Source organism: Prionailurus viverrinus, chromosome A2 (assembly GCF_022837055.1).
Source record: "Prionailurus viverrinus isolate Anna chromosome A2, UM_Priviv_1.0, whole genome shotgun sequence".
In the NCBI taxonomy this organism is placed as follows: Eukaryota; Metazoa; Chordata; class Mammalia; order Carnivora; family Felidae; genus Prionailurus; species Prionailurus viverrinus.
This window is the reverse complement of record NC_062562.1, coordinates 8,889,756-9,164,725: the sequence shown is the minus strand read 5'-3', so window position 1 is coordinate 9,164,725 and position 274,970 is coordinate 8,889,756. Positions and strand designations below refer to the sequence as shown.

General features: G+C 55.6%; 11 protein-coding genes across 22 annotated transcripts in view; 7 read left to right on the top strand and 4 right to left on the bottom strand.

The window, feature by feature from the left end:
* The window catches only part of DDX39A (DExD-box helicase 39A), an 8,903-nt gene extending 233 nt beyond the window's left edge, over positions 1 to 8,670 (top strand). The window contains exons 1-11 of one of the 2 annotated variants that reach the window (XM_047842323.1): positions 131 to 211; positions 4,216 to 4,427; positions 4,560 to 4,687; positions 5,748 to 5,840; positions 6,208 to 6,391; positions 7,077 to 7,195; positions 7,543 to 7,674; positions 7,773 to 7,882; positions 7,992 to 8,136; positions 8,284 to 8,431; positions 8,520 to 8,670. In XM_047842323.1, the coding sequence (XP_047698279.1) occupies positions 4,220 to 4,427; positions 4,560 to 4,687; positions 5,748 to 5,840; positions 6,208 to 6,391; positions 7,077 to 7,195; positions 7,543 to 7,674; positions 7,773 to 7,882; positions 7,992 to 8,136; positions 8,284 to 8,431; positions 8,520 to 8,536 (1,284 nt within the window). In that variant the 5' untranslated portion in view covers positions 131 to 211; positions 4,216 to 4,219 and the 3' untranslated portion in view covers positions 8,537 to 8,670. Of the gene's footprint in view, positions 1 to 130; positions 212 to 4,215; positions 4,428 to 4,559; positions 4,688 to 5,747; positions 5,841 to 6,207; positions 6,392 to 7,076; positions 7,196 to 7,542; positions 7,675 to 7,772; positions 7,883 to 7,991; positions 8,137 to 8,283; positions 8,432 to 8,519 lie in introns of those variants that run through there. The other variant, XM_047842322.1, reaches the window with a different exon arrangement.
* Positions 8,671 to 8,750: 80 nt separating this feature from the next.
* On the bottom strand, positions 8,751 to 23,817 carry ADGRE5 (adhesion G protein-coupled receptor E5). 4 transcript variants are annotated; one of them, XM_047842228.1, is made up of 20 exons: positions 23,631 to 23,810; positions 20,422 to 20,472; positions 20,100 to 20,219; positions 19,168 to 19,323; positions 15,932 to 16,063; positions 15,208 to 15,354; positions 14,602 to 14,748; positions 14,467 to 14,513; positions 14,245 to 14,322; positions 13,049 to 13,226; positions 12,871 to 12,978; positions 12,424 to 12,647; positions 11,682 to 11,861; positions 10,781 to 10,972; positions 10,313 to 10,539; positions 10,145 to 10,211; positions 9,940 to 10,031; positions 9,683 to 9,851; positions 9,485 to 9,571; positions 8,751 to 9,402 (listed from the first exon to the last, which is right to left on the bottom strand). In XM_047842228.1, the coding sequence occupies exons 1-20, from the start codon at positions 23,668 to 23,670 to the stop codon at positions 9,373 to 9,375; spliced, it is 2,472 nt and encodes an 823-aa protein (XP_047698184.1). In that variant the 5' UTR covers positions 23,671 to 23,810; the 3' UTR covers positions 8,751 to 9,372. The 4 variants fall into 4 exon arrangements, 3 of the variants coding, with proteins under 3 accessions (XP_047698184.1, XP_047698193.1, XP_047698202.1); XR_007148542.1 differs by lacking the exon at positions 9,683 to 9,851 and having other exon boundaries at positions 23,631 to 23,817; XM_047842237.1 differs by lacking the exon at positions 15,932 to 16,063 and having other exon boundaries at positions 23,631 to 23,811.
* Positions 23,818 to 137,411: 113,594 nt separating this feature from the next.
* On the top strand, positions 137,412 to 181,691 carry ADGRL1 (adhesion G protein-coupled receptor L1). Of its 4 annotated transcripts, none has more exons than XM_047842117.1 (23): positions 137,412 to 137,595; positions 153,452 to 153,616; positions 156,554 to 156,767; positions 159,881 to 159,990; positions 167,300 to 168,100; positions 168,909 to 169,223; positions 169,908 to 170,011; positions 170,326 to 170,511; positions 170,836 to 170,874; positions 171,067 to 171,250; positions 171,423 to 171,545; positions 172,073 to 172,287; positions 172,583 to 172,753; positions 173,202 to 173,411; positions 173,507 to 173,727; positions 173,936 to 174,002; positions 174,439 to 174,530; positions 175,081 to 175,249; positions 176,559 to 176,687; positions 176,873 to 176,969; positions 177,062 to 177,190; positions 177,364 to 177,381; positions 177,810 to 181,691. In XM_047842117.1, the coding sequence occupies exons 2-23, from the start codon at positions 153,547 to 153,549 to the stop codon at positions 178,550 to 178,552; spliced, it is 4,407 nt and encodes a 1,468-aa protein (XP_047698073.1). In that variant the 5' UTR covers positions 137,412 to 137,595; positions 153,452 to 153,546; the 3' UTR covers positions 178,553 to 181,691. The 4 variants fall into 4 exon arrangements, with proteins under 4 accessions (XP_047698073.1, XP_047698081.1, XP_047698091.1 ...); XM_047842125.1 differs by lacking the exon at positions 137,412 to 137,595 and adding an exon at positions 166,049 to 166,133 and having other exon boundaries at positions 153,478 to 153,616; XM_047842135.1 differs by lacking the exons at positions 137,412 to 137,595; positions 153,452 to 153,616; positions 156,554 to 156,767; positions 159,881 to 159,990 and adding exons at positions 164,561 to 165,866; positions 166,049 to 166,133.
* Positions 181,692 to 194,840: 13,149 nt separating this feature from the next.
* ASF1B (anti-silencing function 1B histone chaperone) lies at positions 194,841 to 204,187 on the top strand. The gene is made up of 4 exons (XM_047842420.1): positions 194,841 to 195,324; positions 199,764 to 199,879; positions 202,434 to 202,610; positions 202,995 to 204,187. The coding sequence occupies exons 1-4, from the start codon at positions 195,216 to 195,218 to the stop codon at positions 203,199 to 203,201; spliced, it is 609 nt and encodes a 202-aa protein (XP_047698376.1). The 5' UTR covers positions 194,841 to 195,215; the 3' UTR covers positions 203,202 to 204,187.
* Positions 204,188 to 205,921: 1,734 nt separating this feature from the next.
* PRKACA (protein kinase cAMP-activated catalytic subunit alpha) lies at positions 205,922 to 222,911 on the top strand. 3 transcript variants are annotated; one of them, XM_047849137.1, is made up of 10 exons: positions 205,922 to 206,169; positions 214,141 to 214,202; positions 214,682 to 214,810; positions 216,761 to 216,859; positions 217,806 to 217,888; positions 218,691 to 218,817; positions 218,918 to 219,013; positions 219,101 to 219,223; positions 220,910 to 221,074; positions 221,498 to 222,911. In XM_047849137.1, exons 1-10 carry the CDS (start codon positions 206,124 to 206,126, stop codon positions 221,621 to 221,623), a joined length of 1,056 nt encoding a protein of 351 aa, XP_047705093.1. In that variant the 5' UTR covers positions 205,922 to 206,123; the 3' UTR covers positions 221,624 to 222,911. The 3 variants fall into 3 exon arrangements, with proteins under 3 accessions (XP_047705093.1, XP_047705094.1, XP_047705092.1); XM_047849138.1 differs by lacking the exon at positions 205,922 to 206,169 and adding an exon at positions 209,562 to 209,599; XM_047849136.1 differs by lacking the exon at positions 205,922 to 206,169 and adding an exon at positions 210,804 to 211,491.
* Positions 222,912 to 224,040: 1,129 nt separating this feature from the next.
* On the top strand, positions 224,041 to 227,306 carry SAMD1 (sterile alpha motif domain containing 1). Its single transcript, XM_047849135.1, has 5 exons — positions 224,041 to 225,342; positions 225,780 to 226,074; positions 226,166 to 226,262; positions 226,361 to 226,472; positions 226,572 to 227,306. The coding sequence occupies exons 1-5, from the start codon at positions 224,383 to 224,385 to the stop codon at positions 226,728 to 226,730; spliced, it is 1,623 nt and encodes a 540-aa protein (XP_047705091.1). The 5' UTR covers positions 224,041 to 224,382; the 3' UTR covers positions 226,731 to 227,306.
* A 1,091-nt stretch (positions 227,307 to 228,397) lies between these two features.
* Positions 228,398 to 231,525, top strand: CA2H19orf67 (chromosome A2 C19orf67 homolog). Of its 2 annotated transcripts, none has more exons than XM_047849140.1 (6): positions 228,398 to 228,879; positions 229,543 to 229,684; positions 229,807 to 229,907; positions 229,994 to 230,179; positions 230,537 to 230,671; positions 231,149 to 231,525. In XM_047849140.1, the coding sequence occupies exons 1-6, from the start codon at positions 228,545 to 228,547 to the stop codon at positions 231,321 to 231,323; spliced, it is 1,074 nt and encodes a 357-aa protein (XP_047705096.1). In that variant the 5' UTR covers positions 228,398 to 228,544; the 3' UTR covers positions 231,324 to 231,525. The 2 variants fall into 2 exon arrangements, with proteins under 2 accessions (XP_047705096.1, XP_047705095.1); XM_047849139.1 differs by having other exon boundaries at positions 229,540 to 229,684.
* A 4,530-nt stretch (positions 231,526 to 236,055) lies between these two features.
* Positions 236,056 to 240,145, bottom strand: MISP3 (MISP family member 3). 2 transcript variants are annotated; one of them, XR_007145676.1, is made up of 3 exons: positions 237,271 to 240,145; positions 236,677 to 236,897; positions 236,056 to 236,400 (listed from the first exon to the last, which is right to left on the bottom strand). XR_007145676.1 is itself a non-coding variant. In XM_047826754.1 (3 exons), exons 1-3 carry the CDS (start codon positions 237,836 to 237,838, stop codon positions 236,383 to 236,385), a joined length of 660 nt encoding a protein of 219 aa, XP_047682710.1. In that variant the 5' UTR covers positions 237,839 to 240,137; the 3' UTR covers positions 236,056 to 236,382. The 2 variants fall into 2 exon arrangements, 1 of the variants encoding a protein (XP_047682710.1); XM_047826754.1 differs by having other exon boundaries at positions 236,677 to 236,750; positions 237,271 to 240,137.
* Positions 240,146 to 244,014: 3,869 nt separating this feature from the next.
* On the top strand, positions 244,015 to 252,281 carry PALM3 (paralemmin 3). Its single transcript, XM_047851042.1, has 7 exons — positions 244,015 to 244,113; positions 246,594 to 246,642; positions 247,680 to 247,760; positions 248,319 to 248,461; positions 248,602 to 248,686; positions 250,158 to 250,203; positions 250,320 to 252,281. The coding sequence occupies exons 1-7, from the start codon at positions 244,073 to 244,075 to the stop codon at positions 252,053 to 252,055; spliced, it is 2,181 nt and encodes a 726-aa protein (XP_047706998.1). The 5' UTR covers positions 244,015 to 244,072; the 3' UTR covers positions 252,056 to 252,281.
* A 193-nt stretch (positions 252,282 to 252,474) lies between these two features.
* Positions 252,475 to 269,223, bottom strand: IL27RA (interleukin 27 receptor subunit alpha). Its single transcript, XM_047851043.1, is given in 15 exon segments — positions 252,475 to 252,993; positions 252,996 to 253,157; positions 253,286 to 253,379; positions 253,569 to 253,662; positions 254,031 to 254,156; positions 256,393 to 256,551; positions 256,627 to 256,728; positions 258,590 to 258,778; positions 258,900 to 259,083; positions 262,475 to 262,539; positions 262,650 to 262,809; positions 264,614 to 264,771; positions 264,864 to 265,021; positions 268,431 to 268,548; positions 268,975 to 269,223. Coding segments are annotated over 15 exon segments (1,887 nt in total). The 5' UTR covers positions 269,069 to 269,223; the 3' UTR covers positions 252,475 to 252,969.
* A 670-nt stretch (positions 269,224 to 269,893) lies between these two features.
* Positions 269,894 to 271,913, bottom strand: RLN3 (relaxin 3). Its single transcript, XM_047851045.1, has 2 exons — positions 271,720 to 271,913; positions 269,894 to 270,225 (listed from the first exon to the last, which is right to left on the bottom strand). The coding sequence occupies exons 1-2, from the start codon at positions 271,911 to 271,913 to the stop codon at positions 270,000 to 270,002; spliced, it is 420 nt and encodes a 139-aa protein (XP_047707001.1). The 3' UTR covers positions 269,894 to 269,999.
* Positions 271,914 to 274,970: the final 3,057 nt, after the last annotated feature.

Below are 274,970 nucleotides of genomic sequence, written 5' to 3'. Positions count from 1 at the left end.
GGGAGTTGAAGGGAGGATGAGGAGGAGGGGGCGCGAGACAAGGGGGGGGGCGGTTGGGGCGTCCGCCGCGCGCGGCAGCGGCCGTTGAACGCCATAGCGCATGCGCAAGGCGTGGGGGGGGGGCGGTAGCTGTTGGCGCGCTGGGCTCGTTCCCGCTTCCGGGAGTGGGCTGTCATGGCGGCTCGCGGGTCGAGCCTGACTTGGGGAGAAGGTCTGTCTGTCAGAGGAGACCCCCTAGTCGTTTGGGGAGGGACTCTGGGGGCCGGGCGCCAGGGTCTGGAGTTGCGGTGGGAGAATCCCGACCTTGTAGACGCGTTAGGCTTCTCCGAGTCGAGGGACTTGCCCTCCCCCACCCTGCTGTGCTGTTGCTATGTGGTTAAGGGATTCGGACTTCCAGAGATTTAGAATAAAACAGATGTCACCGAGGCAAACCCTGAAGTGGAAGTCTTCCCTGGGGCACTTGAGAATGAATGGGTACCGTGAGCTAGTCTGAATTGTCACTTTCCGGGTGTCCGCTTTCGAGTTGATCTGTTCCGGGGGCCGCAGCCGTCGCAGCCCCCCCGGGTGGGACAAACGCCCCTCCCCCAGTTCCCTCCCCGTCTCATTTGTTTTCAGTTTTAGAGCCCATGTAGCCACTTCCTAGAGAATTTTGTGCCTCCAACTCAGGCTGTCCCTGAATCTGTCCCCTGTAAGAACAAAAAGACTTCACTTGACGTTTGTGCTTGTTTTGACTGCACCGTCCGCTCTTGGCCACCCAGGTTTGGAGCTCAGGGTAGGCGGCTCCGAGCGGTTATCTGCCCAGGGATTGCCCAGGAGATGGTCCTGCCCTGTTGAGTGTGCCATTTTGTTGTTCCCTCATACCACCCCCACCCTGCTTAATCCTCTCTCCTGGTGACTGGTTTTCCCCGTGGCTGGTCTCATTCCCCGCTCGTCTTCTCCTCTAGAGCAAGTTGCTCTTGGGCCATTACTCCCCTCAGAAACCTCCTTGGTGATTCCCTGTTGCTTCGCAGATAAAGTGTGAGTGCCCTCGATCAGACCGGCTTTCCACGCTTCCTCCTCTGCCTCTGCTTCAGCCAGTCTTGCTCTCCATTCCCCAAAAGGGCGTGGTGCTTTGGAACCGACCTTTCCTGGCTCCTCCCCTTTTCTCGGCTGCCTGGGAAATAGCCCCTTCCTGTTCAGGTTGCCCTTTTCAGCAATCAGATGAGGGCGTACGCTGGCTTTAGCCCCCAAGTTCTGCCTGAAGGCCTCGATTTTAATTTTATTCATTGGGCCTTTGCGTGTGAGTGCTTATCTGTTTTAGGCTCTGGGCTGGGCCAAAGGGCTGGCAGGCATGACCTGAACAAGGGTGCTTTTTTAGCTGGGGCCTGCCAGAAATGTCCTTCTGGAGCAAGAGTCCTGAAGGAAGCGGGGGGACTCACGGCCACTGCCGGCAGTGGGCATGGCAGGTGCAAAGGGGCTGAGGCATGCGTGAGGGGCACAGCAGCAAGGCCGGTGAGTGGGGGTGACGGAGGAGATGAGGTTCGAACGTGGTGTGTGTGTGGGGGGGTCAGTTTGTGTAGGGTCCGGTAGGTCAGGCTGAGGACCCCTGAGTTTTATTCTGAGCCCAGTAGGAGCCTGTGGGGGATTTTGAGCATTTTCCGACTTCGCTTTTAGTGGGCTCCCACTGGCTTTTGTGGGGAGAGACGGTGGAGGGGGGTGGAAAACAGGGAGACTGTGGGCCTCATCCAGGCAAGAGATGATGGCGCCCCAGAGCCACCAACTGACAACGGACAGAGTGGCGGCCCGCACAGGGGAGTGTTCTGCCACGAGCAGGAGTGAGGTGTTGATGCCTCTCGCAAAGTGGATGAACGTCGAAACGTGCTGAGTGAGCGAAGCTGGACAGGACAGATGGTTGCATATTGTATGTTGATTCCAGGGAGAAACGGCAGAAACAAGCAAACGGAAAGAAAGCAGGTTAACAGTTGCCCAGAGGACTGAGGGGGGAAGGATGAGAGGTAAAGGGTCTGGTCTTTTTCAAGACTGACTGAAATGGGTAACGAATCCAACTGTGGTGGTCGTTGAACTTATCCCTGACTACATTAAAAATACTAAAAACTGGCTGTCTGACTCTGGATTTCAGCTCAGGTCATGATCTTGCAGTTCGTGAGATGGGGCCCCGAATGGGGCTCTGCTCTGGCAGCGTGGAGCCTGCTTGGGATTCTCTCTCTCTCTCTCTCTCTCTCTCTCTCTCTCTGCCCCTCCCCTGCTTGTGCACATGTGCTTTCTTGGTCTCAAAACTAAGAAGTTAAAAAAAGTACCAAAAACCAATATGTGGGACATTGAAAGTGGTGAACAATATACCATATGAGTATCTCAATAAAGCTGTTCTATTTTATTAAAAAAATTTTTGGGGCGCCTGGGTGGCGCAGTCGGTTAAGCGTCCGACTTCAGCCAGGTCACGAACTCGCGGTCCGTGAGTTCGAGCCCCGCGTCGGGCTCTGGGCTGATGGCTCAGAGCCTGGAGCCTGTTTCCGATTCTGTGTCCCCCTCTCTCTCTGCCCCTCCCCCATTCATGCTCTGTCTCTCTCTGTCCCAAAAATAAATAAACGTTGAAAAAAAAAAATTTAAAAAAAAAAATTTTTTTTTAATGTTTTTATTTTATTTATTTTTGAGACAGAGAGACAAGAGCACGAGCAGGGGAGGGGCAGAGAGAGGAGGAGACACAGAATCCGAAACAGGCTCCAGGCTCCGAGCCGTCAGCCCAGAGCCCGACGCGGGGCTCAAACTCACAAACCGCGAGATCCTGACCCGAGCCGAAGTCGGACGCTCAACCGACTGAGCCACCCAGGCGCCCCTAGCTGTTCTAATTCTAAAAAAGAAAGGTGGAGGTAGCTTGGGACGAGTGAGGTAGCAGGGGCAAGCAGTGGCCTAATTGTCCTGTTGGGATTTGTTGGCTGATTGGACAGGGGAGAGAGAGAAAGCCAGTGAGAGAATGAAATTGCCTCTTTTGAGAAGCAGGCCTGCAGGAAGGAATGGAGGGTTTTACTCTTGGGATTTTGAGTTCAGCTTCGAAGGGTTGATGTGGCAGAGGCAGTTGGGTAACGGAGTCTGTTGTTGAGGGAAGCTGTCACCCGATGGAGACACACGTTTGGGAGGCCTCTGCACAGAGGTGGTCAAAGCCCTGGGGCTGGATGAAGTCACAGAGAGAATGAGTGACAGGAGGGCCAGAAAGTGGGCCCAGGACCCTCCACATCCGGCTCAGGGAGAAGAGGGACTACTTCAGCATCCTCGCCGTCTAGACTGGAGGCTGGATGGAGTTGGGAGGGCAGAAGACCATATTCTCACATTTGGGACCCTTGTAGCTTGTGCCCCGTAGGTCCTGTGCCCATACTGGATGAGGCAGGAAGGGAGCAAACTGTATTAATTCTCTTTACCATCTCCGCTTCGTTCTTAGCGGCCTGGGCGTGGTGGGAAGGCTGCTGATGACAGTACTTATTCCCCTGTGCAGACCACAAGTAGCGGGAGGAGATGGGGCAGGGCGCGACTCTGCTCCTACAGACTCAGGTCTCTCCAGCGTTCTGGCAGCCACATCTCCTGGTCCCAGGGGTCCTATCCTGTGCAGGCCCGGTAGACTCTTTGCGGAGTGGTGGGGAGGGGGCCTCCTTTGGCTTAGGTGGCCTGAGGTTTATTAGAGTTTTCCTGGTGGCGGCCGCGTGCGGCAAACGCTTGGGGTAGGGGCTTGATGAGCGAGCAGGCAGACAAGGCCGCGGGTGGTTTGAGAGGGGTCTTGTGGAACGAGGTGTGCCGGGGACAATGCACAGGGATGCGAGAGCCATGGGGAAGTATGGGGATCTCACTGTGAGAGCAGAGGGAGGCCCTGGAGCCGGGGGTGTGTGTGCATGTGTGAGTGTGGCGGAGAGGGGCACGGGGAAAGCTGAGGGGGTGCAGGAGTGAAGGTGTGACCGGGACAAGCTGAGGCTGGGAGGTGCTGCCCGGGGGGAGCGGGTGGGACTTTGTGCAGGAGTCTGTGGGGAGTGTGAGGGAGAGGGGTCAGAGCGCTGGCCCCGTCTTGGCTTCATCAGCTGTACCAGCTCGGAAGATGGCTCCGGTGCTTTGTCCCTCCTCGACCTGTGTCCGTAGACTGCAGCTGCTGGGCGGTCTTCTCCCTGGACGGGGGAGTTTTCTTTCTCAAACTCACTCGCTTCCCTCGACCCTTCCTCCCTCCTCTGTTGTCAGCGCCATGGCGGAACAGGATGTGGAAAATGAGCTTCTGGATTACGAGGAAGATGAAGAGCCCCAGGCTCCTCCAGAGAGCACTCCTGCTCCCCCAAAGAAAGACGTCAAGGGTTCCTACGTTTCCATCCACAGCTCTGGCTTCCGGGACTTTTTGCTGAAGCCGGAGCTTCTTAGGGCCATCGTGGACTGTGGCTTTGAGCATCCATCTGAGGGTATGCCTCCTGGGTTCTCCCTGCCAGGAACCTCCTCACCGCCCTCTCTGTGGCCTCCTCAGCCGCCTGGCCAGGAGCCTGCACAGAGGGAGCATCTGGTTTCTGGCCGCTCACACGTGCTCTCTCCCTCAGTCCAGCACGAGTGTATTCCCCAAGCCATCCTGGGCATGGACGTCCTGTGCCAGGCCAAGTCTGGGATGGGCAAGACAGCCGTCTTCGTGCTGGCCACCCTGCAGCAGATTGAGCCTGTCAACGGACAGGTAGGTGGTTGCCCTCCCTGCTGGGCCCGAGCTACATGAGGATCGCTAGCCACAGGTTCCCTTGTTGAAACTTCCTGGTGCTGCGTTCTCTTTGTGGGCTTTTATTTTATTTTTTTTAATTTTCAAAAAAATTTTTTAATGTTTATTTTTGAGAGAGGGAGAGAGACAGGCAGGGCGCAAGCAGGGGAGGGGCAGAGAGGTAGGGAGACGCAGAATCCAAAGCAGGCTCCAGGCTCCAAGCTGTCAGCACAGAGCCCGACGCAGGGCTCGAACCCACAAACAGATCATGGCCTGAGCCGAAGTCGGATACTTAACTGACTGAGCCATCCAGGTGCCCCTCTTTGTGGGCTTTTAAAATTAAGTACGGTACTTAGTTGTGACAAAATACTGCCCCAAAATGATAAGCCAAGAGGAGAAACTGAGAAGTGCCCACGATTTTATTCTCCAGATTTTCACAGCTGTTATTTGGTCATGTGCTTTTCTAGAGTGTGTGCGTATTTACCCAGGTGAGATTGTACCTAACGTTTCCTCTTAAGTGAATTTTGTTGGAGGAGAATCAAGGTGCATTCTGGTATTTTGTCACACAGGGACACACGCCCTCGGGCTGCATATGGGTGCACAAGCCCTTGTCTCCTTAGGGTCGATGGAGAGGGAGAGGGAGATTCAGTGGGAGGCTGTGGTGGTTGCAGCCCTTGGCGTCATGGGCCTGAAGGCAGGAGCCGCCTTCGGGTGGTCATGAGCTGACCAGAGAGCAGACTCAGGAAGCTGTTGGTAGGGGCTGCCTCACCAGCTAGGTCTCACTGTGGATCCTGGCAGCAGGAGACAAGTCTCACTCACTAGCTGGGGGGACATAGGGAGTGAATGACAGGCGAAGGGTGGGGAGAAGCTAGAGCATCTGGACCGGACCTTCCAGCAGCAGGAGGTTTGGGGAGCAGCGTGGCAGGCACCCTCAAGGGGCCAGAGCCCGGTGGGCATGGGGCCCCCAGGGAGGGCACTAGAGTGGGCTCTGACTGGGGTAGGACTTGGGACACTGCCTAAAGTGTCTGTCTTCTGCCTCCAGGTGACAGTGCTGGTCATGTGTCATACTCGGGAGCTGGCATTCCAGATTAGCAAGGAATATGAACGCTTCTCCAAGTACATGCCCAGTGTCAAGGTAAGTCCCTCAGGCTGGACGTACTGCGTGGTCTTCTGCAGCGTTGCTGCCCCGGCTGTAGCCCGGCCAGTGTTTACTAAGCTTGGCCGCAGTGACTGCCTTTGAGGTTTGTGGTGGTTTACATTCCTTAAAAGCCGGATGAATTATGCATGGCCTCCGGAGGCCTGTGCCGGTCCCAGCTGTGGGGCTGCTTTCCACCGGAGTCCTGGCCAGAGTCTCAGGCCACTCTGGTCCCCAGGCACTAGGCCCGGGGGTGCTGCTGGAGCCTGAGCTGGCGGGGCCATGGGCTGGGTGGCCGTCAGTTTGGAGCGAGTGTGAGCCTTCAGCCCTCAGACAGGTGAAAGGAACTTTCTCTCCTCCCACATAGGTGTCTGTGTTCTTTGGGGGCCTTTCCATCAAGAAGGATGAAGAGGTATTGAAGAAGAACTGTCCGCACGTCGTGGTGGGGACACCAGGCCGGATCCTGGCACTCGTACGGAACAGGAGCCTCAACCTGAAGAACGTGAAGCACTTCGTGCTGGACGAGTGCGACAAGATGCTGGAGCAGCTGGGTGAGTGGCCTGCTTGGGTCCAGGAGCTGCTGGAGGCCCACCCCGCCACGCCCCCCACCCCGCCACCCTTACAGCTCCCCTCCCCCCACCCAGACCTCAGAGCCAGGTGGGCCCTGTCAGGGCAGGCCGAAGGTTGCCCCAGGGCAGGGTCACGTGGGTGGCTGGCACACAGGCCTCTGTAGATGACTCCAGGGAGAGTTGTAGCCTCGGCACAGTGACCTGCCTCCGAGCCCGAGCTGAGTGAGTCCGGGCGTGTGTCCGTGCCAGCCCTCGGCATGCTGTGGCCTCGCCGCCCGTTGGGTTAGTTCCGGGCCCCTGCCTGCCCTCCGTGAGCCCCGCAGGGCCAGTGGGAGATGGGGCTTGTGTCCCGGGAGGCAGCTGCAGCTCTCACCCCAGCGGCTGTCTCTGCCTCAGGCTCCCCTCCCTGAAGCGTGGCTCGAGGCGCGCTGGCACGGCTGCTCCGCTCTGGCGGCGTGTAAGTGGATGGCAGCTCCTCCCGCGCCCGCCCCGAGTCCAGCCCCTCAGGCACCTGGGACTCGCCCCTCCCTCCACTCGGCTCACGCCGCCCTCGTCGTGGCGCTAACGACTCCCTGGCACAGGTTGGGAGGAGCTGGGGCTGGTCTCGGGTGGGGGTCGCCGCGCGGCAGGCGCTCATGCCCACCCGTTTCTTGCCCTCCCCACCCAGACATGCGGCGGGACGTGCAGGAGATCTTCCGCCTGACGCCCCACGAGAAGCAGTGCATGATGTTCAGCGCCACCCTGAGCAAGGAGATCAGGCCCGTGTGCAGGAAGTTCATGCAAGACGTGAGTAGGGTGGGACGGCAGCCAGCCACGGCCTCGGCGCGGCACCTCTGGCCCTCCTCGGTTCCGTGTCCTGAGCCGCTGCTGCTCCGGGACGCCCACACTTGCCTCACCGCACAAGAATGCCGGGAGGCCCCGGAGCCTTCCTTCCCTCCTGTGTCTTGTCAGACTAGGAGCTGAGCTTGGTCTATACCTGAGTCAGAGCCGAGCTTAGATCAACGATTGGGAGAGAGGCATTTATCCGGGTACGCAGGCCCCCTGGGAAGCATCGCAACGTGGAGTCCTTCGCCGGAAGGTTCTGGGCAGGCAAGATGCCCAGAAGTAAGCCCCGCCTGCCCCTTCCTGCACAGCCCATGGAGGTGTTTGTAGACGATGAGACCAAGCTCACGCTACACGGACTCCAGCAGTACTACGTCAAGCTCAAGGACAGCGAGAAGAACCGCAAGCTGTTTGATCTCTTGGACGTGCTGGAGTTTAACCAGGTGACACCGCGTGGCTGTCCTGGGGTTCTGGGCCTTGGCGAGGCTGGCGCACGGGGGCTCTGGCCCTGACCGCCGCTTTTTGCCTCCCTGCCTCGCAGGTGGTGATCTTCGTGAAGTCGGTGCAGCGCTGCATGGCCCTGGCCCAGCTCCTTGTGGAGCAGAACTTCCCGGCCATCGCTATCCACAGGGGCATGGCGCAGGAGGAGCGGTGAGTGGGTGCCGCCCTCGGGCCCGCAGCAGGCCCCTCAGCCCCTCACGGGGAGTGCCACTCGGGAACCCCATGTCTAATGGCCGCCTCTTGTTCTTCCTGTGCCCAGCCTGTCACGCTATCAGCAGTTCAAAGACTTCCAGCGGCGGATCCTGGTGGCCACCAATCTGTTTGGTCGAGGGATGGACATTGAGCGAGTCAACATCGTCTTCAACTATGACATGCCCGAGGACTCGGACACCTACCTCCACCGAGTGAGTGCCTCTGCGGAGCTGTTACCTCCCTCACGGCCCTCTCCCAGGGTGGGGGTGAGTGGGGATGTGGCCCTGCTTGTCCTCAGATCCCCATGTTGTGTCCCTGTGACCTGATCCCCCTGACCCCCTGCTCCTGTCACCCTGCAGGTGGCCCGTGCGGGACGTTTTGGGACCAAAGGTCTGGCCATCACTTTTGTGTCCGATGAGAATGATGCCAAAATCCTCAATGACGTTCAGGACAGGTTTGAAGTGAACGTGGCAGAACTTCCTGAAGAAATTGACATCTCTACATACAGTAAGTGTTGGGGGTGGGGCTGGGGGGCTGGGCCCGGACAGGGGCCCTCTTCCCCGTCTCACTGGCCTCCCCTCTGTGTGTCTTACAGTTGAGCAGAGCCGGTAACCACACGCCTGGTGGTCAGAGTCGCCCTGTTTCCTGAGTGCTGCTTCAAGTCCTCTTTCTAGGCACCAGTGGGGCTTCCCTTTTTACTGTTTAAAAGCTGTAGATTTGTGTAAGAGTAAAGTTTTATTACGGAAGTCTGTCTTCCACCCTGTGTGTTGCTCGGCTCTCAGCTTTTCGTGGGTGTAGCAGGCCTGGCCAGGGAGCTCCAGAGCAATTTTCTGTATCAGTAGGACGTTTAATTTTATGTGTCGATGTTGAAAAGTTTATACAGATTAAAAACAACAACATACAACATTCACAACTTTCCAAACAAGTGAGAGCCTTCTGCCTCCAGGAGCAGATGGGCTGCTGTACCGTGAGCCTCAGGCAGTGGGGCTGGGAGGGGCCCTGCTTTTCCCCCACCCTTGGCCTCAGTCTTAGCTTAATGGGGAGCTAGAGCCCCAGCACCCTGGCCTCTTGTTCTGTAGCAAAAACAGACGAGGGGAAAGGGCCTGGCTGGGCACAGCGTCCTCAGTCTGACAGGCCTGGGGTAGCCGGGAAAGGCACTGCGGCCCTGGGCCGGACTCCTGCCCTCACCCTGGGTCCTGGCTGGGGTGGGGCAGGGAGGCAGCAGAAGCAGGCCCGGTGGGTCCAACTCTCCACCAGGCTGGGTGTTCTGGGCTTCCTGGGCTTTGGTGCCAGACCACAGCTGCTGCCCCCTGCTTTCTGTGGTGCACATGGGGGCCGAGGCAGGCTGGCGGAGGGAGCAGAGGGGCGAGAGAGGAGGGGACCATCTTTCAACACGTGCAAAAGCTGCTGAGGCCACAGGACCTCCTGGTCTGGCGGGAGCCATGCTGTCACATGCCGGACTCCGAAGGCCTGTGGGCCTGGTAAGAAAGGTACACTGAGCACAGAGCCCGGGCTGGGTGTCCTCTGGCCCAGCACCCCTACCCCAGGCTCAGCCCTTACCTGAGTCTGGTTGGATGAGGAGGTGGTGAACTCCGAGTACCTGTTCCCGGTGACCCAGCCGGCCCACTTCCGGTACTCCTCCCTCACCTGTGGGGCCCGGGGAGCCAGGTTAGGGAAGGGGCAGGCCCCAGGCGGGGGGGGGGGGGGGGGCCTGGTGCACCGCCCCCCACCCCCCCCAACAGCCCAGCCACAGCCCACCTTCTTGTTGAGCAGGCAGTGGAAGATGAAGAGGAAGAAGCCTTGCAGGCAGTTGAGGACGGTGAAGGTGTAGGACAGCACCCAGCTGTGTGGGTTAAAGAGGAACAGGCCGAAGACCCAGGTGCTGCCCAGCAGAAAGAGCTGAGCAACAGCCGTGATGGTCAGCACCCTGCGGAGAGGACAGCGTTGCAGTGGGGGAGGCCCCCCTCGTGCACCCTCTGCTCCCTGCCAGCCCCTTCCCTGCCCTCCACTCTCACCTGGCCTTCTTAAGTTTCTTCATGTCTGGGTTGATCTCAGAAAACTTCTGCGTGAGTTTCCAGACAGTAGTCACGAAGCTGACAGCACTGAACTGGGTTGGGGGGAAGGTAGAACTGGCATTAGGGAGAATCCCTGGGACTGTGGGGGCGGGGAGAGCTGGCCCAGTGTGGCTGCGCTCCTCAGGTGTGGGGTGGGGGCGGCTACCAGAACGATGAAGATCACAGGTCCCAGGAAGCTCCAGAGGAAGCCATCTTCTGGGTCCAACCAGCAACTGGGTGGAAAGGGAGGGTCATGTCAGCTCCCCAGAGGGGAAGGACACTGGCCAGGACCGTGGTCCCCTGCCCTGCCATCGGACCGCTCCGCTGCACTCACTAGAGGGAGCGGCCGTAGTGCTTGTGTCTGACGGCCGCCGAGATGGCCACGATGACCAGGGGCACCCCATAGCCGATCAGGTAGAGCCAGTACTTGCTCAGGCCCTGGCCGTGGAACACGCGCACCACCAGGAAGTAGAGCTCCAGTCCCTCGAGGCTCATCCAGCAGAAAGCGGCCAGGAAGCAGTAGTGCAACAGTCCGGCCACCAGGCGGCAGCGCAGCCCCACCTGCGGGGCGGGGGCGGGGCGGGGGCGGGGCGACGTCAGTGCGGGGCGGAGCCGCGCCCCGCCAGGGCCCTCGGGGCGGGCGGGGACGAGCGGCCACAGCTCTGTTGTGCCGAGGACCTCGCGCGGGCGGAGCGGGCGGTGGCCACCCAGCCCCGGGACTGGACGGGGCACTCCCCCTCCCGGGCCCCGCCGGCCTGGGGTTCTGGTGGAGGTGAGACGTTCCCACCGCCCCGGACCTCACCTGGCCGCCTTCGTTCTCGATGCCCGCCAGGAAGATGGCGGAGCCCACGAAGAGGCAGATGCAGAGATGCAGGTGCACGGTGGTGCGCGAGCCCTGGATGGGCCGCACCAGCAGGAAGGTGAGAATGCATAGCAGCAGGCAGACTAGCGACAGCGCTAGCCCCACCTTGGTGATCAGGGCCAGCTTCGGGTCCTAGATGCAGGATGGGGTGCGTGGGGCTCGGTCAGCGCCCTGAGCCCTTCCTGCCCTCCTTGCGGGCCCCACCACCCGGACCCATCAGGGGCCTGCCCTTCAAGTCTCTGGAGATCATGCACTCGCCTCCCCCCACATACCCTGCCTTCAACGCTTGAACAGGCTTGCTTTGTGTCTCTTCCTAAACACCCACCACCCCACGCAATGCACACACACAACCACGGATGCACCAGGGATCCCAGTTCCTCCTGATGGTCCTCCCCGCGCTAAGCCTCAAGGCCACATTCTTCTTTCTAACACTAATGGTCCCACCTCTCTGACCCTCCTCGCTCATCTCAAGTTCTACCCCTCCTACACCTGGCCACCTCTATCAACTCGTTGAAACCCGCCTTTTTGTCCTTCCTGAGCTTTTGGCTTGGACCAGAGCCTTCCATACTCTGCCTGGCCCATTTCAATTAAACGCGTGGCCCAGCTTCTCTGTGTATCTCTGAAGCCCATACAGAGCGTCGTACTCCCTTTGGAGCTTTTAGCGATTATTTAACCACCGGTTCCAGATGGACAGTCAGAGGGGCGCTAGCCAGAGCAGTTGCTGGGTCCCAGGGAAGGGGCTGGGGGGCATGGGGTGGGACCACTGGGGCTGTGTGACCATACAGCTGTCTGTCTCACCTAAGCCAGGCTTGCCACCTGTGGGCTTTTGAGGGCTGCTCACCTCTATGTCATAGTGGGCCATGAGGACGGCAAAGCTGCTCAGGTGGCTGCACTGGCACGTGGTGCTGTCATTACTGGTGCCCCGGGTCCAGCAGCCCGTGGTGTTCCAGTGCCCTCCGCCCCTGTCGTCACTCTTCCAGAATGCACACACCAGCCCCTGCCGCAGTCCGGGCGTCTTCATCTGCAGGCAGGCGGGAATGGTTGGAGAGGTTAGCCTGGAGCCGACTCTTGGGTCCTGGGCTTGGTTGAGCCCGAAGAGGGCTGTTTTTCGTTTGACAGGTATTTACTGAGCGCCTCCTTTGCTGTGTCCCCTGGTCTGGCACACAATGAACAGGGCTGACACAAGTCCCTGCCCTTCTGGGCTCGGCATGCCAGTGAGGGAGACCGATGTAAATAATGAACCTGATAAGGAAACTAGATGGCGTGTTAGAAGGTAGTAAGAGCTTTTGAAAAGAGAAACAGCATAGGGGGAGGTGGGGCATGATTACAGACTGTAATTTTAAATGAGGAGGTCAAGGAAGACCTAAAAGAAGAGGTGACATTTGAACAAAGACTGGAACCAGGTAAAGGACTGAGTCACGTGGGAGACGGTGTGTCTCACACAGAGGGCACAGCAAATGCAAAGGCCCTGAGGTCCGTTTGAGGAAGAAGCAGAGTAGGGAAATGAAGGCTGCAGAGGAACCCCTGTGACCCTGGCTAAGGAGTGAGCAGTAGGACTGATTCCTCCCCACCAGAGGACTCACACGGTGGGAGAAGGCAAAGGTGACCGGGGAGTCAAGGTGCTCGGTGTTTGTGTTGCTTAGAAAGACCAAGTTGACAGCTGAGAGGAGCTCGTACTGGGCACCACGGACAGGACTTTGGTGGAGATCTTTTAGCTTAGCTTTTGTCTCGGGGTCCAACTCCAAGGAGGCGTTGGCCAGCAATTTCTGCATTTTCCAGCTGGAGAGGATGCCCATCACGGTGGGGTCTGGGGGGTAGACAGGCCGGCTACTACCTTCTGCCCTTCCTCCTCCCACGCCTCATCCTCCCTCCCAGGATGTCTATTCAGGCCCTCCAGGATGCCATGATGCCTGGGATCCCTGGCAATAGGCCAGTTTCCAGTTGTTGCATATTTAGAACCTCAACCCTTGCCACATCCCAGCTCCTCCTCCCCTTTCCCACGAGAGTCCCCTCCGGATCCCCGCCGTTACCTGAGTCACTGGCTGCGGTTGCCACAGCCCAGTCCAGCAGCATCCGTGCATGGCTCTGGCCTATGGTGGCGTATCCGTCCCCTTGCTCCTGGATCATCAGGGACAGCTCTGAGAAGAGAGGGGCAGTGATCGGGGGCTCTGGGTGCCGGATGAGGCCCCGGGCAGGGCGAGGTCTCACCTGTGTTCAAACGGGAACTGTAGGTGAAGGAGGCTCCAGGCATAGCCTTGGCCAAGGTCCTCAGGACTCTTTCAAGCTCAGAGAGGAGGTGGGTGGCCATCTTGTGCCTTTCAGGCAGGGCCAAGGCGTCCAGGTCACTGGGGACTTCCAGCAGCTCATCCACTGACGTGATGAGGCTCTGGGGGGGATGGGTGACAGCTGGTGAGTCACTGCCCCGCAAGGGCTGCCTGACTTCAACCCCCCTCTACCTAGGGGCACACTGCAGAACCACCTGGGGTTGCCTGGGGGACAGGCACGGGCTTCCTCCCAGGCTCTACACCTGCACTGACCAGCAGAATCGCCACAAGCCACACATGGCTATCCAGCACTCGAAATCTGGGTCCACGTTGAAATGGGAATAATTTTGAATCTGCTGGGTTAAATGCGATCTCCACATCAATTTCACTTGTTTACTTTTGTTTATTTTAATGTAGCTACTGGAAATTTTTATTTTTGTTTGCTTTTTTAATTAAAAATTTTTTTTGACATATATATTTAATTTTATTTTTTAAATTTACATCCAATTTAGTTAGCATATATAATTTAAAAAAACTTTATAGCCATCTCTACACCCAGCGTGGGGCTTGAACTCACAACCCCGAGACCAAGAGTGGCACGCCCTTCCGACTGAGCCAGTCAGGCGCCCCACTACTGGAAAATTTAAAATGACATGGGCTCACATATTTCTCCCCAGCTTAGCACATAGGCTAAACCTTAACACATCATGCTCACTGTGTGCCAGGCACCGTTCTTTCTTTGAGCTTTACTTCTTTTGGTTCACAGAAAACTTCCAACCCAACTGTGTAAAGCAGGCACTATTTTCAGACGAGGAGAATGAGGCCCAGAGAGGGGGACTCACTCGCCTGACGTCACACAGCAGAAAGTGGCAATCGGTGGGGCAGGGTGGGTGGGATGGGGGGGGATTTGAGCCCTTGTGGCCTAACTAGGGAGGCGAAATTCTTGACTGCTGTATTCTGTTGGCATTCTGTGCATCTCCAGTGTGCGTGTGTGCGTTTTAAGGGGTGTATGTATGTTTGTGTTTGTGCTCGTGTAACCCCTGCTTGGGCTGTCTCCACTCACACGGAAGCATCCCTCTGCCACCCCATGCTGTCCACGGGTTCACCCCCCCCCCCCCCGCCCCCAGCGCTTGCTCTTACCTGGATGGTGTCCTGAGCCAAGGCCGGCTTGAAGTCTCTGCGCAGAACTTGGACTTTTTTAAAGAAGTTGGAGAGTCTCTGGGAAGAGAGGAGAAGGGGCGGGTCAGAGAGCCTCGCGTATGTGTGTTGGGGTGGGGGTGGGGGGAGCTTGGGGAAATTGGGGGAATTAGGCGGGCGGCACAGAGGGATTCCTGCCTCCTGGTCCCTGCTGGGGCCACTCACCTGGCTCTTGATTCCAGGGGGTTCGGTCCAGGCAGGGAAGGACATCTCTGCAGGCGATAAAACAGCCATTTATTAGGTGTGAGAGTGTCTGTGAGTGTATTGGGATGGCGGCTGGGGTCAGGTCAGACCAGCTACCTTGACAGGTGGTGTTCATTTGCTTATTCTGGAATCCGGGTTTGAGCTCCCAGCCACGGCGGCAGCGGCACCTGTATGAGCCCACGGTGTTGACGCAGACGGTGGAGTTGTGGCACACAGGCGGCCGGAAGCTGCACTCGTCCACATCTGGGGACACAAAGATGGCACTCGGGCCCTTCTCCTTCTGTGTCCTGCCCCCTTTCCCCATATTAGTACCTCCCACATTGGCTGGAGGTGACGTCCCCTGCCAACCCCACATCCTGGTGATGCAGGAGTTATGGGAAGTGTGGGGAGGCCTGACACATAGCACGTGAGCCCTGTACAGATGTTCAGGTTGTGAACTATTGAAACACCTTTGTCCCAGTTGGTAATTAGCTGCCGCCTGGTGTCTCCAAGGAGCCTGCTCCTCAGTACCCTGGCTCCTTCCCCAGGATCCCCGCCCCCCCCCCCAGATCTTTTCCCATCAAGCCTCAAGAGAATTAACGCTTGGCACTGCAGGGCACCGCCAGCATTCATTCTGCTTGGGTGGTGTGGGTGCCACTGAATACGCATGCAATCAGCTGTTCTGAGTGTGGGTCTCCAGGACGTGGCATCTGAGCTCTGGACCTTCACAGACGGTGTTGTTTGGGCCATTGGGGGACCCAGGAATGGGCTTCCAGCCAGGGCGGCAGCGGCACTCATAGCTCCCAATGTTGTTGAGGCAGTGGGTGGTGTTGTGGCACGGGTTTTGCCCCGAGGTACATTCATTCACATCTGAGGACAAAGCCAGAGGGTCAGGGTCCCCTCCACTGGCTGCACCCACCTCTCACTGCCCAGCATCAGGGACCCTGCTGTTATTGCACGTGCTGCCCCCTGGTGACCTTCAACCTCAATCTCAGTGCACCTTATGATGGCCTCCCTGCAAGATGGGCGTGGCAGGGACCATGGTCCCCGGTTTACAGGCTGTGAAACCAGGGGGGAAACTGAGTCATGGGGACTGGACTTTCTTTCCAAGGACTCTCAGCTACTCCCTCCCCAGCTCTGGCCCAGGCTCCCTTTCCAGGAACTGGAAGCGACACCCTCCCCCTGCTCCCAAGAGGCAGGTGAGGAAGGGGCGAGACCAGGGGATGCTCACAGAGGCGGGGGGCTCCACAAGGGAACCCCAGGCCCGGAAGGCCCTGCTACCTCCCTGCTCTGTGGTGGGCCTTCTGGGGAGGCAGATCCTTGGGCAGAGCAAAGCCCTAGTGTTTCAGGAACCCAAGGCTCTTCTCCCTGCTCTGTGGGCTGCGGGGTCCACCTTGGCCCCGCCCCAGCTCCGGCGCAGCCTCACAGCGTCTTCCGGGGCCTCTACCTGAGCACACGTTTGGGTCGCTCAGGTTGAGCTCCAAGCCGGGTGGGCACCTGCAGGTGTAGTTGCCCTGGGTGTTGATGCAGATGCTGCGGCCTTTACAGAGTCTGGGTTTCCGCTGACATTTGTCCACGTCTGCAGGGGGAAGGAGAGGGTGTTGGAGGGCTGCCTGCAGCTGTTTCCTGGGATAGAAGCATCTGGAAGGCCCCGCCGTCTCTTCCTCAGCGAGTGGGGGTGCCTTTTCTAATTCACATGGAGGCGTCCTAGGGGCGAAGCATGGTGGCCCAGATGTTCGGTTGTCCAGATGTGGCAGGAAGCAGCCTGAGTCCTCCCGTCTGCCTCTCTGGGTGGTTCCCAGCTGGGGCAGGGACGCATGATCACCTGTGTCCCAGCCTGAGGACTTGGACAAGTCCAGGGTGGGCCTTCCTGGGAGCCGAGTGCCAGGGAAATGCTGCACACCAGACCAGGACCTGTCAGGGCTCCCAGCCATGGCCTTTACCCTGACTCCGCCAGGGTGGCCGCTTGCTGGCTGAATTCCCCTTGGAATCCCGGTCACCCTCAGGAGACAGACGGCACGCTCCCATCCACGCTAACTCTGAGACTCCAGCTCCACGGAGATGGACAGGTCCCACACCCAAGCCAGACCTTTAAAAGACGAGGCTTTGGGGCAGGGGCAGGGAGAGTAAGGATGGACGGTGGGCGCCAGGCTGTGGTGGACGGTGTTGCTGATATCCAGTCGGGCGGCCTTGGGGCAGTGAAGATGACTTTTTCCCATGAGGGCATTCCCTAGACTGGCAGGAAGCGGTGAGGATCCACGTCCGAGGGAGGCCAGCAGCGGGTGAGGACTGGAGAAGGGAGCAGGTGCTGATGGGCGAGGCATGGCAGATGATTGTGTCTTCTCGGCCCTTGGGCTCCCCCCAGGGGGGCAGACACTGGGCCCAGCCGAATGGGGCTCAGCCTCTATCTTCTGTCCCTCAGGAGAGGGCTGGACCTGGGGCAATGGTCCTGGATGACAGTCTCCCTTGTCATCTGGTCCAGAGGGGGAGCCTCTTGGTTCACCTGACTCTCCAAGTGTGCAAATGGTGGGGGGTGGGGGAGGGTTGCTGTCACCTGGCCCACCCCAGACACAACATCCTCCGGGTCCTGGTCAGCCGGGCTGCCCTCAGGCCCCTGAACCAAAGTTACTGGGGAGGGTGGGGACGGAGCCTTATGCGGGGAAATAGAGGAAGGCCCAGTGGTTGAGAAGGGGGGGGGGGTGGTCAGGGCATCAGGAGGGGCCTTCTCCAGGCAGGATGCTGGCTAGGGCAGGGCTGGCCAGGGGCTGTGGGCCTGCCCTCAAATCTCCATCCTCCCGCCTTTTCGGATGGGGTCCCTGGGTCCATCATGGCCAAGGGTCTGAGAGGGTTGCTGATATGGCCAAGCCTGTGAGGGTTCTGGTGGGGGCAGGTCTTGGCCGGGCAGTTCCTGATGGTGGCAAAGAGGACGGATCTTGCCCTGGGACGCACCTCCTGTGAAGTATCTCGAATGCCTCCTGCCTCTTGTTTTATGCAAATAAGGTGCCAGGGAGGCAGGGGGTACGTTCCAAACATCCAGAGGTGACCCTCTGTGGAGGGGCCTGAGCCGGGGGTTTCAGAGAGGTGCGGGTCGCCAGGTAGGTGACAAGGACATCCTTTGATGCCTGGGGAGGGCGGGGCAAGGGGCCCGCAGAGCAGCCTGGGTCTCCCCTGCCTGTGGCCAGACGCACGGCCACGACATGGGTGATGTGTCCTCGGCTGCGACAGAGGCTGAGCCCTTCACAGAGCTGGGTCTTCAGGTGGCAGGTCCTGGGCCAAACCAGCAGAGACTATCCCTTCCCTGTCACCCAGCTTGAGGTCTGTGGCGGTCCCTCTCCCGTCTCTTGTTATGTGTCTACCCAGCCGCCTGACAGTCCCCGTCTCTCAGCCCTGGCCTGTTGTAACACAGCAATGCAGCCCCTCGATAACCACAAGCACCACAACAGTGGGTGGGTGGCATTGCCTGTCCAGGCACACTGGGTGGGACCCATGATCACCATGTGCAGTTGTGCAGGTTGCTCGGTGCACACGGGCATCTGGCCCAGGAGGCAAGTGGGAGTTGAGACCCGGCCCACTCTCCATTCCCCAAACGTGCTATATTCACCTGGAAATGAGGGACCTTTTTCCATTTCCATTTCCATTTCACGCTCTGTCCTCTGGCGAGGCCACATGTCTGGGCCACAACATTGACCCACAGGGGCCCCTCGGGACCAGCATTGCTGGGCTCCACGGAAGTGCAGGTGCCCCCTTCCCTCCCACCAGGGAGGGTCTGCAGCCCTCTGTCTGCATGCAGGGCAGGAAGGGGCTGGGACCAAGGCTGTGGGCTCTTCTCTCCACAGTGGCTGGCGGGGGGTGGGGGGGTGCCTTGGACCCTCCTTAGAGTCCTCTGGACCCTCAGCTCTGCCCCGTCCTCACCTCACTTCTGCTCTCCTCTCCTCTCTCTGTATTCTACACTAACCCCCTGTGGCCACTGCTGCCCGCCCCCCAGCCCCCTGAGGATGCCCGAGGCCCCTTCCGCTGCCTGCTGTTCTCCCTGGAAGGGGGGCAAAGCCTGGTGATGCGCGGAGGCTGGCTTCTGGGCCTGAATGGTGTCCTCACTGTGCAAGACCACGGCAAGAGATGGGATTACAGTGGGGTCTCAGTGCCCACCCTGGGCACAGGCCCTGGGGAGCCCATCCCGGAGAGGGTGCATCAGATCATAAAACCCAGCAGCCACCACTGTTCTGTGCTTTGCTGCCTCCCTTCCTGGCAATTCCATGAGGCAAGCGCCATTGTCACCCCCCCCTTTTTTTTTTTTTACAGATGGGTAAACTGAGGCACAGAGAGGCGGGATCACTTGTCCAAGGTCCCCCAGTTAACAAAAGGCAAAGCTGCTTTTGTTTTTATGTGTAAAAACTAGAGATTCTTTTTTTTTTTTTCTTAACACAAAATCACGATAATATCACATCTTGCACATTAACGGTGATTTCTGAGTAAGTATCCTGGCCAGGGTCACACACACAGCTATCAAGTGGCAAAGCCAGGATTCAGGCCCTTGTCCCTCCCGCTACCCCGCCTCTCTGTGCTGGTGGCCCAGGAACAGACATACCTGTCCTGACTCATCCCGCCCCCGGGATGCTTTAGCAATGGCTCTGGTCACCCCAAACCTCGTAGACGGGGAGATGGAAGGTGTGAGGTGGTTCTTACCTTGACACGTGTTCTCACTCTCATTCTTGAACATTTTTGCCCCAGAAGCAAGCTGGTATCCGGGGCTGCATTCGCAGTGGTAGCTCCCTTCTGTGTTCTGGCAGTCTGCAAATTTTCCACAGGACACTGCCAAGGGTGGCCCACACTCATTGATGTCTGGAACACAACAGGACAAAGGGTCACCTCCCAAACGCATGAGTTCCTGTGGGGAAGAGATCCCTACCCCCGGCCTGACTCCCCAGCATGGGGCCCCACGCTTCATCAGTGTTTTTTTTTGTTTTTTTTTTTTTTTAACATTTATTTATTTTTGGGACAGAGAGAGACAGAGCATGAACAGGGGAGGGTCAGAGAGAGAGGGAGACACAGAATCGGAAACAGGCTCCAGGCTCTGAGCCATCAGCCCAGAGCCTGACGCGGGGCTCGAACTCACGGGCCGCGAGATCGTGACCTGGCTGAAGTCGGACGCTTAACCGACTGCGCCACCCAGGCGCCCCTCATCAGTGTTTTTTAAGAAATGATTAGACTCTTGAGCTCTACGCAGAGGCTGGGCTGCAGCTGGAGCAAGCCGTTCCTGAAGCCTACTCATTCAGCTCTGCTCTTCTCTGCCCTCTGGCTGGCAGCCCAGATTTGAGCACAGCAGGGAGTGCTGAGATGCGGGGTGGGCGGCATCTCAGCATCTTCCTCCTAGTCCTGGAAGGGCAAACTGGAGCATAGATTCCAGGGGTCCTGGAGACCCAGCTCCTCTCTCTCCAGTTTGTTCACTTCTTATTTCCCACCTTTATATCTTTTCCCTTCTCTTTTCTGTGCCCTTGATGAGAGTCCTAAGGCCAAAGGCAGAGACCCCAACCGCCACTCACATCTCCCATGGGCACTGGGCTATGCCTCACCATCTCCATGCCCCACCCCCCACCCCCCACCCCAGGCCCCTGTACCATCACAATTCTCCAAGCGGTTGGTGAAGATGTCCCCAGATAAAGAAGTGAACCCCGGAGAGCAGCGACAGGCCGTGGCGTTGACACATCTGGAGTTCAGGGGGCACCAGCGAGCACAGTCTGTGGGATGGTGACCACAGTTGGAAGGTGAGGTGTGAGCCAGGTGCTGGGGGGGGGGGGGGCAGGATCATCTCCAAAGTTGGGGTTGCTGGGAGGGGCAGCCCTGGCCTTCCCCCTGCGTCAGACCTCTCCTGCCTGGGCTGTGGGGGTCCAGGGCCCCCTCCCCAGGCTGTGGCTGTGGCTGACTTTGCCGCAGACTCACCACTGGTTTTCTGGGATTCAGCTTCGAACAGGGTCCACAAGACACACAGCACTGGAACAGAGACAGAGGGTGTGTGTTGTTGGGGGGGTTGGGGAGGGGACCCCAGAGCAAGGAAGGAATGATGGGGGCCTGAGGGTGACACATCTGAGGGCAGGGGGCTGCTGAGCGCTCCCAGGCTTGGGCTCTGTCCATCGCCTAATGAGAGAGCGGGCAGCCCTCCCTGGACTCCAGCAACCACGGCCAGAGTGTCTGCGACCTGTCATCTGGGGATGGGTTTCGGACAGGGTGGGGAAGGGACCCAGCTGCGGCAACAGTTCAGTTGGCGACAGGTGGCCTTGGTTCGAATCCCAGACTTTGTTCCGGTTGCCTCACTTTTCGATGCCTCAGTTTCCCCATCTGCAGAATGGGGATGTTAATTGGCAGCATTTCTTGGAGGCGTGTGAGAATCAGGCTCGTGGATACTGCCTGGTGTGTCCAAGTTTTACCATCGTTATTCCTTCCTATACCAGTGAAGGGGTTGGACCAGGTGTTCGAATCTCTGATGCTCCAGCCCCCACACCCTGGCTCAGGGACACAGGTGCACGCACACCACACCCACATCTATCAGCCCAACGACCGGCTTGGGACCCAGTGGTGACATTTCACCCCAGGCTCCCTGCACACAGGAAGACGCTGTGGGCTCAGTGTGGGGGGTGGTGCTCGTCTAATGCCGTTCCTGCTGTTCAGGGGGACCCTATTCCCACGGCATGTGTTTGGGGGTCCTCCTCAAGTCAACAGGGGCTCTAGAGACAGGGAGCTCCTTGTTCACCAGTGAGAGAGACAAGGAGATCGTGATGGAAGAGAAGGAGAGGGGGCAGGGGGAGAGACAGGGAGAAAGGGAACAGGACAGGTGGAGGGAGAGAATCAGGCAGAAGTTAAGGCTGTGCTAGAAAGAGATGGACAGAAATCAGGAACTTACGGAAAGAGAGAGACTGAGATGGCAGAGATTGGACAGAGAGACAGAAATGGAGAGATTGAGAGCAAGATAGGGAGACGGATACAACTAGAAAGGGGGGTGAATGGAAACGGGAAGGGAGGGAGGGCGGAGGGTGCTTCAGCAGCAGGTGGGGGCCTGGGAAGGGCTGGGGGAGACCTCCACTCCCTGCCAGGCTAGGAATGCTGGCGAAGCTGGGGAGACCCCGATTATCCAGGGAGACCCAAAGTGGGGTGGTGGGTGAGGGGATGGAGACGGGGAGGGAGGGAGGAAGGGAGGGCATGAGTCACTTCCTGGGCCGAGGGGAAGGGATGAGTCACATTGTGTTGCCCCTGGATGGGGCTCCTAGGGGAATTCTGGGGTCCGTCGTTGTGAGCACAGTTGGAAGGGCTGCAGCGGGTGCAGACGGGAAGATGCCCTGACCCCTCAGTTCCTGTGTCCAGACTTGATACCCCTTAGGCCAAGTGGAGCCAGAGGAGCCCCCCCCCCACCCCCACCTCAGGGCCCTCGAGTCAGAGTAAACTGAGGCTAGAATGCCCTTCCCCTCCCTCTAACGAGGATTCCTTCCTCCCTTCCTCCTCTCTGGCCACAGGGCTTGGCTAATTCCCCCCTCGGCCAGGACCCAGTTCCTCTTTGCAAGACAGACCACAAAATGACCCTCCCTGGCAGTATGGGCCGTGGCTGATCTGTTCCCAGCTCCCAAAGCCCCAAGTAGCCACTGTCATGCTCAGAAATGCCCTGGCAGGTTCTGGTTCTGTCCATTCTATAGATGGACAAACAAGGCTTGGAGCCCAGAAAAAGCTCAGGAAGAATCTGGTGGAAAAAGAGGGGCCAAGGAAGGTGGGATTGAGCTCAAGTTCCCAGACCCTGGCGTGGAGGGGTCCTCTGCACCCCAAAACCTCCACTGGGGCCTGGGCGGGGCTCCTCCCCAACCACCAAGGCTGCTGGGCCAGGCCGGCTCCATCTGGGGCCTTGGAAGTCACCCAAACAGGAGCTGGGAGAGGAGCTGCTGGTCATCCCCTCTCTGTCCCATCTGGTTTGTATTGCAGGCAATGCAATTCGATTCTTGCTTCGGGACCCTGGGGTGGGGCCGGGGCAGTCACTCTCTTGCTCCTCCCGCTAAGGAAACCCCCCCCCCCCCCAGCCCGTACGTCTGACCCGCCAGTGTCCAACCCAGAAGAAAATAATAACAAATTAAAATAAAAAACTAAAGTACTGTTTGCTTAATTCTTAACTGTCAACTCGACTCCCTGCCAGGAATACTTTGGGCACAAACTCACTCAGTCCTTAACTCTGTAAAGTGAAGACCAGACTCACCCCATTTTCCTGATGTGGAAAATGAGGCTCAGGGGCTCTGTGCGTGGCCCCAGTGACCCCCCCCCCCCATCAGTTGTGTCCCACTTAGACTCCTGTCCCTTGCTCCGGAGGAGAGCAGGGGTAGGGGTGTTGGGGAGGACCTGAGCTCACGCCTGGCACCCTGGGCCAGCACAGGGAAACCCCCTGTCCCTGTGGCCTAGGGAAGCTCTGGTCTGGGCACCCCCAGTGTCATTTCTTCACTCTCTTTGTTGCCTGGTTGCTCAGGCAACGAGCTGCTGATAACCGTTAAAGCCACCCTGGGTGGGGCGGGAAGGGAGGCAGGGTGGGGGTGGGAGGACGCTACAGTAAAATCAAGTTCAAACCCCTAGCGGGCAAAATTCCTTCAACTCACAGGGGAGTCCTGGCTGGGACTGGGGGAGCAAGAATGGGGTCTCTGGGGCTCCCCCTGTCACTGAGATAGTGGGGGACATGTTGGGAGTGCCCCCCCCCGCATTAGAGGGGTCCTGGCTCCCAGGTCCCCAGCACTGCCCATGCCCTATATTAAAAGCAGTTGCCTACAGGGCCCCAGCACTTACTTTTTGCCCCCTTCCTTTCCCCATGCCTCAGTTTTCCCTCTTAAGGAGCAGCCTCCAAAGTGTCTCTGGGACAGAGCTTAGAGATCCCTCTGAGTGGGAGTGGGGGGTCCCAGAGCACCTTGGGAGTCTCTGCCAGGGCAGGGGGGTGCCTGGGCACTGCCAGCCCCTCTCTCCATGTGCCCGCCTGGCCATGTGGCTTCTTTCTGTGCCGCGGGCCCCCCCGCCCCCCCCCCCCAAGCTGCCAGCCACACCTTCCCTTTCTCCACGGTGAAGGGAGTGTCAAGGCTCCAAGGGGTGCTTTCCGCAGTCCCCTCGTCCCTCCCGGGGGGTCCCCAAATTCTCACCGTAAAGGAGGAAAAAGACGCTGTGGCCGGTGCCTCCCATGGTCTGAACCCGGGGCCGGGGGAAGCAGAGGATGGGCAGGGCAGGCTGGTGTCCCCAGGCTGGGCAGCTGCGTGGTGTCCCGGGGCTGGCCCAGCCTTTATTAAGGGGGGGGAGGACAGCCGCTGGCCCAGGGCCCTCCCCGGAACTGGCGGGGCAGCTGGAAGCCAACAGGAAAATGCAGTAAAAACACAGATCCAGGGGCGTAGCACGGGCTCTCTCTCTCTCTCTCTCTCTCTCTCTCTCTCACACACACACACACACACACACACACACACACACACAACCTGCCCGCAAATCCTCTGTCTGCTTTTCCACCATTTGAGCGGCTGACAAACTCTGGCCCCGTGTGTGTGCGCTGAGCGTATCCAAGGGGAAAGTGGGGACGTGTGGGCAGGAGTGGGGAGGGAGTCTTTCCCAGGGCCCCCTGGCTTTTTGAAATAGCTTGGGGCTCCCGAGTTGGGCATGGCCCTGTGCTCACTGCCTTGCCATGCCCGGGTCCCCAGTGTCGCATCGAAGCCAACCGTAACCCCCATCCCTGTTTTCCAGGTGAGGAAACAGGTCCAGAGAGCCCAGAGTCCCACGGGAGCTGGAGAGGCCCGAAGGGGCCCTTCATGGGTGCTAGGCCGGCACCAAGAAGAGAAACGGCAGAGCCTCGGGGCCTCCATGCTTCCAGAGCTGGCCTTTCTGGGCCAGCGCTTACCTTGGTGGGAAACTTGTATTTCAGGGCCTTCTGGGCAGCAACAGGGAATCACAAGATAGAAGAGTTGTTTTCTTTCCTAATAAGTCACATGACTGGCTTGTCTCTTGAGGCGTCTAATAATTTTTTAAAAACGCTATTATTTATAAAGTCCTTCTTCATCTCAGCCAGGCCTGATTCTCCTAGAATTATCTATGCATCTATTTGAGTTCATTCACTTTGCAAAGCACCTGCAAGGCAGGCGGGACTATGATTCCTAGTTTACGGAGGGGGAGACTGAGGCACGGGTAGAAAGGGGCTGAGCAGAGACGCATATGCGGGCAGCCCAGTCCCTCCAGTCCCTGCCAGAGCTCCAGAGGTCCAGAAGAAAGTCTCTACTGGGTGCTAATTTGTCTTTAATACCTTGGCGCCCCTGGGGCCCTGGGGTTTGGGGGGGCGGGGGGGGGGAGGGGGCAGTATCCACCTGGAGGCCAACCAAAGGGTTTTGCAACTAGGATGTCAATCTAAAGTTTCCTTTTTAATGTTTCTTTTTTCTTTCCTTTTTTTTTTTTTTTTTAAATGTTTCGTTTTGAGAGAGAGTGAGAGCAGGGGAGGGGCAGCAGAAGGGCAGGTTCGGGGGACAGAGGATCCGAAGCAGACTCTTTGCTGACAGCAGCTAGCCTGATGTGGGGTTCTAACTCACGAACCTGAGCTAAAGTCAGACGCTCAACGGACCCAACCACCCAGGCGCCCCTCAAGTTACCTTTTTAAATGAATGGTTTCAGGGCTGCAAAAGTGTCGAAGATTAAAGAACATAGGAAGTGCAGGATAGGTCGAAAGGGAAGGATAGTTGGTCATGGAAAAAAAAAAAAAGGTCACCAATGGCTGAAAGCAGAGAAGCATTATCCCAGAGATGCTGGAGCACCTCTGCCCCGGGAGTTAACCCCTTCCCCTTCCGGCGCTCTCCCTCCCCTCCCCCACCGTCCCTGTGTCTTGGGTCGGGCCTGGGAAGGCTTCTGCCGCAGGCACCCAAGGGGCTTGGAGGCAGAAGAGGACCTGGCTGGAGGCTGGGAGGGGAGGGGGCCAGACCAGGTCTGGAGTGGATTTGGGGCTTTTTCCCAGAATCTGGAAACCAACCTCAGGGCGGGACATCACCTCCCCACAGGCCTGCAGGCCAGACAGCTGGGTATCTGGAGAAGCTGGGGTTTGGGGGTTCCTGCCTGGGGGAGGCGGCAGGTATTGTTCCCACACCCATCCTCGTCCTCGGGGACCATCTATTCTTTGGGCTTTTCCTCCCTGGTACGTGTCTTGGGACCTTGGAGCAGGTCTGACCTCTCTGGGACTCAGTTTTTTTTGTCTGGTGAATGGGATTAAAATGCCTGCCAACTGGCCTCACAGAACAGGGTAACAGGAGAAAAGGCTTCAAGATATTGGCTGCAAGCTTGGGGAAGTCATGAAGGAGGACATCCTTACCACCACCGCCACCACAATCTGGCCCGTCAGCAAATCCTGTGGCCCTGCCTTCAGATAGACCCAGAATCTTCCTACCTCTCCTTCTCATTGGCCCCCACCCTCGTCTAGGCCCATCATCTCTGGCCTTGGTGTTCTGGCTCCTGCCTACACTCACTTCCCCCTCACAGTGGCCCGAAGCTACCTGGGAATGCCCGAGTCAGGTCACATCCCTCCTCTGCTCAAGAACCCTCCGTAGCTCCCATGTCACTGGTGAAACCCCAAGTCCTCCTGCCCGATCTGCCCTGTCACCTCTCTACCCTCACCTCCTCCTGCTCTAACCTTGCTCACTTGCTGCAGCCTTCCTTATGGAAAACACCGGGCACAGTCTGACCTCAGGACCTCAGGGCCTTTGCGCGGACTGTTGCTGCAGCCTGGAGCATTCTTACCCTAGATGACCTCAAGGCTCCCTCCCTCCTCCCCTCCATGTTTTTGCTCAATTTCCTGACCCAGCCCTCAAGTCCAAATGTAACCCCTACCGTCCTCAGCACCCCACCTCCTCCCTGTTTTCTCGATTCTCACCAACTCCCATCATGGAATATACCTACTTACCTTATTTACTGTCTGGGCCCCACTAGACTCTCCGCTCAGGGGTCAGGACTTTGGTCTGTTTGTGTCTCTGCAGTGCTGGCACAGAGCCTGCACCCCATAGACTTAGTAACACCCCACATAGGCCGCTGTCGCTGCCCCCCCACTGACGGAGAACCCCTTCGGGCTTCCTGATCTGGCCCCTGCTGGGGCCTCAAGTTGTTTCTCCCCCTTCCCTCTGCCCTGAGGCTCCAGCCCCGCTGACCTATTTGGCAGACCCCCGGACAATCTTGTGACCTCTGTTCCACAACAGGGAGGCAGGGACGTGGGTCCCTATTTGTTAGATGGGGAACTGGCCCCTGGACAGTTGGGCCACCGGCACAAGATTCCTCAGCTAGGAGGTGGCCGAGCCAGGATTATTCAGCCAATAATAATAATAATGATACTCTTTATATTGTCTTGTACCGTTTTGTGGTCTATATATATTTCTTATTATTATAGCTACAACAGTAACAAATCATGGTGGTGGAAGATGGCACTCATCCAGCGCCTACTGTATACCTGGCCCACTCCTAAGCATGCTACAGGGATTGAACTCACTTTTCTTCCCAATAGCCCTAGAAGGCAGGCGCTGTGATTTCCATTTGACAGATAGGGTAACTGAGGCACGGAGCGGTGAACTGACTTGCACAGTCCACAGGGCACCCCCATCTCATATCAGAGGTCCTGGACAAACCCGATCTCTTCCTCTTTTGGATCGTGTGGTCTCGGGGAGGTGATGTCCCTGGGCCTCAGTTTCCTCGTCTGTGAAACGGTCGGAAGCTGGCCCAAGCGCAGGTGAGGGTCATAAATGAGAGGGTCATAATCGCAGGGGCATAGCTGGGAGTGGACGCTCCGTGAACAGCGGCTGTGGCTGTTAGGATGCTCCCCCTTCTCTTCGCTGCGGTGGGGAGGGAGACCAGCGTCCCCAGTGTCCTGCCTCCTGGTTTCTTGTGCTACCTGCCTGTGCCCAGCACCCACGCAAGCTCAAGCTCATGCTGAGGTAGGGGGTCAGATGGGGTCTCTGGGTGGAGGGGGGCTAACAGGAAGCCCCCTGCCTGGGAGACAATGGCAGAGGAAGGGGCCGGGCCAGCCCCCACGCGGATGAGCCCAGCTGCTGGCTCCGGGAGGGCGGCACAGCTATTGTGAGGCCAGACAGCTGTCCCGGAGCCAGGAAGCCAGGGAAGAAAGTGGGAGGCCACTGGCCGACCCTGACCCCCCAAACCAGGGCAGGCCCGACAATGGGCCCTTTGTCTCCTCCTGCAGGCTGGACACCTGGATTCGCCAGGGCCGGGACCCCCAGCATCCACCTGCCTAGGGGCTCCCGGTGCAGAGCCCGGCCCAGCCCAGCCTGGGGAGTTAGGAGGCAGCGCTAAGTTGGGCCATATTTATAGTTCCCTGGCACCGCTGAGCAAACTTCTAAATATAGACACCAAGCTATTTGGGGCCTCAGCCCCGGGGCGGAGTGGGAGTGAAGGCCACCACTGCACGTGTGCCTCCCTGGCCTGGGCCCCCGAGACTCCCTGGGCCTCTGTCTCCTGGGGCTGAGGCTGTGGGCGGTCTTGGGGGGGCAGTTTGTCCGCTTGGATGGGGGTACACAGAGAGAGACGCGGTGGAGTTGCCCACGGCCACAGCCCAGGCTGACAAGAGGCTGGGACGCCTGCAAGGGGCGGGCACGCATGCGTTCCAGGCCCAGGAAGAGGGCACGCGTTTGTGCCCGCTGTCCCCAGCGCCCCGTTCTCCCACCTCTTCCACCCCAAGACCCACTGGGGTAAGGCAAGTGGGTGTAGCTGTCACTTCGGTGTTCTTGGCTCTTCTAGGAAACAAAGGCCCCCAGGAAATGGCACGGGCACCCATAAGCCGCAAACAGACTCCAGCTCGTAACCTATTTCCCCTTCCCCATCGGTCTGACTTCACTGGTGGCCTGGGTGGGGGGCCGTGACGTGGCTGGGGGGGGGGGTGGAGCTATAAATAGCCGGTTTATAAGCAGCTGCCGAGCTAGCCAGGCAGGAGGTGGCCCTGGAACCTAGGGAGCTTCTCAGGGGCACAGCTGAACCCCAAAGCGTCCCCAGCTTCACGCCTTCCCAGCAGTCGCCAAGGTTTAGGGAAGTGAGGGGGACGTGAGAGACAAGCTGCTTAAAGCCCGAGACGTCAATGATTCTTTAAAGCAGCACCTTCACACCCCGGCCATTAAGACTTTGATGGAAGCTTAGTGGGTTCAGCAACCGTCTAAAGGGATTGGAGTTTCATACAGCCAGTGAGAGAAGCAAGGGCGGGCCACGAGAGGGGCTGGCTCTTAGCAACACGCCCCTTTCCTTCTTTCTTTTTAAAGCTTGCTTATTTATTTATTATTAAAATTTTTTTAATGTTTATTTATTTTTGAGAAAGAGTCAGAGCGTGAGGGCGGGAGGGGCAGAGAGAGAGGGAGACACAGAATCCGAAGCAGGCTCCAGGCTCAGAGCTGTCAGCACAGAGCCCGAGGCGGGGCTCGAACCCACTGACTGAGATCATGACCTGAGCCGAAGTCGGACACCCAACCGACTGAGCCACCCAGGCGCCCCTATTTATTTTGAGAGAGAGAGAGAGAGAGAGAGAGAGAGCGCACATACATGCGAGCAGGGGAAGGGCAGAGAGAAAGGGAGAGACAGAGAATCCCAAGCGGTCTCCTCACTCTCCCTCTCAGTGCGGAGCCTGATGCTGGGCTCAAACTCCCAAACCGTGAGATCATAACCCGAGCTGAAATCAAGAGTTGGTCGTTTAACGGACTCAGCCACCCAGGCGCCCCAACATGCTCCTTTCTTAATTAAAAAAAAAGAAATTGAGGGGCACCTGGCTGGCTCAGTCGATGGAGAGTATGACTCTCATAGCAGGATTTTTTTCCAGCTCTCCTGCGGTATAACTGACAAATCAAATCGGGATATACTGAAAAGTGCACGATGTGATTGTGGTAGGAGCCTGAGGAAAAAAGCAGTGCCCAAAGCCCCCCGTGAAAGCCACCTTTGTCATAAAGCTCACACACAGGAAATGAAACAAGGTAAGGGCTCGGCATGTAAACATACATAAGAACACTTTAACCGACTGAGCCACCCAGGTGCCCCATCATAAGAACACTTTAAAAGAAAACAAACGGACTCCACACTAAGTGCAGAGCCTGCTTGGGATTCTCTCTCTCTGCCCTTCCCTGCTCACTCTCTCGCTCTCAAAATAAATAAAACATTTAAAATAAATAAAAATAAAAATCAAATGGGGAGAGAATAAGAAACAGAACTCAGGGTGGTGGAGGGAGGGAGCAGGGTCACGTCGCAGCTCACGGCGGGGGGGCCCCTAGGTGTGCCTTATGGAATTAAAAAAATTAATGCATAAAGTAAATTAAAGTGGGTCATGAGTAGACTGATGGCCACGACAATGATCTGTCATCGATTCTGGGAACCTGAGGCCTTGTAAATGTTTTTTCTTTGGAAATTTAAAAATCTTTAAAGGCTTTGGGGCGCCTGGCTGGCTCCATCGGTTGAGCGTTGACTTCGGCTCAGGTCATGATCTCGCGGTTTGTAAGTTCGAGACCCGCGTCGGGCTCTGTGCTGACGGCTGGCTCGGAGCCTGGAGCCTGCGTCCCCCTCTCTCTCTCTCTCTCTCTGCCCCTCCCCTGCTTGTGCTCTGTCTCTGTCTCTCAAAACTAAATAAACGTTAACATTTTTTTAAATGTTTAAAGGCTTTCATGAGAAGCAGTTAGAGACGGTGCAGGGGGCTGGAAAGCAGTGCTGAGAAGCAGTGGGGCTGGCAGTGGGTGGTGTGGGTAGAAGCTGGAAGCCACCAACAGGAAGCCCTGCAGCGAGAGCTGGGAGCGCTGGGCGACAGTCAGGGGCTTGCCCACCTCTTCCTCCCGGCTCTCAGCTTCTTCCCCATTCCGCAAGGGCTTCGGGGGGTGGGGGGCCGCGGGCTGACCATGCCCAGGGAGGGTGGGTTCTGTCTCCAGGGTGCCAGCAACGGGGGCCCCCCAAGGTGGGGCAGGGCGGGAGAGGAAGAGGGTTCAGGCTGACCGCCCACATCAACGTCTCCCCATGCCTCAGTTTCCCCTGTCAGATTGGGGTCTCCCTTCACCACACTGGAGAACTATTTGGCCCCTCCTGACGTTAGGCAGAGTTGCCCTGACACCCAGCAATTCTGCTCTTAGGTACGTGCCCGAGAGAACCGAAGCCAGGGTCTCCAACAAATTGAGGGGGAAACAACCCAAGGGCCCATCGACGGGGGAAGGAATCACCAAAGCGTGGCGCAGCCACATGATGGAATGTTACTCAGTCACAGAAAAGGAAGTTCCGATCGTTGTTACGACGTGGACCCAGGTGGTGGTTGCCCAACATCGTGAATGTGCTCAGCACCATTGGATTCACTCTTCAGTGGTTAATTTTATGTCGTGGCAGCCTTACCTGAACGTAAAAAAAATCCTGAGTGGTCTGGGGCAGTGTCCCCCACCCTCCCACCCCGGGTATCTTTCCTGTCGCAGCCTCTCCTTCGTGACTCCCAGCACCCCCCTCCCCCACCGCCTCGGTTCACCTTTCCACTGCCTTGAGAGGAAGCAGTCACGACCCTCCTCCTCTAACAGACCTGACAGTCATACATTCACTCGGGAAACAATGCTTGACAGGCACCAGAGGTGCGGGTGTGAAGAAGTCAGTCCACACCTCTGCCCTGTGGGGCTGACATCCTGTCCCAGAGAAGACTGTCCCAGAGAAGGCTGTGGAGGTCGTTAAGGACGAGAAAATCAAGCAGGCTGACAACGGAGGGTCGTGCTGGGGGTTGCCCAAACTAAATAGGGCAGTTGGGGAAGGCCTCACCAAGAAGGTGACATTTGGGGAAGGACCTGAAGGAAGTGAGGAAGGAGGGGCGGTGAAGCTATCTGAGGAAAAGGGTTCCAGGCAGAGGGGACAGACTGTGCAAAGACCCTGAGGCAGGAGCAGGCCTGGGGTGGAACGGCAAGGAGGCCGGTGTGGCTGAAGCTAAATGAGTGAGAGGGGAGGGGAGGGGGGGGGCGATAAGGCTGGAGAGGTAATGGGGTGAGATTGTGCACAGCGAGCAATGAAGTCAGAGGTGATATTCAACACACTTAATACCCAGCAAGGCATAGCAGCTGATCAGTTAGAAGAGCACCGTCAACCCCACATGGCTTCTCTCCTGTCCCCTCGTTTCCAGTGGACTCTGCTGAGCCCTTGGGGGACCCGGACCCTCCGCTTGTTTCCACTGTTCACTGTCCCGCCTCCTTCCTGTGCACCTGCTACAGCCGGGGCTGTGTCCCCCGCCCCTTCAACAGCACCTGTTCAGCAACGGTTTCATGGATGAATGTCAAAGTCGTGTTTATTGCGGCTGTATCTTTCACAACTTTAAACATCCCGGTAATCTCTTTTGTTTTCATTTATACGTTTTCCTTTTTGCTATTTTCTCCCTTCTTCCTTTCTCGCTCTCTCTCTCTCTTTCCTCTCCCTCCTTCTTTCTCTCTTTCAACAGAAAGAGCGGTCCCTTTGCTCCACCGCTGAACTAGAGGGCGAGGCCATGGCTCTCAGGTTCCTAGGAGTGCAGGCCTAACCCTGAGAGCGAGCGACCCCCTAACTTTTGCCCCTGGGTGCCTCCCTGTCCCCATCCTAGTCTTAGCCCTGAACCTTCCACAGGCAGCAGCCTTAACCGGATTGACTATCACCCGCCTCCACCCCTACCGATGTAGCTCTTTCTTTCTGTCGCTTTCTACTTCTGGATGTGGCTCGGCTTTCCTTTCGTGGCTAGGGCAGAAAGGTTACTTTCAAAAGAAATTCATTTAAGAATTAAAAGGAAAGGAGAAGCAAGTTGATCGCAGGAACAATCTGCGGCCCACGGAGAGAGGAATGGACGATGTTTCTGAGCTGCCAGGCAGCTCCCTGGTGTAGGAGGTTAGGAAAGGGTGGCTCGCCTGGGTTCTGTGTGCAGGTGGGAAGCCCCCTGGGCCAAAAGTGTCCTCTGTGCTGCTACTGAGAGCCAGGAAGAGAGGGCCCCTCTGGACAGACAGCATCATTTTCTTCTGAGTGGCCCGAGGAGGGACTTGTCTGAGAACATTTCAGGTTGGCCCCCCGTGTCTGGGGGCAAGGGTGTCACAGGGGATCTCCCTGGCCCCCGGTCTTGTGCCCAGTGACCAAGTTCAGTGGCGCAGTTCAGCGGCACCTGCTTCTCTCCCCCAGCTTCTGCCCAGCCCAAGGATTCAGTCCTGGGGACGCCGCAGGCTGCTCAGTTGCCCACGGGGCCAGGCAGCCGTGGCATTGGCAAGGAGACTGGCCCCCACGTCGTGAGGTTTCTTTGAAACAGAGTCGCTAAAAATCCCCCAATGACCAACAAGCACACCAAAAGATGCTCGACATCCCTACTCACCAGGGAAATGTACATCAAAACCACAGCAACGTACCTCCTGCAGTATTTCAAATGGCTACTATTTTTTTTTTTTTAATTTTTAATGGTTTGGGGGTTTTTTGAGAGAGAGAGAGACAGAGTGTGAATGGGGGAGGGGCAAAGAGAGGGAGACACAGAATCCAAAGCAGGCTCCGGGCTCTGAGCTGTCAGCCCAGATCCCGATGTGGGGCTCGAACTCAAGAACTGCGAGATCATGACCTGAGCCGAAGTCAGATCCTCAACTGACTGAGCCACCCAGGCGCCCTCCCCCTTTTTTTTTTTTTTTTTTTTTTTAATTTTAGAGAGAGGGGAGAGGCAGAGGGAGAGGGAGAAAGAATCGTAAGCAGGCTCTGTGCTGAGTGCGGGGGCTCGATCTCAGAACTGTGAGATCGTGACCTGAACTGAAATCAAGAGGTGGACGCTTTGCGCCCCTCAAATGGCTACTATTAAAAAAAATAATAATAAGTCTTGGCCAAGATGTGGAGACGTTGGAACCCTTGTGGACTGTTATTGGGAGTGTGAACTGGTGCAGCTGCTGTGGACAAGAGTCTGGCTAAAGGGTCACACGTGGAATTAGCACATGATCCAGCAATCCCTCTTCTGGGTATGTCTACCCAAAAGACTCGAAAGGAAGAGCAAGTTGCACACCCGTGTTCCCAGCAGCGTTATTCACGATAGCCGAAAAGGAGAAGCAACCGAAGTTTCTATCAACGGACAAATGGATAAATAACACGTAGAGTCATACAACGGAATAGTATTCAGTCTTAAAAAGGAAGGAAATTCTGACACATGCTGTGACATATACGAGCCTTGACGACATCATGCCGAAGGCAAAAAGCCAGTCACTGAAAGACAAATACTGTCTGATTCCACTTATATGAGGTCACGGAAGTATATTCACATTCATAGAAACAGAAAGTAGAATGGTGGCTGCTGGGAGTGGGAGGATGGTGGGGAGAGAGGCGCACGGGGACCTGTTGTTCCGTGGGTAGTGAATTTCAGTTTTGCAAGATGAGAAGGATGAAAACCTTTTTCAAGATGAAGAGGTCGGTTTCACAACAGTGCAGATATGCTTAACCCGACTGAGCGGTACATGTGAAAAGGGTTAAGCTGATGTTTTATGGTCTATGTTTTTTAGCACTTGAAAATTTTTGGGGGGCGCCTGGGTGGCTCAGTGGGTTAAGCGTCCGACTTTGGCTCGGGTCATGATCTCACAGTCCATGAGTTCGAGCCCCGCGTCGGGCTCTGTGCTGACAGCTCAGAGCCTGGAGCCTGCTTCGGATTCTGGGTCTCCCACTCTCTCTGTTCCTCCCCTGCTCATGCTCTGTCTCTGTCTCAAAAATAAATAAAAACATTAAAAAAAGTAATTTTTTTTTTTTTGGAAGAAAGAAGAACATTCTGACCCAGGCTACAGCTTAGACGAACGTTGAGGACAATATGCTGAGTGAAATGAGCTAGTCACAAAAAACAGATACTATATGATTCTATTTGTATGAGGTCCCTAGAGTGGTCACCTCCACAGAGACAGAAGGAGGACCGGTTGGGGAGTCAGTGTGTAATGGGGACAGAGTTTCAGTTTGGGAAGATGAACAAGTTCTGTGGATGGACGGTGGGTTGCACGACAGTGTGAATGTTCTTAATGCCACGGAGATGGACACTTAAAGATAGTTGGGGTGGTACCAAAAAAAAAAAAAAAGGGTTGGGGTGGTAAATCTTAGACTATGGGTATTTCACCGCATTTAACAAATAAAATCTAGGGGGCGCCTGGTGGCTCAGTCGGTTAAGCGTCCAACTCGTGATACTGGCTCAGGTCATGATCTTATGGGTTCATGGGTTCAAGCCCCGTGTCAGGCTCTGCACTGGCCGGCGCGGTGCCACCAACTCGAGTTTGCCCCTCCCCAAGTCGCGCATGCGCGCGCTCTCGCTCGAAATAAAGAAATCAGCTGAAAAATAAATCAAGTCCAGGAAGAGAAGGTAAGACAGGGCTGCCGCTGGACCCACCAACCCAATGGGCCTGCCAGGGGTCAGGAATCTGGGACAGGCCCCCCAGTGAGTCAATACCAATTATACTTGGAAGCCTTTTACGTTTCAGTCCCTCCCTGGACCTTCCCGCCTAGCCCTGGACACCCAGCTGCCCCCTAGGCCTCACTCGGGGGTGCTACAACGGTCACTGGGGCCAGTCACCACCATTCTCGCTTTCCCGCCCCGCACAAGGAAAGAAACCACTGCCCCACCCACTTGTGTGGCCATGTGACTTGCTTTGGCCAATGAAATGTGAGCAGCTGGCTATGACACGTGTCACTTCCGGGCGGAAGCTTTACAAGCCGGTTCGCCGCGCTGATTTCTTTTCCTTCTGCTACAGCAACCTGCAGGGTGCCGTGCGGTGGCCGAGTGGGAAGTAAGATCTGTGATTTGTTTTTTAAAGTGTATTTTTTTTGTGGGAGAGAGAGGTTACGCATGCGCGGCGGGGGGAAGAACAGAGAGAGCGGGAGAGAGAATCCCAGGCAGGCTCCGTGCCGTCAGCACAGAGCAGGACGTGGGGCTGGATCTCACAACCGTGGGATCATGACTTGAGCCGAAATCAAGAGTCCCACGCTTAACCGACTGAGCCACCCAGGCACCCCCAGATCTCTGATGTTTTAAGCCCCTAGGATCTGGGGCTCACTTGTTACCGCAATGGAACCGAGCCTGCCCTGATTCTGAGGCGGCAGCCGACATCTGAGTCCCTTCCTGGGTATGCTGATGGGGTTCTTCTGTGAACCCCAGGGCTGGACCTCCGGTAAGAAGTGAAGCACTCACCTCAGAAAGCAAAACTTAAGGGGGTGCCAAAGAACTCAAACAGTCAACATGAAGACTGTTCTGGGGCACCTGGGTGGCTCAGTCCGTTAAGTGTCTGACTTTGGTTCAGGCCATGTTCTCATGGTTAATGGGTCAGGGCCCCGCGTCAGGCTCCGAGCTGACAGCTCAGAGCCTGGAGCCTGCTGCAGATTCTGTGTTTCCCTCTCTCTTTGCCCTTCCCCTGCTCTCTCTCTCTCTCTCAAAAATAAAACATTAAAAAAATTTTAAAAGATGAATACTGTTCTAATGCACTGTTTTAAATAATCAAAATTAATGCAAAGTATCCATGATAAAATAGGAAAATTTCAAGTGAAGATAGGATCAGTCACAGTGATGTGCTGAGACCTACGGGAGCCTGAGGCAAAGGGAAAAATCAATGTATGCCTCACTCACCTTACTCTAGTCCCCCGCTCCCCCCCCTCCCCCCTGTAAACACCCGTGATGTTTTGCTCGAGGGCTTTCTATGGCCCCTGTGGATGCAGGTCGGAACTGGGAGGGAACTGACATCCTGGGACCAAACCTCCACCAGTTTCGGCGGGTCAGTACCCCAGCTCCCTCACCTCTCTTGTGGGATAATGGAGGTGCATGTCCTACACAGTCTCTCAGAGGTCCCTGGAGGGTGGGGTGGGGTGGGGCTGAGTCCCGGTGTCTGCAGAAGTAATGTACACATTCAAGGTCTCTGTATTTGCTGGCTGCCCCTCCCCACCTCACTTCCCAGCTTCTCCACTCATGCTTTCTAGGATCCGCTTCTCATAAAGTACCTGCACTCAGATCCTTGTCTCAGGCTCTGCAATTGAGGGAGGCCCACCCAAGGCAAATGTCTGTTACAATTTTTTTCAACACCGCCAACACTGTAGCTCCTGATTCACCTCCCGACCTCTGGCCAAACCTGCTAGGCTAGTGATTTACTGCTGTGTAACAAATTTTACTCCAAATGTGGGGGCTTAAAATAACAGCAAACCATAGATGTGCGTCAGGAATGGGGTCTGGATTCTCTGGGTTCTTTGCTTCAGGGTCCCTCACAAGCTGCCATCCAAGACTTCCCAAGGGGGAAGTCTCAGTCTTGTGTGACCTAATCTTGAAAGTGACATCCCATCACCTTTGTCTTACTCTGTTGTTACAAATGAGTCACAAGGTCCTGCCCACAGTCAAGGGGAGGGGATTACATGGGGTGCAGACACCAGGAGACAGGGATCATGGGGTCATCTTGGAGGCTGTCCCTTCTTAGCGTATGGCTCTACCACCAGCTCAGCTGTTCAGGCTGCAACTGGGGGTACCCTCACAAGCACTTCTCTTTCTGCAATCCTGTCCACAAGGCCCTCTACCCTGGCTCCAGATGGTCAACTCTGATCTCACCTCCTTCCCTCCCCCTGGGCTGGCCATGTTGGCTTTCTTCCTATTCTTGGAAGCCCAGTCCTACCACAGGCCCTTTGCACTTCTTGTTCCCTCTGCCTGGAATTCTCTGCCCTCAGACATCGGCATGGCTTCTCTTCCAGGGTCTCTCACCAGACTGCCATCCAGGTGGCAGCTAGGGCTGTGGTCTCATCTGAAGGCTCCATCAGGTAAGGATGCCCTTCCTTCTGGCCTTAGTTTCAACATGAAATCCTTAAAGATGCATTCCTGGCCTACCGTAACATTTAGCCCTGCTCACTAGAGTTAACTCTGCGGGTTTGGGGTGCTTGAATCCTGTACGTTCTGTGTGCAGGACTGGCCCTTGCTCTGCTCCTGGACGGGCATCTTTCAGCCCCCGGAGTGTCCTGCCTGATAGGAGTGTCTGTATACCTAGGACCTTAGCCATACCAGATGGTCCATGGTCACAATATGATTTATGGTGACGGCCTTGGGCCACCATGCGGCATCAGCTTGACCTCCAGAGTGACTGGAGTCTGAGGTCAGCCATATGAGTGGTCAGCCTGCCTATGTGACCGACTCCCAGAAAAACCCCAGACACCAAGGCGAGCTTCCCCGGTTGTCGGTACTCTGCGTGTGCCGCAGAGAATCAAAGGCTGTCTGCGTGACTCCACGGGGAGGGGACACCTGGGAGCTCGTGCCTGGTCTCTCCTGGATCCTGCCCTGTGCACCTTGATCCCTTGATTTTAAGTGCATCCTTTCCCTGTAATAAACTGTGACTGTATCTGCTTTGCTGAGTTCCGGGAATCCTAGGGAATCGTTCGCCCTGAGGGTGGTCCTGGGGACCCCTGGCCCAAGCCCTCAGGATCTTTATCGCCCTTGTCACTACTAAATGGTATGTTCTTGCTTGTTTGGTATTTCCTGTCTGTCTCCTCTGAGATCGAGGGCTCCAGAAGGCCAGGACCTTGTCGGTCATTCTCATGAGAGGCTAAAGAGCAGGGCGGTCAGGGGTCTGGTCCTGGCTACTTTCTGGCAGTGTGGCCCTGGGTAACCAGTTAACCCTCTCCATGCTCCAGTCTTCTTGTCTGTAAAGAGAGAACAGAAGCACTTATTCCTCCTTGGGAGGTGGGCGGACAGGATTTATTAATGCCTACAAAGTTCTTGATAAGTAGTAGCTTCTAAGCACTGGTCACTGTGTCTCCCAGTAGCCTGACCAAGGTCGGGCAGGTCAGCGCTCATAAAGGGCAAATGAATTCGGGAGGCCCTTCCGAGGCCTCTGACATAGGGAGGCATGCGGGGACCAGAGACGGCCCAGATGGTGGGGAGGAGGAGGGGCTCAGAGGCCAGAGGATGGGAGAGGTGCCAGGGAGGGTCAGATGCCCACCCTCTAGCTCCGGCCACACGCAGGCCCTGCCTGCCTGGGGGGGGCTGCCTGGGGAGCCGGACCCACTGTGGCAACCAGGGAGGGGGCCCGTGGGAGTGGCAGGCTGGGTAGGGAGGGAGAGGGTGGGAAAAACCGAATCCCCTGGTCAGGGCTCCTAGGAGGAAGTGTGTGGGAGGTCTGGGGGGGTCAGGGCAGCTGGAACCGGGGCCGTGGGCGGGCGCCGGCTGGGCCCCAAGGGAAGTCTGTGCTGGGCGGCCGCCGGTCTGGCCTGGCTCGGGAGGAGGCCTCCCTGCTGCTGGACACCCTGGAGACGCTGCCAGATGCGGCCCTGGCCCCCCAGGAGGAATGTGCCCCCCTCGCCACCCCCTGCCTCTCAACTCTTCCACATAAGGCTTTCGGGGGGTGCTCATGCCATATGAGTTCAGGACAAAGGAATCAGAAGCACATGGGCTGGATTCCCCAGGGAGGACAAGTTCTGGAAACGAAGACTGAAAGGAAGAGCCAGAGGGGTACTGGGATCGGACTCGGGACGCAGGGGGCGGGGGTGCCTGGCTCGGAGCAGCCTCCGCCCCACGTGGTGCCCCCCTCGCTGGGCGTTCAAGTCACAGCCAAGCCTTCGCCACCACGGGGGCCGGGCATGCGGCCTGGGTGCCTTCCTCTCTCTGTCTCAGCCTCCCTTTCTTTCCCTGGTGGCCCAGATGCTCAGCTCAAGTTACTGGGAGTTATCCACGTCTCTGTCTCTGTCCCCCTCCCTCTGTCCCTCTCTCCTGCACCAGCAAACCCTGAGGGCTCTACTTTTTATTTTGAGAGAGAGAGAGAGCAAGCTGGGGAGGGGCAGAGAGAGGGAGACAGAATCCCAAAGTGGGGCTCGAACTCACAAACCGTGGGACTGTGAGATCATGACCTGAGCTGAAGTCAAGAGTCCAGATGCTCAAAAGACTGAGCCACCCAGGCGCCCCCTGAGGGCTCTGCTTTCAAAATCTAGCTAGAATCCACCTGCCTTCCACTGCCTCCAGGGCTGGGCCTGGATCGCTCCATCATCTCCCACTGGGATCAGTGCAGTCACCTCTGCCCTGGTCCTCCCACTCCCACGCTCGGCCCCACAGCTGTTCCCCCAGCAGTGGCCAGAAGGCGCCCTGGAACACCTGAGTCGGGTCCCATCCCTTCCCTGGTCAGGAAGCCTCTGTGGCTCCCATCTCACTGAGAGCCAAAGTCAGAGTCCTCCCCATGACCCGAAAGGCTCTGCCCGTTCCCCTCCCTGCCCTCCCCTCCTCCTCTCCTCCTCCCTATTCCCTCCAGCCCAGTGGCTTCCTCGCTGTTCCCACTGTTCCCGGCATGCTCCCACCCCAGGGCCTTTGCACTTGCAGTTTCCCCTGCTTGCTGCCCTCCTTCCCTAGATCTCCACATGGCTCTCTCCTCACTTCCTTCAGGTATTGGCTCAGACATCACCTCCGCAGAGAGCCTCCCCTGACCCCCAACTGAAAACTGCACTCGCCCAGTACCTGAGCCCCCCAGGCACCCTCCTTAGCATAGAATTTGCCCATCGTATGCATACAGTTCAATGATTTCTAGTACATTTTGCTGAGTTGTGCAACCATCACCACAAACCAGTGTCTGAGAACACTTCTGTCACCCCAGAGTCCCCTCGTCCCCCTTGCAATCTCCCTCCACTCTCCTCCCCGGCCTCTCGTCTGCTTTCTCTCCCTATGGCTTTGTCTTTTCTAGAAATGCCACACAAACGGAATCATACACTCTGTAGTATTTTGTGCCTGGCTTTTTGTATGCGGTCTGTTTCTGAGGCTCATCCACATTGCCGCAATTATCAAAAGGCTGTTCTTTCTCGTTGATGAGTAATACTCCATGAGACGGATGGACCATACTTTGTTTCTCCATCCCTCTGGTGACGGACATTCAGGTCGTTCCCACCTCTTAGTTGTCGTGAATAATGCTGCTGTGAACACTCACGTCCACGTATGCTTTCATTTCTGGATCCTGTGGTCAATGTGTGTTTAACTTTTTAAGAAACTGTCAGATTGACCCGTATTTGCCATCCAGATGTGCTGTTTGCCAAAGTCTCTGCTCAAATCCTTTGCTCATTTTCAAACTGGGACTCGGGCTTCTTTTTCTTTAGCGCAGGCAGGGGAGGGACAGAGAGAGAGAGGGAGAGAGGATCGCAAGCAGGCTCCGAGCTGCCCGCGCCGACCCCGAGGCAGGCCTTGAACCCGGGAACTGTGAGATCATGACCTGAGCCGAAGCCAACAGTCAGACACGTAGAGCCACCCAGGTGCCCCGGGGACTCTGGTTCTCTTACTGAGTTTTAAAACAATTCTTTTTCAACTGCTTGTTGCTGGTGTAGAGAAATAGAATTTATTTTTGCATACAGACCTTGTGTCCAGGAGCCTTGCTAAATTCACTTAACCCCATTAGTTCATCAGTAGATTTCGTTATATCCGCCAGTTACTAACTGCGTCACTCAGAAATGGTGAAGATTTTATTTATTACGTTTCGATCTGTACCTGTTCTCTGGTCTTTTCTTTCTTTGTTGCCCCGCCTGGGAAGCTCTAGTGTGATGTTGAAAGAAGCGGTGACAACAGCGATTCTTTTCTTGTCCTGATCTCCAGGGGAAATCTTTCACTATTTCACAACCAAGTTTTACATGTGCTGTGGTCTTCCCCCTTTTTCTCTTTTCTTTTCTCTTCTCTTCTTTTCTTTTCTTTTCTTTTCTTTTTTTTCTTTTTCTCTTTTTTCTTTGATTCTTTTCTTTTCTCTTTTTCTTTTTTCTTTTATTCTCTTCTTTCTCTTTTCTTTCCTTTTTCTTTCTCTTTCTTTCTTTTCCTTCCTTTTGTTTCTTTCTTTTTCTCACTTCTTTCTTTCTTTCTTTCTTTCTTTCTTTCTTTCTTTCTTTCTTTCTTTCTTTCTTTTTCTTTCTTTCATTCTTCTCTCCTTCCTTCTTTCCTCTCCCTCTCTTTCTTTTCCTTCTCTCTTTCCTTTTTGTAGGTGCCACATCAAAGTTTAGAAGTTTCTTTCTATTTCTACCTTGGTTAGAGTCTTAAACACGAATGAACACTAAATCTTAGTGTTGGGTTTGAGAACTCTTTATATACTCTGGATACAAGCCCCTCACCAGAGGTACGATCTGCACATATTTCCCCCAAGGCTGCGGGTTTTCTTTTCATTTTCCTTAAGTCTTCTGAAGTGCACAAATCTTCATTTTGACGAAGTCCAATTTACGAACGTTTTGTTTCACGGAGCGTGCTTTTGGTGATAGAGCAAAGGGATCTTTGTCTAAGCCAAGGTCGCAAAGATTTCTTTGTATGTTTCTCTCCCAGAGGTTTTATCGCCTCGGGTTTTACATTTAGGTCTACAGCCTATTTAGAGTTACTTTTTGTGTAGGACGCGAAGCAGGACCCAGGTCGCTGTTCTGGTTCTCTTCTTGCAAGTGTCTGTCCTATTCTTGATGGGGGTGGGGGGCTATTCCTGTTTTAACATTGGCTCCCAGCTCCCCTGCCTGTACTTCTCCCACCAGGGCCAGGCCAGGCCGCTGGAGAGAGAGCCACAGCAGTATGCCCAAACAGGATGTTGCCCAACTCTCTCAGGGCTGAAATCCAACCTCTAGGGCCCTTATCAGTACGTCCATCACCAGCTCTGAACCCAGCCCGACCACGGGGCCTGCCACCCCACCCTTGCCCCTTCCAGTAACTTGGGGCTTGTGCAGGAGCCTTGATATCCAAACAGAGCAAGGTGTCAGCGGGGCCAACAGACCCCTGTGCCTTCCTGGAGGGGGCAGCTCCTGTCTCCTCGGCCTTCCCCTCCCAGGTTGGCCTCTGGGTGACCCAGCTTCCTTCCTTTCCCAAACCTCAGGCTGGGTCGTGCCTCCGGTGCCCCCAGCTACACCTGTTGTCCCCAGCATGAAGAGGGCAGAAAGCAAACATGTCTAGCAGCCATGCCGAAGCATGTCCTGGATCGGGGTGTTGTGGGGGGTTCCCTGCCTCATGGGGAGGGGAACTCCCAGGGACCTGTCCTCCTGGGCAGACCTGTGGAGGCCATGCGGGATAGAGACCCAGCCTTTGGTGAAAGACTAGCTCACAATGAGGACAAGGCCAGTCGTTTACACATAAAATCTGTGTGTGTGTGTGGGGGGGGGGGGGGGCCACCTTGTTGGGCTGACCATCATTCTTCCTGTGGGCACCTGAGTCAGGTCAGGTCCTGTCCCTCCTCTGCTCAGAATCCTCTGCGACTCCCACCTTCCTCAGGATAAAACCCCAAATCCTCTCGAGGCCCACAAGGCCCTGCATGCTTGGTCCTGTTGCCTCCCACCCTCCCTCCAGCTGCACAGGCCTCCTTGCTGTTCCCCAAACACATGGGGCATGCTCCTGCCTCAGGATCTCCTCCTGGGCTGTTCCCTCTGTCTGGAACACCCTTTCCCAGATATTTTCACTCCTTCTGCCTCTTGTCTTTGCTAAGATACCACCTCCTATTAAAGTCTCAGGTCCTTTCCCCGCAGCCCCTGTCCTTTTTTTCTGCTTTAATTTTCCCCGCAGCACACATCCCCTTGGGATGGCGCTGTAATTCACGTATTTACCTGGAGTGTCAGCCTCACAAGGGCAGGGGCTTTTCTGCCTTGTTCACTGCTGTATCCCCAGCACCCAGACCAGGGCCAGGAACACAGCAGGTGATCAGTAAACGTTTGCGGAATCAATGCTTTCCTTCCCCTCTGCCAGTCTGGTGGGGCTGGACCCACCCCCAGCACCAGGAGTGATCACCTGTCTGGGGCCTGGCCAGTGAGCACATTCCATCCTTTCTGGCCACAGTGATTGGTTTCTGAATGACATGTGACCCAGAGTCTGTCCAATGAGAGGTAGCCACCAGAGTTTTGCTAGCACTCTTGGCCAAGGGGCTTCTCTTTTTTCCCTGGAGTTTTGTGGCTGATCAAATAGAAGCCAGGGATTGCTAGGGCCATTTTATCCCCGTGGGAAATCGTTGCCTGAGAGTAAAGCTCCCCAGAGGAAAGCTTAGTCGACAGGGGGACCTTACTTTGCTTGAGAGCCTGGATCCAGCTATTCCTGAAGCCAACATTCCTTAGACTTTTCAGTTACATGAAGAAATAAATTCTTTTTGTCTTAAGCCAGTTTGGGTTTGGATTTTTCCTGGCAACTGAAATACTCCTGTTCAATTCTTTCCTTCCTTCCTAATTTCCTTCTCTCCTTCCATCCTTCTCTCCCTCTTCTCCCTCTTTCTCTTCCCCTCCCTCCCTGTCTTCCTCTCTCATGCACCCCCCCTTCCTACACGTCCTCCTTCCCTCCCTTTTGCCACCCTTCTGTCTCTAATTTAATTCTTATTCCGTCCTGGCCTCAACCCCACCCTGACAACACAGCCGAGTCAAAACTCTTCAACTTTCCTCCAAACAGCCCTCCTGCATGGCTCCTTCTCCTTACCTCCCCAGGCTACTCCTCCCCCATCCCATGCGGGGACTCTGCCAAATGGGGCTGTGAGTCCTGGCTCCCCCACCGGAAGGCTATGTGCCCTTGGTAAGTGCCTTCACCTTTTCCGTGAAACAGTGGCCTAACCGCCTGACCACCGGTCCCAGGTGGGCCTTCTCTCTAGCCTGTTCTGACCGACTGGGCCTCGGAGCCTCCCTTGCCTGCTCTGGTCCAGCTCACCAGTCCTCGAGCTTTTCTCAGAATCCCCTGGGTCTATCCTGTGACCTGCAGAAAGTCCTAGTGCATCTGGGGCCACCACAGTCAGCGGCCAGGACTCTGAGGGGACCACAGATATCAGGCCCATTTTACAGATGAGGAAACTGAGACTCCAAACAGGCCCCCTAGGCCTGGAGCCGTCAGCTCTAGCTTCTCCAGGAACAGCAGAGTTCTGGGTAGGACAGAATCTTAGGAGCCCTGGACCCACGGGGGATCACTTAGGGCCCTTAAGACCAGCCCTCAGCCTCCTCCTCTAGGAAGTCCTCCCGGCTTTTTCTGGTCAGGGCCTTCCCTTCTCTGAATTCAGCTCTTGCCTGTGTCGGGCTCGGCAAGTGGGCTCTTTGAGGGCAGACTGGTGGTTTCTGGTTTTCCCAACTCTGCCCAGCTCACCACACACTTCCATACAGACAAACTGAGAAGATCCAAAGTGGGGGCTGGAGGGACGAGAGTGGTGGAGGGACTGGGGGGCTGGCAGCTTCTGGGAGGGGAAATATTTTGGTTCTCAGAAGGCTCGAGAATTGCCTGATTCCCAACAGATTAGGGGTAATTAACCCTTCGAAAGGCAGTAATTAAGTCTGTGCCTCTGAAACCATAATTAGAGGCTCCAGGAGGCTCCGCCCCCTCCCCAAGAGACAGGCAGTCCCAAAGCGGAAACCAGCCAGGACTGGGGGACGGGGGATGGAATCTGTTCCCCTCATGGTGCTGAGTGTGCCCCACAGCTTCCGTCATGGCACCCAAGGCAGGGATCCGGGGAATGGCATTCGCGGAACCCCAGCTTTTCCATGCACAGTCATTTTGGGGGTTGTCAGGCAACACGGGGGGGGGCACTTTGCTCTTGGAGGGCACGAAGGCAGGGGAACTGGGCTCAGCTGGGATCTGGGGCGTGGGACTGGTGACAACCCTTGAGAACTTTGGTCCTGGTTGAGGGGAGCTGAAACAGAGACCCCAGCCTCAAAAGGGGTTGAGGATGCCAGGGACACAGGGATGGGACAGTCTGGGGGCTCCGAGAGGACAGAGGATGCCCTCTAGTGGGGGTGCTCACCTCATCCAAGGGGGCACTGGCACCAGGAGGCAGCCTGGCTCTGTGGTTCCTGGGTCTCCCGTTCAAGCGGCCGGGGGGCGAGGTGGGGGCTTTGCCAGAAGCGCCGACCCCCTACCCCTGTGCCCATGAATGCCTGGCATGGGGCAGCTGGCATAAAAAAAATCCTGAAACATACTGGGCCACGTTTTGCCCTTATCCCAACAATCTAGCCCCTGGCATCCCCCAAGGAGACGTTTGAAGGCAACTTTGGGTTCCCCCCCCCGCCCCGCCAAGGCCTAGGCCACTCACCGAGCCCCATTTCTGTCCTCTGCACATGCCCCTTGGTGGTGTGACTGGAATGACTGTCATCAGAGGCAAAAGCCCAGGGGAGTGAGATGTGGTGTGGGGATGGGGCTTTTCTCTGCGGGGGCCACCTGGTTCTGGGCTGGCATTGTGGGTGGGGAGGGGGGTGGCTGGAGGGGATCCGCGTGGAGATGCTTGGTGAAGGATGGCTTTCGGCTCAGAGTGAGATTTATTCTTCTCCACTCAGTAGAGTGGGGGCAGATTTGCTTCCAAAAGGGGCCCTGCCCTCCTTCCCCACCTGTCCCTCTCTGCTCTGGCCACCCTGACATCCTTTCTTGTCCAATACCCGGAACTCCTTGCTGCCCCAGGGTCTTTGCACTTACTGTGCCCTCCACTGGACGGCCTTGCCCCCCTGACTCGGCATGGCAGGGGCCATATCCCTCTCAGGCCTGCGTGCAAACATTGTGGCCTCAGAGAATCTCCTTGCTCACCTTATGCAGAGCGGACTCCCCTTCCTCAACCCCTAGTTCCATCCCTCTGTTTACGTCCTCCTTTAAAACACTTAACCAGCCGTGATCTTGTAAGTTGCTGTCCCCTTCCTCTTCTGTCTTTGCCGCTGACGGTTAAGCTCCAGAAGCGCAGGGAGGTTTCAAGTTCCGTCTCTTCTGTGTCCCTGAATGCCCGGACACAGTAGTAGGTGCTCAATAAATGTTTATTGGTGGTGGTGGGGTTGAAGCGTGGGAACAGCGCCTGGATAAACGGTACGTAGAGGAGAATTCCATGGGCGGGGGCTGTTTCCAATGTTGCTCCGGGAGGGGCGGGGGCCGGGTTCCCTGGGTGGGGAGAAACCGAGAGGCGACCCACTTTCCCGGAGTCGCGCGCACCTCTCCTTGGTGACCCACAGGTGGCGCTCGCTCCCCGCGCTGCAGCGGCGGGAAGCAGAGGTGGGAAAATCCAAGCGGGGGGGGGGGGGGGGGGAGGGGGAGGCACCTCCGGATTTAGCCCGCTCCCCTGTCCGCCTCCTGGTGCCAGGCCCTGACCCCGAATTTGGACGCCAAGCCGTGGGACGCAGCACGGGTCCCAGCTCCTGGGGCCTGAGACGCACAGGGATGGTGTGCTGGGGGCGGGGGGGGGGGGGGGGGGGAGGAGTGAGGGCTCCCCCCTCCCCGCATTCTCCCGCTCCCCACAAAACTAGTTAAGCAGCCCCACGCTTGGCAGAAGGTGGAGGGCAGAGGGCGCTTACGATGTGTCCCTCCCGCCTTAATCCTGTATAGGCCGGAGCTGGGCAGGGGGCTGGGTCCTCAGCGGGGGCCCATGAAGCACCCTCGTGCGGAATAGTGAGTGGGCGGACCCCTGCTTTACAGACGGGGGAAACTGAGGCTCAGGGAGGCTACATGGCTGGCCCAGGATCACAGAGCCAGAACCCGGTGAGGCAGGGGGTGGAGTCCCAAGGTTTGTCCGACTCGCGGGTCCGCTGGTGTAAAAAAAACGTTTAAACGTTTAAACGTGGATGTTTTAGTTAACCAAGGGCTGCAGGAATCCCTTGGGAAAGCTAAAGCCTTCCCTGAGCCTCCTCACCTCAGCCCCCAGGCGGCAGGCAGGGTCCCCTTGCAGCTTGCTTTTCCTGCCTTCACACACATGTGACATATCCTGCCGCCCGTGTCTGGATTTCTAGCTGGGTCACTGGGCATGCGCTTCCCCCCTCTGGGCCTCGGTTTCCTCATCTGTAAAATGTGCCTAATTGTCATTGAACCATCTCGGGGCCGGGGGGGGGGGGGGGGGGGGCGGTGGCTGGGCAGACTGCATGAGTTATTCTCACAAGAAGCCGTTGGAGCAGAACCTGGCGTGGGGCAGCGCCCCCCTGGCGGTCTACACATCCTTGTGGGGAACGTCCCAGGCTCGCACGTTCCCGCTGGTTCCCTGGTACGAGGGCCTGGCGCCCAGTGCGTCGGTGTGGTCTGAGGCCGCCTGCGCATCCCTGTGCGTGTCTGCATTGGGCGGCCGTGCGAGCCCTCAGCTCCTTCCGCGTGGGGCTCGGCGAGGCGGGCGGCCCACGGGGTTCCTGCGGGCCAGGGTTTCTCAGCCGCAGCCCTTGACGTTGCAGGCTGGATCGGTCTCCACGGGGTGGGGGGGTGGGGGCGGGGGGCTGTTCTGGGCCCTGTAGGGTTTTTAGCGGCCTCCCTGGCCTTGACTCCCGAGGTGCCAGCGGCCTCCCCCGACCTCAACTGCGACGACTACACATGTCTGCACAACTCGTCAAACATCTAGCGCTGGGAACCTTCTGGCCAGCGTGCACGTGCATGCCGTGAGGCGGCCACAGTGTCGGTCTTGAGCTTCCCAGCCTCCAGAACTGGGAGAGGTCCGTGTTTGTCGTCCCCAGGCCCACCCAGTCTGTGGCTGCGGCGGCCCGAGCGGACTAGAGCGGGAGGCCCTGGCAGGGAACTTGGGGAGGGGGAGAAGGAAGGAGACTGAGGGCCTCCGGGAGACCATGTGGACCACGTGGGCCGTGCACCTGCCGGAAGAAGGAGTAGGGATATTTTTCCACCAGGTTCCTTCTGTCGTGGGCCGAGGGCTGCTCGGACGGGGGTGGGGGGCACCCACGCCCGCGCTTGTGGCTTCTGGCCGTGTGCACTGCGGGGGTGGGGGTGGGGCAGGGCCCAGATGTGGCTGGGGCTGAGCCCCATCCGGACGGGAGGTGGGGGGGGGGGGTGTCGCCGTCTTTCGTGTGGCTGTTGCCGGGGGGGTCCTCCGGGCTGCCTGAGCTGGGCTGTGCCGGCCCACCCCGATCTCCGCAGCCGGCTGTGTGTGGATCTGGTGTGCCAGTGTGTGTTTATCTGCCGTGCGTGTGTTTGAGTCTGTATTTATCTGGCGCTAGTGTGCGCGTCTTTGTTTTCCCTTCTGCTCCGTCTCCGCAAACGTGGGGGAAACTTCTGTTTTTAATCAGGGGCCAGGGAACTGTCTCGTCGCCATGCTAGCAATGGTGTGATTAATTAGGCTGTTTGGAAGTGATCTTCATGACTGTTCCCTGAGATTGGGCCTGAGGTGCCCCGCCCCCTCCTCGTGTGCCTGAAAAGGGAAACTGAGGCACGCGGGGGGGGGGGGGTGCTGCGCGAGGCCTCCCTGTGGGCAGCCAGGGAAAGGAAGTTTTACATGCAAAGCATTTTACACGCATGAAAGCTTGATGGGTCCCCCCACACATTGAAGAAAACGAATTCCCATCCCGTGCACAGAGGAGGAAACTGAGGCACGGAGGCGGGACCCGGAGCTCGTGGGTCTCCAAGGCTGGTCTCCTTGTCCTTTCAAGTGGCAAGCAGTTTTTTGAAGCTGTCCAGGGCTGCTTGGACCTCACCCGTGTCTCAGTTTCCCCTTCCAGTCACTTCCCCTGCCCCACTAGCCAGCTTGTGCCAGTCTGAATAATCCATGTTTCTTGGCCGGGTGCCAGCGTTCTCATATTTTCCGTTCTCGGATGCTCCAGGCCCAGGGGCCTGGCTGGCTCTGTGAACACAGATATTAATTAGCATTAATTAATAACCCCTGAGGGGTGAGGGAGCTGCCTGTAAATCCCCAAGCTCCGAAGGGCCTAGAGGCTGACTTGGGTCCTTGGTGTGTGTGGCTGTTGGAGCCTGAGGTGGGCCCCGAGGTGGGCAAGGTCGGCTGTGCCCCGGCTGCGGGATCCTGGCATGCTCTGAGAGCGGGACCCATGGATCGTACCGCTTGTGCCCCCTTAACGGGTCAGGGCTGCTGCTCCCAGGCCCAACCCCCAGAGGCAGGAGGCCCTGTGTGGCCCCATGGAGGCAGAGCAGCGCCTGGGCCGGAGGGGACCCTCACCCCGTCTGCCAGGGGCTGGAGTCCACGGTTCCCCGAAAGGCCGCATGTTCAGCTCACATCTGCACACCTACCGTGTGCCCTTGGCCAAGTTACTTACCCTTGGTCTCCTCGTTCATGACATGAGTGTGATTTCCAACGGCTGATGGAAAAAATAAATGGCCGTGTGTGCATTTCATGGCAGGTGCACACTGTCACCATGGTTACGGAAGTCGTAACCAGGAGCCACAGTTGTGACAAAAGGCCCCGGGGGCCAGCTCCGCCGCTTACCAGCCGAGTGACCTGGAATTGGGATTCGGCGTACCTGGGTATCAGTCTCCACATCTGTCAAACGGGACCGACACGGTATGGACTTCACAGAATTGTTGCGAAAGCTGAATAGGATAATGCCCCTAAAATGCTCAGGACAGGGCTGAACACGCTATAAGGTCGTGATGAGTGGTGGCTGAAACGCGGAGAGAGGATGCCTCTGTGGCTGCGTTAGAGCGTGAGGGTGTGGGGTTGAGGGCGGGAGGCCAAGTCTGGTCACCTTAAGGGAATGATTAGTGCCGGGGCACTGGGGCGGGCTGACTTACGTCTCCACGAAAAATATGCTCAGGTCCTCACCTCCGGTACCTGGGAAGGTGACCTTATCTGGAAATAGGGTCTCTGTAGGTATAGTTAGTTAAGTTAGAGGTAGGTCATCCTGGATTAGGGTGGGCCCTGAATCCAATACAACTGGTGTCCTGGTTGGAAGAAGACGGGAGGGCACTTGGGTGGCTCAGTGGGTTAAGTGTCTGGTTTCAGCTCAGGACATGATCTCGCGGTGCGTGGGTTCGAGCCCCTCCTCGGGCTCTGCGCTGACGGCTCAGAGCCTGGAGCCTGCTTTGGATTCTGTGTCTCCCTCTCTCTCTCTCTGCCCCTCCCCCGCCTACACTCTGTCTCTCTCTGTCTCTCAAAATTGAATAAACGTCAAAAAAAATGTATTAAAAAGGAAAAAAAAAAAAAAGAGGAGACAGGAACGCAGAGAAGGCCACGCGAAGACAGAGGCTGAGAGAGGAGAGATGTGGCCAGAGGCCAAGGAACACCCGGCCTGCAGCCCCTGGCCGGGAGGGAGGGAGGCCTGGGACCGATTCTCCCTCTGAGCCAGCCCGGCCCACGTCCGATTCCAGACTTCTGGCCTCCAGAACTGTGGGAGAATCGATTTCTCTTGTTTGCAGCCACCCGGTTTTATGGCGCTTTGCTTGGTCAGCCCTAAAATCCTACAGCAGGCATCTGTCCCGTTTTCCAAAGCTGCGTGGTGCCCCCGGCACCGTGGCTAAGATTTCCTCATCCTTTGTCCGTGGACCATGGGTCCTTTCCCGCCCGCACGGTGGCCAACAAGCCTGCCAGAAACATCCCGGCTCCCACCTTCATGCTCGAGAGCAGCCTCTGCCGGAAAGGGAGCAGATGGTAGAGGCCCGGTGCACTAAATGGGGCCAAGCGGCCCCCCAGAAGTGCCAGGAAGTTTACCACCCCCTCCGAAAGGGACCACCCCAAGAGCCTGTTTCAAACGTGGGTCCAGCTGCCCAGGGAGGCTGTGGCCTGGTTAAAACGACCCTCCCGTCCTAGGGAAAGCTGCAGGAGTTTCGTAGCCCGTCCTTCGGGCGCTGAGCAGGGAAGAAACTCTCTTGGACTTCCTGAACCTCCAGAGGGGCCAGAGATCCGGGCATGGTGGATTCTGGTGGGAGGTGACCCCAGGAAGCACGGGAAGGGGAGAGAGGGGGAGGGAAGGGAGGGCTGTCGGGGAAGTTGTGCTCACAAGCGAGTCTCCACTGCTGACAGGTGGGGCTCAGTCCCCCCGCCGGGGACTGGGGACACTGAGACACCAGAGTGAGCACACCCTCAGAGCTTTCCCACCAGGGGGCGAGGGAGCTGGGGTATTTATCCCGCACTCCCGTCAGTCTCACCGGGCAAAGGCCGCTCCGACACTGCGTTTGCTCTCCAGAACTTTCCACTGGCCCTGGGAACAGTCCGGCTGTGGGGGTTGGTGGGGGGCTGGCTGTTGGAGGAAGGGGGTCCGCTCCCAGGAGTGCTGTGGGGATATGGGCAGATGCTGACATTCTGGGAGAGTGAAGGTAGGTGATAAACAGACCAAATAAATCACAGGGTGTACTCGGAGGGGTGTGTGTGGAAGGAAAAAGATGAGTTAGAGCGGCCAGGGGTAAGGTGACAGTGCAGTAGGTCAAGGTCCCTGACACCGAGCTCAGCACCCAGTAGGAGACTCATGAATAAACCATGCTAGTCTCTAGTGAAGAGAGGGAGGGAGGGTGGGAGGAGAGAGAGAGGAGAGAGAGTGAGGGAAAGGGGAGAGAGAGAGAGAGCGAGAGAAGACAGAGAAAGAGGGAGGAAGGAGAGAGAGAGGGAAAGGGGGAGAGAGAGGGGGAGAAGACAAAGAGGGAGGGAGGGAGGAGAGAGAGGGAGGAGAGAGAGAAGGAGGGGGGGAGGAATGAGGAGGAGAGGGGGGGAGGGATGAGAGAGGAGGAGAGAGAGAGGAGGAGAGAGAGAGGGGGAGAGAGAGAGGGAGATATCGAGGCTGGCCGGTGTGGAAGGAACAGGCACCTGGGCAGGGTGGGGAGGGAGGGAGAGGCTGGTAATGATGCTGAAAAGTAATCGGCCCTTCTCTCTGGGAGGCAGTGAAACTCTAATTAGAATGAAAATGTGGTTTAATGAGGATGAAAACGGTAATTGTGCTGGGCAGCAGTCCCCACGGTGCCACTTTCCCAGGGGGCCCCTCTGGGCCTTGGAGGGGCTGGGGTACGGATTTGGGTGAGGACAAGGAGGGTCGTTGGTGGGGCCTCAGTTCCCCCGCTCCCAGGGTCCACCCAGATGGTGCCAGGTAAAGACGGGTTCCAGGTACCCCAGGGCCCTGTGTTTCCATCCCACACGTAATCCTCAATAATTATAAAATAAACAGGGGCACCAGTGGTTTGAGGGTCCGACTCTTGACTTCAGCTCAGGTCATGATCTCAGGGTCGTGAGTTCAAGCCCCACATCGGGCTACATGCTGAGTGTGGAGCCTGCTTAAGATTCTCTCTCTCCCTCGGCCCCCCTCCCCTGCTTGCACTCTCTCTCTAAAATAAAAAGAAATAATAGTACAGCAAACAGTGACACTAAAACAGTGATATTGTTTACTGAGCACCTACTATGTGCCAGGCACCATTCCAACCCCTTTACAGAGGCTGACTCTTGTGATCATTCACATTATCCCCACTTTGCCGATAATAAAACTGGGCACAGAGAAGCCAGATATAAGAGTATATGAAGAAGTGGGTGAGGGGCGCCTGGGTGGCTCGGTCAGTTGGGCATCCGACTCTTAATCTGGCTCAGGTCACGGTCTCATGGGTTTGTGGGTTGAAGCCCCTCATCAGGCTCCGCACTGAGGGTGCGGAGTCTGCTTGGGATTCTGTCTCTCTCCCTCTCTTTTTCTGCCCCTCCCCTGCTTGCACTCTGTCTCTCTCACTCTCTCTCCCAAAAATAAGTAAACATTAAAAATAAAATAAAATAAAATACACCGACACCTTTGTCCCACTCCCACCCAAATTGTCACACACACACACACACACACACAAAAAGTAGGTGAGAAAAGTAGACAGGCCCAAGGAGGCGGGGCCTTCTTTCCTTTATGTGGAGGGTGCTGGGGGCACCAAGGGGTTGCCAGCCATGGAGGCCGGGGACCCCTCCTGCCTGCCTGCCCCTGGTACAGTCTCCCAGACCATGCTTGAGATGCCGCTCATACCTCTTCTGCCTGCCACTTCCGCTCTACTCTAGGGGGTGGGCGTGGCTTGGAGGAGGTGGGCGTGGCTGGACCGCCCTGGGTGGGACAGAATTCGCAACACCTCTGACTGAACCTGGAGGAAGAAGCCCAGTCAGTCATTGCAGTTGGGGCAGAAAGTTGGGGCTCCTGACTCCTAGGCTTGAACTTTCTTGCCATGGAAAGCTGAGGTGTTGTTCAAATGTCAGTTTGGATGAGACTGAGGTTTATAAGACTTCAGGGTCTCCCCTTTCGCTTCTGGAGGCACCAATAAAACACAGCCTGCAGCAAAGACACGTCAGAACAGAAACATTCATTGAGGCCAGATGGGTAATCGAAGCAGACCTGTCTGGCCTTCAAAGTGGTTCCAGGTCAAGTGGTCCTAGAGTAGATTCTTGGCCACGTATATGGCAGACAAAGCGCTAAGAACCTTAATATACAAAGAGCACTTATGAATCAATAGGAAAAAGACAAATATCCCACGGGTGAAATGGGCACAGGTCATAAATAAAAGGCTCACAGAAGAATAATACAAAGTCAACAAACCCCTTGCAAGGATGCACAATTTGACAATTTATCCGCTAAAGACTCATTTTTATTTGTCAAGCTTATCAGCATGTGTGAAGTTTGGGGGATGCACACCTGCGCACCCTTATGGGAGTGCAGAATGATACAACCCTCATGGAGGGCGGTCCAGATGTTTGTGTTAAACATTTAATTGTGTGAACTCTCCGACCCAGCAGGAGGTCCATTTCTGGGAACATGCGAAGATCTAAGTGTCATGCAGGCTGGTTAAGAGCCCCATAATCAGACGGCTGGGGTTCCAATCCTGGTGCTGCCATCTGTGAGCTGTGTGCTCTCGGGCACATAAATTAATGCCACAGAGCCCCCATGTTCTCACCTGTACATTGGGCACGTCGTGAGGACTCCATGAAATGCTCAGTGCCTCACTGTTATTACACCACGATGAAAACCCTTAAGGAAAGCTGGAAGACAAGGAAAGTGTCCGTCTCTACGAGGTTGATTAAATAAATAGCAGAAAATGAAAATGAGCAAACGTACATTCGTCGATATCGTGTGACCTCACACCTCACGCCTCAAATGAAATAACGGCCGTATATTTGAAATAACGGCCGTATATTTTTTAAAATTATTTGTTAGTGTTTATTGTTGAGAGAGAGAGACACGCACAGAGTGTGAGCAGGGGAGGGGCAGAGAGATAGGGAGACACAGAATAGGAAGCAGGCTCCAGGCTCCGAGCTGTCAGCATAGAGCCTGACGCGGGGCTGGAACCCACGAACTGCGAGATCCTGACCTGAGCCGAAGTCGGCGCCTAACCGACTGAGCCACCCAGGAGCCCCTATAATGGCTATCTATTTAACACTATTGAATACAGATAAATGTGATATATGATATTCAAGGTTTACATAAGACATCTTTAAATTGAATGTAGGTGCTATAACAGATATGTGTGAAAATATCAATTGTTTGAACATTGTACAAATTTAGATTTACTTCATATAAAACCTAAACACAGGCTTCTCAAATACCAAGTGACTGCTGAATTTCTTCCAAACAGATATTCAGGGACCCAGCTGGGTTCAGTTTTGGGGTATGCCGTAATAAACATGGGACTTCAAAAAAAGAAGAGAGAGGAACAAAAAGAACAAAGGTTTCAAACGTCATATGTAGCCACGTATTTCAAGCATTTTGACCATGCATCAGAGCATTAATTTTTCACAACGCAAGGCAGTCTTACCCCGGTTCAGAACTGAAGAAAAGTTTCCCGAAGTATATTTATCCTATTTCTGTGCACTGAGTTCTGATATTTTCTATTCTCTTCTGTTCCATTTTGAGAGGCAGGTCGTTCTCACAAATACAGTATTTTTCTCTTCAAGGCTCTGGTTGATGTCACTGGACTCCTATGTAGCGACTGGGAGAAAGGACTGTGGGGGGGGGGGCAGGGTGACTGATGGTTCTGACCAACTGGTTCGACTTCACACCCGTTAGTGGGTTGTGGTGTGTGTGTGAGAACTCGTGCGCATGTGTGCATGCATGTGCATAAGCGTGTGCATACAGGCGTGTGCACGCAGGTATGTGAGCGTGTACACATGTGTGTGCACACCAGGGTTGAGATGAAGGAGTGGCAAGTGAGGAGCAAAGTCTAAGGGGGTGTCAGAAAACTCCACCATCAAGATAAATTTTAAAAAAATTAAAAAAAAAATTTTTTAACGGTTATTTATTTCTGAGACAGAGAGAGACAGAGCATGAATGGGGGAAGGGCAGAGAGAGAGAGAGACACAGAATCTGAAACAGGATCCAGGCTCTGAGCTGTCAGCACAGAGCCCGACGTGGGGCTCGAACTCATGGACGGTGAGATCGTGACCTGAGCCGAAGTCGGACGCTTAACCGACTGAGGCACCCAGCTGCCCCTAGAAAAATTTTTTTAATGTTTGTTTTTGAGAGAGACAGAGACAGAGAGAGACAGAACATGAGCAAGGGAGGGGCAGAGAGAGAGGGAGACACAGAATCTGAAACAAGCTCCAGACTCTGAGCCGTCAGCACAGAGCCCGACGCGGGGCTCGAACCCAGAAGCCATGAGATCATGACCTGAGCCCAAGTCGGACGCTTAACCGACTGAGCCCCCCAGGCGCCCCAAAGCACCACATTTTCAAATACAGCCAGGACTGGCCATGGTTTCAAAGATCGGCCTCACTTCACCCTAACCCTGGTCCCGTGTACATGCACGTGTTTGCACGTGTGTTTGCATGCACGAGTGCACGGGTCCACAAGCATCTGTGGGTGTGAATGCACTCGTGTTTGCATGCTTGTGTGTGTGCATTGTGTATGCATGACTGCCAGCATGTGCACATATGTAGGCGTTCGTAGGCCTGTGTGCACATGTGTGTGCATACCTGTGTGTGTCTGCACACGCACGCCTGCACACCCAGAGAAACATCCAGAAAGATGCCTTTTGAGCTAACCATACTTTTCTTCGACGAGGTGAGAACCCAGGTATTTCTCTCTCTTTGTCCCTGGTACGCGTCCTCTTACAACCAGAATAAAAACAGGGAAGCCATTTTTACTCCGGAGGGAAGGTCTTGGGCAGAGGTGTTTCCCTCAGGGAAGCGCACTGAGAAGGAGGGATTCCGAGAGATCCCCAAATATACTGACCATCAGTAGTTGCTGACATTTACTGAGTATTTCACCGTGGGCCAGGAACTCTTTGTTCCTCGCTCACGGCTCTGTCTGCGGACGGTGAGCGGTGCTGAACACGCATTTGTTGGACGGATAAGTGGATGAAAAAATGACCGAGTCCATCATCCCAGCCTTGGAACCAGGACTGCCATCGTTGGCCTTTGCCTTTCCTTCTGCCTGGAACGCCCTTCCCGATGGTTCTCACATAGCCAGCTCCTTCTTGTCATTTAGACTCCAGTTAATATCACCTCCTCTGGGAAGCCCTCTCTACTGACCTGTTTACAGCAACCCATCAGCTCATTTAAATTCTCTAAATAGCACATTTCTTGTTTTTATCACTCAGCTCCCCGCTGAGGACAGACCTCGTCCCTCTTGTTCGACGCTATCCCCACCCTTCACGCTCAGCTCCTGGCATATAGTAGATACTCAGTAAATATTTGCTAAGTAAATGAACGGCATCCCTCTCCCATTACAAATGAGGAAATTGAAGCTCAGAGGTTCAAAGCCACCTGCCCAAGGTCACCGTGTTTTTCGGGTGGTGAGACCGGGATTTAAACCCTTGTCCTTCCGATGCCAGAGCCTGGGCCATCCACTAGGACATGGCCCTCTCCTCCAGATGGCACTAGACCCTGTTCCTGATGCTCTGGCAACATGAAGTCTGGCTCCCAGAGGCTGCTTACAAGTGGACCACCTGCCAGGAGAGGCCCTGGGGATGATGGAAACAATAGCTTCTGTTTATTGAGCACCTACTGTGTGCCGCTGACATGGGCTCAGAGAGGCTGTACCACGTGCTGGGGTCCCACGGCTGATTCGTGAGACGTGGCCTCATGGGTTGTGGGTTGAATTGTGCCTCCAAAAAGATATGTCCAAATCCTAACCCTTGGATCATGTGAATGTGGTCTTTTTTTTTTTTTTTAAGTTTATTTATTTACGTTTGAGAGAGAGAGAGAGAGAGAGAGAGAGAAGGCACGGGGCAGAGAGAGAAGGAGAGACAATCCCAAGCGGGCTCCATGCTGTCAGTACAGAGCCCGATGGGGGGCTCGAATTCATGAACTGTGACATCATGACCTGAGCTAAAGTCAGTATTCTGACGCTTAACTGCTTAACCGACTGAGCCACCCAGGCGCCCGGTGAATGTGGTCTTATTTGAAAATAGGGTCTTTGCAGAATTAAGATAGGAACAATATAAGAGCATCCTGGATTATACAGGTGAGCCTAAATCACTGGCAAGTGTTCTTATAAGAGACAGAAGAAGAAAAGGCCAGGGCACCTGGATGGCTCAGTCGGTTGAGCCTCGGATGCCAGTTCACATCATGATCTTGTGGTTCGTGAGTTCGAGCCCTGCATCAGGCTCTGTGCTGACAGCTCGGATCCTGGAGCCTGTTTCAGTTTCTGTGTCTCCCTCTCTCTCTGCCCCTCCCCTGCTCACGCTCTGTCTCTCTGTCAAAAATAAATAAACGTTAAAAAAAAATTTAAAAAACAAGAGGGGAAAGGCCGTGTGAAGAGAGAGGCAGAGATCGGGATGATGGGGCCACAAGTCAGGGCACACGGGACCCCGAGGAGCCAGAAGAGGCCTGGAAGGATCCTCCCCTATGGCCTTCGATGGACGTGGCCCCGAAGACACCTTGATTTCAGACTTCTGGCCTCCAGAACTTTGAGAGAATAAGAATCCTGTTGTGGTGAGCCCCCTAGTCTGTGGCCGTTTGTGACAGCAGCCACAGGAAATGAATACACTCTATTCTCCCACGATTTAGCGTAAATGTCAAATGTACAGACAAATGGAAAGAATTGTCTGCTGAACACCCATCACTTGGCGTCTACAGTTGACATCTGGCTTGATTTGTCATCATCTGTCCTTCTCTCCATCTATCCACCCACCTCATTAACATTTTTGTGAATTAAGAATTTAATTGCCTTTAGAGCGGTTTTAGGTTCACAGCGAACTTGCGGCAAAGGCACAGATATTTCCCATGTGCCCTCTGTCCCTGCCGATGCACAGCCTCCCCCGTCATCACCGTCCCCACCTGAGGGTACATTTGTTGCAATTGATGAACCCACACTGACCCTTCCTAACCACTCAAGTCCATAACTTACAGTTCACTCTGGGTGCTGTGCGTTTTGTGGCTTTGGACAAATGGAGAATGACCTCTGTCCACCATTATCATCACACACACAGGGTATTTTCACTGCCCTAAAAATCCTCTGTGCCCCACCTGTTCATCCCTCCCAGCCCCCCCCCCCCCCGCCCCCGCCGAGCACTGGTGTTTTTACGTCTCCAGAGTTTTGCCTTTTCCAGAATGTCACAGAGTGGGAATCACATGGTACCTAGGCTTTTCAGATTGGCTTCTTTCACTTAGCAATATACATTTAAGGTTCTGCCCTGTCTTTTCACCTGATAGCTTGTTTCTTTTTGGCGCTAATGAATAGCTTGTTTTATCCGGGCGCCTCATTTCTTAGCGCATTTCAAGGTAAGTCACGGCCTCTTCCCCATTTATTTTAACACAGCAGCCAAAGGGATCTTTCTTAACAGTCAGATCATGCTCCTGCCCCCTGCCATCCTCCTGGCCTGTGCCAGCCCACGTGGTCACCACCGGCTACATGTACCTACTGAGTGCTTCAAAACGACCAGCCCGAATTGAGGGCTGCTCCAAGGGAAAACGTACCGGATTTCTAAGACTTAGTACGGACAAAAGGATGTAAAATAGCTCATTAATCATTTTTTTTCTATTGATTTGCATGTTGGATGGGTGATAGTTTGCCTAGATGGGGTTAAATAAAATACAGGATTACAATTAATTGCATCTATTTATTTTCCACTTTTGAAAACGTGGATGCTGGGGAATTTTAAGTTACCCATGTGCCCTTATCTGTGGCTTCGTCGTATCCGTTGTCCCGCGCCGGTCTAGGATGTCCACTCCACTAGGGCAGGGGGGATTAGACGCGCAATAAATATTTGGTGAATGAAGGAATGAATGAACCCAAGCCTGAATGGCCCCGAAGATGTGGCTCTAAGTCAAAGATTTATTCGGCCCGGGGCGAGGGAAGACAGCTCCTACCTTTCACGGAGCCATCTGGGCTCCCGGGGCCTCTTCAATGGGAGGAAAAGTGGGCACAGGCAGGGGCGTCCCCCGGCATCTCCCTGCGGGGATGGCTGGTGCCCCCCACCCCCACCCCCGCCTCCAGCCTCCGGGACAAGGGCAAGTGTCAGGGGGTGGAGAAGAAGGGGCGTGCGGGAGGGGGACCAGCGCCAGGCGCGGGGCTCCGCCCGGCCGCCCCCCACCCCCCTCACCCCCCCCCCCCCCCCGGGGGCTGGGCTGGCGGGAAGGGGCCGGGCTGCCCGGCAGGCGGGACGGAGGGAGCCGGGGTGTCTGCTATCGACCGCCTGGGCCGCTGCAGGGAAGCTTTTAGACCCGCCAGCGCGTCCCGGCGGGGACAGAGGTCTGGGCTTCCCCCGCCCCGCCCCGCCCCGCCCCTACCTGGGGGCGACCAGGGGCTTGCAAGGGGCCCCTGCACGGCCTGTGGACTCTGCCTCAGAGCTGAAATCGGAATCCCACTGCTCACACCGCCGCCTTCACACCGGGGTTGGCATCACCTTCCCTGGCGAGAGACCGTTTACAGCCGCTAGGTTCCCACACCTGCGCGCCTCGACAGGTGCGTGGGCCCGGCGGCCGCAGGCCACGGAGTCTGCGCCCTTTGCATCCAGAAGGTCCCAGAAGTGTCCCAGCCCTCTCTCTGCGCCGCCCCAATCACTGCGGCTTAGTCTAGCCTTTTGGAGAACTTCGTGCCCCTGGGACCGCGCAGGGTGGCCTCTTTCGCCGGGCCCGCCGCTTCTCAGCCACAAACATTGTCAGGTTTGCCTCCTTCACTGCTGCCCGGCAGGCCGCGGGGTGAACGGACCTCGGCTTGTTCATCTGTGCCCCCCTGCTGGTGGACGTTTGGGGTGTTTCCAGCGGTTTGGAGATCACAGCGAAGTCGCCGCGAACGTTTGCCAACAGATCTGTCTTTGCGCAGACGTTATGTGTTCGTTCCTCTTGGGGAAACGTCCAGGAGTGGGGTCGCTGGGCTGTGTGTGAAGCGCACGACTTCATGCGACCCAAGGCCTGTGGCAAACTGTTTTACACCCAGCAGCGGCGGATGAGAGAGTTCTAGTCCCTCCACTGTCCTGTCAACACTTGGTGTTGTCAGCATCCAGTTTTGGCCATGTTGACGGCTTTTAGCCTGGGCTCTGGCAGTCACGTCTGGCCCGCCTCCGCCCAGGACCCCCCACTGTTGCCCCCCCCCCCCCGCCCCCGAAACCAGATACATGATGTGTTATTACTTCCCTTTTTATTATAGAAAAACTTCACACACATGCAAAAATAGAAGCGTGTGAAAACCTCCTATGATTTGAGTGATAATCTGTGTCTTGCCCATCTTGTTTCACCTTTCACCTCCCAACTTTTTTTTCTCGTTATGGACTATTTTATTTATGGACTATTTAAAAAAATTTTTTTAACATTTATTTATTTTTGAGGGACAGAGAGAGGCAGAGCATGAGCAGGGGAGGGGGAGAGGGAGAGAGATACAGAATCCGAAGCAGGCTCCAGGCTCTGAGCTGTGGGCACAGAGCCCGACGCGGGGCTCGAACTCACGAACGTGAGAGTAGGACCTGAGCCGAAGTCAGACACTCAACCGACTGAGCCACTCAGGTGCCCCATTTATGGACTATTTTAAAGCAAATCCCAGGCACCTATTACTTCTGTAAGTATCATATGAAACTTCTCAAAATGAAATCGCATGACATTGTGACCTGCCTTGCAATAGTCCAGTGGCTTATTGTTCTCAGAGAAAATGTCAGCCTTCCTGTTCTACTCCTCCCTTTCCACAGTCCATGCTCCACCCGCACTGTCCCTCTTGTCCTGACCACACTCCAAGCTTGTTCTTGCCTCAGGACCTTTGCACGCACAGGCTATTCCCTCTGCCCTTCCCCCAGATATCTGCCTAGTTCCTGTGGTAGGCAGCATCAAAGATGGTCTCCCATGGTTCCTGCCTCTTGGTCTTCATGCCCTTGTGTACTTTCCTCCTCTTGAGGGAGGGCTGGACCACTCACTTCTAACCTATAGGATGTGGCCAAAGTGGGTGGTATGTCATTTTCAAGATCAGGTTATAAGACTGTGACTTCTGTCCTGCTGGGCTGTCCCCGTTACTAGTATTCTCTCTTTTCTTCTCACTTGCCTGCCCTGATGAAGCCAGTGACCAAGATGTGAGCCATCCTGTGGAGGGGTCTAGGTGGCAAAGAACAGAGAGTAGCCTTCAGCTAATAGCCAGGGAGGAACGGAATTTTGCCAACAGCCCCCTGTGTATGCTTGCAAGCTGACCACACCCCAGGGGGAGCCTTGAGATGACCTCCCCCCCCCCCCCGGGGAGCCTTGAGATGGCCACACCCCCAGGGGAGCCTTGACTGCACCCTCTGGAGAGACCCTGGGCTAGACGACCAGCTGAGCAGCACCCAGATTCTTGACCCACAGACCCGTAAGATCATCCATGTTGTTTCAAGCCTCTAGATTTTGGGGTAATTGCTTACGCAGCAGTAGATAACTAATCCAACTCTCTTACTTCCTTCAGGTCTTTGCTCAAAAGTCACTTTCTTCCTGCGTGAGGCCTTCCCTGGCCACCCCATTGAATCTGCACCCCCATTCCAGCGCTGCCCATTCACCTCCCCTGCTTTATTTTCCTTGTGGAACTTATCACCTTGGATTTTATTTAACTGATTCATTGCCTGCCTTTCCCCGCAGGGCCACTGGCTCTTGGAGGACAGGGGCCTCTGTCTGTTTTGTTCATTGCTCTGCCCTCAGTCTTTTTTTTTTTTTTAATTTTTTTTAACGTTTATTTATTTTCGAGACAGAGAGAGAGAGAGAGAGAGAGAGAGAGCGAGCATGAACAGGGGAGGGTCAGAGAAAGAGGGAGACACAGAATCTGAAATAGGCTCCAGGCTCTGAGCTGTCAGCACAGAACCTGACGCAGGGCTCGAACCCACGAACCGTGAGATCATGACCTGAGCCGAAGTCGGATGCTTAACCGACTGAGCCACCCAGGTGTCCTATGCCCTCAGTCTTGAACTAAGGCACTCTGGGCACACAGTAGGCCACACTAGATTTTTTTTTTTTTTTTTTTTTTTTTTTTGTGCAAGTGGGGAGAGGGGCAGAGGGAGAGGGAGACACAGAATCCGAAGCAGGTTCCAGGCTCTGAGCTGTCAGCACAGGGCCCCATGCAGGGCTTGAACTCACGAACTGTGAGATCATGCGATCATGAGATCATGACCTGAGCCAAAGTCGGACGCTTAACTGACTGAGCCACCCAGGCACCCCAGGCCTCACTGGATTTAAAGGCATACCTACAACTGATTTAGCGATCACACTTCTCGGTATGCACCCCTCAACAAATGAGAGCCGGGTGTTGAAGAGATATTTGCACACCCATGTTCACGGCAGCATTACTTTAAAAAAAAAAAAAAAAAAAGTTTATTTATTTATTTTTAGAGATCTCGACACCCAGCATGGGGCTTGAACTCAGGACCCTGAGATCAAGAGGCACACGCTGGTCTGACTGAGCCAGCCGGGCGCCCTCCTTACAAGCTGCGTCATTCACAATAACCGAAGTGTGGAAGCGACCCAAGTGCCTTCAACAGATGAATGGGTAAACAGAATGTGGGGTATTCATACAAGGGAATGCTATTCAGCCTTAAAAAGGAAGGGAATTCTGACGTGTGCTATAACACGGATGAGCCCCGAGGACGTTGTGCTCAGTGAAATAAGCCAGACGCCAAAGGACAAATACTTGCGATTCCAGTTATATGAGGACTTAGTGTTTAAAAATGATGGAGACGGAAAAGTAGGATGTTGGGGGTCCGCGGCTGGCGGGAGGCGGAATGGAGGGCTAGTGTTTAAGGGGGACAGAGTTTCAGATTTACAAGTTGGATAGGGTTCTGGAGACGGACGGCCCTGATGACCGCACAGCAGTGTGAATGTGCCTTAAGGCCACCACTTAAGAATGGTGATGATGGTAGGGGCGCCTGGGTGGCGCAGTCGGTTGAGCGTCCGACTTCAGCCAGGTCACGATCTCGCGGTCCGTGAGTTCGAGCCCCGCGTCGGGCTCTGGGCTGATGGCCCGGAGCCTGGAGCCTGTTTCCGATTCTGTGTCTCCCTCTCTCTCTGCCCCTCCCCCGTTCATGCTCTGTCTCTCTCTGTCCCAAAAATAAATAAAATAAACGTAAAAAAAATAAAAAATGGTGATGATGGTAGGGGCGCCTGGGTGGCTCAGTCGGTTGAGCGTCTGACTTTGGCTCAGGTCATGATCTCACAGTTCGTGAGTTCGAGCCCTGCATTGGGCTGCAGAGCCCCCTTTGGATCCTCCATCTTCCATTCTCTCTGCCCCTTGCTCCCCTGCTTTGCATTCTCTCTCTCTCTCTCTCTCTCTCAAAGATGAATGAATATTAAAACAAAAATGGGGAGGATGCCAGATGCTATGATGTTGTATGCCCCAGGGGGTGGGGCGGGGCTACAGCTTCAGGTTTCTTACGGGGTGGGGGTCTGGGCGTCCCCCTCCTTCAACCGAGCTGTGTGGGACCCTTCCTGCCCTGAACCCGTCACATCTGCGTGCCTTTTACATCTTCCCAGCTTCGGGGGAGTTTTTCAGGGATGGGAAAGCCCCTTCCTGCCCAAGTGGGGAACCAGAAAGTATTCCTCTTTTGTGCACCGAGTGTGGACTTAGAGAGCCGGAGAGCCTGGCATGGGCCCCGTCCACTGGGGCTCCCTTGTCCCTTCGGCAGCTGCTGGAAACCTGTGTCAGGAGGGGTCTTTGGCTCTGGGGACAGTGGCCTGCATGAGTCACACTTTGGGTGGCTCTCTGACAGCCGTCCTCTCTTTATCTCTCATTCCTCATGAGCCACTACAGCCCCCACAGGCCCCATTCAGCCCTCCTGCCCTTTGTCTGCAGGTGAATGGAGAGCCCACGTTCACAAAAGGTCTGTGTGCCCATATGACACTGAGAAGCTCACAGCCTGGCTGTGTCCTGAATATTCTTCCATTCGCCTCGGTGCGGAGTGAACCGTGTCCCTGCAAAATTCCTGTGTCGAAGCCCTAATCCCCCAACGTGACTGTATGTGGAGAGGGAGCCTTTAAGGAGATAATTAAAGTTACATTAAGGGTGGAGCCCTGATAGAACTGGTGAACTGGTGTCCTTTTTTTTTTTTTCTTTTGAAAGACGCAAGCTGGGGAGGCAGAGAGCTGACGGACAGAGGATCCGAAGGAGACCCCGCACTGCCAGCAGCGAGCCCGGTGTGGGGCTTGAACTCACGAACCTCGAGATCGTGACCTGAGCAGAAGTCTGACGCTCGACCACCGAAACCACCCAGAACTGGTGTCCTTATAAGAACAGGAAGAGAGACCAGAGATCTCTTGCTCACTCTTCACACACACAGAGGCATGGCCAGGTGAGGAGGCGGCGAGAAGGCAGCCGTCTGCCAGCCGGGAAGAAAGCCCTCAGCGGGAAGGGAATCTGCCAGCGCCTTGACCTTGGACTTCCAGCCTCCAGAACTGTGAGTTGCGAATCTGTTATTTGTTTACATATCTGTTGTTTATAAGGCACACAGTCTATGATACTCTGTTGTGACAGCCTGAGCCGAAAGGGGAGAGTAACAGTTCCTGTGGCCGGGCCTTCCTCCATTGTCCCCTTTGGCTGTGCCACCTGTCACCCGTCACTGGTCTCAGCCTTGGCTGGACACGTGGACCACCTGGGGAGCCTTGACAGTGGTGACCCTTGACCCCAGCCCTAGAGAGTCTGAAGTCATTGGGTGAGGCTGGCTTTAGGGAGTTTTCCAACTTCCCTGGGTGATTCGAACGCGTAGACAGGGCGGAAAACCGCAAATCTACAGCGGTGTTTCCCAATAGGGGGCAGTTATGTCCCCCGCCCAGCGGGTAGTAGGCAATGTCTGGAGACATTTTTGGTTGTCGCAATTTGGGGCATGGGTTATATGAACATCTAGCGGGCGGAGGCCAGGGATACTGCAAAGCGGCCTGCAAGGACCAGGGGCAGGGCCTGCAACGAACGCTGACCCAGCCCCGAACGTCAGTCCCGCCAAGGCCAAGAAACCCTGCCCTAGAGCTCCGCGAACCAAGTGTTCTCCACTCGAAGGCGCACAACACCGCATAAGGGGGTGGTGCTGGTGCCAGTGGGCTCCCGTTTTGCAGATGGGAAAACTGAGGCCCAGAGACAGCAAGTGACCTGGCCGCGCTCAGACAGCGGAGCTGGGTGCTCACGCTGGTCTTTAGCACAAACGGCGGCAGAGAGAATCACAGAATCGGGGCGGGCGCTGCTGAACCCAGTGGTTACGCATGCAGATTCAGCGGCCCGTCACCCTGTGGCTCTGTCCCTTCATCCCTGCTTCACCCACCCCTCCAGCCCACCGTGCCTCAGCGTCTCTACTCATAAAGTGGGGGTATGGCCATCATGAAACCTGCACGGGTGGGCTTGGAGGGTGCTGGGAGCGTAGGGGGCAGGGCCAGGGTGGGATGGGGGCCACCCGGATCGGGAGGGGAAGGCCCAGGTATTATCTGGGGGAAGAACATGCCAGGCTGAGGGAACAGCGAGTGTGACCCTGGACTAGAAGGAGGGAGGGAAGGCCTGCTCTTTCGCTTTCTCCTCCTCTCTCCTTCCTGAGCCAAATTTGGAAAAGGGCCACCGCCAGGCCAGGCAATGGCACGCACTGGTGTCTTTGGGCTGGGTCAAACGGGCTCGCAGAGGCCCATTCTATACATCTCTTCCTAGCCTAGGACTCGGTGACGTCACCATTCACGGCTTGAAATCCACCAAGCTGGGAAACTTACACCATGGAAACTGGCATACACTACAGATCAGGTCCCCTCGCCCGGGGCCACTTTCCCTTGCGCCCCACAGCTCACACCCCTGTGCACACCCCCTCACGCTCCCGTCTCTGTGTGTTCAGGCTGCTGTGACAAAGCGTCGTGGGCTGGGTGGCTTATTAACAGTAAGCATTTAGGGGCGTCTGGGTGGCTCAGTCAGTTGAGCGTCCGACTTCGGCTCAGGTCTTAGTCTCATGGTTCGTGGGTTCGAGCCCCACGTCAGGCTCTGTGCTGACAGCTCGGAGCCTGGAGCCTGCTTTGGATTCTGTGTCTCCCTCTCTCTTCGCCCCTCCCCGCACTCATGCTCTGTCTCTCTCTCTGTCTCAAAAATAAATATTAAAAAAATATAAAACAGGGGCGCCTGGGTGGCTCAGTCGGTTAAGCGTCTGACTTTGGCTCAGGTCATGATCTCGCGATTCATGAGTTCGAGCCCCGCATCAGGCTCTGTGCTGACAGCTCAGAGCCTGGAGCCCGTTTCAGATTCTGTGTCTCCCTCTCTCTCTGACCCTCCCCTGTTCATGCTCTGTCTCTCACTGTCTCAAAAATAAATAAAACGTTAAAAAAAAATTTTTTTTTAAATATATAAAACAAAGCAAAAAAGCCAATAAGCATTTATTTCCCAAAGTTCTGGGAGCTGGAAATGCAAGATCAAGGTGCCTGGTAAGAGCTCTCTCCCTGGTTCCTAAATGGCCATCCTCTCGCCGTGTCCTCATGGGGCGGAAGGGGCACAGGAGCTCTCAGGCGTCCCTTTTATGAGAACGCCGATCTCATTCATGAGGTTCTACCCTCATGACCTAATCACCCCAAAGGCCCCACCTCTTAATACCCTCCCTTTGGGGGGTAGGAGTTCAACATCTGAATTCTGAGGGGACACAAACATTCAGCCTATAGCACTGGCCTTACCCCTTCGCTGATTATCACCTTTGCAACTTGAAATTGACCAAGGTGGGGAAATTTATGTCTCGGAAATTGGCAAACACAGCAAATCCCAACTGGGTTTACCAGCCCAGGGATGCTTACGCCCTGAGGGTGGCCCCATCCTTGGCTGACATCTTCCTGCCTACATTTCAAGATAAACAAAGCCCCTTGCCCTCAGGTGAGGCAGGAGGCCAGTCTGGTGGAGGAGGCAGAAGACCAACACATATCAGGTGTCATGAAGAAAACAGCAGTGGGGGGGGGGGGGGGGGGGTAGGGAGAAAGTGAGGGACAGGGGAAAGCCCCCTCTCTGCCCTCCCGTCTCTCCCCCATCAGTCCCCTGGGTGCCTTGAATCTTTTTTCTTACAGCTCCCCCTCCCCTCCCAGACCCCTGAGTCCTTCCTAAGGCCCTTGCCCGCTGCCCTGGGTCTACCCTGCTCCCAGAATTTTCGTCATGCAGAAATTTCTCAGCTCCAAGCTCATTTCTGCTCATTGAACTCATCTTTCACCTAAAATTGGCTTTGCTGCCTGCTCTGGGCAGCTTCCCTGCTCCTGTTAGAGAGGCGACATGGGCAGTGACTCGGAGGTCACCCTGCCCTTCAGGGAGCTCTGTGGTCACCACCTCACTCTGTCCACACCCATCCCAATGTCAGAGCCATTGAGGGTGGCAAGCCCCGCCCCCCCCCCCCCCCCCCCCCCCCCCCGACTCCCCACAGCCTGGGACCCAGGGCTTGTCTGCCCCAGCGTGAAAGTAGTTTAGGGAGGGTGCTGAATACGCATCCAGTGGTCCAGCCTTCCTTTGCTCTGCCTGGACTTAGTTTCCCCATCTCCTCACCCCAGCCCCTCCTGGCGGAAGCTCTTTTAGAAAGAATTGCAGACACACAAGGATGAAGCAAGGTAGCCCCCCTCCCCAAAATCTTAAGACACCCAGCTGAGTCCCCAGCCTGCTGTGCCCACCCTGCCCTCCCCCCAAATCCGGGGCTGAAGCCAGAAGCCATGTCTTCTGTTTATAGATTGAGGAGGGGGGAGAGGGGTTGGCAAGTTTTAAAAGCTCATTAAGGCCTGAATTCTTTTTATAGATGAGGTTTCCTGCGACTTTTCTTTCCTCCACCCCCTCCGCCCCTCCCTGCTTTCTGAATGCCGTATTTATTTGAGTTAGAAAAATAATGAGGTCCCTGAGGTCGTACACAACACCTCGGCTCTCTAATCAAAGTATTGCTGTGGAATTAGAAATATATAGAAATTTCTGTGCGCTGGCCCGCGGGCCACCAGCTGTGGACGCAGGGCGTGCTCACCCAACGCCACCCAAGCCCCACCAGACTGTCTTTGGGGGAGGGATATAATTAGCTGTTTCCCAGCAAAGTCTCTGCGGTGGAGAATGGGATTAAAATGCCCACGGTACTCCCTAGCGGGGGCTGGGGGATGGGGTAAAGCCCACTCAGAAGACATTCCTGGCTGAAAGGAAGAAAAATGGAGGGCTGGGTCCCCCCAGCGAGGGGGTTAGACACACCGGAGGCACTCAATCAAGTATGCAAAATGAAGTATGCAAAATGAATCCACGAACTAACAGTGACAAAGGACCCCTCCAGGCCTGAGGCTGCTGGGCCTGCCTCCCAGGCCCCTGTGGTGCTGGGGATGGGGGAGGGGGGGTCCTGGTTTCAGGAGGGCGGCTCTCGCTTTAAATCTGCCCAGCCCTAAAGCAGAGAGATTTGGGGTGCCTGTGGGGAGCAGAGGGCCAGCGCCCGGCCCACTGCCCCCTCCCGCCCTGGCCTGCCTGGACCAGAGCAGACAGCAGGTGACATTTACAGAGTCTTAGGGTGGCTTTGGCAGAGGGGTGGCGGGGGGAGGGCGCCTGCGTGTGTCTGTGCGAGTGTGGGGGACCCTTGTGACTGTGTGTGACCATGTGGGAGTGAGGACGTGTGTGACTGAGCACCTCCCGCGTGTCCACTCTGTGCTGGGCACCAGGTGAGCAAGATAAACATCCCTGTCTGCGCTGCGCTCCGTCCCGGAGGGACAGACACTAACCTCACACGTGTGTGTGTGTGTGTGTGTGTGTGTGTGTGTGTGTGTGAAGCTGCCATGGGATAGGAGGCCATGTAAGCGTGTGGAGTTTGAGGGCACGTGAGGGCGTGAGTGTGCGTGCGGCTGTGTGGGAATTTAAGCGCATGGGAAGGGGTGTCACCGGGCGAGGGTGTGTTTGGGGCACAGGTGACCTGTTTGCCCCACATGCACCCGGGCTTTGGCCACCCTCCGTCGGGGCCCATCCACTGCCCCAGCCCCTTCTCTACATTCACCCCCTTCTCCTGAGGGTTAGCCCTTCCCTCCGTCCAGCCTCCAGCCTCATACTCCCTTCTTCTGTGTGTTTGGACTTCACACGTCAGGGTCTGGGGACAGCCCACCTTGTCCGCCATCTCCCCTGCCCGGCAGGAGGGTCAGAGGGCTGGGCCACCTCGGAGTCCTCTGCTCCCTGGAGACCCTTCCCGTGCCCTTCTGGTGGGGGGTGGGAGTGGGGGGTTTCCACTGCTCTTTGGGTTGGGGGTGTGGGGGTGGCCCGGAGAGCCCACAGGGGGGTGGGAAGGGGGATGGGAGCCTGGGGCTGTGGAGGGGTTTCCAGAACATTCTTCCGCCCCCCAGTTGACAAACTCAGGTGCCCAGAGAGGAAGAGGGAGGGGACTGAGAGCAGACCCTCTGCTGGGGGGTGGTTCTCGGTCCTGGCTGCCCAACAGGGTCGCCCAGGGAAGCTACAAAATGTCTCTGATGTCCTGGCATCTCCCCCACCGAGGCTGCACCCCCAGCAGGAAGGAGCTGGAAGTACAGGGTCCCAGGCAAAGCCCAGGGCAGTTCTCAGCAGGGATACGGGTGACAGTGGGCCTGGATCCTTCTCTGTGGCAGGGCCGTCCTACGCTCTGAAGGATGTTGAGTGGCCTTTCTGGCCTCCACTCACTCACCGGACACCCATAGCACCCTCCCCCTCCCCCCTGCCCTGAGTCATGACAACTAAATATGTCCACACATAGCCAAATTGCCCCTGGAGGGGGGGGGGGGGGGGGGCAGAACCGCCCCTGTGAGAACCTCTGGGCTCAGGGCACACGTGGGCCTCGAATGGGCATCATGATGCCAACCCTTCACCGTCTCCCAGTGCCCCCAGAAGGCTCTGGTCTTTGGCAGGGGAGGGGGGCTTTCCTTTTGCCACATTCTCCCCCCTAAATCCTTGGGAAAGGAGAGCAAGCGGGCGAAGCAGAGGGCAAGTGGGATGAGGGCCAGTGGGGACTGCGGGCCCAGGTCTGCGAGCAACGGGGGGGTGGGGTGGGGGGCTCCCCTCAGATGCCCGGAGCTCCGGCTGGCGCTGAAGGAAATGATTTCCACCTGCCTTCTCAGCAGCGCTGCCCCAAGGCTGCAGATTAAGAATCAATTAAGAGCGGGAAGAAGGATTTGCCAAGCGGAGGCGGTGAGAGCTGGGGGCTCGGGGCCGCAAGATGGATGGATGGGGGCGACTGGCAGGGGCGAGGGTCTCCGTGGGCCCCGGGCAGGGGTGGGGGTGGGGCTCAGGGGGAGGCTCCCTGAGACCGCGGCCCAGGATAGCGGTAAAACCAGCGCTCGCTTCGGAGGTCGTTGTGAAGATTGAAACGTGTGCGGCTCTAAGAATAGTGCCTGGCATGCTACAGAGGACAGACAGATCGGCGTTTGCTAAATAAAAATAAGACGAAGGATGGGGCCGGGCCTCCCCTGGCCGTACATGGCCGGTGGCCGCCGCGGGAGACCCTGCGGGTGCCCCCACCCGGACCACATCCCCTTTCCGGGGCCAGTGCACCTGCCTTCCACCCGCTTCGGGTTCGGCCATTAGCTGCCAAGGACTGACACCTGCCCCTTCTCTGGAGCACGTCTTGTGCTGGGAGCCCCCTCCTCTGGAGATGCCAGGGGGCTACTCCCTCCCCCCAGGTACAGCCCGCAGCCAATCGCGGTCGGATCTGGGGGTGCTAGAGGCCAGCCCCCCCATTGCCTCAACTTGTGACAACAATATGATGCAGTTCACACTCCAGAGCTCCCGGTGGGATCAGGCTGGGGTTAGATCCAGCTGAACCCACGTCCTGGCTGAGCCCATCCATCTGTCCGTCCTGCTTCCCTCGCTCTCTTCTCTCCTGAGAGTCCTGCCCCCCACATCACGGGCATCTGAGTCCCTGCCTCAGGTTCTGCTTCCAGGTAGGTGCTATGGACCCAATGTTTGCGGTCTCCCCACATTCACATGTTGAAGCCCTAACCCGGGATTGGGTTTAGAGGGGATCGTGAGGGTGGGGCCCTCATGATGGGATTAATGTTCTTAGGAAAGGTGGGGGGACGCCTGGGGGGCCCAGTCGGGTTAAGTGGCTAAGCACTCAGCTCTTGGTTCCGGCTCAGGTCATGATCTTATGCTTCGTGAGTTCGAGCCCCACATCAGGCTCTGTGCTGACAGCTTGGAGCCTGCTTGGGATTCTCTCTCTCTCGGTCTCTCTCTCTGCCCCTTCCCTGCTCGTGCTCTCTCTCTTGCTCTCTCTCACAAATAAATAAATAAACAAACATAAAAAAAGAGGGGCGCCTGGGTGGCTCAGTCAGTTAAGCATCTGACTTCGGCTCAGGTCATGATCTCACAGTTCGTGAGTTCGAGCCCCACTCCAGGATCTACACTCTCTCTCCCTCTCTCTCTGCACCTCGTTCACTCGAGCTCTCTCTCAAAAATTAATTAATTTTTAAAAATTAAAAAAAAAATTTTTTAAGAAAGAAAGACAAGAAAGAGACCAGAACTCCTCTGTGCCTGCCCTCCCTCCCTCCTCTCTCTTCCTCTGCCACGTGAGAACACGTGAGAACACAGAAGGTGTAAGCTGTCAGCCAGGAAGAGAGCTGCCATGAGGGACTGAATCTGCCCAGACCTTGATCTGGGACTTCCCAGCCTCCAGGACCGTGAGAAAGGAGTGTCTGCTGCTTAAGCCACCCCCCTCCCGGCCCCTCCCACATCTATGGTATTTCGTTACAGCAGCCCAAGCTGTCAGGGTCGCCTTCCTAGGAGGCCGACCCAGCTACTCACACACCAGCTCGAATGCAGTCTTAGAACTGAACCCCACTCCCTGTGAGCTCCAAGTCAACCTTCCCCTGCCCCCATGATTCCAACTCCTGTTTCAAGTCAGATGACACTCCTGTCACCCCAGCCTTGCCTCTCCAAATGCCCCCCCTCAGTGGCCAAGGTGATCCTTTTCGATTTCTAATTATTTGTCTGATCAGTAGTACATTCACACGTTCCAAAAAAAAATGTAAATACACAAAGAGGTATTGTTTGACAGGTCCCCTTTTTACTTTTTTTTTTTTTAAGTTTATTTATTTTGAGAGAGAGAGAGAGAGAGCACAAGCAGGGGAAGGGCAGAGAGAGGGAGAGACAGAATCCCAGGCAGGCTCTGTGCTGTCAGCATAGAGCCTGATGTGGGGCTCGATCTCACAAACCACGAGATCATGAGCTGAGCCAAAGTCAGGAGTCGGACGCTTAACTGACTTAGCCACCCAGGTGCCCCAAAAGGCCCCCCTTCTTACTCCAGGCCTCACTGGCCCAGTTTGCAAGCTGCCAACAGATATACATTATTACCAGAATCAGATATATCTTTCCATAGTGTCTTTATGCAAGTCTGGACAAATATGAATATATTTTTCTGCCCCCATCTACAAAAAAAGGTAGCTGACTCTGCATTCTACTCTATGCAGAGAAATTTTTTTTTTTTCATAGAGAATTTTTAAAATGTTTATTTACTTATTTTGAGAGAGAGAGAGAAAGGAATGAGCAGGGGAGGAGCAGAAAGAGAGGGAGAGAGAGAATCCTAAGCAGGTTCTTCATTGTCAGCACAGAGCCTGACATGGGGCTTGATCTCATGACCCTGAGATCATGACCTGAACCAAAATCAACAGTCGACGCTTAGCTGACTGAGCCACCCAGGTGTCCCTAGGCAGAGAAATCTTTTAAAAGATTTTCATAATTCTCTGATGTCTCGATCCAGGCATCTTGGGCAGGGTAGTTCTTCGTGACATGTGACTGGTTGTCACAGTGCAGGCTGTTGTGTGTCCCCGCTGCCATATCCAGATGTCACAAGCAATCCTAGGCATTGTGACCGCACCAAACTCTTGCACATTTCTACCGTCAACCTGAGGGGTGATAGTGTCCCTCACTGACAACTGCTGCACCACATCTGACCTCTCTGGCCCCCATGTCTCCTCTGCCCCCACCACTCTGGCCATGTTAGCCTCATCACTGTTCTTTGAATACCAAGGCATGCTTCTGCCTCAGGGCCTTTGCACAGGTCATTCCTTCTCCTTGGAACCTTCTTCCTCAGTTACCCCCAGGGTTAATTTTTATTAGCCTCACAACATGAAGGCTGGCTTTCCCTACAGCAAGGGATCTGAGGGAGCTGAGGCTCTGCCTCGTTCTGTCGCCTGTGTCACACTCTATCCATCAGACGATGGTTCCTCAAGCCACACTCCAGATAGAGGTAGACGGGGCTCCGTTTCTTGCAAGAAATAATATCAAAGAATTTGTGGACGTGTTTATTTCATAAACATTTTTTTTAAGTTTATGTATTTATTTTGAGAGAGAGAGAAAAAGCAAGCGCGAGAGGGACAGAGAGAGAATCCCAAGCAGGCTCTGCACTGTCAGTGTGGAGCCTTACGGGCAGCTCGAACTCACGAACCATGGGATTACGACCTGAGCCAAAATCAAGAGTCAGGCGTTTAACCGACTGAGCCACCCAGGCACCTCATATTTTAAAATTCTTTTTATGGTGATCTAATTGACGTAGAGCATTGTATTCTAAGTGTGCAACATAACGATCATATATATATTATATATGTTATTACATTACATACATATAATGATCACCACAATAAATCTAGTTAAGACCCATCACCACACGTGGCACCAGTTTTTTTCCGTGTGATGAGAACTTTTAAGATCTACTCTCTTAGCAATTTTCAAATATACAGCGCAGTATTGCTACCTAGAGTCACAGTGCTGGACATTCCATACCCAGGGCTTATATGCTATCTGGAAGTTTGTACCTTCTGGCCACCTTCACACATGGGCAAAATGGGGGTAGGTGGACATATTTTATTTTATTTTATTTTTTAGTTTATTTATTAGAGAAAGAGAGAGGGAGGGAGAGAGGGAATCCCAAGCAGGCTCCACATTGATAGCGCGGAGCCCGATGCGGGGCTCGAGCTCACGAACCACGAGATCGTGACCCGAGCCGAAATCAGGAGTCTGACGCTCAACCAACGGAGCCACCCAGGCGCTCCTGGGTGGACATGTTTTAAAACCACCACGTTCTACCGTATTTTTTTTCCTTCTCTTCCCGTCTTTAAATCATATATATCGCTCACTTCCTTATTTGTGGGCTCTCTCCTCTACAGCTACCCTGTAGAGGTCCCCAAGAGTAGAAACCACCCTCTTTGTTCCCCAGCACAGAGTAGCTGCTTGACAACTAGGGTTTGGGTTGGGCTTCTGGGAAGCAGAGCCTGAGATAAGGATTCAAAGGCAAGTCGTTTATTTAGGTGGTGACCCGGGGAAACACCAGCAGGGGGGCAGGGAAGGGAGACAGATGGAACACAGCTGGTGACTGACGGGCGTGTTATGGAGCCCGTTACCACTGTGGGTGACTGAAGCTCATTCGCGCTGGGGACCTCCGGGGGGCGGTGCAGGACGGCGCGGGGAGGTGAAAGAGACAGACGGCTCGTTTGCTCACCAACTGCCCGTCAGGTCGAGAGGCGATCCCGGGGAGGGGGGCCGTTCCCTGGCACTTGCAACCTGCCAGGCTCGGGGCAGAGGAGGCTTCGGAAGCTTTGGAGAAAGCCCCAAGGCCGAGAGCCGCGCGCGTAGCGGCAGCTGGACCGCAGCCGGGAGCCTGCTGAGCCGGTGAGGCTGGAGGGGTCTGGATGGGGCATCGACAGCTTCCGCTGCAACCATCAGTTGAATAATTGAATACACATTTTTCAAGAGTTCCCCATAGCCTAAAGGACACTTCTGAGCTGGCACATAAAACCACCGTGACCCAGCTTTAGGTCCTGATGCTACATCAGCGATGGCAAACTTGAACATCTACAGGGTCCGCCGGGCAGGAAAGACAGAGGGCAAAGCCAGCTGGGGGTTAGGAACAGGGAGTCCTCCTGGATTTCATTTTCCTTTTTTATACAGACATGTGAGTATGGCTGGACCTTGCTCTATTACGGGGAAAGCAGTAAAACGCGGGCCAAATGTTAAGATGCTAAGGGACCCACAGGCACTGTGTTGGGAGGCAATAGGGAGTGGTGGGGACCGTGGAGGATGTGAGAGCCCGTTCCCCTTATGCTCTGGTCTCTTACAGCCTTGTGGGGATGCAGGTCCTGGCTGGGTTACCCGATTTTCTGGGTTTTCTTGGAAGGGCAGAAATCTGGATTTTTATACAAAATCGTTAATTAGTTAGGGACGCCTGGGTGGCTCAGTCGGTTAAGCATCTGAGTCTTGGTTTCGGCTCAGGTCACGGTGCCCAGGGTTGTGGGATTGAGCCCCGCATTGGGCTCCGTGCTGGGTGTGGAGGTTCCTTGGGATTCTCTCCCTCTGCCCCTCTCCCCTGCTCACTTGCGCGCGCACTCTCTCTCTCTCTCAAAATAAAAATATACAATATAAAAAACGTTAATCATTAATTTTTAAGCCTTAGGAGTTCGATCCAGATATTTCTGAAAATATTTGTGGGCTCGTTTTGACTAGTTATCACCCTCTGCGCTACCCTTTTGGAGCAACTTACAGCTCCAAGAACCTGGCATATCCTTTAAAAACCCTAAGCCTTTGCACACGTTTTTCCCTCTGCCTGGTCTGCCATTCCAGTCTTTATGGAAAACTCCTATTCATCCCACAAAACCCTACTCAGAAGTTACTCAAAGCAGAACTCCCCTGGAATGCCTCCTGAGCATTTTCTTATTTTGTTGAGTAGATTTATTTGTTTCTTCCTCCGCACCCCACACCCCAATCCCCACATACAATCTATGTGCCCTCTGGGGGGTAGCTCTGTGAGTCCCGGTCAGCACTGTGTCCTCAAATTCAGGGTCCAGCACCACAGGGCACAAACAGAACTGGTTGAAGGCATGGCCTTGTCATGTTTCACCCTGTTATCTATGCTGGCTCTTTATTATTATTATTATTTATATTTTCAAGGTTTTACTATTTATTTTGAGTGAGAGAGAGAGAGAGAGAGAGAGAGAGAGAGAGAGAATCCCAAGCAGGCTCCGCACAATCAGGGCAGAGGCCAATGCGGGGCTCAAACTTGTGAATGGTGAGATCACAACCTGAGCTGAAACCAAGAGTCGGACACTTAACTGAGCCTCCCAGACACCCCTGCCAGTTGGCTCTTAATTAAATATTTTTGAAGTTATGGTGCCTGGGTGACTCAGTCAGATGAGGGTCCGACTTTGGCTCAGGTCATGATCTCGTGGTTCATGAATTTGAGCCCCGCATTGGGCTCTGTGCTGATAGCTCGGAGCCTGGAACCTGCTTCCAGTTCTGTGTCTCCCTGTTCTACCCCTCCCCTGCTCGTGCTCTGTCTCTTAAAAATAAACATTTAATTTTTTTAATGTTTATTTATTTTTGAGAGAGAGAGAGAGAGAGAACAAGTGGGGGAGGGACACAGAGAGAGAGAGAGAGAGAGGGAGACACAGAATCCAAAGCAGGCTCCAGGCTCTGAGCCGTCAGCCCAGAGCCCGACGCGGGGCTCGAACCCGCGAACCGCGAGATCGTGACCTGAGCCGAAGCCGGACGCTCAACCGACTGAGCCACCCAGGCGCCCCAGTTCTAAAAATCTTTTACTGGAGCGCGACAAACATACCGCCTAGCGGGCATGTCAGAAGCAGACCACGCGATGAATTCTCATGAAATGAGTATAACGTTTTACCAGCACCAGATCAAGGATGGAACACTCCCAGCCCCCAGCGACTCCCCCCACCCCCAGCCCCTTCCAGCGGCCACCCCCCCCCCCAAGGATAACCGTTGTCCCAGTTTCCATCATCACAGAATACTTTTGCCCGTTCTAGAACTTCGTAGAAATGGAACCAGACAGTATTTCTTCTTCTGTATTTGCTTCTTTTTGCCAATATTGTCTGCGAGATGCGTCTGTGTTGCAGTATCCCAGTGTTGGACTCCCACAGTTAGCCCCTCCAGTCTACTCTTATGGACATTTGGGTGGTTTCCAGTTTGGGACTTCTTACCCGGGAGCGGAACTGCTCCGTCATGGGGGCGTGAAGAATCAGCTTTCGTGGGTGTAATGAAACAGTTTTCTACAATATTACCATGTGCCCTCCCACCGCCAGGGTGTGGGATGCCGCACAGAATCTTCTTCTTAGATGGCAAGGCCATCTTCTTAAAATGTACATCAGGGGGCGCGCCGGAGTGGCTGAGTCAGTTAAGCCACCAACTCTTTCTTGACTTCAGCTCAGGTCATGATCGAAAGGTTCATGAGTTCAAGCCCTGCGTCAGGCTCTGTGCTGACTGCACAGAACCTGCTTGGGATTCTCTCTCTCTCCCTCTGCCCCTCCCCTGCTCTCTCTCTCTCTCTCTCAAAATAAAATAAACTTAAAAAAAAAAAATCAACCACCACTGCACAATAAACATAAAACACATGATTAAACCAATTAATTTTTTAAATTTTTTTTCTTTTTTAATATTTATTTATTTTTGAGAGAGAGACAGAGAGAGACAGAGAGAGAGAGAGAGAGAGAGAGAGAGAGCACAAGCAGGGGAGGGGCAGAGAGAGAGGGAGGCACAGCGTCTGAGGCAGGCTCCAGGCTCTGAGCTGTCAGCCCAGAGCCCCACGCAGGGCTCAAAATGTCCCCATTTCAAATGAAATATCTCGAAGACATCATTCCCTGTTTCCCTCCTAATCTAAATTAGCTCCCTGGTTATTCTCCTAGCTTCCTGTTCTTTTCCTTCAAGGCAATGATTACAGTTTAATAACGACAAATGTGTGTGATTTGGGTGTTTATTTCATCTGTGCCCAGGTATCAGTCATGTTCTATTTCCTGACTGGGCTTGTAGGTATACGGGTGCTCGTTGATGAAATTATACATTAAAAAATATATTGAACACACATACAGCCCTTAGGCCCCTGTTAGGCACTGTTCTATGCATTTCTCAAATATTAATTTATTTCATTGACATGCATTCATTTCACTTTTCAAACACTCGTGAAATGAATTAATTTCAACGTTCAAATGTTAATCTATTTCATTTGATCCGCAAAACAGCCTTATGAAGTGAGGCGGTTATTATCCTATTTAGAGATAAGAATATAGAGGGACATGGGGCGCCTGGGTGGCTCGGTCGGTCGAGTGACCCACTCCTGATTTGGGCTCACGTCACGATCCCAAGATGGTGGGATCGAGCCCCACGTCGGACCCCATGCTGGGATTCTCTCTCCCTCTGCCCCTCTCTCTTTCTCTGAAACAAAAAATAAGTAAGTAAGTAAATAAATAAAAGAATATAGAGGTACAGAGACCCCATTCCCCTCACCTCTTCAAAGGCTCGGAATCTTCCCCTGCACCCTCCACCTCTGACTGCCGGATGCAGGAGGAGCCGGGGTAGTGTAGGATTTGGCGGGGTTAATTTCGAGTCTTGCGCTGGAAGGGGAATGATCACTTCCTCTGCGTCCCATTGGCCAGAACTCGGGCCCCTGAGCCTGCCCAGCCATACGGGAAGCTGGGAAAGGCAGTCTTCCTGTGTGTACGGGGAGAGGAAACGGGTTTGGTGAGACGGTGGCTTCGGGGGTCACCCTTTTTCCTGAGCGCCTACTAAGTGCCAGGTATTTATCCATGTTCTGCTGTTCAGTGCTGGAAATACATACATACATACATACTTGATTTAAAATACAATTTTAAATTAGCAAAACTTTACAAAGTTTTTGAATAAATACATTTTGAAATAAATTACGGTGAAGTGATCACACAGCGTGTGTGCATGGAGAGCGGGTGTGGAGTGGGGATGGCCCTGTCCATCTGTATGGGGCCAGCAGTCCTGGACGGCAGAGCCCCTTCCCAGATGAAGCAGGTCCTGCCAACCCGCTCCCCGGCAGCCATTCTCCTCTTTCTTTTGAGTATCGGTCTTTTCAGTTTTAGCTGGGTACATGGCTTCCCTGTTAGAGACTACAACTCCCAGTCTCCCTTGCAGCTAAGTGTGGCCATATGACTAAGTTCTGGCCAATGGGATGTGAGCATTCGTGCCGGGTGCCGCTTCCGGTGTGTCCTTCAAGGAAAGCTTTTGCCCTCTACTTCCTTTTCCCTGATTCTCCTCGAAACTCCAGGAGGAATCCACCAGTGATGTGCATGGCAACACTGTCCCCCTAGCCCTGGACCTAGGCCAACCTCTGGACACTCACATGAGCAAAAAATAGACCCTCATCTTAGAGCCACTGAAATTTTGGGCCTCTTTGTCATAGCATCGTGGCTTGTGCAGGACTAATGCAGCATCAGCCCTCTCCTGCAGGCTAACCCCTTGGGTGCTGACCTAGCTCCTCCATTCCTGTCACCACACTCCCTCCCTCCCTCTTGTGACTCTGACGTCCCACACAAGAATGCACAAACCTTCCTAGATTGTGTCCCGAGTAAACACCAGCATGTGAGAGACGGGAGTCAGATAGACAGGTTATGTCGAGACTTCATTTGTTCAAGATCTTAATGCTCTGGGCTTACCGCACTATTTCAATCACCAGCCTACAGAGTCTAGACTCATAGAAGTCTGATATTTTTGTTTTCCTGGCATCCCTTTCCTTTTCTACAGTTTCGCTTGGAGGAACCATGTCTTAACCCCCTTTTGGTCAACATGGAACAGCATGGCAGGATTGAAGCCCTCTTCCCCCCCTTACCTCCAGGGATGAGCATGTGGCCCAAGATAGGCCTATCAGAACATTTCCCCCTTCCTGGTTGGTCCAGGGATGGACCTGTGACCCAAGATGAGTGGATGAGAGACAGTCCTCAGACTTTTGCAGCAATTGTTGGGAAAGAGGTATTTTCTGTCTGCCAAGGTTGCTAAGTTGTGGGGATATAAGTCAGGAATGCATGGAACCGTCTCACCACTATTTATTGAGAGCTGGCCTGAGAGAGAGGCTAACACAAAAGAAATCTGAATTAGGAGATGGACAGACCCAGACTCCTGGTGATATCATCGAGTGCCTGGATCCAGCCATGGCTGAAGTTATACTGCTGTTGTACTTTTCCCTTGTATGAGCCAATGCCTTCTCTTTTTGAATAAGTGATGGCAATTAAGGGTTTCCTTATGTGCAAACAAAAAATGTTCTGGCTGTTGCAAAGATTTCACCTCTGACCTCACCCAAGGGTGATAGCCCAGTGTTTACTCCATTAGGCTGATCATCTCCCTCCACTCTAGGTCTTTCCATCTATCAGAAAGGAAGAAGAAAAGCCCCACTCAAGCCAACTTAAGTAATAATAATAATAATAATAATAGTCACCATCTTGTAGAACAGTAAGTTCAGAGTCAGGGCAGCTCCTGGGTTAATTAATTCAGTGGCCCGATGATGTCATCCACTCAGGGCCTTTGCTGCCCTCCCTGCATCTTAGCTTTGTCCTAAGACTGGCTCTCTTCATGGTCTGAAGTCAGCTTCCAGAACTCCAGGTGTCATGTGCAGAAATGACAGGTTCCAGCGGCAGAAGAGCCCATCTCTTAATCGCATCTCTTTTCAAGAGGAAGGAACCCTTCTCCTGGTTCGCCCTAACCCGAAATTTGTCATGTGGTGTCTTGGTTTGGGGTCCTCCAGAGGTGCACTCAGAGGCCCAGTTTGAGTGCAAGCAGTTTATCTGGGAAGTAAATCCAGGAAACACTGGCGGGGAGATCAGAAATGACATAGGAAAAGGAGGGCAGCCAAAGCAAGGGGTAAATAAGCAGTCACTGCCAAAGGCATCCGGGGTTCAATTCCGCTGGGCTACGTTGTGCGGACGCGTATTTCTGAGACGTCTCACCCAAGTGGAGAGGGCCCTGCGAATGCATGCTCCGGATCCCATCCATCCTAGATTGAGGGCTGCTCCCAGGGTCACTTCCGACCTGTCCCACGTGTGGATCAGGAGAAAACCCCCAGGTAGAGAGCCGCACACACGTGCCCAGGGGTCGGCAAACTCTGTAAAGGTCCAGATAGAAGTATTTTTAGCTTTTCAGATTGCATAGTCTCTTTCGCAGTTAGTCTACTCTGCCCTTTGAGCGCAAAAGAGCAGCCCGAGAAGATACAGAAACAAACGAACGTGGTTGTGGGCCAATAAACTTTATTTGCAAAGACCGGCCTCAAGCCCTAACTTCGTCCACCCATGGGCTGGAACACCCATGGGCTGAGCGGAGCTGGCAGGATGCCCACAGCTTCAGAGGCCATGCCCCAGCCAATCGTCAGTGAAGGGAAGGGAACGCCCGGTGGATTTGGACCAATCAGAGCCCACCTTCTGAAGCACCCGCCCACTCAGCCTGGAAATGGATTGGTCGCTGCCTCTTCCTAGATCGTTGAGGGTCAGGCGCGTTCAAGTCCACGAGAAGACGTCAAGGGTCCACGGTGTGGAGGCCCACAGAGCAGGCACTTGGCTCTGGGGTTCGTTTGGCTTTTTTATTTTCCCTGTCTGGATGGTTGATGGCTGGAGCAGGAATCTCAAACTCTCACCCTGAACCAGGCACAGGCTCAGGTGTGGCCGAGTCCCGCTCAGGGGTGGCTGGCCAGACACTGTGTCCAGGTGGATCCCCAGGGCACAGAGGAGCTGGAAAAGATGGGAGACGAATTGGAGTGTGGTCCTCCATCGCATTAGCTCAGGTCTGGGACTCCCAGGCGGAGCCTTCCAGATAAATCCTTTCTTTCTCTGAAAGCACATCTTCCAATACTCCGCAGTCATTAAGCAGAATGAGGCGGGCCTAGATGCGCCCATTTGGGGCGGGTGTCCAAGCTATATAATTAACTGGAGAAAAAGCAAGGGTGGAACAGTGCGTCTGCAACGATCTCCCATTTGTGAAAGGCAAAGAGGATATTCGTGCAGATGCTGGAGTGTGAATGCAAAACACCAGAGCGGATGCACAGGGCAGGTCTTAGCCGGGCTATATTGAGGCCAAGGGAGGATCAGCACGGAGAGAGACTCAACTCAGCACACTCTCCCTTTGACAGGCCCTGCATTCTTTTCATTTAATCAGGAGTGTGTATTGCCTTTATGAGAAAAGAAATTTCACTCATTCCCCCACCCACTCATATTTTGTTGCTGCAGGGATGGGAAAGAAGGTAAAGAGGACTGGGTTTCCCCCAAAGCCGTCCCTGGACTGGGGGATTTAGGTGCAGGAAGTTTAATCTCCAAAGTGATTCCAAGAGACACAGGTTGAGGGGGGACGGGGAGTGAGGCAGGACAATGAAGGCAGCCAGTATAGGGGGTGTCATTGAGCAGGTTCCCAATGTGATAAGTGGGGTGCAGTTCTGCTGGGGACCTCCAGGGGCAGCAGAGAGCACACACTTCAGAGTCCTATCTGCAGAGGAGGAGGGAGCTGGGGTATTTATCCTCCAAAATTCTGTCTCTGGTTGATGACAGTCACTTCTGGGAGTGTCCCCTCCCAGCACTTCAGGCCTGCAGCCTCCCCCCCGGCCCCCTGCTTACTTGTATAAAAGCCTCAGGCAGAGAGACGCAGGGATGTCTGGGCCAAGGGGATGTAAAAATAGCACCAGCCACACTTGCTTTACTGTAATAGAAAGCAAGAGTTTGGAGTGGATGGTTGGATTTTATGTCAACTTGGCTGGGCCACGGTGCCCAGATATTTGGTCAAATATTATTTGGGAAGTTTCTGAGAAAGTCCTCTCTTTGGGTGAGATTAACATTTAAATCAACGGGCTTTGAGGAAAGCAGATTACCCTCCATTTTGTGGGTGGGCCTTATCCAATCAGCGGAAGGCCTTAAGAGAACAAAGACTGATGTTCCCTGAGCAAGGAGTTCTGCCAGCAGACCGCCTTTGGACTCAAACTGCAGCACTTCCCTGGGTCTCCTGCCTTCTGGCCTATTCTGCAGATTTCGGGCGTGCCAGCCTCCACAACTGCAAAAGCCAATTTCCTAAAATAAGTCTCTCTCGATCCGTAGACATATGAGAAGTTTCCTTCGTGAGCGACTTGGTTTAAGTTTGAAACAAAGTAAAGTCGGTTTTGTAAATAAAGTAAAAAAGCGTGAAGGGGAGCACCTCTGCCATGGTGCCTGGCAACCCTGTGTGTATCCCCACGGCCACACTGGCAAAGGCTTGAACCGCAGAGAATCACATCTCTTCCGTTTTGCGGTTGTCTTTTTTTTTTTTTTTTTTTTTTTTTTTTTTTTTTTGGAGTGTGGGATACAGGCCTCAGGGGGCTTCTTCTTTTATTCACGTAAGTAGCTGTCAGAATTTAAAAGTGGTTTGTTGTGTTTTTACTGGGTCAGACTGTCAGGCTGCGTGCTTGGCAAGGTGGTTTGCAAAAGGCAGAGGCGAGTGACTGAGCTTCAAGGGACACTGGGGTGACAACCTGGGCTGCTTTGCCCTCACACCCTCTCCTCATCATCCTGACTTGCTTCTGTTGGGTGTGGGTCTAAATATTCTAGATCTAAGGGCACCTGGGTGTGGCTCAGTGCACGAAGCATCTGATTTTGGCTCCGGTGATGATCTCATGGCTCGTGAGTTTGAACCCCACATCCGGCTCTGTGCTGACAAAGAGGAACCTGCTTGGGGTTCTCTAGCTCCCGCTCTCTCTGCCCCTCCCCCCTCTCAAAAATAAATAAACATTCAAAAAAGAACAGTAAACAAATATTCGAGGCTCAGTCGTTTGAGCGTCGGACTTCGACTCTGGTCATGATCTCGTGGTTCGCGAGTTTGAGCCCCGCATCGGGCTCTGTGCTGACAGCTCGGAGCCTGGAACCTGCTTCAGATTCTGTGTCTCCCTTTCTCTCTCTGCCCCTCCCCCACTCGTGCCCTGTCTCTCCCAAAAATAAACATTAAAAAAATTAAAAAAAAAATAGATATAAGATGTTTCAACAGCACCTGCCACCCATGTTAGGTTTTACTACTGTGCTAACACTTTCTCCTATTGGAGCTCGTCTCCTGGGGCCCCGGGCCAGGCGACAGCTGGTTCCCTGATCGGGGCCTCCCCAGGCTGCCCACAAGCTGCGGGACGCTCCCACCTCTCCCCTTCCCTGGCTCCCGGCTGCTCCTGTCCCAGCCTGGGTCCCAGCGTCATCTCCTCCCCTCTCCTTTGCCCCTCAGCCCCAGGGTGACCAGAACCCCTGCCTCGTGGGACAGCTTTCTAGCACTTTCCCCTTTTTAAGAGATTGACTGCAATTTCTCTAATAACATCACATTAGCTAGAAATTAATGTCCTCATTAAGACAGCAATTAGGCACATTAGCGCGGCAATAAAAGAGAAGCTTATGAAATAATTGCTGGTTCCAAAATGCCTTTAATTTAGTGTTTTATATTGCGCCGTGTTATTAATTTTTTCCCTCGGCAGAAGATAATAAGAGAAACATTTGAATTGTGGGAAGGTTTAAAATAAAAAAAATTTTTTTTAAAGGAAAGCGATGTTGATGCCTATAGACAGATGATCTTTCTTTTCCACGAAGCCCCCAGTGATTCTCGAACCCCTCGGATGATGGCGGGGATGGGGGGGGGCAGAGGGTCGGGCCGTGCCTGGGGACTCTTTTCGTGGATCTGGGACGCGCTCATCCATGGATGGGAAGATCACGAGGGAAAAGGCAGATGAGGAGTAAATTTGTGGAAGGTTCTTTTGCCCCCATCTGAAGCCCTGAGTCGACCTTAGCATCCCTAAGTGTGGCGCAGCTGGACAGGAGGCGGCTCCCGCGGGGAGCAGCAGAATTAGCTGGCACCGCTGAGTGTCCTTGCCCCAAATGCGGAATCTTCTTTGGCTGTCTTAGGTTGGACTGGCTCCAGAGGCAGCCCCTGAGAGCAAGTGGCCCCAGGAAGCACCAGGAGGGACAAGGGGAAGTGAGAGAAGGAAGGGAAGAAGGCAATTTCGGGTAGTGGTAAGTGCCGTGAGTAACAACCATAAAAATTAGAGGAAGCAGCTGATGAGGGGCCGGAGGGTGGCACGCCTGTCTGAGATAGGGACGGCCTCTCAAAGGAGGGGACGCGTGAGCAGGGACATCATGAGGCGAGGGAGGGACCCACCCTGGGGAAAGAGGGTTCCAGGCAGGGAAGCAGCAGGTGCAAAGGCCCGGAGGTGGGTGCAGGCTTGGAGAGTGGGAGAATCTGATGTAGCTGAATGGAAGTGGGGGGGGGGGAGTGAGGGGGATGTGGCTAGAGATCAAGAACGGAAGGAACAGGGAAGAGTTTGTAAGAAAGGGAAGGAGATGGTAACCGAATCCGGGCCCAATTCTTCCGTGAGGAAGGGCAAGGTGTGCCTGATGCACCCGCGCTAGTCAGGCCTTGTGTCAGTTACCTGTAGCCCACCTGTAGCCCAGTTACCTGTACCTGTGTGACAGACAACCCCCCAGTCCAGTGGCTTAGACAATCGGCCTTAATTATGGCTCACAGTCTACGCATCAACCGGACATTTCTTCTGGCTGGGCGCATTCAGGAGTCTTTGGTCAGCTGGGGGTCTGGAGGACACTCTTTATTCACCCAGGTTGGGCCCTGTCACATGTTTGGGGTTCGGCTGGCCGTAGGTTGTCTAGGATGGCCTCGGCTGGGACGACAGGGCTCGCCTCGATATGCCTCGGCCGGCTGGCCCGGGCTTCAGTCAGGTGACAGAGGCAGGGTAGGTGGTGAGGGCATCGACCTGGGTCCATCTGGCGGTCAATCTACACCAGCTGCATTACGTCTTTGGGACTTTTGATTATCACCCCCGTCCCTCTCTGGCTCTCCCAAGATCCTACAGTCTTTGACTCCAGCTCCAGCCCCTCTAGAATTCTTCCCGCCCAAGTTTGTCCTCTTAAGGTCCCAAAGGAGCTGTAGGCTGTGTTGTTCACAACCTCAAATTTCTGGCGAGGCTCGCTTTCCTCCTCTGCTTTGGGGCATGACTGGAGCTGAAATTCATTATTGAAATAACTGACTCTCTTAATAGTGAACTGTGAGTTGGTGTTAGCCACAGCAGGGCAGAGGTTGGTCCATAGGGTGCCCCTGAGCAAAGGAGAAAGGGGCACTCACAGCATGGCTTGAGCACACGCTGTGCCCCCTTGTGCAGTGTCCAGCCTGCCCAACCATACCAGCCTGCCCTGATTATGGGAGTGGAGAGGAAGAGGGAAGAGAGAAAGAAGGGGAAAGGGATTCCACTGGGATCCAGGGCACCATTTAGCCTGAGCACTCTGGCCAAAGGAAGAACCTTCCTCAAATGGATGAGGGACCCAGTGGGGAGCCAGCCCAGCAAGCCAGGATGGGCACCCAGACAGGCAGACTACTCTTCTAGTGGACCAAGGCTGGATCAGGCCCTGTGGGGGAGGAGGATCAGAAGAAGGGAAAGGAAGAGGGTAGAAAGGTCCCAGTTGAACATACTCCCCACCCCCTTCCTGTATCCCCAGGAAATAAAGTGCAGCTGGGTTCTTGGTTGCCATAGTGACTGCCACACAAAGAATTTGGGGGGAAAAACACCCCGGGGGCATGAAGAAGCAATTTGCTCTCAGCTCTGGGAGGCAGGGGGTGGAGGGAGGACACGGGGATGGGGATCGGAATCTCCTGGGGAGAAAAAGTTAAGAGAGGCCTGCCAGGGTAGGTGGTGTCGGGGAGCCTGGAACCTTCCATGCCCCCCCCCTTCTGCCAGTGATCCAAAAGAAGAATGGGTGGAGGGCCCCCCCAGCTCTGGTGTGGGTGCTTCCAAATCCCAGGCCCCCCTTCCGGGAACCAACTGGGCAGCTGTGAGCTCCCCAGTGTCCACAGGGGCAGGACCTCCATGTGGATTTTTTTTTTTTTTTTTGAATTTCCAATTCCACCTCAGGACAAGGCACTATCTGGGGCAGTGCACAGGCCTGACACCCCTCAAATCCTTCCTCAAACTCAGGAAAGGGCCCGGCCTCACTCCCCAGCCCCTCCCCCCTCCTCCTTGGCTACACACGGAGAGGTCTACATATCCCGGGCTGTGGGGAGGAGGGTGGATTGGATTTAACCCCCCCCCCCCCCCGAGGGAAACTGCAGCCTGGTTTTCCTCCCTCCAGCTTCTCTAAACCTCCAAGAAAGCAGAGAAGGCACGGTGTGGTGGCAGCTGCATTTTTTTTTAATCTGTTAATAAAACCGCAAGTGAATCAAATCCGCTCGAAGGGGAAGGGTGGGGGGGGGGGTGCGGTGCAGCGAGGCAGGGGCCATGGTGTTTGCAGAAGTTGGAAATTTAATAAGAAGGGAAAATAAAAATAGCCACTGTGCCGGAGACACAGAGAGAGGGTTGGGAGACGTAGGTGGGTGTGGGACTCCAGGCTGGGTGGAAAGCATGAAGAAGAGACAGCCAGAGGGTCCCAGAGTCTGGAGAGGCAAGGGGGGTGGGCACAGCTAGGGGCAACAGGAAGGAGGGACTTGGAGTACCCGCCAAAACGGCCCGATTCCCTGGCAGGTTTTCCGCAGGGGTGAGCGGGCCAGAGAGGTTAGGGATTGGCAGTCTGAAAGCCTAGGCGAGGAGGGGCAGCTCCTGGTTCCTTGGTCTTTGAGCTGGTCAGGATACGCATCACACTGTTAGGGCTGCCATGAACAGCTGTGCAGGTGGCTCACTGCACAAGAATGCTAGAAAGAAGCCAGAGCAAGGGCTGATATCTCTTCCCCTCACCGTGCTCTTCCTCTGCCCCGAAGAAAGGGTGCCTTTTAAGGATCCACAATAAAGGTGCCAACACCCTAAATGTCCATCACCAGAGGAGTGGATGAACAAATGTGGTCCATCCATACACTGGGATATGATTCAGCCGTAAAAAGGAGGACCGATCTTGACACACGCTACAATGTGGAGGAAACCTGAAAACGTTATACCCAGTGAAAGAGGCCAGACACGACAGAGCACACGTGACCCGATTCCATTTACGTGAAATGTCCAGAATAAGTAAATCCACAGAGACAGAAAGCAGACGGGTGGTGGCCAGGGGCTGGGAGGAAAGGGGAAGCTGGGGAGCGACTTAATGGGTGCCGGTTTCCTTTTGGGGTGACGGGGATGTTCTGGAACCAGGTAGAAGTGGTGGCCGCACAACGTGGTGAAGGTGCTAAATGTCCCTGAAGTGTATTCTTCAAAATGGTTGATTTTGTGTTAGGTGAATTTCACCTCAGGAAAGAAAGAAAGAATGAAGGGACAGGAAGGGCAGGGAGGGGGAAGGAAGGAAGGAAGGAAGGAAGGAAGGAAGGAAGGAAGGGGAAGATCCACATAAAGATGATGGCAAGGGGGCGCCTGTGTGGCGCAGTAGGTTAAGCGTCCGACTTCAGCCAGGTCACGATCTCGCGGTCCGTGAGTTCGAGCCCCGCGTCGGGCTCTGGGCTGATGGTTCAGAGCCTGGAGCCTGTTTCCGATTCTGTGTCTCCCTCTCTCTCTGCCCCTCCCCCGTTCATGCTCTGTCTCTCTCTGTCCCAAAAATAATAAATAAAACGTTGAAGAAAAAAAAAAGACGATAGCAGGGTCCCTGCACAAGACTTACCACACCCCGTCTACCCCCAGAAAGCCCGGGAGTGCCCACAGCAGTCCAATTCCAGAGCAGCCTTGGAATGCATTCATTCGTTCGTTCAACAAGAATTCACCGAGTGTTTATTTCATGCCAGGTGCTGTGCTGGGCGTTGAAGGGGGTACACCCCTGCCCCAGGGCTGACACTCCAGTGAGGTGGTCAGACCGACCCAGCAAACACAGCCTCCGGTACTTTAGGTGGGGGTGCGTGCCTGCTCTAGAAACAACAAAACCGCGTGGGTGGGGCAGGCGGGGGCACTGTGTGCGCTTTTAACTGGGTGCCCTCACTGAGGAGGTGACATCTGAACAAAGCTCCGAAGCAGGCAAAGAGGAGTCACGTGGTATGTGGAGGAAGAGCCTTCCAGGCCGAGGGAACAGCCAGTGCAAAGCAGGGAGGCTTGTTATCTGCAACAAGTGACGCTAAATGTGGGTTGTTGCGCAGGAGTTGAGGTTCTGCTAGAGCCTTCCCCCCCTCCCCCCAGTTCTGACTTGGATGAGGCACCAGCTGGACGAAGGCATAGGCATGATCCCCATCACCAACCCCCCAAGTCAGAAGTCTTGGATTTCTATCAAGAGTTGATGATCTCCGATGTTTACCAGAGGCAAGGCAAGGGTCACAGTAGTACGTCCTAGAAAGTACTTATTACGTGCTCCACGCTATCACATTCACTGATGTAATCCCCAGCGGCATCGAAAATGGTATGATCTCTACTTTCCGGGTGGGGAAACTGAGGCACGGACCGATGAAGTGGCCCGGCCAAGAGAGCAAGAGGCAGCTGTGAGTTTGAACCCAGGACGGCTTTCTGCGGATCCAGACGAACAAGGATCTGGGAGTTTCTCTCGAGGCCGCACCTTGAAGGGTTCGGAGGCCTCCAGGCCTGTTTTTGAGTTGCCGCTGGCCCCGGGGCTCGCAGACGGCAGAGGGTCCCAGGTGAGGGGTGGCTGTCAGCATTGGCGGGTGATTGATGGTTTAATCGCTCGCCCCGTGACCCTGGCCCTTCTAGCCCACGCTGCGCTGAGGCAGGCGGTCCCTGGCGAGAAGCGGAGATGGGGTAATTTGGTTACCGTAAAGAGAATGAAAATTCCAGAGGGAGACAGAGAGAGCGATGCGCCGACCGGGGGCAAAATGGGAGCCGGTTAGTCTGGGCTTGGATGGGAGGGAGGAGGCAGATCCCCAGTCCTTTTGGGGGTCGGGGCCCTGACAGCTCTCCGCCCCTCTCCAGCCTCATCTGACTTCCTGTCTTGAGAATTGAGAAGGCAAATGCCATGCGTGAGAGGCCACAGGGCACAGCCAAGGCCTAAGAGGCGAGGGCAGCATGTGGCCTCTACCTGAACCATCTGAGGGGAACACAGGAGCGAGGCGGGGGCTGGTGGAGCAGGGGGCTGGAGAGGGCTGGGGGCTCCAGGTACCGCGGTCAGAAGCCTCGTGCCATCCTTGACTTGACTCCTTCCTCGCTCTCTCTCCACTCACATCCAAACCTTGGACTTCTGCCCACCTCCGCGGCCCCGCCGGGTCCAGCCCAGCGTCGCCCTCCTTCACCTGCTGTCGCGTCCGGCCTGGTCCCAGGCTCCTGGTCTCGCCTTGCGGTCTCTTCCCCCCCCCGGGCCCCAGGGGGCGCAGGTGAGCACCCGAGCCCGCTTGGGCTCCTCTTCCGCTCAGAACTAACGGCCACCTTGGCTTGCTTTGCTGTTGCTGCCATCGCGAGTTCCCACAGACTTAGCTGCTTCAACAACACGTATGTATCGTCGCGGGCCCTGGGGTAAGACATCAGCTGACTGCGAGGCTCGGGGGAAGGAGCCCTTACCGCCTTCAGGTGCGGGCAGAATTCAGTTCCTTGCGGTTGCAGGGGGGAGGTCCCCCTTTCCCCAGTGGCTGCCACCTGAAGCGGTGGCCTGCAGTCCCTGGCTTGTGGCCTCTCCCACCACCTTCAAAACCAGCCAGGAGAGACCTTCTGACATGGCCGTTCTCTGGCCCCCTTTCTGCCTCACCCGTCTGCGTTTAAGGATTTGTGTTACAAGATTGGGCCCACCCCATAGTCAGGGTGATCTCCCTGCCCAAAGAGCCTTAATGTAATCACATCTGCAAAGTCCCTTTTGCAATGTGAGGTAATACGTGCACAAATTCCAGGGATTCGGACGTGGACATCTTTGGGGGGCCATTGTGTCTGCCAGCTTCCTCACTCAGAGCAAAACCCAAGTCCTCCCTGAGGCCACAAGGCCCTGCACACCCCCATCACCTCCCTGCCCTTGTCTCTGACTTTCTTCCCCTCCCCGCTACCTGGGACTTCTCACTATTCTCCAGACTCCCTGGGCACATTCCTGCCTCAGGGCCTTTGCATAGGCTGTTTCCTCTGCCTGGATTGTCTCCTCCCTGATATCTGCAAGCCTCCTCCCTCACCTCCTCCAGGTCTCCCCTCACAGGTCCTTTCCCCAGGAAGCCCTTCTCTGATACCCTTCCCACCCCCATCCCCTTACAGCCACCACAAATCCGCATTACTGCCTTAGTTACTTGCACTCACTGGGATGTACCAAGGATATTTACTCGTTCGGCTGTCTCTTAGCTGGCTCTCTACTAGGGAGGTTCCTTGTTTCTGCGGTTCCCTGCTGACTCAATAAGTTTGTTAAATGGATGGAGGGCAGGCAGACGGGGCCCCAGGGCGAAGGAGGACCTGGGGGCCCAGTGGAAGGCAGAATGGGCAGGTAGAGAGAGGTCAGTGCGGGGGGGGGGGGGGGGGGGGGGGGGGGGGGACAAAACGACTTCTAGAGGAACCTTGGAATCAAGACACTGTAACGTAAATGAACCAGCACGGAGCCACCCTTAACTCCCGGGGTGGTTCCTCCTGCTCCTATAACGTGCTTTTACGGCGGGGTGGTGGCAGGGGTGTTAACTGGATAAACTCTTAGCTTCCTGACTTTTCTGCGCATCTCAGATCACAGATGCTCTAATGGTCACCTGAGGTCACAAGGCAGGCTGGGCACGATTCAGAACGAGAATGTCCAGATCCCAGCTCGGATGGTGCTTTAGACTTAAATATTCTCCTCCTTGTTCTGGGGGCCCGGAGTGGTGTGGGGGCCCGCCCCCCCCCTTCCTCCCTAGCCCTTCCTGTCACACTTAAGGATAAACCAGAGCTGGACAACTGTTAAAGGGATAAAGATAAATTTTGTGTGTGTGTTTTTTTAAACTGTTGCAATAGGGAAAATGGTATCTCAGGGTAGAACCAGGCTCGGTTCTGATTTACAGCCAAGGAGCAGGGTGGGGGGCAGTGGATGGAAAATTACTAGGAGGAAACATCAGGAGTAAAGGGAGGTTCCAGCTCCACTGACTTAACTGGATTCTTGCTAAAACCGGATTCTATACGGAGGGACACAGAGAAGCCCAAGGTTGACGACCGGTCAATGCTCAGGATCTGAGCTCAGGGAGGGAAGGGGCGTATGGGGGGGGGGGGGTCATGTGGCGGTCCCCCAAGGGACATGTGCCACGTTCTCACCCCTGGAACCTCTGACTGTGACCTTATTTGGTAAAAAGTGTCTTTGCAGATAGGATTAAGTGATGAATCCTGGGGGGCCGAAGGAGCATGCGACTCTTGATCTCGGGGTTGTGAGTTCGAGCCCCACTTTGGGTGCAGAGATTACTTCAATAAACTTTTTTTTTTTTTTTTCAACGTTTATTTATTTTTGGGACAGAGAGAGACAGAGCATGAACGGGGGAGGGGCAGAGAGAGAGGGAGACACAGAATCGGAAACAGGCTCCAGGCTCTGAGCCATCAGCCCAGAGCCCGACGCGGGGCTCAAACTCACGGACCGCGAGATTGTGACCTGGCTGAAGTCGGACGCTTAACCGACTGCGCCACCCAGGCGCCCCAATAAACTTTTTTTTTTTTTTAAAGTTAAGAATCCAGGGATGAGATTCTCATCTGGGTGAGCCTAAATCCAGGGACAGGTATCCCTGTGAGGGACAGACATGAAAACAGAGACACCCCGGGAGAAGACTTTGCAAACAGGCAGAGATTAGAGCAAAGCAACCACAAGCCCAGGCGTGGGGGGCAGTGCCTGGGGTCACTGGAGCTGGAAGAAGCCAGGGAAGATTCTGCCCTGGACCTCCCAGAGGCGGCTGGCCTGGCCCACACCTGGATTTCCCATTCTGGCCTCCAGAACTGGCAGAGAAGAAATTCCTATTGTTGTAGCTGAAGTCTGTGGTCCTTTGTTATGACAGTCCCAGGACACCAGGAGCCAGAGGGTCCTGGTGGAGCTGTTTCTGCTGTGGAAGGAGCCCTCTCACCCAGCCCCTGCTTCTCCCTTAGGACCTGCTCTCTGCTCAGCCTTTCTCCCCGCTGAAACCAGTCATGTGCTTGCGGCCGGAGTCCCAGCACCTCCTCCAGGCAGCCCTCCTGGAAACACCCTGTATCTTGATCTACCAGAGCAGTCACCAGCCCCTTTCTTCTGCCTTCCACGGGTCACAAAAGTCCAGGAGACCCACAACAGATTCTCCAGAACATCCTGCCAATGTTCTTCCTTCCCTGGCTTGAAGTGAGGGGGGGCACCCGGTTCTGACCCTTTTCTCCTGATGGGGAGAGCATGAAGCTCACAGCACAACCTCCTCCGGAGAAATCCTCATAAAACCCTCTCCAAACCTGCCTTCTTCCCCAAGCCTTTCAGACCCCGCTCACGCTGAGTCATGAAACCCATCGGGAGCCTTCGACTTTGGAAATGTTCACTGTGGTCTGGTACCTCTCACTGGACACTATATTTATTTATTTGGGGCCTGAATGAAAAAGTCCATTGTAGCATCCTGTTACTCTAGTAATATCCAGTTCCGGGTGGTGGGGGGGCGCGGGGGTTACTGATGTTTCCCTGCTCTCCACCTTCTGGGCACCTGATGGGAGGCAACTTCCGGGCTCCCCTGGGGTTGGCTGGAGCCATGCGATGAGTGCTGGCCAATCAGCTGCAAGCAGACGTGATGACGTCATTGCCAGGTTGGCGTATTTAATGGCTGAGGCAGGACCCTCTGCTCTCTTTCCTCTGCTGCAGTGACTAAGAACGTTCTAGATAGCTGCTGCCTCAACAGCCTGGATCCTGCTATGAGGATGACCCAAACAGAGGCCCCAGGTGGTTCCCAACAGTCATGTAACACGAGCAAGAAATAAACTTTGAAGTCACTGAGATGTTGGGGTTCCCACAGCATGACCTCCCATCTCAGCTGGTGTATCAATAGTCTATGGCCGCTGTGACAAATTACCACAAACTCGGTGGCTTAACACAACAAACATTTCTTCCCTTACCGTTCTGGAGGTCCGAAGCCTGAAGTCAGTTTCAGTGGGTTGAAACAGGTGTCAGCAGGACCCTGCTCCTTTGGGAGCCCTTTGGGAAGAGTCTGTTTTCTCGACTTTTCCAGCTGCCAGCGCTGCAGTGCTGTGTCCCTCGGCTCAGGGCCCCTTCCTCCATCTTCAAAGCCAGCAGTGTAACATCTGACCTCCTCCCTCTCCTTCCCTCTTATAAGGACACTTATGATTGCATTTAGGGCCCTCCCAGATAATCCAGGATAATCTCCTATTTCAAGAGCCTTAACTTAATCCCATCTGTAAAATCTCTTTTGCCACAGAAGGTCGCATTCACAGGTTCCAGAGCCCGGGAACTAATATCTCTGGCGGGGGGGGGGGGAGGGGGGGGGCGTTATTCAGCCTGCAACAGTGGGTTCACCTAGAAGCCAGGTTGCAAGGGCAAATCATTTATTTGGGAAGTGACCCTAGGAAGGAGAGTGAGGGAAATGACGGAGCCAAGAACGAGCACACTGTTGCGGTTACTACTGTGGGCAAGTGAGGCTCAATCCCACAGGGGAATTCTGGGAGACACTGTAGAAAGGTGCCGTAAAGGATTAACCTCACCCAAAGAGAGGTCTAGTCTTTGTCCTTTGCTCCTGAGAGGTGGCCTGGAAGCCCTAGAATGTCTTGCTTGGTTAGAGTATCTTTGTTTACCTGGGACCTTGGGCCACACAGTCTACTCGATCAATATGATGTATATGGGGGAGCTTTGGTCACACTAGGTAGTAACAATGTGATTTATGGTGGTTGGGGCGGGGTGGGGGGGGGTGGGCGTGGGTCACCCAGTGTCAGCCCGACCTCTCAGGGGCTGGAGACTGAAGTCAGCCACACGGAGGGTCAACCATGTCTATGTGACACGGACTCAACAAAGACTCTGGACACGAAGGCTGGGTGAGCATCCTGGGTTGGCAGTACACCATGAGTGTCGTCACGCACGGTCACTGGGAGAAGTTAGCACTGCTCGCACAACTCCACTGGGAGGGGCCGACTACTGGATGTTCACACCTGGCGTCTCCTGGGTCCTGCCCCACGCGCGCCCCTTCCCTTGGTTGATGTTAATCTGTACCCTTTCCCTGTAACAAACCATAACGTGTCGCGTATGAGAGCTATCAGTGAGTCCTCGGGGATTATCGAAACTGGGGTAGTCTTAGGGACTGCAGACTTGCTGTTGGTGTAGATGTGAGGGTGGCCTTGGGGACTTTTACACTTTGCAAGAACACGCCTCAGCGTTGTTCCACCAGAGGCGCGAGGGATCTGGGGTGTTTATCCTCCAGCCCTATCTCTCCTTTGCCAAGGCTGCTCCTGAGTGCCACAGGTGCCAGCAGTAATGGACGGCCAGGGTCATGGGGAGGTGTGCAGGGAACCCACCGTGTTGCCTTCATCAAGCCTGTGCTGACTGATACTCTGACATTTGCTGAGAGCTTTGGAGGCGCTACGCACTGTTCAAATGCATTCTTTGCTTACAGAGCCTCAAGGTATTCTATGGTGTATTTATACGCCCATCTTTGTGATGAAGAAACTGAGGCATGGAGAGGTTAAGTCACCCAAACAAGGCATATCGGTCTGCTGGGGCTGCCATAACAAAACACTAGAGACTGGGTGGGAGCTGGGCGGTTGTTAAACAACAGAAATTTGTTTCTCACGGTTTCTGGAGACTGGAAGTCCAAGATCAAGTTGTCAGCTGGTCTGGGTTCTGGTGACAATGAGCTTCCTGGTTTGAAGATGGCTACCTTCTCACTGAACCTCATGTGGCAGGAACAGAGAGAGAGAAAGAGAGAGAGAGACAGAGACAGAGACAGAGACAGAGAGAGACAGAGAGACAGAGAGACAGAGACAGAGAGAGAGAATGCATACCCTCTCCAGTCTCTTCTTTAAAGGACACTAACCCAGGGCGCCTGGGTGGCTCAGTCGGTTGAGCGTCCAACTTTGGCTCAGGTCATGATCTCGTGGTTTGTGAGTTCAAGCCCCATGTCGGGCTCTGTGCTGACAGCTGAGTCTGGAGCCTGCTTCAGATTCTGTGTCTCCCTCTCTGTCTCTGCCCCTCCCCAGCTTGTGCTCTCTCTCCGTCTCTCAAAAATGAATAAATGTAAAAAAAAATTTTTTTTAAGGACACTAATCCTACTGGATCATGGTCCGCCCCCCCCCCCCCCCATGACCTCATGTAAAGGCCCAATCTCCAAATACAGTCCCGCTGAGGATTGTGGCTTCAACATATGAACCTGGGGAGGACACATTCGGTCCACAGCACAGGCTCACAGCTATTCAGTGCTGGAGCTGAGATTTCAACACTGACCCCACAACCCGAGCTTTTGCCCACTGCTCCTTGCAGCCAGGCAGGAAGGGGACAGCCTGTGGAGGGGAAGGGAGAATGGATGAGGGAGGGCAGGTGGGAGCCATGGGAGGCCTGGGTTATCCCCAGGAAGCCTGGGCTTGGGGAGACCTGAATTTCAGCCTTCTTAGGGTGCTGAGAACACCTGAAGGTATAGTGGCTTGAGTGATTGCTTTAAAACCTAAGTTGGACCTGGTCACTTTCATGGTCAGAACTCTCCATCAGCTTCTCATCACTCGGAAAAAAATCTGGGCTCCTCCCCACAGTTTATAGCCCCTGTCACCTCCCTGCCCTCATCTCTTACCACTGTCACCCTCTTTCACTTCAGCCTCCTCAATGTTTCTCAAACACATCAAGCAAGTCCCAGCCGCAGGGCCTTTGCATATGCCTTTCCTCCCTCCAGGAAAAATCCCAGGAAAAATCTGTGCCCTTGGCAGATGCATGGCTTGCTCTCTCTCTTCCTTCGGATTCCTGCTTCTGTCTCCCAATATCCCTTTTCTTGTCTTTTTTGGTAAGTAAATTATTTTTTATTGTGATAAAACACAACACCACGTAAAGTTTACTATTGTAATCATTTTATTTATTAGATTTTTAAAATGTTTTTTTTTTTTTGAGAGAGAGACAGAGTGCGAGTCAGGGAGGGGCAGAGAGAGAGAGGGAGACACAGCATCCGAAGCAGGCTCCAGGCTCCGAGCTGTCAGCATACAGCCCATTGCAGGGCTCGAACCCACAAACTGCGAGATCATGACCTGAGCTGAGGTCAGACGCTTAACCGACAGAGCAACCCAGGTGCCCCTATTATAACCGTTTTAAAGTATACAACTCAGTGGCATTAAATATATTCACCATGTTGTGTATGTTAGAAATAAACCCATCAACCCAATCAAAGGAAGGATGTGAAGACTCAAATCACAGTGAAATGAGGCTTTAATCAATGTTCTTGCAAGCGCAGATGTCTGGTGGACAGGCTCACTCGGGGGAATCACAGCAGACAATTTATCCCCTGGCGTGTGGGTCCCTCCCTGGTTCCTCACTGGCTGAGGACTAGAGAGGTTCCAGCCTTCCCCAGGCGTCGCCTATGCCCATGTCAGGCAAAAAGTAGTCTGATTGGAACAAATGTCCATCCCCTGAGGTGACACGGAGACTTTCGGTCCCTTCTCCCTTTGCTCTTTGGTGCATGCTCCTTGCAAAGCCCACGAAAATAAGCCCCCAACAATAAGCCCACGAAACAGAGCGGGGGTGGGGCGGGGGGTGGGGGGGTTGGGGGGGGGGGTGGGGAGAAGAACCAGGAAGTGAAGCGTCTAAGTATTTGAGACTCTATGGGTTGGGGTGGAGTGGGGGGTTCGTACATATTTGCAGTAGGTTGTAAACCTGTTGTTAATGAGACAGCGCAGCTTTTATTTGGCATTTCTGAAAATGAATCATCTCTCTTACTTTTCAAAGTGTAACCTTCACTCCCCATTCTCCCCTCCATTCTCCTTGTCTTTTGTATTAATAAAGAACCTCCTATTTAAAAAAAAAAATTTTAAGTTTGTTTATTTAGAGAGAGAGGGTGCAAGCGGGGGAGGGGCGGAGAGAGAGAATCCCAAGCAGGCTCTGCACTGTCAGCACAGAGCCCGATGTGGGGCTTGAACTCATGAACCGCAAGATTATGACCTGAGCCAAAATCGAGAGTCAGATGTTTAGCTGACTGAGCCCCCCAGGCACCCCAAAGCACCTCCATTTTTAACCTGGGCACATGGCCACCCAAGAAAACGACTTCATTTGCCAGCCTTCCTTGAAGCTATACCATGTGACTTTGGCCAACAGCAGCCACCTGTGCACCTTCTGGGCTCTGCCCTTGAAGGGAAGGAGTGGAGTCCCTCCCACTGGCTGGAAAGAGGACATGTTGGGGAGTCATCCTGGCCCCCCCTAGAGGTGGCAGATCAGAAGCCAGAAAGAGCCCACGTCCTCACTACAATATAGCCAATCACCCCAGCCCCGGACCATTGACAGCCAGACTATCAAGTAAGTCGTAAATGAAGTTATCTCTGGGGACGCCTGGCTCACTCAGTTGGAAGAGCACGCAACTCTTGATCTCGTGGCCGTGAGTTCAAGCCCCACGGTGGGTGTGGAGATGACTTAAATAAAGAAAGGCACTTTTAAAAAGTTACCTCTTGTTTGAGCCGCTGTAATCTTGGATTTCTGTTCCAGCAGCCCAAATGCTATTGTAACTAACAAGTCGGTCATAGAATCTAAAATACCTGACATTATCTTAGCAGGTGGGCAGCTGGTAAGGACTCCCATCTGACAGGCTGGGAAGCCGGTGGCCCTTGTCACGCAGGGACAAAACATCTAGGTGGCCAGCTGCTATAAACCGAATGTGTGTCTTCCTCCAAATTCAGATGTTGGAACTGAATCCCCAGGATGGGGGCAACTGGAGGCGGGGCCTTTGGGGTGATTAAGTTATGAGGATGGGGTCCTCATGAATGGGAGCACTGGCCTTCTAAAAGAGACTCCAGAGAGCTCCCTTGCCCCACCCACCAGATGAGGACGCACTGAGGAGACAACCATCCGTGAGCCAGGAAGCAGGTCCCCACCAAATACCAAATCTGCCAGCACCTTGACCTTGGACTTCTGGATTCCAGAACCTAGATATACATGTCTTTTGTTTATAAGCCACCCAGTCTATTGTAATCTAACAGCCCCAATGGACGGAGACGCCTGGCCTCTGTGAGATCCTTGAAGACAGCCTGTGACTCTAGGGAGAGTGGTTGGCTTTGCAGAGCACAGGGCATGCGGCTATGGCTGGCACGTGAGTCAGAAGTGACCTGTGTTCCAGGGGCGCCTGGGGGGCTCAGTCAGTTAAGCGTCCGACTCTCGGTTTCAGCTCAGGTCATGATCTCGTGGCTTTGTGGCTTCCAGCCCCACATTGGGCCCTGAGTGTGGGGCCTGCTTGGGATTCTCTCTCTCTCTCTCTCTCTCTCTCTCTGCCCCTCCCCACTTGCACCATCTCTGTCTCTCTCAAAACAAATAAACTTAAAAAAATAACTTCTAAAAATAAAAACTAAAAAAAAAAAAAAAAGACCCGTATTCTTTAAGCCGTGGTATTTCCCTTGCTATCTGCACCCTTTCAGTTCCTGGCTTCGATGGCAAGGGTCTGATGTCAAACTCGGGTAGTGGTGGAGACGGCATGTTCCAAATAGCAACCACTGGGACAGAGACAGGGGCGGGGAACCTGCATTTGGGGGCCTTGTGGTGACACAGCCTCGCATTTGCCTTAACTGATACCCACAGAAGAAGAAGGCTTCCTTCAGCAACCGCGACGGGGATTCAACGCACATAAAAAGCAAGCAGCCTGTGCCCAGCATGCCAAGGTGCTCAATAAACGTTCACTGTGTCCCCGACCACCGCCGCCTCTGGTTTGGGGAAGGAGACGCCCCTTCCCAAAGTGCCGGGGAAGCTCCCTTGGTATCTCTTTGTTGCCGGACAAGAAGCCTGGGTCCCAGACTGGTTTCCTCCAGCAACCACAGCTCCCGTCTGGCAGACCCTCTCCCACACGTTGTTCCCCCTCTGGTCCCGGTCACTCCGTTCCCCCCCCAAGCCCCTTCCTGCCTACTCAGTTCCCTTCGGCCTGCCCACCTGGCGTCCTTAAATGCTTGTCCGCTAACCCCCAAAGCACACAGCCAGCAGCTGGCTGCACGGGGCCTGGTTTCCTGCAAAACTTTATACGATCCTCCTCTGACTACTAAGTGGTTAAAAATATCCACTCCGCCCAGGCAATTTTGCTAAGCTGGTGTCAGGGGGAGAAAGGGAGACGAGGGAGAGCTCACAAATGAAGCAAATTGCTGAAAATCGGATTTTTACTGTCTTATCTAGGAGCCACATGAGAGGAGAGGAGATTGCAATTTCTGCCGGAACTTTCTCACATCCCCGCGTCTGGGGCAAGAAAGTGGCGGTGAGCTGGGGAGGAGCAGGATGGAGGAGCCTGGAAGAGAGAACACAGGAGGAAAGACAGAGGCTGAAGAGGGAAGGAGCAGGTGGGGGAGTGAGCAGGAGGCAAGGACAAGAGTCACATGAAAAACGAGGGGTGGCAGCCGACAAAGGCTGGAGGGGCCCCAGGGGGTCTGGATGCCAGACCTCAGCCAGGGGCTCCTGCAGGGGCTGTACCTCTTCCGGAGCCCCTTCACCCACCCACAGAGTCCGATTGTAATTGTCCAGCAAGGGCGGCTGGGTGGATCGGTCAGTTAAGCATCTGACTCTCGGTTTCTGCTCAGGTCACGATCTCACGGCTCATGGGATCAAGCCCCGCGTTGGGCTCTGTGCTGACAGTACGGAGCTGCTTGGGATCCTCTCTCTCCACCGCCCCCCCACCTTGTTCCTCCCCTGCTCACTCTCTCTCTCTCTCTCTCTCAAGAATAAATAAATAAATTTTTTAAAATAATAAAAAGAAAAAAGAAATAAAATCTATTGATTAAAAAAACAAAACAGTTGCTTTTGGGGGCTGGGTCATGCTCCAGTCTACAGGTTTTCTCTGACGAACAGACCATTGATTGCTTGAGGTGCCCCGGGTGTGCCAGGCATTGAGCTTCCAGCCCCTATGGCTGGCGGCCGTGAACCTCACCCTTCCGGCAGACGAGGGAACCAGCCGGCCTGCTCCCCCTGTCAACCTTGAGAGCCTATCCCTAGGATCTGGGGCTCCCTTTGCCAAGAACCATCTTGGTCTCCCCTGGGTTCGGAAGCAAACCGGGCTGCCTCGGGTTCACCTTCTGTAAGTGGGGATATAATATGTAATCGTTACCACAGCCTCGGTTATGCTGCACGACAAGCGAGCCCAGATTGCTGAGCTGGAAGAGGCCATGTCTCCGGGTTCCAGACAAGCTGCTTGTCAGCAGTCTGGGAGGTGGAACTCTCAAAAGACACTCAGTGATGATTCCAGGGCTGCAGAAGGTCAGCACGGCAGGGATGGGTCTCTCTGGGTCCCCTTCACAGAGGCCGGCCACACACGAATGCCGACGCTTCTGCAAACGCGGCTGCCGGCCGCCTGCCCCCTGCCCCCTGCCCGGAGCCAAACACTTTTCCGTCCTTCTCCCTGCCCCACATTCCTTCAGAGCTGGAGGTTAATAAACTCATCAGTGATGAGCAGGGAACGCGTCTGCAGAGGTTTTAATTACAGCAGAAAATTGGCCCAATTGGTATTTAATGTAGAGTAAGTGTCGAGTTAACCGGTCAGGGCAGGACGAGCTGAGGTTTGCGTGAAGGTGTCCTGAGCCCCGCCTGGCCACGTTTTCCCGGGGAGCCTCCGAGGGCGGGGGACGCTGTAGTGCTGGCTCTCTGGGGGCTGCAGCCGGACCTCAGGGACCCCGGGAGAGCAAAGGAAGCCGCGCGGGGTGAAGAGGTGAGAAGACATTTCTGAAAGCTCAGCCCGGGGCTCGGCCGTCTGGTCTCAGGGCTTTTCTCCTTCGCAATGTTTGACCCCCATCTATTCCAGGCGGCCTCGCAGGGCGCCCTGGGGCTCCCGTGGACAGGGTGTAGGAGGAGCTGGGGAATGGGGTGCAGATCCGCTAGGACTCGGGGAATTTGTCCCCGGAGGGGGGCAAGGAGGAGCTGCAGAAGATAGACTTTCTAAGTGAGGAGGGGGAGAGGAGAAAGCCCCCTCTCTGCCCCCCCCCCCCGCCTCCCCCAGCTTCCCGGGTATGGCGCAGGGGAGCTGAGGAGGGAACCTTCTAGGAGAGTCCGTGTTCAAGGGAGAGGAAAAACAAAAAGCCCCAAACAATCAGAGGCCACAGAAGCCAACCCCACCCAGAATCCACTACAGTTTATGAATTTTCCATACTTTCCAGGCCCCCCAGGGTGACTGTGTCCCATCCAGAAAGACCGTTTAGAAATAAAACGCACAGATTCTGGGGACGCCTGGGCGGCTCAGTCGGTTAAACCTCTGGCTCTTGATTTCAGCTCAGGTCGTGATCTCATGGTTCATGGGATCAAGCCCTTGTCCGGCTCTGTGCTGGCAGCATGGAGCCTGTTTGGGATTCTCTCTCTCCGTCTCTCTCTCTCTGCCCCTCCCCAAATCATTCTCTCTCAAAATGAATAAATAAACATTTTTTTATTTTAAGAAAAAAAAATTTTAATGTTTATTTATTTCTGAGACAGAGAGAGACAGAGCATGAGTGGGGAGGGGCAGAGAGAGAGGGAGACACAGAATCGGAAGCAGGCTCCAGGCTCTGAGCCATCAGCCCAGAGCCCGACGTGGGGGCTCGAAACTCACGGACCACGAGATCATGACCTGAGCCGAAGTTGATCACTCAACTGACTGAGCCACCCAGACACCCCTGGACTCCCCAGCTTCTAACTCTGACTGTCACTTACTAGCTAGGTGACTTAAGGCAAGTGACTTAACCTTGTCTGTGTCTCAATTTCCTCAACTATAAAAGGTGGGGGGGGGGATGTAATTTCTGATGGTTAGGCTAGGCTGCAGAAAAAGAGAAATGCAGCATCTCAGTGACTGAAAATCACAGGCTTATTTTTCACTCATGCTTCATGTCCACTTGGGGCCATTGCGGGGAGGGTCTGCTTATCAGAGTCACTGGCGGAGCAGTCACACTCTGGAACATTCTGGAATGTTCTGGAACATTGCTTGCCATCATGTCAGAAGGAACTAAGGGCCTTGGAAAGTCGTGCACAGGCAATGAAAAGCTCTAGTTGGGAATGCCAGGTGTCAGCTCCACTCACAACTCATTGGTTAGAAGTAGTCACATGACACCCCCCCCCCCAGGTGGGCAGGAAGCACAATTCTTGGCCAGCACCACTGATGGCCTCCAGCTCGCAGGTTGTCGTAAAGTTAAGTGCCGTCATGAATGTGAGGTGCTCAGGACAGTGCCTGGCATTCGCTGAGCGCCCTTTACGTGTTCCGGTTTTTGTGTTTTCTCAGGAAAGGAGACCTCACCCAGGGACTTAGTGCCTCTCTGATGCTGGTTGAGCCGGGCCAAGATGGACCAGTCGCTGGAAGCCTGGAAGACGTGCTCCAGGTACGGTCCAGATGTGTCCCAGGTGGGTCACCCGGATGGGCACGGGTAAACCTCCACGGGTAGGAGCCTGCTGCCACCCCCTCGTCGATCTTCACGTATCTGATGGTCGATAGCCTTTTCTCTTGGCCGGGAGGGGCCCTCGCTCCGAGCCGTTTCATTGATTCGGTTCTTGACCCAAAACAGAGGAGGTGACAAGGAATGTGAGGAAACAAGGCCCCGAGAGGCAAAGTCACTTGCTCAGGGTCTCCCAGCCAAACGTGGATTCAAACCCAGACTGCTCCGTCTTCAGAGTTTTAGCAAGCGCCACCGAGCTGCGTGTCTGAGGCCACCTCTGCACCCTGCCTGCTCCACTAGTCCCCCCACATGCCCACAGCCTCCGTTGACCTTCCCTTCGGACCAGGCAGCTCCACAGAACCGCTGGGCTCCCCAGCCCCCACCAGAGCCCACTTCAAGGGTGGGAACTGAGGCCTCCCAGGCTCCCAGGGAGCCCCCTGAACGACTGGCAGCGGCCGGAAAAGCACCAGTGACCCCAGGTAAGGCCAGGAGCCCCCGCAGACGCTAATCACCCCAGCAGAGCCCAGGCAGGCGGCCTCCCCCTGCAGCTTTGGCTTCTGCAAGAAGACAGAGCAGCAAAGCAGTGCCCTTCACCAGCTTCCAAATCCTCCTCCAGCCCCCTCCCTCCCCCGCCATGGGGACAGTGGGGTGCCACGGCTGGCTGTCTGGGAGAGGCCACTGACCCGGGTTCCACAGCCCCAACGGTGGATTCCCAGACCTGGGGTGGGGGTGGGGCAGTGGGTGTCCTGGTCCCCTGGCTGGCAGAGGGACGAAGTGCCAGCCTGCCCTCCCCCCATCTGCGGGACGTCCCCTATGTACACACCGCGCTGTCCATCTTCTGTTATGAGGGGCAGAGATGTCCCCCCAAGCGCTCTGGCTTCCCAGGCCTCATTCGCTTCGAGCTAAGCCCTGCCTGGGGCCTCTAGGCCCAGCGGGGGCAGGAAAGGAGTAAAGAAGGATTTAGAGCCCCGCCCGCCTGCTGAGAGATTAGATGAGATCAATATACAAAGGGCCGGGTGAGATCCCGCAGAGGGGCTCCTTAAGACCCGTGACCCTGAGAGGTAATTAACGTGCTTGCTGGGGGAGGCCAGACCTCGCCGCACCTCGACCGGATTTGGCAGCCCCCATGAAGCGGAGGCTGGGGTCCTGGCTCCCTCCTACTCCTCCACACCAGCCCTGCAGGTTCAGAGAATCTGGGTCCTCCCTCCGGCTACTTTCTGGGGGCCGGGGGCGGGGGGGCGCTGGCTGGATCATCATCATAATCTCTATCACTTACTGAGTGCTTGCTTTGTGCCCCGAGCTGCCTACAGCTTTATAGAGCTCCCTGATTTCACCACGATTCTAGAAGACAGGCTGCTCTCATGAGGTCTATTCTGCAGATGGACGCACTGAGGCATAGGGAGACGAGGGGGTTGTCCAAGGTCACACCACAAGGAATCATGAATCTGGGATTCAAATCCAGGCATTCAGGAGCCAGAGCTTGGGCCTCTAAACTTTTGGACTACAGTTTCCTCCCCTCCGCCACCCCAAATTGGCTTTAACTGTTGATAAAGCAACACTAATAACACCAACGCATTGTCCCCCAGTCCTTGTTCCAACACCTTTAACCACCCGGAGCCTCCAAATGCAAGGGGAGACTCTGTGACCCGAAGCACATAGCACAAAGTCCGGGCATCAGTGAAAGCATGTGAACCCAGAAGGTCCATATGCTCCGGAAAGAAGGGCATCCCATTAATCTTGTCTTGAGAAGCATAACGCCTGGCATGTAGTGGGTGGTCAATGTATTTTGTGGAATTGAATCGAACTGACGGTTATGGCTCTTTTTTTTTTTTTTCAACGTTTTTATTTATTTTTGGGACAGAGAGAGACAGAGCATGAACGGGCGAGGGGCAGAGAGAGGGAGACACAGAATCTGAAACAGGCTCCAGGCTCTGAACCATCAGCCCAGAGCCCGACGCGGGGCTCGAACTCACGGACCGCGAGATCGTGACCTGGCTGAAGTCGGACGCTTAACCGACTGCGCCACCCAGGCACCCCATATGGCTCTTTTTTAAAAATTAGTTATCTATTTATTTATTTCGAGAGAGAAATAAAGAGAGCATGCAGGGGAGGGGCAGACAGAGAATCCCAAGCAGGCTCCGAGCATGGAGCCTGACTGGGGGCTCGATCTCACCGTGCGTGAGATCACGACCTGAGCCAAAATCAAGGGTCAGACGCTTAACCGACTGAGCCGCCCAGGTGCCCCATGGTTATGGCCTTGGCTTATCGTGTCTTCGTTGACACAATGACAAGATTGATTATGTTAAATGGGTCCAGGGAGTGACTCAAGGCGGCCACAGCAACTAGTCCTGAAGGCAGGGACTAGCTGTGCCTCCATTCCTGCTTCTGTGAAATGGGTTATTGTGAGAGTTACAGAAAATTATGTCTATCAAGTGTCTAACATGGTGCTTTGCACCTAGTACTAGACAAACGTGAACTTCAATTTTTTAGGGCGCTGGCCGAAAAACTATATATATTAAAAAAAAAAAAAAAACAAACCTAAGACCTCAAAAAAAAAAAAAAATCCTGGCAGCCTAGCAGCAACGTTGTGAGGTTCTAGGACTGTTGAAACAAGAGCAGAACTTGTTTGACCACAAAAGGCAGGGCTGGGATCCTGTTATATCTAGAACGCCTGAATGGGGATTTGGAGAACTACCTGTGACACTGATATATGTAGAAAGTGCTGGTATGTGTCAGTCCTGGGCATTTGCACCTCCCAGCAAGCCCACGAAATGGGTGCGACGATTACTCCATTTACAGATGAGGAAACGGAAGCTCAGCGAGGTTAAGAAACTTGACCAAGATCACACAGCATGTTGTGGCCAGGCTGGGACTCAGGCCCGGCTCTGTCTGACCCCAAAGCCCTGCCCCAAGAAAGCCTGGTAGACTAAACACCTAGAGATCAACAGTGATTTCCTCAACACTGTTGTCTTTCCGTGTGCTCTGACTGCATTTCCTGCCTGTGATAGTTACCACAATAATAAAGCTAAATCTTTTTATTCTTTAAATTTTTTTATGTTTATTTATTTTTGAGAAAGAGAGAGAGAGAGAGAGAGAGAGAGAGAGAGAGAGACAGCACGAGCAGGAGAGGGGCAGAGAGAGAGGGAGACACAGAGTCTGAAACAGGCCTCAGGCTCTGAGCTGTCAGCATGGAGCCTGATGCGGGGCCTGAACTCATGAACCGTGAGATCATGACCCGAGCTGAAATCGGATGCTTAACCAACTGAGTTACCCAGGTGCCCCAAAGCTAAATATTTTTAAATTCTTTCTAAATATAACCCTTTGAAGGGGAAAAAATAGCTACAGACAGAGAAGGAGGGAGGCAAACCACAAGAGACAAACACAGAGAAAAAGCTGAGGGGGGATGGGGGGTGGGGGAGAGGGGAAAACAGGTGATGGGCATTGACGAGGGCACTTGTTGGGATGAGCACTGGGTGTTGTATGGAAGCCAATTTGACAATAAATTACATTGGAAAAGAGAGAGAGAGAGAGAGCACAATGCGTGAGCCCGGGAGGGGCAGAGAGAGAGGGAGATAGATAAATCAATCAATCAATCAATCAAACCCTTTAGGTAAGAGGAAAAACTCAAAAGCAAAAGCCCTTTGCGGTTAGGGTCCCCCTGAGAAACAGACTCTGTTATGTGGGTGACTCGAGGTCCGTTATAGAAATGGGTTTCAGGGGCTGGGTCACAGAAGAGCGGACCGCTGTTGCACGTGACCCTAGGGTCCTGGGAGGTTGGGGAGCTGTTACCACCCCCAGGAGCTGTGGTCCTGGTCAGGTGAGTAACCAGCTCACAGCTGACCCCTCTGCCCTCCCTCCTTCCATCTCCTACCAGCGCCCCCTGTTGGCGAGATCCGGGGAAGCCGGAGGACCAGGGAGCCCCATCGGGCTCCCAGCACCCTGAGCCGGGTGGAGGAGGGTGAAGGGTCAATCTTGAAGGCCACAGGGGACTAGATTATCCTGCCGTCTTTAACTTAGAATTCAGAACCAGCCCTTGTACCGGTGGGAACACCTTTTGGAGAAATATTTGTTCTCCAAAAGATGGTACAGACAAGGACTTTGGCGAGAACAAAAAGTCAGTAACAACCTCAGATAAAGCCAGGGGGAATGATGAATTATTAAGCGAATTATGGTCCCGACTATGGAGAACGAGACCCAAAAAACGTGGTGCAAACAGCACCAAATCTTCTGTGACCGTAGTGCGTTGAGTCGTGTCCCCCCGCACCCCTCCCAAAAAGGATGCCCAAGTCCTAAGCCCCCAGTACCTGTGAACAGGACCTTCTTTGGAAACAGAGTCTTTGCAGGAGTGATAAGGATCTCAAGGTGAGATCGTCCTGGATTTTAGAGTGGGTCCTAAATCCACTGTCTGGTGTCCTTGCACGAGAAAGGAAAGGGAGCTTGGGGAAACACGGGGAAGAAGGTCAAAGAATGCCAGGAGCCCCCAGAGGCTGGAAGAGGCAAGGAAGGATCCTCCCCGAGAGCCTAGAGCCTTCCAAGGGAGTGTGGCCCTGCTGTGTCACTTTGATTGCAGACTTCTGGCCTCCAGAACTGCGAGAGAACACATTTCTATTGCTTTAAGCCCCCAGCTTGTGCAGCCACAAGAAACTAACACAGTGATAAAAGCAAGTTTCAGAGCGATGTGTGCCCTATGATATAGCTGCTGTTTAAAATGTTTTTTAAAAGCACGTGTAGTGTTGTGGTCGATGCCCTGGGTCCATCTGGGGTCACCTGAAGCTTTCGTGGACAGTGCCCTTAGAGCCTTGCAGCATCCCACCCCAAACAGCTGCATCCCCACCTGGGGGAATTTTCTTAGGGGTCGGCAAGGCAGGGATCGCACTCAGGAGTAAGCCTCTGTCAGGGACGGATGGGAGCTGGCGGCTATGCCCAACTCCCTCACCTGGGTGGCGGGGGGGGGGGGACAACGCTGAGATGTTCAATCTACTCCCAGCGCCCTCCAGAGGTCCCCAGGAGGACTGAGCCCCAAGTGCCCACAGGGGTCCCCTGCTCGTTAATGCCCCACCCTGCTGGCTTCCTACCTTCCCTGTTGTATTAACTGTCTAATCCCACTTCACAAATTACCCAAGTTCAGTGCCTTAAGATGATGATCGTTTCTTATCTCTCATGTTTCTATGAATCGGGAATTCTGACCAGGGCACAAGGGGAACAGCGTGTCTCTGCTCCTCAGTGTCTGAGACCTCAGCTGGGAGCCTCAAAGGCGGGGGCTGGAGTCATCCGGAGGGCGACACTAGCAGGACTGCTGGCTGACCCTGGCTGTTGCCCGAGGACCCAACTGGAGCTATTGTCTGTAACACCCGCATGTGTGACCTGGGCTTCCTTACAACATGGCTGGGTTCCAAGGGTAAAGATTGAAAGACAGAGGAGAAGAGGAGGAGGGGGAGGAGGAGGAGGGAGAGGAGAAGGAGCAGGGGAAAAAAGCCAAGAGGGGAGCCCCAGGTGGAAGCGGTCCTCTCTTCTGTGACCCAGCCCCTGAAGCCTGTCAGAATCACCTCCTTTATACTCCATTGGTCAGAGCAGTCGCAAGCCCCACCCAGGTTCAAGGAGAGGCGCACAGACCCCGTCTCTTGTGGGAGGAGCCTCAGCCTGTTGTAAAAAGAACCTGTACAGTGGTATAAATACCAAGGGTGGACATCTTTGAAAAATCACAATCTGCCCCTCCTTTTTCACTTCCCCAACCCCCTACGGCTGTTTCCTGGGGTCGCCTCCCAGACCGACAACTTGCCCCCAAACCCTTGCTTGTCTCAGGGTTTTTCTTTTGAGGGAACCCAGACTAAGCCATCACACAAATCAGGGGCGCCCGGGGGGCTCCGTGGGTTAAGCGTCTGACTCTTGGTTTGGGTTCAGGTCGTGATGTCACAGTTCAGGGGTTCGAGCCAGGCATAGGGCTCTGCGCTGAGTGTATCCCCTGCTTGGGATTCTCTGTCTCCCTGTCTGTGCCCTTCCCCTGTTCGCATTCTCTCTCTCTCTCTCTCTCTCTCTCTCTCTCTCTCTAAGTAAATAAATAAGCATAACAAAAAGACATCACACAAATCAATACTACATTTATATAGGTGGGTATAGGTGTATGTCAATGTTCAAAAAAAAAAAAAAAAAAGATTTGTAAGGATATACACCAAACAGACAACAGTGGGTCCTCTAATGAGGGAACTGGAATGGGGGACAGGAAGGTTCATCTGTAATATCTGATTTATTTGTTTGTTTGTTTGTTTATTTATTTATCTTGCCCCAAGGAAGGATTTCCTGCATCCCCTGTGGAACATAATAGACAAAGGGACAAGGTCAGGAAGCACTCACCCTTACTACTTACGGTAACACTAGCCCTGAAGCAGCTATGACTCTCTGGACACACACACACACACACACACACACACACACAGGAAGCAGGATGAAAGGGGCTAGAGGCAGCCCCTCTCTGTACCCTAGTGGCAGGGTACCACCAACCCGTTTTGCCGCTGAGCTGAGGGCTTGGGGTGGTTCCAGGGTCCAGGATTTCTGGGAGACTGGAGAATGGCCTCCCTCCAAGAGCATTCGAGCCTCAGTTACCCAATCTTTGAAAGGGGTATGATCACGGCTAGCCCACAAAGCTGCTGGTGAGGGTGACATACCTCATCCCACATGAAAGTGACTGACACGACACAATAACAGATGTATTGAGTAGCAGCTATGTGCCAGGAGTTGTCTTAAGCGTTTTGCATGTGTGAATCCGTGCAGGTCCTCACAGTAAGCTCTGAAGTAGGAACTGAAGTCTCAGTTTTTGTAAAAGAGGAACCAGAAAGGTTGAGGAATGGGTCAAGGTCACAGAGGAAGGCTGCCAGACCCTCAGCCTTCCTTTCCTTCTGACTCCAAAAGCAGTGTTCCTTCTACCCGTCATTTCTACCCATTTTTCCCACGGCGGGGCGGCGGGGGGGGGGGGGGGGGGGAGGAATGAACACACAGGAAAAGTCAGAGCCACAGAAAGACTCTTTTCTTGGGCTTTGAAAGGACTTGGAGCCGGGTGGCTCAGTCGGTTAAGTGTCCAACTCTGGATCTCAGCTCAGGTCATGGTCTCACAGTTTGTGAGATCGAGCCCCATGTTGGGCTCTGTGCTGACAGTGCATAGGCTGCTTGGGATTCTCTGTCTCTCTCTCTTCCTCTCCCTCCCTCTCTCTCTCTCTCTCTCTCTCTCTCAAAATAAATAAACAAACTTAAAGAAAATAAATAAACCAAATTAGGGAGGAGGAGGGCTGGTATAACCCAAAGAGCAGATTCCGTCCTTAACCACTGTCTGGGTTCCACCCAGACCCTCCTCTCTAAACCAGTGGTTTTGGGCCAAAGCTGGTGGGGGACGTGTCTCCTTCAAGATCAGAGGAAGGGGTTTCCCCCTCCCCTGACTCCCATTTCCCTTTAAAGGGGGGAAAAGCTCCCTGTGCAATGAGGCAAAGCAGCGGGTTCCTGGGGGCCTCGCAGCCCTGTTGCCATAGCAACCAGACTCACTAGCAGTTTCTGGTACAGGAGTTGGCCGGGTCCACAGCTTGGGCTGGAGGGGATGAAGGGGTAGGAAGGAGACCTCAAGGGCATCCTCTTGCCCTCAGACTGGACCGCCCACACCCCACTGCCAGAGGAGGCGAGGAGCCCTCATCGCCCCAGAGACACAGGAGGGGCCACTCCCACCCTTGAACTTCCCTCCTGAATCTGGGGCAGCTGTTTAAATTTTCCAACTTTTGTCCACCCTGGAAGACTACGGTGAAACCTCCCAGGACTCACACAGCATATGGACCATACCCAGCCCTAGGGGACATTTTCTTTTCTGTTTCCATCTTCCCCTTCCTCCCCTGCCCTGGACTGAGGTATTACTTGGATAAGGTAAAGTGCACAGATCTTAAGTTTTCGCTCAATGAATTTTTATGCAAGTATATACCTGTGTATCCACCACCCAAACCAAGAGAGAATATGTCCATCCCTCCAGAAAATTCCTTCATGCCCATTCCTGGAAGTCCAAATCCCCTAATCTGACTCTGTCACCATAGATTCATTTTGCCTGTCCTTGAATTTCACATAAATGGAACCCTACTGCGTGCCCTCTTCTGTCTTGTGTCATTCACATAACATCGAACCTGTGGCAATCATCCTTGCCATCACAAGTATTACTAGTCTGTCCTTTTTCTTTGTCGTGTAATATTCCATCATAAGACCATGCCACAATTTGCTCGTGTATTCTGCTGTCGATGGATATTTGAGTTGTTCTCAGCGGTTGCTTCTTGTGACAAAGCCGCCATGAACCTTCTTGTATATGAACACAGTTTATGTTTCTGCTGGGTAAATACCCAGGAGTGCAAGGGCTGGGTCATTGGGCAGGTGCGTGTGCAATTTTAGGAGACACTGCCAGTTTTCCAAAGTGGCTGTATCATTTTACATTCCCACCAGCGGTGTATGAAAGTTCCAGGGCTGGCTGGCTCACTTGGAAGAGCATGTGATTCTTGATCTCAGGGTCATGAGTTCAAACCCCACGTTGGGTGTAGAGATTACTTAAAAAAAAAAAGTTCCAGTTGTCCACATCCTTGTCAACACTTGGTACCATCAGTCTTTGTCATTTTAGGCATTCCAATTGGTTATGTTGTGAGATTTCACTGTGGTTGTATGTGCATTTCTCCGATGACTTAGGACATTGAGCATCCTTTTGTGTGCTTATTGACTATTTTGATACTTCTACTTGGCAAATTGTTCAAGTCTTCTATCATTTTATAAATTTGGTTGTCTTTTCCTTATTGGTTTGTAGGAGCTCTTTGTATGTTATGGATATGCATCCTTTGTCAGATATACCTGTTGCAAATATCTTCCTTTTGGGAGAATATTTCCTACTCCAAATTACCTCCCCAAGTTCTGGACTGAGAGAGGGCACAAAAGCAAAGAGTCACAGGGTCTCCTGGGTGGCTCAGTCGGTTAAGCATCTGACTCTTGATTCCTGCTCAGGTTGCAATCTCCTGGTTCATGATATCGAGCCCTGAGCAGGGCTCTGTGCTGACAGTGAGGGGTCTGCTTGAGATTCTGTCTCTCCTTCTCTCTCTGCCTCTCCTCTGCTCATGCTCTCTCTCTCTCTCAATAAATAATTTTAAAAAGCAAAAAAAAAAAAAAAAAAAGAGCAAATAGCCACAGATTATTTTCATGTTCTATCTTCATGAAGAAGGCAGTTCCCCAGTTTATTGAATGCCTGTGACATGCCAAGGACTTTCCATCACTTATGTCCTTAAGTAGTTACAACCTTCTTATTTAATTCATTTAGTCAACTTATCGGACATCTAATAGATGCCAGATATTGTGGGACACGATGAGAGTAAGAGTCAAGGGCCAAAAAGAGACTGTGCTCCAGTGGAGAGTGGCAAGGCACTGCACACATGAAGACAGAGAAACAAGGCAATATTGGAGGGTGGGAAGTGTCAAAGAGGTAGTGGGCGGGGGTTGGGAAGGTCCTCCGGAGGAGGAGACATGGAGCTGGGACTTGAAGAAGGCAGTAGAGTTAGCCAACAGTGAGATCTAGGAGGAAGGGTGTTCTAGGAAGGGGAACAGCCAGTGCCAAGTGTCTGTGAAGCTGGAGTGCGGTAAGCAACGGGGAGAAGGGTCCCGAAGAGGCTCAGTGAGGGATTTGAATTGAATCTAGGAGCCACCGGGATGGAATGCAGGGTTTTGAACAGAATAACAACTTTCTGGTCTTTTCAAAGACCCCTCTGGGCCCCTGCAAAGACGGATAGGAGTAAAGGCAGAAGCAAGACTCCAGGGCAGAAGTAACAACAATAATCTAGGTGAGCCGTGAGGGGGACTGGGCTGGGGTGGGGGCCACAGAAGTGGGAAGAAGTGGGTGATGTCTAGGGGACATTTTCTTTTCTCTGTTTCCTTCTCTCTTTTTTTAAATGGAGTGTTAGGGGGCACCTGGGTGGCTCAGTCGGTTAAGCATCTGACTTCGCTCGGGTCACGATCTTGCGGTTCGTGGGTTCGAGCCCCGCGTTGGGCTCTGTGCTGAGAGCTCGGAGCCCGGAGCCTGCTTTGGATTCTGCGTCTCCCTCTCTCTCTGCCCCTCCCCTGCTCACGCTCTGTCTCTCTCTCAAAAAATAAACATTAAAAAAAATAAAAAATAAATAAAATGGAGTGTTAACTTGGATAAGGTAAAGTGCACAGATCTTCAGCTTCAGCTCAGTGAATTTTTATGCACGTACATACCTGCGTATCCACCACCCAAACCAAGAAGGAATATGTCCATCCCTCCAGAAAATTCCTTCATGCCCATTCCTGGAAGTCCAAAGCCCCCAGTCTGACTCTGTCATCATAGATTCGTTTTGCCTGTCCTTGAATTTCGTGTAAATGGAACCTTACTGTGTGCCCTCTTCTGTCTGGTCTCTTTCACATAACATTGAACTTGTCAGGATCATGCTTCGTGTTCTAGTTGAAGATGGTTGTTATCCTCGACTTAGAGGGAACTGAATCTCAGCGAGGTTAAGTGACTTGCCCAAGGTCACACATCTAGGAAATGGGGAAAGGGCAGAAAATCCAGGTCTGACTGTTCAATTATATGTAAGATGCCATCTTGTGGGTGGCGTGACCTCGGGAAACCTAGAGACACGGGGATTCCAGATGGTGGGGGCTACAGGGTCAGGACCTGCAGGCCCAGAAAATCCACCTGTCTTTATTGTTGTGCCTAGTTGCCCTGGGCTGCAGGGCAGGCAAACGGGCAAGCTGCAAATGGAAAGGAGACCCAGTGCGGCATGAGATGTCCCACACTAGCCTGGGCCCTGTCTACCCAGCAGGACCCATTCAGAGAGATGACAAGGATCCATGGGCCCTCCAGAGAGCCAGGAAGTCCTGGTTGGTTGTCGAGTGTTGGCGGCTGGGGGGGCGGGGGGTGGTGCTTGGGAGCTGCGGCTGCCAGCCCCATCAGCACCACCGTCATTATCCCAGATTTATGTGTGTATAATTCTTCTCCCCCCACCCCAGTCTCTCCAGCATCTCCCCTGGCTGCAAACCCGACTCCCCCGGAAACAGGCGAGGAGCCGCCTGCCTGCCACCGGGCCATTAGCAAGCAGGGAAGGGGGTGTGGGGGGAGGGAGCAGTCAAGCAGTCGGCAGCAGGGAAGGGATGGGGAGGGGGGGAACCGGGAGAGGACGAGGGAGGAGGAGGGAGGCGGGAACTGGGAGTTAGGTGGCAAGATGGGAGAGGAGAGGAAGGAAACCGGGTGGGGAGGGGAGAGAGAGCCCAAGCTGGGGTGGGGGGGTGGGGTTGGGGGGGGAACACGTGTCCCGTTTGGCCGCACATCGTGGGCCCAGGCGCAGCCGAGGCTCTCCTGCGCCTTTTCTGGCCAATGCCAAGGCCGAGGAGGGACTCTCGGGGCGCCCCAGGTCCAGGAATTGTTCCAAAGCCACGCTCCCGGACCCCCGTCTGGGAACCGGCCCACTGCGTCCCTCTGCCGAGGAGCCCACTTTCGGGGGCTGCCTCTGCGCGGGGCCCGGACCTGGGGGGGCGGGGGGGGGGGGGTACCGGCTGCTGGCCTCGAGGCAGAGCCGGGAGCAGACGATCCCCCCCCCCCCAACACACAGCACGGCCCCCTCCTCCCCAAGTCCCACCCCGCCTTCCAGCCCCTCTGGGGGCGCACGAGAGGCCCTTCCATTCCGAGGGAAATCAATGCCACGTTAATGTAAGATTTCCAGGCGGGCGGGGGGGGGGGGGGGTGCTTCATAAAAGATGTATTGTTTCCATTGCCTGCTCGCGGCTCCCTCCCCAGCATCCCGCAAGATGGCGGCGGCCCCAGCGGAGGGCGCGGAGCCGAGCCCGCCGGCCCGGGGAGGGGGCTGGAGGGGGGAGAGTGCGGCCCCTGTCTCCTGCTGGGGAAGGTGGGAAGAGAGGCCGGGATGAAGGAAAGAAGGGGGAGAGAGAGAGAGTGAGACTGAGAGAGAGAGGGAAGAGGGGGCTGGGAGAATGATGGGGAGGCGGGAGCCAGTCAGAGGGAGGAGGGCGGGCTGGCGGGGGGTGGGGGCGGGGTGGAGGGGATGGCTGGGAGCCGGGAGGAGGGAAGAGAAAGGCGGCCCAAGGAGGTGGCACCGCGGGAGGCTGGAGAGCTGGCCAGGGAGCTGGGAGGGGGACGGAGGTAGAGGGGAGGGCGGCGAGAGGTGAGGTGGGGGAGGGCGGGGGGCCAGGAAGGATGATGGCAGGCTGGGGTGGGATGAGCGAGAGAGGGAGGGAGGAGGGGAAGGAAACGTTGGGGGGAGAAAAAGGCAGTGAGGGGAGCCTGGTCTGAAGGGCATAGACCTCTCCCCCCCCACCCAGCCCAAGCTGGCCCTAGGCTACACCCTCCCGTCTAGCCAGGGTCCCGGGCCCGCTCTCTTCTGGTTCCTGTGCACCCTCCCCGTGGAGATGAGCCAAGGAGCCCCTTCCCCCCACTTGGAGGTGGCTGCACCCCTTTGGCCGGGCTCCCCACTCTCTTTCCTGCCCTGGTACCAGAAGTGCCACACTGACAGGGAACACACCTCCCCCATCCGACTCCTTCTGCGCATATGGGCAGCCTCCTCCCTCTGCTTTGCTTCTTAGGCTCTTGACAACCTCCCCTGTGGCCCGGCTGCCCTGCCCAGGGGTTGGCATGGGGAAGCCCCCCACCGTGTCCCAACTCAAGGCCTCCAAAGTGGACACGGAAGAGCCTCCCCCCCCTTTCCTTAGCAGGGACCAATGTTTGTACATTGCATCCGTACTATTTTCTGGAGAGGCATCTCACGGGTCCCAGAGAGGGAAACTGAGGCAGAAGAGAGCCCGGAACACAGTGACCTCCTTATTCCTTTAAGGGTCCCACCCTTGGCCCCAAACCACCTCGAGTCCCTCCTCTTCCTTGCCTGCTCCCCCATCCTCCATTGACAACCAGGATGAGAGTTTCAAGGCCCCCCCCCCCATTCCAACCTTCCTGCTTCACCATAGGGGAGCTCCCAAAAGCCTGAAAATATCTTTAAATTAGGAAAAAGAGCTAAGCCGCCAGGGTCCTTTGGTCTATTAAAGGAGGAGCAGAGGCCACCGGCGCCCCCACCCCCTTTACTCTGGTTTTGCATTTGATGCTCTGACAGCGGGTCCAGCTGGAACAATGACGGGGCCTGCCCAGCCGGCCCCAGCTGCTTCCTTTTCAGTGGCCCTGCGCCCCCTGCCAGGTGTGCCAAAATTAGGATGGCTCCCTTCTCGGGCCCTTTTCATCCCCCCAGGGCTGCTGGGGCCTCCGAGAGGCTAATGAAGTCCCTGTGGCTGCCTTCCCTTTAAGCAGAGCTGGCCTGGGGGAAGCCGAGGCAGGGCTGTGCCTGGAAATCTGTCCTCGAAGAACTGCCCCCAGGAACGTATTCAGGTGCCAGCTCCGTCAGGTTCTTCACACTGTACCCTCCCTTCCCCCCTCCCTGCTCCTCCAATCGCTTCAAGGCCTGGTGACCTCCACCTCCTCCAGGCAGCCCTCAAGCCTCCTGGCATTTGCTCGGGCACTGTTTCTCTTGTGGATGGGCAATGGAGTCCGGGCTACCTGGGGTCCGATCCTGGCCCCACCTCTTTCTGGCCGTGTGTCCCCCAGGGCAGCTCAGTTGACCGTTCAGAGCCTCAATTTCCCCATCCGTCAAACGAGGATAATAATCACATGTCTACTCCTCAGAAGGAACTTCCTTGGCCGCTTAGCCCTCCTCACCTGCATCATCACCTCCTGACATTATATTACTTACCCGAGCGCAGGCTCTAGAACCTCGGTTCAAATCCCGGCTCTACAGTTAACTGGCTGGGTGACATTGGGCATGTTACTTAACGTCTCTGAATCTCAGTAACCTCATTGGAATGAATAAGTGACTTAGTGAACAGAAAGCCCGCGCAACAGCACCTGGCCTACACTAGGTGTTATTCCAGAACTAATATTATTTGTATTATTTCTGGCCACCCCTCTCCCTCCTCCCCTCCCCGAGGGCTAAGTCTTCAAGGGACCGTGTTCAGTTCCTTCACTGTTGTATCCTCAGTGCCCAAATGGCCTGGCACACAGAGATGTTCAATAAATATTTGATGCGTGAGTAAATAAATGAGGTTCTCCTGGGCCTGTCTGAGCCTCCATTTTCTCAGCTGTAAAATGGAATGCTGATAGCATATGCCTCCCAGATGGTGAGGATTCCGTGAGATAAATGCTGCTGTTCCCAAATGTTTAGAAATAATTCAAACTGAGCCCATAGGTCGAAGGCACTCAATATACCTGATCTACACCTAGAGGCAGGGATGATTGTGGGAGACACATTTTCTTGCCTCCAACACTCACGCTTGAATTCTTTCATCGCAAACCGCACCAGCTCGTTGAGCGGCCGCGTGAGCTACTCTGAACTTGCCTCCCAGCCTGCCTTGCTTCTGGAAGCGGCCAAGTGGCACCCTTCTGGCCAGTGGGGCCCAAGCAGAAGTCTGTCACCTGGGGGTTCAGAGAAAGGTAGGCATGTTATTATCTGAGCTTTGGTCGTTTCATCTGTAAAGAGGGGATAAAACAGCAACTCACTGTGGTGAGGGTCTCATAAGGGACCCAGAGGGATATGTAGGTGACCCGAGGAATTGGTTGGTGGTGGCCCCGATACTATCTAGCTGCTGGCCTCCGACTGCACCAGGTGCCAACTGCAGATTGCTGAGGGAAAAGCCAGTTTTCTGCTTAAGCCGTGGCAGCTAGGTATTTTGATAACCTGCAGCCCAGTGCACCCCCAAATGATGATATTGAATTTCTCTGGGTCTCTAAAAATGCTCAGGGCAGCGTAGCTGTTCACCGATTTGATTTTATTTATTTTTATTATTTATTTTTTAAAAACATTTGTTCTTGAGAGAGAGCACGAGCAGGGGATGGAAAGAGAGAGAGGGAGGCAGAGAATCTGAAGCAGGCTCCAGGCTCCCCCCGATGTGGGGCTCGAACCCACAAACCATGAGTTCCTGACCTGGGCTGAAGTCAGATGCTCAACCAACTGAGCCACCCAGGTGCCCCTGATTTTATTTTATTTTTTAATTTTTTTAATGTTTATTTATTTATTTATTTATTTAACATTTTTATTTATTTTTGAGACAGAGAGAGACAGAGCGTGAACGGGGGAGGGTCAGAGAGAGGGAGACACAGAATCCAAAACAGGCTCCAGGCTCTGAGCTGTCAGCACAGAGCCCGACGCGGGGCTCGAACCCAAGGACCTTGAGATCGTGACCCGAGCCGAAGTCCGACGCTTAACCGACTGAGCCACCCAGGCGCCCCAATGTTTATTTATTTTTGAGAGAGAGAGAGAGCGCGCATGAGTCGGGGAGGGGCAGAGAGAGCAAGGGAGACACAGAATCCGAAGCAGGCTCCGGGCTCCAGGCTCCAAGCTGTCAGCACAGAGCCCGATGCGGGGCTCAAACCCATGAACCGTGAGATCATGACCTGAGCTGAAGTCAGAAGCTTAACTGACTGAGCCACCCAGGTGCCCCTGATTTTATTTTAATTTTTTAAGGTTAGTGTATAGATTGAGGCTCGGGCACTGACACATGAAAAAGTGGAGGAGTGAATGCATTTAACCGGGCCCCTGTGCAGCCCAGAAAGAGGTGACGAGAGCCTGTCTATAAGGAAGGGAGAACGTTGTGGGTGCACTGTGTCCCCTCCAAAAGATATATTGAAGTCCAGACCCCCAATACCTCACAATGTGACCTTGTTTGGAAAGGGGGTTGTTGCAGATATATTTAGTTAAGGTGGGTCATACCGGAGTAGGGTGGGGTCTTCATCTAGTAAGACTGGGTTATAAATTTATTCTATAAAACGAGACACAGACACATGTCTGGGGAGGGAGAATGCCACATGAAGACGGAGGCAGAGACTGCAGGGATGTGTCTACAAGCCAAGGAACACCGAGGCTGGCTGGCAGCCACCAAAAGCCAGAAGAGGCAAGGAAGGATCCTCCTCTAGAACCTTCTGAGAGATTGTGGCCCCTCTGATGGATTTCAGACCTCTGGCCTCCAGGACTCTGAGACAAGACCTGTCTGTTGTTTGCAGCCCCCAGTTTGTGGACTTGTGTGACGGCAGCCACAGGAAACTTACAGGAGGCTTGAAAGGCGATACACTTGTCTCCCTTGAGTTTCCAGCTGCATGACCTGAAGCAAATCACTGGCCCGCTCCTGGCCTTCGGGTGCTTTAGCGCCCTCTGCAGGCGCAGGGCACTAACACAGACAAGGAGGGTCCTCCACCCATGGGGGAGGCACCACCTCCAGGGTCCGGAAACCTTTCCAGCTGTCCGGAATCTCCCCCCAGGATTAATGCATCTCAGGTGCTCAGCGCGCATTGAGGTGGCTGGGGTCATTACTGTGGATTTCAGGTTATTGATACCCTTGGCTCCCTGGCTAGGCTGGGACTTCCCTGAGGGCAGGGGAGGGCCCTTTCGTGGTGCAAGACCAACTACCTTCTGGACAAAGCCTAGGGGTGTAAATTGGCTTAGGTTTCTGGGCACTTGGCAATGCCCCTCTGGATGAAAGCAAGAGAATTAACACATAGGACATACAAGCTAAATCTCCGTGAAGACCCCCGTGCTGGTGTTAAAACTGCCTGGGATCAAGGGCGCCTGGGTGGCTCGGTCGGTTAAGCGTCTGACTTTGGCTCAGGTCATGATCTCGCGGTTTGTTTGAGCCCCACGTCAGGCTCTGTGCTGACAGCTCAGAGCCTGGAGCCTCCTTCGGAGTCTGTGTCTCCCTCTCTCTCTGCCCCTCCCCCACTGTCTCTCAAAAAACGAATAAATGTAATTAATCAATTAAATAAAAAGAGAGGGGTCTAGTTCATTCTTTTGCATGTAAATATCCAAGTTCCCCAGCCATTTATTGAAGAGACTGTCTTTTCTGTACAGAATATTCTTGGCTCGTGGGGCACCTGGGTGGCTCGGTCAGTTAAGTGTCTGACTTCAGCTCAGATCATGATCTCACAGTTCTGTGAGTTCTAGCCCCACGTGGGCTCTGTGCTGACAGCTCAGAGCCTGGAGCCTCCTTCGGAGTCTGTGTCTCCCTCTCTCTCTGCCCCTCCCCCACTTGCACGCTGTCTCTCTCAAAAATAAATAAATGTTTAAACAAATTAAAAAAATATATTCTTGGCTCCCTTGTCAAATATTAGTTGGCCAGATATGCGTGGGTTTGTTTCTGGTCTCCTAATTCTCTTTCATTGGTCTGTGTGTCTTTTTTTTGTTTTTTTGTTTTTGTTTTTGTTCTGTGGGTTTTTTTTTTTTTTTTTTATGCCAGGACCTTACTGTTTTGATTGTTACTGCTTTGTAATATGGTTTGAAATCAGGAAGTGTAATGCCTCCAGTTTTTTCCTTCTTTCTCAGGATTACCCTGGCTCATTTCAAGGATTAAATGACATGATGCCTGTCAGGTACTTCGAAGTGGTGGTATACAGTAAGTGCTTAATGAATGCATGGGCAGTCTGCATTTGCTGAGTGTGTACATGGAGGAAGTGAGGCCAGGGAGCTGCCTCCCATGGCCTGAAGATCAGTGCTGGTGGCCTAACAGCCCCCCTCGTACATGAGTCCCTTCCTTTTTTTTTTTTAATGTTTATTTATTTATTTTGAGGGGGGAGGGGCAGAGAGAGACAGAGAGAGAATCCCAAGCAGGCTACTTGCTGTCAGCACAGAGCCCCATGTGGGGCTTGATCTCATGAACCGTGAAATCATGAGCTGAGCCAAGATTGAGAGTTGCATGCTTAGGGGCGCCTGGGTGGCTCACTCAGTGAAGCGTCTGACTTCGTGATCAGGTCATGATCTCGTGGTTTGTGAGTTCGAGCCCCACATCGGGCTCTGCACTGACAGCTCGGAGCCTGGGGCCTGCTTTGGATTCTGTGTCTCCCTCTCTCTCTCTCTCTCTGCCCCTCCCCTGCTCACGCTCTGTCTGTCTCTCTCTCTCAAATATAAACATTAAAAAAAAAATAAAAAAAAGAGTTGCACACTTAACCAACTGAACCACCCAGGTGCCCCATGAGTCCCTTCCTTATGCAGGTGCCAGAAGGGAAAGGGGCTGGCCGGAAGGTAGGGGAGCGATCCAGTCTAGCCTGACTTGACACCTGAATTCAGTCCATCATTACTGAGCACTGCTGAGTGCCAGCATCTGATTTGTGATTTGAAAGCCCTCCCTGACTGTGGAGAACCAGCTGGATGGAGATTGGTGGTGAGGGGTGCGTGAGAGGCGAGGGTGGCTTGCTTTAATGGACGTGAGAGGCGAGGATGGCTTGACATGACCTGGTGGCTGTGCAGGTGGGGGAAGGTATCTGGATTCAGGATAGGTTGGGAGTTGAAGTTGACAGGGATCGTTAATGGACTGGATGGGACGGGTGAGAGAGAGATGAGCATCTAGAGGAAGTGAATAGATAGTTTACCCGTCACTGCTTATGTGTCCTTCCCACATCCCTGTGGCACTCAGCATCTCTAGTTACTCATCACCATATCACAAGTTACCCCAAATATCCTAGTGGGCTTGAAACAATCCACATTTATTCCTTCCCAGTTTCTGTGGGTCAGGAATCCAGGTCTGGCCTTAGCAGGGCGTCTCTGGCTCAGGGTGTCTCACAGAGCTGCAACCAAGATGGTGGCCAGGGCCGTGGTCTCATCTGAAGGCTCCATTGGGGAAGATCTGCTGCCGGGCTCACTAGCTGCTGGCAGGATTCAGTCCCTCACTGGCTGTTGGTCAGAGGCCACCTCCAGTTCCTTGCCATGTGGACCTCTTCACGGGGCAGCTCAGCTCACAACACGGCCCTGACTTCCAGTGGAAGCCACAGTCTTTTTGTAACTTGATCTCAGAAGTGACATCCTATCACCTTTGCCACATTCTGTTGGTTAGAGGAAAGTCATGGCGTCCCATCCACACCCAAGGAGAAGGGATCACACAGGAGTGGGGGTCACTGGAAGCTGTTTCGAGGCTGCTACCTCACCATACACATCGGCCCAATGGCTTCCTGTCGCCAGCACCTGTAACTCTTTGCCCGGTGGCTCTCTCTGGCTACAGAGGCAACTTAGGCTTGCCTGGAGGCAGCCAAAAGTTCTGGAGGATCCATCCCCCCTGCTAGCATACCTCACCCAGTGAAGGCTGGTTGTTGGCAGATAAACAACCCAGCTCCCTCACCCCTCACGTGAGGGAATTCTGAGGCATGTGTCCCATTGGTGTCCACAGGGATTAAGCCCAAGGTACCCCTGTATGACCTGTCCATGAACACACTCTTTAATGGGTGCCCTCCCTTCTCCCTTCCCTGTCTCGCCTCCCCTCTCCCCTATCAGTGCTTCCTGCCATCGCTGCCCAGGTAAACCAATTGTTTATCAAGGTGTCGCTTCTGGAGATCCCCACTGTGTTCATTTCCCAGGCCTGCTGTAATGAGTCACTGCGAGCTTGGTGGCTTAAAAAAGAACAGAGGCGTATTGTCTCACAGTTCTGGAGGCCAAAGTCCAAACCAAGATGTTAGCAGGGCTGTGCTTCCTCTGAAGGCCCCAGGGCAGGATTCTTGCTTTCTTCTTTCCTGGCTTCTGGGAGCTACATTCCTTGGCATTCTTTGGCTTGTGGCCACGTCGGTCCCGTGGCCACCTCTACGTTCTGCGTGTGTTCTCTGCTCGTCTTGCAAAGACACTTGCCAGGGCACCTGAGTGGTCAGTCGGTTGAGCATCTGACTCTTGATTTCGGCTCAGGCCATGATCCCAGAGGCGTGGGATCGAGCCCCACACTGGGCTCCGCACTGACTGTGGGGCCTGCTTGAGATTCTCTCTCTCTCCCTCTGCCCCTTTCCCCCCTTCTTGTGCTGTCTCTCAAATAAAAATAAATAAATAAAAAAGAAAGACGCTTGTCATTGGATTCAGGGCCCACCCTAGATCTGGTATGGAATCATGTCACGTCATGTTAGCAAATGACATCCGCAAGGAGCCTATTTCCAGACGAGGTCTCCGATGTCTGACTAGGGAGTCCCTCCACTTGAGTGGCCTTCTCTCCTGCAACTGGCCCATCTGTCCTTCAAGCTTCAGCTTGAGGGTCCCTTCTGCAGTTCGGGGTGGGGAGGGGGAGGGCCAGGGAGCCTCAGTTACACCAAGATCCTGTTATCCATTCCTGTCTTACCCGATACTCCCTTGTGAATCGTTTTCATAATTGTATTATATAGTTTTGCACAGTTGTTGTTGTTTTTTTAATGTTGCTCTCCCCCCTTCTAGAATGTGAGCCTGGGAAGGGTGGGACCTGGGAAACCCCTGTGTCCCTTCCTACTGAATTCAGGTATGGTACATAGTAGGTGCTCAATAAATATGCCCAGGAAGTTTCCCGACAAATTCCTTTGTCTAGGTGAGGGGGATGCATTGGGCCTCAGACCAGCATCACCCAACCAGACAGGTCACTTGGTGTCTCAGCAGGATGTTCTAGAATCTTCCTGCAGGCGCACACGCACGCGCGTGCACACACACAGAGAATGAGCGCTGCCCCCTCCCCCCCTTTTTCTCGACGGAATGTATATATTTTTTTTCCTGGAGCAGAAAATGAACCATTATTAAAACAACACGGCTACCGGCGGGAAAACCCATTTGCAGCCATTTATATGGGCGTCCCCGCGGCTGCTGAGGGGAGACGGGAAGACAGGCGCGGGGTTTAAGCGCTGAGTGAAGAATCGTGTTCCATCAGAGAGAGAACAGATGGGTGTTTTTTCTCCCCTCTCTCCCCCTGCTCGGGCGCCGAGTTAGGAATCCATGTCAGCCGTGGGTTTGTTCCCGGTGGTGCGATGGGGGTGACTGGGGAGAAGGAGGCCGGGCCAGGCTGCTGGGCCCCAGGGCGGGGGGGTGGGGGGGGAGGCACCCCCTGTCCCCCCGCCCCCCTGCCTGCGGCCCGCTCTGGCTCCTGGACCTGCGGGCGCCTGTTATGAGCCCCTTCCCTCCACGTTTACGTGTTCCTAGCACCACCTGGGATTTTCCTCTCCCTCTATTTCCTCCCTCATCCAAGGCAGGGCCATACCCTGTCCCTTCATCCGCGGCGCGGGACACACGGCAGTTGCTCAGGTATCTGCAGACGTGGGCTAACTCTCCGCTAGCAGGTGCATCGTACCCTGACCTTATTTCCGCATCCGCCCTTCCCGCCGAACTGGAAGCACCCACCGGAAGGGGGCTCTTACATTTATTTCGCTCCTTTATCCACCCCGCAAAAGAAAGCCGGGTCCACAGCCAGCTTTGGGGTGGCGGGGAGAAGAGAGGAACACGACTGAGTCATTTTGCTGTTTAAAAGCCATCGGTGGCTTCTCTCCTTCCAAGCTGAAGCCTGTTAGCTTGGCTCCAGTGGCCCTTCCTAGTTCAGGCCCAAAGTACCGGTTCAGTTTCATCCCCCCAACGCCCGGCCCCTGCCCCCTCCCCAGGCACCTCTGCGTCAAACCCATCAGTCCGTGTGTGTGTGGGCCCCATCTCACCCAGAATGCTTTGCGCAGCCGCCTCTCTGAACATTCTGATTCTTGCACCCGGATGCCTTGCTCCCCGAGTGTCCACGCCCTGACCCCCCCCCCCACCCCCCGGGGGGGAGGGGGGCGTTGACACCCAGAGTGCAATCCGGCCCACCCGTGTGATTTGCTGAACCTGTGCAGGGTTTTAAAAAATTTGAATGAGTTGCCAGCTTTTAAATATCAGGCAACTGTTGGATAAAAATCTGGATTCGTGGCTTTCCACGGGAAGATGGGAGATGCGGGCTCCCGGAAGCTGAGGTCACGTTCCCAGCTGGGGGTGGCACTCAGCAAGGGTGGCCCTGAGGGGAGGGCACAGGTCCGCTGGCTCTGGTCCTCACGTGGTGAGTGGTTGAGGGGACTCTGGACCCAGACTTGCCCGGGTTGGTGTCACTCAACCTTCCTGTTCTGGAATCTTCCGCGTAGCAATACTCCTCGCTTCTCCGTCCGGACTGGTGTCCCAGGAGACCGGGCTTTGTGGACTTCACCAACGGGCTCCCGGGTCCTCTGGCTTGTGCTGGGTTCAGCCATTGAGGACCCCTGAGGTGGGGGACAGGGGAGTGGGGGTATTTGTTCCCCAGTTCAGCCTCTCACCCTGTGGCCTCTGTGGGCCAGCGTCGTCCTTGTCATAGGTTACAGGCTCTCACCTTCCACATAGCCTGTCATGTCTCAGGGTTCTGACAACTCCCTTGCCTCACCTCTCAGGGCTCCTTAATTTTATAAGCCCAAGGTGCGGTATCGTTCCTATATCTCGCCCTACTTTGTAAATTTGTTCCTTCAATGACTGTGCTTAAATTCCCCAATTTGAAGGTATCGCATGTTCCCAGCCAGGGCCGGCTGATAACAGCCCCTGTGCCTCAGTCAACCCACCCGGCAAATGGGAATAATGATAACACCTGCCTCGAGAATTGATGTGAGGGTTAGATGAGTTAATGTTGTATAAGGAAAGGGCTTAGCAATTGTTGATAAATATTAATAGTTTTTAATGTGTATTAAATTTTTTTCCTTTTATTTCAATTTTTTAAAAAAATTTACATCCAAATTAGTTAGCATACAGTGCAACAATGAATTCAGGAGTAGATTCCTTAGTGCCCCTTCTCCATTTAGCCCATCCCCCCCAACCCCTCCAGTAACCCTCAGTTTGTTCTCCATATTTATAAGTCTCTTCTGTTTTGTGCCCCTCCCTGTTTTTATATAATCTTTTTGTTTCCCTTCCCTAAAAATTTTTTTAATGTTTATTTATTTTTTTTTTAATTTTTTTTTCAACATTTATTTATTTTTGGGACAGAGAGAGACAGAGCGTGAACGGGGGAGGGGCAGAGAGAGAGGGAGACACAGAATCGGAAACAGGCTCCAGGCTCTGAGCCATCAGCCCAGAGCCCGACGCGGGGCTCGAACTCACGGACCGCGAGATCGTGACCTGGCTGAAGTCGGACGCTTAACCGACTGCGCCACCCAGGCGCCCCAATGTTTATTTATTTTTGAGAGAGATACAGAGCAGGAGAAGGGGAGGGGCAGAGAGAGGGAGACGCAGAATCTGAAGCAGGCTCCAGGCTCCTGAGCTCTCAGCACAGAGCCCAACTCGGGGCTCGAACTCACAGACCACGAGATCATGACCTGAGCCGAAGTCGGACGCCTAACCGACTGAGCCACCCTGATGCCCCATAATGTTTGTTTATTTTTGAGAGAGAGAGAGAGAGAAAGAGAATGCAGAGAGGGAGGGGGACAGAGAATCCAAAGCAGGCTCTGTGCCGTCAGCACAAGCCCCGATGTGGGGATTGAGCCCACGAACCGTGAGATCGTGACCTGAGCCGAAGTCAGACACCCAACTGACCGAGCCACCCAGGCGCCCCAATATTAACAACTATTATTCTTCACCACAGTCCCTATCACTCCTTTTTGTCTCCCCGACACAGAAGCTGAGGGTTACCTATGCCATTGCTGACACGGCTGGTCTTGACTTGGCCGTGTGGCGTGTTTACATTACCTGCTGTCCCCTTTAGGTTGTGGCTCAGCTCTGTGCCATCACCTCTGCTGCAAGGAGTTCCCAGGCCCCCCTCCACCCCACTGCATAACCATCCCCGACACTCTTCTCCATTACCGGTGACCCCAGCATACTGGAATGATCGATTCATGCGTCTGCCCTCCCCACGGCACTGTAAGGCCCTACAGAGGCTTCAGGTCTGTGGGATTGAAGCCCAGGGCCTATGTTAGCTGCCCAAGGTGGCTCTAACAAAAACCACAGACGGGGCTGCTTAAAACAGGAATCGATTCTCTCAGTTCCGGAGCCCGGAAGCTGCACTCCCTCCTTCGGCTCTCCACGGAAGACCCTTCCGTGGCCTTCCCAGCTTCTGGTGGTTCTCAGCTTGTGGCCTCCACGTGGCCTTCTCTGTGTCCTCTCCCCTTCTCTTCTCAGGACACCTGTCATTGGATTCAGGGCCCACCCTGATCCAGGAGGATCTCATTGAAAGATCCTTAACTTAATCACATCTACAAAGACCCTTTTTCCAAATAAGGTCACGTTCACAGGTTCCGGGTGGACGTATCTTGTGGGGCCCATTTGGTGCAGTCCAGGCTCCACAGCTTTCTGGAGTCCTGGCTTGCTTTCTTTTCTGTTCACTTACTCGATTTTTTTTTTGAAGCCAGTGGATAACCAGACCCTTGCCCCCTGGCCCCCAGTGGGGAACGAAGAGGGGTCATTTTCTTGGCGGGAGGGGAGGCATAGGCCCAAATGTCATCCGATGGCATGGCTCTCTGTCTCCGGCACAGGCCGAGCCCTCGGGAAATCTGCTTCTCTGTGGGCTGCCGAAGAGCTGGGGTGAGCCCCCCACCTTCCTCCCCGCCCCCCCCCCCCCGCCCTCCCCTCCCGAGCTTGCAGAGAACACCCAGCAAGCACCACGGCGCATTCCTTTGGCGTGGGGCTGGGCTGAGTGGCTGTCATTTCTCCTTCTCCTGTCAGAAGTGTGTGTTTCCTTCAACAGTCTGTGTGTTGGCCTCTGACCTGCCGCCCGTTTCTTTCCAGGCCTGACAGGTTGGGTTAAGAGGGAGCGCTCCCCTGAGCTGAGGCAGACTTCTTCGCCTCCAAGCCGCTTAAGCTCTCCCTCCCCAAGAATGCCCACAGCTCCTGCTCTGACTTTCTCCGGACGGACAGACGGCGATGCCTCATTTTCCCTGCCTCTCTTCCCTCTGATGCAAAATGGCCAGCTGGCCCAGGGCCAGGTCTTTTGCAGCTTGTGTGAGGTAAACATTTTTTTTTCTTATAATTTCTTTTTAAGGTATGATTCACCCAACATAAGAGTAACCATTTTAAAGTGTACAACTCAGTGCATTTACGTATATTCAGGTGTTGTGCAACCATCACCGGTATCTAGGTCCAGAACATTCTCATCGCCCCAAAAGAAATCTTGTACCCATGATCAGTCACTCTCCATTCCTCCTCCTCCAGCCCTGGTCAACCACTGATCTAATTTCTGTCTCTATGAATTTGCCTATTCTGGACATTTCTCATAAATGGAGTCATACAATCTGTGGCCTTTTGTGTCTGGCTTCTTTCACTCAGCCTAATGTTCTCAAGGGTCATTCATGTTATAGGGTTAACTCTTTTATTGTGAAGCACATGCTTCTTAAGAATATAGCTCAAGAATACAGAATTTAAAAAATACATTTCTTCCTTGTCACCACCACCTAGCTCAAGATACAGAATATTCCAGCCTCTCAGAGGCTCCCTGAAGGCCACTTTCCAGTGAATGGCCCTGCCCCAAAGTATCTCTTTCCCAGTGGTCCTCACCTGAAGGGGACTGTACCCCAACACACAAGGGACACATGTCACAACTGGGGATATGCTACTGGCATCTAGTGGGGAGAGACCAGGAGCGCTTCTCAGCATCCTCCAATGTGCAGAACAGGTCTCCCACGACAAAGAATCATCCAGGCCCAGACGTCAGTGGTCTACAGATAGCAAGCCTTGGGGTCCTGACTCCACAGATTACTTCTGCCTGTGCTTGAAGGTCATAGAAAGGGATCATGCGGTGCATTCTAATTGTCTTGTACTTTTGCTCAGCATTATGTCTTGAGATTCATCAAGCACAAGGCTCTCCATGTATCCGTACTTTGTTCTTTTTCATTGCTGTATCATATTCCAGTGTGTGTGTGTGTGTGTGTGTGTGTGTGTGTGTGTGTACACAATTCTTTTCCATTTGCCAATGGATGGCCACTTGGCTGGTGTCCAGAGATATCCAGGGTCTGGCGATGATGGATGTGTCTTTTGGTGGGAATACGTGTCCGTTCCCACTGGGAATAAACCCAGGAACGGAAATGCTGGGTTGGAACAATTTCACCTTAGCAGATGAGTCCGTGATAGTTAAAGTTCAGGGAATCTTGGGGGGGGGGGGGTGGCGCCTGGGTGGCTCAGGCAGTTAAGCGTCTGACTCTGTGTTTCGGCTCAGGTCCTGATCTCACAGTTCATGAGACTGAGCCCTGCGTTGGGCTCCACGCTGAGTGCACAGAACCTGCTTGGGATTCTCTCTCTCCCTCTCTCTCTCTCTGCCCCTCTCCCACTTGTGCACGCTCTTTCTCTCGGTCTCTCCCTCAAAATAAATTAAACTTTAAAAAAAATCTTAAAGCTCAGGGAATTTTACACAAAAATCCTGACTTCTGGCTTCTCTTGAAAATTCCATGCTGGCAACTGCGAGCCTGACTTTGCACGGGGTAGCACTCAGCTGGAGTTAAGTAGCACAAAGAGGCTGCTGGCTTAAAAGGGGCGGGGGGGGGGGGAAGCATGCGTCTCCAGCCCACCCTCCCTCCTCGCTGCCTCACACCTGCCTCATTTCGATGCTTCTGTTCCCTGGTCGGCATTTGGCTTTGTGGCACCTGTCCTGGACCCATGTAAGGGCAGGAATCTCTTTCTACCTTCCCGTGGCCATGGCCTTGACCTTCATGGGCCCCTCCCCTCCCCTCTCAACACCCTTCCCCATTCCTCTCCATCTCACAGAGCCTTGTGGTCTCTTTAGACCTGGCAGACATTTGCCAGGTTACCTCAGGCCCTGTGTCTCCCTGTTGCCCAACTGCAGCCTGGAACCTGCTGGCATTTTTCTTGGCAACATCCTGAGGACCCCTTCTCCGCCCAGATCACCAGAGGGACCAGGGCCTTCTATTTTTCAGCCGGTGGGTTCCTGCTGTCTGATTACGGGTCATTTCCCCCAGCCCGGCCTTCGCTGAGCCCTCTGGCTGGGGAGGGCCTCCCAGGGGTCCTCTTGCACGGTCCCTACCTGTCTTCCAAGGCTCACATTTGCAGTGACACGTCCTTGCCAGCTCCCAGCCAACTGCGCCTGCGTGTCTCATTCATTGCCATTGGCCCACCACCCAGCTCCACCACAGTGAATAGTGGCCCTGGAGCACAGGCCATAAAGGAGAGAGAGGGAGAGCTCTCTTGCCAGGTGGAATAAACCGCTTACCTGGCTAATACCTTCTGCAGAAGCAAGCTGGGCTCCTAAGATGAGCTGACAGGCACAGTTCATCCTCAGAAGGTCTTTCCCCATGGCTGGTCCAAGGGGTCAGGGTCTGAGATGTCTTCCCCGCCGCCCCTCCCCCCCAGTCCATCCCAGTCAAGGCTGGCGAAGCGCAGGACCCCTTCCCTGCGGTGCTTGACTTCCCACGCGCCAGCCCCCCCCACCACCACCATCCCAGCCAACCCCAAACACCGTCCAGATGTCCCCCAGTCAAGTCCCCGAGGCAATGCCTTCACCTCTAGGACTCCCCCTGCCTCCTCACCTGTCATCCTTCCCCCAGCTTTGCTCTGTGCCCTCGGCGGTTTCCTCCCAACTCCGCGCTCCGCCAGACCCCTCAGCGCGCCACCCCCCCCCAGCTCACCCCCCCCCCCCCCCCCGCAGCACTCTGCTGACTCCTGCTCCCTAATCTCACACCCTCGACCTCCCCTGGGCTTTCTCTCTCCTTCCACCTCAGCAGCCCCACACGCTCAGATCGCTCCCTCGGTCCCCACTTTGTCCCCTCACCCTGCAGCTCCTCCGCCGGCTCTGCGCTCTTCCCCCTCCTCCCCCGGCCCCGCGGCCGCGCCTCCCGCACACCTAGGGGGGAAGGGGCGGGGCCTCCTCACCTGGCGGCCTCAGAGCAGCGGGGCAGCGGCCCCTAGCGGCCGGGGAGGGAAGCGCAGCTGTGCCCCCCCTCTTCCAGCCCCCCCAATTGGTACCTAACTGGGAACCAACCACCATTCCCGTCTGCCCGCCGCTCGGGCTGCACCCCGTCTGCTTCCTGGACTCTTCCTTTTCCGGGAGTGAGGAGGGTTGGGGTGTTAACAGTTTTCAATGGTGTGTCATGAGGTGACCTTTCATCAGTCCCGATGCGGGGTGCAAAGGTTAAGGGGTTCTATTGGCTCAGCGTCTAGGATATGCCTCAGATCCGACCACTTTGCCTTCGCACCCTGTTCCAGGCCTCTGTGGGCTCTCACCTGGACCGATGGCGGCAGCCACCTCCCCAGTCTCCGGGCTCCTTCTCATATCCGCCCCTACGATCCTGTTTTACCTGAGGGAAAATCCACATAACATAAAATTAACCGCTAACCATTTAAAAAACGAACGATTCAGTGGCATTTAGTACATTTACAGCGTTGTGCGGCCACCACCTCAATCTAATTCCAGGTATTTCCATCACCCCAAAAGGAAACTGGTACCCATTAGCACTCAGTCCACCTCCCAGCTCCCCCCAGCCCCTGGCAACCATTAATCTGCTTTCTGTCTTTACAGATTTAGCTGTTCTGGATACTTCGTATAAATTGAATCATACGATAGCTGCTCTTTGGTGTCTGGCTCCTTTAACTCAGCATAGCGTTTTCAAGATTCATCCACATTGTAGCATGTGTCAAGACTTCATTCCTGTTTGTGGCTGAATAGTATTCCCTTGCGTGGATATACAGCATTTTATCTGTTCACTCATTGATGGACATTTGGGTTGTTTCCACCTTCCAGCTTTTGTGAATAATGCTGCTGTGAATATTGGTGCGCTAGTATCTATTTGACTATCTGCTTTCAATTCTCTTAGGCATACACTTCGGAGTGGAGTTGCTGGGCCATATGGTAATTCTATGTTGTATTTACTGAGGAACGACCTGTATTGTCTGCTAAACATTTAAATATGAAGATGCCATCCGCCTGCTCGTAGCCCTCCTTCGGCTCGCTTGTCTCTGAGAATCCAATCCAGACCCTCCTCGTGGCTTTTGAGACTGTGCTTAGTGGTCTCACCATGCTGGCCCTTGTGCTCTTCAAATAGTCCTGCTTATTCCAACCACAGGGCCTTTGCACTTGCTGTTTGTTTTTCTTGGGTCACACACGATGGGCTCCTCAGGTTTCAGGTCTCAGCTCAACTGTCTCCTCCTCAGAGAGCCCCACCCCATCTGCCCCATCACCTCCCCACCTCACCCCCTTCTTTCCCCCTCATTCACTCCATCCAGAGACATAGGCTCTCTCGTGGGTCCTTCGACCACCTGGCATGTTTCTGCCTCAGGACCTTTGCACAGGCTGCTCCCCCTGCCTGGAACACCCTTCCTCCATGACTCCTCCTCATCAGGTCTTTATCCAAATTCCACCTTCTCAGAGAAGGCTCCTTTGACTTCCTCCATCTAAAACCGAAGCCACCACCACGCCCTCTGTTTTCTTTCCTTAATCTTTTTCACAGCACTTATCATCATCTGACATCCTGTATCTTGTCGGATTTCTCCCCTGATGTCAGCCCCAAGAACAGAGAATCTCTTCTGCCTCGTTCATTGCTGTGTCCCCAGCACCTGGCACAGCGCCTGGCACACAATAGACGCTCAATAGATATTTGTTGACTGGCTGAATACCTCCTCAGCAAAGACAGAGGCTGGAATTCATGTCCGTCCCCAGTCTATCCTCCTGACCCAATTCTGACACCTCTTCACCTTGCTTTTCACTTGAGTGAGGGGGTAGCGTGGGATGGGGTTAAAACATTGCCCCAAGTGGGATACAGGGAGCCTCCAGGAGGGCCAGGGGCACACAGAGCCCCGCCTGCTCACCCCTCAAGGCTCAGACACAGCTGCCAGCCACTTCCCAACACCCTGCTCACTTCCCAGGGCTAATTCCATCATGCCCCCTGTGTCTGTCTTACCCGCTAGAACCAGAATGCCCCAGAGGGCTCCAAGTCATGTTCTTGGGGCACCAGGGCCTCCTCAACACCAACCCCCTTGCCCACACTAAGGGCACACAAGGGGTGCTCCGTGTTTGAGGAATAAATGGCAGGAGTGAATATATGAACCGAGTGTTAACATGACCTGCAGGACTGTGCATCCCGCACTGAATGGGCTCTAAGAAAAGTCCAGCTGGGGGCGTCTGGTGAACGGTGGAGGTCTGGGCGTAGCTCAGTTCCTCCGGAGTCCCGAATGTGTTTCCTACCCATCCACCGACTGCCCCCCACCATCCACCCCCCCCACCCCACCCCCCGCGCTCCGGTTACAAGCTTCGGCCTGGCACACAGGACTTAAGCTGGCACTGAGGACCTAAGGAGCCTGAGGCAGGACACCGGGACACAGGGGAGGGTGGAGGGGGGCAGAACCCAGACAGGGGGGTCCGGGGCAGTGGATGCCACGCATGGAGGGCACAGGCGGGAACAGAGGGCACGGCTGAGTGGAGCCATGTCTGAAGCCGGGATGCCCGAGGTGCTAAGGCGCACGACATACAGGGTCCCCAGGTGGGAGGATCAGAACGTGAGGTGCCCTGGGCGCGGGACATCCTGGGTGTGGAGGGTTGGGGGTATAGGGTGCACAGAACGTGAGGTACCCGGGGCGAGGGGCACGCTGGGCATGGGAGGACCGCGGCGCACGGTAGGATGCCCGAAGCGAGAGTCACCCCGGGAGCGGAGAGTCGCCGCGCGCTGCGCGGGTACCAACCCGCACGGTGCAGGGCACGCGGCGCCCCGGCAAGACCGCGCGCTCGCGCGGACGCGTTGGTTCCCGGAGCCGGGCAGTTCTCGCAGACTCCACTGCGGCTGCGCAGCCGAGGGGTTGGGGGGCGGGGGTGTTGGGGGTGGCGGTGGGAGGGAGTCAGGGCTCTTTCGCGCCCCCAGTCTCTCCCCAGCCTTTGCCTCCCGAGCCCCTCGCCAGAGAGATCAGGAGCCCGGGGTGGAATGGCGGCTGGCTAACCGATCCTGGCTGAGAGCAAGGGGATTAGCAGAGAGCGGAGGGGCTGGGAGGGGGTCCCTGGCCGGGATTTTTCCGAACCGAGCCGGGAGTCCCTTCGAGCCTGCGACCCCTTGATTTTCCACAAGTAAAAACTACCCCTTCTGGCAGTCCCTGGAGAATGCAAGTTGGCACCCCCTCACCTCCTAGACAAGCTCTTAGATTCCTAGGGTTGCTCTGCTGGGGGGAGGCGAGTGGGCTGCTCGTTGCTGGAGGGTGGGGGGGGGGGGTGGGGTGGGAGGAGGCTCGGAGCCAGAGGGCTCTGGAGGTGTCTGCCCAGCTTCCTCTGAGCTATACATTATAGAAAGCGGGCACTGCCCCCCACTCCCCAGCACCCCCAAAGCTTTCCATGGGTCCTTATCAAGTGCTGTTGCTATATCTCAAAGTGGGAAACTGGGATGTGGGGAGGTGAGGCACCCCCTCCCATTCCCCGCCCCCGCACCCCCCCCCCCCATAGACCCGCAGAATCCTTTCGGCATCCACCAACCTCTGCTTCGTTCACATTTGTTCTTAGATCCAGTTGTTGGACCTAGCCACTCAGATTCCAGGCCTGAGCTCTACAGTCATGGAGTCCTGGGAGTGAAAGGGGAACAAAGGTGGCTCACCTACCCTCCCCCCGCTGGAAGTTTGGGGGCCTGATTTGCCCCAGGTTTTGGACCACGAAAATCCCTGCCTAGTCCTGAAATTGAAGCTCTCCGTTAAAGGGGGTGGAGGGCAGCAGGTCGCCAAGGAGTTTGCCCCTGGTCACCCAGCAGGCCTGGAAGTCTGGTGTCTCTGTCTTTCCCTATGTTCAGCTATCTGGATATGCTTCTTGGAAGGGTTTCTTAGAGGCCAGGTTAATTTGCTTGCAGATGTTCAGTTTAGGCTTTCTTATTCAGAGTTTCCATCCAAGTCTGCCCCAAGTGTTGTGTATTTACCACCCAGACCCTCCCGCTGCGACTTCCACCCTATTCGTCACCCATTCTCCAGGGCCACGCTTGGGTGGCGATGCATTCTCTTCCCTGGAGACAGAAACAGGAGTCGGCCCTCCTCCCCTTCCTCAGCCCTTTTTCCCTTCCTCTATAATCCAGATCCAGATTTATCTGCCCGACATCTCCCCCACACCCCACTATGTGCCCCTTCTGGACCCACCAAGATTCATCCAGGACTTTGGACTTTGCATAAGCTGGCTGCTTTACTGTTTAGGCCTCGCTTTTGGATGGACTCCCTTCCCAGAGGATCCAAGCCAGGGATTTGCTCCTCCCCATTCCGAAGTCTTAGAGTTGCACCCATCTTTCATAAAACCTAGCCAGCAGCCAGGCTTCCAGGTCCAGTCTCCAGAGATCCTAACCCAATCTTACGTCTCAGGACCTTCCAGTAGCCCTCACCCCTCCGATTTCCCCCCCGCCCCCACCTGGCACTGTGTTCTCTATTCTGCTGAAGTGCTTATTTTTGGCCTGGGGCCCGGTTTTATAGCCCCCACTGTGGGTCTTGGCAGGGACATTCTGGTTCCGGGGATCCAAGCCAGGTTGGACAGCCTTCCCCACCCTGGAGAGGGGGTGCGGGGCTCCCTCTGCAGCTTCGGCCTGAAACCTGCCCTTCACCTCACTCGGCCAGATGCCTAGGAACCCTCTGGTTCCTTGCCCTACTTCTTCAAGTCCACCAGCTGCAGTGTAGTGGCTGGGCTGTGAAATTCCGAACCGGGTTTTTGCTCTTGCCAAGAACCTAAAATTCCATTTTTTCTCTCTCCTCCCCCCCCCCCCCAACCCCCCTCCCCAAGCGAGACGTTCGAGGCGTTTATAGATACAACCTCCACTTAACGCTCCCCTCCCGGGTCCTGCTGTCCCGTCAGCTCCAAGCCCTTGTCCAGTTGTCCAGGATCTTCTCCTGGGGTCTTGTCCTGTCCCGCCAATTCCAGTCCAGGCTTTGCGTCCCTCCCTCGTCTTTTATTGTAGGTCTGGTCTCCCAGGGTAGCAGCCTCCTCAATGCATTCCCTTCTCGTCGCCCCTGGATCCTGAAGCCGCTTTTACCAGCCTGCTTCGTTGCAGCCAGCGCTCCGGATCCCTCCGTGCTAGAGTCCGGCCCTCCTTTTGCCCCTCCCCCTTGCACGTCTCCGCCAGAAAGATTGGGGCAGCCCATTCGGCCTCAGCCACTAAGCAGCCCCTCCAGGAGCCCCCTGCGAGCCCAGGTCTGGGGAGTCTAGGCCAGGTCTTGCTTGTTCCCACTGCATTAGGCATGACGCATTACTCCGTCTCCCGAGGATGAATCCGGCCCCAAATTTGCGTGCCCCGGGTGCATTTGGCACTGTCGCAGCTACTCCCCCCCCCCGCCCCCCCCCCCGCCCATCTCTGTCTAATCCAATCCGGGTTTTGCATACCCCTTCCAGAGCTCCTCCATTTCTCCCTTCGCCTTTCCTTAACTGCCGCGAAATCCTCTCCGGGTCTTCCTTGCGCCCGCCTCCCTTCCCCCACTCCCCGTTCCGACGCAGCCACCCAGCACGTCGCCTTCCCTCTTTTCGCATTTCCAGAGGGGCTGTAGGAGGCGCAGGAAAGGAAAATCCAGTCCGGGTTTTCTGGTCGGCCCCCGGTGCGCTCGGACTGGTTGCGGCGGCCGATCCCTGGCGGCAGCTCCGGGCCGGGTTTTGCGCGCGCCCGCCGCCCCCCTCCCGGAGCGGGTGCGTCGGGGAGAGGGGCGAGCAGGCGGCTTGTCATTGCTGGTGCCCGGCGCCGGCTCGGTCCGCGCGTCCTGCGGTGCCCACGGGCCCGGCCCGGCGCCCCCCCCCCCCTCCGGCCGCCCCGGGGGCGCGACGCCGCCGCGCCCGCCTCCAGCCGCGCCCCCCCAGCTCCGCGCCGCCCGCCCCCAACCCGAGCCCCCCGCGGCCACTGCGGGGAGCCCGAGCCGTCGGCGCGGGAGCTGTTGGCGCTGCGGCGCCTCCGCCCCGCCGTCTGCCGAGGAGGCCCCGGCGGATGGGGCCGAGCGGGCCCCGGAGCGGCGCCGCCGGGCGGCGGGGGGCTGCAGGGGCGCCCCGGCTGGCCCGTTAACCCCCCGGCCGCCGCCGCCGCCGCCGTCGTCGGAGGGGGCTGGGAAGTCGCCTGGGCGCACACGTGCCGCCTCCGTCGGGGCCGCGGAGCTGCGGGGGAGATGCGGGCCGCTGTCGGCGCCGCCTCGGGGGGCTCCGCCTCGCCCCAGCCCCCGGAGCTCTGACGCCGCCCCCGCCCCGCCGCCTCCGCCGCCTCCCTCTCCGGGAGGGGTGCAGACCCGCTCGCCCCCAGCCCCGAGCCTCTGCCGCCGCGAGGGGGCCGCCTTTGGAGCTGTATAATCCGGGTTTTTTTTTTTTTTTTTAATTTTTTTTAAATTTTTTTTTTTAATTTTTGGTTAGTGGCGGCGGTGCTGGGCCGGGGGAAGGAGGGGACACGGAGGCCGCCCTCGCCCCGCCACCCCTCACCCTTTTCCCCCCCGCCCCGGTTCCGGGAGATGTGCCGGGCGGGGGGCCGGGGTTCGCGGAGCCGCAGGAGAGACGCGCAGGGCCGACCCCGGAGCGGCGCTGGACAGGTGAGTGTCTGCGGGTGCAGGGCGAGGGGGACGCCGCACCTGGGCCAGGTGTGCGGGCCGAGGCGGGTGGGGGGAGGACGGGAGCCGAGGCCTGTCCGGGCCGCGAAGGGGGAGGGGATGCTGGAGCCGCGACTCACTGCACCTGAGCCGGAGGGGAGTCGGGGGCGGCCTGCACTTCGTATCCACCGGCTTGGGGGTCAAGAGGGGCGGCCCCCACGGAGCGCCGGGGACGCTGGGGTGCGGATGGGCGGCCGCGGGGTGCCCGGCGGGGGGAGGGGACCGCGAGTGTGCCCGCGCGTGGCTGCGTGTGCCCGCGCGCGCTCCAGCCTTTGTGGGGAAGCGGCGCGGCGGTGCCTGCGTGTCCCCGGTGCGTGTGCGCGCGGGTGCTTGGCGCCCTGTTTGTGTAGGTGTCTGGGTGTGAGCGGAGAGGGTGCGTGTGCGCGCCGCGCGCGGGCCCCGGCCCCCGGAGGAGCAGTGTCGAGGGCCGGCACCGCAGGATGCTGGGCTGGGGATTGTTTTTCTCCGGGAGGCAGAGACGCGGTGGATGGGGAGGGGTCCGTCTGGGTGTCCCGCCGGCCGCAGCGCGCGGGGCACCGCTGTCAGGAGGTGGGCAGCTCGGCTGCGTCTTCTCGCTCCCGCTCTCGCTGGCACCCGGTTAAGCCTGGGAAGCTGTTGGGTTTGATCCACCCGGATTCGGGCTCTGAGGGCGAGAGCCCTCCCTCTCCCCCAGGTGTTCATTGGGTCCAGCTATGGGGATTCAACTGTCATCCTCCCATCGGAGGGTCCCGGGACGGGAGTCCGGACCAGAAGAGGGTGGAGAGTGCTGTGGGTGCTCCGGCCTCGGCCAGAAAAATGCCCCTGCAGGCATCGCTTCAGTGAACCCCCAGCACCCCTACGAAGACAGCAGTCTGCTTGCACAGCCCCCACGCACGGCCCTGTCCCTACTCTTCCAGTCTAGGTCAGCACCCAGCCCCATCCCTGCCCAGCCCCTCACTGTACCTTCCTGGCCGTAACCACTGCCCCCCATGACCCTCCCCAGTGGTGGCAGCTGCGTGGGTGTCCAGCCGTCCCAGGCTTGAGGCAGGGCCCCCTTTCCTCCTGGCTCCTGCAGGACCCAGGGCCTGGGTTAGTCTGCCCACATCCAAACATGTGGTGTGCCTGGGGGAGCAGGGGGAGGGGTTCAAGATGGCTGCCAAGATGGCTGGTCGCCTCTCCGCCTCTCTCTGTCTGTTTCTCTTTCTCTCTCTCCCTTTTCTGCTTGCTCTGTTCCCTTGGCTGCTACAGGAGTCATCTCAGAGAAGGGGTCGGACAGTGTGGGGACAGGTGTGGGGGACTCCTAAGGATGATGTCTGCTCTAGGCCTGTTGACCTCAATGCTGTTTGCTTCTTGGGGAGAGGCTGTTGGTCTCTGTTCTTCTTTCCAGCACCCCAGGGGCCGGCATGAGCTTGTAACCTGACCCCAGACCCCATCCGTTCAGCCCAGCTCACAGCTGGGGGCTCCCTGCCCTCCACCTGCTCTTCTAGGCCTGGCACCTGAATTATCATCGGGATGGTGCGGTGCCCCACGGAGGGTCCCCGTCTATCATCCTCTCCGTCCGCCCCATGGCCAGGGGCTCAGGACTCCCAGTGGGGCTGGGTCAGGCCCCAGCTGTGGGGGCAGGTGACTTCTCTTTCCTCCCCACTCCCCACCCACTAATGCCAAATTTATTACTTAAAAGTAGGATGAAAACAGGGAGAATAAGAGAAGGAATACAACCTTCATTATCATATCGAGAAAATTATCCGTGATTTTCCTAACTAGCAATTTGCCTGCCATGCCGTTCAGAACTGACTTGCCCATTAATTACAGAGATGAAAAATCATCTGGAAAGCGGAAAAGGGAACTAATTCGATCCCTGGCTGGCGGCAGTGGCACCCATGGAACGAGCCACATACATGTACGCTCACATGTGAGCGCCAGGCCTCCTACTGTGACGGCCACCTTCCCTCCTCTCCCTTGGTGACCTCCCGCAGGGGCTTAGCCCGCCCCATGCTCGTGGTCCCTGCCCTCCAGTGCCTCACTAGGCCATCCCTCTACAGGACGCCCACCCCAACCCCCCACTCTTGGGGAGCTGGCTTAAGGCATGATCACCCCTGCTAATGCCTGCCTTTGGGCTTGGAAGCTACCCAGGGTTAGGGAGGGCGGGGAGACGGGGCCGGCGTACCTGGGCCGTGGTGCCTGTAGGGAAGAGGTGGAAGGGAGACTCATGAAGCCCTGTGTCTATTCCCAGCGTGCCCTGGGGAGCCTAGGAGGACCCCCACCAGGTGTGTAGGGGAGGGGCTGGCGGGCTCCCTGGCTGCACTGCTGTCTGCATCTAGCGGTCTGAACTCCTGGCCCGGGGAGGCGGGGGGGGGGGGGGGGGGGCTCCACCTGTGAGCCGCCTGCATCTGGGGTGTGCAGCTTCCTCACACCCCCAGGCTGGTAGGAGAGCATGAGCCCCAGTGTGGGCATCTGGTGGGGGGGGGGTGCTGATCCCAAGGGGCTGTGCTGCTCAGCTAGAGCGGGTACCCCTAATGCAGAAGAGGAGGAGGGGGATCCCCGCTGGCTGTGGGGAGCTGAGCTCCAGGTCTCTGCTCCCTCCTACCTCTCCAGCCAGCTGTGTGGCCAAGGACAAGGCTCCGATTTCAATGTGGGCTCCTCTCAAGGATCCGATTTCCAGCCGCCAGACACTTCCCTCTTCCAGACCCCTCTTTGTTGGGGGGGGGGTGGTGGGTGGGTGTTCCCTGGGTCTGGAGTCTGGACCCGACCGACCGCAGTGACCCTGGACGTGCCTGAGCAACCGAGCCTTCCTCCTGGGCCGGGTGTTGGCCACCCCCATCAAAGAGGAAAGCAGGGTCCCAGGACGGGAGGCTGTTGCCGAACAGAGCCACGGGCGGGGGGAGGTTCTCATCGCCCCCAGAATCCAGGCTTCTGTCAGATGTCTGTGTGTTCTGTGTGTGCGATTTGGACGGTGACCCGGCTGAGCCTGGCTGCGATCACGTGTCCCAACAGGCTAGTCCGATGCTTGTAGGGGTCTCCTGTGTGCTGGAGTTTGTGAGTTTTGCAGAGCGAGTGGCCCCGTGTTTGTCTGTGGCTCCACACAGGAGCGGGGGGGTCTGTATCTCATGTGGCAGGTATGTGGACACAAGGCTTCTTGGAACGAGGCTGGGTGCACCTCTTCGTGCAGTCTGTGCTGGTGATGCCATGGGGACGGTGCCCTGTCCTCGTGGAGCTCTTAGTCTGGCAACACGTAGGGATTTCAGTCAAGGGGCCTGTATTCCAGGAGTTAGGGAGAAGGTTTGTGGCAGCCCCGGTGTCCACGTGATACAGCAGGTTCCGGCACCGGGCCATCTTGGGGTTTGGCCCTGCGTGACCGTCCCCAACACCTCGTCCCCTTCACTCCCTCTCTCCTCACTTCTCCACCAACATGTTAAGTACATTTCGACCCCTGGGCCTTTGCACTGGCTGTTCTTCCACCCAGGACTCTCACGCAGACGTCCGCAAGGCTTTTGCTTCTTCACCCGCTTCACATGTCAGCCCCCGCCCCCGTAACCTTTACCCCGTGCAGCCTGTTTAAAATCGCAGCCTCCCACCCACCTCCTGACTTTGCCTAGCATGGATGCCTTTTTGCACACTCTGTCATTTATTTATTTATTGTACCTGTTTCTTTGTCATCTGTCTCCCCAGCCAGGATCCAAGTGCTCAGGGAGTTTGTCACTTGGTTTGCTTTTGGATCCAAGGTGTCGAGGCTCATACCTGGCCCACAGTAGGTGTTCAAGAAATCTTACCTGAGTGAATGGGAGGGGGCCTGTCAAAGGACGGGAGTCCTCCGGCTGTGTATAGTGAGGGCTCCCCATCCACCCTGCCCCTTTGGGGGGACTGAGGGCCGCCGCTAGGGGCCTGACCGGGCCATCTCTGCACCTGTTCCCCGTGCCCACCTGTGAGCCCACCTGTGCCCACCAGCTCTCTCTGAGCTGGCCTCATGGGTGCTCCAGTGTGTGAGGGTATCTGTATGGAACTGTGCACGCTATGGGGTGGAGAGCCTGAGGTGGGAAATGTGGGGGCCCTCTGTTCGGCGGGGGGATTGGAAACCCAGGGTCAGGGCCCAAGCAGCCCCTCCTGGTGGGGCACTGACCCAGCCTCTCTGTCTCATGGGATGCGCCCCTCACCCTTGTGTCCAGTCTGCATTGGCCCTGGGGAAATAGCCCAGAAGAAGCCCCCTGCCTCCCCACCCCCAACTCCAAAATTTGGGGAAGATAAAAACTCTAATAAATAGATGCTGAGGCTAAAAATAGCCCTGCCCCCCCCCCCAAAGCTAAAGACAGTCAGGGTCCCTCCCTCAAGGCTAAAAATACCCAGGAAGTCAGGAATGGGCAAGTCAGGGAGCCAAGCGGGAGCTCCTGTCCGGCCCCTGGAGAGGTGGCACAGGCAGGCGAGGGGGTCTCCGAGCCATGGCGGTCCTGGGATCGGGGCCGGGTCATTCTCTGCGGGGGCTGCCCTGTGGATCACAGGACTGCGGCCAGCATCCCCGCCCTGCACCCTCCAGATACCGGTAGTATCCCCTCCGCCCCCGACGGAGACCCCAGACATTGCCAAACAGCCTGGGACAGAGAACAGACTTGTGCCTCGTTGGGAACTACTGCTCAGGACCAGGGGTCAGCACAGTTTCTCTGGGAAGAGCCAGATAGTAAGTTCGGGAGACTTACAGGTCGCCCACCTGCTCTTCTCATACTCTTCCTCTGCCTCCTCTTGAAAACCTGTTGTTTATTTTTTTTTTTTAACATTTGTTTTAAATGTTTATTTTTGAGAGAGAGAGAGAGAGAGAGAGAGAACATGTGTGGGTGGGGGAGGAGTGGGGGAGGGGGGGGGGAACAGAGGATCCGAAGCGGGCTCTGCCCAGATAGCAGAGAGCCCGATGTGGGGCTTGAACCGACAAACCGTGAGATCATGACCTGAGCCGAAGTCCGACGCTTAACTGACTGAGCCACCCAGGCGCCCCTCTTCACAACGTTTAAAGTGTGGCAAGGCCACTCTTACTCCACCGGCTGTGCAAAAACAGGGAGTGACTGGGCCATCGGTGGTCAGCTCCTGCCCTAGAGTACCCCACAGTTGTCCTTGGTGGTGGAAGCCGGGGCACCTGTGGGTGTACCCTCCTCAGCAGAGGAGAGCCCCCTTTGGGGCGCACTTGTGCACTTAAGTACACAGCAAGTCTGATACAGTCTGTCCCTGTTGCCTCCCTGCCCTCGTCTCTTCCCACTCCCCCATGCTCCCTCCACTGGTCACAATGGCGTCCTCACTTGTCCTCAAACAAGCACTGGCCAGCCCCAGGACCTTTGCACAGGCTGTGTTCCCTGACAGGAACTCTTTTCCTTGGACACCTGTACAGCTCCTCCCTGAACCTTTGTGGGGCTTTGCTGCAGTGTCTGGGCTTTCTACATCACTCTATTATAAGTTGTACACACTACCCACTCTCCCCCGCCTTCTGCTACACACACACACACACACACACACACACACACACACACACACACACACACCAGAGCCCCTGTTCCTCCACGATACTGGTACATCATGGGACGGACTCCTTTAGTGCTCTTTGTGTCTGGCTTCTCCACAGATGTCTGTCCAGCACCTAGATGAGTGCCTGGTACAGAGGTGCCCTACAGAGGATACGTGCGATCGTCATATATTACTCCTAAGCCCCGTAGCCACTGCGGGAGGCTTCCATCCCATTTCCGTGGGGGAGAGGCAGAATTCTGAGGAAGAACACATAGCCTGAGGTGGGCAGAGCTGGGATTTGAACCTAGGACCCTGGGACTCTTCCCTCTTGCCCTGCTAGGCATCATCTCCCCCTCTCTCTGGTCTCTGTACCGCCCCACCCTGCCCCTTCACTGCCAGCATCTGGAGGCCCAGGGACTCCTGCGGCCTTTTACCCTGCGCCTTGGGCCCTGGCTCCTCTGACCGTTTTCAGCTATGTTCTGTCATGCCCCGAGTGCAAGGCTCTGGTTTGGGCAGGGAACACCATGAGGTGGAAAGAGACCACAGGCCACCACGGTACCAGCCTCCCATGGTAAGGAGCCTGGAGGAGGCACCTGATGAGTCTATCAGTCAGGGAAGGCTTCCTGGGGGTGGGAGCCTCCCAGCTGCAGCCTGGAGGGGGAAGGAGGGATACAGTGGAGGGGAGAGAGAGCGTGTGAGGAGAGGCCTGCCCTGAGGTCAGAAAGAAGGTGGTGGCTCCACGGGGAAAAGGTAAGATGTGTTCTGGCCAGGTGTGTAGAGAGGAGGCTGGAGGCCGGTCTTGGGGGCAGAAGGATTGAGTTTGTGCCATGGGGCTGGGAAGGCCTATGGAGGGGTCAAGGCCCGCCGGACGGGATGGGAATACTCAGCGTGAGTTCTTTCCGGTTCCTGCGTGGGAGAGAACTACAGAGGGTAAGAAGAGAGGCCGGGAAGCCAGCAGGAACAGGAGGCTACTGCGGGCTCTCAAAGTGCAGGCTCCGGAAGGGGCCTTGAGACATCAGGGCTGGTGCGGAGGGTTTGAGACCAGAGTTGACAGGGTTTTGCGGGTGACTGGTAGGAGGGTGGAGGAAAGGAAGCGCGGGGTAAACTCCAGGTTCCTGGCTTTGACGGCTGAGTGGACAGGGAGAAAAGAAGGGGGTGGGGATGGGGAGCCCCCACTGCTCTCAGCAACCCCCCCCCCCCCCCCCGCAGTCTAATCTCCCTTGGCAACAGAAGGGAGTCTGTGAACTTCCGAGTCAGGCCATGTCCCTGCTCTGCTCAGAACCTTCCTTGGCTCCCACCTCACTTGGAGAAAAAGCCTGTGTCCTACCCCTTGACTCACACCTACTAGCCCTGTCCCGTAACCTCCCCTAGCCTCCAACCTCTTCCCACTCTCCGCCTGCTCGCTGGGCCGCAGCCACACGCCGACAGATTCCTACCTCCGAGCCTTTGCACGTGCGGTTCTCTCTGCCCGAGATCTTTCCCCAGGTCCCTGAGGGGCTCACGTCCTTGACACTTCTGTTAAAATGTCTCCTTCCGGGAGAGGTGTTCCCTGAGCACCCCATTTACACTTGTCCCCACAGATACACCCCCACACTCTCCCTCCCCTTCAGGCCTTTTTTCCTCCAAAGTACTTGTGACCCAGTGGGAACTAGGTGACTGTCCGCTGGATGGATAACCTCTTCTCCGGGCCTGTTTTTGTCTTTGTTCATTAAACAAATTAAGTACTTGTTCTTGCCCAGGGCTGGGCATGCAACAGAGAGCCAGAATGACCCGCGATGGAACTTTCCCTGAGGAGTCCCCAGCTGGTGGGAAAGACAGACATTCAACAGCAGAGCCCAAGTCCAGTCAGGGAAGCAAAGCGTGGAGGCCCAGTGTGCTGTGAGCAGGGCTATAGACTGACGCAGGCCGTCCTTTTGAAGGAAGAGTGGGGCAGGGGCAGGGGCCCTGGTACTGTGTGTATGGGGTAGGGGGAGAGGGGAGGGGTGGGAGGGGGTACTTTGGGAGGCTGGAGCAGAGAAGGGAGTGAGAAGGTGGCAGGAGACTGGAGCCTGAGATGCCATGCTAGGCCACCTGAGACAATAGGGAGCCATGGAGGGTTATGGGCTGGGAGGGATATGATTGGGTTTTTATTTTGCAAAGATCACTTGGGCTGGGTGGAGAGTGGATGGGGTGGGAATGGCAGATAGATGGGGGAGACCGGGGAGGAGGCCCTGGGGGCAAGGGCTTCTTCGAATGGCCCCCACCCCTCTGTGGTCCAGGCCACTGGTCAACCAGAGTGACCTTTTATTTAGTTATTTAGTTATTTTTTAATGTTTTTATTCATTTTTGAGACAGAGAGAGACAGAGCATGAGCAGGGGAGGGGCAGAGAGAGAGGGAGACACAGAATCTGAAGCAGGTTCCAGGCTCTGAGCCGTCAGCACAGAGCCCGACGCGGGGCTCGACCCCACAGACTATGAGATCATGACGACCCCACAGACTATGAGATCATGACCTGAGCTGAAGTCAGACGCCCGACCGACTGAGCCACCCAGGTGCCCCCAGAGTGACCTTTTAAAACTGACAAGACAGACAAAGCCCACCCTGTGGCACTGACATCTAGTGGGAGAAAAATAATAAGCAGATAAATCAAATGCGTGGCTGGCATGCTGGTGATGGATGCTGTGGAGAGAAAAGCCGGAATAGGAGGTAGGAACACTGGGGCCAGCGGGGCCTCCCTGAGCAGGCAGCAGTGAAACAAAGACCTCTAGGCCAGGTAGAAGCCGTGCAGGTGTCTGGGGAAGAGGGAACAACCCGTGCAAAGGTCCTGAGGTGGGACCACGCCTGATGTTCTCCTCCAGGAAACGGGGGGCTGAACGAGCAAGGAGAGCGGAAGGAGGTGAGGGCAGGGGTGGGATAGAGCGTGCAGGGCCTTGTGGGCCCCGGGGAAGGACATGGGCTTTTGTTCCCAGCGAGGTGGGAGTCCTAGAGGGTTCTGAGCAGAGGAGTGTGCCCGACTCAGGTGCTCACGGGCACCCTCTGGTCACTGTGGGAGGAACAGGCTGCGGGCAGCGATGGCCCGAGACCTGAGAGGCCGAGGCAGGGCTGCCCAGGGGACAGGTGATGGGGCTGGACCAGTGAGGGCCGAGGAGTGGGAGGAGAGCAGATTCTGCAGGAGGGGCCGCGGGAGCTGCTGGGGGTGGAAGTGGGGTGAGAAGAGGAGAGGGGTCTGGGATGAGCACCCGGGAGGCCTGGGCTGCCCTCTGGGGAGATGGTGAGATACGGGGCCGGGGTGGGAGGCTTTGGGAGGACCCTGCCCTCTCTGAGCCCGCGGTGTCCTGCCCAGGGGAGGGCTGTGTGCTCGGCGCTGTCTGGGTACTCGCAACACCTCTGCGAGGTAGAGCTGTTAGTCCTGAGTTGAGACGGGAAATGGGCTCTCAGAGGCAAAGAGCTGAGCCTGAGTCCACACCAGATTCAGACCCTGGAGCCTGGCCCTTGTACCTTCCCCTGGGGGCCTGCTGCTTCTTTACGCTGCCAGGCCTGAGGGCTTCCTGGAGGAGGCAGGTCTGTGGAGCTGGGCTCTCAGGCTGCTGGGTTTGGGGCGAGAGGCAGGAGATTCCTGTGGAGGGGCAGGGCCACGAGGGGCCCTGAGCTCCTCACCTCCCTGCTCGGTGTCCCCCCAGGCATTCAGACTCCCACCTACTCGAGGAGAGGGTTGCCATGGCAACTGCACTCTAGGGCAGACTAGAGGCGCCCCCTCTTCTCCAGCAGCTGGTTCTCCTCCTGTCACCCTCCCCTGCCCCGTTTCAGGGCACCCGAGGACAGAGCCTGGGCCGTGTCACCCACTCTCAGGACCCCCGCCGCACCCCTCCCCCTCGACTCAACCCTGACGTGGGGCTCAGGAGCAAACAGGCAGGTGTGGGACTGGTGCACTGCCCACATGACCTGGGGGTTGGACATGCCTGGGGTCTGGTCCACCTTGCGGTGTGAGGGCAGCAAGCCCTGTGTCCCACGCGTTGAAGTAGGGTCACCCAAGTCTGCGGAGGCTTGAGGTGGGGACAGACGCAGGTGCAGGCTCATCTGGCCCCGTGGGTGCAGCACGTCTGGGTGTGCCCAGCTCTGGGGGTGCCGTCACACAGAAGCGGTGGGTCCCGGAGAAGGGGGCTGTCCCGGCCACCACAGTCTCCCCAGCCGAACCTCGGGGGCCAGCCTGCCTGGGTTCAGAGTCCCTTGAGCAGTGGGGTGCCCCTGGGACCTCACTTTCCCCATCTGTACCATGCGGGTGCGTGCCCCCCCCACCCGCCCTCCCCGTGTACTAAGCTCTCAAAAGGACCAAACGTGCCGTGTGTATACGGTGCCTGGGATGGGGCACAGAGGTGTCAGGTGCTGTCCCTGGCGTCACAGGAGGGTCTGGGACTGGCGATCCCAGAGTTTGTGCCAGGCTCTCTGAGGCTGTGCGACTCAGCCCTGCCCCCATCTCTGTCCCCCACCCGCCCCCATGTGTCCTGACCCCCCGGGGGTGCGTCTGCCAGAGCTGCCATGACCAACCGAGTACCCCGACCGACCTAGTACCCCAGACTGGCAGGCTTTCGCCACGGAAACTTATTATCCAAGTGCCGGAGGCCAGACGTCCAAGGTCCAAGTATGGGCTCGGTGGGTTCCTTGTGGAGGCTCTGAGGGAGCGTCTGTCCCGTGCCTCTCCCGTGGCTTCTGGGGGTTCTGGGGCATGCCTTGGCGATCATCCCGATCCCTGCCTCTGTCCTCCCCTGCTGTATGCCACGCATCTGCATCTACGTCTCAATATCCCCTTTTCCGTAAAGACACCAGCCATGCTTGGTGAAGGCTCATCCTAACGACCTCATTTTAACTTGATTACCCGTTATTTATTTACTTATTTATTTTTATATTTATTTATTTTTTTAAATTTTTTAACGTTTATTTATTTTTGAGACAGAGAGAGACAGAGCATGAATGGGGGAGGGTCAGAGAGAGGGAGACACAGAATCTGAAACGGACTCCAGGCTCTGAGCTGTCAGCACAGAGCCTGACGCGGGGCTCAAACCCACGGACCGCGAGATCGTGACCTGAGCCGGAGTCGGCCGCTCAACCAACTGAGCCACCCAGGCGCCCCTATATTTATTTTTGAGAGAGAGAGAGAGAAGGAGAGAGAGAGAGTGGGGGAGGGGCAGAGACACAGAATCCAAAGCAGGTTCCAGGCTCTGAGCCATCAGCACAGAGCCCAACGCGGGGCTCGAACTCACAGACTATGAGATCATGACCTGAGCCGAAGTCAGACGCTTAACCGGCTGTGCCACCAGGCATCCCAACTTGATTACCTCTTAAAAGACCAAGTCAGGTCCCATTCTGAGGTGCTGGGGGATAGGATTCCAACACACCTTTTTCTTGCTGGTGGGGGGCGGGCAGTTCATAACACCCCCCTCCGAAGGCCCCAGGGATGTTCAGGCTCAGGCCTCCTGGGACATGGCTTCCCCCTCCCCACGTCTGGCCTTGCCTCCCCGCTTAGGTGGGCGCCGGGTGGCAGGCCGAGCTGCCCAGGCCGGGTGGGCACACAGGCCAGGAAGGGAGGGCAGGGGACAGTAGTCACAGTGCCCGGCTCCTCCTACTCCAGCCCTGAGCTGGGGCCCGTTCTGGGAGTGCCTGGGCTTTCTGAGGAGTGGCCTTCAGGGAGTGGGGGGCAGCCTGAAGGGAACGCTCTGTGTGGCCCTCAGGCAATGGTGCCCAGGCCCCCAGGTCACAAGCCCCCACCTCTGTCCCCTGGGATTCGTTGGGTAAGCATCTGCGTGACGACCTACTGTGTATCTCCGTGCCGGAGGTGGCCTGGGGAGCTTGCACTTTCCTGGGGGTGTGAAGGAAACCCACGAGTAGACAAGCGAGGTCTTGAGGCAGTGACGCGATCAGTGGCGACGGTAGTGACAGCTGCTGCAGGGGACGCTCCTCAGTCACTGTGTGCCAGCCGCGGCCCCGAGTGTCTCACGCGCATGAACTCCTCCTGCCAACGCGGCTGCCCTGGGCGGTTTCCCTGTCTCACCCAGAGGACCTTACGGGATGGCGGGGGGGGGGGGGGCCTGCGCGGGCAGGCACCAAGTGCACACAGACCGAATGGACTGGAGGCCCACCTGCCTCTCCGAGGAGGGCACATCTGAACTGCGATCTAAGGGACACAGACCGGGGCCACCTGGTGGGATTCTGCGTTGTCTCAGGGATCGTGGAGCGGGAGACATTGTCAAGAGTGACAAGATGTCTGTAAAAAGAAAAGGACCCCTCTCTGGGACTCATAGAGGCTCAGTCGGTTTGGCTCCAGTCGTGATCTCACTGTTTCGTGAGTTCAAGCCCTGCGTCAGCCTCCCTGTTGTCTGCGCAGAGCCTGTTTGGATCCTCTCTCTCTCTCTCTCTCTCTCTCTCTCTCTCTCTCTCTCTCTCTCTGCCCCTCCCCTGTTGGTGCTCTTTCTCTCTCTCTCAAAAATAAACAAACATTTTTAAAAAAGAGACCCCTCTCTGGAAAGAACCCAGGCATCCCCAAACAAGATGTGGTCCATCCTGGTAATGGAATATTATTCAGCCCCAAAGAGGGATGAGGGGCTGACACAGGCTACGGTGTGGATGAGCCTGAGGGACACCATGCTGAGTGACACAAGTTAGCCACAGGGGGATACATCCTGTGCGATTCCTCTCAGACGAGGTCCCCAGAGGAGTCAGTCGTAGAGGCAGAAGGTAGATTGGTCGTCGCCAGGGGCGGGGGCTAGCAGTGACCCCTAATGAGGACAGAGTCTCTGTTTGGGGTGATGACAGGGTTTTGGAGATAGACCGTGGTGGCGATGGTGGCACAGCACTGAGAATGTAATTAACGCCATTGAATTATACACATAAAAGCGGTTAAAATGACACATTTTATGTTACATGTCTGTTACATTGTAGTTTTTTAAAGGCCCCTCTGGCTGCCGGTGGGGAGCCCAGAGTGTGGGAGCCAGAGGGGTTGGAGGCTGCTAGGGGGAGGCCAGGGCTGTCCGGAGAGCCGCTGCTGGGGTGTCCTAACTCCTGAACTGGATGTCAGGGCGAAGGAAAGAGGAACCAAGGATTTTGACTCCCTGGGTTTCAGCCCAGGGACCCGGGGGGATGGTGGGACCATGGACTAATATGGGGGGTGGGGTTGTTTTGGTCTGGTCAGGCTGGGAGACCCGAGGGAGGTGTAGACGGTGAGGAGAGAAGCGGGGCTGGCGCTCCAGTGTGGCAGTCTTGGGGGAGGCTAGTTGAGTCCCCCAAGGAGTGTGGATGGGGGAGAGGCCTGGGGACCCCACCTGGGGTTCCAGCGCCTGGGTCCTGGGTGCAGCCCTTGGGGGTGGGAGCCACCTCGCTCAGATGCATGCCCCCTGTGTTCTGATACTGCTGAGCTGTGGACAGCACCCTTTGATGGGTCCCAGGCTGGCCTGTCCCATGCGTAGACTGTTGTCCTGACCAGAACCCCTCAGACGGAAGCGGGGTGGGGGAGGGGACAGCCGGCTCAGGTTCATACCACTCGTGAATGGCAGAGTTGGATCCAGACCTAGGTGGGTTGGCTGCCCCCTCCACCCCCCTGGAGCCTGGTGTCCAGCAGCCTTTCCAGTATTAACCAGCTGCTAACTAGTTTAAGTCCCTCAGGGAGAACCAGGGAGGGAAGTGTCCATTGGGGTCAGAGTTTCTCCTGAGCCTGCTCATGGCTAGGAGATGGTGGGGGGGGGGGGGGGAGTAATGAGGAAGCCCCTGCTGCCCACAATGTAACATAAAACACTGTGAGGGGGCGCTTGGGTGGCTCTGTTGGTTAAGTGTCCAACTTCAGCTCAGGTCAGGATCTCACAGTTTGTGGGTTCGAGCCCTGCGTCGGGCTCTGTGCTGACAACCCAGAGCCTGGAGCCTGCTTTGGATTCTGTGTCTCCCTCTCTCTCTGTTCCTCCCCCACTCACACGCTGTCTCTCTCTCTCTCTCAAAAATAAAGATTAAAAAAAAAATTTTTTTAATAAAATAAAATGCTGTGAAATGAACCCAAAGTGCAGGCCCTGTCCGGTCGGGGTTGTGGGGTGAGGCAGTAGAGGGGAGACTTCCTGAAGGCTGGGGATAGGGAGGGCGCAGGTATGGAGGGCTGTGCTGTGAAATTACTGCCCATCTCGCGAGAGGAGTCTGGGGCCCAGAAGGGGCCGTCCTGCCCGTGAGCGTGCCGCCCTGACCTTTATAATTCTTGAGAACCTGTGCCCTCAAGGAGCTTCTGGTCTAGTAGGGAAGGTTGACAGCAGACCTGCCAGCGTAAAAAGGTAATTTCGGGTGTGGTCGAAAGCTGTACGTCAAAAACAGGGCAGACGGATGGCAAGTGGGAGCAGCAGGAACGTTTGGGGAGGTCGCGGTGGGTTGTTCTGCCCGCGTGGCCTCGGAGTTGAGCTCTGAGCCGAGAAAAGCCATAGCAGGTGTATGGGGAACCGGGGAGAGCATTCCAGGCAGAGAGTGGGGGGCGGGAGCTAGAGCATTCTAGGAACTGGAGGGGGCAGGTTGCAGAGCAGGGTGACGCCAGATCGCCAGTGGCCTCTAGGCCCTGCTGAGGAACGCAAGCCCCAGTGGAGAGCGGAGGGGAGGGTTAATAGGCAGATCACGTCATTCAGGGATCCCTTAGCCCTGAGTGGAGGGCAGGCGTGGAGGCGGATGGCGGCTTGGTCCCGGACGGTGGCACTGGGGGCCACAAGTGGGCAGGTTGGTGAGGTGCTTTGGAGGCAGAGTTCTAGGGACTTGCCGATGGAGCTTATGAAGGGGAGGGCTGGGGAGGGGTGAGGAGTTGAGGTGGATTCCTAAGTTTGGGGTCTGAGATGCAACAAATGCTCATCGCTGTGTGCCAGGCCTGTTCCAGAAGCCGGGGCTAGGGCTGAGCAAAACAACCCAGTGTCCTGTGTCTGTGCAGGAGCTCTACCATACAGGAAGTAAATAGTTACATTTGAACAAAAGCCTAAAGGAGGTGAGAGGAAGCAGCCTTGTGGGTAACTGGTGGGCAGTCTAAGATACATGTGGAGGAACTGACAAGCGCAAAGGCCCTGGGGCAGGGCTTGGTGTGCTCAGGGAACAGCTGGAGGCGGGAGTGGCCTGAGCAGAAATGGGGTCAGGGAGCTAACTGGGCTGGTGGATAGGCTTTCACTTGGTGGGGGTAGAGACAGTAGTTGGGGCTCTGTTGAGAGATTCCAAACCGAAAATGAGAGCCGTGGTAGGTATCAGTTGGTCGATGGCATTGAAAGTGTGGGACAGATTGGGGATGACAGTGTGGGAGAAGACTGAGTGGGTGTTCACACACTGGAGAGCCAGTTAAAACATGGGGTGCTGGCCCTCCCCCGAGAATGAGTGTTTCTAGAAGTTCCTGGCCAGGCTGGCGCCCCTGGGCCAGGGCTGCCCTTGAGAACCATGGTGTAGATAGAGCAAAGGGCCAAGAGTAGAGATCTGGGTTTGCAGCTCTGAGAGCGTCCAGGGGAGACGGAGGGGGCAAGAGGGAGGAGCAGCCGAGAGGGGAAGGAGTGGGTCAGAACCAAGCCCTGTGCCCAGGGACGGACAGATGGGTGGGAGGATTGCAGGGAAGGGCACACGATGCCAGCTCCCCCCTCCCTGGCTCCCCAGGGGGCTGCACACCCCTCCCTACCTACCCCCCCCCACCGCCTGTCTCCAACTAACCTCGAGGGTCCCCCCAGAGGGGAAGAAGGGGACTCAGTTGTCCCTGGTCCCAATCTGTGGCGCCAGCCAGCTGGATTCTAATTAGCTACCAGAGCGGGAGAGACAGGAAGCAAGGGCTGGGGGCGGGGCCTGGACTCCTGCCCAAGACTGGGAGGCTAGTGAAGCAAGTCAAGGCCAGGATGCCTGGGTACCCGGCCCCTGCCCCCATGCTGTGCCGGGTGGGGAAGCTAGGTGGGGGAGACAAGAGGGCAGGGTTGGGGGTTGGGGATGGAGAAGAAGCTTCCAGAAGGTCTTTATCCCCCGTGACATCCCAGTGAACCGCCCTTGCTACCTGAGGGGCACTGTCAGACCACGGGAGGTTCGTCCAGGAGGTTCCCTTTGGTTCAAGGTGCCCAGATGGGCGGGTCTGGCTGCCGGGGGTGGGGGTGAGGGTGGGCAGTGGAGTTAGCAGTGTACGCCAGAGGTTCCGGGGGGCCGGTCAGCCTCTGGCCCAAGGGTGCGGCTTCAGTCAGACACGGCTGGCTCGAGAGAGGTCCCTTGACTGGCCCGTCTGGGGACTCTGGGGTGGAAGGCCTCGGCCACCGGCAAGGAGAGGGGACCAGCCCAAGCGCACCTCCTCCTGCGTCTGCTGGGGCCTCGCTCCCGCCTCACTCTCCCTCTTCTCCCCAGGCTGGTGGGCCAGGCCGTGGTGCCCACCTGCTGATGCGGGGCAAGGCCCCCCGCACAGGACACTGAGAGCCCCAGACCCGCCCCTGGCCGCCGCCATGGCCCGCCTGGCCGCTGTGCTGTGGAGTCTCTGCATCACCGCCGTCCTGGTCACCTCGGCCACCCAAGGTAGGTGCCGCTGGGGCTGGGGAGGGGCCAGCTTCCGGAATGCAGCTGGGCGGGCAGATGACAAGGTGCAGGACCTCCCAGCCACTTGGTAAAGCACCGCAGTCCCCACCTCGCTCCAGACCTCGGCGGAACGAAGCCGGAGGAGGACTTGGTAATTGCACCCCCTGGTACCACGGAGGGCTCCCCGGACCGGCCCCTCACCCCCAAAGCCCGGGGAAGCCGGGGGTCCTAGAACCTGGGGCGCGGGCTGTGGCCTCCTGGGACCGGGACGGGCCTTCCTGGTGAGCCGCTACTCCTCTGTCTTGCGTGTGTGGCTTTCTCTGTGATTACATCTCGGAGGCCCTCACTGGGAAGAAGGCTTAATTAAAGCATGCCCGCTGACGTTTATTTAAAAACAACTAATTACCCGGCTCGGCCCTATGCCGGCCCCAGGATCCTGCACATGCGACAATTAGTGCCCCGAGCCCGCCCGCCCATCTTCACCAATTACTCAATTATGGTCCCCGTGGCAGGCCTAGGCGGGGGCAAGGGCAGGGCAAGGGGAGAGGCAGAAAGCAGGGGCCCGCTGGCCTTGTCCCTAGCCCGGGGGCCTGCCCCCAGCCGGCACCCCCTCAGCGCTGTCTGGAGAGCACTGTTGGCACACTTTGTGCCCCAGGGTCCCCTCCTGGAGCCCGATACTCCAGAAAGCCACAAAGGTGGAGGGGGCCGTACTCAGCCAGGCCCCAGGGCCTTGGCACCGCTCCGGCCAGCTGGCACCCTCTGCTCCCCTGATGCCCACGTTCTCTGCCCGTCCGGGTCCTGCCCCACAGCCCCAGCTGGGCCGGGAGGGGCCGCTCCCACCCCCAGACCCATCTGAGCCAGCCTCCACCCCCGGCCTCCCTCCCGGGCCCGGGAAGGACTAAAATTAGCTGTGAAAGCAGATGGTGCTAGAGGAACACATGTAATACTTTCCCCCGAGTGAGACTCAACTCACCCCAAAAAACCCCGGGGGCCTAGCTGCCATCCCCCTCGGGCCTCCCACCCGACGCTGGAAGGACAGGTCTCTGAAAGGCACTGCCGCCCTCGTGCACCGGTTTTCTCCTGACCCACGAGCCACAGTCCCCACATCGGGCCCGTGGGTCCCTCCGTGCATCCACGCCTCCCTCCAGCCCCTGGCGAGGCCTGGCGGAGGGAGCCCAGCGTCTGAGTAGGTGGCTGCCCCGGCAGGTGTCGGCCACGCGGAGCCCACTCTGTCCCGCGGAGTCTGGCTGCTTCGGTAATCCCACCGGTGGTGGGACTCGGCACCCGCCGCCTCGCCACATATCGCTTGCCCTTGTCGCAGCCCCTCAGCGGTGCCTTGAGGCGGGAGCGGCGGCTCCTCGGAGAAGGATCTGGGGCCACGGAGGTGGTCCGTTACTGGGCCAGGCCGTCAGCCGGGGATTTAAACCCCCTGGGTCCTCACACGGCACAGGATGGGCAAGGACGTGTGACACTGCGACCCCACGGGGAGCTGACCCTCCCCACACAGGGCACCACGCTCAGTGCTTCCTTCAGGAACATTCTCTAGTGCACCGAGTCCTCGAAGTACATTCCTGGGCGGTCAGTGCCGATCTTACAGGTCGGAACCTGAGGCCCGAGGAGGCTAAAGCTGTGGCTGTCCGAACTGAGCACGCGTCGGAACCGCTGGTGGGCACACAGGTCCGAGGCTCCTGGTATCACCCCCGAGATCCCGATACAGCAGGCCTGGGGGGGGGGGGGGCAGAATCTGCCTTCTTAAGCAGCCACCACGGGACGTCGGTGCCACCGACCCCCAGGCCATGCCGTGAGAGGCTCTGGCCCATCGGCCGAGAAGTGGCAAAGCCAGGCTCTGCGGTGTCCTCCCCGACAGGAGAGCACTTCCTCCCACGCCATCTCTCCTGCTTGCGTGGGGCGGTGCGAGGTTAGGGGAGCGCCCAAGACCTCCCTCACTTCCGACTCCAACTGCAAGTTCGGGAGTTCCTTAGACCACCCTCAGACATGATGATTCACTAGAAGCGTATTCCAGAATGCTGTCGTGCTCACGGTGACAGCTTCTTACAGCCGACGGATGCAGAGGAAATCCGCCAAGGGAAGCGGTGTGTGGGGCAGAGTCCGGGAAGTTTCCGTGCCCAGGGCTCGCGGTTCGCCCCCTCCCCACGGAGTGGTCACACGTGCTGTGCGACCACACACATGGTGCCCTGCCAACGTGGGACGCTCCCCGGGCCCCACTGTCCAGAGCCTTCACTGGGGCTCAGTCGTGTGGATGTGGGGGACCCCCCGCAGCACTGGCCTCAGTCTCCCGCCCTTCCAGAGGTCCACTGACACCCCAAGACTCCCACCCTAGATCACGTCCTTACTGTGTTCTTTTGCTAGGCCTGCTGTAACAACGTACCGCAGACTTGGTGGCTTGAAACAGCAGAAGTTTATTGTCTTGCGGTCTCTAGAGGCTTTAAGTTCAAGATCAAGTTGTCAGGGGGGCTGGCTCCTCCCGAGGGCCGTGAGGGAAGGAGCTGTTCCCGCTCTTTCCTGGGCTCGTGGCTGGCTGTCTTCCCTCTGTCTCTGTGTCCACATTTCCCCTCTTTATAAAGACAGTGGTCATACTGGGGCAGGGCCTACCTTAACAGGCTCGGCTCATCTTAACTTGATGGCCTGTTTCAAATTTGGTCACATCCTGAGGTACGAGGGAGGACGGGAGGACACAACTCAGCCCAAAACAGTGCAGACTGTCTGACCTGGCCCGAGGCCCCCAGGTCAACAAAGACACTCATCGGGCGGGACGCTCCGGGTGCTTGGAGGCACTTCCCCAGGAGCGAGGGCAGAGGCCTCACTACGCGGCTGGGCACGTTGGGAAGCCCGTTTTGCAGATGAAAGAACTGAGGTTCCTGGATGCAGCCCAAGCTGGAGGTGGGACCTCCTCAGCAGGGTCTTCCCTCCCCGTAGGCCTGAGCCGGGCTGGGCTCCCGTTCGGGCTGATGCGCCGGGAGCTGGCGTGTGAAGGCTATCCCATCGAGCTGCGGTGCCCAGGCAGCGACGTCATCATGGTGGAGAACGCCAACTATGGGCGCACAGACGACAAGATCTGTGACGCCGACCCTTTCCAGATGGAGAACGTGCAGTGCTACCTGCCTGATGCCTTCAAGATCATGTCACAGAGGTGAGAGGCCCCGGCCCCACCGGGCTCCTGGGAGGAGGGGTGGGGACAGTCCCTGGGGTCCCTGGATAAACAGCCCCCTGGTCAGGGCACCCTGTCCACGCCTTCAGTCCTCCTTCTGTGCGTTCCGCACGGGTTTCCTGAGCACCTACTAGGTGCCAGGTCCCGTGCAAACAGCCGGTAAGACCCGGCCCGTCTTCCCCACCAGCCTCCAGAAGCCCATCCCGAGACTAGTCGGGGGGGGGGGAAGGGGCAGTCTTGCAGTGTAAACGCAAGAGCAGGACAGGGTGAAGGTGTCACAGGCTCCGAGGGAGAGCCCAGAGGTCACTCAGGCTTCCCCAAGGAGGTGAAGCCTGAACGCAGATGACAGAAGCACACGTGAGTGTAAGAGAAAGAGAGTGCTTGAGTGTGCAAGGCTGTGTGTGAGTGTGACAGGTCTGCCAAAGCCTTTCTCACACCTGCTGCAGAAGTCCAGTTAGAGCTGGTCGGCTCCTGCTTCAAACCACGCCCACACTTGACCACTGCTTCCGTGGCCACAGCTCCCCCTGGGGTTGCCCTGTCTCGCCCACTGCCGTCTGTTTCCCCCGCCCGCCCCGCAGCAGCCAGAGGGTACCTGTGAGCACCCACCTCACTCAGAGCGAAAGCCTGTCTTCCCCGAGGCCCACGAGGCGCTGCGCTCTGTGCCTTGTGCCCCTCTCCCAGCCCTCACCCTCTCCACGCTCCCCCTCGCTCACTCGGCTCCGGCTGCCCTGCCTGCTCCTGACATACATCAGGCATCGTCTGCCACGGGCCTCCTCTGGGTCTTGGCACTGGCTGTTCCCCCTGCCGGGAATGCTGTTCCCTGACACCCGCACGGCTCCTCCCTCCCCTCCTCCGTAGATTTTCTCACCTAATGCTCCTCTTGGTGAGGCCCGTTTGACCACCCTAAGATCACTGCCCCCACCCCACTTCCTAGCTCCTTCCCTGCTTTATCTTCTAGCCCTGACCTCTAGCCACAGTTCTGTAGAACAGAATAGTTCCCTCTGTTATTGTGTTCGTTTTGTCTTTGCCCCATGGGGACAGGGCATTGTGTCTGTCACTGCTGTCCCCAGCCAGATACAGAGGCATTCACTGAGTTTTTGCTAAATGCCTGAGAGGGCATAAGGTTCACTCCAGGATCCAGAGCACAGAACTGAAGAAGGGGAGGAGGGCTGGGGCCAGCTCGGCAGCCTCTTGAATGTTGGCAGAAGATTCTAGAATAAGTCATGGGGCAGGGTCACTGAGAGCCTCCAGAGACTTTTGGGCAGGCATGGGCGCGGGCAAGTGGCTCTGACCGGTGGGCCAGGCTGGAGCCACCTCGTTCCCTCCCTCCCACCTTTTCTCAAATGTGCACCCTCTCCAGCGGTCCTGCCCCCCCTTCCCTCTCTGACACCCTGCATGGTGTCAACCTTGGCTTAGACTATGCCCCATCCTCCTTGGGGATCCCTTTCCTCCCACCTCCCGCCTCCAAGTTTCTCACTGCCCACTTCGTTCAGCGCCGGCCTCGGCGTCTGCGGTGTTCTCCCCGGCCCGGTTCCAGTGTCTGTGGGTTCTCACTTCCAAAAGGGGGGACGCTGTGCAGTGTGGTTACTGGGGCCCAGGGAGCGAGAGGCCGTTGCTCTGCCCTCTTGAAACCTGGAGGCTCCTCGTACTGCTTAGGGCTGACAGCCCCCGGAGCATGTACGGTGGCCTAAACAAGACGGGAGGCGAGAAGGCCACCCGCCTCCCGCTGTCTCGGTGCCTCCCTGCACCCATCCCGTTTGAAGGCCACCATGGGCCCTTTGCCACCTCCCGGTCACGGCCAGCTGCAGGGGGAGGCTGGGACCTGCGGTCTCCGGCCCCTTTCTCTTCCGGACAGTGAGGTGACGTTCACATATCGCCGTCCGTCATCTTAAAGCGGACAATTCAGTGCTATTTAATACGTGCGCCACCACCCCTGTCTGGTTCCGGAACATCTCCATACCCCCGAAGGGCAACCCCATCCAGTCACGGCCCCCCCCCCCCGCCCCCAGCCACTTGACACCACCTGCTTTCTGTCTCTCTGGATTTGCCTGCTCCGGACGTTTCATAGAGAGAGAATCTGAGACGTGGCCTCTTGGGTCTGACTTCTTTTGCTCAGTACAGCGTTGCCGGGGTTCAGCCACACGGTGGCGCACCGGACCTTTTTTCTTTTTCTTTTTATGGCCAAATAATGTTCCACGGCACAGACCGACCACATTTGGCTCATCCGTCAGCGGACAGTGGGGCTGTTCCCCCACTTTGGCTCTCGCGACAGCGGTCCTGCCGTGAATGTACAAGCAGTTGTTTGAGCGCCCGCTTCCGGGTCTTTGGGAACACAGCTAGTAGGCGTGCAGTTGCCGGGTCCTGGGCAACCCTCTACTTAACCTTCCGAGGCCAGTGCTGTGTTTTGAGCCAGGGGGATGAGGTGGGTGGGAGTGAGCAGATTCGTTAGTTAATGACCTTGGTTGGAGAGACAGCAGAGGAGAAACCTCGTTTTGTCGTTAGGGAGTCCCCTCATGTGCTAGCCGGGCTCCCGGGCGGTGGGTGGGGACTCCCGAGTCCCCTCGGGGAACTGAGAGTGGCTTCCGCACGAGGCCGAGAGATTGCCCGTGTCCTACCTGCACGTGGTCACAGCGGCGCCGTCCAAAGGCCGAGACACGTACGCCTAAGACGTGGCCTGAGGTGGACGCAGAGAGGCGCCGTGAGCGTCTTCGTTAGCAGCACTTCGGCGGAGACGCCACCTCGTCCCCGCACGTGTGGCCTTGTGTCTTATGGTCAATTCGGGAAAAACGCCAAGGATGTAACGGCGGGCGTGACCCTCCGATGGGATGAAAATGGCGAAGGGCAGCCGGGGAAGCAGTTTCTGGGGCGCAGCTCTGGCCCAGCCCTGAGGCTGAGAACAGAAGAAACCTGTGTGGTGGGAAAGAGAGAGCAGGCAGGAAACGGGACACGATGCCCACACAAGGCCGCCGGCCCTGGTCGCCAGAGTTTCTTCTCAGCCCGGGGGGGGGTGCGTTCCTCTCCCAGCCCTAGATGCGCCCCCCCCCCCACCCCAGTTCTAGGCCTGTCTTATCTCAGCTCCTTGTCTCTTCTCTCAGGTGTAACAACCGCACCCAGTGCGTGGTGGTTGCCGGCTCTGACGCCTTTCCCGACCCCTGTCCTGGGACCTACAAGTACCTGGAGGTGCAGTACGACTGTGTCCCCTACAGTGAGTCATCTTGTTCCTTGTGCGGACACGGGCCCTTCCCCCTCCCAGAAGCAAGCGAGGAGGAGACACCTTGACACACACACACACACACACACACGCACGCACGCACACGCACGCGCACAGGGCCAAGTCGGGACCAGGTACTTGGGGGACAGCCGGGCCTGCTCCCTCTCTCACACACTTTCTTCTCCCAGCCCCTCTGTCCACACTCGGTACCTGCCCCACCCCCACCCCCACCTTCACAGACTTTGTCCCCATCCCCAGGGCACCTTCCCCACCCCTTGTTACTCTGGCCCATTAGCCCTGCTCCTGCACATGCCCCTCGCTCACTTAACACTTCAAGGCCAGAACTCTGGTCGGTGCACTTATCAGTCTTCTTTTCCCTGGGCCTGGGCCTTGCTGCCCTCCAGCCTCTCTGCCTCCTTCCTCCTCTCACATCTCTTCCTTTCCTGACCCCCCCCTTACACGCCTGCTCTTCCCTCTCACTCACTCCATTTCCTTTCTCAACTCCCTCTCCTCTTTCTCGTCGCCCTCGCTTCTCACATACTCCTAGTCCTGCCCCTTCCCAGTCCTGGAAGCCGGACTCCAAACCCATAGAGAGGCAGACCACCGTCTGAGGCCTGGCGGCAGATCCGGTTTGAAGGACTAGGGGCATCTTCCTCAGCTACTATCTCTTGGTTAGTTTGCCCATTACCATGGTAGCACTTCCTGTCTGCAAGGGAAGTGCTGCCATGTTGGACTAGAGTGGCCCCCCCCCCCCCCAAGGAAGCCTGAGGAGGGTGATCTGGGGAGCCAGGGGCCTGGCTTTCTTGCCTCTGGCCAAAGGGAGCAAACAAAGACAGGGTCTCTCCTCCTCAGCACTCTGCTCTTAACATGGCCCTTCTTTCCTGCCCTCACTCTCCCTTCCCTTCTCCCCATCATCCATTCCTCTCCTCTCCCTGCCAGCTTCATGTAGCCAACCTGGAGGTAGGGCCTCCGGGCAGATGGGGGAGGAGGCAGGGCCACCAGAGTCTCAGAGAGTGGGGGGCAGGGGCAGGGGAGCAGGAGGCCCTGTGACTCTCCCCCCTCTGCCCTCGCACCCCAGCTGTCCCCCTCAACCTTTGATTTCTCCTCGCAGGTGATGGCGTACAGGCCGGGGGAAACAGGATCACCTATGTGCTTCCATAACCTTCTTTTACTCCTCACCCTTTCCTTTCAGCAACGGAGGCCTCCAGCCGCCACCTGAGGGGGACGCCCATCTGACCTTTGAAGCCTCCCCACAGCACTGGGGACACTGCCCATCCACCCCCGTGGCTGGGGCAGCAGGGAAGGAAGGCGGGAGGCTGGGAGCATTGCACAGCAGGGAAATCAGGCTGGGTTTGCGGCTCAGCCTGGTTCTTGGATTTTCTGACTCTGAAACTTGAGCACATGACTTAACTTCTCTGAGCTGCGGCCAAAGGAGGCGAGAGTCCAGGAGACGGTGTGTGTGAAACGCCTGACCTGAGGCTGGCCGCAGAGCTGGCTCCCTGTGGCAGGTGCGGGTGTAAACTCCCCCAGGGCAGAGGCTTCGTCTTCATGCCCCAGCGCCCAGACCCGAGCCTGGTTCAGGATGTGCTCAGCAAGGGTTCGGGTGCCCTTCCGAGCCAGCTTAGCCTGCACCTTCGTCTGTGATGGCGGGAGGGGCCCCTTCCCAGGGATGCGGCCAGCAGTAGACAGAATGTGGGTGAAGCGCCTCGTGCGCCCCGCACCATAGGTGTCAGAGAAACGGTGCCCGCTTCTGCCAGCTGCTCAGTGGCCTCAGTTGTGTCGTTTCACTTCACTGAGCCTCAGCTTCCCCATCCGCAGACAGGGCTCTTGAAAAACTACCTGGGAAGTTCCTAGCACAGCTCCTGGCACTTAGTCACTTACCAAGTGCTAGGTACTTGGTAGTCATTGCTTTTGTTGTGGCTACTTGTAGCGATTTTTACCAGTTAACATTACTGCCTGTTGGTAATCAAAACCAAAAGTAATGACTAGTGACGAACACAACTCCTCCTGAGGTAGGTGAGATAAAGGGCAGGAAAAGAAGACCTTGATCCAAGTCGAGTCCAAAGCAAGTGCACGCCACGTGGGTGAAGAAGCAGGAAAAAAGTTACGCAGCATAGGAAGGAAAGAGGCCTACGGGCCTCCTGAAGCTGACCGCCCCCCGGCCCCCAAGGGTGGGCCAGGGGGCACGGCCCACAGAGACCTGGATGGCCCAAGCACGGGCAGCTCCGGCCTGGGGGAGAGAGCTAGCCTGAGCCCCCGGGGAGGCAGGACTCGCAGTGAATGTGTCTGGGACACGTGGGGCCGTGTGTGCCCTCGACAGGCAGGACCCAGGGGTGTGGGGGTGTAGCTCCTGGTTCCAGAAGAAGTGGGGACTGCAGTTGACAAGGGTGAGGGTAGCTAGGCCAGAGAACAGGAAGGCGGGCACTCACTCGTCCCGCGATGTTCCTGTTCACTGAGCACTTCCTGTGTGCCAGGCCCTGGATGAGGCGCTGGGAAGGAAGCCAAACACTCCCCTGGGGACTCCCTGCTTGTGCCTGTAGAGAGGTGGCAGGGGAGCAAGGCCCCGGCCAGAAGTTCCTGAGGGGCCAGGGACACGGAGCCTGAAGGGGGAGCAGCCTGGGCAGCCATCTGGCCCTGGGCTTCAGAGGCTGGGGTGACCCCAGTGCTGGTGCGGGCGAGTCAGGGGTGGGTGTAGGGGCCACCGTGGGGAGGGGGCAGTGGGTGTGTGGGACTCCCCCCCCCCCCCCCCCCCACACACACAAACACACACACATCCAGACGGGCCCGACTAACGCTGGATTTGCCTTGCAGCTGAGCACATTCTAACCGTGCCCCTTCCTCCCCTAGGTGCGCCCGCCCACCGGGCAGCAGACAGGGAGCTCCTGGCTCCCGGGCCCCCGGGGGTGGGGGGGCTGGGCAGACAAACGGAGCCACAGGCTTGCCCCGGGGGAGCTGGGGAGCGTGGGAGCGTGTCTGTGCCCCCACCTGCTGTCTGTGATGTTCCCCCACCCCAGCCTCTTCCTTCTCTGCCTCTGTCTCCCCCATCCGGCTCTCCGAGGCCCAGGGGCTCTGCCTGTCTGCCTCTCCGTCACTCTGTGTTCCACTCTGCCGCCCTCTCTCTCTGTGTTGGCTTCTTCTGGGTTGCGAGGGCTTGGGGGAGCTCGGCTGGACTCTAGCACGGCGGCCGGCACAGAAAGGGAAGGAGCTCAGCATGCTCTCTCAGCTGGGGGCGCCCAGGCCCCTGGAGGCACTGAACCCCCTCCCCCTGGGCCCCTGGTTCTAGCAGGAGGGCAGCAGGCAGGGTGTGAGGGGACCCGTGTGGCTCTTCCCCACCCCCTCGCCCCTGGTGCTCCCCTAACCAGAGCCTACCTTCCAGCTGAAGCTACCCCCTCCCCGACCCCCACTGCACCGAGGGTGCTCCCACCCATCTGAGGGCTCCGTCCACCTGCCTGTTTGTACACCCCCCCCCCCGTGTCTCTCTTGGTCTCTGTCCTCGCGTGTCTCCCCCTCCCTGTGACTGTCTCCCCCGACACCCTCCCCAGAGGAAGGGACTTGGGGGCGGGGGCTGAGCTGATGCTACGTTTCGGGGTTGGGGAACCAGGATGAGGAAAGAAAGGAAAAGGGGGCATGTTGCCAGATAAGAAACGAAAGCAATTTAATCTTTTTTTTTTCTCTTTTTTTTCTTGCACATTTTTTTTCAATTTGTTTTCTCTCTCTCTTCCGATGCTTAAAGTAGAAGTGGAGCAGAAAGGTAAACGCACTGTTACCAATGCTAACCCCTAACTCACACTTTGTTCTTACCTGTACCATACTTATGTGACCCGCCCTCCCCTCTCAGCCCCTTCTTCTCCCCACCCCCCCACCCCGGGTGTCCTCCCGGTGGGGCCAGCCCTGGTGCCGCCACGGGCGACTCCACCCTCCAGACACCCGAGGAAGCTCCTCTCTGAGCACGGGCAGGACCTTCTGTCTCTCTCTCTCTCTCTTTCTCTTTCTCTCTCTGCCTCTTTTTCTCTCTTTCTGTCTCTCCCTGTCCCTCCTCCCTCGTCCCAGCCCTTGCAGGGGGGACCTGGCCTTCTCTCATACTTATTTTGCCTCCTTCAGGAGAAGTGTGTAAGCATCCAGGGCGGGAGGGGAGGGAGGGACCCCCTTGTCTGGCTCCCAGCTGGGGGCAGAGTGCACTGGGTCTCTCTCCTTTTCTTCCTGCCCCAACTTTTGTAACACGTGTCTGGCTCAGGGGAGGCGGGATGGAGGGGACACCTTTGTTTTCCTTTGGGGGAGCAGATTCCTTCTATCTCTCGGGCTCCTGGTGGCATAAGTTCCTTCTGGTTTGGCGTTTCCAAGGCCCAGAGCTGTTTTGGAGCACGGAGCACCAGTTTCCCCCACCCCCAACCCCCATCCTTGACCAGCCGGGGGCCCAGCCCTGGGGAGGGATGTCAGCTGTCCCCAGCCCTGGGAGGGCAGTCTGCCAAATTGGGGGGGAAGGGGTGGGGGTGGGCCTCGCTGTGGGGGGGGAGCGCGGGGTGGGGGAACGTTTTCTCTGGTTCTGAAACACTTGCAAAGCTGCAGTCAGGGTTTCTTCTGGGCTGTTTTGGTTAGAGGACCAGGGAGAGGGGGGTTGGGGGGAGGTACAGGCCTGGTCTGGGGACTTCCGTGAGCACCGTAATTTCTTGCAGGGTTAACCTTCAGCAGGGGAAGGGGAAAACTCCAAGGTGGGGTGGAGCTCTCTGGCCTTTGGTGTTGGGGGGGGTGGGGGGGGGGCACACTGCCGCCGAAGAACTTCGAGGGTGGGCGGGATATTGGAGATGGCCCAGCGCTCCCCTGAATTTTGGGGGGAAATGACAGCTTTGAGGTTGGCCGCGGGCGAGCCATCCTTTCGGGGTCGCTTTTTGCCTTGAAATTACGGTGGTCTGTGGAGCATCCCTTTGAGGAAGGTGGGGCGGGGTCCCTCCGAGCTGCTCCCCTCCCCCTGCCCTCCCCCACCTCAGAGAGGCCTGGGCAGCCAGCCCAGGCCCCCGACCCTCACTGCCCCGCCACTCTCTCCCTCTCTCTCCCTGAGACACTCTTCTTACAGGCCCGGTGGTGGTTTGGACCCTGCAGCCCTGGATCTTTTCTCTTCGAGGGAGGAGTGGGGGGGCGGGGGGGGGAGGGGGGAGGGAAGAGGAGGTGTTGGGAGCTTGGTGCTGGGGAGGGGTCCTTGCTGTCAAAGGCCCCAGGCAGACCCTTCCTCATCTTCTCCCCCTTCCCCGGGGTAACCTCTAACCACGTTTTCCTCCTCCACACCCTTCTGACCAGGTCAGGCTCTGAGGCCTCCCACCGCCCCCCCCCCCCCCCCACACACACACAGACACATCTGCTCAGGGGCCACAGAGCTGGCAGGGGTCCTGGCTTGGGGAGAGGGGAGACCTGGGCACAGAGGAAAAAGCTGGAGGCCAGGTGTGCGGGACACAGGGCGCAGGCCAACCCCTCAGGGCACTGGGGACAAGGAGATGGTGGAGCCCTAGGGCGCAAGCCAGGATCCCTCTGGTCCCTGCTGATGTCTGTGTCCCAGGCTCCCCTCCCCCTCCTAAAACAGGGTGTGCTCCTGGCTGCTTTGTGCCCGGGGACCCTCGGGCCAAGCCGTCCCTGATGCTGTGAAGGGAGGGCTGGACATCCCCCCACCCAAGCCTGGTGAAGAGGCTGGACGTGGGGGAGTGAGGAGTGGTGCCTGTCCAAGACCCTCTTGCCACTGGGGCTGCCCCCCAAGCCCGCACCAGGTCCCAGCCCTCCCTGTTCCCCCTGGGGCCAGCTGCTTTGGTGACAGGCCAAGCAGGAGCAGAGAATTCACTGCAAACCCTCACCCTGGCCTGTGTGTGGGTTCGGCCAGCAGGGAGGTGAGAGGGAGGCCCGGCCATCCTGGAGGGAGGGGCGTCTGGACATCCCCACTCCTGAGTCCAGACCCCTACCGGGTCGGTGAGGGGAGGCTAGGAGTAGGTGGCACCGGGGTGTGACGGGGCAAGGGTGGGCAGGCCAGCGGCGGCCAACGAGATGCAGTTGAGGTTTTCCTCCTTTTCAGGGAATGGGGGGGTGGGGCGGGGCCCCCCACCTTTCTGACATCAGCGGTGCCTTGGTCCCTCCTCCCGAGCCGGGGATGGTCGCAGGTAAATCGGGGTCCGGGGCAGGGGAGGGGGCGGGCCGGCTGGGGCGGGCTGGGTCTTTATCCTAGCTCCTGGTTCCCTCCCTTGCCCCCTCTGAGCTGGACCTGGGACTGCCCCCCCGAGGGACCCTCAGTCGGGCCTGGGCCTTGGAGTGAATTCTCTGCTCACCCCTCTCTCCTCGCCAGCACTAACCCTTTCTTCCCAGGTGGTCTCCAGCGTGCCTCCCTTGGAGCCAGGACCTCGCCGAGGCCCCCCCACCTTGTCTCTCTTCCCTCCACGCAGCTCTCCTTTCCCCTCCCCAACTCTCCTGGGAAGCCCCCTCCTTTCCCATGTCCCCCAACCTCCCCCACCCCTGTGCACCAGTGTCAGTGTCTGCTGCTGAACAAACCCCATGAGAGACCTTGCTGGCTGGGGGCAGGGCGGGGCACCATCAGGGAGGGGCTGGATTTTTCCAAAAACCCTTCCTCACCTGCTGATTTCGTGGGTACTGGGTGGGGGGTGGGGGGTGGGGGCACAGGCTGCATCGGGAACCCTGGGTGCCTCCTCCACCCTGGAATAGGGGGGCACTCCTGACACCCACTGTGGGTACGGAAACATCACTCTACCTTGCAATTTTTGCGGGGGGTTGGGGGGAGAGGGGAGAAAGAGTTAAAAAAAAAAAAATCTGTCCTGGTGTGGTTGGTGAAGGATGGGACCCTCGACCCATAGCTCTTCCGTAGGGGGCTGTGACAATGGTAAAGGAGCAGGGCACTGAGTCCCTGGAGCCTCAAAGCCACCAGTGGCTGCAGTGAGGAGATCTTTCCGCCCCCACTTAAGGCACACGAAGACGACTCTGGGAGGGCTGTTGCCAAACCCTTTATCCCCAGCCTGTGGGGTCTCTAGCAGCCAGGGAAGGAGAGGGGTACCACCACCCCACACACTAACCCTGCTCTTAATGGCCTCCAGGGTTGACCTCTCCAGGGAGAGGGGCAGCTGGGCAGGGCAGGGGTCCCAGCCCGGAAACCCCCTTCCCATCACCAGCCCTACCAAGCAACCGTGACTGCAGCAGCAGGAGGGGACAGCCTGGCTACCCCAGGCCGCGTGACCAACTTGCCTCTCTCTCTCCCCCTCCCTCGCCTCTGCGCCTCCTCCCCCCATGTCTTCCCCGCCCTCCCATCCGCCCGGCCCAGTCTTCGTGTGCCCAGGGACCCTGCAGAAGGTGTTGGAGCCCACCTCCACGCACGAGTCGGAACACCAGTCTGGCGCCTGGTGCAAGGACCCGCTGCAGGCGGGCGACCGTATCTACGTCATGCCCTGGATCCCCTACCGCACGGACACGCTGACCGAGTACGCCTCGTGGGAGGACTACGTGGCCGCGCGCCACACCACCACCTACCGCCTGCCCAACCGCGTGGACGGCACGGGCTTCGTGGTCTACGACGGCGCCGTCTTCTACAACAAGGAGCGCACGCGCAACATCGTCAAGTACGACCTGCGCACGCGCATCAAGAGCGGGGAGACGGTCATCAACACGGCCAACTACCACGACACCTCGCCCTACCGCTGGGGGGGCAAGACCGACATCGACCTAGCTGTGGACGAGAACGGGCTGTGGGTCATTTACGCCACCGAGGGCAACAACGGGCGCCTGGTGGTGAGCCAGCTCAACCCCTACACGCTGCGTTTCGAGGGCACGTGGGAGACCGGCTACGACAAGCGCTCGGCGTCCAACGCCTTCATGGTGTGCGGGGTCCTGTACGTGCTGCGCTCCGTGTACGTGGACGACGACAGCGAGGCGGCGGGCAACCGCGTGGACTACGCTTTCAACACCAACGCCAACCGCGAGGAGCCCGTGAGCCTGGCCTTCCCCAACCCCTACCAGTTCGTCTCCTCCGTGGACTACAACCCTCGCGACAACCAGCTTTACGTCTGGAACAACTATTTTGTGGTGCGCTACAGCCTGGAGTTCGGGCCGCCCGACCCCAGTGCGGGTAGGCTTGGCTGCCCTGGGCTCTGCCTCCTTGGTTGCTTGGCGTGGGGTGGGGGTCTACTGCGTGCTGAGAGCGGGGAGGTCAAAGCCAAATAGCACGGGACAGAGGCTGGTCTCAGCCTCTCAGTTCATTGTCACGGCTTATGGGGCGGGGATGGTTCCTGCCTTTTTACGTAAGGTGCAGAAACTGAAGCACTGGGAGGGTAGTAGGGGCGTGCTGACTTCTCTGCCGGTCTATATCCAGGGCTCTGCGCTCCTAACCACTAAGTCACACACCCCCCCCCCCCCCACCTGGCCCAGGGGCCTGGGCACTTTGGGCCCAAAATCTTGGGTGAAAGCCTGGGGTCAGTAAAGACGCCAGGACTGAGTGTCCCTGGGCAGTCTCATTTTGCTCTCTCAGCTGCCCTCAGCCAGCTCTGAGCAGCCCCAGGGAGCCCCATCTAATCCAACCTCATTGGCAAAATGGGGACCTGAGGCCTCCACCAGGATTCGGCCAGGTCACAGAGGCCGGAGAGGGGAACGGGAATGGCAGGTGGCTGTGTTGTGACATCCTCTTCCTGGCCTGCGCTCTCTGGTTGCTCTCTCACACCTCAGGGTACACTCAAGTGGATTTTTACTGCCTTTTGATGTCTCTGGTGGTCTTGGGGGTAGAGAGAGGCCAGGGGAATTCTCCCAGACCCAGTGGGGACCAGGACATCCTCCCACTTTAGGGAACATGCTAGAATGCCAGAGACCCCGTGCCTGGGCACACCACGGCAGGACCCCGGGCACAGGGGTGACTCTGCCTTGGATACCCTCTTCGCTTCCAGGCCCAGCCACTTCCCCACCTGTCAGCACGACCACCACAGCCCGACCCACACCCCTCACCAGCACGGCCTCGCCCGCAGCCACCACCCCGCTCCGCCGGGTGCCCCTCACCACACACCCTGTGGGTGCCATCAACCAGCTGGGACCTGACCTGCCTCCAGCCACAGCCCCAGCTCCCAGCACCCGGCGGCCCCCAGCCCCCAACCTGCACGTGTCCCCAGAGCTCTTCTGTGAACCTAGAGAGGTGCGGCGGGTCCAGTGGCCGGCCACCCAGCAGGGCATGCTGGTGGAGAGGCCCTGCCCCAAGGGGACCCGAGGTGAGTACAGAGGCTGCGGCCGCCTCACTGTGGCTGGCCTGGGGAGTGGCCAAATCTGGTCTGGCCGGGGAAGGGGTCGGGAACGTGTCCGCCACTCAGCTTGGCCCAGGCCCACTCCCTTGTTCACGTTCCACGCCCAAGCATGGGCTTTCTGAGGACAGGGGTCACGCCTGACCTCTGCAGCTGTGCTCTCAGGGCACAGGAGCAGCTCAGTGAGTCCCCCTGCCCTGTCCCCTCTTGCAGTGCCGGGCAGACCGTGAAGGGAGCCCACAGGAGGTGACTTGGGCCCTGGAGCAGCCAGTAGCAGCAGCACAGAGAGCAGCTCGAGTGCTCTGTTGGGGGGGGGGGGGGGAAGGACCCCGTGCTCCAAGTGGAGCGATCCAAGGGGAGGGTCTGAAGAGGCTTCAAGGAGAGGGAGGGGTTCCAAGATGGACTTTGCTAGAAAGTTCCATTTCTGGTGGGCAAAGATGGAAGGAGGAGGAACCAAGAGGGGGAGCTGAGAAGTGAGGGGTGGCTTACGTCACCTCAGAGTGATGTCTCTCTTGACTGTCCGGCCCTCTTCATGTCTGGTCTTCCGTGTTTCCTTCACCTACTTGTTCTCCTCTGTTATCTCTTTTCCCTGCCGTGGCCCCTTCTCCTCTCCTTCCCTGTGGCTCCCTTCTCTGTTCCTGTCTGTCCCTGCAGGAATTGCCTCCTTCCAGTGTCTACCAGCCCTGGGGCTCTGGAACCCCCGGGGCCCTGACCTCAGCAACTGCACCTCCCCCTGGGTCAACCAGGTGGCCCAGAAGGTACCAGCAGCAGCTGCCCCTTCCAGACTGGCACATTTGCTTGCACACTGGGCCCTGGGTGGCCGGGCACAAGGCGCACTGGGGGCAGTAGAGCAATTGGGGAGACAAATAGGCCGGCAGGTCTGGGAGCCAGGACTGTGTGGGGTCCCCTCCCTGGCCTACTGCGGGAACAGAGACGGATGGGGAGGGCAAAGAGGCCAGAGAGAGAGAGAGGGAGGAGAGGGGCCAAGCAGGCTGGGCATGTTAAAAGGGAACATGTGGGAAGCAGGATGGTCTCTGAGGTAGCCGGGGGCCCCTACTCCCACCTCACACAGATCAAGAGTGGGGAGAATGCAGCCAATATTGCCAGTGAGCTAGCCCGTCACACCCGAGGCTCCATCTATGCGGGTGACGTGTCCTCCTCCGTGAAGCTGATGGAGCAGCTGCTGGATATTCTGGACGCCCAGCTGCAGGCCTTGCGGCCCATTGAGCGCGAGTCAGCTGGCAAGAACTACAACAAGGTGGGGCGTGGCAGTGGGGCCAACAGGGTGGGGCAGTGCCCTGAGGGTTCAAGAAGAGCCAGCCTGGTACCTCCACGCTGGACTGCCACCCATGGTGGTCAGAGAGGACCGGTCCTAGGCATGTTGGATCTTCCTCTCGAGTTGCCCTGGATGGTCCTTAGGGTTGGGGGTCCCTTAGGAATAGGTCTTGCTCGTGGCCCAGCCCTGGGTCGGTAACAGCTGCAGAAGAGCAACCTATCTGGGGCCCGGACGTGTCAGCCTGGGGGGCTGGTGGGGGGGGGGCGGGGAGGAGGGAAATGACAGCACCTCTCTCTCTTTTCCCAGATGCACAAGCGGGAGAGAACCTGCAAAGACTACATCAAGGTGAGGCCCAGAGGGCTCCTGCTGGCCACGGCCGAGCAGCAGGGGAGGGAGAGCTGGTGAGACAGCCCTCATGGCTTCTGGGCACGCCCCAGGCAGCACTGGGGCGGGAGGCTGAGAGAAGGGATGCAGAGCCCAGCCCAAGGAAGTGGAGGACGTGGGGGGAATCACAATGCCGCCCCCTCGCCTGTGTAGGCTGTGGTAGAGACTGTGGACAACCTGCTGCGGCCAGAGGCTCTGGAATCCTGGAAGGACATGAACGCTACGGAGCAGGTGCACACAGCCACCATGCTCTTGGATGTCCTGGAGGAGGGTGCCTTCCTGCTGGCCGACAATGTCAGGGAGCCCGCCCGCTTCCTGGCTGCCAAGCAGAATGTGGGTGAGTGCTGCGGTCATGACCAGGGCAAGTTCAGGTGCAAATCTTGAACTGTGAGGGCTGCAGCCCAGAGACCACGGGGGATGCCCTGGCCTTGGGCCTCTTGCCATAGCTGGGCCTCTGGACTGGGGATAGACCGCAACCACATCTGTCCTGCCATCCCCTGTCCCCACAGTCCTGGAGGTGACAGTCCTCAACACCGAGGGCCAAGTGCAGGAGCTGGTGTTTCCCCAGGAGTACCCAAGTGAGAACTCCATCCAGCTGTCCGCCAATACCATCAAGCAGAACAGCCGGAACGGTCAGTGCCCAAACCCTGGGCTGGCATCCCTGCTTCACTGGCAAAAAACATCAGTTCTTAAATTTTAGTGGTTTTGAAGAATCCGAGAAAAGGGTGGGACCCACAACACACAAGACTGTCCTATATTCAAGCTAGCATAATATTTCAGGGGATTCGTGGAGTCCTCCCTCCCGCCCCCCCCCCCTCAAAGCCCCACAGCACAGGAACTTTGCCAGGCTCACTGCTGTGTAAAAGCAGTCTACTCTCATAACTCAGGGAGGTCTGTCCCATTTGAGACTAAGGCTCAGAGAATGGGGATTTCCTCAAGGTAACACAGCAAATGAGGTGGGGCTGGGGACACGGCCCTGTCATTTGGAACCGTTTACAACTAACTGAACAATGGTACACAGAAGGGCTCCCCAAGCCCCCCTCACCTGGGCCACAGCCTGGCTCTGGAGGTCCTGCTGGCCGGTGTGGCTTGGTGGGGGGGGGGGGGGGGTGCTGGACCGAGGACTGATGGCTCGCCCTGCCATGCCCATCGTCCCCAGGTGTAGTCAAAGTCGTTTTCATCCTCTACAACAACCTGGGTCTCTTCCTGTCCACCGAGAACGCCACAGTGAAGCTGGCAGGTGAAGCAGGTACAGGTGGCCCAGGCGGCGCCTCCCTGGTGGTGAATTCGCAGGTCATCGCGGCGTCCATCAACAAGGAGTCCAGTCGAGTCTTTCTCATGGACCCTGTCATCTTCACTGTGGCCCACCTGGAGGTGAGCTGAGGCATCCCCCTTCCTCTGTGGGGGTCCCACCACCTTCCATGTTCCCAGCCTGCATATTCTCCCCACTATGTGTTCACCCACCCCAAGAACAAGTTACAATCCCTTTCTGGGACGCCAGTCCCCCGGCCTCCATCTCAACAGCTTGGGCCATTTGTCCCTGGAGACCCCAGACCGTCACCTGGAGCCCCGGCCCCTTTTCTCATGCTTGTCACCATCCCGGGAGCTGGGTGTGGGGGCCGGAATGGGATTCCCTGGACCTGACTTCCCGGCTGCCACCACACGACAGGCCAAGAACCACTTCAATGCTAACTGCTCCTTCTGGAACTACTCGGAGCGTTCCATGCTGGGCTACTGGTCAACCCAGGGCTGCCGCCTGGTGGAGTCCAACAAGACCCACACCACGTGTGCCTGCAGCCACCTCACCAACTTCGCCGTGCTGATGGCCCACCACGAGATCGTAAGCTGGCTGGCGTTCCGCTCCTCTGGGCAGGCCCACCTGCTCTCCTGGCCTTGCATGGCAGAGAGAGCACTGCATGGACAGTGCAGGGAAGGCCAGCTTCGTGGGCATGTGGGCAGGAGGGGGGCCACCAGTCTTGCCTGGGGCATGAGGCCGTATGTCTGGTTCTTTCTGGTCACGGTCCCACCTTCTCCCTTCTCTGGAGAAGCAAGTCGATGTCACCTTCGTCATCTCTCCACAAGCCTTCCAGAGCATGAGGAAGTGAGCGTGCCAGCCGCAGAAGGGTGGGGGCCGGCAAGCCGGCCAGGGGGCAGAAGGCCAGATGGGCAGCACTGGTGGTGCCCGTGACCTATGGCCTTGCTCGCCACTAGTACCTGGCTGAGCCCAGAGCGAGCCTGGCTACACAAAGGCCACAGGTGCTGAGTGCCCCCCCCCCCCCATCCCCCAGTACCAGGGCCGCATCAATGAGCTGCTGTTGTCGGTCATCACCTGGGTGGGCATCGTGATCTCCCTCGTCTGCCTGGCCATCTGTATCTCTACCTTCTGCTTCTTGCGGGGGCTGCAGACCGACCGCAACACCATCCATAAGAACCTGTGCATCAACCTCTTCCTGGCTGAGCTGCTCTTCCTGGTCGGGATCGACAAGACTCAGTATGAGGTAGGCTGGGGCTCAGGGACAGAGGCAGGGGGGAGGAGAGGCGGCGCCGGCCCGGGTGGCTCCTCACCTGTGGTCCCCGTCCCCGCTGCCCCCAGATCGCCTGCCCCATCTTCGCTGGCTTACTGCACTACTTCTTCCTGGCCGCCTTCTCCTGGCTGTGCCTGGAGGGTGTGCACCTCTATCTGCTGCTGGTGGAAGTGTTTGAGAGCGAGTACTCCCGTACTAAGTACTACTACTTGGGGGGCTACTGCTTCCCGGCACTGGTGGTGGGCATCGCGGCTGCCATCGACTACCGCAGCTATGGCACCGAGAAGGCGTGAGTGTTCCTCCTCCCACCCCCCCCCCCCCAAGTCTTTCCTCCTGCCTGGCTCTCTGCTCAGCAGTACCTCTTAGGCCAGGACCCTCAGGGCACTGGCCTCCCTCCTCCTGAGATCTAAGGCCACAGCAGAGTCCCTGGGGACTAGGATTGGGGAGGGGGAGGGCTTTCCCGCCTCTTGTCTACCCCAGCCCCACTTCCTTTATAGCTGCTGGCTCCGAGTGGACAATTATTTCATCTGGAGCTTCATCGGGCCAGTCTCCTTTGTTATCGTGGTAAGTAGGAAGGTGGTACCCGCCAGTACCACGTCTCCGTTCTTCGTGCAAGCTAGCCTTGACCCCTGAGCACCCCCCACTCCCCCCCGAGCCTTGAGAGGGCTGGTCTGACCACCATCAAAACCAAGCAGCCAACCAAGAGGACAAGAGCATAGCAGGTCCGTAAAGCTCCAGCACCGAGGCCCATCCGTCCAGGCACTGTGATTTGAGCCCCTGCCTGTGTCAGGTGTGGGCCCTGTCCTCCCAGCAGCAGGAGCCACATTAACAGTTGTTACCAGTCAGCAGACACCTGAGCACAGGTACATTGGCAGAGGCAGCCCTGAAGAAGGAGGGTTGAGACTAAGACTTGGCCAGGATCTCACAATGGGAGGTGGAGGGACCCCTAGCCTAGCCAGTACCACGTGTAGCCTAGCCCCTCCCCTTGTCCCACCCCCAGGTGAACCTGGTGTTCCTCATGGTGACCCTGCACAAGATGATCCGGAGCTCATCTGTGCTCAAGCCCGACTCCAGTCGCCTCGACAACATTAAGTGAGCAACCCTTCTGCACACCCCTGCCCCTGATGTCTCCATACTGGGCCTGGCCTCTCCCGGGGCTTCCTAAAATGTGGTGCTCTCACTTTCAGTACCACACGATGTGATTTTAAGGACAAATGTGGTGTTTTATTGTGCCTGTTATATATCTACTTAATGAGTATTGGAAAACGCAGGATTTAACACATCTAACCTGTGCTCTTGGAGACATAGCTGGTTAGTGTAAGGCTAAGTGCAAAAGGTAAGTCCACCTCAAGGAAACTTACAGAGAAATAGGCAGCAAAAGACAGTTTAAGGGTCTGGAAACACGGACCAAAGGGTGAAGGCTAACGACTGACCTTTGCAAAACCCCAAACCCCGACCTCGGGCCCGGGCTGGTTGAAAGTACGGCTGTGCAGGCCATTCCCCCCAAGGCCCACGCATCCTAGGTGGGTCTTTGCAGACGGCATCGAGGCTCGCCTGAAGAGGGACACGCAGCAGGGCTACGGGGCAGGGTTTCTCCACTGTAAGGGACTTTGATATCCCTTCTCCCTCTCCCCCTCCCCAGATCCTGGGCCCTGGGGGCCATCGCGCTGCTCTTCCTGCTGGGTCTCACTTGGGCTTTCGGCCTGCTCTTCATCAATAAGGAGTCGGTGGTCATGGCCTATCTCTTCACCACTTTCAACGCCTTCCAGGGGGTCTTCATCTTTGTCTTTCACTGCGCCTTACAAAAGAAGGTGAGGTCAGGGCAGGGGTGCAAGTGCCTGCCTTCTGCGGTGGCACTGTGTCTGCTGTGAGGGGAGAGCAGGCTTGGGGTCAGGAAGGATTTAGGCAGGGGTGAAGATGGTTCTGGAAAAGAGCAAGATACGGCAACACGGGGGAGCAAGAAAGCAGGACAGGTCTGGGGAGCTGGGAGAGCACAGGGCAGGATTGTGACAGAGGATCAACCTCACCCCCACCCCCCCCGCCCCCCAGCGTGGGGCACAAATCAAGGGTGTAGGAGGGAGAGGACTGAGTACCACCCAGACACAACGTTTCTACTTCAGTAGTTGGGAGATGAACTGTGAGTTTTGTGGTAACAGTTTCCTTTTCAAATGTGTGAAAATCTGAATCATGAAGAAATATATATATGAAGGAGATCACAGAAGCAGACGAGTGTGGAGAGGGTATACAGGCAGTAAGCTCTAGACGAAAGTTGGGGAACCTGAACCAAGGTGTTTGTAGACTTCGTCTTCAAGGGAGTAGGAGCCCCAGACAGTGGTGGGGGCAGGTGGACAGTGAAGTGGGGAAGGCTGAAGCAGGGATCACAAGATCGCTGCTGCAAGACCCTGGGGCCTGCGTTGGATACGCAGGGACAGTGTGTGCCGCCCCCGTGGCACACAGCCAAAGCCAACATCCTCGCACAGCCCCCACTTCACGCACAGTGACAACGACACCCTTACTGCAGCCGCAGGCTCGCGCATTCCTACCCGGGCCTCCCTCTCCTCCCCTCCAGCCATGCTCTCCTCTGCTTTCTCTCGAACACCTAGACACGGACCCTCCTCAGGGCTTGTCCCTGCTCCTCCCCACATATCCACAAGGTCTGCTGCCTTATTTCTTTCAGATCTTTGCTGAGAGGGCTCCTCAGGGAGGCTCCCCCTGGTCTATTTGAAATCACAGACCCCCACTACACCCCCAACCCACAGCACGGCCCAACCCCCCTCCCAGTCATAGTTGTCTGTACAGCACCTGACACCATCAAACATCCCACACGACGTGCCGACGTTTGCATCTACGTGTGTCTCTGTCTACCACGGTACTAGCTCTCAGGGGTAGAGCCGTGGGTCTGATTTGTTCTATGCCATTCCTGGGGCCTAAACTCTCCCTGGCACACGGCACATGCTCATTAAAGATCTGTCGTGTGAACAAATGAGAAACCCAGCAGTGGATGTGGAGAAAGGAGGTTGGGCCTGAGCAGCGAGAGAGGCTGGCTGGCCGTGGTGGGACAGGAGACGGAGAGGCTCACGGGGCGCCCGCTGCCAGCTCCCTGTCCTCCTCCCCACCCAGGTGCACAAGGAGTACAGCAAGTGCCTGCGTCACTCCTACTGCTGCATCCGTTCCCCCCCTGGGGGCGCTCATGGCTCACTGAAGACCTCAGCCATGCGGAGCAACACCCGCTACTACACAGGGACCCAGGTATCTGGGCCGGGGCCAGGGCACCGGGCAGGGCTCCCTGGGGCTGAGTGTTGCACCCACAAGCCCGAGAGGCAAGGCAGCACTCAGCCCGGGTCCCTGGTGGTGCTCATCAGGCGAGTGACCTCAGAAAGATCCTGGAGGGTGGGCGCCCCGGGGGCCCCCTCACGTCCAGGCTATGTCCCCAGAGCCGAATCCGGAGGATGTGGAACGACACCGTGAGGAAACAGACGGAGTCCTCCTTCATGGCAGGCGACATCAACAGTACCCCCACCCTGAACAGAGGTGAGACAGCATCCCTCGCCCTTCACTTTATCCCTCAAGGTTCTTAGACCAGTGTCTCTGGGCCACCTTGTGACCTCTGACGTCCTGGACAGGTACCATGGGGAACCACCTGCTGACCAACCCCGTGCTACAGCCCCGTGGGGGCACCAGCCCCTACAACACCCTCATTGCTGAGTCGGTGGGCTTCAATCCCTCCTCGCCCCCTGTCTTCAACTCCCCAGGTGAGAGCACTCCAGTACAGGAAGAGATCAGCAGCTCAGGTCGGGGAGTGTGAGGTCTGCCTCCCAAGGGTCTCTGCTTGGGGCATCCTCATGCTTCCTGAACTGGAGCCTGGGCTTGACTTCCCAAGCACACTCTCACCTTCTCTCTTTTCTCTCCTCGCTGGCACCTGCAGGGAGCTACCGGGAACCCAGTAAGTGTGACTTGCCTGGTAACGTTTCTGAGGCTGGGAGGAAAATGTGATGGTGGCCTCCTGGGATGACCTCACTCAGGGAGAACTCAGGGTGCCCCCCAACCCCCCCCCCCACCCACCCACATACAGCCGGAGGGGGTTATATTTGGCTCTCAGGTAGGCAGTGAAGGTGAGGAGTGTCAGAGCACAGGAAATGGAACCGGTCACACAGAACTCTTCACATAGCCTCTACCTGAGAGGGGACCCGGAGAGAACTGGTCCCCACCCCCTTCCCCAAACCTGCTACTGGGCTGGCATCCCCTCTGCCAGTGAGAAAGAATGGGAATGGGAGAGCTCAGCCCAGGGGGAAGCAGGCACCCCCTCTCCCGTGTGCCCATGCCCCTGTCGCCGCCCACGCGCCTCCTGAGCCGATCCCCTTTTGCCTGCAGAGCACCCTCTGGGAGGCCGGGAAGCCTGTGGCATGGACACACTGCCCCTCAATGGCAACTTCAACAACAGTTACTCCTTGCGAAGTGGGGATTTCCCTCCAGGGGATGGGGCCTCCGAGCCACCCCGAGGCCGGAACCTGGCCGACGCTGCCGCCTTCGAGAAGATGATCATCTCAGAGCTGGTACACAACAACCTGCGGGGCGGCAGCAGCGGGGCCAAGGGCCCTCCACCACCCGAACCCCCCGTGCCACCTGTGCCAGGGGGCGGTGGCGAGGAAGAAGCAGGCGGGCCCGGGGGTGCTGACCGGGCAGAGATCGAACTTCTCTACAAGGCCCTGGAGGAGCCGCTGCTGCTGCCCCGGGCCCAGTCGGTGCTGTACCAGAGCGATCTGGATGAGTCGGAGAGCTGCACTGCGGAGGATGGGGCCACCAGCCGGCCCCTCTCCTCCCCTCCGGGCCGGGACTCCCTCTATGCCAGCGGGGCCAACCTGCGGGACTCGCCCTCCTACCCGGACAGCAGCCCCGAGGGGCCCAGTGAGGCCCTCCCACCACCCCCGCCTGCGCCCCCCGGCCCCCCTGAAATCTACTACACCTCGCGCCCACCTGCCCTGGTGGCCCGGAACCCCCTGCAGGGCTACTACCAGGTGCGGCGGCCCAGCCACGAGGGCTACCTGGCAGCCCCAGGCCTGGAGGGGCCAGGGCCCGACGGGGATGGGCAGATGCAGCTGGTCACCAGTCTCTGAGGGACCTCACGGACCAGGGGCTGGTGGCCCAGGCCAGAGAGGGAACCCTGGGTGGGGCTCTGGTGGGAGAGGGAGACTCATGGAGACAGTGGCTGGTGGGCCACTCTCTCCAAGTACCCGTCGGCCGTGGGCCCTCTAGGCCCCTCAGGAGTTCTGCCATGGGGGCCTGTGGTGCAGGGTTCACAGACAGGGTTTCCTACCAGCCACGTGCACCAGCTCGAATTGGGGGAAGTGCAGTGAGGAGAAGCCAAGAGGTCCCCAAGGGAGTAAGGAAGGAGAAATTGGAGGGGTGCAGCCCACTCTCTACTTCCCCCTCTCCCCTACCTTCCTCCCCCCTGGAGGGAAACGAGGGCTTTGGTTTCCTTGGGCCAAGGGCCCTGCTGAATGGAACCTGTCCGCTGCTCCTCTCTCTGCATCTGGAAATGCTGCCAGCTGCACCAGGAAAGAGCAGTGGGAGCAGACAGACAGGTTCCTCCTGCATTAGTTCCCTGCTCCTTGGAGACTGGGGCCTCTGGCCCAAGAGAAGGCCCCAGGGCAGGCGGAACGGGCAGTTGTGGCTGCTGGTTTAAAGGTGGAACTTTCTCTGAAGCTCCTTCCCTCCACTGCTCTTCATCCTTGCCTCCCCAGCAAGCCTGCCCATCAGCCTCCTCAAGTGCACCCAGTGACCCCCTCCCTTGGGGTGACTCCTGATGAAGCACAACTCCCCGCAGGGCCCCCAGCCCACAGGGGTGGCCATATTTGGGCAGTTCCCAGTCCTGTGGGCTCGGCTAACTGGGGAGCAGATTTTGGGTCTGGATCTCCCTGGGGAGTGGGTCCTGGGCTTGGATCTTTCCCTAGGGGGCCATCTTACCCCTTCCTCTCTCCTCCTCCTCCCCCATTGCTGTAAATATTTCAACGAAATGAAAAAGACAAAAAAAAAAAAAAAAGACAAAAAAAAAAAAAAAAAAAAAAAGGAAAGAAAATCTCATCACTTGAAGCCACCGGGAGCCTGTGGCCCAGCCAGCCCGGGGCTTTCTCCGGAGCAGAGTGGCGCCGCCGGGCCCTGGCAGCCAGGACTTCTCCGTGTATGTGTGCATCCCCAGCCGGGGTGGGCGGGCCGCCAGAGCAGCTTTTTACAATCCAGAGACAGAAAACAAAACCTAGAAGCAACAGCGAAACAAAGAACCTGTTTCCTTCCCGGCACTGTTTCTGTCGCCTCTTTCCCTGCTCCGCCTGTCCCTGGCCTCAGTCAGCCCTCCTGGGGCGTGTACCTCACTGCCTGCCCCAGGACCGGGGCCTGTCTCCCCCTCCCCTCCCCACTGGCCCGGGGGAGACACCCTCACACCCAAAGATGCTTTTGCCAAGATGGCTGCGCTGTCCCTTTGAGTTCCTGCTTCTTGTATATTGCTTCTGGGACTCTGGGCCGAGGAAGAAGGGACTGATTTCCCACCTAGAGAGGTTGATGGGGGAAGGAAAGTGGAGGCAGCAAGTGGTGGGTGTGACCGGGAGGCTAGGAGTGGTGAAGCTGTCTTCTCTCTTGAGGGGGGTGGGGAGGGTATGCAAAGGTGAGAGATCACCTTCCCTCCCCTACACCCTCCTGCAGGGGACACAGAGCCAAGTACCAGGGCCTGCAGTCAGGACACCTTTGTATTGGGGGCTCTACCCCCAACCTATAGACTCTGGAAGCTTCAGGCTGGGGATGTCTCCTGAGTACCTCTTCCAGCACCCTCCTCCCCAGCCTCTCACCCTGGCCTCCCCCGCCCCAACTCTTTGAGGGTAGGGTAGTCCCATTGCCACACTAGCCCAGCCCTACCATTGCCATTCTCCCAGGGGTGGCCCTCCACCCCTATTCTGGCCCCCTTCTTGTCTCTTTTGCCCCTCTCTCTTTTCTCACAAGTGCCATGAGTTTTCAAACATCTTCGGGTCTCAGCCTGCTGCTGCCATAAACTTCTTTGGGTTAAGGGGGCGGGGGTGGGGGGGGAAGGCTCTAGGGAGGAACTAGGGGAAAGGGACAGGTAGGTGGCTGGAGGAACCCTTTTTGCTGCTAGAAAGTCCCTCCCTTCTCCTGGGGAGCTGGGGCTGGCTTGTCCCCATCAGTTAGGGGAGAAGGGGTCAGACCAAAGATGGTGGTTTGTCCCATGTAGGGAGACAGGTGTGGGGAGAAGGCAGGTTTGGGTTCCATATCTGGCTTTTCGGTAGGAAGGCTTAACCTCATTCAGCAGAAGAACATGGGTAAGTCTGGATGGGGAAGAGAGAAGTATAGGGACAGTCTTGCCCAGACAGCTCTGTGGCCTTCCTTGGTATCACTAGGCCAGGAACTCCACTTAGGAAGGGGCAGTTAGAGGTCTGTGAAGAGCTGGCAAGAGAGGAGGGACAATGGAGGAGTTGGCCAGGCGTCAGTCCAGCCAGAGCCAGAGGCTGCCTCTGCCACCAGTAAGAGGGCTGGAGAGCAGGCTTGGAGGGAGAGTTCCACAGGGGGTGGGTGCTGGAGGTAGGCAAGGAATCCGCTTTCTCTCCCCTGACCAGCCCTCCTTTTATCTCTCCAGATACTGACAATCAAGGGGAGAGAGGGTGTGGTGGGTCCCTAGGTTCTCATTCCAGCCAAAATCACCAAGGTGGAGTCCCAGGCCTCAGCTGCATGGCAGGGCCCCCTGGTGGGGTTGGGCACCACTGCAGTCAAGTGCAAAAAGCCACCCCCGAGAGCCCAGGTGTCCCCTCACCCCAACCAGACCTGGTGCCTTGACACCCCACCCCAGCTGGGACAGTATAGAGAAGGAAGGGTCTTGGTTTCCTCTCCTACTCTCTTCCTTGGGCTCCTGAATTCATTTGCTTTTAAATCTTAGTATTTTTTGTTGTTGTTTCCCTGGCCTTCCTTTCTCTGTCAACACCTCTTTCCCTGTGTCTTTTTCACTGTCTCTGTGTACCTCTTCTTTCACCCTCAATATCTCTTGTGTCCATTCGGGCCTCCTCCCCTCTCTCCCATGCCCCCCAGTCCCTCCTTGGTCTCCTTTTCGATATGCCAAACCAATTTTGGGTCGAGTGCATTTAACGAGAACAAAACAAAAGGCTCATAACAAGAACGTTTCAGAAAAAAACAAAAAGTTTAAAAAAAATTGTTGAGTCAAAAAAATCAAACAATAAAGAAATTAAGATTTCTTGGAACGACAAGAGTGGCGTGACTCGCTGGGGGGTAAGAAGTGGGTGAGTGGATCTGCTCAGAGTGTCCCCATGAGGCTGACACGGTGAGAACCTGCACTGCAGCATTGTGAACCCACCGCAGAGGCCTGGCGAGTCACAGAATCCTAACACTCACAGAGAACTCTGTAAGTTCCTGGGTCTGGCTGAGCACTTCAGGTGCAGTTTCTCTTTGAATCCGCATAAATGCTCTATGGGGGAGGTTATCAGATCTCCATTTTGCAGACGGGGAACCTGGCTTACAGTGCCTAGATGAATGCCCAAGTCTCTCTGGCCAGGCCACTGCGTATCAAGTGTCAGAGAAGCCCCACCAGCTGTATTTCAGGCAGAGTGCAGGCACTGTATGCTGTGCCTGTCTCGTTCCACCTGCCATTCCTAGACCCCCACATGCTGCTGGAACGGTGCATTTTCAAACGTGCCAAGGTGGGACCGCATCACGTGTATTGCACATTCTCAAATGCAGCTCCCAGTGCTCCGAGAGAGGAAGGACTATTCAAACAGTGCGGGCATCTCTCTGTGCCTCCCTCCCTTCAACATCTGCATCCAGGATGCCACACTCCCGACTGTCTTCCCACCTCTCCAGCCACTCCTTCCCAGTTTGTGGCTGGTTCCTTCTCATCTCCTGACTCTTAACACCGTGAGACCAGATACCTACACTCACTCCTTAGCAGATCTCAGCCTTGCTGCATGGTTGTACATAGTAACTATAAACTGACAACTCCCAAACACAGAATTCCAGGCTGAACTTCTGCCTTGAGTTCCAAATTCTTTCACATCCAACCTACCCCCTCCACATTTCCCCCTAGGTGTCTGGCAGGACTTCAAACTTAACTTGTCCAAACCTGTCCCCCACAGCTCCTCTCATAGACTCCCCACCTCAACTAATCGCAAATCCATCTGCGACTCAAGAATAAACCCTTGGAGGTTCCTTTGAACTTACCTCTTTGTTCAACCTCACATCTAAACTGACAGAAAATGGAATGGTGGTTCTAACTTCAAATTATCCACAGTTAATTCTTATCACCCTGGTTCAAGCCACCATTGTCTCTCATCACGACCACTGCAACACTCCCCTAACTAATTCCCTTGTCCTTCTTCAGGCTTTTCTCAACACAGAAACCAGAATGATCTTGGTAAGCACCTTGTCCCTCCTCTGCTCAAAACTCTCCAGTAACCTCTTCTCTTGCCCAGACAAAAGGCCAAAGTCAGCCCAACGGCCTACAATGACCTATGAGGCTCTACAACATCAGATCTCATCCCCGTGGCTCTCCTCCTGCTTCCCTCCACTCTAGCCACGCTGGGTTCCTCACTGCACACAAAGATGCAGGCACCTGCCTCAGAGCCTTTGCCCTGGCCATTCCATAGCATTCACTTATTCTCCTGCAGAGAAGTCTCCTGCTTATGAAAATCAGAGCTTCCCAAGCCACTCCATTTAAACTGCAATTGGCGGGGCGCCTGGGTGGCGCAGTCGGTTAAGTGTCCGACTTCAGCCAGGTCACGATCTCGCGGTCCCGGAGTTCGAGCCCTGCGTCGGGCTCTGGGCTGATGGCTCAGAGCCTGGAGCCTGTTTCCGATTCTGTGTCTCCCTCTCTCTCTGCCCCTCCCCCGTTCATGCTCTGTCTCTCTCTGTCCCAAAAATAAACGTTCAAAAAAAAAATTTTTTTTTAAATAAACTGCAATTGGCTACTCCAGAACTCCCTAAAACACATTTTGCTTCGTTGGTCTCCCGTAGCACTCCTATCTAGCAAACTAAGAAACTTCTTTTGCTTGTTTATTATCTGCCTCCCCAACCAGAATGTCATGTAGAATGGTGTGTTTTTGTTCAGTGCTGTTCCCCAGTGTCTAGCACAGCATCTGACACACAGTAAGTGATCAATAAATATTTGTTAAAGGATGGAAAGCTGAAATGAAAGGGAGACCTAGAGTGAGCCTGAGACGAGAGTTACAAATGATGGAACTGTGTGAATCGGCCATTTCTTCCACTGCTCTCGGTTCCCATGTGCCCCTCACTGCGCAATGCTGAGTTTAATTTAGCGCAGCCCTGAAACCTAAGTTCACTATTTCTGCTGGTACCCAACCCAAGAAAAGGCAATCTGCTCCTATGCTGGAAGAGGAGCTGATGGTACTGGACTTACTGAGACACTCTGTGAGCAGGTGTGGGGACTTTAAGGGTAATCAAATTTAACTACATGTGATTCTGACTTCGTGCTCTGATTTTGAGATCAAATCCCAGCATAAGAGGAGGTTCTACAACACAACCAGCTCTTTCACCTCTGTGTCCTTTACTCTCCCCGGCACGGCACACACCCTCCTCTGCTAGCACAATCTCAATCTGCCGTGCCAGATGCCTGTGACCCTCAGGTGGCTGTTAGTGGCACCCGTACATACCTGGTGCAGCCATCTGCACATGCCCAGGAACGGTAACACTTACGTTGACGTTTATCACTTCCAAGTTCCTTCCTACAATTCACCGCAGTACTTATCACAAAGTATGTATTCTTATCCCTATTCGTCAAATGAGGAAACTGAGCTTAGAGTGACGATGACCTGCTCAAACAGGACAACTGGGCAGTTCACAGTGTCTGCATCCCGCAGATGCTTTACATGCCGTCCATTTTAATCCTTTCAGTGACCCGACGAGGCAGGTATTAGCCCTGTTTTATGGCTGCAGAAGCCGAAGCCCAGGACAGCTTATCCCCACGTTCACTTGGCTAATAAGAAAGAGCTGGACCAGGCCTCCATCTTGGTCTTCTGATCCCAGGAGCTGCTTCTAGGGATGTCTGTGCTTGGCTGCAACTGCCCACTCCCCATCTCTGTTCACCAACCCCATGTGGCACACAATACAGAGGGTTGACGATCTGGCTCCTCACATCACAGGAGACGCCCACTAAGCACAGCACACTCCCCAACAGTCCCCACGTAGGTAGTATTAGGGCTGTCCAGAGCGGGCTGATGTGAGTCAAGCCAGAAGGATGGCCTAAATGCAGAGCCACAGAGGATTCTCTCCAGACCCCCAAAAGGCTAAAGGCACTGGGGGCCTCCAACCCAGAGAAAACCTCCTCTGTCCCACAAACTCTCGGCAAGACCTGGGGAAGCCAGGCTGAGGCCAGTCCTCAATCCCCACAACATCCACAGGCTTATTCTGCTCTTCTCTTACCCCTTCAAACATCAGTCATGGAAACCAGCAATGAGGACAGGCCCCTGCTGCCTCCTCCCTCCCCCACTTAGATCATGTTCACTGCACCAGGACTCTCCTTGACCGAAATCCTTGCAGCTGCTAATCTTTTCTATTTGTCCTGTCCCACTGTCTTCCACAACCCTCCACCTTCATCTAAGTGATCCCAGCCTCTCACAACTGAAGCCCTCATTGTAACCCAACCAGTCCTCTCCTGGGAATCAATCCTAAACAATCACAAATGCACATGAAAACTTAGCAACAAGAAGGTTCACTGTGGTCAGGCTTCTGTGAGTGAAACACAACAAATAAAATTTCAGCACAGAAAATCATTACATAAATCAGGCACATAAAACAACACATATAGCCATTAAATACAACGATGCAAGGGGCATCTGGGTGGCTTAGTCAGTTGAGTATTCAACTTTGGCTCAGGTCATGATCTTGTGAGTTCGAACCCCGCATCGGGCTTGCTGCTGTCGGCACAGAGCTCACTTCCGATCTTCTGTCCCCCTCTCTCTCTGCCCCTCCCCTGCTTGTACTCTCAAAAATAAATAAATCATTGGGGCGCCTGGGTGGCGCAGTCGGTTAAGCGTCCGACTTCAGCCAGGTCACGATCTCGCGGTCCGTGAGTTTGAGCCCCGCGTCGGGCTCTGGGCTGATGGCTCGGAGCCTGGAGCCTGTTTCCGATTCTGTGTCTCCCTCTCTCTCTGCCCCTCCCCCGTTCATGCTCTGTCTTTCTCTGTCCCAAAAATAAATAAACGTTGAAAATAAATAAATAAATAAATAAATAAATAAATAAATAAATAAAATAAATCAATCATTTAAAAATAAGTAAATGAATAAATTTTAAAGATGGTGCAGAAGAACATTAAATGACATGGAAATAAATTTCTAATAAGATTTTGTATAAAAATTTAGATATAAAAAAGATAAAGCATGACCCACCTTTTTGAATGACACATATACAAACAGCGCATAAACAGTTACATAAACGTGTTTGTGCATGTGCACACACATGCATGCGTATATTGTGAAAATTAATAAAGGGAAACCTCACTAAAATGGAGTCAAGAGGCCAGAAGGTGGAGCTCTCGTGCCCTATCGCCAGCAGTCATTTGCAGACCCAACAGGAAGAGATGGACCTAGCAAGTGGATACTACTTCCCTACCCCAGCAGGAGGAAGGTTTTCTCCCCGCAACCAATCCTCCCCCCCACCCCGCCCCACAAAAGCCCAGCTGAAGAGAGACAGATTAGCTCAGCCTATGAAAAGCCACTACACTTCGGACTGCCAGTTCACTCCAAAGCACTTTTGGTTTATAACAGCCTTCCCAACTTTCCCTTTTCTCTATAAGAGCATACCTCTCCTTTGTCCTTTAGAGTTGCCTATGGTAAGGTTTTGTCTGGTCACAGCTTGCAAGTCCCAAAATGCAATTCTCTTATTCCCAAATAAACCCGTTTTTGCTGTTAAAACTCAGTTTTATCCTTAAGGTTAACATTACATGTACGTATATGTACACACATATAACATCAGAATATAAAGCTATACTTCAGAATATGAACAATGAGTAACTTACTTTCTTCCAATTCTGCATTTAAAAAAATTATTTCAGGGTCGCCTGGGTGGCTCAGTCAATTAAGCATCCGATTCGGCTCAGGTCATGATCTCACGGTTCATGGGTTCAGGCCCCGCGTCAGACTCTGTGCTGACAGCTCAGGGCCTGGAGCCTGCTTCAGATTCTGTGTCCCCCTCTCTCTCTGCTCCTCTCCCACTCATGTTCTATCTCTGTCTCTCAAAAATAAACGTTAAAAATTTTTTTAAATTTTTTCATTAAGCATGTATTACTTTTGTAAAAGGAAAAAGTATTCGTGTGTCCTACTTTCTGTAGAATAACAAAAACCAAGAATAACCGATACCTCTGAAAGAATGAAGAACTAGGTGTGAGAACCAGCCCTTACAAAGATTGGTTCTTATGTGGTAATGTTTAAGAAAATGCGGTGTTGGCACAGGAAGACAAACAGGACCATGAAGAGACCCGTGACTGGATGCAAACTTGTTCTAGACAGAGGTTACAAATCACTAGAGAAAGGACGGATTGATCCAGAGGATCTCAAGGGTTTTGGTCTTGGGATCCCTTTACCCTCACAAAACTTCATGAGTGGAATTGGGAAGGACTAGGTGGAGCACAAAAGATTTGGGAGACAAAGAAAATACTCTTGAGACTATAATGACGGCACACATTTGTCCAAATCCACAGAACGTACAACACCAAGAGTGAACCCTAATGTGAACTATAGACTTTCGGTGATAATGATATATGAATGTAGGATCAACTATAAATATACCACTCTGGTGGGGATGTTAATGGTGGGGGAGGCCATGCATGAGAAAAGGGGAGGCAGGGGGCATACAGAAAATCTCTGTACCTTACTCTCAATTTTGCTGTGAACCTGAAACTGCTCTTAAAAAAAATTAAGGGGCGCCTGGGAGGCTCAGTTAAGCGTCTGACTCTTGATCTCAGCTCAGGTCATGATCTCACAGTTCATGGGTTTGAGCCCCATGTCAGCTCTGTGCTGGGAGCACAGAGTCTGCTTGGGATTCTATCTCTCTCTCTGCCCCTCTTCCGTACTCACTGTCTCTAAACAAACACTAAAAAAATTTAAGTTAAAAAATAAATTAAATCTTAAAAAAAAAAAACTAATGAGAACCCTAAAGAGCTGTTGTTTATAGGGATAGGGATTATTTCTATGTATATTTACTAAATTAGAAATTACAACTGACAATTTTTTAAAAATTTGAATTAGCTAATAAATCAGGGGCACCTGGGTGGCTCAGTCGGTTAAGCGTCCGACTTCAGTTCAAGTCATGATTTCACAGTTCAAGAGCTGAAGCCCTGCACGGGGCTCGCTGCTGTCAGCACAGAGCCTGCTTCCCATCCTCTGACCACCCCCTTCTCTCTGCCCCTTCCCCACTCATCCTCTTTCTCTCTCAAAATAAACATTTAAAAAATACATAAGCTAATAAATCCAACAGATGTTAACATAAGTCAGCTATTTTGTAAGAATAACTATGTTTTTAAAAACAAAGTAGTGAAAAGATTGGCATTGTTTCACATTTTGTGAAGCTCCTAGTGTTTGGCCCAATAGAAGAGACCAGAATTCTCACACAGGTTCTGCAATCAATCTGTTGCAATATGCTGTCTTGGTTGAAGTTCATAAAGGAAATCCAGCCTCACACAGATGCAGTTAGAAAAGGAAGAGTGTGATAGCCTTTTCAGCTAATTGGGGATATCCTACTTTGTTAATTACCAAAACTCAACAAGTAGTGGTGTGTTCAAGTTAGTTGTAAGGCCAGGGGCACCTGGGTGGCTCAGTCAGTTGAGCGTCCAACTTCAGCTCAGGTCATGATCTCGCAGTTCGTGAGTTCGAGCCCCACATCAGGCTCTGTGCTGACAGCCTGGAGCCTGCTTCGGATTCTGTGTCTGCCTCTCCCTGCCCTTCCCATGCTCATGCTCTCTGCCTCTCAAAAATAAATTTAAAAATGTTTAAAAAATTAAGAGTTGGTTCTAAGGTGGAATATGAAACTGTATCAATGAATTTTTCATACTGTTACATTGAGCCCCCTTGGCCTACTGGAAAATACTGATCTACTGAATTACTATACAATATTTTGAAAATCTTCTTTGTTAATATCACCACTGATCTCATCAGAAAAATATCTTTAAATATTGCAAAGTAGTCAGGCTCATGGTGAATAAAAGTTTTCCCAAAGACTAAATTCTGCTTGAAAGCTCAAATTTTATCACTGGCAACAGACCATCAATGGTCCTCGAAGTGACCAGCTCCCTTCATTCATTTCTGAGAAAATATCGGCCAAATATCTTAACTGAATAACTACCACCTGTCACTCTTTCAAGTAAAAATGGTGTCCCATGAAAAAAGGCACGAGTTCCACCTCTACTCAAACAACTGTACAAGTGCACTTCCTCACCTCCCGTCGCTCTTCAGCAATAGACGTGCTCCATGCAAACTTCCCATTTCACCACACAGACTATTACAAAGACTCGTTCAGAGGCTCAGTTTTAACGCAATTACTACTTTTCATGGCTTCTTCAAGGACACTCTTAGGTGAAATCATTTTCACAATGAATGTGTGGCAGCAGCGAGGAATACAAGGACAACTGCTACTACCTTGTGGGGACACTGCACGGACTCCTGTGCTAAGGCACCAGCGGTTTTACCCACCGCTACTTTTCTACGAGTCGTGCAGAGGACAACACTGTGCAAACGAGAAATAGAGGTGACCCTTTAGAACCATTATGAAAATGGTTTACCTCGTGGATCCCCAGGGGATCACATTCTGAAAACCACCGGACTACTCAATAAAGGAAACCGGGACAACTGGTTTCTGTGTGGAAAAAACAAAAACACAGTCCCACCTCACATCATAAACAAAAATAAATTCCAGGCAGATTTTTTAAAAGCTAAATATGAAAAGTAAAACTTCCATGGAGGAAAAAAAGAGTAGATACAGGTTAAGATTTCTTAAGCAGGGCACAAAAAACACAAACTTTAAGTAGACTGATCATTCTGATGACATTAACATAGTAATAAAAAACTCTGAACTTCAAAAGACACCATACAAATGAAAAGGCAAGTTTCAGATGTGAGAAAAACCATCTATACTCAATAAGATGAGGGCAATCCAGCAGGAAAACGGGCAAAGATATGAAGAGGCAACTCACAGAAGATAAAGGCTCAATAAACAGACATAAATAGCTCAATCTCACTGGTCATCAGGAAAATGCTAACGGAAACCGCTAATTTACACAAATCAAAAAACAGAAACGTAAAAATCTGACAGTACCAAGTATTGATAAAGACACTGGGCAATAGCAACCTTGCTGGGGGAGTAAGAACTGGAATGGTCATTCTGAAGAGCAAACTGGCAATATCTAGGAAAGGTGGATATTCCCATAACCCAGTAATTCAACTCCTGATACGTATCCTAGGGAAACTCCTGCATGTGTGTACAAGGAGACATATACAGCAACAACCACTGAAGCACCGTTTGCAAGAGTAGAAAACAAGAAACAACCTAAATACTGAGCAAGAGGTAAATGGGTAAGGTAAGTAAACACTGTCCAACAAAACTTTCTGTGACCGTGGAAGCATTCTCTACCCATGCTGTCCAAATGTGGTTGCCATCAGTCACAGGGTGCCTATTAAACACATAAGATGTGGCTAAGGGTGACTGGGAATTGAACTTTGTATTTAATTTTGATTAATTGAAATCCAAATAGCCACAAGTAGAAAATGGCTACCACATCAGACAGCATAGCTACAGCAGCGAAAATGTATTTTTTTGGGTCCAACATAATGCGTTTGCAGCGATGTTACATATACGTAAACACATATACACTGCAAACGCATTATGTTGGACAAAAAAAGCAAGTTTCAGAGGTAACGGCTGTAACCAGAGTGGAGCAAGCAAGGTGTCTAGAATGAAAATTCTAGGAGGCACTCACCCTCAGCATTGTATAGGTTGGACACTTGTGTGACCCTGAGAGTGAACGCCTCCTCAGATTTTGTGCCACAGGTGCCATGCTCGCCTCACCTTTTAAGTATATGTCCGGTATGCTACCTTGTCCGGGGTCCCCAAGATCATCCTAGGTTCAATGACTCACTAGGAGGACTCACAGAATTTTGCGTAGAGCCTACACACAGCTATGATTTCTTACAGTGAAAGGGTACAAAGCAAAACTGGCCAAGGGAAAAGGCCCATGGTGCAAAGTCTGGAGGAAACCATGCACAAGATTCCAGGAATCCTCTCCTAGTGGAGTCACGTGGGATGCACTTAGTTTCCCCAGGAGAGTTGGGACAACACACGTGAAATACTGCCCACTGGAAGCTCATTAGAGAATCAATGCCCAGGGTATTTATTGGGGGCTAGTCAAGTACCAAAAACACTAGACTCCAGAAGGAAAGGAGATATTCAACATAAAGCACATCGTACAGTTTAGGCACCAAGAACCACTCTTTAAGGGATGGCAGAACTCTTCTGAAATCCAAGTTCCTAGAGACCAGTCAAGGGCCAACCATGCAAACAGGCCTTCCTAAAGGACAGCAGTCTCATACCTACTATGGACAAGTCTTTTTTGCACAGATTTCATTTATATAAAACTGTAGAACATGACACATAATACTATGCATTGTTTAAAGACACACAGATATTAAATTGTACAAACACGCACAGAAAAATAAACCCTGAATCTAGGGTTGTAGTTATAAGGGGAAAGGACTTGGTTTGAGGCAGGGGTACACAAGGCCTGTCAATGGCATCTCTGATGTTTGACTCCTTAAGCTGGGAAACAGGTAAAAATGTATTTTGTTATAGCATTTCTTATACCTTTCCAAGTGTGTGTGCACCTGAAATATTATGTTAAGAATAAAGACTCATCTCCTTATTACTGTATACTACTAAAGGTTTATGTCATGGAGTGCTCTTCAGACTCTAGGTACTATGTTAAGCCCTTTATGTGAATTTACTCTTTTGAATACATTCAAAGCTCAATGTGAGGCAAGTGAGAGCTCTGCCCTCAACTAGCTGTCCATCTACTGAGGGATGATGAGAGAGAAGCACAGTCTAAAACCAATTTAAGTTCTGAATGTTACCAAGATAGTAAAACAGGGTGATGTGAGTAAGGAAAAGCTGCGTTATGGTGCCTGGGTGACTCAGAAGGTCAAGCATCCGACACTTGGTCTCGACTCCGGTCACAATCTCACAGTTCATGGGTATGAGCCCCACATCAGGCTCTGCACTGACAGCTCAGAGCCTGCTTGGGATTCTGTCTCCCTCCCTCTCTCTCTGCCCCTCCCCTGCTCTCTCCTCTCAATAAACATTAAAAAAAAAAAAAAAAAAAAAGGAGCTGCTTTAACTAGCGTGGCCTGGGAAAGCCTCTTTGAGAGGGGCACTGGAGTTGAGCCATAAACGACGGGAAGGAGACAGCCATGCAATTATCTGAAAACAGCACATTCCAGGGGGAACGGCAAGTGCAAGGCCCCACAGCAGGAACAAGCTTGGTGTGTTGAAAGATGGTAAATAAAGCCGGCAGGACTTGAGAGTGGGAACAAGAGGAAGACTAGGTGGTGAAGCCTGAGAGGTCGGCTGAGGTCACGGTGCAGGGCCTGAGCCACAGTAACGACCTTAGGTTTCATTCTAAACCTGAGGAGCCTTTGAAGGTTTTAAGCAGGGTAATGACATGATCTGGGTTACAACTGAAGATTATTCAGCCAGCTGTATGGAGAACTCAATACAGACGGAGCCATTTACTTCATTAGCACCACAGACATAACGCTTGCGGCTGATGAGCTTTTCAGGCGGTATGAAAAAGGGGGGGGGGGGGGAGTTCCACAATGCAAAAAGAACACTACAAAGTTGGAGTGAATCAGTATTTAATGACACGTCTAGAAAACAACATCATGGCAACTTCGTTCATCATTAAATGCAGTATTCATATAAACAACTGAATTACATTTGGAAATAATCTGAAAATCAGATTTTCTCAGTCACGAAAATCCGCCAAGAAATCATAGCCGATCATAAAAGTGGATTTTCTTGCAGCCAAATCATCTCAAAGGAAAAAACACTTTCAATGATTTTAGCCACAAAACATTTTTGTACTTAATGTAAGATATAAATACAAAAAAAAAAAAAAAAAAAAAAAAGCCTAGCATCACGAGGCCTTACAACTCACTGTACCAAAACCACAGAGGTGGCTGGATAAGAAAAGCTAGTAGCTTGAACTGGTGTTCAGGCCTACACGCGGAGTCTGAACACTGGCCAGGGGACCCTTGGAAAGGCTTCTCTGAGAAAAGCACATTCGAACAGGTAGGCCTGGCACCAGCCATGGCAGGAGCAGGGGAAGAGGCTCTGGGTGGAGAGGGGTTCTGTGCTGGAAATGCCAGGTCAGGTTGGCAAAAACAAAAAGACAGTGTGGCTGAATTGAAGCTGGGGTCGGGCCTGGGGAGCGGGGACCAGAAACAAGGCTGTAGAGCCTGGAAGACCACATTCTCACCCGGAAAGCAGAAAAACACTCATGTTTAAAGAGTGACTGATCCAGGGGCGCCGGGTGGCTCAGTCGGTTAAGAGTCCCACTTCGGTTCAGGTCATGATCTCCAGGTTTGGGGGTTCAAGCCCTGCGACGGGCTCTGGGCCCACAGCTCCGAGTCTGGACCCCGCTTCGGATTCTGTGTCTCCTTCTCCATCTGCCCCTCCCCCACTGGCACTCCGTGTCTCGCTCTCAAAAATAAACATGAAATGGGGCGCCTGGGTGGCGCAGTCGGTCGAGCGTCCGACTTCAGCCAGGTCACGATCTTGGCGTCTGTGAGTTCGAGCCCCGCGTCGGGCTCTGGGCTGATGGCTCAGAGCCTGGAGCCTGTTTCCAATTCTGTCTCCCTCTCTCTGCCCCTCCCCCGTTCATGCTCTGTCTCTCTCTGTCCCAAAAATAAATTAAAAAAACGTTGGAAAAAAAAAAAAAAAAAACATGAAAACAAATTTTTTTTTTTTTTTTTTTTAATTTTTAAAAAGAGTGATCCAACCGGTTTCAGACCCACACTGTCCAGGAATACAGGAACCACTTGCCACAGGGGCTTGTGAACACCTGGAGACAGTTCCAGCTGCGCTGTAAAAATAGAACTTTCCACGTCACTTAATTCTAACTAATTAACACTGACATTTAAAAAACCGGTGTGTAATTGAGCTCAGGGAAAACTTTTAAGCCTGTTGCCGACAGCGTGGGCACGCGCTTCTCCATTTTCAAGTGTCAATTTTAGGAAACCCAAAGCCAGACCAACTATTTCCGATGAAAGTGTAGTTGTAACCCTAAAACAGGGGACTTCGAAGCTTCAGTACCCTAGCAGAAGAACGTAAGACATCTCATTTGTATGTTTTAGGCCCATCACTTGTTGAAATACTATCTTGGCTATATGGGTTAAAGATAACATTAAAATTCATTCCACCTGTATTTTTTAACTTTTTTTTTTTCCACTAAGACGTCCTTGCTAGAAAAAATGTGACACGAGAAAGGCGGCTCGTGTTATTTTTCCACCGGGTGGAAGCGGGAGTCTGGCCGGCAGGGCGCGACAGCGGTCCGACCCTGGCGTGGGGGCCGAGAGAAGTTTCTAGCTGCGCTATGCAGTCACAAGTCGCGTCAGCGAGTTTTCACCGCCCCGTTCAATGAGCGGCGGGGAGGGGGGGGGGGGGGAGGACGTGGCCTCGGGAGCTGAGTCGCAGAAGGCAGGACCCCAACTCCCACTCACAGTGCTCGGTGTCCACCTGAAACCTCCCAGCAGCTCAAGGAGGCGAGAGCGGGACTCGAACCAGGCCCCAGTCCCGGGGCCCCAGCCCCAGCGCGTCGCGCGACCGCCTCTCCGTCTTCCCTCGCGGGGGTGGGGGAGGGGGTGACCAACGTTCACAAAGTTCACAACGGACTCCCCCACCGCTGGGTCTGAGGAGGGGCCGGGAGCCCCTTAAAGAAGGTCCCGGCAACGCTCACCTGCTGACAGACGCCAAGGCGACAAACGCTCCTCCTCTCCCTCCACACACGCTTCAACCACGCCGGCAGCCAACTTCCGCTCCTCTGCCGCGAATCCCCAGCTAAGTATTCCTCTCCACCCGCCCCCGCGACCAATCCAGCCAATCACCTCTCAAAGAATCTGCTGCGTCCCCGCCACTCTCCTCCCTGCCAATCACCGCGGGCGCCGGCACCGCCCTTCCCGCCCTCTTAGGCGAGCACCGCGCGCCACCGCTAGGCAGTTGGCGGCGCTGCCCTCCGCCGGGATGAGTCTCCCGGAAGGACTGGGCGAAGCGCGGGCCACGCTGGTGCGGGAACCTTCGGGATTGGCCGATAGGAGCCCCGCTCTCTGATTCCGCCCACCCCCTCCCTAGACACCCAAGTCGGAGACGCTGGGGATTGGTTCCCGGTGGACACCCGAAGAAGCCAAGAAATGGTTCCGCCCCCCTCGCGCATCCCGGAGAGGGAGCTCCACGGATTGGTCCGCGGAGGCTCGGCGCGCGCCGACCCCGCGCTCCAGGGTTGGCTGAGGGTGTGCTCGCGCTGCCGGAAAGCGTTGACGGTGATTGGCCGGAGGGTGGGGCCGGCTATTTGAAGGAGGCGCGCGGACCAAATACGCACTTCAGTCCGCGGACAGAAGAGGCGGGAGCGGTTCTAGGTAACGCTACCCGGCTGACCACAGAGGACTTCGGCGCGGGCCCGGCCCCAGCTGTGGCCTCTGCCGCAGCCCGGCAAGGCGATGGCCAAGGTTTCTGTGCTGAACGTGGCGGTACTGGAGAATCCGAGCCCTTTCCACAGCCCCTTCCGGTTCGAGATCAGCTTCGAGTGCAGTGAGGCCCTGGCGGACGGTGAGGCTGGGCCTGTGTGGAGATTCCCCCTCCCCCCGGCGGACCCCGACCTCCCCCGTGAAACAACTGATCTGCCTTCCAACCCTGATCTCCCTCTTTCCCTCCGCTTCAGCCCCAGCCTCCTTGTGGAGACTACCCCTGACACCCCATGGCCAACCCAACCCCCTGCCCGGGGTCACTCCAGTTATCCCTGTGGAGACCTCATCACCCCCCTCTTTTTTTCTGTGGAGCGCCTGCTGGGCACCTGTTTTCTCTGTAGAGACCTCAGTCTCCGTTCTTTAACCTGCAGAGACCTTCAGTCACCCTATCTTCCCCAAACTCCCTCCCTTTTTCCGCAACGGAGCCCCTCTATCACCCTTTCTCCCTGTGAAATCCCTTTCCCCCGTGGCAAGACCTAATTCGCCCCTATCTCCCCATTTGCCTCCCAGTCCCCTCCCTAGCCTGCTGATATTTAAAACAACCCCACCCCCACCCCCACCCCCTTCTGATTGTTTTCTACCCCAAAGCACACATCCTAGAACCTGACTTCCCACCTCCTTAGCTAGGCCCCAGTTTTCCACTCTTGATACCCACCGGGGGAGGCAGGGCAGGTTTCCAGCTCCAGTGTTTCAAGATAACTTGGTCTCCCCAGCTTCGGTCCCTCCCTCCTCTCTGCCTGCTTTGATAAACACTCCTATTGGAGGGGTGGCATAGCCAGGCAAGCCTTAGCCGGCTCCCCCTGTCTGCCCACCAGGTTCCAGCTGATCTACCGAGGTGCTTCTTGCAACACTTTTGATGGTCTGACCTAGTCTCGGGGGGGTTGGGTGGGCCAGGCTGAGCCATGACGGTATCTGGCTTCAAACAACCGGCTGAGAGGTCAGAACTTTTTGTGCATCTTTTCCAGGGTGCTTTCACTGACGTACTTATTCATCTGTGTGTTATAAAGGTGGACATGGCTCTCATCTCACAGATGAGAAGACGGAAGCCACAAAGAATGAAAGGCCTTTCAAGTAAAGGTCTATAAAAATCTAAAATGTAAGGTTGCCCAGGGACTCTTGGCACCACTTTCAGGAAGGAAGTACTCCATTAGACCAATTCTCCACTTGGTGGTTAAAGGAGAAGAAACAGCCGCTGAGGAGGTGGAGATCTGTGAGGCCCTGGTGTGCTAACTAGCACCTCTCAGCGGTAGGTGGGTGGTTTGTGGGAAAAGCCAGCCACTTGGATTAGCTTGGGGCTGATACGGTTTGAGATATGTGTGCTTTTGGGCCGGGCCAATGGATCAATCTCTCCTAGGTTCTTCTCCTTTTTAAATTAAGGAATCTGCTTGTGACTAACTATAGAATAAGCCCAGTTAAATCCTTTCTGGAACAAGGCAGGGTGTAAATAAATAATTAAAGTGTAGAATGACACTGTGGAATAAGATTTAATTTTAAAGCCAGGAGGAGATGTAAGGAGCTAATAGGTTAAGGGATTCACGGTTCCCAGAAGGCAGGAGATCGGGTTTCAAACAGCCTGTTTGCGCTCCTTGCATTTAAAAATGGTGGCATTGTCATTATCTAGTAGTTTTATTCCTAGGAAAACCCCTGCCCTGTTACTTTACTAATCTGTTTATAGACTCAGAGCAGGAAAGGCAAAAGTCCACCGCTGGTCGTTTTTTAATAGAAATGAGATGACTTCTCCAAGGTCACACAGCCGGTCTGTAGAAGTATTGACACTAAAGTTTGTCTCTGAGTCCTGAGTCCAGAGTTCTCCGCTTTTACTATAACCCGGGAAAGAAAGAATGCATCCCTCATTTTAGAAATGGAACGTAGGGGCGCCTGGGTGGCACAGTCGGTTGAGCGTCCGACTTCAGCCAGGTCACGATCTCCCGGTCCGTGGGTTCGAGCCCCGCGTCAGGCTCTGGGCTGATGGCTCAGAGCCTGGAGCCTGTTTCCGATTCTGTGTCTCCCTCTCTCTCTGCCCCTCCCCCGTTCATGCTCTGTCTCTCTCTGTCCCAAAAATAAATAAATGTTGAAAAAAAAATAATAATAAATAAATACATCTAGAAATGGAACGTAAATGGAACTGAGCGTAGAATTTATTTCCACACCAGGACACTCTCAAAAGAGAATGAGGAGAGTGCTATTACTAATTACACCCAGACAATAAAGCTTTTGCTCAGAGAAATTCAAGTTGGAAAGCAAACTCTGGCCTGAAAATCCAGACTCTGGTTCTATCCCTAGGGCTATCCATGACTCTGACCTGCCAACCTGCTCTCTGCCTCTTCCTGGACTTCTTCCCATGGAGCAGAGAGAATCCGTTTCCTGACTCCAAACAGATGGAGGGGGCCTGGCTTTAGGAGTCTCTCAGATTCTGGAGAAATCTCAGTCCTGTCACCTTGACACTGGCAACTGAAGACCTGACAAAAGACCCAACCCCCAGTCATTGGCTGACCGTGTTTCCCAAGGGCCCTGGGCCCCTTTGGTTCTTTTTTCTCCTCAGCAACTGGAAATAGATGCTTCCAAGGCATAGGTCCACGTTTAATACATTACGTGTGTTTTTCCTCTGTTTCATGGAGAAATTCAACAGCTGCTGTTTGAATAAGTCATGGAAGCAGATGTTCTGACCCACAGCTGTCACCGTGGTCAGACCAGGGTTCGTCTATATGATTATGAAAAACGGCAAAGTGATAAACAGAAAAAAGCCTCCTACATGGGCGGTTTCTGTGTTGTGTTGTGTTTTAAGGCAGGAAACATTCTCCAGCTAGTTCAACTAACGATAGTTTTTTGCATGGCTTTAATCAGGTTGTTGGTTTTGGTTTTGTTTTCATATATAGTGGAGGAGCATGTTGTCAGGTGTTCGGTTGTAAAGTTAGAGCGTGAAGACAAAATTGAATATTGTCAAGTTACCCTTGAAGTTGCCTAAAAAGTTAGGTGCACCATGTTTCATAGGTACAATTGAGTCCTGTATTCCAGAGGAATGAGTTTGTGCTGTGTTGGTGATTGACGTCCCACATCTAATTCTAAAGAATGGTTATATTCCAAAATGAAGCCACCTAGGAATGCTTCTGTTTAAAACACTGGCAAGTTTAAGGTGATCCAATTTGTAGGCCTTTATCTCAATCATCTGCTATCTTCCATGGATGACTTCAGCAGCTCCTCTAACCCTCGAGTCAATATTTCACTATGGCCTTCTGTTAATTCTCTAATTTCTTAACGGCCCGCATTGAGGGAGCCGTTGCGGCCCGTTTGCCTGGCTGCCAGCACAGCATGCTTTCTCTTCTGGTCAGCACCCACTCCGGTCGCTGTTTAGGTTTTGCCAATGGTGTTGAACATCAGGTGCCTGTGGCCTTCGCGGGGCCTGCTCTCCTTCAGGCTCCTTTTTCCTGAGTAGAGGGCCTGGGTAAAACTGCAAAGCGACAGAAAGTCAGTGTATCAAGGAAGAGCTCGGGGCTCAGGTGTCAAACCTCCGTAGTTGTGGCCCCGCATAGCTGTGTTTCCAAAGTTGGATGCTCTTGTGGGACACTGGACCAAGAAACAGGGCAACTTCAACAACAGTTTACTTCCTGTGAAACTTCCCCCCGCCCCGCCCCTGGCTGCTGGAGCTGTGGGTTGTGTAATTTCAAAGAACCCAAAATAAGTTTCAGGTCTCCTGCCAAGCCTCCGTGTACTAGCGTGACCTTGCCCCTGATACACTTGGACCTCCTGCAAGAGGCAGCGGTGACCAGGGATTTCCGGCGCTTGATGGGCCGGGTCTCTCCTTCAGCACTTTTCCTTTCACCTTGCTAGAACATACTCAGGGATGAGATCCCCCCACTGGATGGGATGAAAGAGTTGGGGTTTGGAGGATCATCTTTTGGTGCCACGTTTGTTGACTGAGTCACTGTCACCCAAGGGTCTAAGAGCCGGCATGAGTTGGTGCCTGATCTGGAAGACCTGGGGACTGGCTGGCTCCCCCAGTGGCCTCGTCTTCCCCCTCCTGCTGTCTGGCTCTCCTGCTGGATCGGAATCTGCTGCCATGCCCCAGTTGTCGAGGGATCTATTCAGTTCGGTGGCACCGGTCCCTGTGTGTGAAAGAGGATGCTGCTTCCTATCCCAGCACCCAGTGGGCAGAGCCCTGAAATGGCCCAATTCCCTGCTGTTCCCTCAGCACGCCTCTGTCACGTGGCGCCTAATTCAACCTCTGCCATACGGTTCACCCTCAGGCTCTGAGATCCCCGAGTTCCCCCAGAGGTGCAGAGTCGAGGTCGCTTGGCAAAGCTAGGCTCACAGGAGAAATTTCCCCCCTAGAATTAGAGGCTCGTGCCCCTTCCAGTGTACAGGACAGTGGTGCCCAGCACTTAGTGCCCAGGAGATGCCAGGTGGTCTTGAGAGTAAAACTCTTCCAGTATATTAAGGATCTGTCCAAAACTCGAGAAGACCCTTCCCCTGCCTTCGTGCTCCCCAGCTATTTCAAGTCCCTAACACCTCATATCCTTACAGACCTAGAGTGGAAGATCATTTATGTTGGCTCAGCGGAGAGTGAGGAGTTTGATCAAATCCTAGACTCTGTGCTGGTTGGGCCTGTTCCAGCAGGGAGACACATGTTCATCTTTCAGGTAAGAGAGACAAGGCCTGAGGCTTTGGCACCTAGAATTATCCTCTTCTGTCCAAAAGCACACGGTGTGGTTCAGTGGTTCAGGTTCAGAATTCTGGCTCTTGCTTTCAAGAACTCTGACCTCTCAGAAGTACTTCACACGTTTCCCTTTCCTCCACCTCTGTGTCATCGTTGTCACCATGAGCCACTGATTACAGTCGATTCTCCTTATTCACGGGAGTTATGCTCCAGAAGGTCGCTGTAAATCCTGAATTAACGAATACCGAACCATTGCCCCTGGAAGAAATACGGATTAGGTTCCTAACAAGTCCTATTTTTGTCAACCAGTAAATACGTAAGCTTGTTTTATGTGTGTTTGTTTAAAGACCCTTTATTTAGTATTATTGTTGGTTCATTCCCATTGACCTCCTGGCCAACAGCACTGTAACTCATGCCTGAAAAAAGCTTATCTAACACACGTATTTTCTCCATAAGGCACATCATCACCTTCTTGCCCTTAGGGACCCTAGACAGTAGTAAGCACTATGCTTGGTGGCCTTTTTTTTTTTTTTTAATGTTTATTTTTGAGACAGAGACAGTGAGAGGGGGGAGGGGCAGAGAGAGAGGGAGACACAGAATCTGAAGCAGCAGGCTCCACACTCCACGGCTCCACACTGTCAGCACAGAGCCTGACGTGGGGCTCGAACTCACTAACCGTGAGATCATGACCTGAGCCAAAGTCGGACACTTAACCAACCGCCACCTAGGCACCCCGGTGGCCTTTTTTTTTTTTTTTTTTTTAATGTTTGTTTATTTTTGAGAGAGAGAGACACGCACGCACGTGAGTGGGGGAGAGGCGGAGAAGGAGGGGGACAGAGGATCCAAAGCAGGCCTCACACTGACAGCAGTGAGCCGACGTGGGGCTTGAACTCACGAACCGTGAGATCATGGTCTGAGCTGAAGTTGGACGCTCAACCAACTGAGCCACCCAGGCACCTCTGGTGGCCATTTTAAACTGCAAAATCACCAACAAAAAGCACCAAAATGTGAGAAACGTGGCATTAAAAAGACCACAAAAAGGATGCTCATTTACAATATGTGCTGAGATGAGGTGAGGTGATGACCTCACCTGGGAACACGTACATCAGACAACTCAAGATTTTTCCCCACTCTGTGCATGTCCTCAAATGACCACGAAAACACCCCAATTTTGAGGTTACAGATAACTACTACTAATTAGCAAGAAGGCGAATTCACAAATGAAGATTCACTATAGCTGCTACATGACTCTAATCCAGTGCCACAGGGGCTGCAGGAGCACAGGTACAGGGCAATTCTTAACGCTCCCTGAAGTTTGAGAGGCTTTGCTCAAATCCTCACCTACCTCCCCCTCTGCTCCTCCCACCCCAGTCCAAGCAACTCCATTTCATGCTGTTAGGAGGTGTTACCTCATCCACCTGTATCCAGGCCCTAGTGAGCCCACCTACTCCACTCCACAGGCAGGGCTGGCGTCCCGAGCATTCGGCCCATGCAGCCACAAGGGGCCTTGCACCCGGCACAATGTTCTGCTGTCGCTGGCTGAAACTTACTAACTTGTGAACAAGGGACCCCATGTTTCATTTGGTTATATTGGTTTCATTTTGCACCCGTTACACAGCTGCTCCTGTCCATAACAACACACCCCAAATCTGTCCACGTCTGTCCTCTACTTCCTGGTTTAAGTTTGTCCCTGCTCCAGGATGACTGCTGTAACCTCCTGCCCAGTATCCCTGTTCTAACAGCAGCCGGCCGTCCTCTTGTCACAGTGTCCCACACTGCCACTCTTTTTTTTTTTTTTTTTTTTTTTAATGTTTATTTTTGAGAGAGAGAGACAGCACACACAGGGGAGGGGCAGAGGCAGAGACACAGAATCCGAAGCACGCTCCAGGCTCTGAGCTGTCAGCACAGCCCTATGCAGGGCTCAAACCCATGGACTGAGATCATGACCTGAGCCGAAGTTGGACGCCTAACCAACTAACAGACTGAGCCACCAGGCGCCCTGAGAGTTGACTCAATTTTGAAAAAAAATTTTTTTTAAGTTTTAATTTCTGTAAGAGCGAGCATAAGCAGGGAAGGGGCCCAACACAGGGCTTGAACTCAGGAACCATGAGATCATGACCTGAGCTCAAGTCAGACCCTTAACCAGCTGAGCCACCCAGGCATCCCTGCCAGTCTTCTTCACAGACCCCTAATCTCCTGCTAAACATTCTTGGTCTTTCCTGAGCCTTTAACTGGCCCAAAAGGCCCTGGGTGGCCTGGTACCAACCTGCCCACCTGTTCAGCCTTAATCTTATGCTGCCCTCCCCCCCTGCTCACTACACTCCTCAGCACCACTCCCTTCTTTGTGGCACTTGTCACACTGAGCATTTTACAGGCATTTGCGGGATTGATTCTGTCTTCCCCACTCGATTAAAAACTCCCGTTGGCAGAGACCATACTTTGGCTCAGTAAAATATGTGTTGCTTGAAAATCGTTGTATTCCTGGTTGAGGTGTGGCTGTGCAGTCAGTACTAAGGCCCAGGATGTGTTTCCTCTAGGCTGACGCCCCCAACCCATCCCTCATCCCCGAGACCGATGCCGTGGGTGTGACCGTGGTCCTCATCACCTGCACGTACCACGGACAGGAGTTCATCCGTGTGGGCTACTATGTCAACAATGAGTACCCCAATCCCGAGCTGCGGGAGAACCCACCCCTGAAGCCAGACTTCTCTCAGGTGGGGCTTGTCTCTGCACTTCCTGCTTCAGACAGGCTGGCTCCTTTGCACCTGGGGGAGTTGACTCATTGGAACTGGGAGCCAAGGTCACTTCTGAAGGTTTTCAAGCCATCCTCAGATCTTGCAGCTCCAGACTAGAACTGGAGAGAGAAAGGTCTTTTGTTTCTCAGAAGCACCCCTCGCAGAATCAAGATTAGATAGGTCCCAGCCCTAAGTCATGGTACACAGGCGCTCCCTGGAGTTCTACATGTAGTTGTTGATGGAGATGGAATAAGTGAGATCTGTTCTTCCTAACTTTGGGGCAGGGGTTTGGGGGGGCCCCGGCTCTGTGGGAGTAATGAGAGGGCATGCCGACAAGGGTTGACATTCCTCTTTCTGCCCCAGCTCCAGAGGAACATCTTGGCCTCGAACCCCCGCGTGACCCGCTTCCACATCAACTGGGACAACAACATGGACAGTCTAGAAGCCATAGAGAACCAGGACCCTGCCCTGGGCTGTGGCCTCCCCCTCAGCTGTGCTCCCATCAAGGGCTTGGGTCTCCCTGGCTGCATTCCTGGCCTCCTCCCCGAGAATTCCATGGACTGCATCTAGCTGCAGGGATCCAGGCCCAACCTGGGCCCAGCTGGGATTGTGGCCAGTCTCCTAGAGCATCTGGAGGGGGCAGGCGGGCCTCCCAGACAGTCCCATGGAGGCCATCTGGAGGACTCTGGGGCCATCAAATACACCAAGCTAGGCAGACATGGCTCTGAGGAAGGAGCTGGCCTCGGGTCTCTCCCAACCCTGACCCAGAAGGATCACCTGACCTCTAGTGCCCAGGCCTGTAAGAAGCGGGTACTTCAGTTTTTAATTCTTTGTGACTTGTGTCTTTTCTCCTTTCCACACACACTATAAATTCCACCTGCAGGCCTTTGTGCCACCATGGTCCTGTGAATACCACTGACCCAAAATTCTTCCCACAGACCTCCCTGCCCTGCCTTGAGACTTTCTTGGTCAATGTCTGGCAAGGCTCCAGCACTATTGAGACAAAGGCTGTCATTCCTGTCCCTTCCCAAACATCTGAGCTGATCCACCCAGCTTTTTGGAGTCACAGGCAAGAAATCTTGGTTAGAAGGTGGACTTGGACATAATTTCTGTCCTTCCAGGACAGTTTTTAGGTCTTTTCAATCCAATAGCCTCTGGAAAACCTCTGTTCCCAAAGCTGTGCTCAGCAGGATGCTGAGGAATGATGGTCCAACTCTCAGTCACAGCCACCTTCCTGTCATCTCCTAACTGGATCCGGCTTTCCCTGGAGGCTGTCACAGTGGGAGGATGGCATGTTGGAGGAGTCCGCTGTGCTCTGTCCATCTCGGTGTCGGCATCGGGCCCCTCTGCAAAGACCTCATGCTCTCAGGCCACAGACAGACTACAGGCACAGGAAACAGTAGGGACTCTGGAAACCTCTCCTCCTGCCATGCTGCCCCTGCCACGCCCGGCCCTCTCGCTGCTACGTGGATGCTGTTGTGATTGCAGTTTGTGTATTAAAAGGTTTTTATATTAAACATGTTTGGTTGGTCTAAAAATAAAAAGCACTTCATCTAGACTGTTTCTGCTTTTGTCTTAGGTGGGCTGACCATCTCTTGTCCATCTCTCCTCGTGACATGCTGAGGGGGGCTCTTGCCCCAGACAGTGGGTTGACTGTCCCATGTTCCCTTGCTTAGCTTCTTACCCTAGTCTTAATTGGTTACCTAACTGTACTCCAGACTGGGAGGGATTTTTCATTGTCAAAAGTTAAGCAACCCAGCTGTTCCGGATAGAGCATAACCAGTGATTTTTTAGACTTTGACCTTGACCCACAGGAAGAAGTTAACATGCTCCAAGGACACACACAGCAACATATTAAATTTTACTTTACTTTGTAACCCCACAGCCCAGGGCAGACTTGTCTGGCTGGTGAGCCATTTCCCCATAATTCACAGAAGTGCCCAGACACTTACCTCCCGGAAACTGGTGGACCTAGGAACATGGGTGCAGACAGCTATTGGATAGGGTGCAGGTTGTAGAAGCCTATAGGCAGGACAGCAAATTGGCTCGTAGACCTGAGACTAGCTAGCCCTCTGAGTCAAGATAGCTGGCTCATCCAGCCCCCCTCCCCTCTTGGCACCTTCTGTTTGGGTCTTCTGCAGTGTTTCTCAAGCGGGGACAATTTAACAATGTCTGGAGATGGTTGCGGGGGGGCGGGGGGGGGGGGCTTCTACTGGCATCCAGTGGGTAGAGACAGGATGCCTTTAAACCTTCAGTGCGCAAGACAGCCCCCTTCCCCAACAAAGTATGACCCTGCCCCAAATGTCAGTAGTGTGGCAGAGAGAAACTGACCTCAGGCTGTGTTTTAAAAGGGCACCCAGAAAAATGGTCATCTTTATTGTTCTGGGACAAAAGGAATCCTCAGCCTGGCTATGCCCCAGACTCCTCATCTGTAAAATGGGAGTGATGCTAATAGTACCTCCGTGATAGGCGTGTGGTGAAAAGTAATTTATTTAACGAGTGCCAGCTCTTACTACTGACGCACACAAGCCCAGGGTAGATGCCCAGCAAAGGGATAGACACAGAGCCCCCTTCCAACCATCCCCTGTTCCCGGGGCCCAGCATCCTCCTGAAGATCTGGCTGTGGCTGGGGGAGACCCAGAAGGCTCCTCGGCCTGGACCCTGATATCCTGCGCCAGGCCTTATGAATGACGACTGCCTGCGGCCCGGCGACCTCTGACCCGAGGCGCCCGCCGCACCCCTCCCCCGCTGGCAGGTGGACAGAGGCTGCGCCGAGAGGGTGGGGGGAGGCCCTGGCGCCAACCTCGGCTGGCCGGCGGCCGCTGCCGCACTGAGCGGAGGCGGGGGACTGCGGCGCGTACGAGGCCAGGCGGGCGCTCGCCTGGACCGCCTCCTGGGCCTGGAGCGCGGCGCGGCTGCCCGCCAGCCTCTGCCGCCCCGCCCGGCCGGCCCGGGCAGTAGGCTGCATCTCCGCCCCGCCCTCTCACCCCGGGATTGACACTGAACGTTCTGCGGGGGGTTTGCCGGACGGCTCGCCTCCGCCAATTGGCGGCCTTGGTGGGCTGGCCAAGGGCCCTGTCGGGAACTTTAGCCAATCAGGTGCGCCGGCCCGCCCAGCCGAGGCCTCGCAAGCTCGCGAGTGGTGGGGCGTCCGCGGAGCGCGTCACGGGGCCGAGGGCCTATGGAGGCTCGGGAGGGTCGTGTAGGGCCAATGGGCAGCGGCGCGGCGCCGTCACTCAGGGCGGCCTAGGCCAATGAGCGGAGGGCTGCGGGGGCGTCACGGACAGCAGCAGCGGACTTGGGCTGAGGTTCCCGGGCGGGCGGGCGCGGAGAGACGCGGGAAGCAGGGGCTGGGCGGGGGTCGCGGCGCCGCAGCCAGCGCAGCCAACCCGAGGGGCCGCCGCCGCCGCCCAGCGCGCTCCGGGGCCGCCGGCCGCCGCCAGCACCCGCCGCGCCGCAGCTCCGGGACCGGCCCCGGCCGCCGTCGCCGCGATGGGCAACGCCGCAGCCGCCAAGAAGGGCAGCGAGCAGGAGAGCGGTGAGTGCCCGGGCCATGACCCCGATCCCGGCCTCGCGCTGCCAGCCCCCACCCTGTCCATCACCGCCTGGCCCCTCCTCCTACGCCCCCCCCCTCCATTTCTCTCTGCTCATCCCCCAGCACCCCTTCTCCCTGCCTGTCCAAGGTTGGGGCCCAGAGCCCGCATAAGACCCCCGAATGGGCCTCTTTGCCAAAGGCCACCCCCCACCGCAAAGACTGTCCCCCCCCCCCACCCAGCTGTCACTGCCAACCAAGGCACGTATGACCGCTGGGGCCCCACATGGGGCCCTGTCACCACCCCACCCCCTCCTTTCCAGGCCCCTCTTCCCAGATTCTAATCCCTCCACTTCCTCACTCACCTCTCCCACTGATGGGACCCACTACCAGACCCTGACCAAGGCTTCTGCCAGTTTGGGAGTGCTGTGGGGTCTGCCTCCACCCCGCAGGGACCTTGGCCACTTATTGACCACACCCCTCCCCCCTCCAGCCCCCGCCATCTTTCTCCTGCCCTTCCCCTTTTCACCTTATCACAGCCCCCCTCCAAACCCACTCTGCCCCCCTTAAGCGTTTCCCAGAGCCACCTCCAGCATTGTTTTTCCCTTGTGTGTCACTTGGCATGGGGGACAGGATCTTTCTGGGTCCCTCTGCCCCTCTCTCATCCTGTCACTCTGCCTCTCTGCTTGTGTTCCCTCCTCCAAGCAAACGTCTGTCCCTTGCTGGGGTAGCAGACTGTTTGTGAACCTAGAGAACTGCTTCAGTGCTTCCAAAGCCAAGTTGGGCCCATCTTGCTGGGAGTCATTGCATCTTCTTTCCTGGGTTGGGGGTAGGGGGGCAGCAGCAAAGCCCCTTCCTATCTCCTGGTGTGCCGTGAGCTCTAGACTTCTTGGAGTGCCCCTAAATAAATGGTTGTTTCACAAGTGAGGCGCTGTCATTCACCCAGTTCCCAGGACTTCTTCACCCGCTCCTGGCTCAGGATGAAAAGTGGGGTATGAAGTGCCTGGGTTTAGCAGGGCTCATTCAGCTTGAGCTGGGATGGTGAGAAAGGGGACTTGAGGCTTGACAGTGGGGAGAGTAGTGAGTGATATCTAATGACTTGCTTTGCCAAGGGACAAATAGATTCTGATCATTCCCGGGGCTCAGTCAGAGAGAAGTCTGTTTCCCCCTCAGCCCCCAAATTATGTTGGCCTTTTTGTCCCAGAGAGATTCTGTATGTATTTTGTCTGCATTCTGGAAATGCCTTCAGAAATGGCCTCAAGCCCCTTCCTCAGTTCCTCCAACTTTTAAAATGTCATCACTCCAGACCGATAGCTGGCGCTTAGCTAGGGTCCCCTTCCAGTTACCCAGAAATAGTCAGAGTTGAAAAGAGAGGCCATGTCCAAATACACCCTTCCCAATTTCCGGTCTCAGACCCCTGCATCTGAGTCCTTTGAATACCCCGTCCCAGAAGGATCCAGGCATGAAACCCAGGGAACTTTATTTCCACACGGATTCAAATGGCAGAACTCAGAATCACCAAGCAGCCATGAGAAGGCCTGACATGTCACCAATGGGCGGGGGACAGGGAGGCAAGTGCCTGTAGCTGAGCGCTTGATGACAGAAGAGCAGGTGGGTAGTGACCAAAAAAGGTCTGGGCATGAGCTCGGAGGGGACTAGGCAGAGGGGGAGGGGCTGGGCCCCCAGCAGGTGAGGCTGGCTGGGAGGTAGAAGGTAGAGGCAGGCAAGCGATATATTGCAGTAGCTCAGTTGAAAGTTGGGGAGATGACATAGTCCTGGAAAACTTTCAAGGCGTATCAAACACATGCAGTGTGGGGCAGGAAGCCACCCAGGGAAAAGTATCTCCCCCGCCCCGAGAAAAAGATCAGAGGCTCTGGAAGGAACCGCTAATTCTCCCAGAGCGCGGGCTAGACACCCAGGAGTGGACTGTCACAATGAAATAGAGCTCCTATTTGTTGGGCATCTAGGATGTGCCAGGCTAAATGGTCTCCATAGATCCGTCCGCTTGAGTGATTTTTATAGTAGTTTTATCTGAATTTTCCAAACACGCCGAGTTTGACACGGATGATGTCAAAGAGGCAGGATTCACATCCAGATCCACTTAGCAGCCAGCTTCCTGGACCCCAGAATTTCCCAACCCAGATATTCTCAAGGTGCCTCCCTGATTTTTACTCTCTTCACTTATATTTTCTTAGTTGAAAATAATGAAGTTTTGAGCCACTTTCATTCAGATGCAAACTTTGATCTGTCCTAGGCAATCATATAAATGAAATCATGAGACCGCTGTGCCAGTTCTAGTCTCTGTGATACACATTAAAACATAACGTAACTGGAAAAACGAAACATCTCAAAAACGATTTTATGCCCTACCAATGGGACCCTGGTCACACTTTGGGAAATGCCGCAAGCTGTACTTCCTTCCAGAGACTTGCAGGGGCTCTCAGAGAAGGAAATAAGGTGAGAGAGGAAGCCCCTTTTTGCTCCGAGGCTCTGATTCCAAAAGGATGGAATTAGACAAAATTTGCCCTCGGGTAACTATGGTGGGGTGCCGGCGGGGGCGGGGGCAGTAGCCAGGCCAGCCTGCAGGGGGCACCTGAATTTCATCTGTCAGCTGCCAGCCTGACCTGGGGAAGGAAAATGCCCAAGCCACAGTAGGCACCACTTAGGCATCCTGCAGCCCCCCGTGCTGCTGTCTCCACGGCAGGGCAGGATAGTGTCAGCTTCCTCCCAGGAGGGCAGGGATCTAGAACAAGCCCTGGGATGGGGCGGGGGAAATCTGTACACAAAGATGCCAAAGCCATTGGCAGGGGCCTGAGTAAGATGCTAAGAGAGCGTAGAAGAAGAGCAAGCCCAGGGGTCTGAGCAAGCTGGAGAACTGAGAGAAGTCAGTGGTCCCAAGAGGCCCAGGGACAGGCGGCCAAGTGGAGCTCAGGCCTTGGCTGGCACTGGCCGTAGGCACCCCTGGGAGCTGGCCCACAGGAGAAGGGGCAGGGCTGGTGAGAGGGAGCCCCCAGATACCCCTCCAGGTCCCAGGGACAAGCAAATCCAGGCTCTCTGAGAAGTGTCCCCAAGAGGTCCCTGGCTGGGAAGAATTGGGGCCCTGTAACATCCTTCAGAAGTCTGTCTGAGAGGCAAACACCTGTGCACCGGCAGTTGTACGGGTGCCCAAGAGGGTCCTGCCAAGGCAGCTTTTTCCTCAGCCAGGAAGGCCTACAGAAGCTGGAGGGCCCTATCTGTCCCTCCCCTGCACCCATTGGTCCCTAAGTTAGGTTTCTCTTCCTGCCACCACCCCCCAAACTCCCTGCCTCCCCCTTATAGATAGGGCATTGGGGATGGGTAACCAAGCTGGTACAGCAGGTCTCATGAGCCTTCCCAGCCACCATAGTCTTGGTGCCCTGAGAGGCAGACTGAATGATGGCTTCCAACCCCAACGATGGTGAGGATGAGCCCTGTTGCCATAGCAACTTCCCAGGCACTGTCTGCCCCTCAAGCCAGGGAAGGGCTGCAGTGGGGTTTAGGGAACAGGTGGCAAGGAAGAGTTTGTGGACCCCTGGCTGGCCCTGGAAACCCCTCCCTTACTAACAACCCTGGCCTTGGGGGCCTGGGGAAGACCAGAGGTGTGGGTAGTTCAGACAAGGGGAGATGGTCCACCCAGAGTAGGAGTCCAGCTCAGACTGAGGCAGTAGCGTGGTCCAGCCCAGTGTTGGGTCAAGCTCAGAATGGGTGTTGGTTCAATTCAGCGGTGGAGTCCAGGTCTTAATGGATGATGGTTGAGTACAGAATGGGGGTCCATCCGACTGGGGGTGATCCAGTCCACAATAGGGATCTAGTTCAGAATAGGAGTTGGTCCAGTCCATTGTCGGGGTCTAGCCCAGAGCAGGGGATCCAAGCTAGATTAGAGGAATCAGCCAGCCCAAAGTAGGGGCCCCAACCCAGGCTGGGCATCCTTGTCCCAGAATTCCCAGGACAAACAGGTTTCAGAGGGCAAAGTGTGCTGAGATTGCTATCTGCTGAGGGGGGTTCTGAGGCTGGGCTTCCTCCTCATGCTGTGGCCCTGGCTTTTTGAAGGGTGTCTGGGGTTCTGTCTGTTAGCCCAAATCGAATCCAGACCAGAGTGGAGGCTGGTAGCCACCCCCCATCCCCCATAGGAGACATAGCAGTGGGGTGGTTTCATAAGCCAGGAGCTGGCTGGGTTTCCCTTCTCTGCCACTTCCTGTTGTCAGCAGGGGCCAGCGGTGCTGGGCACTTTCAGGGAAGCTGCCACTGACCCTCTACTTTTTGGGGGATCTGGAAAGAAGGAGGAAGATGGTCAAGGCTGCCTCCCCCTCCCCCACCCCTAGGTTTAGCCTTTCGTTTCCGGTTGGACTTTCGTGGCTGAAAGCAGAGCCAAGCTCAGGGCAAGGTTTGACAGAGGCCAAGGACATCCTGCGATATCGGTCCCCTCTCTGCCCCTACATAGAAGCAGGACGAATCCAGATGTACCCACTTTTCTCTTGGGGTACCAGGATCTGGAGGCTCCAGGTTCAAAAAGGACTTGGGGAAGGAGCTAGGGTAGCCCTTGGCCATTCCCCCCCCTGCTCCCCGCCCCCCCCACCGCCTTTCTCTCCAGCGGCTCTTTCAGCTAATTAACGGGGCTCTGGGGCCTCTTTGGCCCCCAGGGAGCCCCTTGCTGCTGCCTGGGCCTGAACCTTAACTCCTTCCCCTCTGCCCAGTGGGCACTGCCCTGGGCACATCCGGTGCCATCCTCTGGGTAGTTCAGCACCCACTGAGGAAGTCAGGACCTGGCATCTTGGGAGCAGTGAAGTCTCTGGAACAGGAAGTTAGCTTTAGCACTCCACCCCTGGGGCAGCCAGGCCAGCCAGAAGGGACACCCTCAGGACAATCTTCCCACTGCCTTCTGCCAAGGAGGACCTTTGCAAACCTTGGCCGGCCAGGAGCAGGTACCTTTAAATGCTTCCCTGGCAACCAGCTCCTCCTCCCCGGTCCCCCGAGGCCCTCCAGAGGAAGCCAGCTCAGAGGCTCTGCGTATTCCTGGTTTCCCTGCAGAGGGAAGATTCCAGGGAGAGCCTAGGGCAGCCTGGGATGGATACGGGGTCAGGCAGTGGCCAGGGCAGTGACTCGGAGACGACCTTCCAGCTGTGGCTACAGCTGCTCCTCTGGGCCCACCTGACTGTCCGTTTCCTGGGCTACCTGCACCACGCCTTCTGGGCACCTAAGGCGCGGCCAGCACCCTGAGCCCCCCTGGCCAGGGGCAGATGGGTCCCAGCTCACTCTATCCCTCTCCACCCTTCCCATTGCACCCTCTGCTGGAAGAGGTAGGAAGCAGAGGTGAGTATGGGGACTCCAGGCTGGGGTTCCCTCCCATCATGATCCCTCTTTATCTGTCCAGTCCTTCTGGCACTGTCCCCCCTCCCCCACCACTGTGCCCAAATCTGGCAAGCCAATGGCACCAGAAGGGACACAGTCTTGGCCCTTGTATCCTTTGAGAGTCCAGAGAAGAGCTGTACTAGGACCAAGGCACCCACGGAGCCCCTCAGTGGGGTACCAGCGGACAGCCAGAAGCGCAGGCCCACTGAGACAGGAAAAAGCAGAATGTGGCAGTTCTCAGGGATGGCTGAGAGCAAAGAGGGAAGCAGGACCGGGCATCCTCCTGGATTCTTTCCACACCCCTTTCTTTGCTCTCTTGGGTCGGCAGAGGTAAAATCCCAAGAGGGTACCCTCTCCCCCAACCTTCATCGAGAATTCAGGGCATGTGTTTGGAGGTTGCCAAGGAGGGTGCTGTGTGTCAAAAAAGATCCTGCTAGTGAAAGCATTAGATTTGGTGCAGCCCCCAGGTCTCAGGATGTTGGTGGCCCAGCCAAGTACCGGCCTAGAACTCCTGGCCATTCCTTGACTGCCCCCTGTCTGCCCAGTCACTCACTTTAGGGCTTTCCTAGCCAACAGTCTCTCCATCTGCCGCTCTTGTAGCCCCGTGGAAGGTCCTTCTCTCTAAACTCTGAGGGGTTCTTGGGGACAGTGGGAGTGGTGGCCACCCATGAGGCTGTGTGGGATTCCTGGCATGGTGTATGTGTAGTCCGGGCAGATGACAGGCAAGGCCAGAGTGCACATGTGCAGGACCCCTTGGGTGGCAGTCGCCACAAGAACAGCAGAGGGCGGAAGACCACTCTGTCTGTGGGCCACCCTGGTGAACTGCCACCAGGGTTAAACTTGTGGGCAGTGAGGTCCGGCAGGCAACCTCAGGCCTGGTCAGTCTTAACAAGTGCAGTGAGAGTGGCAGCAGGTCTGACCCATTAGGGCAGGAATCAAGCATAGAAAGCATTCAGCCCAGCACTGGCACACAGGAAGGGTCCCTGAACAGCAGCGAGCCTGGCCCCAGCTGGTGGTTACAAGGACAGGCCTGTACTATAAGAATCCATCAGACTAGGGGCGCCTGGGTGGCTTAGTCGGTTGAGCGTCCGACTTCGGCTCAGGTCATGATCTCACAGTTCATGAGTTGGAGCCCCACGTTAGGCTCTGTGCTGACAGCTCGGAGCCCGGAGCCTGCTTCGGATTCTGTGCCTCCCTCTCTCTCTGCCCCTGCTCGCCCTCTGTCTTTCTCTCTCAAAAATAAATAAACATTAAAAAAAAATTTTGTTAATAAAAAAAGAATTCATCAGACTGTACACTTAAAGTCTGAACAGTCAATGCACCCTCTGTGTTTTATACCTCGATTTTTTTTTAATGTTTATTTTTTTGAGAGAGAGACAGAGCGTGAGTGGGGGAGGGGCAGAGAGAGAGGGGGAGACACAGAATCCGAAACAGGCTCCAGGCTCTAAACTGTCAGCACAGAGCCCGATGCTGGACTCCAACTCATGAACCGTGAGGTCATGACCTGAGCCGAAGTCAGATATTTAACCAACTGAGCCACCCAGATGCCCCATACTTCAATTTTTGAAAATACTTAAAAGCAAAATGATAGTTGCCATTTATATGGCACTAAACCCCATACCAGCCACTATCCAACCCCCTTTGCCAAGATTAGCTCATTCAGTCCTTAAAACCCCCGGCCGTGTCATTACTATTATTGTCCCTATTTTACAGATGAGAAAAACTGAGGCCCAGAGAGGTAAGGTCAGTTGTCTGGGGTTGCACAGCTCATCAGAGACCAGGCTGGGATTTGAACTTGATCTTGTCCCAGAGTCCTGGCCCTTAAGTGCTTTGCTGGGCTCCTTCTCAGCCTTGACGAGAATGCCTATTTTCAAGCCTCGGTTTCCTAGGGTGTTAAATGGCAAGAATGGATAAAAGGAAAGTTGGTAGGTAAGCCAAATGAGACAGTGGAGACAAAGCAGCAGATCCAGGAGGCCTTCAACATTAGCCAGATGGTGATATTCGCCTTGGGGTGCTGAAGGGCCCATGAGTGTGGGTATTGGGTAAGGCTCCCCTTGAACCAGCTCCGCAGCAAGGAAGGGCCCCTGGACTGGCAAAGGCAGGACTGGGGCCAGCTGGGGGCCAAGGCAACAGCTGAGCCCCCCAAGGCGCCTGCTACCCGAGCCCCGGAGGCCTCCACCCAAGGCCCGGCCTCCCCAGAGAAGGGGCTAGAGGAGCAGCCAAATCCCCAGGCTATAAATATCTTGGCTGCCGTCGGCCCTGGCCATGGAATGTCGGTCAGAACTGGGGCGAGTGGGGGTGGGCTGGCCTGGGCACAACTCTCGGTACCCCTAAGAGTAACCCCCAACTCACCTTGTACCCCATTTGGCACAAAGTTGAGGTTGGATCCCACTTCCCTGAGTAAAGGGGTCCCAGACCCCAGCCCAAATCAGGGCCCCCCAGAGCTATTCTCCAGCTCAAGCAGGGCACTTGAAGCTACCGGGAAAGGGTCAGTCTCTGGGTTGAGACAGCTGCACCCCACTTTGTACAAATGGGCATCTCCCCAGGAATAGCCTAGGCCCACCCTGATGAGTTAGAGTCTCTGTCTAACTCTCTCTCTTTTCCTTTCAGTGAAAGAGTTCTTAGCCAAAGCCAAAGAAGATTTTCTTAAAAAATGGGAAAATCCTGCTCAGGTAAGCCCCCTGAAGCAGAGCCCTGGAAGGAGTAAGCCGATGGCCCCCCCATCCTCCAGCTGTGTCCCCATAACATGGCAAGGATTTTTAGGGCCATGTGGAGGGCTCCAGACCTGCCCCCATTTGCTCCCTAGATGCCTGTGGGGGCTTCTGGGTGGAGGCACCCAATCACCCACTGCCAGGCTCCCCCACCCCACCACCCCCGTCCACCTGGTGGCCCCTGCCCCCCCCCCCCCCCCCCAACGCAGCTGCCAGCAGTTCCTGGGCCCCAGGCCAGGGCCGGATCTGGCCCCTGCCACCAGCCTTAAGGAATGTGTCTTCGCCATCTTGTTTTTCCGCCCCCTGTCCTCACCCCCATCACATGCCACCCACCCCCCAGGGCCCCCTCTGCTGGTGGCAGAGAGGATGCCCCAGACCTTGACCTTGCAGGCCACTTGGGTGGGGGGGGTCCCTGACCCTCCCAACTTCTCTGCCCACAGAATACAGCCCATTTGGATCAGTTTGAACGAATCAAGACCCTCGGCACGGGCTCCTTTGGGCGGGTGATGCTGGTAAAGCACAAGGAGACCGGGAACCACTTTGCCATGAAGATCCTCGACAAACAGAAGGTAAGCCCAGCCCCGCCAGGAGGCTGCCATCCCACCCACCAGGCCTTCGTTTGGGCTGTTCCCACTGACTGGCTGGTCTTCCTAACTATCTGTTCACCGACTGTTTCCTGAGCCTTCGTGACGTGCCAGACTCAAGGGCCAGAAGGGCCCTTACTGCCTTCATGAAGCTTCCCCCCACACCAGCCGCTGATGAGAATCCAGGCAGGGGACACGGGTTCAGACACCCAGCCTGGATCAAGGCAGCCAAAAGTCTCCCTGGGAAGAGTGTTTTATTCACACAGACCTCATCTCTAGAAATATTTTTGAGACCCTACATGATGCCAGGAGCTGCTCTAGAGCAGCACCGTCCAACAGAAGTGTACTGTAAGCCACGTATAGTTTTAAATTTGCCAGAAACCCCCCTTAAAAAGTACGAAGAGGGGCACCCGGGTGGCTCAGTCGGTTAAGCATCTGACTTCAGCTCAGGTCACGATCTCACGGTTCATGAGTTGGAGCCCCGCATTGGGCTCTCTGGGATCCTCTGTCTCCCTCTCTGCCCCTCCCCCGCTTGCACACGCACTCCCTGAATGAATAAATAAATACATACATACATACATACATACATACATAGTAAAAAGAAACAGGTAGAATTAATTTCAACGACGTGCTTTAATTAAGCCAGTATATCTATGATATTATGATTTCAATGTCTGTAACCAGTGTAAAAATATCATTAATGAGACATTTTATATTCTTTTTTTCTGTGTCAAGTCTTCAAAATCCAGCATGTGTTTTACCCTTACACCTCTGTTCCGATGTTAACTTTTCCCTAGAAAAACCAGAAAAAGCAGAGAAGTTGGAAAAGCACATTCACACACAGCCCAGGTGTTCCAATGAGTAACTGCATTGAGTGTTTTTATATTTTCATTTTAGAACCTTAAAATTTTTAAATTTTTAAAAAATTTGTTAATGTTTATTTTTGAGTGAGAGAGAGAAACAGTGCGAGCAGGGAAGTGGGAGAGAGGGAGGGAGACACAGAATCCAAAGCAGGCTCCAGGCTCCAGGCTGTCAGCCCAGAGCCCAATGTGGGGCTCGAACTCACAAACCTCGAGATCATGACCTGAGCCGACGTCAGACGCTTACCCGACTGAGCCACCCAGGCGCCCCTAGAACCTTAAAACTCAGTTCCCCAGTCAACTAGCCTGGTTCTAAGTGCTCAGCAGCCATACCTGGCTGGCGTGGATTATACTGGGCAGCACAGGTATAGACCCACAGGATATAGCTATGAGCAAAGCAGAAAAAGCCCTACACAGCAGATGAGAGCTGACTGAGGGGCCAGCCTGCCTGCACACGACACGCGGGCCTGATACTGACTAGCTGCAAGTGACCTTGGACAAATCACTTCCCTTCTCTGCATCTGGATCTTCGAAAATGGCATGTTCACAGTGCATACCCCTCAGGACTCTTGTTTCTATGTGTGAGGCACCTGCTGGGGACAGCTGAGGGTGGAGGAGGAATTAGCCTGGGGTTTGAGTGGCTGTGTGGAGGGTGCCCTGGATGCAGAAAGGGTATTTCTAAACAACCCATCTCGTAGGCATTACTCTTGCTTGTCTTTTCAGTTTCAGCTTAGCTGCCCCTTCCTCCAGGAAGCCTTCTCTGACTTCCCCCTCCCCCTGACTTTACTAGACACCTTATCTGGGCATCCAGAGGCCCCGAGCTTCCCCCAGCACGGCTCTGACACCTCTGGGCCGTGAGGCCTGGTGACTCACATGTTCTTGCCCTGAACCGCATGCCATGCAGGGACAGGCAGCCTCTGCCTTCTGGGTGTCCCCAGCATTCAGCCCAAGGCTCCACAGACCATAAGCACTCAAAGGAACTAGCCCAGCCCGGGCACCTCTACTTCCAGGCATCGGGGAAGAGGAGGACCCTCTCACACACCATTCTCTCTGCCCTCCCTTCCCACCCCTGCAGGTGGTGAAGCTGAAACAGATTGAGCACACCCTGAACGAAAAGCGCATCCTGCAAGCGGTCAACTTTCCGTTCCTCGTCAAACTCGAGTTCTCCTTCAAGGTGGGGTCCCCACACCCAGTGGCCAGGGCCACTGCTGGCTGGTACAGCCTCTGGGCTCCCAGAGCTGGGACGGGGGCCAAGGACAAGCAGTGGCTGCCCAAGGAGGCAGGCCCACTGACAGGAAGGAAGGAGAGCCCCAGAGGGATGCTAGAGGGCAGGAGTCAGCCTGAGACTCTGGGAGACCCGTGTTCAACTCCTGGGCACACTAGCTTCTAGCTTGAGAACCTTGGGCAAGTTGCCCAACCTGGATGCCATCCCTGCAAACCGCCTCTGCCTTTTACAGCAAGCACCTGGCACACGGCTATAGGCACAGGCTGTGCCACGCAGCCTGGATTCAAATCCCAGCTCTCTGCACTTCCCAGGCTATTTGGCGCTGGTGAGGGACTTCACTGCCCTGAGCCTCAATTTCCCCATCTATAAAATGGGGATCATAACGGCCCCCATCTGAAGGGGTTGCCGTGACTGTTCCAAGCACAATGTGAGCACCCTGCCTGAGCTATTTTGGATGCTGCCCTAAGCTGTGACTGCACGATCTGGGAAAAGCCATTCAAGGCCTAAGACCCAGGCAGTCACAAGGGCCCCATGCGTGATTGAAAGCAAAACTGTCATCTCAGGCTTTGGTCAAGACAGTCTCAGACATGAGCCACCATGGGGTCCTCTCTCCAGCCCAGGCCTGCTGGCCGGTCCCTTACACCCCACCCGCCGGTGCTCATTTTCACCCCCTATAAGCAACATAAGAACTGCCCCCTTCATCTTCATGAGCAGAAGGAAGCGAGACGGGTGGCTCAGGGAGTACAGTGCCTGGCGCTCAGAGCAGACTTCTCGTGGGAGCCAGGATTGTCGTTGTCGCTTTATTTTGGAACACCTGCCACGTAAGGGCACCAGGCCTTCAAATGGGGCCTTAGGCTTAGGGAGCAGGGCCCTGATCAGCTGCTGCTTCCCATAGGACAACTCGAACTTATACATGGTCATGGAGTACGTGCCTGGCGGGGAGATGTTCTCACACCTGCGGCGGATTGGAAGGTTCAGGTGAGCTGGCCAGCCCCTGCCATCATGGGCCCGGGTGTGTCCATGGGTGTCGTTGCGTGACCAAGCTGTCCTGGGGACGTGAAGTGGGCTCTCGGGGTCTGTCTGGGTACTTGTTCCCGCTGAGCCAAGGAACCTGTGATTTCTCAACCACCACAAAACAAAATAAACATGGTGACTCTAGGTGTCACCATTTAAGTTGGCAGTTTTAAAATGTACGCTATTGTTTTCCTTATGTATATAGAAACGCGCTTTGCATACAACAGAAGGCACAGGTGTTCAGTGTTCTGCTCCATGAGTGTTGACAGTTACATACGCCGTGAAACCGCCACCCGAAATACCATATAGAGCATTTCCACCACCCTAGAAAATTCCCTCGAATCCTTTGCTTGGCAAATCCTTTCTGGTTTCAAAACCATGAGTGTGTTCGGTCTGAGTTTGGCCGTGTTATAAATGGAATCACCCAGTTCATATTTTCTTGGTTCCTTTCTTCTCCTGCTTCCCATGATCATTTTGACATCTAGCCGTGTTGTTGAGTATATTCATCGTCCATCCTGGCGGTGGTGTTGGGTACAATTCCATTGTACGAACCTACCACAGTCTGATTCTGTTGCTCTGTCGACGGACATCCAGGCTCTTTCCCGTGTGGGGTCACACACGAAAGAGTCTGCCCTGCTTACAGATTTTCAAGAGCTGGGCCGGAGGTGGCCCTGTAGGCCCAGCTGCTAGACCATTTGGAGGTAGGCAGGTTGTGCCAGATGTGGCCACCCGCACTCACCGTCCCCTCCCCGATTGTCCCCATCAGTGAACCTCACGCGCGCTTTTATGCGGCCCAGATCGTCCTGACCTTCGAGTACCTGCACTCACTTGACCTCATCTACCGGGACCTGAAGCCGGAGAACCTCCTCATTGACCAGCAGGGCTACATTCAGGTGCCCACCAGGCCGGGCGGGCAAGGGGCAGGCCCAGGCGGCCGAGGGCTGGACCTGCTCTCCCTCCTTCCTGGCCAACAGCCCGTTCTCGTGCCCGCAGGTGACAGACTTCGGTTTTGCCAAGCGTGTAAAAGGCCGCACCTGGACCTTATGCGGGACCCCTGAGTACCTGGCCCCGGAGATCATCCTGAGCAAAGTAGGCACAGCCCTGCCCACCCCACTGCCCTGAGGCCCGCCCCCTCCCTGCCCTCCTCCCCTCACACTGTATCCCTTCTCACTCTAGGGCTACAACAAGGCCGTGGACTGGTGGGCCCTAGGGGTTCTCATCTACGAGATGGCCGCTGGCTACCCGCCTTTCTTCGCTGACCAGCCCATCCAGATCTATGAGAAGATTGTCTCTGGGAAGGTGAGGCCTAGATAACAGTGGCTAAGCCCCCAGACAGACCCTTCCCCCACCAGTTCTGCTCACCACGGAGCCCTGCTTATTGTCAGAACAATCTGGAAGTTCATTGAGTTAGGCCAAGCAATGAAGCTGGGTGCACCAGCCACCTTAACAGGCGAGCACCTCACACAACCTCCCTGTCTAATCCTGGACCCACACTGCTGAAACTTCAAGGGCTTCCAAAACCCCAAGCCTCACCTGAACACCTCTCCAGCCCAACAGGAGGCTCAGCTCGCCTCCAGTCGCCCCACTGAGCCTGACTTTTCACAGTAGAAAAGAGACCATGTGCAGTTCGCAGGTGCCCCTCCAGACCTCGCAGGGATCACTTAGGGTATGTGGCCCATGCCTCCCCTCCCAAATGCAGACTTCCTAACTCAGGGTGCAGGTAGGGGGGACAGAACTGCTACAGGGTGTGGTGATACATGCTCACTGCCCCACGATGCACCCCCTCAGCTCTACCCCAGCACTTTGAAAGAGTGATGGAGCTCAGGCTTGGAGAGGGGAAATGTCTGGCCTGGGACCACACCATGGCATCATCCTAGGCCCCTAGGTCTCGAGATAGGTTGGGAACCCCACCTCTGCCCTCAGCTCACTACCTTGCTGCGGGGACCCAGCCATCCTTCCACCTAGCCCAGGAATTAGTGGGAACAGCTCAGCCTGGGGCAAGTGCCTTCACCCCTCTGAACCTCCTCTTACTCATATGATAATGGGGGGACCAGACACTTCTCAGCTGCAAGGTGGGGTCACTAAAAAGGGGAAGACGAGGTGTCTGCCCCCAGGCAGAACAGAAATTGCAGGGAAAATAGCCCAAAGTAGAAAAAGAAAAAAAAACCATGGACAGTTCTGAGGGGGAAGAGAAGATGAGCGTAACTCCCTTCTTTGTAGCATTTTTCAGTTCCCACGCACCCTCGGCAGTATTATCTCCCTCATGCAACTCTGGGATATCTGCCCCATGCCAGAAAGGCAGGCGCAGGCCCAGAGAGGTTAAGGGCCATGGCCAAGGTCACACAGCATGTAAAATGTAGAGCAGTGCTGAAAGTCACTTCTTGTAGCTGTAAATCCAGTGACTACTTGCAAACAAAGTTTGGGCTCCCAGGGTTTGGGGAAGTTTCTGGGAAAGTTAAACTGGACCTTAAAGAGAAGAGTCAGTCAGTGGAGAGAGGGGGAATCAGAAAAACAATTGTTCCTCTCCTAACCATGAATATTTCAGAAATCCCCAGACACCAGTAGAGCTGCCTGAGGAAGCAGTAGCTAAGAATGCATGTTCTGGACTCCCAACAGACCCAAGATTAAACACCCCCGTCCCACTCCTCTGTGTGACCTTAGGCAGGCTATTTAACCCCTCTGAGCCTGTTTCCTCTTCTCTAAAATGGGAAGCATCATAGCATTTACCTTAGAGCAGCAGTTCTCAAAGCGGCCCCCTCTCCAGCAGTATCAGCATGGCTGACGAACTGGCTAGGTACATGGGTTCTCAGGCCCCACTCAGGCCTCTGGAATCAAACTCCAGTGGGCCCAACCAGCTGTTTTAATGAGATTCTGAAGTGCACTCAAATTGGCAGCCCTCTACCTGGTAGGTCTGTGAGGCAGCAAAGGCAACCCAGGCTCCCCAAACTCCAACTTGCCCACCCTGTGTTAACCCCCTCTCTCCAGGTGCGGTTCCCATCCCACTTCAGCTCCGACCTGAAGGATCTGCTGCGGAACCTACTGCAGGTGGACCTCACCAAACGCTTTGGGAACCTCAAGAACGGAGTCAACGATATCAAGAACCACAAATGGTTTGCCACAACTGACTGGATCGCCATCTACCAGAGGAAGGTGGGCCGCCTCCTTCCCCGTGCCACGTGCTCCCCCCCCCCCCCCCCCCCCAGTGCACTGAGGGTTTGGGGAGGAGGCTATAAGCCAGAGAGGGCTGCCAGTGGAGAGATGGAAAGGGAAGTGGCATTTGAAAATAGGCCGCAGGCTCTGAGTCAACCTAGCTGAGGCACCTTAGAGCAGTGGGGCTCTAGAAATGGGATTGTGGGGTCATTCGGCCACTCTATGACCTTGGGCAGGAGATGCCCCTCTGGTGAGTTGGCTATAATGAGATTCTTAGGTTATTAAGGTGAATTCACAGCCTGATGTAAGCTCAGGCCTGGGTCAGAGTAAGTCATCTCATAAATGTTAGGCCATTCACATTTATTGTTATAAGGATGATTATGTTGACTACTGAGGTCTGGGTGGTTCTTAACCCCTCTCCAGGTGGAAGCTCCCTTCATACCAAAGTTTAAAGGCCCTGGGGACACGAGTAATTTCGACGACTATGAGGAGGAAGAGATCCGAGTCTCCATCAATGAGAAGTGTGGCAAGGAGTTTACTGAGTTTTAGGGGTGTGCCTATGCCCCCATGGGTTTTCTTTCTTTCTTTCTTCTTTGTTTTTTTTTTTGGTTTTTTTTTTTTTTTTTTTTTTTTTTTTTGGTGGGGGGTGGGTGGGAGGGTTGGATTGAACAGCCAGAGGGCCCCAGAGTTCCTTGCATCTAATTTCACCCCCACCCCACCCTCCAGGGTAGGGGGGAGCAGGAAGCCCAGATACATGGAGGGATGGAAACACCAGCTGCTCCCCCTCATTCCCTCACCCTCCTGCTCCTACCCCCAGACCCAACTGCTTTTGCCTTCCTCCTCCCCTAAAGCCCCCCCCCCCCCCCGCCACCCCCAACCAGCCTACTTCTGCCTGTTTTAAATGAGTTTCTGAGTTCCAGTCAGACCACGTCTTGCTGGTGTATTCAGGGACAGGGTGTGCAAAGAGAGGCCCAAACTTAACTCCATCCCCATTCCCCCAAACCACAGGCATCACCAACTAATGAAGGAAAGGCCAGCCTTCTCTTCAGAGCAATGGTGACTGGAGAGGAGAGATTTTAGTGACCTGTTCAGTGGGCTGCTTGCTAGAATTAAAAAAAAAAAAAAAGTTTGTATACTCTTATTTAAGTTCCACCAGTGCCTCCCTCCCTCCTTCCTCTACCCTTACCCCTTCCATGCCCCCCACTTCCCAAATCCATTTTAACTAGGCTGAGAAGCAGACTGAATTTGTAAAGGAAGGAGCTGGGGTTCAAACCTCTGCCCCAAGCTGCTAATCTCCTCTGCTCCTCTGCCCACTCCCCCCACCTTGGGGGGGGGGGTGTCCCCTGCCAAGCCTGGAAGGGTCTCAGCCCCTTTAGGAAGCCCCTATCCCCTTCTGCCCCAGCAGACCTTTCTTCACCCTTGGGCTTCGGGACCGAGACAAAGCAGCTGCCCCTCTCCCTGCCAAAGAGGAGTTGCCCCCCAAAAAGATAGAAGGGGAGCCCCAACACCAGGGTCTTTCCTCCCACCAGCACTCGCCCCAAACTCCTGAATTTTATTCTCAGCTAGATTTTAATGCCCAGCCTCCTCTCAGCTCAGTTTGGAAGGCAACCCCAGCAAAAGAAGGCAAAGCCCTCCTCCCTCTTGTGGCCCCGGGTTCAAGGCCAGGGTTGCTGGGGAGGGGCTGCCGGTTTTATTCACCTAGCAGCCTCCGCCCCCCCTCCCCCAAACCTGGGCGCTCCTCCTCTGCTTAGCTGTCAGCTGTCCATCACTCCTCCCCCCCATTTGTGCTTTTTTCTCTCTCAACAGAAAAGTGGGGAGCCCCTGGGGAACCACCCCATTCATCCCCATATCTCTCTCATAACTTCTCCCCAACCAGGAGGAGCTCTCAGGCCTAGGGTGGGGCCCCGGGTGGGCGCGGGGGCGATTCAACCTGTGTGCTGCGAAGGACGCGACTTCCTCTTGAACAGTGTGCTGTTGTAAACATATTTGAAAACTATTACCAATAAAGTTTTGTTTAAAAAAAAAGTGTCGCTGGTGTTCCCGACTTCGGTCACCCACCCACACACCCCCAGGGGTTTGGAAAGACCGTTTCGGACCCCAACGTCCAGGCTGATCAGGACCTGGCCTGGAGTCTTTGTAAAGCCGGGTTTAGCCGGAATTCCGCCACTACCCCGCCCTGCTGGAGAGGGGGGCGCCAAATTGCCCTTTGACCCTGGATTCGGGGTTCCCGAATCTGTGGCGCGCCCCCTCGGCGTCCAGCCCCCGGCCGAGAGGGCGCTCTAGGGAGACGCTGGGGCCGGCGCGCCGGGAGGCCGAGCGGCGGCGGAGGCGGCCCCGGCAAGGGGGGGGTAAGGGGTGGGGGAGACGGTGCGCGCCCCCCTCCCCGCATCCTCGGCGCGGAGCGCGGGGACAAGCGCGCCGTTGGGGCGCGGGGGCGGCGACAGTCCGAGGGTCCCCGCGGCGCCCGGCAAGCGCAGCGGCCCGGCCCGCGGGCGGCGAGTTCCCGGTAAGTGCGGTCCCGAGAGCGGAGCGCGCCGGGGAGGCGTGGAGAGGGGGGCTGGGCGCCGGGGACGTCTGGGTCCCGCGCCCAATGGCTGGAGGGCGGCCGAGCGCCGCCCGCCCGCCCCGCCCGCCCCCTCTCCCCTCCCCCCGGCGCTCCCCTCCCCCTCCCCCGCCCGCCGCTTTCCCCCGCCCCCGCCCCGGCGCCAACTCCACGGCGCCTCCTTAAAAAGCGCGCGGGAGTTGTAAGGGGGGGCCGGAGCGAGCCAGAGTGAGCGAGAGCGCAGGGTAAAGGGGGCGGGCGGGGGGCCCGAGCTCCACCTTAAAAGCGGGCGCGTGGGGGTGGGAGGGAGGAAGGCGGGCGGCGGGGAGGAGGGAGGGAGGGAAGGAAGGGGGGCCGGAGTGTCCCGGGCGCAGGGCGCGCGTGCGGCGGCGGCGGCGGCGGGGAGGGGCCGGCCGCGCCGCGCTCCCCTCCTCCCTCCTCGCATCCCCGGCCCCGCGCGCGCCCAGCAGAAGCGGGTCTGTGTGTGCGTGCGTGCGAGTGAGTGAGTGTGTGCATATTTTTTTCTCTCTTTTCTTTCTCTCTCACTGTTTTTTCTCTCTCTCGCTCCCTCTCTCTCGCTTTTTTTTTTTTTTTTTTTTTTTTTGCAAAGAAACAGCAGCGCCGCCGCCGCTCCGCCGAGGCGCTGCGCCCCCCGGGGGGGGGAGGCGGAGGAGGCGGGCAGCGGCGGAGGGAGGGGAGCCGGAGAGGGGGGCGCCGCGCTGGGAGGGAGGCAGCGCGCACGGTGCAGCCGGGCCGGGCGGGAGGCATGGCGGGGCCCCCGGCCCTACCCCCGCCGGAGACGGCGGCGGCCGCCACCACGGCGGCCGCTGCCTCGTCGTCCGCCGCTTCCCCGCACTACCAAGAGTGGATCCTGGACACCATCGACTCGCTGCGCTCGCGCAAGGCGCGGCCGGACCTGGAGCGCATCTGCCGGATGGTGCGGCGGCGGCACGGCCCGGAGCCGGAGCGCACGCGCGCCGAGCTCGAGAAACTGATCCAGCAGCGCGCCGTGCTCCGGGTCAGCTACAAGGGGAGCATCTCGTACCGCAACGCGGCGCGCGTCCAGCCGCCCCGGCGCGGAGCCACCCCGCCGGCCCCGCCGCGCGCCCCCCGCGGGGGCCCAGCCGCCGCCGCCGCCGCCGCCGCGCCGCCGCCCACGCCCGCCCCGCCGCCACCGCCCGCGCCCGTCGCCGCCGCCGCCCCGGCCCGGGCGCCCCGCGCGGCCGCCGCTGCCGCCGCCACAGCGCCCCCCTCGCCCGGCCCCGCGCAGCCGGGCCCCCGCGCGCAGCGGGCCGCGCCCCTGGCCGCGCCGCCGCCCGCGCCTGCCGCTCCTCCGGCAGTGGCGCCCCCGGCCGGCCCGCGCCGCGCCCCCCCGCCCGCCGTCGCCGCCCGGGAGCCGCCGCTGCCGCCGCCGCCACAGCCGCCGGCGCCGCCACAGCAGCAGCAGCCGCCGCCGCCGCAGCCACAGCAGCCGCCGGAGGGGGGCGCGGCGCGGGCCGGCGGCCCGGCGCGGCCCGTGAGCCTGCGGGAAGTCGTGCGCTACCTCGGGGGCAGCGGCGGCGCCGGCGGTCGCCTGACCCGCGGCCGCGTGCAGGGGTTGCTGGAGGAAGAGGCGGCAGCGCGGGGCCGCCTGGAGCGCACCCGCCTCGGAGCGCTCGCACTGCCCCGCGGGGACAGGCCCGGACGGGCGCCGCCGGCCGCCAGCGCCCGCGCGTCGCGGAGCAAGGTGAGCGCGCCGGGGAAAGGGCGGGGTGGGGGGGTGGGTGCCGCGCTGTAGGCAGGTGCGGGCGAAGTTGGTGGTGGGGCGCGAGTCCCGGGAGGAACCGGGTGGCGGGCGGCCTTGGCTTTTCGCGTCTTCCCTGCGGGTTCGGCCCGTGGTGACCTTGGCAAGTGACTTAATCTTCCCGAGCCTCAGTTTCCTCTGCTTGTACAACGCGACTTAATAGCAGTAGCGACCCCTTGAGGTTGTTGAGCGAGTTTAGTGAGATTTGGCTACTAAGGGCTTTATTAACACAGAGCGTGGCACGGACTGAATGCGTAAAAGTTAGTCCGTGTTGATATTAAAGGTGGGTGGTAAGCACACCACTCGATCCTGGGTCACAGGGACTGGGCGAAAGGCCAGAACAGCCACTAACCTTTTCCTGCTTCTCTCCCTGGCACCAGAGAGGTGGAGAAGAGCGGGTGCTTGAGAAGGAAGAAGAGGAAGAAGATGATGAAGATGAAGATGATGAAGACGATGTGTCAGAGGGATCCGAAGTGCCGGAGGGTGACCGTCCAGCAGGTGCCCAGCACCACCAGCTTAATGGCGAGCGAGGCCCTCAGAGTGCCAAGGAGAGGGTCAAGGAGTGGACACCCTGTGGACCCCTCCAGGGCCAGGATGAGGGCCGGGGGCCAGCACCAGGCAGTGGTACCCGCCAAGTGTTCTCCATGGCAGCCATGAATAAGGAAGGGGGATCAGGTAAGGATCTCTCTGAGTTGGGGAAGGTTGCCTGATGGGGAGGAACTGAGCCCCAAGACAAAGCCACAGGCATATGCTTTTTCTTTCCCAGCCTCTGCTGCCACTGGGCCAGACTCCCCGTCCCCTGTGCCTTTGCCCCCAGGAAAACCAGCCCTCCCTGGGGCTGATGGGACCCCCTTTGGCTGTCCGTAAGTTGGGGTATTTGAGCCATGGGCGTGTTGCCTACCGACGTGTAATAGAACCAGAGGAGTATCGCTACTCACTGGTTCCCCTTGTTCTGCCACAGTTCTGGGCGCAAAGAGAAGCCGGCTGACCCTGTGGAGTGGACAGTGATGGACGTGGTCGAGTACTTCACTGAGGCCGGCTTCCCCGAGCAGGCAACAGCTTTCCAAGAGCAGGTGAGTTCCCAACCCTCAATGTACCCCTCTCTATCCCAGGGCCTCAGTGGTGGGGGGGAAAGGGGATCTGCTCTGACTCTGTCTGTCTGTCCCACCCAGGAAATCGATGGCAAGTCTTTGCTGCTCATGCAGCGCACAGATGTGCTGACTGGCCTGTCCATCCGCCTGGGCCCAGCCCTGAAAATCTACGAGCACCACATCAAGGTGCTGCAGCAAGGCCACTTTGAGGATGACGACCCCGATGGCTTTCTAGGCTGAGCACCCAGCCTCTCCCCTGCCCCAACCCATTCCAACCCCCATCTCACCCGAAACCCCCCGAGTCCAGGAGCTGGACGGGGACGCTCTCAGCCCTCCTAACAGATTCCAGTGAGGGGGTGTTCCTCCCTACTCCTCTCTTCCCTGTGTTTCCCCAGCATACATACATTTGGCCCCCAGCACATCCTGTACTCCATGATAGAGGAGTGTGGGGTGAGAACAGGGCCTGCTCATTTCACCCCAGGAAGCCAACCTCCCCCCCCCCCCCAAGTCTAGGACATTTTTGAAAAAAAAAAAAAAAATGGGGGCTTCCCATCTCCCCTAGGTCCTCTTCAGTTCAGCCAGATGTTTCCTATATAAATGTTTTGTTCTGCCTGTTCATTTTGGTGGGTGGCCTTTCCTCTCTCCCCCACCACCCACGCCCCATCCCGGTCTGCCCCTGGCCTCCAGCCCCTGGGAATAGCCGGGGTGGGGTCCCTGGGTCTTCCCTAACCTTCTTTCTTTCTGTTGGTTGTCGCTCCAGCTGGCCGTATTGCTTTTTAATATTGCACCGAAGGTTTTTTAAATAAAGTTTTAAAAAAAAAATGCTGGGAGTTCACTTCATGAATGGAGTGGGGGAGGGGGGTGAAGAGCAAATGGGGGGGGGGGGGGTCCTCCGGGGAGAGTCTAGGTTAACACAGAGTTGTTGGAGGAGGAAGCCAGGTAGGGCACGGGGCTGCCTCACAGCCAGCCAGAACACGAAGTGCTCCAGGAGATCAGGTGCCGTCCTCTCCCCAAGCTGAGAACAGTGCTCTGGCACACAGTAGGTGCTCAAATACTTGTTGAGTGACCAGCAGTTAACTAGGCTTTATGAGCATTTTCTTGGTTGTTCTCTCCCCAGCCCAGTGAGGCAGAGAGCTCATAAAAACCCACTTTCCAGAAGAGGCAACTGGCTCAGCACAGCAAAGATGCTTGCTCAGGGTCACACAGGGTGGGGTCAGACACCTGTCTGAGTTCTTTACCCAGAGTCTTTTTAAATGTAATTAGTGTATTTAGCTTTATAGCCGTATGTAGTCAGCCTTTGCAAGCCACCAAGAATCCGGTCTATAACTATTGGGGGCAGGGGTCTGTCTTGGGCCCATGGTAGGGTCTCCAGGCTTCACCGGTCCTCACCAGTAAGAGGAACAGAAGGGATGAGACCATGGGACACGCACGTTTTTCCAAGTGAAGATTTTTAGGACTGTTATCCGTAGAAAGCAGCCACTGATATCCCAATCCCCACTAAGTTCTAATGCAGTTTGTCAACTCCATTAGAGTTGTGTTTGGGGGGGTGGGTGTTTGTTTGTTTTTTAATATACAGATTCTGGAGCCAGAGAGTCAGAGACTTCTCGAGGCCGGGGCTTCCTCCCTTTATGTACCTGCGCCCCGAGTTTGGACGCTCGGTAAAGACCCCTCCTCCCCAGGAAACGGCTTAGGAGCGAGAAAGGCGCTGCCCCCCCCCCAGCCACACCCCGGGACATGGCCGCGCCAGGACCGGCCCAGGTCGCCCCCCTCGGACGCGTCCCCCAAGCCAGGTTCCGGGAGCGCGCGTTTGCGCGGGGCCCCGCGGGCGCGCACCGCGGACCGGAGCGGCGCGCCCCTCCTGCGTGTTGAAATTCAAACGAGGCGAACTCCCTCCGCGCGGCGCCGCCCCGACCGAGAGGTCGAGGCAGGGGCGAGCTGGAGGGGGCCGCGCTCCCAGTCCCGGCAAGTCCGAGGTTCCCGGGGCGGGGTCAAACCCGCGGCCAACGAGAGCGGCGGCGGCTTAAAGAGCTGCGTTCCCCTCCTGCGGCCCCACGATGGCTACCGAGCAGTGGTTCGTGGAGCCGCTGCCCCCCGGCCCTGGGGAAACACCGCCCGCGGACGACTTGGAACCTGGGGCACAGCCCTGCGGGGATCCCTCCTGGTTGGCGTCCCCTGGCGGACCTGGGGACCCACCCGAGGCGGAACCGGAGGACGTCCAGGGACAGCTCCCCGAGGCCTCTACCGCTACTCCTTCCCCCGAGCCTCTGGCCCCGGGCCCAGGGCCCGCCCCTCCTCGCCTACCCTTGGACACCATGTTCAGCCCCATCACCGAACAGCTCCGCTACCTGCTCAAGAAGGCAGATGATTTTCAGAGCTACTTACTTTACAGGTGGTGCTGGGTGGGGTCCTAGGTCCCTCGGAATGAGACTGAGGAGAGCAACAGGATAGGCAACGCACGCTAGGTTCGCAAACTCAAAAGCATTAGGAGCCAGAGACAGTAAATGAAGCTAGTTGACTGAGGATCCAATTTCGAAGAGTGATAAGGACTGTGTAGAAATTTGGGTTTAGGGAGGGCCTGCTATTACGCGGCCCCCAGGGGCTGCCAGTTCACGAGGACGGTTCTCCTAGTTTTTAACTGTTGGCTTATATTTTGAGCCCTGGGCAGGCTCAACAAAACCAATCTGTGCCAGACTTGGCCCTCTGGCTACCAGCATGGGACCCCAAAGGATAATGTGATTCCCAGCCCAGGGGAGAAGAGACTGTAATTCTCACATTTCAGTATCCATTGGAATCCTCTGGGAGGCTGTTGAAACCCTAGATTTCTGGGCTCCACCCTACAGGACATTTTGAGTGGAAAGTCAGTTGTGGAATTCAGGTGTCAGCACCTTAACAAGTGTTCCAAATGGCTTTGATGCAAATGGTCCTGGGAGATATTCTGAGAAAGTCCTGGCGCAGGGGGATTTTGTCATAGGGGTTCCGGGCCAGGAAGACTGGTTGCCAGTGAGTGGGGAATGAGGGACCCCAGGCAAAGGCCCCTTTCTCTCTTTAGCAGGGACCGAGTGCAGAAGGAACAGCTGGCAAAGGCCATGCCCACCTTCTTACAGATGTGTGAGCCCTACTTTCTTTACCTGGAGGCAGCCGCGAGGAGTGTGCCCCCCATCTATGGAGTCCTGCAGGAGCTGGTCCGAAAGGGGGTGTGTGGAGCAGGTTTTCGAGACCCTGTGGCCCTTTCTTCATTCCTCGGGGTTGGGAAATGGTGGGGGGAGGGCGATGCGGGCAGGCCAGCTAATCTCATTATGCCCCCTCTTCCATGCAGCTGTTGGAGATCTCCCAACAGCTGACCCTGCGCCTAGAACAGCTGGTCCTCATGTATGCCTCCTTTGGGTTTGTGGACCTGGAGGAGACCGACCCCCTAAGGTAAAAGGGTAGGAGATGGGAGTGGGGTGGGGAGAGGGTGGCGTCCAGAGCCCAGCCTCATTTCCCACCGTCCTGTCTCCTGCCAGTATCTCCTGTTTCTTCTGCGGAAGGTTCTCCATCAGCCCGTCCCACGAGGTGTCCATCTTCAGATACTGTGCCCCAGCCGCTTACACCGCCAGCCACTTCCCCCGATACCTCTATAAGAAGATGCGCTGGAATCTGGAAACCGCCCCAGAGCCCAGCGGCAGGGGGCAAGACTCCCGCGTGGATTAGTGAGTCCCCTGAGAGAATGAAAGTTCTCCCCTCTCTGTGCAGAATGCCAGTGTGGGCCTCTGAACCACCACCACCACCACCACCACCACCAAAGCATGGAAAGCCCGGCGGGAAACCAAAGATCTTCGAAAGGCCATCCCCACTTTTTAAAAAAAATTCACCCTCCCATTAAAAAAGTCCTCATCTTAAAAGTAGGCTGGCAAGGAGAAAAGGCCTCCGTCTGGAGCCACATCCCTACCTGAGAACTTGAGGGCAAATTCTGATGCGTTTCCACCTCACGCCCCCCACCCCAATCAAAGCCCTCAATTGAAGAAGGAAACTGCTCATTCTTAATTAATACCCTCCTCCCCTCCCAGCTACTTCCTGTGCTATCGAGATACATGGGAAGACACAGGCAAGAGTCCAGCCAATTCATGCCCCCAGATCCAGAAGTTGTGGTCCATTGGCCGATGGGTGCCGCTAGGACCAGCTGAGGATGACCTTTATTCATGGTAAGAACTAGGACAATGGCAAGGTGGGCTTGGGCCCTGGAGGGAGGGGCAGAACCTCACCAAAGACCATCCACTTCCCCCCACATTATTTCCGTTGGTAATAAGGAGAGCATTTTATTGTGCCCTGAAAAGTGCTTTATGCAGACTTGTGTCACAACCCATGGAGGTCTATACTACAGGCCCCATTTTACAAAGAAAAAACAGGTGCTCAGAGAGGTTAAGTTACCTGCCCAAGGGCACACAGCTAAGTTTAACTGGGTGATAGGCCAGGTCAGGGCTAGGGTTGTTCAACCTCCCAGAGCCATTAGCTCTAGGCTTCTCAGCAACAAGAAAAGCACTCCCCCCCTCCCCCAGGGTTTTTCCCACCCCCCCAGCTGAAACAAAGCCTCTTTCAGCCACCGGCCTCTCACTCGGAGGGGAGGGGTTCCCGAGAAGCTGGGGGCGCTCACGTCCCGGCCTGTCTGTCCCTGCCCCCAGGATCTTGTGCCCGCAGCCTCCTGGGGACTACCAGCAACTGCTGACCATCGGCTTCGAGGAGCCCTCGCACATGCTGGCCACCGACCTGCTGGTGCAGATTCTCACGGGCCAGTCAGGCCCGGCCCGTCCCCCGAGCGCGGCGGGGCCCGCGGCGTGGGCCGCGCAGGGGTCTTGAACCTGGAGAGAGAATGGGAGCCGGAGCCTGACAGTTCCAAACTCCAGGAGAGGGAGCAGGGGAGGGGCTCACTCGTTCTCCTAGTGCACCTCGGCCTCGCCTTCCAAGGGGCCAGGCCAAGCTGGCCCGTTCGCACCGGGTCCGACCTGGCCGCGGAGCCCTGCGCGGGGACACACCAGTTTTGCGTTAAATAAAAGAAAGAAAGAGGTCACAGGCTCGGCGTCCGCTCGGTGCGCCGCGCCCCACCCCTTGGGGCGAGGAGGCCCCGCCCACCTGCGCGGCCTTCTGGGAAATGTAGTCTTTGAAACAAAACCAAAGTCCCCTGACTGGCGGACCAGCTCTCAAGGCATGCGCAGAGGCGCACATGAAGCTAAAAGGGAAGTAGCAGTGCCTGTCAACAACCGGAACCCAGAAAACCTCAAGTTTTGGGTAGCCGGGAAATTCAACGCCCAATGGGGGAAGGGACCCCCGGGGCCACGCCCACTCTCCTATTTTGACCCGGAAGTGACTTATTTTTTACCGAAGAGACTATATTTCCCGACGTGCATCAGCAAAGGGCCCGTGATCAGTTTCCTAAAGGCCAGAGTCAAATCTTCCTCTTCCAGCTTTTGGGTCATGGAGTGGGCAGGTCATCTTACTTCGCGGGGTGTCCGGGCGCGCGCGGGATGGGAAAGCCGTAAGGAACTCCAGCTTGGGATCTCTAAGCTCCACTCCAACCTTGGACTGGAAAGGAGTCACGGGTTGAGAGAAGTGAACTCACCTCTTCGAAAGCTACAGCGCGCGAGTGGCGGAGCTCCATCCTGAACCGGGTCTTTCTGATTACAGCTGGTCCCTTGCGAAGGGAAGGGTGTCATTCCTGACCCGGGTGTCACTCATCTGCCAGTTACCCCCGTAGGGGCTGCCTTTTCATTCCTGGTAACATTTTTGGAGTCGTCGGAGGAGAGACCTAGCATTTATGCTTTTGAGCAAAGCACTCGCTTACCTAAAACTCCCAGGCACAAAGGCACATAGTACTGTAAGCACCAGTTTAAGATGACAAAAACGGGCGTGAGAGGTAAAATGAATCAAGACTGGACGCCAAAACCTTGTATCTTTGGGGGAGGGCGGGGGGAGACAGCTTCTGGTGACAATTTCTGATTTCATCAAAGATTTTTTGGTCTGAATGAGTTCAAGGGGATTCTGAAGCTACCTAATACTGATTTAAGTTAGTCCCTGTGAGTGACATTCACTGTAAGACTCTAGCTTAATTAAATAGAAGTTTAAATTGAGCCAAAAATGCAAGTCACATGTAATTTCAAACTTTCTAGTAACCACATATGAAAAATGAGGTAAAGGGACGCCTGAGTGGCTTAGTCCGTTAAGCATCCAACTCTTCCACTCAGGTTATGATCTCACCATTCTTGAGTTTGAGCCCCTCATGGGGCTCTGCTTGAGATTCTGTCTCCCTCTCTGTGTCTCAAAATAATAAAAATTAAAAATGAGGTAAAAAAAAATGTCAGGTTATTTTTAGTGATATTTTTATTTAACCCAACACATCCAAAATATTATTTCAACCTATAATCTATGCGAGAAACTATGAATGAGATATTTCCCTTTTGGGGGTACTGAGTTTTTGCAATCTGGTATTTCATACTTACAGCATATTTCAGTTCAGACCAGCCACACATAGCTTGAGACTGTCTCCCTTAAGACAAATCCACAGGCCACTTAAGACTAAAGGCTTCTGGGGGCACCTGGGTGGCTTAGTTGGTTAAGCATCCAACTTATGCTCAGGTCAGGATCTCTCAGTCCGTGAGTTCGAGCCCCACGTCGGGCTCCATGCTGACAGCTCGCAGCCTGGAGCCTTCTTCAGATTCTGTCTCCCTCTCTGCCCTCCCCTGCTTAAGTTCGTGCTCTCTCTCTGTCTCTCTCAAAAATAAATAAACATTAAAGGTTTCTGGTGTGAGGTGCTGGGAGGGGAAAGAAACAGGCCTGATTTCCTGGATCCTGTCGCTCAGGAACTATCTATACGCATGATTCTCCAACTTGAGTGTGGAATCATGTGGAAGGTTTGATTTTTAAGTCTGGGGTGGGACCCAAGAATGTGTGTTTGTTGACAAAATCCCAAGCCAAAATCTGATGCTGCTGGTCCAGGCACTACACTTTGAGGACTGCTGGCCTACATCTACATGATGGTCCTCAAACTTGGCTCCATGTGGAAAGCACCCGTAGAGCTTTAACAAATACAGATGCTGGGCCCCCCCGGGTGGCTCAGTCAGTTGAGCCTGTGACTCTTGATTTCGGCTCAGGTCATGATCTTGCAGCTCGTGAGTTCCAGCCCTATGTCCAGCTCTTTACTGACAGTGCAGAGCCTGCTTGAAATTCTCTCTCTTCTTCTCTCGTTGCCTGCCCCCCCCCCCAAAAAATATTATTATTATTTTTTTTAATGTGCTCTGGGTGTTTCCATTTCCCACCCTGGCAGCACTGGCTCTTTGTTTTCTCTCCAGACCTTTGAAAGTCACCATCAAGCATGTGCTCAGTGTGGTGATGATGGGATGGGGTGTGGTTCCTTCTTGAGCTGAGCTGCTCTTGTGGTGCAATGCTGTGTGAGCATTCTTCAGTTCTTCATTAGCTACTTGTCCTATGTAGGATCAAGTCTGTTGCTAGACCCAGGGCATACAGTGTTGGACAAATCCAAGAGTTTAAACAACGATTCTAAATCATTCCTGGGTTTTTTCTGGGTCTCAGTGCACGCCTAAGAAGCTGATACCCTAAAACCACAGAATATAACTGCAACGATACACTTTTTCAACTTAGGGTGTCCACAAACTCTTGAACTCCACCGGGGGGAGGGGCCTGAGCCCCCTGGCTTGGGAGGGAAATTAAGGAGGGCTTGGCAATTGACAGCTACAAGCTCTACTACAAACAGGCTTTGCTTATTAACATGCCTGTGCCCCACACCCCATTTAAAAATGTTTCTAAGTAGTCACATTTAAAGTTCAGTAGAGGGGCGCCTGGGTGGCTCAGTCGGTTAAGCATCCGACTTCAGCTCAGGTCACGATCTCGCGGTCCGCGAGTTGGAGCCCCGCGTCGGGCTCTGGGCTGGTGGCTCGGAGCCTGGAGCCTGCTTCCGATTCTGTGTCTCCCTCTCTCTCTGCCCCTCCCCCCTTCATGCTGTGTCTCTCTCTGTCTCAAAAGTAAATAAATGTTAAAAAAATAAAGTTCAGTAGATTTTTATCTTTCTTTCTCTTTTTTTTAAAGTTTACTTATTTAGGGGCATTTGGTGGCTCAGTCGGTTAAGCGTCCGACTTCGGCTTAGGTCGTGATCTCACAGTTTGTGAGACTGAGCCCCACATCAGGCTGTCTGCTGTCAGCACAGAGCCCACTTCAGATCCTCTGTTCCCCCCTCTCTCTCTGACCCTCCCGTGCTTACACTGTCTCTCTCAAAAATAAATAAAACATTTTTTTTAAGTTTATTTATTTGGGTGGCTCAGTCGGTTGAGCGACTAACTTTGGCTCAGGTCATGATCTCACGGTTCATAAGTTCGATGCCCGCATCAGCTGTGTGCGGACAGCTCAGAGCATGAAGCCGGCTTCAGATTCTGCGTCTCCCTCTCTCTCTCTGTCCCTCCCCCACTTGTGCTCTAGCTCTCTCTCTCTCTCAAAATAAACATTAAAAATTTTTTAAATTTTTTTAAGTTTACGTATTTATTTTGAGAAAGAGACAGCATGAGTGGAGGAGGAGCAGAAAGAGAGGGAGAGAGAGAGAATCCCAAGCAGGCTCTGTACTGCCAGCACAGAGCCTGGTGTGGGGCTCAATCTCACAAACTGTGAGATCATAACCTGAACCAAAAACAAGGGTCAGATGCTTAACCGACTGAGCCACCAGGCACCCCTCTTTTTTTTTTTTTTTTAAGAGAGAGAGGGCATGCGAGCCAGGAAGATGGGCAGAAGGGGAGGGGGAGAGAGAGGGAGGGAGGGAGAGAGAGAATCTTAAGCAGGCTCCACACTCACTGAAGAGCTCAGCAGGGGCAGGGGAAGCAGGGAGGCCTTGGTCCCATGATCCTGGGATCATGACCTGAGCCGAAATCAAGCCACGGATGCTCAACTGACTGAGCCACTTAGGCACCCCGAGATTTCTCTTTCAAAGGCTAGGTTTCCCCCTTGCTTTTGGAAATCAGAAGCTCACTCACTACGGATATGGAGGAACACTTACCTGCGCGTTGAAACAAGGCATTTCCCAGCATACCCCATTTCTCTCCTTAATATTTGTCTGGGGTCTACACGCATGGGAGGTTTGCAACAGCTGGACAGATCATAAGTGGCTTTGTATGCCCTGCGAAGAAGTTTGTACCCTCACCGCCACCACCACCCCCCTTTTTTTTGCAGGTATTGCTTACGTCCCCAAATAAGGAACAACCTCTTATCACCTCTGTCTAGCCAGCGCCCAGCTCCCGGGCATACCATTGGCACTGGCACAATAAATGTTGAAGAAGTCTGGAAAAAGGGAGGGCATGAGCCAGTTTGTCCGAACACCGCAGTTCGCGCCCGCGCCGCCAGGGGGCACCAGGACCCGGGCCGGGCCGGGGGAGACTAGCAGCCCCAGAACTGGGCGATAAGGGCACATTCCATACTCGGGCTGGCACCTCCTGTGGTTTCCTCAGGCCTTCTTCCACCAAACGTGCTCCCGCCCCAGCCCAAAGTAAGAGGACCCAGAGGAAAACAGCCTGCACTGCCCAGAAAGAAGGGGCTTTATTGGGGAGTGAGGGTAGCCGAGGCATTTACTCGAACGGTAAAGGCCGGAGGCAGAGGCCAGTTCAGTTCGCAGTTAGGCGGAGAAGGGCTGGACAGTTTCACTGGCAGGATTGACAGTGGTGGTGTTTCCCAACGTGGACTAATAGTTTTATAGAAGAGAATGGCCAATTTCGCAAAGAGGAGCTGGTCGACTTCATCTTCCCCGGAGCAGACTGCTGACCCTCTCCAGGCCTTCGGCGTATTCGGAGGGCACTCCCTGGCGCCCCTACCAGTTTCCTCTGATGTGTGTGTTACCTCTGGCAGGGTGTCCCAACCTACTGGAACCTCAAGGCTTCCGCTCCTCCTGGGGAGAGGAGGCCAGACAGAAGGCCGACCTCAGAGACCCGGGCACCGTGGGAGTGACACTCATGCACAGGGTGGGGCAGCTTGGTTCCCAGGACTATGGCATCCCCGTCACCCCCTGGCCGTGTCCAGAACTTTGTGTCCTAGCCCAGAGTAACTTCCCAGGGGGCGCGGGGGTGCACTTCCCGTGGCCCAGCATCCTGACGCCCCGGGGAGGAGACGTGGGGGAAGAGCGACTTGCGCTTGAGGGAAGAGGGGTGGGGGGAAGGGCTCCCACCTGCTCCAAGCCGTTCTCCGATGCCTTTCTGCGGGGAGGCCAGATCACCGCCAGCTTTCCGTCGCCCCTGCTCGCTGCGGGGGAAGGGGCACTCAGCGGGGGTTGCCCCTCCTGTCACCAGCTGGAGGCGGCCAGCACCAAGGAGACCGGCCGCGCCCCTTAAACACACAGGCGTTTACCCTCCTTCCCATGGAGGCCTCCATTCGGGAGGAGGGAGCAACCTGAAGGAGGGAGGCGAACCCAGAATGGGGAGGTGGAAACCCGAAAATTCACAGGGAGCATCCAGGAGTGTCAGAACCCAGGCAGGTTCCCTGGAATCCGATAAAGACATCTAGAATCCTCCTCCCTTCCTCCCACCCAAAGCCTAGGTGAGATGTATCCAGGAGTCGACCATTCAGAGTAGGGCGTGGAGCACAGAGAGAGAGCAGCCCTAAAGGGGTGGGGCAGTGAACGGAGAGTTGAGAGAGGGCCCCAGGAGTCTGGGAGCCCCAAGGAGGTACCCTAAGTGCCAGAAGAGAGGCTACTGGAGTTGGGCAGTTGGTGAGGGCGGCTGGAGCCCTGAGAGTCCCTAGAGTGGGGGCGCGCGTGGCTTACCCGTGAGGCTCGGCGCGGGCTCCTTGAACTCAGCGGTGCCGTAGACGCTGAGCCTCTGGCGCTGCAGCTCCCGTTCGCGCTCATGCACCTCGCGCACCTCCTGCTCCAGCAGCGACGGCGCGACCCGCGGCGGGGCACGGGCCAGCACCGGGCACCGGCCTTGCACGGCCAAGCGAGGCCGGCCTCCGGGATCCGGCAGCCCCTGCGGGCCCGCGCCGCCTTCCTCCGCCGGCGAGGAGCCGCGTCCCGCGGCGGTCTCAAAGAATCGCTTGAGCTCGCCCAGCGGCTGCGGCGGCGGCCGGGCGCACTGCTCTGGGGCCGCGGGACGCGCCAGCGCCGCCTGACGGTGGGCCTCCCGCTCGATGTCTCGCTGCATTTGCGCGCCCGCCCGCGCGCGCTCCAAGGCGCGCGGGAGCGCGGGCCCCGGGCCCGGCAGGCTGAGCACCGGTCGCACGCGTAGCTCGACGAGTTCTCGGCCGGCGCGGCCTGGGCTCAGGCCCCGGCTCCGGCGCAGGCTCTCCTCGCGTTCGCAGCTGCGGCGGATTTCTCGCTCGATGGGCGTCTCCATGAGCGGCTTCCCGGGGACCTGTTGGGGGGTCTCGGGGCGCAGTAGAAAATGCAGCAGGGGGGCTTCCGAGTCTGACCCCGAAGAGGAGGTCTCGGGACACTGAAGAGGACAGTGCTTCGGGACCCCCGCGCTTCGTGCTTCAGACGGCTCGGGGTTGTCGTCGCCTGTCTCGAGACTCTCAAAACCCCCAGCTGCGGATGGCCCGGGGCGTTCTGTGTCCAGCCCCGCTGATGGCCCAAGGACTTCACTCTCTCGCTCAGGGGTCTCCGCGCCCTGCTCCGCGGAGAGCACGGAGACCTTGCCTCTTGGCCTGGGTACGTCGGCGTCCTGCTCTGCGGCAGGCCCCGGGACTTCGATGTCTGACCCGGGGGGCTCGGGGCCCCGAGCTTCGGACGACCCCAGGGCTCCGCTCTCCGGCCCGGGGGCCTCGGTGTCCAGGGTTGGGAGCAGTTCGGAAGCCTTAGTTTCCAGAGCCGGAGTTTTGATGCTCAGAGCTGAGACACGGTGCCCTGCGCAGCACCTGTGGCACAGTCACCGCCCGCGGGTTCTAAGGCGTCGCCTACCTCAGCCGCTTCTCTGACCCGCCCCTGGCCTCCGAGAACGGCCCCCGGGGACAGGGCCGGGCACCGCCCCCTGCACCTGCAGGAAAGACTTGGGCCCCGCCCTGGCCCCGCCCTCGGGGCGGGGGCGCCCCGGCAGGGCACTGCATTTGGTTCACTGACGCGCCTCAGGTCAGCTCAGGGCACCAGACTTCTCGTAGGAGGGCTTCCCTAGACTTGGCCCGCCGGCTGGGGGACAAGTCTGGGTGCCGTTCCACTAACGGGGCGCCACCCTGGCACCTTTTCGCCCTCACGTCCCCGGCATTCCCGGGAGGATTGACCCCCACCTCTGTCCTGGGTCGGGTGTTTGAACCGCCGGCTTTCTGGTGCCGGTGTGCTCCAAAGCCATCTTTCCGAAGCCTTGCTAGCCCCGCCCAGACCAGCGGGGAGCAACGCCCCTGGCCCCTGGGCTGTCCATCCATGTTCCACCCCTGCAGCGCACAGCTCAGACTGAAGGGGGCGCCAGGAGCCCTCTCATGGCGCGTCTCAAGGTCCCCCGCCCAGTGCCTGGGCTCCACTAGGCTTCTTCCGAGAGGTGTACCCGCCGCTCGCGTCAAGCCCCAGGCTGCTTCCCCGCACCCCTCCTGGAAAAGTCCGCAAGGCGTCCGCGGCCAAGTGCACTTCCAGACTGAGGGAAGAGGGAGGGACAGACCCAGCGCGCCCGTGGCTTAGAGGAGCAGCTGCGGTTGAAAGGCGGTCACCTTGGGCCCAGACAGACGGCTGGGAAGGCCCGGAGAGGTATCCAGGCTTGCGGTGTGGAGCAGCTCTCCGCAGCTGGCGCCAGATCTTGGCGTTCAGAGGCAGCAGGGTCGACGCCCCCGCGCCGACCCACCCCCAAAGACATTTTCCACTCTCCTCCCCCAGGCTCTCCCCAAATCTGTCCTCTGGCCCTACTCTACCGTTCTAGGGTGACCAGGAAGAAAGATATAGTTACCTAGAGAAAGGTTGGGGGGGGGGGGTGGTTGCTGAACAGCCTGGGAACCTCCAATAATCCAACTAACAATCACTCCTTCCCCCAGCTCTCCGCCTACTCTGGTGACTCCCTTCCTTCCCCTGGATCCTAGTCTCAAGCTCCTCCCTCTGACCCCTTTGGCCTAATTGGAATTGGGCCCAGCTGGGTTCCATCCCACGCAAAACCTCCGCAAGGTACCAGCCTTCGCCAAGGCTCAGTTCCCTTGTCTGTAAAATGGGCAGAGCGGTGTCCACTTGCTTAGGGGGGGGGGTGGTCATGAAGATTAAAGCTTTACTTCTGGAAAGAGTTGTCTACAGCATTCTCTCGTCTTCATCGCCTCCCATTCATGTTTGACAGCACTGACAAGGCTCTGGGTCCCACCACCCCACCGAGCCTTTTCCATCCAAGGTCACGGATGGACTTCACTTGCCAGACCCTGGTTCCGGGTCTGACTTCCTCTTCCGTTAGCTCCTGGGTCTCTGAGGATGCCATCTTCTCTTGGTTTCCCTCTCAGGCATTTCTTCTCAGACTTCTGTTTCACCTGCATGGACAGGCTTCCTTTCCCCCCTGGCTTCCACTGGGTTTGGCTGATGGGAGAGAGGGAGTGAGGTCAGCACGTTTATTCCATGCCCCTGCCCGTAAGCCACGCTGCTTGTGTCCCTCGCTGCTGGTAGTTACTCCACACAGCTCTTCACCAAGGCCAGTGCGTGGATACGGCCCCGGGCTGTTGCTAACAGAGATTGTTTCCCCAAATCTTTGTAAGCCAACTCTTTTTTGGGGTGCCTGGGTGGCTCAGTCAGTTAAGCCTCCGATCTCAGCTCAGGTCATGGTCTCGCCGTTGGTGAGCTCAAGCCCTGCATCTGGCTCTCTGCTGTCAGCAAGGAGCAGGCTTGGTTTCCTGTCTCCCTGGCTCAGCCCCTCCCCTGCTTGCTCTCCCCTCTCTTCCTCTCTCTCAAAAATAAACAAACATTTTTTTAAAACCTAACTCTTGACTGAGCTCTGATGAGTTACTCAGTTTGACTATGCTATCTCTTTCCTGCCAGCACTCAGCCCCTGACCAATTCCAACCTCATGCTTTATTTTATTTTTTTAAGTGTATTTATTTATTTTGAGAGAGAGAATACCAAGCAGCCTCTGCGCTTTCAACGAGGAGCCCAACACAGGCTTGAACTCACGGACGGTGAGATCATAACCTGAACCGAAATCAAGAGTCCCAGGCTTAACCCCCGGAGCCACCTGGGCGCCCCCACAACCTCATACTTTAAACAACATCTCTGTGCTGGTGTCTCTCAAATCTCTACCTCTGACTTCTCCTCTGGGTTTAAAATTGGGTTTTTCGACACTTATTTGTTTTTGAGAGACAGAGAGAGAGGGAGCATGAGCGGGGGAGGGGCAGAGACAGAGGGAGACACAGAATCCCAGGCAGGCTCCCGGCGTCCAGCTGTCAGCACAGAGCCCGACGCGGGGCCCGAGCCCACGAGCTGTGAGATCATGCCCTGAGCCGAAGTTGGACGGCTCAACCGGCTGAGCCACCCCGGCGCCCCTCCAACTGAACATCTTCAAAACTGAGCTCTCGGCTCCCGCCCCTACTCCAGCCCTGCTCTTCACCATGTGTGACGACTCATCCATTCTGTTTTTCATGCCCCAAACCTAGGAATCTACCTCAACTTCTCTCTCTCAGCCCTGTTCCAATCCATCCTCATGCTGGATTGCTGTTGAATCTGTTGACTCCGCCTCCAAAACATATTCTGAATTCGTCCACTTCTCTCCACCCTAGTCCCAGCCACTACACTGCCCTCTTCACTGAGTGGTGGCTCCCCACCCACCAACCAGAAAAACCCAGACTCCCCACTCTGACCCAGAAGGCCCTGCCCACTTCTCAGATCTCATCTTCTGACACTCTCCCTCACTCCTCCATTCCAGCCTTTGTGCTTCCCTCAAACCCCCAACTGCACTCCTACCTCAGGACCTTTGCACTGACTTGCCTTTCTTTCTCTGCTTGGAAGGACTCACCCCCTGGCTGGCTTCAGCTATGCAGGTCTTGACTCAAATATCACTTCCTTAGACAAACAGTCCCTGATCACCCACCCTGCATCACACACAGCCCTTCTCCATAACCCTAATCCTGCTATTTTCTGTGACTCACCCTATATGGCAGTTATTACCAATTGCCTTTATCTGTATATTATCGCTCTCTCCTCGTCACCACCAAAAGTGAGCTGCATTACAGCATTTTCTGTTTGCTCACCTCTAGACCCAACTACCTCATGCCTAGAACAATACCTGATACACAACGGTTGCTTAAGAATTCTTTAATGATACTTACTAGGTGCCTACCCCCGTGCTGGAAATAAAGAAACACATCAGACTGGGAAAGTACAGTAGAGTTTGGGAGACAGACCCGATTATAAATAGAACAATCTTGGGGCACCTGGGTGGCTCAGTCCGTTAGGTGTCCAACTCTTGATTTCAGCTCATGTCATGATCTCACGGTTCATGAGTTGGAGCCCCGCATCAGGATCCGCACCGTGTCAGTGCAGAGCCTGCTTGGAAGTCTCTCTCCCTCTCAATCTGTCCCTACCCCACGTGCACTCCCTCTCTCTCTCTCTCTAAATAAATACACTTAAAAAAATTTTTTTAAATGTGTTCTCTTATCATAGCAAATGTATTTTCAGAATGACTTAGAAGGCCAGGTTCAAACAAAAACATTTTGGATCCCTAGGAGTTTCGTACTAGAATGTGGGGCACAGGGAAACCCCAGGTCTCAGTCTGGCCTCCTGTACTTCTCCCTTTCAATGCTCTCCTGCATAGCAAGGAGGCTTGTGCCCACATGGAGGAGGGGCTCTGAACCACGAGTCCCAGCTTTATCCTTACCCCTCTGCCAATAGCTGCCTTTGACCACTTCTCAGGCTGGAGGCAGTGGGGCGAGACACATCCTGGTTGTGGGGTCTGCATTCACGAGGCACAGAGGCCTTATGGGTGAGCTAAGGACCCTTTGGATAGGGAATTCTGGGGTCACCAGTACCCTGAGGAGAATCTGCAAGAGGGAGGGAGGAGTTAGGAAGGTACCTGACCTTTGCCACTTGGGGGCAGGGGTGGGGGGAGGGGGTCCTAGCTGGAGTGTGCCCCTAGAGCAGGGAGCTGAGGGCAGGGACCCTTCTCACCGAGGCTCCTGTCAAATTGCACAGCATGACCAGGGCTCTGATGAGGGGAGGACTGGGGGCTGTGGGAGACTAGCCTGGAAAGTAGGAGATGAGTTCCCCAAATGGCAAAGGGTAAATGAGGCACCCTGTCATTTGATAAAGGGTGTACTGGCCCTTTAAGAACAGGATGGGGAGGGCGCTTAACAGTTGGTTAAGCAGCAGACTTTGACTTTGGCTCAGGCCTTGATCTCAGAATTAGGCTTGTGAGTTCCACATTAGGCTCTGTGCTGACAGCATGGAGCCTGCTTAGGATTCTGTCTCTCCCTCTCACTCTCTCTCTCTTTCTCTCTCACTCAAAAATAAACATTCAAAGAGAGAAAGAGAGAGAGAGAATGCATGTGAGTTGGGGAGGGGCAGAGAGAGGGAGACACAGAATCTGAAGCAGGCTCCAGGCTCTGAGCTGTCAGCACAGAGCCGGACGGGAGACTCGAACTCACCACCAACCGCAAGATCATGACCTGAGCGGAAGTTGGACGCTTAACCCACTGAGCCACCCAGACACCCCAAAAATAAACATTTTTAAATAATAATAATAATGGGCACCTGGGTGGCTCAGTCAGTTAAGCATCCAGACTCTCCGTTTCAGCTTAGATCATGATCTCACTGTTTCATGAGTTCGAGCCCCACGTCAGGCTCTGCACTGATGGTGCAGAGCCTGCTTGGAATTCTCTCTCTCTGCCTCTCCCCTGCTCACGTTGTCTCTGTCTCCCTCAAAATAAATAAACTTAAAACAAAATAAAATAAATAGTTTAAAAAAAAAAAAGAACAGGATGGGGAGGATTTGGGTAGGAAGTTCTCTGGACCTTCCTCATCACCACCCCATCCCTAATTGTTATAGCATCTGAGGGGTGTCAGGGTCCTGGAGGCCACCTGATCTAATTTCACAAAAGGGCAGACTGAGGCCTAGAAACCCCTGGGCCAGGCCTCCTGATTCCCATGGTGCTCAGCCTCTGGGCTCCAGAATCCCTTAGCTGTATCAGTCCCTCCCTCCCCACCAGGGTCCAGGAAGGGAGGGGCAGTCGTGCATAAGAGTATCCCACACGTGTGCTACGCCATGAGGCTCACATGTTGGTGACCCTTGGTGGGCAGCTGGACTTGAGGCGTCTGGGGTGCCAAGTGCAGGTGCCATTCCCTGGAGGGGGTCAGCGACTCCCCGTTCTCACCCACACACTGCACCACGCGCGTGAGAGTGTGTTTGCTGCGAGGCAGCCAAGTGCGGCAAGGAGGCCAGTGGCTGGTAAATAATTTATCAGGACAGCTGATAGTACCTCCCCAGAACTGCCCGCCAGCCCCCAGCCCCCCTCGCCCCGTTTGCCTCCTGCCTCCTGACCCAAACCAGCTGGACCAGCTCTCCCGGTGCCCGCCTGCAGCCCCCCCCCCCTTCGCACCAGCCAAGTCACAGTCTCCAGGGCACCTTCAAGCAAACGGGTGGGGGGTCCTGATCTTGGAGACCCAAACGAAGGTGGGCTTCCGGGCAGAGATGGCCCTGCAGAGCCAGATGTGGTCTCCGGCCACACCCACGTAAGTGTCCTGGGTCGGGGGGGGGGGGGGGGGGGCGGGTGCGCAGGGCCTGGGAGGGTCACTGGCCTTTCCACGGGGATGGAGCCCCAGCTGGCCTCTCCTAAGGGGACCAGGGGGAGCGGAGAGAGGTCAGCAGGCAACCCCGCAGGCTCTTCGGATCCCTCTCCCCAGAGTCGGGTTGGAGATGTGGACCTCCACTTTCTTTTTTCCGGGATTTTTCCACTGGCAGTCTTCAAGCTCAAAGTCCAGGCTGGGGGGTGGGGCTAGGACTGGGGGGCCAGGAAATGCCAGGGTTCCTCACTCCCATGTTTTGCCTCTTGAAACACCCCTCAGTTTCCAGGGTAGGAAGAAATGCTTGAGATACAACAGAGAAAGTTAACAGCTGCCCAACTGGGAAAGGTGATGGCAAAATTGCAACCATCACCGGCTTAATGAAAGGGCCACCCATCGCTCCTGGTGACAACAGGCCATAGCCACGAACCCTGTTCTTGTAGAGTTGGAGATAAACAATATCAAATGGGGTGTGCCGAGGGTTTTAACATTCAAGGTTTGAGGGCCTTTTAAAGTAAGAGGGTGGAGGGGCTCCAGAGGTTTGTAAAGAGTTCTGGAAAAGAGTTTCCCCCCAGGGACCCCAATTTGGTTCCTCACTCTTTTGGGTCCCCTGATGCATTATTCACCAACTACAAACCTGGTTGCCTAGCAACGGGAACCTGATCACCCCCCCTCCCCCCCCAGCAAGGAAGAGGCAAGGAGATTACATCTTGGGAATGGGACAGCAGAGGGAGGATGTCAGCCCTCCCCCAAGGGCAAACCTATTAGTAGGGGGTCTGGGCTCCCTTTGGGATACCCTGCAAAGCATGACTTCAGCCCCCTGCCCCGAGTGAAATCGGGAACCCCCAGGCTGATCTCTGGCCTCCTGGCTGCCAAGACAAGGATGCCTGGACTCCCCCTCTTCCCCCGCAGCGTTCCCAGTATTTGAGGCCTGAGAGCCCTGAGTTCTGATCCTGACTCAGCGACCTTAGACAAGTCTTTTCACCACTTCTTGGAGCCTCAGTTTCCCCATCCATAAAATAGGGACAGTCGTACTACTTGCCTCCCAGGATCTTTGGATTAAATGAGTTCCTACAGGCATAGCATGTAACAGCACCTGGAACGTGGTATGCGCTGGCTAATGGTTGGCTGATTTTATTGTCAGAATATCAACTCAGCAAAGAGTGGACGACAGTGTCTCAAGATCAGAGCAGGGAGGGAGAGGCGGGGGTGGCTGGGAGGGCCTGGCGGAAGCCCTGTCGAGCACTTAGAGCACTATAGATAGTAAGGGCTAAGTATCCGCACTATTATGTCTTTATGGTGTGGCCAGGGAAGATCTGGGAGGCCCCGGCAGAGTTTGGGCAATGAGGCTAATGCTCACCCAATAGAGTTAGTGCTCAAATTAATAAATGTTTGAGGGCTTGCCCTGTGCCCTCCCTGGGCTAAGTGTCAGGGACAACAGACAAATAGAGGCATCCTTCTAGATACTGGCCTATGAAACGCCTGCAGGTAGGGGGTACTCGACGCACATCTGCGATGACAAGTTAACGTAACAACATCTGTCCCCTAAGTGTCCTGAAGTACCACAGTCAGCCTCTTGCTTCCAGGGAAGCACAGAAGGGGCAGCTCTGGAGCTGGAAATCGGGGATCCTGGGGTGCTGCAAGGAAATCAACAATGGCGGCATCTCAGGTTAAACCTTAAACAGCAAGACCCTTCTGTCTCCTCCCAGCTCAGAGTCCAGCGCTAGGCTACATGTCCTGGTAACATTTGCTCCCAGGGAGGGGATTTGGCAGGTAGCTCCATAGTTACCATGGGGATAGCATGCGTCCATGGTGGGATGGACGCTTCTCTCCCCAGACTCCCTCAACCCCTGGTGCTTAAGGTATCCTGGGTAGGAGCTGAGGTCCAGAGAGGGTATAGAATTGGAAAGAGACACACAGCATGTTAGGGGCCTGGCAGGATTTGAGAGTATCTGAGGGCCAGCCTGGAAATGCTCCTTATAAATAACCATAAACATTATTAATCATGGGAATTATTAAAGTTATGAATGATAACAAATGATGCTACTGTTTTAGGAACGCTATGTCCATTTTTTTTCCCCCCTGCATGGAGACTTCCTTGCAAGGGCACCTCTCTATAAGGTGAGGATCAAGCTATTCTGACCCATTTTACAGATGAGGAAGCTGAGGCTCAGAGAGGTGATGTCAAGCCTAGGAAGGGCTTTAGCTCAGCTTGTCAGCGTCTCTACCCTCTCCCCCTCATAGGACCCCCTGCCCTCTACTCCAACTCCTTTCAGTTGCAGAGGGGAAATAGAGGAAAATGCTGGGCTTTAGTTGGTTTCCAAGCAGCTCAGGGATCTTGACCCAGAAAGGGGCATTCAGGAGGTGGCCTGTCGAGGGGTGGGGACCTGGGAAGACCGCCCTCCCCAGTCTCTGCCCTCTTCTCACAGGCCCATGGCCGAGAGCTCCCTCTACCGGCAGCGGCTAGAGGTCATTGCTGTAAGTGAGTTACCCCTCCTTCCCCACCCCCCACCCCCACCCCCAATTCTGGCGCCCCCCTCCACCACCCCTCCCCTCCTTCCCCGCATCCTGGGCGCTCCTAGCCATTCCCCAGGTTTCTTCCTCGCCTCTCTCTCATCCAGGGAAGCAGGCCTAAACCTGTGAAGTGAGGAGGGGGGGTGGGCAGCACCCTCAGCTCCAGCCCTGCCTTGGAGCGCCCCACCTAAATCCTCAGGCCCCTCTGCTCCCCAGTTCCTCTATCTGGTCGCCACCACCCCCAGAATGGTGAGGCTGTGCACCCCACACTCCCAGAATCCACATCCGATGCTCCATTCTTGAACCTCGGTCTCTCAAACACCTCATGTCTGAACCCCATCTTTATGAACCCCCATCTCACTAACCCCTATCTCTCTGCTCCCCCACTCCTGCACCCCCATCTTTCTGGATCCCATCTCAACACCCTGGCCTCTCTAAACCCCCATCCTCCTGACCCTCAGATCTGTACCCCATCCCTCTGAACCCCTATCTCACCAAGTCCCCTCTCTCTGCTCTCGACTTCTGCCCCTTCATCTCTCTGGACCTCATCTCTACGCCCCAGTCTCTCCGCGCCCCCCCCCCATCTCATCACCCCCTTCCTCTGATATCTAGACCCCCATTATCTCTGAATCGCCTCTCTCGTGACCCCGGATCTCGGACCCCCCCCCCCCCACAGCTCGGTCTCCCTTTGGGATCTCCATCCCAAGGCCCCACCCCCTTCCACAGACCCCCCCCCCCCCCCCCCCCAGCCCCATTCGGCGCCGGCGAGGCCTCCGCAGCATCGCGGGCGCGGCCGGCCCCGCCCCCGCCGCCCCGCCCCCACCCGCTGCTGAGTCAGCGCCTCCGCAGCCCCCTCCCCGCCGGGGCCCCCGACGTGCGCTCCGCCGCCCCGCCCCGTTCGCAGCCCCGGGAGTCCCGGGAGCCCCGAGGAGGAGGGCAGGCGGAAGGGGAGGTGGCGGCCCCGCCCGGCCCGCGGGCAGCTCCGGGTCCTCTGTGCGCAGGAGAAGCGGCGGCTGCAGGAGGAGATCCGCGCCGCGCGCCGGGAGCTGGAAGAGGAGAAACTCCGCGTGGAGCGGCTCAAGGTTGGGGGCGGGCGGGGGCGCCTGTCAAGCCTGGGCAACGAAGTGGGGGTATCAATGAGAGTCGGTCTGGGGGATCATGGGAGGCTCTGTCCAGTTTGGGTGGGGGCATCAGGGGGTATTGGTTCCAGCTTAGGCGGGCGTTTTTCCTCTGCTTGGGAGAGCGGGTGGTGGGGGTGGTGGTGGTGATAATGATGGGGACATTTGTACCACCTTTGGGAAGAGTATGGGGACAGCGAAGGTGTTTGCCCAGCTTTGGGGTAGGGAGGGGCCCATAGAGACGTTGATTTCATCTCTGGGAGTGCCTGTCCCATTCTGGAAGGGGTGGGGAGATGAGGGGTGTTTTGTTCTAGCCTGGGAGAGCTCTAGGCTGGTATTGGGGTGTCTGTCCCACCTGGCAGTGTTGAGGGGGGGATCATATCCTCACCTGAAAGAGAGATGTCTGTGCCGTTCGGGTGGTTTTGGACAATAAGAAATCTTCCCAGCTCGGGGATTAGGAGGGAGCCCTCCATGGGGTGGGGTAGCCAGTATGCACAGCCAGAGCTCCCCTCCCGTGCCCAGAGGAAGTCTCTCCGGGAGCGTTGGCTCATGGACGGGGCAGCTGAGGAGCCGGAGCAGCAGGAGGACTCCACCTCTAAAGACCCCCAGTCACCTGAGGGCCAGGCTCAGGCCCGAATCCGCAACTTGGAAGACAGCTTGTTCACGTGAGTTGGGCCCCTGCCTGCTGGCTTTGCCAGCCTGGCTAGGCCAGGGCCCCAGGTCCACACCGGGGAAGTGGCACATTGAGGGGGCCTTGGCGTTGAGCCTGGGGGCCCGGCTCCCAGCAGCCTCCTCTCTCCCTCAGACTCCAATCCCAGCTGCAGCTGTTGCAAAGTGCATCCACAGGTGCCCAGCACAAGTCCCCCGGCAGGCCCACCTGGCGCAGACAGGTGAGAACCGGGGGCGGGGGAGCAAATGGGAGGGGGCGAGGTGCGGCCAGCAGGGACCAAAGCGGGCCTTCTCCAAGTGCGGTTTAACCTCTAAGTCCTCTGCTGTTTCTCTGCTCTGTGGTCTCGGGCAAGTCGCTTTCGTTGTTCAGGCCTCAGTTTCCCTATGTCTAAAATGAGAGGAATGACCGCACACACGTGGAAGAGGTGGGGGGGGGGGTGGACATGATCCTAGGAACAGGCCTGGGGAAGTTTTGTTGTGACACTGCTAATGCCAGAATGAGGAATGTGGTGGGAAAATGGGGGGGGGGGTGCAGTGCTCATGGAATTTGTTCTTTTCAAAGGGAGGAATGGGTCACCAGGAGATGCTCTTGTGATCTGAGGCATCCACACGGGTTTCTGTTTTGGTAGCACCTTTATTAAGATTCCCAGGTGGCTCTGGCAGGGCAGAGGGCCAAGAGACCTGTTAATGGATCTGGGAAGAGTTTGTTGGGTTTTTAGTATAGGCCAGGAGTTTCTTGCCAGAGAGGAGCCCACTATCCAAGAGCCTGTGACTGGGGAGCCCTGGGCATGGGAGGAGCACGGAGGAATCACCCGAGTGACCCAGGGAGGCTTCCTGGAGGCCGTGGCATCTGTATGGAGTCTGCTGGGGACCAGGCAAGAGGGGAAAGAGAATTCCAGGCAGAGGAAACAGCCCACACGAAAGCCTGGAGGCTGGAAAGAAGATTCTTATCTTACAGGGAACTGTGAGGCGGAGGTCCCTGGGGGTTGACCGAGCAGGCTGCCCCCACCCCCTGCTTCTCTGAGCCCATTTTCATACTCTTGCCCTTTCCCTCACTCTACTACAGCAACACTGACCCTCTTTTCTAGTCCTTGACCTTGTCAGCTCATTGTAGCCCCAGGCCTTTTGCACTTGCTCTCCCCTCTGCCTGGAATGGCTGTATCTACCTCTTGAGCCTCGAGGCCAGCTCCTCTCACGCTTCAGGTCTCTGCTCAACGTCACTTCCTCCTAGAGGCCCTCCTGCATCTTCTACATAAAGGAGGCACCCCACCACCTCCCAGGCTCTCTGTAGCCCCTCGTCCTGCTTTTTGTTTTTTCCTGCCGTAGTCTTTCTCACTCCTGACATTACAGATTCATTTGTGTTTATGTTTATACCCCACCCCCTAGAACGTAAGTTCCAATAGCAAAAGGCTTAAGTAAGTGTCCCTTGTCCACAGCCATCTCAGTAGCTGACGGAATAGGTTCCTAATACAGAGCTGTTGGCCCATGAACACAGTATTGATTAAGCACCTACTGTGTGGGGGGCACTTGAGCAGAGAGCGGTAAGACAGGTGAGGAAGGCTGAGGAGGGTGTGGTCCTGAACTTGATGGAGGAGCCATCGAGAGTGTCCGGGTTGGGGAGCGAACCAGCACGCAGGGAGGTTGGAGGTGGAGACGCTGGCTGGCCTCACCTTGTCTCTGTTACCCCTACAGGGTCATCGACCTCTCTCCCAGCCTACCGTGGAGGCAGGTCCCACAGGTGGGTGTTTGGGCCCCAGGTCTGGGGGTCCCACGAAGAGGGGCCTGAATCTGGGGGGCCAGGATCTCACTCTGTTGCCCCCTGTCTCCTCTCCTTTCCTCCCCTTACTCCCCAAGGCCACACTGATCTGAGCAGGAGAGCCTCCCTTCCAGCTGGACCAGTGGACACCTCCCCAGAGTCCCCCTCTGAGCCCAGAGATGAGGCTGTCAGGGTTCCACCCACCCTGAGGCTGTTCCCTGGGGCAGCAGGGGCCTCCTCAGAAGCCAACGGCCCCTGCCCTGGACCCAGCCCCGCTGCAGAACAGGGGCCGAGTCAGGGGCTGGCAGCATCTGAGGGGGGCGTGGGTGAGGCCAAAGGAGGGGGCGTGGTGGAGGTGGTATGGGAGGGGCTGAGGGCCACAGAGGACTGTGCCACGGAGGCCACGGGCCCAGAGCTGGAGGCTAAGGTAGAGGAAATGGTGCTGGAGGCCATTGGGGACAGGCAGGAAGCTGCCTGCCCAGAGCCCCCGTCCTGGGTGAAGGAGGACAGGGGCATCGTGGAGGTGGTCTGGGAGGGGGTGGGAGGGCCGGAGAGCAGCGACTCCGAGGCCACAGGGGAGGGGGGCAGGGGCCAGAAGGCCGCACAGACCAGCTCCCCGAGGCTCCAGGTGAGGCTAGAGGGAGCAGCTCCTGGAGAAGGCGGCGTCCCCAGGGGCAGCTCTGACGGTGATGGGCCAGGGGGCTCTGGAGGAGAGGAGGGGTCCTTCATTTGGGTGGAGAGGGTGACCCTCAGCGAAGAGTGGGAGGAGCTGGGGGAGGAGCTGGTCGTGGAGGGGTTGGAAGGGCCAAGGGCACGGGGAAGCGGGGGAGGGCCTGAGAGTCCGCTGGGGGTGGAGAGGGGGGCAGGGGAGGATGCCTGGGGGGCGGGAAGGAGCCAAGCAGAGGAACCGGTGGAGTCAGTGGGCGAAGGAAAGAAGGGGACTGAGGAAGAGGCAGGGGCAGACGTGTCTCTGGTGGGGGAGAGGGGGGGAAGCGAGGGCTCTTTGGAGCCAGAGAGGGGAGGAGGGGAGGAAGAGCTGAGGCCAGAGAGGAAAGCAGTTGAGGAACCACCGTCAGCCGCAAGAAAGGCAGTTGAGGGACCTTTGAGGGCAGAGAGGGAAAGAGGTGAGGGGCCATTGCGAGTAGAGCAGAAAGAAGATGAAGAAAAACTAGAGGCGACTGAAGAACCATTGGTGACAGAGGGAGAGGAAGGCGAGAAATCACTGGAGGCAGAGAAAGGAGGAGGTGAGGCGCCATCGGAGGCAGAGAGAACAGGAGGGGAGGCACCACTGGTGGCAGAGAGAACAGGTGAGGCACTATTGGGAGCTGAGGAAGGAGGTGAGGCGCCATCGGAGGCAGAGAGAGGAGGGGAGGCGCCACTGGGGGCAGAGAAGACTGACGTGGTTGAAGAAGATCTGAGTCCAGAAGAGCAGAGAGAGTCCGGAGGAGGAAAGGAATGTCAGGCAGAGGAGGTGAGTGAGGCAGGGGCTTCCTTGGGGGCCAAGGAAGAGTCAAGGCCGGAAGAGGAAGGACCACAGCCCCAGGAGAAGCAGGAAGGCTCCCTGGAGGAAGAATCTGTAAGGCCCCAAACCCCTGCTGAGGGCCAGGGCCCCTCAGGAGATGCCACCACCCCCCTCCTGGCAGAGACCCCAGCTCCAGAGCAGCCTGCCGAGTGCCAGCCACTGCTTCAGGTGGAAGGGCCCAGGGCCAACCCTAGTGCCCGCCCCGTGCCCACCTATGCACCTGCCCGGCAGCCCGAGCCACCTGCCCCTCCCGAGGGTGAAGAGGCAAGTGGCCCTAAGCAAAAGACGTGCCAGTGTTGTGTGGTCATGTAAGCCCACACCCTCCACCCCACGCCCGGCTCCTCTCACAGCTACCTCGGCCTCTTGGCATCCAGCAGCGGGTCCCGGGCACAGACAGGGCACCACGGGACCGGCTGTGGCACCTGGGAGCCAGCTGGCCCGCTCGTCCACCTCCACCTGGGCTTCCGGACCCCTCGCCCACTGCCTGTGACCCCGGCTCCCTTCTACGACAAAGCCTTTATACTTGAAAATAAAAACGTTAAAGCATTCGGACAGTTGGGTGTGTGTGTGTGTGTGTGTGTGTGTGTGTGTGTCTGTGTCTGTGTCTGTGTGTGCGCATGGAACCACCTCGCCGTCCCCTGGTGGGAAGTCCAAGGCCTCGCTCTGCTAGGATCAAAGACTGAGCCAGTGTGAGGATATACGCGGCTCCTGTGGCAAGTTCCCAAGCTACCTTAGCTATAAAAACATAAAAGTTTATTTCTCCGGGTGGCTCTGATTCATGCGGTCACTTGGGGACTCAGGTTTCTTTCCCCTACTTGCCTCACCTTCCCCTTCGGTGTGGTTAAAGCGGGATCACGGGCACTGTTGATGTTCCAGCTCACGGGAAAGGGAAGAGAACAGTCTGGGCGTCGGCACGCGGCACTGCCGCTCCCGTTCCGTGGATGAGAACTTGGTCCGTGGCTGCACCGAGCTGCGAGGGAGGCTGGGGACGCCGGGCTCCAGTTCTGTTACAGCAGCGGGACAGGACGGACCTGGGGAGGCGGCTGCCACTCTCGACATCATACGTTTTCCTTTGCTCCCTCATCCAACCGTATGTGCCCCCGTAGGGCCAGGCCCTTCGCTGTAGGGGTCCTTGGCTGGGTGTCCTCAGGCAAGTGACTCAGCCTCCCTGATCCTCAGTGTCTTCATCCGTCAAATGAGCGGCCGTCTCCTGGCTTGTGGTGGGTTCAGGCCAGAACTTGGGGCATGGGGGCGGGCCCAGAAGGCCTAGCTCCTCAGGGGTGGGCAGGAAGTGCTTCTCATACCCAGAGTCAAGCCGGGTGGAGGCCTGGGGGGGCTCCGCAACCGGGAGTGGTTCCATCTCCTCCACTTTCAGGATGGGGAAGTCCCCGAGGGGCTGAGCCTGAGGCATCTCCTGGGAAGAAACGAGACTGAGATACTGCCCCCCCCCTCATTCTCCCCGCCCTGTTCCCACCCGCTCCCCACTCTCCCAGCACCCGCCACCCTCCCAGAGGGCCCAGGTGAGCCCGCCTTTTTGCTCACCTCCATGTGAGGCTGGCCAGAATTGCTATTGGCAGGATCAGGAACCTTCTCCCAGACCCAGCGGGGCAGTACCTTGTGCCGAAGGTGGAGGCACCTGGCAAGCAGGTAAGAGGGCAGGGAATCTAGGTGACCTGATACCCAGGCCCAGGTTGCAGAGTCCGGGAGCGTCACAGAGCCCTGAGTGTCCCCTCACCATCGGCTCCCCCCACCCCGCCGCAAAGCTTAGCTGGGGTCCGGCTGCCCTCCCCACCTGTGCAGAGACCCACCTGGCCGACAGCCTCACCTTCCAGAGGTGGCTAGGCTCATACCACAGCCCATCAGCAGCAAGCCCCACAGGAGAAAGACACCTGGCAGAACTTTCCACTTCAGGGTGTTATCTGAGGCCGAGGGACAGAAGAACATTTAGACACCAGGGATGGGGGAGGGATCAGGTATGGATCACGGACGGGGCAGGGCTTGGGTGCAGGAGGCAGGTAAATGGGCGGGGCTTAGGAGCGGGTAAGGGCTAAGGGTAGGGGACATCTTGGGGTGGGAGGGAGGGTTGTGAACAAAACAGTCGTCAGGGATGGGTGAAAGGGTCAGACACACTGCCTGATAATCCAGAGTACTCTGCAGGATCAGAATGCCCCTGAGGCATCATCAGTAACCACCCCCAAGTCAAAAGGTTGCTCGCTCTCGGAAACCCCTATCTCCTTGAAATGGAGCAGGCCCCCTCCTGTGGTAGTCCCAACCGCAGCCCCTCTACCTGGTAGGTGAAGCCGGAGGCTGGGACCGGGTGGGCCCTGTCCTGCGATGGTGGATGCGGTCATCCACAGCTCACAAGGACCCCAGGGAAGGTCAGGCAGGGTGATGTTCCGGGCGCTGCCACTCACTGAAGGACACACCCAGAGAGGTTGGGGAGGCAGTCAAGTCCTACCTCAGGGCCTTTGCATGTGCTTTCTCTATGTCTGCAACACTCTCCCCAGATACCCACATGACTGCAGCCTTCTTTGCTCAAATTTCACCTCCTCAGTGAGGTCCTCCCTGACCACAGGCAAGTTGGCTCCACAAGGAGCCTGGGTGGCTCAGCCAGTTAAGTGTCCAGCTCTTGGTTTCAGCTCAGGTCACAGTCTCATGGTTCCTGAGATCAAACCCCGTGCTGGGCTCCACACTGACAGTGCAGAGCCTGCTTGGGATTCATTCTCTCTCTCTCTCTCTCTCTCTCTGCCCCTCCTCTGTGCTCGTTCTCTCTCTCAAAATAAATAAGTAAACTTTATTTTTATTTATTAAAAAAATTTAATATTTATTCATTTTTGAGAGAGACAGAGCATGAGTGGGGGAGTGGCAGAGAGAGAGGGAGACACAGAATCTGAAGCAGGCTTCAGTCTCCGAGCCATCAGCACAGAGCCCGATGCGGGGCTCGAACTCATGAACCGCGAGTTCACGACCTGGGCCAAAGTCGGATGCTTAAACCGAATGAGCCGCCCAGGCACCCAAAATAAATAAGTAAACTTAAAAAAAAAAAAAAAGAAAGAAAGAAAAAAGAAAGCTCTACAAGGGCCATATTCCCAGCACCTAGATCAGTGCCTGGCACACAGAAAGCCCTCAAAAATGACATACATTTGAATAACTAGAAGAATGAATGAGCATCATATTCCTCACCTGCACACTGACCCAGTGAATACAGATTCTCCCCAGATAAGGGGAAGACGTGCACCTCCCAGAGCTATATTTGTCTACCTTTTTTTTTTTTTAACTAAATTGTCTTTTTTGTTTTTAAGCTAAAAGAGGAAGTAGCTTTTTGGTTTGTTACAGGCTAATAGGAGACATGAGCACGGACCCAGATATATTGCCATAGAAAATGTCTAAGCTAAATCAGCAGGTGAAAAAAATAAAGTTGCAAAATATCACAGTCATAAGAGATTCAGGGGCCCAACTATAGTCTGTAACATGGTATTTTATTTTATTTTGTTTTATTTTTTACGATTTAACATCGATTTATTTTTGAGAAGGGGAGAGAGGGAGAGAATGAGCCGGGGAGGGGCCGAAAGAGGGAGACAGAGGGTCCGAAGCAGGCTCCACACTGTGAGCACAAAACCCGATGCGGGGCTCGAACTCAGGACCATGAGATCATGACGTGAGCGGAAATCAAAAGTCAGCCATTTAACTGACTGAGCCACCCAGGCGCCCCGCCCTTTTTTAAAATGTTTATTTATTTTTGAGAGAGAGCATGAACAGGGGAGGGGCAGAGAAAGAGGGAGACAGAGGATCCAAAGCGAGCTCTGCACTGGCACCAGAGAGTTCAATGCAGGGTTTGAACTCATGAACCACGAGATCGTGACCTGAGCTGAAGTCAGATGCTTAACCAACTGAGCCACCCAGGTGCCCCAGTACATGGTCCTCTTTTAAAAATAATCTAATACATACATGTGTATATATTTAATAACATATAAATATAAACACGTAAGGGGTGCCTGGGTGGTTCAGTCGGTTTAGCATCTGACTCTTGATTTCAGTCCAGGTCACGATCCCAAGGTCATGGGATTGAAACCCACGTCGGGCTCTGCACTGAGCACAGAGCCTGCTTAAGATTTTCTCTCTCTCTCTCTCTCTCTCTCTCTCTCTCTCTCCCTCTCCCTCTCTCTCTCTCCCTTTACCCCTCTGTCTTGTCTGCACCCTCTCTCTAAAATTAAAACAAATTTTTTTAATCTAACGATGGATACATACTTGAAATAAAAATCACACATAACCCTGTGATCCTGTTGACATGGTGCACAATTTCTTTCCATATTTGCACCTCTGCTTTGCTCAGTGCTGGGTTTCCTTTACAGAAATGGAACCATCTCTTGGAGTTTTGTCATCTTTTTATCTTTTTCGCTTAATAAAACATGACAGGCATCTCTCAATGTCAATAAATATAGATCAAAGTCTTCATTTTTAATGGCCAAATGACAGTTCGTTATATTGATAGCCACAGGATTATTGTCCACTAGGGAGCTGAGGACACCCTGTTATTTTCCCAGGGGCTGAGAGGGAACCAAGGGGCCAATCTGGGGACAAGAGTTGGGTAGACTGATGGGTGGGTCTTGTGGGGGCTAGGAGCAGGGGACAGGGGCAGTGAAGCTCACCATTCATGCAGACAGAAGGCCCGGTCCCGCTCTGTGTGCACAAGGTGTAGTGGGTGAGATGGCCCCGAAGTTGGCGCCTTGGGACCTCTCCCCATGCTATGGCGGGGGTTCCTGGCGGGGTGTCCTGGAGTCGCCAAAGTGTTGGTCCTGCTAAGGGCACTGGGGAGGAAGCCAGGGGGTCAAGGTCTGTCACGGTTCTAGAGGGTTCCACCATTCTCCAGCCCCACCACTTACCTAGTTCCTCTGTGAACCTCCAGACTGAGGGGGCAGGGGCCAAGCCGCAAGGAGAGACTGCTGTCACTGTGATTCGGTAGGGGACCCCTCCTTCAAACTCCCCTGGTGGGTGGAGGGACAAAGACAGAGTTGGCGCCCCCTCCCCTATTCAGTCCCTACCCAGTAGGCGTCTTCATTTGGGTCTCCTGAAGGACATGCTGAGAGAAATATTTGGGTAAAAGTAATTTTCCTGGGTGGTAACCCCACAGAACACCACCAGGGCGGCTGGGAAGTGAAATGGGAAAAGAGAGGCAGCCCTCCAGTAAATGACGAGAACAATTTCCCAATGTAGGCAATGGAAATTCAATCCCGCCGGCGACCTCTGGGAAGCAGCAGAGAGCACATGCCTGAGAGCCAACCCACCCACGGAGGGAGGAAGCTGGGGTATGTATCCACCAACCCTTACCAGTAATCAGTGGAGGGCTGCATCTGATGGGACTTAATTCCCAAGCACTTCCAGCCGGCTGCTTAGGCAGGCGAAATGCTTCAGTGACCAGAAAAAGGCTTCAGGGCAAAGGAAATGCAGGTGCCGGAGGCTGGCAGACGGTCAAAACACCGGACTACGGGTGGGGTGGCTCTGACGCCACCCATCATGGTAGGTGAGGCTCCTGAGGTCCCTTCTCAAAGCCTACGGCTGCTGCATGGCCTTCCCCAGATGGGGATTTTCCAAAATCGGGGCTCCTCCTCTTTTCTCCATACATGCTATGGTCCTCGGGACTCTGTCCTTCCTAAATTTTTCACTCAATGCCTCCCTCTCATGCTCTCCCAAGTCCTTTACACCAAGGATGGGCTCCCCAGCACCACATCCCAGCCCAGAACTCATAGCAAGCCCCAGACCTGAGTATCCAACAGCCCCATGGACAGCTCCATTTGGATGAACATCTCCAACAAAACATATCCAGGTGGATCCCCAAAATTCTGCCCAGGACTCCCCAGTCAGAACCTGCCTGCTTCTCCCCCCTTCCTCAGGTCCCACGTGGTCCAGCCCTCACCCCTTCCCAGTCCACTCCACCCAAGAGCAGCCAAAGGGCACCTGTGAGCAACCGAGTCAGGGCATATCCATTCTTGCTCAGAACTCTCCATGGCTCCTACCTCACTCGGGATAAACCCAAGTCCTTGTAACCCACCAGGCTTTGCACAATTTGCCTGTCACCTCCCTGCCCTCACCTCCTCCCCCTCTCTCCCCTCATGCATTCTATTCCTGCCACACCGGCCTCCTGGCTGTTCTTCTAACCTATCAGGCACATTCCTGCCTCTGGGCCCTTGCGCTGTCTGTTCCCTCTTGCTTTTCCCTCAGACGTCCTCACAGCTCCCTCTCTCACCTCCTTCGGGTGTCGGTTCAAATGTGGCTTTTCCACAAAGGCCTTTTCTAACCTTTCTTTCTAAAATAGCGGTGCTCCCTCCTCCCCTTTACCATGTTTTATTTCCCCCCCAATGACACTGTCGGAGTATTTGTTTTGTTGTTTGTTTGTTTGTTTCATTGGCTGCTCACCCATAAGAAAGTCAGCTCCATGACGATGGGGATGTTGCCGAGAGGGAGGGTAGTGTGACGGCTCAGGGTTTGGCTTCAGGGGCCTGATAATGTGGTTCAACTCCTGGTTCTACCCTATTTGCCGTGTGGTCCCGGGCAAGTTGCTTAACCTCCCTGGGCCTTTTTCTTCACCTATACCTCGGGCACGATAATAACAGAGGCCTACTTTATAAGGCAGTTTGAATCATTTAATGCTTACGGTAAACGCCAACAGACATCCGCGGCTCTCACTGCACACCAGTGTCCCGCACACGGCCTGGCCCACAGTGAGCGGTCGGTGAACACCGCATGCATGAATTAATGAGACTAAACGTAACATTCTCTCCTGCAGGCCCACTCATCAGTCCGCTATGCAAGCGCTGAGACGGGAACCCCGGGGTCCCCGGGCCTCACCTGGCAATAGCGCTCTGAGGTTCTCAGGGGGAAGCCGGATCCAGTTGAGGGCGTCCAGGGGATCCCCGTCCCGGGCCCAGTCCACCACGTGCTCCTGCAACTCCCCAGACCCCCGCTGCCAAGTCACCAGCAGTTCCGGGCTCCCGGCCACGCTTCTGACCACCACGCCACGGGGGGCAGCACTTGGACCTGGGCGGGGGAGGAGTCTCATTGGTCGACGCTAGGAGGCCCCGCCTCCCTCTCGGGGCGGGGGCGGGGCGGGGGCGGGGGCGGGGCGGGGCGGGGGCGGGGCAGATCCAGAGCCTCTTACCCAAGCAGGCCAAAGAAAGGTTCGTGAGAGGTTTCCAGCTCGTGGCATTGACGGCGGACAGCCCAACCCACCCCGCCTGGCTGGGGATGGAGAAGTTGCAGCAGGCAGCCGTCTTCCGGATCAGCTCCTGACCTTTAATCTGGAACCAGACTTTATAGCTCATCCGCACGCAGTGGCCCGGGGCCTGAAGGCCGACAGGAAAAAGGTGTTAGTTACTATCTCCCATTTGCCAGGCACACGCTGTGGGTCTCCGTGAGGTCCGCCTGACAAAGCAGTCCGTGGACTATTTCTGCCGGCTCCGTGTTACGTGTTACGGACGAAGCAACGGAGCCTCTAGGGGGCTCTGTGGCACAGGTGAAATTAGAATACAGTTCCAGGGCCCCAACTAGGGTGAAGTTGGGGGTGAGGCGCTTGCCTCGGGTGCAAAAGTTGAAGGGGAAGATAGGGAAAACCCAGCAATCAAGAAAAATTCTATTCTACTCCATCACAATGAAGGCCAAACAACCCATGACAAACAAAATTTCAAGATTTTAAGGACAGACAGGATCTGCCCCTGCACTTGTATGGCCCTGCCTTACTCTTTCACCGTAATCTGTGTCCTGCGTGGCTCTTCGGGATTTAAAAATCCCCGCTGTTGTACATAGGGGAGGGAATGTGGAGCAAAGAGGACCGCAGCCTCCAGGATCGTCGCTCTGGGGAAGTCTGTGAGCATTTTTGGTTGCCTCAATGACTGGTATTGTTTTTTATGTTTGTTTCTTTGTTTTGAGAGGGTGCATGTGCATGTGAGTGGGGGCGGGGCAGAGAGAGAAAGAGAGAGAGAGAGAGAGAGAGAGCGTGAGAATCCCAAGCGGGTTCCACTCTGTCAGCGAAGAGCCCCACATGGGGCTCGACCCCACAAACTGTGAGATCATGACCTGAGCCGAAATGTGCTTGGTATTTGATGGGCAAGAGCCAGGGATGTAACACTGTCCTGGAAACAAAAAACTGCCCCTTGACCATTGTGGCTTTAGAATGCCATCCCCACTGGACACTTTCGTAGATGAAAAGCCTACCTAATAATGTTAACTGATCCTACAATGAAACTCCTTCTTTAAAAAGATGCTTATTTACTTTTGAGAGAGAAAGAGAGAGAGAGAGAGAGAGCAGGGGAGGGGCAGAGAGAGAGAGACACACACACAGAATCCGAAGCAAGCCCTAGGCTCCAAGCTGTCAGCCCAGAGCCTGACTCGGGGCTGAACCCACAAACCATGAGATCATGACCTGGGCTGAAGTCGGACGCTTAGCCAACTGAGCCACCCAGGTGCCCCTAGAAGCAAACTCCTTTTGTTTGTTTGTTTGTTTGTTTTAAATGTTTTTTAACGTTTATTTATTTTTGAGACAGAGAGAGACAGAGCTTGAATGGGGGAGGGGCAGAGAGAGAGGGAGACACAGAATCGGAAGCAGGCTCCAGCCTCCGAGCCATCAGCCCAGAGCCTGACGCGGGGCTCGAACCCATGGACCGCGAGATCGTGACCTGAGCTGAAGTCGGACGCTTAACCGACTGAGCCACCCAGGCGCCCCTCCTTTTGATGTATAAAGACAAAACCTTTGGGGGGCCTGGTGTGAATGCTCACTGAACTTTTAAATATTCAGAATATGGGGATTTCTAGGCAGTTTTTTATTATCAATTCCTAGTACAGTCTGTGTTCTAATTAGAGAATTCTTTAATGTGCCCTGCATCACCTCACCCCTTTGAAGCCCCTGGAAACTGGCTCTATGGCCTGGTATGCAGTTGATTTTGGTAAATGTCTTAATTGTACATGGAAGAAAGGCATGTTCTGACATTTCCTATGTGAGTCTATTAGGTTGTTTGCTAATCACATGCTCAGATATTCTAGATCTTGACTTGTTTTTCATCTATTATGAAATTACTGATAGGAGTGTGTTAAACTCTCCCACAATGGTTGTGGATTCATATATTTCTCCTTGTTGTTCTGTCAATTTTTGCTATATGTATTTTAAAGCATTATTATTAGGTACATATAGTTTTAGTACTCATATCATATTGGTGAACTGAATTGTTGCCGTCATGTAGCTACCTTATTTCCCCTTCATTTTCTTCTTCCCTCCCTTCCTCCCCCTTCCTTCCCTTCCCTTCTTTTTCTTTCCCTCCCTCCCTCTCTCTCCCTTTCTTTCTTTTCTTTCTTTTCTTTTCTTTTCTTTCTTTCTCTTCCTTCCTTCCTTCTTTCCTTCTTTCTTTCCTTCTTCCTCCCTCCCTCCCTCCCTCCCTCTCTCCCTTTCTTTCTTTTCTTTCTTTTCTTTTCTTTCTTTTCTTTTCCTTCCTCCTTCCTTTCTTTCTTTCTTTCTTTCTTTCTTTCTTTCTTTCTTTCTTTCTTCTTTCTTTCTTTCTTGTGTTTATTTATTTTTGAGAGAGAGAGGGAGACAGAGGATCCAAAGCAAGCTCTGCACTGACAGCAGAGAGCCCAATGAAGGCTCAAACCCATGAACCACAAGATCATGACCTGAGCTGAAGCCAGACGTTTAACCAACTGAGCCACGCAGGGGCCCCTCCCCTTCACTTTCTACTGAATGTTACAATCAGAAGTCTTTATCATATTTTTTAAAAACATGACTATAGGGGTGCCTGGGTGGCTCAGTTGGTTAAGCTTCTGACTTCAGCTCAGGTCATGATCTCCTGGTTTGTGACTTTAAGCCCCACGTCGCATTCTGTGCTGACAGCTCAGAGCCTGGAACCTACTTCAGATTCTGTGTCTCCCTCTCTTTCTTCCCCTCTCCTGCTCATGCTGTCTCTCTCTCTCTCTCTCTCAAAAATAAACATTTTAAAATTTAATATAAAATAAAATAATGTATTAAAAATTAATATTAGGGACACCTGGGTGGCTCAGTCAATTAAGCATCTAATTTTGCCTCAGGTCATGATCTCACATTTGTGAGTTTAAGCCCCGCATCATGCTTGCTGCTGTCGGCGTGGAGCACTCTTCGGATCCTCTGTCTCTGTCTCTGTCTCTCTCTCTCTGCCCCTATTTGGATCGTGCTGTCTCTCTCAAAAAAAAAAAAAAAAAAAAAAAATTAAAAAAAATTAATATTAGACCATGTGGCCTAAGAGGGTTATGGGCCCTGCTGTTTTGTTCCTCTGCCATATTTACTGTGAGCCAGGGCCTAGCGACGCCTGGAACATTGTAGGTGCTCAACAGATTGGGAGCAGTGGGGATGGGTTTCTGTCCTCTCCTAACGCCACTTCCATACTAGCACCGGAGCCCTGGAGCACTGTGCTGTATTTTATGGAGCTGAGCCTACTCTTGCTTTCAAACCTTTGCACCTGCTGTTCCCCCCCCCCTCCCCCCGGCCTGCACCCATCTTCATGTCTCAGCTCAGACCTCCTAGAAGTAGCTGACGTTGGGGGAGGCTTGCCCTAAGCCAGGACCTCTCTGAGCATCCCTCTCCCCCCCCCCACAAAGCCTTGGGGTCACCTCAAAGAGGCAGCATCAGCATCGTCACCTCTGTCTTGTCCACGTGGTTGTTATTTGGGGCTTCCTGACATGCGCGGGGAAATGGGACGGAGCCCCACAGCTCACCTTCCACAGAAGCAGGGCTTCCTGTGTGCCCGCTGTCCCGCAGACATTCCCCGATATCCATACGTCTTTTGGAGTTGCCAAGGAGGAGGAAAGGGGGGTACAAGTGAGAGAGGCACGGTGGTACAGACTTCCGGGAGGGGAGACGAGGGTGTCGGGCAAGCCTGGAGAGCCTCACCAGAGGGCGGCGTCTGGAAGGACAGAACGGGGCTCCGGTGGCCCCACAGACCCTCTTCGTTCTCCATTCGGCAGCGGCCGTACACCTGATAGCCAGTGGCTAGCTCCAGGTCCTGGATCTCAATGGGGGTCAGGGGTATGGACTTCACTTCTGGCTCCAGCTGGCGGAGAGACAGGGAAGAGCAGTGAAGCCGAGGGCGGAGTTGCGAGTATCTGACCTGGTATCTCCGCAGGGTCCAACTGCCCTCTGCTTTACACACGACCAAGGGGACTCCCAGGACCCAGGCCTTTTGGGTTTGACATTGGGACAATCCCCAGCAAAAAGAGGAGACAAATTGGCCACTCTATGGCTCATGTACAGCAGTAGGTAGGAGTAAACTCTGTTATTCTCCCCTTTTACAGTTGAGGAAAACTGAGGCCCTGGAGAGGGGGAAGTGCCTTGCCCAAGATCACAAAGCAGGTGGGCGCTGGAGATGAGAGTCATACCCAGGCAGTCAGATTCCAAAGTCTGCCTCTCAGCATTGCTCTGAATCGCATGCATAATCACAATGACAACTTTCTTCAATATTGCAATGTTTTGCATGAGGCGCCTGAGACAACTGGTGATCCCCAATATCCATTCTCCCCTTTTTCCTTTGGAAATAGAAGCCCTGAGTATCAGCGGGGAACATGGCTGTCAAGACTGAGGACTACATTTCCCAGCCTCCCTTACAATCAGGTGGGACCATGTGACCGTGTCCTGGCCAATGAGATATGAGAGGAAATGATCCTGGCAACTTTTGTGTTTGTACAAAGTGCATGGGCGGGTCCCCCAACTCCTTCTGGGGGTCTCCTCGCTCGAGGGTTCTCTTCCATTTTCTTGCTGTGCGAGCTTGGTAAGGTGCTTAACTTCTCTGAGGTTGGCTTCCCCGACTGTGAAACAGATATCGTAAAAGCATCTGCTATAAAGGAAAGTTGGGAGGGACTCATCAAGATAATCTGTGCAATTAGCCTGGGACCTGATGATGCCCAGCAGGTGCTCAGAAACGTCAGCTGCCTTTATTAATTATTTTTTAGTGTTTATTTAAACCAAGCCTTGCTCCTCATCTGTAAAGCGAGTAGGTATAAAAGGCATCTACCTCGGGGCGCCTGGGTGGCTCCGTCGGTTAAGTGTCCGACTTCAGCTCAGGTCATGATCTCGCGGTCCGTGAGTTCTGGCCCTGCATCGGGCTCTGTGCTGACAGCTCAGAACCTGGAGTCTGCTTCGGATTCTGTGTCTCCCTCTCTCTCTGGCCCTCCCCCCCCCTCAAAAATAAATAAACATTGGGGCGCCTGGGTGGCGCAGTCGGTTAAGCGTCCGACTTCAGCCAGGTCACGATCTCGCGGTCCGGGAGTTCGAGCCCCGCGTCAGGCTCTGGGCTGATGGCTCAGAGCCTGGAGCCTGTTTCCGATTCTGTGTCTCCCTCTCTCTCTGCCCCTCCCCCGTTCATGCTCTGTCTCTCTCTGTCCCAAAAATAAATAAACGTTGAAAAAAAAAATTAAAAAAAAAACTGTTAAAAAAAATAAATAAACATTAAAAAAAAGGCATCTACCTCAAAGAGTTCTTGTAAGGGTTCAATAAAGAGCCTAGAATAGTGCCTGGCACACAGCAGACGCTTTCTAAATGTCTTCTGTTATTTTAAGGTTAATGTAAGCTATCGGAGGGCTTCTTTGCATTCACAAAAAGGCTGGAGGAAGTTTACTGAGTTTCTCAAAATTCCCAAGTGGAGTCTGGATTGGGACTGCATGAAATTTGAGATTATTTGGTGGGGCGGGGTGTGATTTTTTTTAGCTGAACAAGATGCAACATACAGGCCTTTTGTGTGAGATGGGGACAGACTCCAGGAACAAGTGAGGAACGGGTTCTGGGCTGGGTCTCTGATTTGGGGATGATGCCTTGGACCTTGCCTGGAGTAGGGTGGGGGAAGAGGGGCCCCTGACACTCACCAGAGTCCAGGCAGTCCCCTGGCATCTTTGATAGTAGAACTGGCAGACCAGGACCTTGTGGGGTGGCCACACCGGCGGGGCCCAATGGACAGTGGCCTCCAAGGGGTCATCCTCTGAAAAGTCGACGTCAGGGTAGAGCCAGGGGGCATCCGGCTTCACTGAGGAAGGAGAGGCCGGAACGTATTTAGCCGGGGTCTCCAGGACCACCCCCCCCCCACAGCACGCCCCCACCCCCTATCCCCCCTGTTACTTCGGGTTTCCAGGTTCACGAAGACTGGGGGCCAGAGAGGCTGGCCGGCCTCAGTACCCCAGACAAGCAGTTCATCAGACATGGTAAGCTGTTCCCGCGGAATGGTCACCCAGCTCTGCCCAGTGGGCACTGTCACAGTCCACGTTCTGTTGGGATGGCTGTGAGGAGAGATGTGGGGGTAGGGGGGTATAGATTGGGTTGGGGCCAAAGCCATCATGATAACTGCTCTGCCTGGGTTCAAATCCCAGCTTTGCTGCTTCAGGGCTGTGTGACCTTGAGCAAATGGCTTCACTTCTCTGTGCCTCAGTTTCCTCATCTACAAAATGAGGGTGACAGAAGCGCCTGCTGAAGGGCAGAAGACCGAGGGGAATCAATGAGGGAAGACGTGGAATGTATTACCACGTACGTTTAGAACATAAACCGCGTGGTAATACATGGAACGTTTAGAACAGCATTGGCGGGGGGGGGAACCTGGGTGGCTCAGTCGGTTAAGTGTGGACTCTTGGATCCTGCTCAGGTCATGATCTCACGGTTCCTGAGTCCGAGCCCGGCACTGGGCTCTGCACTTGATAGGGCGGAGCCTGCCTGGGATTCTCTCTCCCCCCCTTTCTCTGCCCCTCCCCTGCTCGAGCTGTCTCTTTCTCTCTCCAAATAAATAAATAAGCTTAAAAAAAAAACAACAAACCAAAACAGCAGTGGGTGCCCGCCACAAGCCACGTGAGCATTGCTCGTTGCATTTATTGAGCACCTACTTCCAGGCGGGCACATTTACACTTATGCAACGATACAGTCAGCAAATCCATATTGTGCCAGGCCCTGCTGTAGGAGCTGGGGACAGGACTGGGACCAGAGCAGGCCAGGACCGGCTCTCTAGAGCTGCTCCTCCAGTGGGGGGGGAGGCCAACGAGAAACACATAAATATATAATCGATGGCAGTTATACGCGATACACAGAACAATCATCAGGGTGGAGAGGATACAGTGCGGTGATGTGGTGAGGAAAGACAGTGCTATTTTAAGCAGGGTGGTCAGGAGCCTCGCTCAGAGGTGGAGACCTTTGAACAAAGGCTCGGAGGATATGAGGGCGGGGCCGTGCAGTACAGGGTGGTGGTGGGCGGGGGAGGGAAAGCGTTTTTTAGGAAGAAGCGGCAGTCGGTGCAAAGGCCTCGAGGTCAACTGACCGGTGTGTTTGAGGAACGGCAAGGAAGCCCGCGTGGCCGGGGTGCAACGAGGGAGGCGACAGATGCGCCCTGACTCAGGTGTCCACGGGCGCCCTCTGGCTGCTGTGGCGGAGAACACGCCGGGAGGGCGCAAACCGGAGCCCAGGAAGGAGGTGGGGACTGCGTGGTCCGGGCTCTGCTGGCCAGGACGGGGACTAGACCAGGGTGGGTGCTGGGGAAGGAGAAAGTGCCAGATTCTGGATGCTGGAGAAGGTGGAGCCGGCAAGGCTCGCTGACAGGTCAGAGGTGGGTGACAGAGAGCGGCGCTGGGGATATCCTGAAGGATGAGGTTGCAAAGATGCAAAGACGAGGCCTTCATAAAACAGCAACAACAACAAAAACACAGGCGCTCGTGAAGATGCCGAGGAACCGTAGGCCCTCCTACGGGAATGGAAAATGTTGCAGCTGCTGCAGAAAACAGTTGGGCCGTTTCTCAGTTAAACCCAGAATTGCTGTGCGACCCGGCAACTCCACCCCTATGCACGGACCCAAAAGAATGGAACACAGGGACTCAAACGCTTGTAGGTGTATGTTCCTAACGGTGCTAGTCACAGTTCCCAAAAGGTGGAAACAAACTAAATGGCCATCAACAGATGAATGGAGGGGCGCCTGGGTGGCGACTCTTGATTTTGGCTCAGGTCATGATCTCACAGTTTGTGGGGTTGAGCCCCGAACCGCGCTCTGCACTGACAGTGCAGAGCCTATTTGGGATTGTCTCTCTCCGTCTCTCTCTGCCCTTGTCCCACTCACTCTCTCTCTCTCAAAATAAATAATAAGCTTAAAAAAAAAAACCAAACAGATGAGTGGATACGCAAAATGTGGTCAATCCTTACAGTGGAATATTATTCAGCCATAAAAAGGAACGGTGTTCTGACTCATGGTACAACGTGGATGAACCTCAAAACCCGCTAAGTGAGGGGCGCCTGGGTGGCTCAGTCGGTTAAGCCTCTGACTTCGGCTCAGGTCATGAGTTCGAGCCGGACATCAGGTTCTGGGCGGACAGCTCGGAGCCCGGAGCCTGCTTCGGATTCTGAGTCTCCTTCTCTCTCTGCCCCTCCCCTGCTGGCACTCTGTCTCTCTCCCTCTCTCTCAAAAATGAACAAACTTAAAAAAACAAAACAGAACATGCTAAGTAAAAGAAGCCACACACAAAAGGCCACATAGTGTATAATTCCTTTTATATGAAATGTTCAGAACCGGTAAACCCACAGAGACAGAAAGCAGGATGGCGGTGACGGGGACCGGTGGGGAGCACGATAGGGAGCAGACTGTTCGTGGGATGGAACTTCCTTTTGGGGTGATGAGAGTGTTCTGGAAGTAGAGAAGGTGGTTGCACAACACTGTGAATGTACCGAACGCCACTGGATTGTTCGCTTTGAAATGGTTAACTTTGTGTTATGTGAATTTCGCCTCCTTAAAAAAGGGGGGACCTTCTCCGACTGCCCCCTCTTAAACCGAGGGGGCTTAAACCTAGGCCCCTCTGGAAAGGAACGATGGGGACCGCTGCCCAACGATGTGAATGTACCGAATGCCACCGAACACTTAAAAATGGCTGAGAGGGGCGCCTGGGTGGCGCAGTCGGTTAAGCGTCCGACTTCAGCTCAGGTCACGATCTCGCGGCCCGTGGGTTCGAGCCCCACGTCAGGCTCTGGGCTGATGGCTCAGAGCCTGGAGCCTGTTTCCGATTGTGTGTCTCCCTCTCTCTCTGCCCCTCCCCCGTTCATGCTCTGTCTCTCTCTGTTCCAAAAATAAATAAACGTTGAAAAAAAAAATTTTTTTAAAAAGGCAACAGCCCCTCCCCGACCAGTGGTTCCCACCTTTCCATGCCCCTTTTACGCCTCCCTCACTTAGCCAAATTCGACATGAATTGGAGTTTGCAGGTGTGATTCATCATGAAGCAACCCAGGTCTCCCCCCTTCAACTGTGACTTCCACGAGGTCCAGGCTGTCGGTCGGCCTCTTTCACTGCTGCGTCCCCAGCACCAGACCAGATCCTTTTTACACGCTCAGAGAAGTTAAGCTACTTGCCTAAGGTCACACAGCAATAAACGCCAGCTTCTAATTATTAAGCAACTTCTCTTGGCCAGTGCCTAACTCGTTGAACCCTCAAAGCCAAAGCTGGGAGGCAGGTCCCTTTATTCTGGCCATTTGGTGAGGGAGGAAAGAGAGGCTCAGAGAGGGAAAGTGACTGCTTTAGGGTCACACAGCAAGGAAATGCACAACCTGGAATCAAAGAAAGGGCTTGAGAGTGGGGGGGGGGGGGAGGGGTCCTCTCAACTGAGTATGCTGGGACCTGACTGGCCACCCTTCCAAAGCCTCAGTTTCCCCACGTCAGCCGGTTGTACTCACTACTTCTGGCTCTGGAGGTGCAGCGTGGAGGGGGCTGCCAGATCCCCAAGAGGTCCCCACGAGCAGTTCAAGTCGCCCAAGGGTCCAACTCCATAGCACTGCAGTGGCCCGGGACTTCCTGGAGAGGGAGGTGGGAGGGTCCCAGGGAAGAGGGTCAATTCTCCCAGCCGCCTGCACATCCCAGAACCTGAACTTCCCCCGGACTTCTGCCAACTGGGGAGGGCGATCCAGGGTCCCTGCCGGAGGCGAGCAGTAGGAAGGGGGCGCTGGATACCCCTCCCCAGGCTTTGGGCATAACTACTCCACTCCCTCTGCCAGCCACATCCTGTTGCCACCCCAAGAGCCTCCACCCCACCCCCGGGCCTCGGGCTCCCACCTCGCTGCCGACCCCCGTTCCCCAGCTGCCCTCTTGGCGCGGTCCCCGCCCCAGGAGGTGCAGAGAGGCGGCGGTCGTTCCGTAAACTTGCGGTGCACCCGGAGGCTTTGCGCCCCCGGGGCGAGCGCGGCGCCAGAGCGCCCGACACGAGCTCGCTCCAGAACTCACCCTGGGGTCGACTCCGGTGGCACAGCAGCGACAACAGAGGCAGCAGCACCAGCTCCGGCCGCGGCCGGAAGGGAGCGGCCCGGGCCCCTCGCATGGCGCTCCCCCTACCGCGCCCCGAGTCCGGCCGGCCCTGCCCGGCCCTGCCCGGCCCTGCCCGGCGCGGCAGCGCCGCTCGCCTCGCTCTCCGGGTCCGGCACCCAGGCGGCCACGGGAAGCGCCCCTCCCCTCCCAGCCGCCTCCGCACCTTGCGCTCCGGGTCCCCGCCCCTTCCCGGTGGCGGAAAGTCCCCAGCGGCGCAGGCTGGGGCTGTCGAGAGGGAGGGGGAAAACGGCCTGGGGCGTCTGGCGGGTGCTGAGCGCCTCGCCGAGCTCGTGTGAAACCCGTGCCCTCCCCACCCCGCAACAACGCACACGCCGCAAAGTCCTTTGGAACTTTTATTATTGGGGTCGAAGAAGGTTCCGATCGGTCCCCCCCCCCCCCCACCGAGCCTCCCACCCCAGGATGGGTGAAGGGAGCCCAGGGGTCCCCACCATTATTTCTAGGGCCCACAGCTCTAGAACCCCAGCTGGTGGGGTTGGAGGAGGAGGGGCTGGAAGGCAGGGAGCAGGCACCGAGCAAAGGCTGGAATGGAGCTGGGGGGGGGGGTTGGGGGGGGGGTGTAATTTGGAAGAGTGGCCACAGTTGGGCAAGAGAGAATCACAGTTTGAGCAAAGGTCTCAGCGTGGCCGGTTTCAGTACAATAGGGGCGCCACTGCGGCAGGGAACGGTATAGGCCAGGCAAAGGCATGATAGGACTTAAGGAGAGGTCAGGGGTCAGGATCAGAGGTTCCCATTTGGCCAGGTAGGGAAAGTTTGCTCGGGTTTAGGAGAGGCTGGTCAAAGGTCAGGGTCATTGGGTGGGGGGGGGGGGGCGGCGTGTCCAAGTGCACAGTGCCTGACCCCTGACTTGCGGATGAATGAACGCATGAGGGGCCAGAGTCAGGTGCCCAGCTGGCCCCTGGGCCCCTGGCCACCCGGTCGCTGGTCTAGCAGAGACTGCTGATTTCACTCTTACTGCACCCCCACTTGCAGCAGTTGCTGGAGAGGCCATCCAGGACATCACGGACAGCGCGCGGAGCCCCTGGAGTTCCCTGCCAGCCAGGTCGGTCTACATACAAAGCCCGGGGGTACTTGGTCAGGGCCAGCCACTCGCTGGAGGCTACTGCCCCGTCCAGCTCGCTGTCTGTGTCAGAGTCTGTGTCTGGGAAGGTGAAGGATGAAAAGAGTTAGTGCTTGGGGCTCAGCTGCGATCACACCCAGAGGCTGTCTCAGCTACTTCTATTCTTGTGATGCAGCTTCATGGTCAAAAGTTTTATCCCATTCAGGCCTACCTTCCAGTTTTGGCAGGCAGATTATTCAACCTCACAGAGCTTGACTGTCCTCTCTTGTCATTTCTTTTCTCCTACTCTTTATTCATTGAGGACCTGATGGTTAAGAACATGTGTTTGGGAGCCTCTCTGAGTTATACTCTGGAGCACATGAATGTACTTCTCCGACCCTTGGTTTCCTTGTGTGCAAAGTGGGGATAATAATAATGCCTACCTTCTAGGGTTTTACGTGGAGTAGATGACAGAATTAATACCCATGGAAAAGCTTAGAACAGAGTCTGGCATGCGAGAAGCACTCACCGTATACTTACCATGTGCCAGCCACTGTGTTGTGGTTGGTTTTTTTAATGTTTATTTAGTTTTCACGGAGAGAGAGAGAAAGAAAAAGCAGGGGAAGGGCAGCGAGAAAGACAGAGGATCCAAAGTGGGCTCTGTACCGACAACAGAGCACCTGATGTGGGGCTCGAACTCACAAACTGTGAGATCGTGACCTGAGCTGAAGTCACACCCTTAACCGACTGAGCCTCCCAGGCACCCTCTGCCAAACGCTGTTTTAAAGGATTTAGTGGGCTAACTCCTTTATTCCTCACAATGACAACCCCATGAGGTGGGGGCACCTATTACCATGCCCATTTGCCAGAGGAGAACACCGAGGCACGGTTTCGTAAACCAACTTGCACAAGAACACGCAGCCATTAAGTTGTAGGTCTCCTACGTGAACCCAGGCAGCGTGTCTTCCAAGTCCACCTTTATATCATCACCATCATGAAAACATTTGTTTAATTTTTTCGCCAGGCTCCTGCCCTTCATGAAACCAGGCCCCCTGCCCCCCCGCTTGAGCCCAGACTGAGCCCCCTGCCCACCGTCCTGATCTGCTTTGACTCAGTGTTGCCACTTAGCCATCCTGGGAGATTCAGGGACTGTGCCTCTCATTTGCAGATAAGGAGGCTCAGAGAGGGTAAGCAACTTGCCAGGAGGGTCACCAGCTAGGTGGCAAAAATCTGGCCTTGTATACACCACACCCCTCACACTACCTTCCGCAGAGGGTTGAAAAGCGGTTCAGTGTCAGTTTCTCAATGGCGTCCCATCTCCCACCCCACCCCCCATCCTTAAGGACAGGCTCATACACAGCAGGTGCTCCAAAAACAGCGGCCAGTTCTCTCACGACCGCAGGTCTGCTAACCGGCTCCTCCCTGCCTCGGCACAGCTCTGAGGCCTGAGCCAGTTTCCCCAGCTGTACATCATAGGACAGGGACTCTCCTGCCCCGGCCCTTCATCTCATCTCCATCCCTGGCTCCTTGGACCATCCCATGTGCCATCCATTGTCCACCCCTCCCTGCCACACTACCCCCCCCCCCGCAGCCGCACCCCCCCAGCCTCACCCGTAGCTTCATGGGCCAGGATGTCTGACCGCCTCCATCGGGAGCCCCCGCAGGTGAAGATGACGGCCCGGATGAATTCCCGGCCGCAAAGCTTCACTCCGTAGGGTGATGCCCGGGCCTCGGTGCTCAGCCACAGCTCCCCAGCCAGCACCCACACGGCCAGCAGCAGCAGCAGCGAGCGCTTGGCCATGCTGGACAGGAACACCTGGGACCCTGGGGCACAGCGACGCAACCTCCCTGGGAGTCTGTGTCTCTGCTGCCTCCTGGCCCCCCATTTATACACCCCGGGTTCCCCCCACCTGTCACGGAGAAGGCAAGTGACCTCCTTTATCTCCTCCAGCAGAGGGGAGGCTGGCATGCCCCCCCCAACCCCGACCTTTCCCGTTTCCAGGAGCAAGTGATAACCTTTAACCAGGGACGGAGTGACGTGCTCCAGCTCACTGTCATCTTCATCTAGAAGGGCGAGAAGGTCTCGATTCAGCAGAGACCGGGGACCCAGACCCCACCAGACCCGAAGAGAGGGCACAGCCAAGATACAACCCCCGCATAGGGCTGGATCTCCTCTAGAATAACAATGATAATGAGCGTTTCTGCTTCTCAGTGTGGGTTAGGCTACAAGGCCAGGCACTGCTCTAAGTATTTTGCATCTGTTTCATCCTCCCAGTGACCTATGATAATGGTTCTCAAATTTGAGCAAGCCTCAGTATCTCCCAGAGGGCTCGTTAAAACACAGATTCCCGGGCCCTATTTACAGAGCATTTGAGAATCTGCATTTGCAACAAATCTCCAGGCCGTGCTATTGCTACGTTGCTCCAGAAACGGCACTTTTCTGTCTTTCTTTTTTTTTTTTTACATTTATTTATTTTTGAGAAAGGGGATGGGGAGGGGCAGAGAGAAGGAGACAGAGGATCTGTTGCAGGCTCCTCGCTGTGACCGCAGAACCCGATGAGGGGCTCGAACTCACGAACGTGAGACCGTGACCTGAGCCAAAATCAAGAGTCGGCTGCTCAACCGGCTGAGTCACCCAAGGCACCCCAGGAACCGCACTATTGAGACCCACTGGACTATGAGATTAGGACTAAGATCATGCCCATATTACAGATAAGGAAACTGAGGCACAGAGTGGTGACAGAAGGGGCCCAAGCTTGGCTAGTAAGTGGGGGGGGGGGGGGGATGGGAATTCAAGCAGAGCCACCTGACTCCAAAATCCATGCTCTCCAAGGGAAAATCTTAAAGATCACAAAGAATATATTATGGGTACAGGGTTGTAGTTTTGCAAGGTGAAAAGAGTGCTGGAGACAGATGAACTGGACACGTAAAAGCGACGAAGATGATCAATTTTATGCGTATTTTACCACCATTAAAAAATAACTTTAAAATGTTTAATTACGATAACATACATCAAGAAGCTGGGATGTGCTGGGAAGCGTTTACCAATGAGTTCTCCAGAAGAAAGAAAAAAAAAAAAAAAGAAAGAAAGAAATTAAAAAGACCCTGGTTTGTAGCAGCTGTTGGTTTCCGGCCAATTTCAAGCTACCGATATGACGTCTGCGTGGTCAGCAGAGTCCCGAAGAGTCAACCATCAGGTCTCATAAGCGAGTGTCAGCTGACTCGGCCAGAACGTGCATTTGAAAGAATCATAAACAAGACACCCATGTTACCGCTCAGGTCAGGAAATGGGACTGTGCCAGCAGCATAGACATCCCCCGCTGCATAATCCTGTCACAGGCCCTCCCAACCCCTAGGGGTAGCTTTAGTTGTCGCTTCTTTGTATTTTGTTGCGATTCTAACGCCAACATGTGCATTTCTGGGACAGATAGTTCTGTTTCCTTCTTTCCTTGTGCATTTCTCTTGCCTTCTTTATTATTTTTTATTTTAGAGGAAGAGAGAACAGGAGGTGGGGAGAGGTGCAGAGGGAGAGGGAGAATCTCAAGCAAGCTTTATGCTCAGCACGGAACCCAACATGGGGCTAGCCCCCATGACCCTGGGATCATGACCTCAGCCAAAACCAAGAGTCCAACGCTCAACCAACTGAGCCACCCAGGAGCCCCATCAATTGAACTTTTGATCAAAGTATGACACACTTAAGGAAGAGCACACAGATCATTCGTGGACACCCGGAAGAATTTTCACAGACCAAACATACTGCGTAACTATGACTCGGGTCCAGAAACACCCCTTCCAACCACCCCCCAAGATAGAAGAACGAAGCTCCACCTTTTGGGAAGGGAGAATTTGGAAGGATTTGTGGACATACGTCAAAAGTACAGTAGTTGAGGGGCGCCTGGGTGGCTTGGTCGGTTACGCGTCGACTTCAGCTCGGGTCATGATCTCGTGGTTCCTGGGTTCAAGCCCCGCATCGGGCTCTGTGCTGGCAGCTCAGAGCCTGGAGCCTGCTTCGGATTCTGTGTCTCCTCCTGTCTCTCTGCCCCTCCCCCACTCATGCTCTGTCTCTCGAACATGAATAAACGTTAAAAAAATTTTTTTTTTTACAGTACAGTAGTTGAGATACGCTTTGGATGAAACACTTTGAGGCTCTGCAAAGATCTTGTTTCCCAGTTTACCCACTCGCGCTAGCATTCTGGATAGATTGTGTGCATAGACGTGTTACTGTGGTGTTTGTTTGTTAGTAGTTTTCCACATACCTCATCCCTTCCACATTTACTGTCACTTATTATTTGGAATTCTGGAGGAAGAGTTGTTCTGTCTCCAGTTATTTGTTCATTCAATCATTTATTTATACCAATATGGACTCGTGAACGGTTATTTCAGCCTTTGGGTTGTAACCCGACACTATTGTTATTTATTTTGTTCCTCACACTGTTCCAGCTGTGGCCGTTGGGAGCTCTTTCAGTTGGCTCCCGCTCTAAGCATTTATTTCAGGCGCCGTCCTTTCGCGGCCGTGACTCCGTACTTTTTGTTGGTTTGTTTTTGTTTTTTTAGCACTTCTTATTTCCTGGCACCACAAAAAACGCAGGGCTTGCCTCGTGTTTTCCCTGCCCCAGTCCTAGAATCAGACGCTTTCCTAAGGAGTCAGGATTCCCTTTTATTGGAGTATCGCAATGGGAAGTCAAGACCTGGGCACTGGGTGTGTCCATCACTACTGGGAGTGCGGGTGGGACGGGTACGTCATTGCTTCCAGGTCCTCTCAGCTGAGAGTCTTCCTTTTTTTATTTTTATTGATTTATTTTAATTTTGTAATGTTTATTTTTGGGAGAGAGAAAGAGAGAGAGCAAGGGAGGGGCAG

Excerpts from the sequence above, each read along its gene's own strand:
- RLN3 (XM_047851045.1), bottom strand. The coding sequence starts at position 271,913 with ATGGCCAAGCGCTCGCTGCTGCTGCTGCTGGCCGTGTGGGTGCTGGCT. Across the intron at positions 270,226-271,719 it reads GCCCATGAAGCTACGGGTGA|CACCTTCCCAGACACAGACT; the intron begins GGCTGGGGGGGT and ends CTTTTCATCCTT.
- PRKACA (XM_047849136.1), top strand. The coding sequence starts at position 211,419 with ATGGGTCCCAGCTCACTCTATCCCTCTCCACCCTTCCCATTGCACCCT. Across the intron at positions 219,014-219,100 it reads CGGAGATCATCCTGAGCAAA|GGCTACAACAAGGCCGTGGA; the intron begins GTAGGCACAGCC and ends TTCTCACTCTAG. Across the intron at positions 219,224-220,909 it reads AGAAGATTGTCTCTGGGAAG|GTGCGGTTCCCATCCCACTT; the intron begins GTGAGGCCTAGA and ends CCCTCTCTCCAG.
- ADGRE5 (XM_047842228.1), bottom strand. The coding sequence starts at position 23,670 with ATGGGAGGCACCGGCCACAGCGTCTTTTTCCTCCTTTACG. Across the intron at positions 15,355-15,931 it reads CGACCCAAACGTGTGCTCAG|ATGTGAATGAATGTACCTCG; the intron begins GTAGAGGCCCCG and ends CTTTGTCCTCAG. Across the intron at positions 14,514-14,601 it reads AATGAACACCACCTGTCAAG|AGATGTCCTTCCCTGCCTGG; the intron begins GTAGCTGGTCTG and ends TATCGCCTGCAG.
- ADGRL1 (XM_047842117.1), top strand. The coding sequence starts at position 153,547 with ATGGCCCGCCTGGCCGCTGTGCTGTGGAGTCTCTGCATCACCGCCGTC. Across the intron at positions 171,546-172,072 it reads CAAGCAGAACAGCCGGAACG|GTGTAGTCAAAGTCGTTTTC; the intron begins GTCAGTGCCCAA and ends CATCGTCCCCAG. Across the intron at positions 176,688-176,872 it reads GCTACTACACAGGGACCCAG|AGCCGAATCCGGAGGATGTG; the intron begins GTATCTGGGCCG and ends CTATGTCCCCAG.
- PALM3 (XM_047851042.1), top strand. The coding sequence starts at position 244,073 with ATGGCCCTGCAGAGCCAGATGTGGTCTCCGGCCACACCCAC. Across the intron at positions 246,643-247,679 it reads AGCGGCTAGAGGTCATTGCT|GAGAAGCGGCGGCTGCAGGA; the intron begins GTAAGTGAGTTA and ends CTCTGTGCGCAG. Across the intron at positions 247,761-248,318 it reads TCCGCGTGGAGCGGCTCAAG|AGGAAGTCTCTCCGGGAGCG; the intron begins GTTGGGGGCGGG and ends TCCCGTGCCCAG.
- CA2H19orf67 (XM_047849139.1), top strand. The coding sequence starts at position 228,545 with ATGGCTACCGAGCAGTGGTTCGTGGAGCCGCTGCCCCCCGGCCCTGGG. Across the intron at positions 229,908-229,993 it reads GAGGAGACCGACCCCCTAAG|TATCTCCTGTTTCTTCTGCG; the intron begins GTAAAAGGGTAG and ends GTCTCCTGCCAG. Across the intron at positions 230,672-231,148 it reads GAGGATGACCTTTATTCATG|GATCTTGTGCCCGCAGCCTC; the intron begins GTAAGAACTAGG and ends CCCTGCCCCCAG.
- ASF1B (XM_047842420.1), top strand. The coding sequence starts at position 195,216 with ATGGCCAAGGTTTCTGTGCTGAACGTGGCGGTACTGGAGAATCCGAGC. Across the intron at positions 195,325-199,763 it reads CAGTGAGGCCCTGGCGGACG|ACCTAGAGTGGAAGATCATT; the intron begins GTGAGGCTGGGC and ends ATATCCTTACAG. Across the intron at positions 202,611-202,994 it reads TGAAGCCAGACTTCTCTCAG|CTCCAGAGGAACATCTTGGC; the intron begins GTGGGGCTTGTC and ends TTTCTGCCCCAG.
- MISP3 (XM_047826754.1), bottom strand. The coding sequence starts at position 237,838 with ATGGAGACGCCCATCGAGCGAGAAATCCGCCGCAGCTGCGAACGCGAG. Across the intron at positions 236,751-237,270 it reads GCCCGCGCCGAGCCTCACGG|CGAGCAGGGGCGACGGAAAG; the intron begins GTAAGCCACGCG and ends CTTCCCCCGCAG.
- SAMD1 (XM_047849135.1), top strand. The coding sequence starts at position 224,383 with ATGGCGGGGCCCCCGGCCCTACCCCCGCCGGAGACGGCGGCGGCCGCC. Across the intron at positions 225,343-225,779 it reads CCCGCGCGTCGCGGAGCAAG|AGAGGTGGAGAAGAGCGGGT; the intron begins GTGAGCGCGCCG and ends CCCTGGCACCAG. Across the intron at positions 226,075-226,165 it reads GAATAAGGAAGGGGGATCAG|CCTCTGCTGCCACTGGGCCA; the intron begins GTAAGGATCTCT and ends TTTCTTTCCCAG.